We start from the raw sequence: 287187 nt of genomic DNA on the forward strand, positions 1-287187 counted from the left end.
CATATTATTTATCTTTGGTGAATAATAAGATTACAAATAATTTAGCAACTGAAGGAATAGATGTTTATAATCTCACATTTTCTGTGGGTCAGGACTCTGGGCACAGCTTAGCTGGGGTCTCTGCAAGGCTATAATCAAGATGTTGGTTGGCTGGGCTACAGTTTTATCTGAGGCTTAACTGGGGAAGGATCAGCCTCCAAGCTCTTGTGGTTGTCAGCACCATTTGGTCTCTTGCTTGCTGAGGACTGGAGGCTGCTCCTCGGTTTCCTGCTACGTGGCTACCACATAAGGTGGCTTACAACATGGCATCTTGCTTCTTTATAGCCAGCAAGGGACAGAGAGTCTCCAGCAAGACTCACGTTACAATCTTTTTTTTTTTTTTTTTTTTTGACTGAGTCTCTGTCTCCCAGGCTGGAGTGCAGTGGAGCAATCTTGGCTCATTGCAGCCTCCACCACCCAGGTTCAAGCAAATCTCCTGCCTCAGCCTCCCAATTAGCTGGGACTACAGGTGCGCAACACCACACTCGGCTAATTTTTGTATATTTTTAGTAGAGTCGGGGTTTCACCATGTTGGCCATGCTGATCTTGAATTCCTGACCTCAAGTGATCCACCCACCTCAGCCTCCCGTGGTGATGGGATTACAGATGTGAGCCACAGCATCCATCCAAGACTCACGTTACAATCTTATGTAACAAAACACATAATCGCATATGTGGAACACATACATCCCCTCACCTTTACCATCCCCCGTATGACTAGAGGCAGGTCACATGTTCTGCCCACACTCACAGGCAGGGGATCCCAGAACACAAGAGTTTCAGATTTCAGGGGCTCTGTGTTCATTTACATGTGTTTATTTATTTGTTAATTGTACACATACATTTGATAGGTATTTCTAAACCTATGATAGGTTTCACAATTTAAATATTTTAAAACTGTGAAACAATTATTTTAACTGATTTAGTTCTGAGTGCACCCACATACATCCAAGCAAAAAGGATTTCACTGCCATCGATGGCTGAGTCTGAAATAAAATCTAGAACTGACTCAGGTGCCCAGGATGACTGACTCCTCACTTCTGAGATATCAGCAATTGCCATGAACTCAGAAGCACTCTTTATATTGTACTTGGAGATTTTCAAATTGTTTAGAAATTACTATCATACCCAACTTTGATTTGGAAAAAAAAGAGGAATTCTTTTAACCTATAGGTAATTTAAAAAGAAATAAAATTTTTATAATATTTATGATGTACACAGACCATATCTCCAAAGGTTGAATCTTCTTTGACCCCTTAATAAAGTTTAGTAGTTTTATTCATTCATATACTACACCTTTCATGTCAAAGTTTTCCTGTATTTTATTTTTGTTCCTATTGTGAATGGGCTCTTTATTTTTAGATTTCCATGGACTGGGGCTATTAACCAGGAACATGACTGAGTTTTGGATATGCACCAAGTCTCTTGCCACTATGCCAAACTACCATTAATTTTCCAAGAGTCTTTTTTTTTTTTTTTTTTTGAGTTTCTATGAACACAATGGCGAGATCTGGAAACTATGCCAGTTCTTGTTTCCTCCTTTTCAGTGGCCATAACCTTGATTTACGTCTCAGGGACCCAAGTTCCATAAAAAGCTTTAGCGGTCAGAGTCATACATCTTAGACTGTCAGCATCTACTGCAGGCCAGTCGCTTAACCTCTCTGTGCCTCAGTTTCCTCATTTGGAACGTGGAGCCATCATGGAATATTCCTCATTGGGTTATTGTGAGGATTAAATAAGACAATACCTGCTTTAGCACAGTGTCCAACTCAAAGCTCAATACGTTTATTGATAAAGCATCATCATTGTTATATTTTAATAGGAACTTAAAAATGAAAGGGAGGAGACCCCAAGTTGTTAACACCACGCGGGGTGGCAGGAGCAGGCAGCAGGGGACAATGACACCTTCCAGGCCTCCTTCCTCCTTGTGGGACAGGGCTGTGCGCATTCTAGGCAGCATCTTATTTATCAAGAGCTTCAGGGAGGTGAAATGGCAGTCCCAGCATCCCATTACTAAGAACTTGAAGTGAGACTCAAATCCAGCTCACCTCCCCAAGTCACCATCCTGGAGGGAGGATTTACTCGGCCCAGAGGTTCTCAACCCTGGCTGCATGGAGGAACGTTGCAGGTTCTCTAACAATCTCTATCGATGCTTGACCCCACCCTGGACTAAATGACTTTGACGCTCTGAGGGTAGCTTGACCTCAGCATCTTTTCACAGCTCTCCATGTGGTTGTCATGACCAGGGATGAGAACCACATGTGGCCTCACTCCGGCATCTATAACACTGACGTTTCAGGCGGTAACCATGGAAACCTGGCCCAAATTCTAGATGAACTCACACACACCCCTCTCTTGTTAATAAATGAATTTGTCAATTGCTGCCTATGATGGTTATTTTTAATGTATCAACATGGCTGGGCCACAGTGTTCAGATATGTGGTCAAACATTAATCTGGATGTTTCTGTGAAGGTTTTTTTTTTTTTAATGAAACATTTAAATCTGTGGATTTTGAATAAAGCTGATTGCCCTCCATAACGTGAGCTGGCCTCATCCAATCAGTCGAAGGCCTTACTAGAACAAAGACTGACCCTATCCTAAGCAAGAAGGAATTCTGCCAGCAGATAACCTTTGAACTTGGGCTATGGGTCTTCCCGGGAGCTCCAACCTGTCTTACAGGTTTCGGATTTACCATGCTTCCACAATCATGTGCACAAATTTTTCTTTTTTGAGACAGCGTCTCACTCCTGTTGCCCAGGCTGGAGTGCAGTGGCACAAACATGGCTCACTGCAGCCTCCACTTCCTGGGCTCAGGTGAGTCTCCCACCTCCACCTCCCCAGCAGTTGGGACTGTAGGCACACTCCATCATGCCTGGCTAATTTTTTGTATTTTTTGTAGAGATGAGGTCTCGCTATGTTGCCCAGGCTGGTCTAGAACTCCTGTGCTCAAGTGATCCTCCCTCCTCGGCCTCCCAAAGTGCTGGGATTACAGATATGTGCTGCTCCACCTGGTCGTGTGCATCAATTTTTAAAAAATCTCTCTCTCTGTACATACACACACACACACCACACACACACACACACACTGTTGGTTCCATTTCTCTGGAGAACCCTGACGAAACACTGCCATGATAAAACCTGGCCTCTTAGCACAGTCATAAACAAAGCATCCCACTTGTATTAGTCTGTTTTCACGCTGCTGATAAAGACATACCTGAGACTGGGAAGAAAAATAGGTTTAACTGGACTTACAGTTCCACATGGCTGGGGAGGCCTCAGAATCATGGCGGGAGGTTAAAAGGACTTCTTACATGGCAGCAGCAAGAGAAAATGAGGAAGAAGCAAAAGCAGAAACCCATGATAAACCCATCAGATCTCATGAGATTTATTCACTATCATGAGAATAGCATGGGAAAGACTTGCCCCTATGATTCAATTACCTCCCCCTGGGTCCCTCCCACAACACGTGGGAATTCTGAGAGATACAACACAAGTTGAGATTTGGGTGGGGACACGGCCAAACCGTATCACCACTCTGGCTTCTTTTGAAAACCCTGAGTAGACAATGAGTGTCATAGAAGCACAGGATGCTCAACCTTGCCGGGGGCAATACAGAGCACCTGGTCTAACCAAAATAGAACACTAGAGTTAGAAATAACCCTGGGGCTATTATGCCCCCCAGGGGACATTTGGCAATGTCTGGAGACATTTTTTGTTGTCGCAACTGAATGGGGGTGCTGCTGGCATCTGGTGGACACAGGTGAGGGACGCTGCTTAGCATCCTAGAGTGCATAGGACAGCCACTGCAACAGAAGTATCCAGTCTAAAATGTCATGGTGCCAAGGCTGAGAAACTCTGTGTTAGGAGGAGGAAACACTTCGTCATTGTGGAAACTAATTTCTCATCTCACAAAAGGTGATTGGGATCTCACAAAAGGTGATTTGGAGGGAGCCCTAAAGAGGCAACAAGAACCTTTTTGTGTTTTTTGTAGAGATGGGGCCCCATTATGTTGCTGAGGCTGGTCTCAAATTCCTCGGCTCAAACGATCCTCCCACCTCAGCCTCCCAAAGTGCTGGGATTACAGGTATAAAACACCGTGCCTGGCCAACAGGAACCTTTTTGATGAACTAGAAAAAGAGCTTGGGGGAAAATATTACTGGCAAGGCCAGAACACGTTGGAGAAATTCTTTAGAAACCAGCTTTACCTTGGAGGTAGGACCAGGAGTCTAGCCAATGGGAGCTTCATGGACATGAATGTGTGGCTTAAATTACATCTCTATGTGGGCATGAATCAGACACTCTGCCCATGAAGAGTTCTAGCACCAAGTCAGTGCAAGACCCGGGGTGGTGAGTGGCCATCTGTGTTTTCTTGCTGCAGCTGTTGTTGTTGTTGTTTTAAATATCAGGAGCAATCTGATAAACTTTCTGGAGGAGCCCAGTACAGAGAACTAGGATGCCAGACTGGCTGTCTCTCTGCTAAGAATTATCCTGTTGTTCTGACTATAAGATGTGCATGACTTCACATTTTAACCTTTCGAAAATTGGGACACATCCAGGCAGTAGCAGTCATGTGTGATGTTCAGAACACAATGCCTCGTTTCCTCAGTAAAGGTTTACTAAAAGACTTCATGAGTGAGTGGGAAAAATGAATTAGGTACTAAACAAATAAATAATATTTTTGTTTCTTCATTTGTAAATGGAGAGATTACAACAAAGTTGTATGAATCCATGGGGATGACATATTCAAGTGATTGAAAAAGATTAAGTTTCCTTTGATGTTCTTCTCTCTTGCTTGTCTTCTCTCTTGTCTTTGGATGATGTTAAAAAACAAAGAAAAATGGAAAAGTAGAGCTGCATTGAGATGACTGTACCTTAACCTCAGGAAAGCAAGCACACACTCAACCAGAGGCACAGAAGTGGGTTGGGCAACACATGGGGTCAGGGACATGTGAATTTCCAGTAAAGCATCTTAATGTATGACCGATTCAATACGAGGCAAGTGCAATGTGGCTACCTTGAATCAAACTAGTGAGTCCTCTGGCTATCCTAGTAGTGGCACTAGAAAGGAGAGGGCAGATGTGGCTCCACTCAACGGCATGGATGGGCTTGGGCCCCCTGGGCACCACACACTAGGACAGACGCAGAGGTTACAGGGGCCCTGGCTGATGTGACAGGGTCCCTCGCTATTGTCTCCATTCATTCACTTATTCATTCCTTTGGCAAATCATTGTTAGTGCTGAAGTAGTTTCCTGTGGCTGCTGTAACAGATTCCCACAAACTTGGGGGCTTAGACAGCACAGGTTCGTTATCCTACAGCCCTGAAGAAATTAGAATTGCATCTCACTGGACTAAACTGAGGATGTCAGCAGGGCTGTTCCTTTCTGGAGGCTCTGGGTGGGGTCTGTTTCTTTGATTTTTTAGAGCTTCTAGGGGCTGTCTGGGTTTCTTTGCCTATGGCTTCTATCTTCAAAACCAGCAAGGGTGAGCTGGGTCCTTTCCATGTCATATCTTTCTGACACATCTCTCTGACTCTCTTTTGTCTCCTCTCCAACCTTTTTTTTTTTTTTTTTTTTTTTGAGACACGGTCTCACTCTGTCACCCAGGCTGGAGTGCTCGGCCATCACGGCTCACTGCTGCCTTGACCTCCCAGGCTCAAGTGATCCTCTCACCTCAGCCTCTGGAGCATCTAGGACTACAGGCATGCACCACCATGCCCAGATAATTTTTAAAATTTTTTAGGGACGGGATCTCTGTATGTTACCCAGGCTGGTCTCGAACTCCTGGCCTCAAGCAATACTCCACCTCCTAAATGCTGGAGTTACAGGCATGACCACCAGGCTGAGCTCCTCTCCTGCTTTTAAGGGCCCTTGTGATGACAGTGGATCCACCCAAATAAACCAGGATGATCTCCCTGTTTTTTGTTTGTTTGTTTGTTTTTGAGACAGCGTCTTGCTCTGTCGCCCAGGCTGGAGTGCAGTGGTGCGATCTAGGCTCGCTGCAAGCTCTGCCTCCCGGGCTCACGCCATTCTCCTGACTCAGCCTCCCGAATAGCTGGGACTACAGGTGCCTGCCACCATGCCCGGCTAATTTTTTTTTGTATTCTTTAGTAGAGACAGGGTTTCACCATGTTAGCCAGGATGGTCTCGATCTCCTGACCTCGTGATCCGCGCACCTCAGCCTCCCAAAGTGATGATGATTTTCCTGTTTTAAGGTTAGCCAATTTACAACACTCATTCTCTCTGCCACCTTAATTTCCCTTTGCCAGGTAAGGTGACATATTCACAGCCTCCTAGGATTTAGGTGTGGACAATTTTGGGAGCAGGTGGGAAGCACTAACATGCCTGCCCCACCAGTTCCTAGGCTGTGCCAATATTGTGCTGATTATACATGGGGCAGATCAGAGGTGGTCTCTCCTCCTACAGGGAATATGCATTCTAGAGAGGAAGACAGCTCTCCAAGAGTAGTTACATATATCAAGGGGTACTAAGTGATACAAGAAGACATCATAGGGTCCAGGGATAGAGAGTTAAGGGGTGTAGTGTGATTGTTTTTGAGAGCATGGTCATGGAAAGCCTTTCTGTAAAGGTAATAACAGAGCAGAGACCTGGGTGTTGAGAAGGAGCCTCTGATCTGGGGCAGAATAATCCAGGCAGAGGGGAAAGCAAGAGCAAAGGCCCTGAGGCATGTGCAAGGAATTGCCAGAAAGCCAGCCGTGTTGCTGGGGCAAGGTGAAAAAGGGGTCAGAGAAGGGAGATGATGGTGGCAAAAGCAGGGATCAGATTACTGGGACATTATGGGCCAAGTGGTTTGGGGTTTGTTGTTGTTGTTGTTGTTTTGTTTTGTTTTGTTTTTTGGAGACAGAGTCTCACTGTGTCATCCAGGCTGGAGTGCAGTGGTGCGATCTCGGCTCACTGCAGCCTCCACCCCCCAGGCTCAAGCAATTCGCCTGTCTCAGCCTCCTGAGTAGCTGGGGTTACAGGTACGCACCACCACGCCTGGCTAAGTTTTGTATTTTCAGTAGAGATGGAGTTTTGCCATGTTGGCCAAGCTGGTCTCGAACTCCTGACCTCAGGTGATCCACCCGCCTCACCTTTCCAAAGTGCTGGGATTACAGGCTTGAGCCACCACTCCCGGTCCCTGGGTTTTAATTCTAAGGAAAGTGGGAAGCCACTGGAGGGCTTTAGGAAGGATGGCAGCATGCTCTGATTGACGCTGAAAATGATCACCTTTGTTGCTGAGTGCGATCGGTTTGCGGGGGACAAGGGTGGAGGCTGTGAGAGCTGGTGGGAAGGCATCTTGGCTGGCTGAGGGTAGAGTAATGAAAACAGGCAGCCACGGGATCTGTTTTGTAGTGGAACCCATAGCACTGCAGACAGAGTACATGTCAGGTGAGAGAAATATGGAGGGATCAGGGAGGATTAGACTCTGCCTGAGCCAACAAAGTCTCCTTAAAGGGAGGGGCTGGTTAGCCTGGAGCAGAGACCATTTGGATTAGGGATTCATGAACACTCTCTTGAAATGCCTGAATGCCTGTCATGGGGGAACAGATTCTCTTGATTCTCTCCGCCCTTAGATGTGAAAACAAAGCCCAAATGAAGGACAGTTAAAGAGACGGAGATGTCAGCTAACCTAGACATCTCATATTGGAAGTGGCATGAGCTGCAGGGCCAGAGGAAACAGCATGCAACCCTGACTCTGCTGTTCCAGTGCTGGGATTGGGACAGGTTATCTGAAGTCTCTGAGATGACATTTCACTATCTCTAACGTGATAGAGGTAATGTTACTATAATACTAAAAATAACAGCAAACGCTTACATAGCTGTGATTTGTGATATGATAAGAAGTATATTTTGATCTCTGCTCTCAGTTCCTGAGATAGGAGTCCTAAAACCCTGGTAGATAGGGGTGCTAGGAGAATATTTTATTCTAGTCGATTTGGTCTTTGCCTCTTGGTTCCTAGCACACAGCTCCTGAATCCCTCAGCATTTCCAGGGTGATAGGGGCATTTCCTGTTCTAATGATGTGACTCTCGGTGGGCTCCTCGATAGCCTCAGGGTGGGGGGCTGGTTGCCAGGGGAACCAAGCATGTGAGTAGAGGAAGCCTCCATAAAAACCCTAAGGGACAGGGTTTGGGGAGCTTGCAGGCAGCTGAACAAGTGGGGATGCCTGGAGGTGGGGAGGCACCACCAGTAAGGGCATGGAAGCTCCCTGTCCCCTCCCCACACCTTTTCCCGTGCATCTCTCCCATCTGGCTGCTCATCTCTATCCTTTGTAACATCCTTTATAATAAATGGGTCATTGTAAGACAAGTGTCTCCCTGAGTTCTGTGAGCCGCTCTAGCAAGTTAATCAAACCTGAGGAACGGGTCACAGGAAACCCCAATTTATAGCCAGTTGGTTAAAAGTACAGGTCACAACCTGGGGCTTGTGACTGGCATCTGAAAGAGGGGCGGTCTTGTGGGACTGAGCCCCTTACTTGGGGGATCTGATGCTCTCTAGGCAGACAATGTCAGAATTGAATTGAATTAGAGGATGCCCAGCTGGTGTCTGCTGGAGAATTAGTTGCTAGTGAGGAGAAATCCTCATGCATTTTTGGTGACCAGAGGTGAGTGGTGTGTGTGGGAAAGTAGGAGAGACTGTTTGGTTCTTCCTGTCTCTCACAATAGCGCTTTTAACATGTGAAACACAGTTCTAACAGCTGTGTGTGTGGAAACTCATTCCTCACAGCAGCCTGAGGACACAGGTGCTCCTATCATTGCCATTTTGGAAAGAAGGCACAAGGAAGTTGAGTTATTTGCTTAAGGTCACACAGTGAGTATAGGACACTGTCATCATACATCATACAATCATCTCTACAAGATACAGACTGCCTGTCCTTCACCTCCACCTATCAAACACATAATCAAAACATGGCATGTGCCATTATTAACTGTTTTGTGAAGACACAATGCTATTTAGTTTCAGGATCAAAATTCAGCACACTCTCAAAGTCTGGAATTGTGGCTGGAAGCTAACACATTGGCATATAAAGTGGATAAAAGGCAAAACAGTTCTTCCTTTAGATTCTAGATTCAATCACACAAACTCACTCTATAGCCCTCAGACCACAGCTGGAATGTTTTTCCCCAATGGTGATACCTGGGGGCTGCGGCTGACCAAGGGCTGCGGCTCCTCTGCAGAAAGTCCAGGATGGCACCCTGGTGGACCCTGGAAAAGAGGTGTTCTCAAGGGGGATGCCTCACTAAGCTGTTTGCCTCTCCTCCCTCTGGCCTCTTGTACTGCACTTCTGGTTTCATTAAACTTCGCAACCCACTATTTTGGAAACGTGGAATAAAAGGGCTTCAGTCACATGACAGTGGCTGGTACTGTCCAGATCTGAGTGTTGCACAGGAACGTATTTTGGTAATAATTCACCCATCCTTTCATTATATGTTAAGTCCTAAGGCATCGAGGTTTTATTGAGTGCTTTCTATGAGCTGGACACCACCGGGGATACAACAGTGAATAGGACAGACACAGTTCTGCCTCGTGCTGAGCTTTTGTCAACAGACAAAATGATTGTCAAGAGTGACAAATACACCATGCGCTGGCTGGAGCATGAAGGGAGGACATGGTGGAAATGCAGATTGTCCTCTAAGTTCAATGAGAAGCACTGAGGGATGATCTGGCAGGGGAGTGATGAAGGCTGGGCTAGGAGTGGCAGCCAAGCAGGAAGAGAGAGAGAGCTGAGATACAGCTTGGATCAGATTCAATACCAGATTGATGGATGGATGAGGTTAAAAAGGAAGCAGAAGGAATCAAAGGTGATGCTGAGCTAAACAAGGAAGCTGGTGGGGTTATCTACTGAGATATTGGGGCAATCACAGGGCCAGTGATAAGAGAAGACTTTGGCAGAGAAACTCAAGAGTCTGTGAGTCACCACGTGGTAATGTCAGGTACACAACTGAATATGCAGGTCTGGAGCTTAGGGGAGCTGTCTGGACTAGACATTCTGGTCTAGTTTTTGTCCCCTGTAAACTACTTCTGATATCCCTTTCTGAGAGGTGTGGAATTTAAAATTCCACTTGCCAATTAGTGGCTGCATTCAATATGCCTCAGGCTGTGTTAATCTGCACTAGAAAAGCTACCACATCAGGCAGCAACTGCAGTTGGGGCTACCACTTGGCTATGTTTCTAAAGTTCCAGGGTCTTCTGCTATGATCCATATAATTGTCATAGGATCAGGCTAGTGAATCAAATAGCATATGAGAGGCACCACTGTTCCTGGATGCTTCCAGACTGTGAGGATGGCACTAGCCCTTGCCATTTTCCTGGGATGCAATATCGTTCCTCCTTCTCTTAGCCACGTAAGAGAAGAGAAGATCATTTCCTATCTTGGCAGGAAGTTGAAATTCTAGGGCTCCAGTTGGTCTTTTCTACTATAATAACTTTTACACTGCAGGTCAGGGGCAGAGTGAGGGTCCTCCCGATGGCTAAGAGTGTTCTTCCTACAAACATTTAGGGCCCAGGGAAATGAGCATGGGGTGGGTTTGTGGACTCAGTGCACTACCATGAGACACACCTGGGCCAGAGCTGTATTTGCTACCTGACTCCCATATAGCCAATGATAACAGGGGAGCCTGGGTGATGTTTTGGATTCCTGGATACCAGCATTAACCCAGACCCTGTATCCAACAGCACTGGAAACATCTGTTACTTTCCCCTAGTGCGTGATTACTTGAGTAGGTGGCCACAGTGTCTTTAGGGGTATTAAAAAAGGGAGTCGCTACTGTCTCTACTTCATGTTCTACCTTGAGGCAAGGGAACCTGCCATTTACGCCCTTGTATCAGGAAGTCATTGGCCAAGCCTGAGGTTGGTGGCCTGCCAGGTAAGGCTTCCTGTTGGCTGGGGGCTGTTCTGTGGAAAAGGGAGCAGCTGTGAGATTCTATCAGCACCATTTCTAGCAGGAAGGCACTGCGGTATGGACTAACAGAGGGGCTGCAGGTGGAATATCAGTAGCATTCGCCAGTCATCTGCTGAGGACAAGGGATAGATGGGGAGGTTAGAGAATTACAGAAAACAAAGGAGGCTCAAGAAACACTTTTTAAAGAATAAGATTTTGGATAGCATGCCACCCATCTGAGCATGGCAACATGTGTTGTGATGGAATCTGCATTAGCCAGCGTTCTCTAGAGAAACAGAACCAATAAAAAGATAGAGAGAGATACATAAATTTACTATAAGAAATTGGCTCATGAAATGATGGTGGGCTGATAAGTCCCAAGGTCTGCAGTTGGCAAGCTGAAGACCCAGGAGAGCTGACAGTGTAGTTCTAGTCTGCATCTGAAGGCCTGAGACCTAAGAGAGCCAATGGTGTAGTTCTCATCTGAAGACCAGTAGGTGCAAGAACCAGGAAGGGCTAACGTTTTTGTTCAAATCCAAAGGCAAGAAAAAGACCAATGATCCAACTCAAAAGCAGTCAGGCAGGAGGCATTCCCTCTTACCTGGGAGAGGGTCAGCCCTTTTCTTCCAGTCAGGCCTTCAGCTGATTGGAGAAGGCCCACCCACATGGGAAGGGCAGCCCGCTTCACTCAGTCGGCTACTTCAAATGCTAATTTCATCCAAAAAGACCTTCACAGAAATGCCGAGAGTAGTGTTTGACCAAATGTCTGGGCACCTTGTAGTCCAAGCACATTGACGCATACAATTAAACCATCACAGAATCCATCTTCCAGGCTGGCCTGTCCACAAGGCAGAAGAGAAAGTGGAGAGTTGGAGCCATCTCGGCTTGGAATGCTGCCATAAAACTGTGAAGAAGGAAGGGAGGCAGAAGAGATTAGAGTAAGGGTGGATATTAAGATAAAATCTGGGATCTGGCTTAAAAGAGGAGAACAGAGAGGGCTGGTGAACTTGGGAGAAGCTAAAGTGTCAGTGGTTCATCACAGTCACAGATGGAGCAAACAGAAACAGTATTGGATGAGGTCACTAGGGTTGCTGTAATAAAGTCTCACAAACCAGGTGGCTTCAAATAGCAGAAATGTATTATCCCACAGTGCTGGAGGCCAGAAGTCCAAAAATCAAGGTGTTGGCAGGGTTGTGCAGCCTCTGGGTGGAATCCTTCCTCCCCTCTAGCACCTTCTGGTGGTGCCCATGGGCCCTTGGCATCCTGTGGCTGGCAGCTGCATCACTCCAGTCTCTTCCTCTGTCATCATGTGGATGACACAAGGAGAGCTCCCTGTGTGTCACAGTCTCCTTTTTATAAGGATACCAGTCATACTGGATTAGGGCCCACCCCAGTGACTTCATCTTAACTTGATTATCTCTGTAAACAGTCTATTTCCAAATAAGGGCACATACATAGGTCCTGGAGGCTAGGACTTTAACATATCCTTTCAAGGAGACACAGTTCAACCCATAACAGGCATACACTCTAAACGTCATGGCTTACCATGTGATACGATTTGGCTCTGTGTCCCCACCTAAATCTCATCTTGAATTGTAATCCCCACACATTGTGGGAGGGGCCTGGTGAGAGGTGATTGGATCATGGGGGCAGTTCTCCTATGCTGTTCTTGTGATAGTGAGTGAGTTCTCATGAGATCTGATGGTTCGAAAGTGTGTGGCACTTCCGCCCTCTCTCCTGCCGCTACATAAAATGTGCCTTGCTTCCACTTTGCCTTCCTCTATGAAAGTAAATTTTGGCCAGGCTCGGTGGCTCACACCTGTAACCCCAGCACTTTGGGCGGCCGAGGCGGGTGGATCACCTGAGGTCAAGAGTTTGAAATCAGCCTGGCTAACATGGTGAAACCCCGTCTCTACTAAAAATACAAAAATTAGCTGACCGTGGTGGTGCTCGCCTGTAGTCCTAGCTACTCAGGAGGCTAAGGGAGGAGAATCACTTGAACCCAGGAGGCAGAGGTTGCAGTGAGCTGAGATTGCACCACTGCACCCCAGCCTGGGTGAGAAAGCGAGACTCTGCCTCAAAAAAAAAAAAAAGAAAAAGAAAAAAAAAGTAAATTTCCTGAGGCCTCCTCAGCCATGCTGAACTGTGAGTCAGTTAAACTTCTTTTCTTTATAAATTACCCAATCTCAGGCAGTTCTTTACAGCAGTGTGAAAACAGACTAATATACCATATTGCTGTGAAAATTAAATGAGATGATGAATGATAAGATATTTTTGAAAGGAAAAAAGTACAGCAAATTATTGTTTCCTATACTACTTGGGTCACTAGTAACAGTCTCTTGCTTGTCTTGGAATGAATAGTCATTCAGACGGAGATGATTAGTCAGGCTCAAGGTAGGGACACTTTGAACTAGAAGATTCTGACCTATTGGCATTTCTCCATTTGAAATAGTTCCAAAGACAAATGATTACAGAAACCACAAACTCAATGGTTTTCTGAGCCATAAATAAAAATACCATTCTAGGAGTCAGCAACATGGAATGTGTTAATTATTACTGAGATGTGGAAACATGTCACAGCATTGACAGTGAGCTTTATTCATTCAAACCTCCTCACTTGGACTTTGTGATATTCCAACCCAGAGATTTAGTCTTTTTATATGACTATCTCATAAAAAGGTGTGTTTACTTTTTTTGCTCTTTTTTATGGTAAAAATACACAAAATTAAAATTAACCTTCTGGCCGGGTGCCGTGGCTCACGCCTGTAATCCCAGCACTTTGGGAGGCCAAGGCCAGCAGATCACCTGAGGTCAGGAGTTCAAGACAAGCCTGGTCAACATGGTGAAACCCCATCTCTACTAAAAACACAAAAAATTAGACAGGCATGGCGGCACGTGCCTGTAGTCCCAGCTACTCAGGAGGCTGAGGGGAGAGAATTGCTAGAACCCAGGAGGCGGAGGCTGCAGTGAGCTGTGATCACGCCACTGCACTCCAGCCTGGGCAACAGAGCGTGACTCCATTTCAAAAAAATAAATAAATAAATACAAAATAAATAAATAAAATAAAAAAATAAAATAAACTTTCTTAACCACCTTTATGTGTACAGTTCAGTAGTGTTGAGTATATTCACATTATTGTGCAACAGATCTTTATAACGTTTTCATCTTGCAACCATGAAACTATATCCACTAGACGCTACTTCCCCTTCTCCCTTCCCTCTGGTCGTTGTTAACCACCCTTCTGCTTTCTGTTTCTATAATTTTGACTATGTTAGATACTACAGAGTTAAAATAGATTCCTACGGTATCTGTTCTTCTGCAGCTGGCTTCTTGTGTTTAGCATAATGTCTTTGAAATTGTTCCATGTTGTAGCATGTGACAGGATTTTCTTCTTTTTAAGGCTGCATAATAGTCTATGGTATGTATATACTATATTTTCTTTATCCATTCATATGTTGATGGGAATCTAGGTTGCTTCCACCTGTTGGCTATTGTGAATAATGCTGTACTGAACATGTATGTACAAATATCTTTCTGATATTCTGCTTTGAATTCATCTAGATATAAACCCAGAAGTGGGATTGCTGGATCATATTGTAACTCAATTTTCAATTTTAGGAGAAACTTCTGTATGTTTTTTTCTGTCTTATATTTCCACTAACAGTGCACAAGTGTTCCAACTTCTTCACATCCTTGCTGACACTTATTATTTTCCATTCTTTTGATAGTGGCCATCCTGATGGATGAGGTTACAACACATTATGGTTTTGATTTGCATTTCCCTAATGATTAGTGATATTGAGCATTTTTTCATGTGCTTATTGGCCACTCATATCTTCTTTGGAGAAATGTCTAAGTCCTTTGCCCATTTAAAAATTGTCTTATTTATTTGTTGTTGCTGTTGTTGAGTAGTAGAAATTTCTTATATATTCTGCATAGCAATCCCTTATCAGATATATAATTTGCAATTATGTCCTCCCATAGGTTGCCTTTCCACTCTGTTGATTGTTTCTTTTGATGCACAAACGTTTTTGAGTTTGGTGTGGTCTTATCTGCCAATTTTTGTTTCTGTTTCCTGTGCTTTGGGTTGTCATATATAAGAAATCATTGCCAAATCCAATGTCCTGAAGCTTTTCTCCTATGTTTTCTTCTAGGAGTGTAATAGTTTTAGGCCTTACATTTGGGTCTTTGATTCATTTTGAGTTGATTTTCATATCTTCTGCAAAGGAAAAGTCCAACTCCATTCTTTTGCAGGTGGATATCCAGGTTTTCCAACACCATTTTTTAAACAAACTATCCTTTTTTCACTCTGTAGTCTTGGAACTCTTGTAGATTATTTGGCCATAAATGCAGGGGTTCATCTCTTGGCTGTCTGTTCCTGCCATTGATCTATATATTGATCTCTATGCCAGTACCACTACTGTTGCTTTGTAGTATGTTTTGACATCAGAGAGTGTGAGGCCTCCAGCTTTGTTCTTTTTAAAGATCAGTTTGGCTGTTTGGAGTCCCTTGTAATTCCATATATATTTTAGTATTTTTTCCAATTTCTGCAACAAATGCAGTTGGGATTTTGACAGGGATTGCATTGAATGTGTAGATTGCTTTGGGTAATATGGACATTTTAACAATATTAAGCCTTCCAATCAAAGAGCATGGGATGTTTTTCCATTTATTTGTATCCTCTTTGATTTCTTTCACCAATGTTTGGTAGTTTTCCATGTACAAGTCTTTTACCTTGGTGGTTAACTTTATTCCCAAGTATTTTATACTTTTTGATACTATAGTAAATGAACTTGTTTTCTTAAAAATTTCCTTTTTCAATTGGTCATGGATAGTGTGTAGGAACACAATTGATTTTTGAGTGTTGATTTTGTATCCTGAAATTTTGCTAAATGTGTTTATTTGTTCTAGTAGTTTTTTGGTAGGATCTTTAGGGTTTTCCACATATGAGACTGTGTCATTTGCAAATAGAAATAATTTTAAGTCTTCTTTTCTAGTTTGTATGTCTTTAATAATTTCTTTTTCTTTTCTGATTGTTCTGGCTGGAACTTCCAGTATTATGTCAAATAATAATGGTGAGAATGGGCATCCTTGCCTGGTTCCTGATCTTAGAGGAAAAGCTTTCAGTGTTTCTCCATTGGGCATGATGTCTGTTGTGGGTTTTCCATGTATGACTTTTACTATGTTGTGGTAGTTTCTTTCTATTCTTAGTTTGTTCAGTGTTTTTTTTTTGTTTATCATGAAAGGGGGTTGAATGTTGTCAAATATTTTTTCCACATCCATTGAGATGATCAGGTGGTTTTAGTGCTCCATTTTGTTACATTGATTGATTTTCTATGTTGAACCATCCTTGCATTCTAGGCATAAATCCCACCTGGTAATGGTATATGATCCCTTTAACATGCTGTTGAATTTTGGTTTGGTAGTATTTTGTTTAGGATTTTTGCATCAATATTAATCAGGGGTATTACCTGTAGTGTTTTTTTTCTTGCTGTGTCTGTGTCTGGTTTAGGTATCAAGGTAATTCTGGCCTCATAGAATAAGTTTGAGAGTGTCTCTCCTCTTCTATTCTTTGGAAGAGTTTGAGAAGAACTGGTGTTAGTTCTTTAAATGTTTGGTAGAATTCTCTAGTGAATCCATCTAGTCCTGGGCTTTTCTTTGTTGGGAGCTGTTTGACTACAGCTTCAATCTCCTCACTAGTTATAGATCTGCTCAGATTTCCTGTTTCATTATGACTTAATCTTAGTTGGCTATATGTTTCTATGAATTTATTAATTTCTTCTAAGTTATCCATTTTTTGGTATTTTTAAGTCTTTAAAGTCATGTATTAACAAGGCATATATGAACATTTTATGCCAAATATAATTATCATAATGGTTTCAAAAGGATTGTTGAATGAAATAGACTGTAAGCTACTTTGAATAGAATTAAAGGCAATTTGAATGCTACAAATCATTGTAAGCACCCTATTTTAAAATAAAGTTTAATTTTCACTTCAAAATAATGTTTCCATGATTAGAAAAACAATTAGAAAAAACCATGAAAATTTATATGGAATCAAAACCAAACACATTCCTAGAAAATACTGTGAACATTTTTTTAATTTTCTTTCTAACTTCTTAAGTGTGTGGCTTATAATCACTCATTTATTTATCAAGCACTTTGGCTGCACCAAGGAGTAAAAGAGATACAATTATTACAAACCACCTGTTTACTTCAGTCATGCCCCTGCAGATATTTATGAAGGGAAGACTGTTCTTGGCAAGAAGAAAATGGCATGCCGCTAATAGCTTTTACTCAAATTGTTCAGTCATCTGCAAATTCTGTGGCCTTCTGGCCTGCCTTGCCCCATTCCCCATTCTGCCTGAAAAACCAAGTCTCATTGCATTTTCCTCTTTTTCAATTTTGGCCTTCTTGGGAACCAAATGAAGGAAAGGCCAATTCCTGTGTTTGGAATGATTGGTCTGGTTTTTGGTTGTAATGAGAAGACCCAGCAGTTGTTTCACCAAAAACCGGGGCCAGAAACATGGGGTTTGTTGTTTTTTGCCTTGGCATAGGAAAGCCAACCACCAATAGCTATGGTAAGGAGCAGCGGCTCCAGGGGCTGACACCTCCAAAGGGAGAAGTGATTGGCAGTACTTCATTCTTCAGCACACAGAGAAAAGAGCCTGGCTTGAAACCTGCATCCCAGATGCCATGAAGTTAAGGTGATGCTCCCTGAGTGCTGTTTGCAGTGGGAACTTCCACTACCTCCCACTCAAGCCACAAAGGGGTAATGACTGAAATCGACTTCACTGTGGGAAGGAAGATTTTGAGCTGAGATTTGTCTGTGGCTAGGCCAGCAGCCGTCAGATACTGTATGTCAGGCAAGAAGCCTATTGCTTAAAAAAGCCTCTAGAAGGCTGCTCACCAACACAGTGGAACTAATAATCTCCAGGCTTCTGATACTAGAGATTATGTTCTTTTTCTCTGGATTCTTCGGACATTCGAATCTCTAAATGATCAGGAAGCTGACCCTCCAATGTTCCCCAGAGCTACTTCCCAGCTATCACAGATAAAATTCCCTAAGCTTCAGAAAAGGAGTGTGGCTCTGCAGTTGCTACTGGGTTGATGCAGAGAGCACAGAGCAACTGCACAGCAGTTTCTCTTGTGTCTGGTGGATAGCTAAGCAAGGGGAAAGATCAAGGGCATGGGGGCTGCTGAACTTCAGTTCCAGGTCCTGGCTGTGTGACCTCAGGCAAGTTATTTGACCTCTCTGAATGTATAAAATGGGAATGGTAGAGCTTCTGTATCACAGGAGTAGACAAGACAACACGTAGAAAGCACTTACACCAACAGGTAATCAAATGTCAGTTTTCTCCCTGGAGATGTGAGCAGTCACCTGGAAAGAGGGTTACTTAATGGCATAGTGCAGTGTGATCTCCCTTTCTGTTTCTTTGCTTGGCATTACCCGATGATTAATTTTGAAGAGTTACTCAAACAATTACAATTCAACTTGGTCAACATCAGTTCTCACAGACAGAAACTGACTGTCATTTATTCACTCAGTTCCTGTTGGCTGAGTATTGGCTCTAGGACTGGCACCAGGCACTGGAATTAAACATTCTGGACTCCAGAGAGGTATGAAAACTCTTCCTGAAGGATGCAGAGGAAGATTAGAACTAGAGGAAAACCCTAAAATGTGAGTAGGAATTGGTCAGGCCAAGAAAATAGGCAAAGGGTGCTCCTGGTTGGGGGAATGTTGAATGCCAAGGCAGCGACGGGAGCAGGGCAAGATGTGTGAGCAAAGTGGAGCTCTCTATGCTGGGAGCCGGTGATGTCTGCAGGTCATGTGCCAGGGGCAGGTGGGTGCAGAGGAGATGTCATTGGCACAGTGCTGCCCGGGAACTGGTGCTCATCGCAGATGCTTGCTATTCCCTCCTCCCTTCCTTTCTTCTTTCTTTCTTTAAGTCAAGGCTTAATCTAGAACTGAGCAACTAAAAGCCATCTAAGGGTTTGGAGCAGAGAAGCAATGATACTGCTTGCTTTTGAGAAAGATGACTCCAGGGATGCTGTAGAGAATTGGACTGGAGGGTGGAGATTGGCCATGGTGAGACCAGTCAGCAGGCTGATGTCCAGCCTGCTGGAGAAGACAAGGGCTTGGACCAGGAGGATGACAGTAGGGATGGAGGGGACCAAGTTAGAGCCGTCTTCAGAGATAGAACCCCCTGAATGTGGGGATCCAGGAGAAGGAAGGCAGCGAGGAGGATGAGGCAAGTTATTTAGGCGTCACCTAGCATAAGCGGGAGGGAGATGTTTGATGTTATCGTTCATGAAGATAGAGAATAGAGGAGGACGAGGAGGAGGGGGAAAAGAAGTGTTCACTTCATGGGAAACTGCAGGTTTTTTAGGAAGTGGCTTTTGCATACCTTCCAGTTTCCTCTGGCCCTTCACATCCCACCTTGCACCATCTGCTGTTGAGCACAGATGGACATTCATTCATTCCCTCCTCCATGCACTGGCCCTCCACCAGCTTCCAAAAGGCTCACACTGCATGTGCATGAGGGTGTTCCACTGGGCACTGTTAAGTGTGTGCGGCACTTACACTGTCAGAGAAAAGTTCTGAGTAAGGCAGTTCTACTGAAAACTGTTAAGGGACATTCCAGGACCATTTCTGCAACAAGAATGAAGTTGGAGATTCATTGAGCTGACATGAACACTCTAGAGCAGGGTAGCAAACTTTGACTCACATGCCAACTGGGCCAGCTCCTTGCTTTTTAAAATAAAGCTTTACTGGAACACAATCATGCACATCTGTTTAACCATTGTCTATGGCTGCTTCTACACTAGAATGGCAGAGTTGTGAGAGCAACAAAAATTCCATGGCTAGCTTAGCTGTGACTATTTAGCCACCTAGCCCTTTAAGAAAAATGTTGACCCTGCTCTAGTGTGCTGCCATCTCTGTTTGGTGTGAATAAGTGTTTGACAGTGATTGAGGGACCTTGCTGCTCTTTGCCTAAAAGCTCTCCATGCCTAAGAATCAAGTTTAGGATCCTTAGCTTGCCGTCCAAGGCTCTCCTGGGATGTGAAGCAGACATGCTCCACGTTATTGCGTAAAACCTTGGTGTAAAACATCAAGATCCATCAAGCGACTTTAAAACATCCATTGCATTTAGTTCTTGTGACTTGAATTTGATGCAGTAGTTCCATTGATTGGAATCTATTTTAAGGGAAGAATCCAAGTGATAGAGGACCACTTTGTCCCCTGTGGCCTGGCTGTACCCACTTGTCTGAACTAATTTTATTTTTATTTTATTTTATTATTATCTTTTTTTGAGACAGTCTTACTCTGTCACCCAGGCTGGAGTGCAGTGGTGCAATCTCGGCTAACTGCAACTTCCACCTCCTGAGTTTAAGCAATTCTCCCGCCTCAGCCTCCCTAGTAGCTTGGATTACAGGTGCCTGCCACCATACCCTGCTAATTTTTGTATTTTTAGTGGAGACCAGGTTTCACCAGGTTGGCCAGGCTGGTTTTGAACTCCTTGACCTCAAGTGATCCGCCCGCCTCAGCCTTTCAAAGCACTGGGATTACAGGTGTGAGCCACTGCGCCTGGCCTGGACTAATTTTTTTAAAGGCATCACGCCTCACACACACTCCACAAATATACACATACTGTGTAAGGGGCTCACAAATGCAGAAAGTCTTAGGGAGAAAAATGAAAGCAAGAAAGAGGCCCAGAGTGCTGAGGACCATCGTCCAGATAGTGTGATGGGGACACCTTGTCTCAAGGCCAACACTCTTCCTGCCAGACTCACCTCACTCACCTCCTCCTTATCACAGCTACCGTGGGTACTGCCTTTGTTTGTTTGTTTGTTTATTTATTTATTTATTTATTTTTGAGACAGAGTCTCATTCTGTCACCCAGGCTGGAGTGCAGTGGTGCCGTCTCGGCTCACTGCAACCTTCGCATCCCGGGTTCAAGCAATTCTCGTGCCTCAGCCTGCCGAGTAGCTGAGATGACAGGCATGCGCTACCCATCTGGCTAATTTTTTTGTGTTTTTAGTACAGACAGGATTTCACCATGTTGCTCAGGCTGGTCTTGAGCTCCTGACCTCAAGTGATCTGCCCACCTTGGCCTTCCATAGTGCTGGGATTAAAGGTGTGAGCCACTGTGCCCAGCCCCTGCCTTTATTTAAAATGTTGACATTTTGTTTGTGATAAAGTTAGTTTTTTTCATTCATTTTATTTTTTTTAACTATTGCATTATTATTTACCTTGATGACAGAGTTTTCAGTATTCCCTTTAATTCTGATTCCCAGGCAACTGCCTCAGTCACTTCACCCCAGTCTCCTCTCTGGGAGGAGCAGCTGAGGAAGTAGAGAACGTGGAAAGAGCACTGTGTCGAGGATGCCAGGAGAAAAAGGCTTGCCCAGAAGAAGGCTAATGCGACAGGATGAACATCAAAAACATGACACTAAGTGAGAGAAGCCAGATACAAAAGGTCATATACCGTATGATCCCATTTTTATGAAATGTTCAGAAAAGGCAAGTCCACAATCTAGAGAGGCAGAACACAGTTCAGTGGTGGCCAGGGTCTGAGGTCTCATTACGAGATGATGACAACGCTCCAAAATTAGATTGTCATCATGGTTGCATACTGCTGTGAGGGTACTAAAAACCGTTAAATTGTACTCTTAAAATGAGTGCATTTTATGGTACATAAATCCCACTTCAACAAGGCTGTTAAAAAAGAAAGACGGCTGAGTAAGTTGAGGATTGGGAATTAAGCATTGAATGACTAAATAAATGAGTGAATGACTCAAAGACAGGCAGTATTTCTAAACAAGATCATGCAGCAGGATTTGAGAATGAGAAAAATTAAGTCTAGAGGCCCCGGTTGCTCCTTAGCAAGCCCAAGGAGGAGCGGTGGGCCACACAGCCTCCTCATACTTACCAGAGTGGACATCCCAGACTAGACTCCTTTTTGGAACATGAAAGATCAATACGTATCAAGAGATTTAAAAGCATGCACCGCCTGTTGTTTCTGTGCATTGCCTTTTGATACAATAATTCCATTTCTTGAAATCTATGTTAAGGATAGAATCCGGATGATGGAGGAATGATTTACCCATACGTGCTCACTACAGAGCTGTGTGTAGTATTGGAAAAAGGGAGACAACCCAAATGACCAACTAGCTAAATGAAATGTGGCCGAGTAAAAGATGGAATGTTAAACAGCCACGTAAAATGATGCTAATGTTGAGGAAAAATACACTGGAAAGGAAACTGGAAAAAGCAGGACAACAAAGGGTAAAGAGAATATTGAAACCACCACATGGAATTGTGTGTGTAGCGTAAACACCCAATAGCAGCGCAGCCACAATATTATGGAAGAGCGATGGCCTTATGGATTGGTTGAATTTTACTCTGTGATATGCGCTTTCAGCACTGTGATCAGACATTTCGTACACTATCTCTTTTCATCTTGACCCAAAGTCTGGGACTTAGTTATCCTTTTTTTTTGGTAAATTTCACAAACGAGGAAACCGAGGCTCAGGTTTAAGGAAATGTGTATGAGGTCACACAATTTGCAAGTGATGGAACCCAAGCCCACAGGGGTGGAACTGGGCCTTCTCAAGTGTAGTTTAGTCAGAGTTCTCCAGGGAGACAGAATATGTGTTATAATCTATCTATATACACAGGACATGGGCAGCTAACTAGCTAGATGGATGGATGGATGGATGGGATTTATTATGGGAATTGGCTCACGTGATTATGGGGGCTGAGAAGTCCCATGACAGGCCATTTGCAAGCTGGAGACCCTGGGATGCTGGCAGCACTTCTCAGTCCAAATCCAGAAGCCTCAGCACCAGGAAAGCCAATGGTAATTCTCAGTCTGACGCCAAAGGCCTAAGAACCAGAGCAGTGGATGGGGCGCTGGTGTGAGTCCTGAAGTCCAAAGGTCAGGGAGCTTGGAGTTCTGATGTTCAAGAGCAGGAGAAGAAGAGTATCCCAGCTCCAGGAGAGAGACAGGGAGAGAAACAAAACAAGACAAAACAAACAAACAAAAAAACCTGCCTTTTTTTTTCTGCCCATTTTGTTTGATCTAGACCACCAGTCAATTGGATGGTGCCTGCCGCCCCTGGAGGGCAGATCTGCCCCCTTCAGTCCACAGACTCCCACACCAGTCTCCTCTAGAAACACCCTCACAGACACACCCCAAAGTGAGGCTTGACCAGCTCTCTAGGGATTCTTTAATTCAGGCACCTGAAATTAACCATCACACCCAGGATCCATGCAGGTATCCCTCCAGCCAGCCCATGAGGTGGGGATCATTGCCCTTATTCCACCTTCAAGATGCAGAAGGTGAAGTCTGGAATGGTTCAATTATGGCTCAATGCCAAGCAACCAGCATTGAGAGGAGCTGGGATGCCTGTGGGTGGCCCAGGATGAGCTCCTGAACGTCTTACGTCCCCCAAGAGGCTGGAGCATCCCTGATCTGAGAGTGAACAGAAGGCCTGGCACCAGGCCAAGGGTGTCATTGAGGGAAAGAGGACTTCACTCCGCTTCTGTTGAGAAGTGTTCTTTGTACCCAATGGTACAAAGACAAGGGATTTTAGTGACACAGCAGCCCGAGCCCAGCCTGGGTGCCTAGGATGCAGCTTAGCAGGTCAACTCTCAGTACTACCAGTACTTGGCCTTCAGAAACCTGCAGGTTGGCAGTGTTCTACCAGGAGGGGGCCAACTCGACAAAACCAGAGAGGGTGAAACGTCCTGCACCAGAGCGTTTCAGACATCAGCGATGGACTGGTTGATTGGCAGTATTTTTGCTGAGACTGATGGTGGACTCCCCATCTGAGAGATCCCAGATTCCTTCAGGTCAAAGGTCAGCAGCTACACTGGAGCTTTCCTGACCCCCATGTCCAGGTACAAAGAAAACCCATCACCTGAGAGCCAATGGCCTCCAGAGCTAGTGTGGCAGAGGGGGCTTGGCTCATGTGTCATCCTGCTTCTTCCTTGCTGTGTGACTTTGGGCTAGTAGCTTCACCTCTCTGAGCCTTGATTCCCCAACTAAGGATCAAACATTTCTAGTGCCAGGTGCTGTTCTAGGAGCTGTGTACCTATTGTTTCAATCCTCATAATACTCCTGTGAGGCTGGCATCATTGTCTGCAGACCTGTTTACAGATGAGGACACAGAAGCCCCATGAGGGGAAGGGATTTGCCTCGCACCACAGTGAACAAGGGGAGGAGACAGGATCGGAACTCAGGGAGCCTGGCCCCGAGTCCTGCACTGCTCACAACAGTCTCCACCTGCCCTGGTATGAAGACAAGGGCTGTAAGGATGAAGGCACACAAAATGCCAAGTGAAAGCTCTGGCCATGCTCCCTCTTACCATCTCCCAAGGCAAACCGCGCAGCTGTGGCCTTGGCTTTGCCAGAAACTGATTCCACTGGGGGACCCCGAAACTGCAGGTGTGCCAGGACATTCCTGGCTGACAAGTGCGGGGTCGCAGGAGGGCTGGGGGGTGTGTCTCTGTGTCCATCAGCTCCTTGTGTGCATGCACTCATGTACGGGGTTTAATTAATGAAATGATTAAAACCTGGAAAAATGTGTATTGAATGTATGCTTCAGTTTGACTCCATACTTTTCTTATTTCTTTTGAGTCATAAAATAATAATAGTTCTCCAGATTTGTTACTTTTCTTCTTTTGATTCCCCCAAGGGGATGTAGGAAGCCGATCCAGCAGGGGACGTTCTGTGGTGTATATGTCAGGACGGGCTCAGATCAGGGTAGATTGGTGGGTGTTGGAGGTGTTGCTGAGGGGAGAGAGTCAGTAAGAGAAAAACATCCCTGGGGACAGAGTAGGAGAAAAGGGGCCAGCGGGGGAAGCCCTTGAAAAGGGTGGAAAGCTCTGCAGGGTGGAAGGGCTTGGGATGACATTAGCCCTGGGGCTTAAGGAAACGGGATTCATGTGGTTCTTTAAGGGAACAGTTTGGGCGGCCCTCGCCCTGGATTTTGGACACTACCACCAGGATGACAGCCCACAAGCACAGCCAGACCCATTTCCCACCTTGGCGTCTGCAGCCCCACCCAGGTCGGCCAGGCAGCTGCAGGTGTTGCTGAGTGAGTGGGTAAGCGGGCAAGTGCAGAGAGCTTGCTCACTGAAGCAGAGAGTGGCCGTATTGGGGTAACTAACACGGAAGTCTGCCCCTTAGACATGGAGCAAGGCTTCGGCCACACAGCTGCTTGTCCCACATACATATTTTAAGCAGGCCAGATGCTCAGAGGAAGCCAGGCTGGGATATCTTAGTCCAGTGTTTATAAAACACCGTTCCTCATCCAGAAGATTTCTGGGTAGATATTGAAGACTTCTTGGAAAAGGCAAGACTGAGGCTAAGTTTTGAGGGGTGAGTGTGTTCACAGAAGCAGAGCGGGGGGAAGAGATTGTTCTAGATTCATGCTTCGGCTGCCGGGAAGCCATCTGAGTCAGAGGGAAGCCGCCTGGGAGTAGATAGATGAGCCTCCAGTGGAGACAGGAAGGTGGGCAGCAGCCGGGCTGATAGACAGTGGGGGTGACATACCGAAGCTCTAACTTACTTATCCCATCTGTTGCAAGACAAACAACCTTAGCTCTTTCCTGTAACACAATCCCACATAACACACTCAAGTGAGTGATAATAAGCCATTAAGAGCAGAAATTTGATTTTCATGGAGCCCTGGACAGAAGGAGGAAATTGAGTTAGACCCTCAGAGACTCCTCAGCACATGAAAGGGATGAGGGAGCAGCCTGTGCACAGGTGGGGTTTTGGGGAGGACTAAGGTTTAGTGAACAGCTCGGCAGCGCCCGGCTTTACATGCATCTTTTTAATTGCAGCACTTGACCTGCAAAGAGAGACTCAAATTTTTCTGTATGAACGAAGAATTGGTGACTCAGCTTGGTTACATAACTTGCCCATGGTCATGGTTGGGTCATCAGAACTGCAACCTCACCATGCCATTGGAGCCAAAGTTCACTACCTTCCCACAAGATACTTCCTGGAGAGTTTTGAAAGAGGATAAACGTCACCTGTCCAGCAGGGTGTGAGAGCTGCACGGCCTGGGTAATGACAGTAGCTACACAGGTCTCCTGTCAACCATGGCCAAGGACTGTGTGCATGAAGGACTTGGCAGGGCTTGTCTCTGTGATCCTTGGATTCGTTTACTATTAGTAGCCTTGACTTGGTAAAAGCATCATCTTTTATGTGGGCCAAATTTGGTTTCTGCTTTCACCTTGTCACCATCCCCCCATTCTCCCCAACCCTGACAGCCCAGCAGCCTGCATCTACCACAGAGATCTTTGTAAAGAGCTCCCCTGATCATCCTCCAACTCCCTTGCCCAAATATAGAAACCATCTAGATTTCCCATGGCTCTTAGGCTGCGGTCCCACATCCCTAACCTCATCACAAGGCAGGCCTTGACAACCCCACCACACCAGTCTCTCAAACCCTCACACACAAGCTCTTTCCAGCCCTGACCCTTGCTGCTCCTTCTGCCTGGACCCCCACCCAACCCATAATTCCACATCTACACGTGTTCAGTTAATTCCCACTCCTCCTATCACATCAGAATTTCCTGATATTGCCTCTCTCATCACCTTACACCACTTTCTAGAGTTTGCTATAATGGTAACTGAACGTCAATTTAAGTGTGCGGTTAATTAGTCTGATGCCCCACTTGGTGTGAGGAGCTGGAGGCGGGACTTTTCCCACCTTGTTGGCTCTGGGTCCATAATGCCTAGAATAGAGTGGGCCTGACACAAGGTGGGTGCTCAATATACACCATCGAATGAATAAGTGAACGCATGAATGAGTGAAGTTAAAACAAACACACTGCCTCCTTTCCAGCGCCTTGTTTTGCCTCTGTCAGAGCACAAATAACAATATGCAGGAATGTTCTTTTTATGCCTGTGACCTCTTGGTGACCCTCGTTCCCAGTGCATTCCCAGGGGACAGTGGCTAAATCTTAATCGGCACAGTATTTACAGTGCTCAGGATCAAGAATGGGGTCAGTCTCAGGACATGGGACATCCTTCTCCAGCTCTGCTAACCGGCCGCTTCACTGTGAGTCTCGGTTTCCTGATTTCTGCAAGGCAGGAGTTCTGCAACAGGAGTCCTCCGGCCCCTTCCTGGCTAGGACTAACTTTCCAGAATTTCATAAGCAGAAACATTCACTCTTTTCTGTTTAAAAATAAAATAGATTTGGGGGATCCCCTCTAGCATCCTACTGTGCCCATTAAGACGATGCTTTGGAAGCCGTCAAAGACTCATCTTCTGACTACAGAGCTGTCTTGGGCTGCCCAGGAGCAGAGAGGCCTCCTTGCCCACGTGGGAGAACACACAATACATCTCATTGATCTAAAGCTGGTCTGGGAATTGCAAGCTAATTAGATTGGATCAGTAAATAATGCAGCCTGTTTTCAAACTGTGTGGCGCTTTCATGCAATTAGGCTTTGCTGGGAATGAAAGGTCATGGGCCAGCCTGTTAGCCATGAAAACAATTGAACAATGAAAACTCTGATCATTATGGTGCTGATTATTAAAGCTGGGCCTCTGTTATATGAGTGAAACTCTATCCTTTTGTGTCTCATGTTGGAAGAAATCAGAGGGAGGGAATGGCATGGGTGACAGTGCTAAATCTGGACTGTCGGCAGAGTGACGTGCTCCTCTGAGCATTCTTGGTCGCTGGTGCCAGTCCTTTGGAAGGCCTCTGCTTAGCTGATGTTACAAACCAGTAACAAAAATGGAATCCCAGCTCCTCAATCTAAGCCCCCTGAAAGGCAGGGCCACTCACTTTTCTGCACCTGACATGATAGAAAGCAGAGGCATGCAGCTGGGGTTGAGTTCTCTGCAGCTAACTTCTTAGTTTTAGAAGAGTCAGCTTTGGGAGCCCCTAAGCCCCAGTTTCCAGGTCTATGAAATGGGGCTGATCATGACCTCTGCTGAGGGCTGCTGTTGGGCGCCATGCCATCACACATGCAAAGCAGCCTGGTGGGGTCTAATACATAAGAGGGCTCGATAAGAAGAATCCTGTCATTTCCTAGATTTGGACCAGAAAGATAGGAAAGGCCTTTTAGCATCTAGTTTACAGTTTCTCAAAACATGAAAGCCAGGATGACTTTTGGTTGGTTGTGGATGAGCACGTTTTTGTTTTTGTATTTAGAGGAGCTTTACAATAGGTTCACAGAAAAATTATGAGGAAGGTACAGAGATTTCCCACATGCCCCCCACACCCGCACACTTGAATGGCCTACCACCCCCACCCTGAGCAACATCCCCCTAGGATGCTGCATTTTTTACAAGTAAAAGGGACCTATATTGACACACCCAAATTACCCAAAGGTCATTTTGTACATTAGGGTTCACTCTTGGTTTTGTACATTCTGTGGGTTTGGACAAAGGCATAATTACTTTTATTTACCATTACAGTATCATACAGAGTATTTTATTGATTGATTTATTTTTGATTGACAAATAATTGTATATATGTATGTGGTACAATGTGATCTTTTGGCATCTAGATACAACGTAGAATGATTCCATCAAGCTAACCCATCCCCTCACTTACCAGTTTTCTGTAGTAAGAACATTTAAAATCTAGTCTTGTAGCAATTTTGAAATATACATTATTATTAACTATGCGCATCATACTGTACAATAGATTAAGAAAATTTATCCTCCTGTCTAATGGAAACTTTGTTCCCTTTGATAGACATGAACATGTTTTGGGTATTCATATATATGCATGTGTTTTTATGTATATATTTTACCATTAGATTTCATTCATATCATTACTTAAGATAGTGATTACTTTAAACAGCACCACACCTTGCAACTGCCCAAGGAGCTTTAAAAAAAAAAATTCTCTCTGCCAGGCACAGTGGCTCACACCTGTAATCCCAGCACTTTGGGAGGCTGAAGCAGGTAGATCACCTGAGGTCAGGAGTTCGAGACCATCCTGACCAACATAGCGAAACCCCATCTCTACTAAAAAAAACAAAAACAAAAACAAAAATTAGCCAGGCATGGTGGCGGGTGCCTATAAACCCAGATACTCGGGAGGCTGAGGCAGGAGAATCGCTTGAGCCTGGGAGGCAGAGGTTGCAGTTAGATGAGATTGTGCCATTGCACTCCAGCCTGGGCAACAAGAGCAAAACTTCATCTCAAAAATAAAATAAAATAAAATAAAATAAAATAAAATAAAAAAATAAAAATAAAAATAAATCCTCTCGTCCAAAGAGGAGCCTGGCTTTGAGATTTTATACATTGGACATTTATACATTAATGAACAGCCAGGGTAAGAACCCCTGGCTTAGGACATACCCAAGTAAAAGGATAGCTAAAGCTACCTAAAGCATCCCATCATCAAGGTGGCAAGCCGAGGCTAGAGTCTGGGAGGCACTGAGAAGCCAATGGTTTGGTTGGAGACTGTGCATCGGGGATAGGGCAGATTGGTGCTTGGTGAAATTCAGAAGCCCTGCCCCATCTCAGATCCATTAAATCAGAATTCCAAGAGTTGAGCCTAGAAAATCTATGTCCTCGTCAGCCAACCTCGTCCTAGTCCTCTGGAAGGCATTCAGGAGCCGCTCATGTTACAAAGGTCGCGGCCACACCCAGGAAAAACAGAGACACCCCGTGGATCTGCCCAATAAAGGAGACTGGGCAGATGTCAGCCCTCTTGAGAATGTCATCAGTTAATTGGACTTGGATGACTGGAAGGGATTGAGCTGAAGCTTCACCCCAGGTCAGTGAGAAGCACAGAGACTGCAGTGCTGGGAGCACTGGGTGTGATGTGGGGGAAGCTCTGTGATTAGTGCTTCAGACTTTGAAGGCTGGAAGGGATTGGGCTGAAGCTTCACCCCAGGGCCTTGAGGGGCACAGAGGCTGCAGTGCTGGGAGTGCTGGGTGTGCTGTGGGGGAAGCTCTGTGATTAGTGCTTGGGATGCAACACTTCTCTGAGCCCATCCAGCAGGTTCCCTAGGACAGGAAGGAGGCAGAGGCAACCCTCTGACCTAATGCCAGGGTGCCTTTGGCAGGAGTGTTCCCTGGGCTGCATCTTGCAGGAAGGTTCAGTTTAGACAGATTGCAGAATGTTAACTGCCCACCTTCCTAGAAGGCACCATGACTTAGGGATATTAAAAGTCTCTACAATTTGCAAGTCTCTGCTAGTTGCTGTGTATGATGTCCATGCATTATTATTGGTCTCTATGCAGGGATAATGTTGTCCTTCCCGTGATGCAGGTAGGGAAGCTGAGCTCAGAGAGGTTAACTCAGTCGCCTGAGCTCACACAGCTGGCTGGGGGCAGACCCAGGGTTGGAACCTCAGCCAGTGTGGGTGTCAAGGCCTCGTTCTTCCTTCCTTCAAAACCAAACGAGGAGCCAGGATGAGGGTCTGAATCTTAGAACATCCAGCTCTACTTTTCAACCACTGAAATTCTGAGGGGACCTCGAGTGCTGCATTCGCATTTACGGGCTTCTCTCATGAAAAGGGAGTCACGTTACTCACAGTCATTTCTTTACCCAAGTTGTCAAATCCATGTCAGGACCGACCTACCGTGGAATTGTTTGGTCCTGTGGGACCCCCATCAACCAGATGAGGGAGCTGAGGGCAGAATGGCCTGGTGTGGCAGCTCGAAGGGGCTGCTTGGGCAGCTGGGTTCCTGGTCAAAGCAGCAGAAACCCTCCTGGAGGGGCCCAGGCAGAAAGGGAATTTAATGGGAGTCTCGTGAGCAAATCAATGGGGAGGCTGCAGATCCAGGCTCTGGAAGTGTGCAGAAAACAGCCTGGAAGAGAGGTGGATTCATGGAAACAACAAATGGAAGAAATACAGCCTGGTGTTCCGTAGATCAGCAGGGTAACTATAGTTATTAATCAACCATACATTTCAAAATACCTACAAGAGGAGAATGTGAATGCTTCTAGTGTAAAGATAAAGATTTAAGGTGATGGCTGTCCTAATTACCCTGATTTTGATTATACAAATGTATCAACTTGTCACATGTACCTCCCAAATGTGTACATCTAATATGTATCAATAAAAAAAAAAAGCCTGAGTAGGCTGTTCTACCCCCATTACCAAAGGACATTCGGCCCCAGTGCCCCAGACTCAGGAGGCTGCCACCACTGCAACAGAAGCTGCCACCACTGTGATAGAAGCTCCATGGCACCACCGCACCACCAAGAGGAGAGGTCAACCTCACTGAAGATGCCGGGAGGTTGTAGGAAATTGACTGTTGGCTCTGGCAAGATGTGGCTTGTTGATGAGCTCATTCAGAGCAATTTTAATGGTGCGGTGCTGAGGGGAGAATGGAAGCTGGCGAAGCGAGTTCTCTTTGGGATCGTTTTGCTGTAACAGGGAACAGGGAAATGGGGTGGTTAACAGGAGGCGACGGGATCAAAGACACTTTTTTTTTTCTAAAATGAGGTAAAATCACATAGTGTAAAATTAACCATTTTAAAGTAAACAATTCAGCAGCGTTTAGTACATTCCAGTGTTGTACAACCACCATTTCCATCCAGTTCCAAAACATTTCCATCACTCCCAAGGGCAACTGCTGCTTATCTGTGAGGCTGCTGCAACCACTGCCCCTTCCCCCAGTCCTGGGCCACCACTGATCTGCCTTCTGTCTCCACGGATTTGCCAATTCTGGACATTTCATGTAAATGAAATCATAAAAGATGTGGCTTCTTGTGTCTAGGTTCTTTTTTTTTGTTTTTTTTGAGACAGAGTTTCACTCTGTTGACCAGGCTAGAGTGCAGTGGTGAGATCTCAGCCCACTGCAACCTCTGCCTCCTGGGTTCAAGCAATTCTCCTGCCCCAGCCTCCCGAGTAGCTGGGATTACAGGTGACTGCTAGCACGCCCAGCTAATTTTTGTATTTTTAGTAGAGACAAGGTTTCACCATGTTGGACAGGCTGGTCTTGAACTCCCAACCTCAGGTGATGCACCCACCTTGGCCTCCCAACGTGCTGGGATTACAGGCATGAGCCACCGTGCCCGGCCTGTGTCTGGGTTCTTTCACTTGGCAGAATGTTTTCAAGGTGCATTCGTGTTGTAGCCTGTATCAGCGCTTCACTTCTGTTTATTGCTGAGTAATTTTCCGCTATATGGATAGACCACATTTTGCTTATGCATTCATTCACTGGAGGACACTTGGGCTGTTTCCACCTCTCGGTAGTTGGAATATCGTTGCTGTGAACATTCGTGCACAAGTTTTTCTTTGAGCAGCTGCTTTCAGTTCTCTTGGGCATCGACATAGTGGTGGAATTGCTGGGTCATGTGGTGATTTTATGTTTAGAGAAACAAACAAACAATTTCCTGCAGTGGCTAAACCATTTCACATTTCCACTAGCAAAGAGAATCCTATACAAGGGTTCCAATTTCTCCACATCCTTGCCAACAACTTTTAGTTGATTATTTTTTTAAATATGGGTGACACTAGGACATTTTTGTACATAGCCTGGGGAGATCCAATACAGAGAAAGAAATTGATGATGCAGAAGAGGAATGGGATCATTGCTGGGGGGAAATTTTTGGAAGGTGAGGGGGACACAAGACCCTCAACATGGGGGATGCTCCAGAATGAGGTGTCTACTTTGACGCTGGACTGCCCAAAGGAAAAGAGAAAGATCTCTGACACCAACGCTCTGAGGCTCACTTTGGTGAGCTCATCCCCTCCTAGTGAGGGGCTCTCCCATAGAGCAGCATAAATGGGGGATGGGGAGGAGAAAGGTAAGAGCAGAAGACTCTCTTTAAACCTTGACTCTCACCCACAGACGTGGTGCTTTTGGGCAAGTGGTATGAACTCTTGAACCTCAGTATCCCAGGCCATTGAATAGAGATAACAAAGCCTTGGTGGGCTGCTCTAGGATTCAATGAGGCTGTGCACAACATGTGTCTGGCATTTAGTGGGTGCTTCCTAAATGTAGGTCCCTTCCATCAACTCCTCCTTTAGGCTAGCTTGTGAATTACCAGATAGAAATAATAGCTTTGCCCTTCTTTGTGGCCTTTTTAATATCTAGGACAATGTTGGGCACATGGTGCTCCATAAACATTTGTCCTGCTCATTTGGATGTAGGACTCAATCTGCCTACTTCTTGGTTCCTGCTTTACCACTCTTCCATGTCATTTACTTGATCCTCCCCTCAGACCAGGCAGGTGGGCCCTGAGCTGGGCACATCCTCATGTTAAAAAGAACGGATCTGACCCCCAGGGAGGTGAAGCTGAGTTGAGTCCATTAGTCAGCAGTGGTTTTGCTGACATGCTTCTGCCTTCGGACTCCCAGTCCAGAATATGCTGATGCACACCTGAGCGTGTTTGTAATAAGCTGAACTAGCCATCAATAGTTAGCCATTAATCACTTATCAAGATGGGCATTAGAAAATATTTACAGTAACAGCTGGATGGAGTTTAATTGTTGCTTTAATTGACAATTTCCTGGATTTACATCTGATTACATTGACAGCCCATCTATATATGAAACGTACTCCATTTGCTCTTTAGACTAGAACAGGCAAGGGAAACCCCAGGAGACAGGTGAGTCACGCTCACAGACCTGGATCTGCTTCAAAGAGGATTTCAAGAATTACCGAGATTGTTACAGAACAACAGGAATGAGAGATTTGAAAACTGAGGGATTTGAAATCAACTTTACAGGGTTCTGGTGAAGATTAAGGGGGAATACACACATAAAGTGCTTAGTGTGGTATCTGACAAGTGTTAATCCAGAAAACGAAGTTGATTATGAGTGATTATGGCTACAGTAATTATTCCAGTGTCTCATAATCTGGTAATCACTCTCTCTTTTTTCTTTCTCACTCCACTCCTGTTATTCCTTCCTTTCTCCCTTTACCTCTCTGTCTTTCTTCTCTCCCTTCTTCCTCCTCCTCCCTCTCCTCCCTTCCTCTTTCTTCCTCTCTCTCTCTCTCCTTCCTTCTCTTTTCTTCTCTTCCTTCCCTTCTTTCTTTTCTCCCTCCCTTCCTCCCCCTCTTCCTCCTCTCCTGCACCTTACTCCCTCTCTCTCTTTCCCTGCACCTTAAAGCTGCTCTATTTTTTACATTCACTTTCAATTTCCTGTTTTGCGATCCACTTTAGTTTCATGCCAAAGTCAGCAGACAACCCTGAAAATTAAGAATAAAGTCACAGCCAAGTGTGAATCAGAGAACTCAGGGTCCTGGGTGTGTTGTGGGGTTCTCTGTCCAGAGCTGTTGGCCAGCGACTTGTCAGACGCACATGGCTTTGCTCTGAAGTGCCACATCTTAGAGTGGATGGTGTCCGAGGCAGCAACTGCAGGCACTTCAAGGAAGCGTGATCTCCAGCTCGCAAGAACCGGGATTGGGAGAACAAGTCCATGTTCGTAGTTTGCCAACATTTGGATACACTGACGCTCATCAGTGTCTTTTCGTCATCTTGGTCCTTCTACCCAACTTCAGCTTCCGAGTGAGGGTCTGCCTTCACGCTGTCTGGGCTCAGATCCAACCTCTGTGACAGGTTGAGTGGATGAAGTTACTTCTCCGAGCTTTGGTTGTTTTTCTTTCTAACATGGGCCTGGCATAGCATCAGACACAAGGTCTTATTAGCAGCAGCAGAAGTCATTTTCTAAATCTTTAATCCCAGGTGCAGCCTAGGTAGGGGCCAGTCAGATTGCCTGGAGCAGAGTCCTCATCCTCTGCTGCACTGGATATTAACTTTGCAGCTGCTAGGTTGTGAGGAGGCCCTGCAGAAAGGTGCATGGGCTGCCTAGGTTGCAAATGGGCATTCAGGGGACCTGGGGAGGTGGCTATTCACTAATGGGGACAGCATTTTGATCTTTTAAGAACCAGTATGACTGCACCTGTGGGCATCAGCAGAGCATTAGTCTTGAATAGCAGTGATTTTAGTATTGTTACTGCAGATGGGAAAGACAGGAGCTAGCATGTTCACAGCTCTCACCATACACGGAGGTTGTGCTTCATCTTACGGATTTTATTTGTTTATTATCTTATTTAAGCCTTAGAAAATTATTTTGAGGAAGTTTAGGGTTCTCTAGTCAAAGACCAAATGGGCCCCTCTCCTTTTTCTCTCTCTCTTTTTTTGAGATGGAATCTTGCTTTGTTGCCCAGGCTGGAGTGCAGTGATGCTATCTCAGCTCACTGCAACCTCCACCTCTTGGGTTCAAGCGAGTCTTCTGTCTCAGCCTCCCGAGTAGCTGAGATTACAGGTGTGTGCCACCATGCCTGGCTAATTTTTGTATTTTTAGTAGAGATGGGGTTTTGCAATATTGGCCAGGCTGGTCATGAACTCCTGACCTCAGGTGATCCACCCGCCTTGGCCTCCCAATGTGCTGGGATTACAGGTGTGAGCCATGGCACCCAGCCCCTTTTTTCTTAAAACCAGTTTTAAGACATCATCCCTTCCACGAGGCGCTTATGAACAAGGAACACCTTCTCTGTGTTCCACAGAGGCTATTACTTGCTGTGCCTCTGGGGATGATGAGGATTGCTTGGGTGCATTTAGCATTTGCTATGTGTTTCACATACATGAACTCATTTAATCCTCACAACAGCCAACTGAGGTAGGTCCTGTTATTTCCTCCATTTGAAACCTTAAAAAATAGAGGTACAGAGAGGTGAGGTAATTTTCTCCATCACACAGCTAGTAAGCTGTAGAGCTGGGATTTGAACCCATGGCTTCAGAGTCCATGCCTGGGGTGCAAACTGTCTGTACATGGCCTTGCACTGCACAGGCAGGCAGTTTCCCACTGTGATGTCCCAGGGACAACGAAAGTGTCTTCAGCTCTGTAGTGATCTCTGAAGAGTAAGACACACAGTTTTGAGCCTCTGCTGGATACAGCTCCCCTGGCAGTGGGTTCTTATTGATTTAACAACCCTGCGCCTTTTCCGATGGGGAGTAGGAGAAGATGGGAGTTGACAGTGACCCAGAAAGGACAACCCACCACCCACATCCTCCTGGAGCTGACAATGCTCTCTATCTGCAACATACGTTCTGGGAAGAATGCATAAGTGTCTCTTTGTCCTCGGCCTCCTCTCTCTCAGCACAGAGGCTTCATCATTTGGGGTCTGCTGAGCACTCTTCACCTGCCCTGTGGCCATGTTCCCTTGCCCTAGTCACATCCTACAGGAATATCCATTGCAAATGCCCCCTCATTGCCTTCTCTTCTCCTTCCACCCGTTTCTGTACTCGCTTCTTCCTCCACATTTGTGGTTGCTCATCTGCTCTGACCTCAGTTTCTAGGTGTCCCAATTTTGGATGGACATGGCATATCCCAACAAAAGCCATGCTCGGACCACAGCTGATATCACAGCTTCCCTCAGTTCTTCTCAAATCTAAAGCAGGAGTGTCCAATGTTTTGGCTTCCTTGGGCCACATTGGAAGCAGAAGAATTGTCTTGGGCCACACATAAAATACACTAATGATAACTGATGAGCTAAAAGACAAAAATCACCCCCCAAAAAATCTCATACTGTTTTAAGAAAGTTTACGAATTTGTGTTGGGCCACATTCAAAGCTGTCCTGGGCTGCATGTGGCCCTCGGGCCAAGGGTTGGACAAGCTTGACCTAAAGTGTTAGCTCCGGACACCCACCATCTTCCCCCCAACTGTCTTCTCCACTACTGAGCCATGAATAGGCCCTCAACACCTTCCCGCAACCTGACCAGGCTTGTTGTTAAGACAGCTCTCCACACTCCCCAGTGGCTGTTTCCTGGCTTCTCACTCCCGCCACCATCGCCCTCCTTCTTTCCCCTGCAGTTGATTGCTTTTCCTCATCCTTCATGTGGGTACCATTGGACTCAATACAGATGCCATTGGACACAAGTCCCCCATGTTCACCCCTTCCACATCTGCAATCCTTGCTGTACTTTGACCCATGTCCCACACATTGACTCACATCCCCATCACCTCTTCTGCTCCTATTCACATTAACTTTCTCTGACGACTTTCTATACACAGACTCCTCTTGCAGGCTCTCCAGCCTGACCCCAACCACTCCACTCAAAGCATCCTTATTACAGTCACCAAGGACCTCCATGTAGCCACGTGCCATGGATGCCCATCATGCCTCTTACGTGACCCCTGATTAATATTCACTCACATCTCCTTATAGTTCTTGTCTTGCCACTCCTATCACCTCGCTCTCCCTGTTTCTCTGACTCGGTCTCCTTTGCCATTTACCATCTCTAGCTTCTTTCCAGGTTGGAGTTCCTTAGAAAGTTTCTCTTTCTGCCCTCTTTCCCTGGGTGACCTCACCTAACCCCATGGCATTAAATACCAGTTGATTTATCTCCAGCCCAGACCACTTCTTGAGCACCACTCCTATTTCCAACTGCCCTAGCAATATGTATGATTCGATGTCCCACAAACATTTCTAGGTCAACATTTCCTAACTAGAACTCTTCATTTTCCCCCACATGCAAATCTGTTACTTTCCGAGTCCTCTCTAGCTCAGTGAATGATAATTGTCATTGATGATGTAACAAGGATTTGTCAGGCATCTCCCAGGACCTTTTAGATACTGTATCCCTCATTTAACAATCATATATGAGAGAATGATATCTATCTTCAATTGACTGATAAGGAAATAAACTTATAGGTTAAGTCACTTGCCCTGGATCACAGTGGCAAAGCCAGGATGGGGACTCAGGTCTTTGATTCTAATGGTCTTGCTCTTTCTACTCCACTCACATCTTTTCAAATCCTGACTCGTTTAATAATCTGGAGGCAATTTTCATCCTTAGGCACCTGCAGGGCCACCATGTTGCATACTTCTAAGGGGACATTTACCATGTCATCTGTGAGGATGGCAGTTCCTGGAGTTATGTAGTGACAGTCATTCACATGAACTAGAATGAGAGTTAGTCCCTCAAGGCGGGCAGGGTGGTGACCATGACTACTGTCATTCTGGCTTTCTTTGTCCCCTCCCATCCCACCTGACTCCATTCTGTCTCATATCTTCTCTTCTCTTCCACCCCATCTATTCTGCTTACCCTGCCTACCTCTGGCCCAGAACTCTGTCAGACTGTGACACAGAGATGAATCTCTTATGGCCCTTGAGCGTGAGGAGTATAGGAGTGTATCAGTCAGGGTTCTCCAGAGAAACAGAACCAATAAGATGAATAAATAAATACACATGCACACACACCACACACACACACACACACACACACATCCTATCTGTCTATCTAGTTAAATTTATTTTAAGAAATTGGCTCATGCAATTGTGGGGGCTGGCAAGCTGAAAATTCACAAGGCAGGCCAGCAGGCTAGAACTTCTGGCAAGGCTGATGTTGCCTGCAGTCTTGGTCTGAAGGTGGGAAACACAAGCAGAATTTCTGTGTTGCAGTCTTGAGGCCAAATCCTTCCTCTTTAGGGGACCTGAGCTTTTTCTCTTAAGGTCTTTAACTGATTGGGTGAGGCTCACCCACATTATGGAGAGCCATCTGCTTTACTTGACGTCAGCTGATTGCAAACATTAATCATATTGAAAAAAATACCTTCACAGCAGTATCTGGACCATTCTCCAGATGTTTGATCAGACAACTGGGCACCACAGCCTAACCAACTCAACACATAAAATGAACCATTACAAGTGGCAAGGACACAGATGACAAAACAGTCAGCCCATACCTTCTGGTTCCTGCTGGGCTAATGGATATGCTGTGGGATGCACAGGAGGAGGGATTCAGATTTCCAGAAGGGACAAATGGACAGAGGAGGTGAGCCTTGAAGGTGAGACAGAGAAAGGAGCAAAGACATCCCAGGCCAGTGGTGCAGCCTATGCAACGGAAGGCAGGCCTGAGAAGCACATGGCTTCTGGAATGTGGAGGTCCAGAGGCTGGTGCACCCCTCACATGCATGCTGAGATATGAGGGGAGGGGCTGGCCCCTCAGTGCAGGGCCTCGAATATCACAGTAAAGTTTGGCCCCAGTGGTTCAGCAACCATCATTCTTGTCAGACCAGCTGAGCCTAAATCAGTAGCTCAGAGCCCATCATACTGTAAGAAATGGATATTCTTCTGGAATTGTATTTTCTGCCCTAGGAAACAGGACATTCAAGCATTATTTTAACTCTACTTGGCTACCTTAGACTTTAAGGGCTTAAATCTCACATCAATTTGTTTTCTTAATTTAAAGCAATTAAAAAAACTTGTTTAGTTATAGAAGTATTTTTTTTACTGCAAAATATTAGAAAACTATAGGAAAACAAATAATAAGATAAAAATTGGCTAGAATATCCCATCCAAGCAGTAACTGCTCTTAATGGTTTGGTCGGTTTCCCGACAGTCTATTTTCCATGTTCATAAATATGCACCTGTCCTCTGCTCATCTCCGTGGCTGGTCTCTGCTGCTCTCCTGTCCTGTGCTGGGCCAGGCCTCTCCGTTTCCACTCATCCATGCATAGTCTGTTTGCTCTTCTGAAACTACCTCTCCTCCTAAAAGGTGAGCTCCATGAGGGCAGGGCAAGGTGTATCTTCCTCAGAATTGTATCCCCATAGCCTAGAATATGAGGCACTTAATATTTGTTGAATAAATAATTTAATGTATAAATATGATGTTTTAGGTTTAAGCAAAAAGACATGTGAACTAGTTTAAGTACATATATTTTGTGAATCTATTAATAATTGCATCTATTTTTAATGTTGAATAATGTTTGTTTATATATCTTCCTTTTTCTTGTCAAGTAAGAATTTATTATGAGCATTTCCCCCTCGCATCAAATATTCTCCTATAACATAATTTTTTTTTTTGTTTGAGACGGAGTCTCGCCCTGTCACCCAGGCTGGAGTGCAACTGTGCAACATGGCTCACTGCAACCTCCACCTCCTGGGTTCAAGTGATTCTCCTGCCTCAGCCTCCTGAGTAGCTGGGATTACAGGCGTGTGCCACCATGCCCAGCTAATTTTTTGTATCTTTAGTAGAGACAGGGTTTCATCATCTTGGCCAGGCTGGTCTTGAACTCCTGACCTCGTGATCTGCCCGCCTCGGCCTCCCAAAGTGCTGGCATTACAGGCGTGAGCTACCGTGCCAAGCCTATAACAATTTTTAAGGACTCCGTAAGATTTCATCATATCGATGGAGTGCAATTTATCCACACTTTTCTGCTAGATATTTTTTATCCTATTATAAATACCATTTTTCTGACATGGAAAATGCTGCAATGAACATCTTGACCTTAACTCTTTGTGCACATTTTTATTCCTGCTTTAGAATGCATTTTTATAAGTGTAGTAGTTGGGCCAAAGGGCAGAAATCTTTTTATGGTTCTAGAAACATATTTCCAAAATCCAGAAAAGCTGTGGAATTTTCTACTTCTGCATGCCAGTGATTCAGGGTATGATTTTGGTAACTGTTTCCAATTTGACAGGTGAGATTGGCACTTTGTTTTAATTTGCACTGATTTTGTTTTTACATCTTAGAGACAGCTAGCCTAGTGTTTTCAAAATGTGCCTCATCATAAGAATTACCATCTGAATGAAAATATTCCAGACAGCAGCCTGTATTTAATAAGCAACAAGGCAAGTGTGGGAAGCCCTGCACTCAAAAACAGAGAACTGAGGACAGAGGAGAGCAGGGAGGTACCCAAGCGAGGATGCTGCTGTGTCCCATCCTGGCATCCCAGCCAGAGCTCCTCACAGCAAACCTTTCGAAGGCTGCTCCGGGCCACCTCCCCTGACTTGCACATCTGAGAAAGCAGCTGTCTAATGGCTTCTTTCTTTTTCTCTTTCTCAGAAACAATAACAACAAAAGTTCAAAACCTGAAAAGTGAACCATGAAGCTCAGTAAAAAGGACCGAGGAGAAGACGAAGAAAGTGATTCAGCGAAAAAGAAATTGGTCAGTCCTTTTTTTTTCTTCTGTCTCCCTTATATGACTATTCTGGTCACCCAGGGGGTAGTTCCCCCTTCCCCTGGGTCAGTGGGAGGCTGTTAAGGTGAAGCTGGGCAGAGAAAAGAGTGAGCAGCAGCTGAAAACCAAGTTCTATGGGAAGGAGCCATGGGGATTGCAGAGTGTATGGGGTGAGGCTCAGAAGAGTGCAATTGACAGTCCTGATCTGCTGGTGACTTTCTGGGTCTGGGGCAAAAGTCTCCATTACAAAGGTCATTTCTCAGCAAGGGGACATTGATATTGACAATGATTATGTCATCATCATTAAAGATACACTAAAACCCACCCCTTAATCCATCACAAGGCTTAGTCCACCTGCCCCTTCCTCCAGGAAGTCCTCAGCACCTATTAATAGAATGACTTTCTTTCTTCTTGGGACTCATCAGACCCTATTTTTAAACCTGATTCAAGAACCAACAGCCAGAGCGTGCCTACTTTGTGCTGGACCTTTATATAGGGCTCCCATTTAAAGAGAGACTCTTTACATGGTTCTCTCTGGATCAAACCATGGTGAAGGCATCACTAGCCCTATTTTACAGGCGATGAACTGAGGCTTAGAAAGGGATGAAGCCACTATGTGGCTAGTACAGGTTTGAGCCCTTCTTAAACCTTGGATTATCTGTGCCTCGTCTCCTGTGATGGGTGTGGAAGCTACTGTGACTCCAGGGAAAATGTATTTGTATTTATAATAAACCTGTATTTGGCAGGACAGAGATCAACACAAGTCCATTTACCAAGTTGTCAAGAAAGTGTGAAATTGGCAAGCTGAACATCATTGTCCCCATAGAGGTGTGAAATGGAGGATAAGGGTGCAGTCACCTGTTTGAGGTGACCCAAGACCCCACGCAAGAATAATGTCAAATAGACAGCAGTTCCCTCTAAGTGGACGCTATATCTTTTCTTGGTGCTTACATTAGATGAGTCAAGGATCTACTGTCTAAATATTTGGTGTAATGCAGGAAGGGATGTAGTCATTTCAAACATTCTGTTTAAATGATACTCAATAGAAAACCCCCCTTCTTTTCCAACTCTTCCCTGCTAGAAAATTTCCACCTTGTCCAAGACAACATTTTAGCCTTAGGAAATCATCCGAAGGACAGTTTAAGGTCAGTTCCAGAAGTGATGCCTATCTACTGGGTCCCGTCCCTGAGCCAGGCTGGAGGAAGTCTAGGAATACAAAGAGGTTTAGGACACTGTGGGTTTGCTGGGGCTGCCATGACAAAGTCCCACAGACTGGGCAGCTTAAACAACAGAAATGTATTGTCTCACCGTCTTGGAAACCAGAAGTCCAAGCTCAGAGTGCCAGCAGGTTAGTTCCTTCTGAAGCCTCCCTTCTTGGCAGAAGTGGCTGCCTTCTCCCTGCGTCCTCACGTGGTCATCCCTCTGTGTGTGTCTGTGTCCTCATTTCCTCTTCCTATAAGGACACCAGGCATACTGGAATACAGCCCCATGCATATGACCTCATTTAACCTTAATCACCTCTTCAAAAACCCTATCTCCAAATACAGTCACATTGTAAGGTGCTGGGGGTGAGGACTTCAACATGTGAATCTGAGGGGACGCAATCAGCCCATTGAGACGCACACCATCCCTGCCCACGGTGAGCTCCCGTGCAGAGGGGAAGGCACACATGAGCAGCAGCACGTGGAGCACAGAGGCAGCGAGAGGCTGGGGAGGCTGCTGGGAGGAGGTGGCGAGGGAGTTAAGTGCTGAAGGGTGAGCACAGTTCAGGGCAGTCAGAAGGGAGGGCCTGAGCAAGGTCAGGAGAACCTGAATGAGTAGGAGCTTCATAAAGACAGGCAAGTGATGACTGAATGAAGGAACTGGTGAGTGTCAGAGCAGGCAGAACGTGCCCCAGCCCAGAACATCTGGGGATGTTTGTCTTATGACTTCGTCTGTGATAGGAGTCGCTTCCTTAGCAGTTGCCTGGAGTGCAGGGCCAATGGCCCTGTGGAATGGGGAACCGGCCCTCGCTTTGGAGGCGGGCTCCTCCATGCTCCCCCTGAACTTCAGTTGCCCTGAAATGTAGGTCTGATAGTTCCTCTGAGGACTAAACGATATCATGAATGTGAACACACTTGGGAAAGCCCTGTGCATGTGTAATATGAGCTGAAGGTGAGGCAGGTGCTCTGGCTACCAGGAGCACTTGACTTAACCTAGAAAGAGCACTAACTCTTTCTAGGTTAGCTGCCATCTGGATCCGGGAGGGACCCATCCCCGCTCTTTTACTTTCTGTCCAGCTGTAGTTGCACATTCATGTCCACTGCCTAATTTCTAGTGCCTTTTGAGTTTTCAATCCCAACAGAGAACTATAAAGCAATTTTTAGTGGGATGAGGGGTCACCTGATCCAATTTGAGCTTTAGCAAAATCTGGTGAGGTCTCCAGTGTTACAGATGAGGAAAAAAGGAGGGTATAGAGAGGGGAGTTGCAGCAATGGGATGAGGAGGGGTAAATGAGATGATGAAAATGCAGTCCCCATCAGGACAGCATAGGGGCAGAGGGGCCCTCCATGCACAGGGATGCAGCTGTCCCTGCCCCTCCTCTACCCATCTCCTGTACTTCAGGCCCCAACCATGCTTCACTGACAATTTCACTTCCTCCCACACACTGCAGGCATCCGTGCCTGCAGGCCTTTGCTCCTTGCCCTCTCACCCCATATCCTTCTCTGTCTGCTCAGAAGTCGCCTCTTCCAGGGGGTCTCCGAGATCCAGCTGAGATTGGTGTGGTGCCTCCTCCACGCTGTCCTGGGGAATCCTTCGCCTTTTTAGGTCATGTTATAATTAAGGATTTGCACATCAGAATGTTGCTCTAGGCCCGCCAGTCAATGAGGAAACCAGGCTGCATAGCTGAAATCCAGTTCAGGAAATAGCCACTTCTCCCAGGGGCGTGCCTGACTGATTAACATGCAGAAGGACGATTGCACTGAATGACTGATGTGCTCAGTACATCCCCAGCCTAACTCCGGAGGCTGGTTTTCCTCTTTGGAAGTCTTGGTTCCCCACTTGCTTTGAGCAGCCACATTCCCACCACCGTGCATGTTGGGGCTGGATGTTTCCATGTGCGTTTCACATTCCAGGTTCCTGGCATGTCTGCCATACTCCATAACTTTTATTTTAGTGTGTGCTTTTTACTAAAAGTACTTTGCTAACGTTTTGGTCTCTCTTTTGTGGACTGAGCCCTACGTTGCCTCCTCGACATTCTGCATTCACCAAGCCTGTCCCTGGCTCTGGCCCAGCCTCTGCACTGCTCTCTGCTTCTGACAGCAAACTGTTCTAGCCAAAATTGAAGGTGCTTTTCTGGCATCTGAGGCAACACGGCCATGTGATGAATTGATTCCCACAACCTCCGGGTGTGCATGAGGCCCTTGCCTTCTCAGTACTGTCCGTGAGCCAGCCTGGGGCTGGCACACAGGACATGTCCCCTCAGCCAGTGCTGAATGAGCAGGACAGGGTAATGACTAAGAGGCAAATTCTTTTTCTTCCAAACCCACAGCCTTCGCCTTTGTTCTAGGCTGCAGGATGGTCCACGCTCATTTCTAGCACGCCACTCGGGGCTGGCTGTTTTCTATTTGAGCTTCAGAATAAGTCTGCAGGACAGTCAGAGTGGGGTCAATATTCCATTTCGCGGTGGTAGAAGTGGCAGCTCAGAGAATAAAGTGACTTGCCTGAGGACACACAGTTAAAAAGTAGAGGAGTCGGCCGGACATGGTGGCTCACGCCTCTAATTTCGGCACTTTGGGAGGCTGAAGCAGGCAGATCACCTGAGGTAAGGAGTTCAAGACCAGCCTGGCCAACATGGCGAAACACAGTCCCTACTAAAAATACAAAAATCAGCCAGGAGTGGTGGCGCACGCCTGTAGTCCCAGCTACTTGGGAGGCTGAGGCAAGAGAATTGCTTGAACCCAGGTGGTGGAGGTTGCAGTGAGCAGAGAGTGCATCAATGCACTCCAGCCCGGGCAACAGAGCGAGACTTGGTCAAAAAAAAAAAAAAAAAAAAGTGGAGGAGTCAGGGGCAGAGTTGTATCCAGGCTTCTGAGTCAAAGTCAGCCACCTGTCCATTCTGTTCCAAGCATTAGGGAGGTATCCTAAGTTAATGGCAGTCACCCTGCTCCAGGCTTTGTTAAGAGAGAAAAATAAAAAAGTTGCTTAGAAAAAAAGAAATCCACCCCCCGGGTGGTAATCCTGGAGAGGACAGATTTCCCCTTTGGACTGTTGCGTTGCGGTAATAACTTAGGAGCAGGGAAAGAAATGCTGCCCCGTTGCCTGTTCAGGCATGATCAAATTGCCACACTTCCTGTCTGGGACTCCCGCCCTCCTTCCAGTGGACTCTGCCTCCTCATTCACAGAGATGCCTTGGCAGAGTCTGGGGTTCCTGGACCGAGCCATCAGCTGGGTCACTGAGACCCATGGCAAGGAAACAAAATAGGAATTCCAAGGAACTGGGCCTAGTTCCCCTCACAGATGACACCAGCCACGCCAGGCCTCCAGGGCCAGGGAGGGCACTGCTGGAGTGTGAACACCTGAGGAGCGGGGTGCCAGGTGGGAGGAGAAGAAAGGTAAACACGGACAGCTTTTCTGCATGGCTGGAGGGCTGTGGGGAAGACAGGCCTGGGTGGTGGCCATGCAACAGTGCTCAGCCCCAGCCTGGCAGCATGTAGCTGGGGGATCTGGGGCTTTGAGGCGGGGAGGCCCCAGTTTGAGTTGCACTTCTCCATCTGTGTGACTGGCATGCTCTCTCCAAGCCCCAGCTGACTGGGCCAACAGCGTCTCTGGTAGACTGGGTGTGTACACTGGAACGAGGCTACGGTGGCAGGCTTCCCTGCCCACTTGCATGGTGGTGTCCCTCTTCTTACCCTCCCCAGGGCATGGCACGGGCAGCAGTGTCACACAGGCCCGTCGGTAAGTGGGCACCCTCTGCCCCTGCAGTGAGTGGGGAGCGGGTGGAGGGCACAGGCGGGCCACACAGGCAGGGGGCTCCTGGGAGCACAGCTGAGGCAGGAGAAGACAGCCCCCACCTGCCCTTCACCAGCCTCTGGCAGGGGCAGTTCACACCAGGTGCTCTCAATCTGATAAGGTGCAGACAAGGGAGGAGTTTGTGTCCTCTAAGGTCATCAGGGCTGGGAGCAAAGAAGGCACAGAGCACAGAAACGATGCCCAGCACAGCCCAGGGGCTCAGAAGAAGTGGTATCTGTGCCGAGACTCAGAGGATAGGTATAAAGAGAAAGTGATAGAGAACAGGCGTTTCATCTGAAATGTGATTCTGTTCCATCGGGGATCCCCATTCAGCTCAAGCTCCTCTCACTGCAGAAAAATATTCTGGTCCTACATTTTACTTGGCAGCACCCATCCCCAAGGCTTATAAATGCTCCCTCTTGCCCCTGCATGTGATCAGCAGCCTCTACGGAGCACCTCCTCTGCAGCAGGCTCCTCAACAACATATGCAGCTAGTGCTGCTATTAAGATCCCATTTCACAGGTGGGCAAGCTGAGCCCCAGAAAAGTCAAGTCACTTGCTCAGGCTCCTATAGCTGAGGGGGCCAGCCCTGGAGGTAAAGCTGATATCACTTGACTCAAAGCCCCAGGCTCTATCTCGTGGCTGGTGGCACTAGAGGAGACAAACAAGATGGGCAGAGCAGGGAAGTGGCCATCAAGAGACCCGCATTCCCTTCCAGACTGATTTGGGTCCCTGAACCATGGATCCATCTGTCTTCTTCACTGTTGCATCCTCACAGCTTTGTCAGGGCCTGGCGCCTACAACACACATACACACACACACACACACACACTCACAAATATGTCAAATGATGGCAAAGAAAGTGCCGTCCAGAGCACCTGGTCCCTGTCCACCTGGCCCATATTTCCTGACCAGCTGAGTACAGCCGTCCCTCCTGCCCTGGCTTATGCCAGCTTGTCAGCCTTTGCCAGGGATCCAGGTGTTTCTGCCCTACGGCCCTGTCCTGGTGGTGGCTGTCCTTAGATGGGGCTGCAGGGCAGGACACCACCAAGGCAGGCGCCCTGCTCTCTGTGCCAAACCTTGCATCTCTATGTCTGCAAGTCCTTGTCCCGAGGCTTGGACCAGCCCCTGTAGTTTGACGCGTCAGCCTGGAACAATATGTGCATGTAAGCGTGTGTGCACATCTGTGTGGCTGTCGGCAGTTTCAGGCCCTTGGACAACGCACTCAGGTGACGAGTCAGCAGGGGACAGTGCAGTGGTGACTAGAGGGGCACTGCAACCAGGCCACCTGGACTTCAGTCCCCATCCCAGACAGCACCAGCCATGCTCCGTGCCCCTCTTTCCTCACCTGTAATACAGGATATAACAGCACTGATCTAAGGACTCAGAGACAATGCGCAGAAAGTGCTTAGAATCACGCCTGGCTGACAGCGCTTGGAATCTGGCTTTGCTTTTTTCTGTCCGGGTCGGACACTCGCCAACTTCGCTAAAAGGATTGTGTGGAGCTGCTCAGAGCATCTGGTGAAAACTGTGTTTCAGGTCTGCGTTTCAGGGATCCTCACGCAACCCGGGCGGAACGCAAGGGCGTGGCCGCTAAACCTGAGGGCGCCGGACCTGCGCACGCGGACCTGGACCGGAACCCTATCTGCAGGTCCGCAACTTGCGTCTCTTCTCTCTGTCTCTAGCCCAGCCAAGGACAAAGACTTCTCCCCCGGAAGGCCTCCCCCAGCTGAGGGAACGTTCCAGGTCTTCCCTCGGCCCTGGCTGCGCGCCCGCTGCCGGCTCTGACGTGGTTTCCTCTCCCTCCAGGGCTGGTCCTGCTCGCTCCTCGTGGCCTCCCTCGCGGGCGCCTTCGGCTCCTCCTTCCTCTACGGCTACAACCTGTCGGTGGTGAACGCCCCCACCCCGGTGAGTGCGCGCCAAGGCCCGGCAGAGGGCGTCGCGGTCCCGCGGAAACCTGGTGCGCAAGGGCCGTGGGCTCCAGCGCCCCCTCCTCTCGCAGCGCGGGACACCGCGGGGACAGAGACCAGCCCCCGCTCGGGGGAGAGGAGAGGCACAGAAACAGACAATGATGACACGGGGACAGGGGGCGGGGGAATGGCAGTTCTTGCGGCTGGAGGGTGGGTGTCCTGGGAGAACGTTGGGAGACTACATGAGGGGGTCTTTGGAAGTCCCGGGGTGGGATGGGGGGCGATCCTCTGGCCCTTAATGCCGGGAAAGGAGCAGGAGGGGCCTTACGCATGGAAACTCGGACATTTTCTTGATTTGTTTTTTTGTTGTTGTTGTTTTGTTTTGTTGTTGATTATCTATCTATCTGTCTATCTATCTATCTATCATCTATCTATCTTTGAGATGGAGTCTCACCCTGTCACCAGGCTGGAGTGCAGTGGTGCGATCTCGGCTCACTGCAACCTCCGCCTCCCAGGTTCAAGTGATTCTCCTACCTCAGCCTCCCGAGTAACTTGGGCTACAGGCGAGCGCCACCACACCCGGCTAATTTTTGTATTTGTAGAGATGGTGTTTCGCCATGTTGGCCAGGCTGGTCTGGAACTCCCGGCCTCAAGCGATGCGCCCACCTTGGCCTCCTAAAGTGCTGGGATTATAGGCTTGAGCCACTGTGCCAGGCCTGTTGTTGTTGACTTTAAATTACAACCAGAGGCCACTCAGGTATCTGCTGGATAAGACCCATTTTGGCTTGTGTTTTACTCTGAAATCAGATCCAGGTGCAATTCTCCCAGGCCCTCTTCACATTTTGCCTCTGGTTTGCAGTTAAAGGTTGGGTACCGCCTACCTAGGCTGTAAGGTTTAGATGCTATCCTGTGGGTGCTGGCTTTGGCTTTGACCTACCACCATACACAGGCAAGGGCAGGATGGAGGCTTGAGGGAAGCTTTCCTGCAGGAAGTGATGCCTGACCAAGTCTGGAAGGTGGAGTGATGGATGGGGGCCGGGATGTAGGACACATTTGGGGAAATGCAAGGAGCTCCAGGTTCTTGGAGCACAGGCTGTTTTGGGGACAGGGATGTACGACACATCTGGGGAAATGCGGGGAGCTCCAGGTTCGTGGAGCACAGGCAGTTTTGGGGGCAGACAGGAAGCAGGCCGAGGACAGCCCTGGGTGCCTTCCAGGCTTTTCCTTGCTTGGGAGTCCAGCATCCTTGGGTACAAAACATAGGGGAAGCCTGGGTCAGTGAGTTTCAAAGGTTCCCAGGAGCCCTGGAATTTTGCAGAGGTGCCTCAGGGATCTAAGCACTATTCGCGCAGGTCAGTTCTATGTTTAAAAAGTCTGTTAATTATTTGACATTGTTCAGTTCTGTTGCCAAAAACAGTTTGAAAACCAGGGGGCCTAGATGGCTTCAGTAAGCACTGCCAACAGTCAGTTATCTTTGATTTTGTCATTGTGACGTTATCCCAGGATGGGGATCTGACTTGTCCATATTTGTCTTTGAAAGAGGGCTAGGAAGTTGGACTCTTGCTTCATCTTGAAAGTTCATCAAAACATCCAGGTGAGAGGGGGGAGAACCTTTGCACTCATGGCTTGTGGAGCAGAGATATGTGAAACTTGCACCTGGGATAGAATGATATGGGTTCAAGCACTGACTGTGGGAACATGAGGAAGGAGCAATCCCATTACTCACTTACTCATTCAGCAAGCATTGTTGAGAGTTTATGATGTGTCCAACTCTGGGGATCAGGGAAGACACCCTGGAGGTGGTATTTGAGCTGAGCCATGAGGGATGTGTAGAATTTCCACAGGTGTCAAAGGGAGGTGGGGAGCTGAAGCACACACACAAAGGTCTGGCTGTGCCCACGTGGTGGCATATTAGGAAGTTAGTAGAGTGTGATGTGCCAGTACCTTGGGGAATGGGGAGCTGGGATGAAAGAAGAGGTGGAAAAGCAGGATGGAGTCAAAAGAAGAGGGCCTAAGATCTTAGGCTGAGGAGTAGGATTTTAGGCTTGGGCACTAGGGAGCCATGGCAGATTCATGGGGATGGAGGTTTGCAACTCACATTTTTTTAATTAAAATTTATTTTTCTTTAACCGTGACACAACCTCAGGAGGTCCTGAGAACACGTGCCCCCTTATTTATTTACTTATTTAATATGCTCACTGTTTTTTAGAAAAACAACTTTGGTGTCAGTGAGAAGGACAGGAGGGCCAGAGCTTAGAGGTATTTAATGGGAAAGACCATGGTAAGCCAAACAGAGAGAGTTTAACACGCCCTCCCTCCATTTTCGGAAAGGAGGAGATTTCTGAAGACCTACACAGCCAGGGTGGCCTTTACCTTTCTTAAGATGAGTAACACATTATTATGGCAGCATCAGTAACAGCACAGATGGAAAAAGCCCGCACAAGGTGCTGGCCCTCCTTCACGTACTTTTCATGCATTAATCAGCACGGTTTACCCTCATGACAGCCCTGTGAGGTATGGATCATCATTATCCCCATTTTACAGATGAGGAAACTGAGGCATGCTGTTCACTGACTTGCCTACAGTCACATAATAAGTGGAGCCAGAGTTTGGCCCTGGGTGGGCTTCTGGTTTCCCGGGCATCAGACACATTTTCAGTCATTTTAGAACAGATCCTTTCTGTGCCAGGCAGTGTTAGGCCATGGGACTTCTTGTTTGGGATATTGGAGCTCCACCTCTGTGGCCAGCATGCGCAGCAAAGTGTTCAGTCTTGAGACATCACAAGGCGCTTTTTAGCCTGGTGTCCTTTGAACCTCGAGACCACGGCTCGTCATGCATACTTTAGAGGAGCCCAGAGCAAGCACCCCGAGGAGGCCTTGAGTCCAGGACTGAGCCATCTGCCCAGATCCAGGGCCTGGGAAGTGTCATCCTCAGTTAGGTAGCTACTTCCCAGCATGTGCTGTCTGCATTTGAAGAGGAGCAGAGACTGTGATGGCCAACTCTTCAACTCTGCCAAAACGTACTGTATGCCAGGTGCATTCCATTCTCAGAAATACAGAGACTTCAGTGTCTTTGGCTGTAACAAAACAGCACAGCCTGGGGTCTTCAGCAAGACATTTATTTTCCCATACTTCTCCAACCTGGAAATCCAAAATCAAAGTGCCGGTGGATTTGTTGTCTGGCGAGGACCTTCCTTCTGGCTTGCAGATGGCCTCTTTCTCACTATCTGTACATGGCAGAGGGAGGAAGAGTGCAAGGGAACAAGACATTCATCCCACCATGAGGCCGCCCCCATGACCTCTGCTAACCCCAGTAACCTCCCAAAGGCCTCATCTCCAAATACCATCACATCAGGGTGAGGGTTTCAACATGCCCTATCCTTGCAACAAAAATGTCATGCGACGTTTTTGGAGGCGACACAATTCAGCTCAAGGTAGTTAATTACTGATGTTACCTTCATTTCATGAACAAAGAAACAGAGGGTCAGAGTTTAAGCAACTTGCCCAGGATCACCCAGCCAGGAGGTGGCAGTGTTGGAATTCAAACCCAGGTCTGTCTGAATCCAAGATCCATGCCATGCTCTCTGCCCCTCCTTCCTGCCCCTGACCACTAATGGCAGGTGCCAACAGTCCAGCCATGGGGGGAGTTTGGCATGATCAATGAAGGCAAAGAGGAACAAGGGGAGATGGGAGGAGCCACAGCAAGCCCAGGGCTGCTTACCTGTCCATCTACCAACCAAAAGACAGGGCAAGGTTTCACTGCAACAACCCTAGGGGCTCTAGCACAAGGTGGATGATGCTGCCATCGTGTTACAAGTAGGAACCTGTGATTGTCTGAATCCTGTCCCGACCCCTCCCTCCCTCGGGGTTCTCATAGAGCAATTCTCATAAAGGACCTGATCTAACCGAGAAGCCAAAGATGGCTTTATCATTAGCTAGAATCACTCCCCAAACTCTTCCCCTCCCTATATGGGGTGTGGGGTCATGTAACCTCTTCCTGCTCTGCCTAAAGGTCCTGATGTTTTATGTTTACTTGTGCTGCTTTGTGAGAAGAGAGAGGTAGCTGTTCAGGCAGTCCTTCAGCGCCCTTCCCTGGGTGTTGACCTTGCTGTATCTGGGGTAGAAAGATGAAAACGACACATATCCACGTCCTCGAGGTGCCCCAAGACCAGCAGCAGTGACAGAGGCTCAATAAATAATCACCAGATAGGAGGCAGGCTGCATGGAGCCACAGGACAGCTGAAGGACTTTATTCTACCTGGGGAGGTCAGTGGGGCCTCGCTGGGGCTTGAAAGAGAGAGCTCAAGGCTTTCTGGGAATGGTGGAGACCTAAGGGTAGCTGGATGTGGGGTCCAGGGGGGTGGAGAGGTAGAGGCTGGAAAGGGGAGCTGAAGCCAAACCAGAAAGTTTGCAGAGGCCAGAACAGGAGCACGATCCGGCACTACCCAGGCTATGAGCAGGCTGAGGGCCAAGGCTCGCCCTGGGAGGCCCTCCCGAGGTGGAAACCGCCCTGAGTGTGAGCTGAGCAGGCCTGCACAGGATCCCAGCTCCCCACGTAGGTGCCTCTGTAAAGGGCTGGCGTCAAGCCCCTTGTGAGGTCGCTGCGAAATGAAAGGAGATGTGATGCTGGAGGAGCTCAGCCCAGCGTCCAGCGATCACCTTGAATTCTCTCTTCCCCTTGCAGTGGGCTTAGGAACAGGTGAGTGAGGCAGCCCCAGAACCAGGGAGACCAGGAACAGAGCAGAGGCTCTAAGGAATGGGATCTAACACAGGCTGGAAGGACCCAAGCCTGGCAGGGGTTTGGGGTGTGAGGGCTAGGCTTCACCTGCAGTGCTGGGCTCTCGAGAAGGAGAAAGAAACCCTTGGAACAGAAGAGGTGCAGATATTAGTGCTGCTTTGGAGTGCGGGGAGGGTATCTGCTCACAGAGATGATGAACAAAGGCTGCCACCAGGGGGTGGTGTGTGGATGCTGCCCCATGGGAAGCGATGCTGGCTTTAGCACTGGCCTAGGCTTGCAAGTCCTTGGCTCAGCCAGCTTTGCCTCTCCAGCTGTTGGATAACTGGGGGCCCAGGTGATCGGGGCACAGACTCCAGGCCATGGGCATTTACCTTCAGGGGAGGCAGCTTGCACCGTTAGAACAATCCATGCAGTAGCTGCCATTGGCCCTGCTGACACCCAGCCTCATCCTTAAAAACGCTCGGTGCTCCTCTCTCCTCAGATATTTGGAAACTTTCTGTAATGCCGAAAACGAAAATAACTCACTTCTGGGCACTAGCTCTGCACTTGGCCCAGGTTCAGAATTGTGCACACACTGGATCCTTGTTACAATATTGCAAGGCAGCTATCACGAACCCCCTTTTAAAAGCGAGGAAACTGAGGCTGAGGGAAGTCAATACATCCAAGTTTCAGGGGTGGGACACTTCCTAAAAATTCCCACTGGCCTCTCCTCAACACAGTCACCTGGATGTGCCTCCTGGCCACCCAACTTTCCAAGAATCCCTAGAATCTAACTACTTTTCCTGCCCCATTTGGAAGAGAACACCTGCGCCTCATGCATCCACAAGGGTCCTTGGCCAGCTTGGTGGGTGGGATGTGAACGGAGGTGCTGAAAGGCCACGTGAGGCCTGGTTTATGGCAGCATCCCTGGTTATGGCAGCACTAAAGAAAGATCTTCAGTTCTTTCTTCCCCCAGATGGCAGAGAACTATTAAATGCACATTGGACTTTGCATGAACTGGCAAGAGGTTCTTATTGTCCTTAGCTGTTGAAAATCAGGGTTATCTGTGCTGTGCTGGTGCATTGATCACCAAGATGAACACCACAGTAGCTAGGGTCTATTCATTCTCTAGACTAAACCCTAACTGGTTTCTCTGTTTCCACTCTGGTTCCTACAGTTTATTCTCCACCTAAAGGCCAAAGGGATTCTTGACAAATGAAGGAAGATCATATTGTCCCTCCGCTCAAAACCCACTATATCTAGAAAGCAAGCCAGACTGCGGTGACTTACACGGTACCTGGGGCCTTGTGACCATTCTGTCATCATCATTTCCCCCCTCACTCCCTCTTCTCCATTTACACAACCTTCTCCCCACTTGCTGCCCCTCAAACACACTGCACACTGGAACCTCAGGGGCTTTGTGCGTGCTGCCCCCGCTGGCTGCAATGCTCTTCCCTTGATTTTCCTGTGCACTCTCCTTTGATTACTTCTGGCCTCTGCTCAGATGTCCCCTCCTCAGAAATGTCTTCCCTGACCAGCCTATCCAAAATGGCGCCACTCCATCACGCTTTAGCCCTCACTGAATTTATTTCTCCTCATGGTATTTAACACTACCTGAGATATGATAGATTCCTTTACTTCTTGTCCTCCTTCCCTTCACTTTAGAAAGGTCCTTGCTTCTGCAGTGCCAGCACCTAGAACAATGTCTGACATATTGTAAGCATTTATAAAAAATATTTGCTAAATGAGCAAATGGATAAATTTAAATTTGAAGTGAGTCCAAGGCAAGTCCTTAGGTCTCTTCACTCCCAAACAAATTGCCAGCTGTGAGTCTGTCCTATGGAAAACTTCTAGGACCACCTCCACCATGTTCACAGATGGGGACTTGGACCCTGGTCTGTCTAATTCCTGAGTATCCCTTCTTTCTGTTGCACTAGGCTGATCTGCTGCATTCTGTGAATCAGCAAACGTTCTGTGAAGGTCCAGCAAATGTTCTGTGGAGGTCCAGATAGTGCGTGGTTTTTCTTTGTTGGCCATATGGTCTCTGTTGCAACTACTGAACTCTGCTACATCGAGATAAAGCAGTTATAGATGATATGTAAATGAATGGGCAAGGGTATGTGCCAATTACATTTTATTTACGAAACAGATGGTGGTCTAGGATTTCCCTTGCTGGCCAATTGTTGGCTAACCCCTATGCTACAGGTTTTAGGAAAGAGAGGAGGCTCTTGTAGATTCCTGTGTCATTAGTACCTCTGGGCAGAGGGCTGGCTGGTTGAATAATTAATCCACAGCCTATGCTGCATAGCATCTAAATAGGAGCACCTAAATCTTCCTGAAGATGTTTGCTTTCTAATCTCCTTTCTTTTGTTCATGTATTCCTGATTGTCTAGGCTTTGTCCTTTCTGTTTCCAGTGACTAGCTCTAATTGGCATAGTTGTATCTTTCTGTCTATCCATCTACATACCTATCTGTCTGTCTAAAACATCCTGAAGTTATTGTAAAAGACTGCCAAATTTAGGGCTAATTTGCATACCAATCCAATGTAGCCTGAATTTTCAGACAGTCATGCATGTAAATGTGCTAATCTGAATCCTTCCAAATGGCTTCAGATTTATGCCATTGTAACTATTGACCTTTAGTAGGAAAATGTGGCAGTGCCTGGAACCTGCTTCATCATACTGCTAGAATCATCTGGGATGATTGCCAGAGTTGTGCTGAAAGATGTCCTCTTGGTACCTGTGAGCACCCAGTGTCTAGAATCCACCTGAGAGGTTGTTGAGGGCTGGATGGAGACCCATAGACTGGAGCAGGGGTTCTGAGCCCCAAGGGACATTCTCTGCGGACTGAAATGGGCAGACAGGGCTGACACAGGCCTGGGTGCGATGACAGTGCCTGGGCAAAGCATGAGTCAAAGCTCCTCTTGCTCATGGGTGTTGTCCACAGAGCCTACAGGAGGATTCTGGAAGCAGTGTTCTAAAGAAATGCAAGGTCTGTGGCAGGGCGGACAATAAGGAGCCCAGACTTCAGTCCAAAAGGGCCCAACCAAGACAAAAAATAAGCCAAAGAGTGTGGGGTTCAAGAGTAGCTGATCCATGAGAAGCAACTATTGAGGTGATGGACCTGGATGGATTCCTGACCCGGGACTCACGCACTTCCTATGATTGTAGGAGGATCCCACATTGCAATGAGCCCAAGAGAACAGTCAGCCTAGGCAGAACGACCACTGGGGGATGGACATTAAGAAAATTCGCCAAGAAAAAAGGACCAAAGCTGAGATAATGAATGTGTTGAATAGGAGGTATGAGTGAAAATAAAAATTAGAAAGCAAACAGGGAATGCAGTGGTTGGGGGAACAGAAGGTGAGGTGGGAGGGACAGTTCAGGGCTAATCACAGTGGATAGACAGTGAACTTGGTGCCTGTTTGTGCAGTTCCTGGCCTGTAGCTTGGGGGAAATGCTTGGAGGCTTAGCAAAAGTATAGCAGTCAGGATTGTACAGATCAAAGAGTCACCCAAAACAATACTGTTCATTTGTTTCCCTGGTGTCTGTTAAAGTACCTCACACACAGCTTCACCGTGACTTCTGATCCTAACTAGCCATTTAGGCCAAACTTCACAGGTTAAGAGCACAGCCGTTCACAAGACTGGCCTCACTCCAGACACCAGCGACAGGCTCAGGGGTTCCGTGAACATATGGTAACACATTTGGGGGCTCTCACTACCCCTTCTGGTTTGATAATTTGCTCAAATGACTCACAGAACTCAGGAAGTGCTATGCTTAGAATTACAGCTTTATTATAGCAAAAAGGATGCAAATCAGAATAAGCCACAAGAAGAGATCACAGGGCAAGGTCTGGAAGGATTCTAGCTCTGGTGTTCTCTCTCCTCCCACAGAGTGTTGTCTACTAGTGTTGTCACCCAAGCTTCAGTGTTCCAAGTTTTTATTGGGGTTTCATCATGTAGATGTGATTGACCAAATCATTGGCCATAAGGTTGAACTCAATCTTTGGTCTTCCTCTCTTCCCTGGAGGTAGGGCTGATGTCACTCGGCTCAAAGCCCTGACCCTGTATCACATGGCTGGTCTTTCTGGCATGGCCAACCCCCATCCTGAGTTATCTTGTTAACATACACTATCAAGGGGTTCTGAGTGGCCTTGAATAACTGGAGGATAACTGGAGTTATTGAATAACTGAGAGGCCTTGAATAACTGGAGGCCTTGAATAACAAGAGGTTCAAGGGCCATGAATAACTTACGAAATCCCAAGAATTCACAGGCTACATCCCAAGAACCAGGGACAAAGCCCAGCCAAATTTTATTATACAATTGTCTACTGTATATATAAGATTTACATTACACAAATGCGTATTATAAACAGAAAATACTCAAAAAATGTTTGTTAAATGAAGTAGTGAGTGAGAGAAGGAAGGAGTGAGAAAGAATGAATGAGAACTTAACTTTAGGAGTCTAACTCATTGGCCCCACACCATCCAATATAAATTAGGACTTATTTGAAACAACACTGGCAGCCACACGAATAATACTGAATGGCTTGGCTTTGATAAGAAATTACTCACCTTTCCAGTGGTTTTTGAGTTGGCAATGTTTTGTCTTCTTGGGAGGGGAGACACAGACTCTTGTCCTCCATGGTGTTAATATTTAAGCCCAGGGTTTCTGCAGAGCAATTAACTTGACTCCTCATACATTTCCCAGCATAAATGGTATATTCTATTATTTTCTCCTGTCTGCTCCTTCCCTAAAGGCAGATAAACAAATGGTAATAAAAAGCAAAATCAACATTTCTCTCTATAAGGGTAGAGCTGCCCAATTAGCCGCAGATGTTAGAACCTGATCAAAGAAGATTCAAGTGAACCAACAGAGAGAAAACGCAAAAGCAAGTTCTGGTGCTTTCAGTTAATCCCACCCCACAATGCCATCTTAGCAGGCTGCTCTGGGAACCCAGGCGCTCTTAGAGAAAGAAGCATGTCCCATGGCAGGTGCCTCTGGTGTGGCCTGAGACCCATTCTCAACGAAACCAGAAGGGAATGATGAGCACAGACTGTGTCAAACGACGTAAGTTCTGGTTGGGGTGAGGGGGAGGCATAGCAGGGCTCAAGACTTTGGTGGAAGAGGGCTGAGATTACAGGAGGACCCTGTCCATTTTGTCACTGCAGAAACAATGGGCAATTATGTCTATAAAATGGGTATCTCTGAATCCCAGAGTTTTGTCCCCTCACCCCCAGCTCTTTTCATTTTTACTCTTGCTTTTGTCTCACTTTATCTCAGTAACTATAAAAGCAACAGACTTCCATTAGAAAAAAAAAAAAAACAGCACAGAAATTTGATAGTGAAGCTACACATACAAACATTCTTCTGTGAGTGAGAGATGATATACCAGCCCCACGTGGCAGATATTATGCTGATAACCCCATATTACAAATAAGGGAGAGATTGAGTGACTGGACCCAGGCTACTTAGCTAATAGATGGTACACTTGGGCCTGAACACAGTCAAAACCTAGACTCCATCCAGAGGCTGCTTTTAATGTTTCATCTAAATCCACTCTTTTTTCTGAAGATCATCCATATATACTGTTTAATACTCCCTTTTTTGGCTTACTATTTATTTGTAAGTACCTTTCTATGCCATTGAAATTTCTCCATCACCAGAATGTTTAACAGCAGTGTGGAGCTGCCTCCTGTGATGTCCTATCTTCCTAATGTGGGCCTCTGAGGTTGTTTCCAATTTTTCTCTAATATGAGACGCTGTTGCATTGTTTAAATTGGGAGCTGTGAGTCATTGTTTTGTTTGGTTTGGTTTGGTTCGATCAGAGCCAGCACAGCTGCTGACTGATGAGGGCCCAGGGACCTTTTCCAGCCTGGGGCTTTGGTGTCCAGGTGTCCCAGGCTGTGGGTACCAACTCCCCCTGCACCATGCCCTGGAGGCCCCAGCAATTAGAGCTGGACAGCCTGCCTCTTTGATATAGAATTTTCTCATTTCATAAAGTTTCTCCAAGAAAAATGCCTTTGTTGAGCCAAATGGGGAAGGGAACTCGGTCCCATCAAATCTCAAGGAAGCTCAGCTTAGTGCAGTGGGGGCACTGGTTGCTGCAGCCAGAGAGCTGGGGATAGCTGATCCAGCAAGATGGGAGGTGGGGAAACTTGGAGGGGCGTGTTGGAGTGGCACAGCTGGTGTGAACAAACCAGACAAGTGAAACTAGAAACACCCTATTTCTGACCCATAGGGGAAGACCTTGAAATTTATTGAGCGCCTGCTCTGTGCTGACATCATGCTCAAGACTTCACACACCTCGTTTCATCCTTTTGGCAGCCTCATCTACAAGCTAGGGGTTCTTATTCCCTTTCTATAAATGAGTTATTCCAGAATTGATGTTGCAGATGGGGCCCCTGCTACCTCAAGCAGCCAGAAGTGATTTGACTGGTAATGAAAACAGTTTGCCCTTTTCATTCCCGCCAACCGGAGGATATGCAAAAAGGAGAGCCAAATATCATCTCAAGTCTGTGTAAATGCACTGTCCCCTGTAAACACAGCTATGCAACCTCTCAGAAGAATGTTCCAGAAGGAGGAAGGCTCAGGACTGTGATTGAGTAAGAACGATACTGGGAGTGCATTCACTTCTCTGCTTCTGCCTGGGGCCAAATAGACAATGAAACTTACCTTCTTTATGTTTCATCTAATTAAACCCAAGCATTTGGCTGCCCCCTCACTGCAAAGGTGGTTGAGGGGAAACCCAGGAGGCTCTGAAAGCCTTACTTGCCTGGCTGTTGCTTGTAATTGATGTTTCCTCTTTCATCATGTTTCATTTCATTCTGAAAGCTAGCTGTGGTAACAAAATAGTCTCAGGTGTCTGGAGGCACAGGAGCCTCTTTCCCAGTGAGTCAGCCAGGCTCCTCTGGGAGAATCACTTGGGGAGGAGGAAAAAACACCACAAACCTGCAAACCTAATGCTCAGGTCAAGCCAAAATGGGAGCTAAGTGTTTTCCTTAGGACAAGGGAGGTGTACTGGGGTCTCCCAACACCACCTTCAGGTAGGATAATTCACTGGCATGAGTCACAGGCGTTGGCACAGGAATGCAGTAGTACTCACAGCTATGACTGATCACAGTGGTGGAACACAATGCTAAGTCAGCAAAGGAAAAGGGTGCAGGGGTGAAGTCCAGAGGAAACCAGGGGCAAGCTCCAAAGAACTCTTCCAGCAGAACCTCACGGGACACGCTTCATCCCCACAGCAACAAGTTGTGACAATTCTTGTGAAATTTATCTAACAAGAAAACTCATTAGAGACTCGGAGTCCAGGGTTTTTATCGGGGGGGTGGTCACATGGGCACTCTCTGCTTGGCAAGCAGAAAATTCCAGATTCCCAGAAAGAAAGCAGATATAAACCACACCGAGACAGCATAAACCACACTGCACAGTTTAGGTACAGTGAGTCACTCTTACCAGATCTGGGAATGGTGGCAACCCTTCCAACATCCAAGTTCCCGGATGCAAGCCCGGGGCTTACCCTGCAGCACGTTTTTCTAGGAAGAGAAGTCTCAGGCCTGCTGTGCGAGCTCTTTTCTACACAGGAGGCCTTACCTCGGGGAGCCAGGCGACATTAGGTAGCACTGTTGGGATTGTGGAATTTTGTTCTTGTGGGGCCCTAACTTCAGAGGGCCTGGTTCAGCAATGGGTACTTTTTTAAGGACTTCTGGACTGCCTTCTTCCCTGTGCCAGTGTGTTCAGTGATGCAGACTGTCTTTATAAAGCCCTAAGGCATTGTGGCATGACTTCCTCTCTTATGCAATGGTGTGTGTACTCTGGCCCAGCCACCAAGTGTTCTACTTCTGTGTATTTTTATAGCATTCATGAGAATCATTCCAAGTGAGTTCATGGGAGGCTCTGTGTGAATCAGTAAGGCACATTAATATTGTTAAACAGGCTACGAGGTAATTTGCCTCCCATTGTCTGGCAATTTCTTTTATTATTTGGAGATGCTCTAAGCCAGTCTTCTTGGCTAGGAATTGCAGAGTTCAATTTTATGTCCAGAAGCTTGGTCCCCAGGTTCCTGGCCTGGGAGATAATGGTAAGTGATTCGTGGATTCTTGAATCTGACAAATAAATGAGTCTAGGCCCCTCATTTTACAAATACAGAAATAAAAATATCAACAACACTACCACCAACCACCCCAACTTCCAGTTTTTATTGTGTACTTCATATCGACCCAGCACTGTGCTGTATCTTCATTCTCTCATTAAATCTTCACAATAACTCTTCAAGGAGGGCAATGATTTAACAGATGAGGAACCTGAGGCACAGAGAGGTTAAGTAACTTACTCAAGGTCACCCAGCAAAGAAGTGGCAGAGCTGAGAGTGGAAAAAAGCTAATTCCAAGTACCTTTAACATTGACAGCACTGCCAGAGAGGCACACAGATTGCTTAAGATCACCTAAGGCCACAGAAAGACTCAGTGATGCAAGCAAGTGTTAAACCCAGAACTCTTGGCTCTTTCTTAAGCTTCCTTTGCTTTAACCATGTAGCCTTTTATTCAGTTGTTTGCAGTTTAGGCTATAGTTAGTACAAGCCATAACATCAATGCTTCTGGAGCAACTCATAACAATTTTGATCAGACTCATCATCTCATACCAATTGCAAGAGCTTCCTAACAGGCCTAGCAGCTTCTAGTCTAATCCCTGCAATGTCCTTCACGCTGCACCTATGAAGAACATTCTTAACCGCAAATTAGAGCTATCAATTCCATGCTAAAGCCCTCCAATGGCTCCCCAGTGCCCATAGAATTTTGTGTAGACTCCTGAGGCTGGCAGGCAAAGCCAGGCACAGGCAGCCTCCAACCTTCCACTGGGCCACCTTTCAACCCACTGTGTCTTTTACAGCTCCTGTGTGGCAACCTGTGGTCTCTGGTTTCTGCACCTTCAAGAATTCTGTTCACTCTGCCTGTCATCCTCTAACTGAGCCCACTCCATCTGCCCTTCTTGCTTGCTTGACTTGGATTCCACATGCTCTTTCTTGGCTTCATACTGTCACGGCATTTTTATTCCAAGTTATAATTGTATGTTTACTTGACTACTGTCTCCACTAGATCTTGAACTCCTTGAAGGCAAGAAACAGCAGAATTTGTATCTAGAAGACAGGATGGGAAGCTGGGCCCCTGGTAGTGAGGAAGCAGACCTGTAAAGTCAGACAGAAGGATACAAGAATGTGCCTCGTGGTTGTTGGCTGAATGAAAAAGTAAAACAAGGAATCCTAAGTAAGATAGGAATGAGTGAGATGTCCCAAAGCAGGCCTAGAGGTTACCTACCACAGTGATCTTAAAGCAAATTTTTATTGCAGAATGTTTTCTTCAAACAGGATCAAGTTCTCCCAACACATAAAATGAAAGCTCTAGGTAAAGGTTTATATCTCCAAGCCTTCATGACTTGGTCTAAATCTCTCCTCCTTCTTGAAGCCTCAGGTCACAGTGCAATTGTGATGGCATGGGCTCTGTAGTTGGGTTGATTGTGTCAGCAGGGCAAACTTGCTGCTATAATAAACAAGCCCTGTATCTCAGTGGCTTAACACAATGAAAATTCCCATTTATATCACCTCATTTGAAGGAGATGAGCAGGAACACTCTGCTCCATGAAGCCATTCAGGGACCCAGGTTCCTTAAGTGGTTCCACCATTCTCTAGGACTTTGGAGTCCTCTGCTGGTTCTTCTGTGGCTGGCCAGCTGACAGGAGCAAGCATGGAGCAGGCAAACACACTCTCAGTGTCTTGGTGGAGGTCACACATGTCCCTTGTACTTACACTCCTTTCTTGAAAAGTAGTCATATGGCCCCTCCTAGATGCAAGGAACTGGGTAAGGTGGCCTGGCAGTGTGTCCAGGAAGAGGAGAGCACTGTGAGGTCTAGCAGGCCCTGCAGTTCTCCCATCTGGCATGGCTATGGGATGTGTTTCTCCACTCCAGAGTTCTCTGTTGTGAATGAAACTTCTCAGGATGGTTACAAGGGTTGAATGAGATGAGATATCCAAATGTCTGATACATACTTAGCAGTCAACCAATCTTCATTCCATGTCTCCTCTTCTCCCCTAAAACAGAGGTATTGATATCATCATCTTTGTATTTTCTACACCTAGAGTTGGAAAAAGTAATGGTTAAAAGATGGACTCTGGATCCCAGCTCCCTGGGGCTGAGTCCTGGTGACATCACATGCCAATGGTGTGAGCTTGGGAGGGCCCCTTGTGGCTCTGTGGCTCAGATACCACATCTGCCCAAAACAGAGGTAACAAATAGTACCCTTGTGGAGGGTAAGAAGTGAGTCAGTATGCCTCCAGTTCTTAGAATAGTACACGGCGTATTGTAACTATGATGTGTGGGTTACCTGTTTTATTATTATATGGTTACTGCCACACAGCAGAAACTCAAAACGAATTCTTATTTAAGCACCCATTCTGTATCATACGTGACCAGTCATGTGTTCCCATAGGTGAAGTTCACAAATCTCAAGCTTGGGGAATGTTAGTGCAGTGAATTCTCTGAGCAAACTTCATCACTGGCTTCAGCCTTGTGGTAACAAGGCCTTTCACCTGGGCTATTGCTGAATTCAGACCTGGAAGACAAACATTTGTTCAGTTGCCAAAAGCATTGGCTTACAAACAGCTTTTGGGGAACTTTTGAGAAAAGTGTTCCTGCAGGGGGCCCATGCTATGCAGCAAGTATTCCGGCCCCTCCAGAGTCTGTAGAGGCTTCTGTCGGCCATTTCCCAACGTCACAGTAAGAAACTTCCACAGACTCCCGAAGCAATGCTTGGCAGTGGGTGAGCTGAAAACCCTCTCTTTTCCCACCAAGCTCCTGAGTGCAGTGCAACACAAAGGAAAAGAGAAAATTTCCTCCCAACCAGCATCCTTTTCATTTCCTTACATTAATTCCAGGAAACCAGTCATTACTGAGACCTTCCAGGGTGGGTATTAGCCTGACTCCTTGCAAGACAGCTGCAATTGCTTGAATTACTGTAAAAGTACCACAGGGAGCAAGTTCACGTGCAAGAATGACCTTGCACATGTGGAGGTCTCCTGTTTATCAGGTGGCAGGAGGGGTGTCTGTGAAGTCCTGGATACTCATTACTTATGCCAGCTTCTCTGAAGGGTCTTTACTCTGTACATACTTGCAGTAGTTCTTGGGGCAGCCTCTACCCCCTGTCTTGCTGTGGCTCCTCTAATCCTTGCGCTTAGCAATCATCATTGTTTCTCCCACTAGACTCTGTGCTCCTTGGGGGTGGTTGCTGCTGTATTCACCAGGGTCTGATGGAGTATCCAGCCCATAGCAAAGGCTTAGTTGATATAGTTGATATTTACTCTTTTTTTTTTTATATGGAGTCTCGCTCAGTCACCCAGGCTGGAGTGCAGTGGTGCAATCTCGGCTCCCTGCAACCTCCACCTCCAGGGTTCAAGCGATTCCCCAGCCTCAGCCTCCTGAGTAGCTGGGACTACAGGCATGCACCACCACACCCAGCTAATTTTTGTATTTTTAGTAGAGATGGGGTTTCACCATGTTGGCCAGGCTGGTCTCAAACTCCTAACCTCAGGTGATCTGCCTGCCTTGGCCTCCCAAAGTGTTGGAATTACAGGCATGAGCCACTGCACCCGGCCAATATTTACTCTTAAATCAATAAATGCACCATTAGGTTTATCTGCTTAACTTTCACATCTTAATCATGAGTTCAAGAGTTCAGTTTGTGGAGCAGTTGCATTTGTGCCCTGAAGTTTGGCAGCTCCAGCACAAAACCTCTCCAGCACATATAAGCCGTGACTGTGGGTGGGTTATATAACTCTCAGGCCCCCTTGTTTGTAAATGAGGGCTTTTACCACTAGGGGTGTCGTGAGGGTGAAGTGAGATTATTTATGTGCTTTGCTAGAGCTTCTGTATTTCCATAGTTGTAAGGAACAACATAAACTTAATCTGATTCAAGCCAAAAAAGTTGTTGAGAAGAGTGGGTTGCTCACAGGATCAGTGGGAGGGCTGGAGAGCCAGGCCTGGAAGCTCTGTAGCTGGAGATACTACCCTAAATCACTCCCAGAGCTGGTCCTATGGGCTCCACTGCAGCCACCACTGCCGTTGACTGCACCGTTGGCACAGGACATTGCAGCTCCCCTGCTGCTGCCCCCAAACCCAATCCCACCAGAGCTCCCTCTGCTGCTGGAGAATCCTCCTCAGCCCCATGTCTTAGCCCCAGTAGCACCTTGGTCAAAGTTCCGGCATCTGATTGGCTGAGCCTTAGTCACATGTCCACTTCCAGCTGCAGGGCATGCTGGGAGAGCGGGTGTCTGGCACGTTTAGCTTCTGTAGTTATGTGTCCTCTGTTTCCCACTCAGGATTCTAAGGCAGGAAAGTCTCCCAGGTGGGAAGAGGGCTTCTGATGCTGGGGAGCCTAAAAAGGCAGATAAATGTCCAATAGAGGACATAAAGCCTTGACGTTGACTAAGTGGTCAATGTCAGGTAAATGTCCAGCCACTGAGAGAGAACACAGTGGCCATTCTGAAGGCTGCTGGTAGCACCCTGATGAAGGCTGAGGAATCAGTGTCCTGGTAGCCCCAGTGAGGGGATGGCAGTTTGGACCGGTTGAGTAGAGGAATGGTGGAAGTGGTGAGAAGCCTTTTGGAAGCTAGGCAATCAATATATTAGTTTTCTAGAGCTGCTGTAACAAAGTACCATTAACTGAGTGACTGAAAGAACAGAAATGCGTTATTCCATAGTTCTAGAAGCCAGAAGTCCAATATCAAGGTGTTGGCAGGGTGGATTCCTTCTGAGGGCTTTGAAGGAAGGCTCAGTTCTAGCCCCCTCTCTCTGGCTCACAGATGGCCATCTTCTTCCCATGCCTCTTTACATCATCTTCCTCCTATGCCTGTCTATCTCCACATTTCTCCTTTTTATCAGGGTACCAGTCATGTTGGATTAGGGCCCACTCTAATGACCTCATTTAAATGTTATTTGCTTTGTAAAGATTGTCTCCAAATAAGGTCACATTCTGAGGTACTAGGGGTTAGGACTTCAACATATGAAGTTTGGAGGGAAACAAAATTCACTCTGTACCAGTGTCTGTCTTTGTGTCCTCTTTCTATAAAGGACACCAGTCATATTGGAGTAGGGTGAGCCTTAATCCAATATGACCTCATCTTAATTAATTATATCTGCAATGACCCTATTTCAAATAAGTACCCATTCTGAGGTATGGGGAGTTAGGACTTTAGTATATAAATCTGGAGGTGTGAGGTTAGAAACAATTCAACCCTAACAGTCAGGGATGAGTGAGGGTGGATTAGTTGAGGAGATTGGATCAAGGGCAGGAGTTAAGAATCACTTCGTGGTTTTTGGCTGAGTAACTGGAGAATGGTGGTCCCATTCACTCAGGTAGGGAGGAGCAGATAAAGGAAAGGAATTCAGGGGCAGAGGTACAGGCTGATGGGTCCCATTCCACACTGGTTTAGTAAGGGATCTGTGCCCCAACTATGCCCAGTAGGACATAAAGAGAAGTTTGTTAGAAGCTTCCAGGAAAGTTCCTCTTCGCACCAAGAGATCTATGAGAGGCCAATGTTACTCTCCGCAGCCATGCATGAATAGAAAAGCATGTAGCCAAAACTGCTACTAGGAGCCATCCTACAATTGTGAGTGCATGCTGTCTTAGGATGAGGTCAAAACTATGGAAAGCAGAGTGAAGCAACCAGGTGGCACCTGGATTCTTGGCCATTACTGAGCCACCAGATCGGCTGTCCTTGAAGCTCACCACTCCTGTAAATTTGCATTTCTGTAAGTGTCCTCATTGTTCAGCTATTTTGAGTTGAGGTTTCCTATTACTTGCAGCCAAGAGCGTCCTTAAATGATATAATGCATTATCAGCTCCAGTGGATGGAAGATCTTTGAGATCCAGGGTTATGTTCCGTGTATCTCTGTGTCTAGCTCAGGGCCCAGTACTCAGCACATGTTTGTTGAATGAGTCAGTGGATGATGTAGATCAGTATCTTGCACGCTGAGGTCTGGAAACTTCATCATCAATAAAAATAGCTGTAGCTGTTGATAATATATTCTATCTTCACTCCATGCTATGAGTAAGATAGTTGTGAAACCAGAAAGAGAGAAAACAGAAAGAAGATAAATACCTCGCAAGCAGAGGGTGTCTCCCCTCCTCACCTCATTTCCTTCCATCAGACCATTTGCTTACGTCTGAAACCTGGGAGTCTTCTGTGTTCTTCTTTCACTTTCTGCAGCACCATCTGTTGTCAAACCTGGAGCCAATCACCCAGGAAGTCCTGCCTATTCTACTCTCAAAATATATCTTAAATCCATCCACTTCCCTCCATTTCCATTGCTTAGTGAAGGCCACCATGATCTTTGGACCACTGCAGTGCCCCCCAAGCGTGCCTGGCTTCCTGTCTAGCTCCCCTTTCATCCACTTGCCAGAGGGATCCTCTGAAAATGCAAGCCACACCATGTCCTCCCCCTACCAAAAACCCTCCAATACTTTCCCACTTCATCTAGAGTAGAATCCAAGTAAAAACCAGGCTCACTTCCGTGACCTATCAGGCCCACATGACCTGCCCTTTCTTGCCCCTGCAACTTCATCCAGCCCACTCCTTCCCTTTCTGGTCCTGTTCCTCCCCCATTGGCCTCCTTGCAATTCCATGGCCACCCAAGCTTTCTTCTGTCCTGCTGTCTTGGCATAATTCTCCCTTTGCCTGGAACACTTTCCTACCGTTTTTCTTTTCCAGGTTAAATGGCAGCATGTATTATGCATACAAAAGAGTATATAAAATACACACATATGCATTATGCCTGTGTGCACATACACACACACACACACACACTTTAAAGACTGAGTATAAATCTAACACTCATGTCACAATCCAGGTTAAGAATAAAAGGTCCGGGGAGGCTGCAGTGGGAGGATCGCTTGAGCCCAGGAGTTTGAGACCAGCCTTGGGAAACATGGGGAGACCTCCTTTGTACAAGAAACAAACAAACAAAGATTTATCCAGGCGTAGTGGCACATACCTGTAGTTGTCTGTCTCAGCTACTCGGGAGGCTGAAATACAAGGACCTCCTGACCCCAGGAGATCAAGTCTACAGTGAGCTGTGATCATGCCACTGTACTCCAGCCTGAAAAAAAAAAAAGAAGAAGGACCTACCAAGTGACCCTCCCCAGTTATTTCTTCTGTCATCCCCCGAGATGACCCCTGACCTGACATTTGAAATAATTCTTTCTTTGTAGTTTTACTGTCTATATATAATTCTCCAAAAAATTTTAATTTGGCATACTTTTGGGTTTTACATATGGAATCAGACTGTGTATGTTTTGTTTTCGGCTGCTTTTGGTAGGTGTTATTTTTGCCAGGTTTTACCATGTGTGTTTGACAGAGCTATATTCATTCATGTTTGTGGCTGTGATGTTTCATATGATGATGATTTTGCAATTTGTTTATCCCTGCTACCGACCATGGGCACCTGGGCTGTTTCTTGTCTGGAGTTATTATGTGCAATGCTGCCATGGACATCTGAGTACATATATCTTAGGGCTCCCCGGAAACAGTTTTTCAGGGGAGTTTTCTAGAAGTGGATTTGCTGAGTTGTAGGCTACAGGCATCTTCCATTTGACTAGATGATGCCAAAGCTGTTTTCCAAGATGGCTGTACAAGTCAAACTCTACCAGCAGACTACACACTGCTTGTCACTCCTCAGTCTTACCAGATCTTTTAATTTTTAGCCTATGTGGGATTGTGTAAGCTCCACTCAAGTACTGGCCACTGCTTCAAGCTCTCATTTGACCCTCACAATAGTCCTGAGAGTCAATGTCATCATTCCCATTTTGCAGATAAGAAAACCAAGGTTCAGCTGATTTAAATCATTACCAAGTTGTTGTGCTGGGATTTGAGCCCAGGTCTGAGCGACCTGAACCTAAGCTTTTTCTGCAGTGTCATGTACTGGCTCAGCTGAGGTTTGCGGACTCACGTTGGGTAGCAACAGGGAACTCTAAGTACCTTGGGGACTGAACTCTGTTTGGAGCTTAGTGCCATGGACCTCAGTCTTTGGTGTACATCAGAATCACCTAGTCCCTGTCCCAAACACACTGAATCAGAATTGGCAGTGATGAGACTCTAGTGAATGTGAAGTTGTATTTCCTTGTGGTCTCATTTGTCTGTTGACTAATGATGTCAGGCATTCTGTCATTAGCATTTGTATTTTCTCTGGAGTCTGTTCAAATTTTTGCTCATTTTTAATTGTATCATTTGCCTCCTTATTGACATGTTAGAGTTCTTTGTATATGGTGGATAGGATTTATTTGTAGTTCTATGTGTTGCTAATATGTTATCTCAGTCTGTGGGTTGTCTTTTCATTTCTGAATGACGTCTTTGGAAGAGCAGAAGATGTTAATCTTGATTATATTCAAATGAGCATTTTTTTTCTTTTATGGCTAGTTTTTTTGTGTGTGTTGCATTTTTTGCCTATTTTTTTTGTTAGGTATGTGCCCCCCCGCCCTTTTCTTTTGAGACAGGGTGTCACTCTGTCACCCAGGCTGGAGTGTAATGGTGCAATCTTGGCTCACTGCAACCTCCGCCTCCTGGGTCCAAGAGATTCTCATGCCTCAGCCGCCTGAGTAGCTGGGATTACAGGTGCAGGCCACCACGCCCAGCAAATTTCACCATCTTGGCCAGACTGGTCTCGAACTCCTGGCCTCAAGTGATCCACCCATCTCAGCCTCCCAGAGTGCTGGGATTACAGGCGTGGGCCTCTGCACCCACCCGGTATATGCCCTTTAACACACCTCCACGGCAATGCTGCGGTGCACTAGAATTGGAGAAGCCCAGCTATAAAGCTCATCATAAGCTTGGGGTCAGATCTGAGTCCAGCTCCCAGGTTTAGCACTTACCTAGCAAGTCACCTTGTCTCCCTGAGCCTCAGTTTCCCTATCTCCAAAATGAGGTAAAAAGAGGGAACATTTTGTTACCAAAAAAGTACCTCGGGATAGGCAAAGATGCAAGAAACACAAAAAAACTAGCCATAAAAGAAAAAAAATGCCATTTGAATATAATAAAGATTAACATCTTCTGCTCTTCCCAAAATCTGTTAGAAGAGGCCAATGAGATAAAGCTCAAACAGAAATTAGTAAAGTGCTATGCATGAAAATGCTCTGTGAAAGCTGTTTTGTTTTATACACTGGCTTGCTTCAAGCAGCAGGATGGAACAGAAGGAAATAACATGGTTTGTTGTTTATTTTCAGTACATCAAGGCCTTTTACAATGAGTCATGGGAAAGAAGGCATGGATGTCCAATAGACCCAGACACTCTGACTCTGCTCTGGTCTGTGACTGTGTCCATATTCGCCATCGGTGGACTTGTGGGGACGTTAATGGTGAAGATGATTGGAAAGGTTCTTGGGAGGTCAGTAGGGGGCTGTCTCTTTCTGGGGGTGCCCTCCATGTTCATAAAATATCTGTGTCATTGTCAGGGTCCTGACAGGCAACAGAACTCCACTCAGACAGTTCAACTGGAGAGATTCAAATGTCCAAAGGGGAAAGGGGAAGAAATCAGAGACCAAGGCCCAAAGATAACTGAAGCCATGGACTGCAGGCTGATGAGCAGCAGCAGAAGCGTGTAGGGACTAGGCTGTGTCAGAGCCACAGCACCCACATCGGGAAGGAGCAGGGAAGAAATGCCCTGACCCCTCCCTCCTCCCACCCTCCATCCTGCTGCAGAGGTGCACACTGGTCACACCCATGTGAAAGCCAATAAACCAGGAAGCCATGTTGCCATCCAGGAGATGCTTCCGGGGCACAGAGCAGAACAGGGAGGAGAGGGGAATTGATCTGGGTGTTGGGGCAAATAGAAAACACAGTGCAGTGCCTTGGAAATTGTTCCACGTAAGTACATACAGATCTGCTTTTCCAGAAAATTGGCTGCTTAGACAGTCTTTCACTATATGGCTGTCTCATCATTTATTTAGCCACACTCCCTGACTGATAGACATTTAGGTCATTTCAGATCATTTACATTACAAATAAGGAAGCAGTGAGAATCAAAAACTTCCTATCAGTCTTTCCTACCCAGGCCCTCTCCAATCAGCTCACTTGACCTTGTGAGCCTCATTCCTCACTTATTTTAGACAGGAATCCTTCTCTCAGAGCAGATTGACTTATCAATGAATCCCCACAAACAATGCTTTCTCTGTATTCTTGTTCATAACAACAGCATCCTGGAAGCCAGTGAGCTGTGTGTGGAAAGAGTAGAGCTTCTCCAAGTGATGGAGGAGTCATTACATCAGTCTGGCGGGGCCAGAACATTTGTGTCTTAACTTGAATCATGTGTCTTCCACTTACTAGCTGTGTGGCCTTGACCAAATCATTTAATTTATTTGAGCCTCAATTTTCTTATCTGTAAAATGGGGATGATAGTTTCTACCTGCAGGGAATGTTACAAGAGTTAGACCAAATGAATGGAAGGAGAATGGCCATGAGTTGTAGCTGAATAAATAAAAATTATTGTTATTGACCACATTATTTGGCATTTCCCTCATCATCACCTTGACATCACTACCTAGTAAGTACTCGACAAAACTCCATATTGCATTGACATGAGTTGAAGAGGAGATTTATCAGACCCCAGAAAATCTCCTCAGACCATGGGACTACAGAAACCCTGTTAAGAAGGAGCCCATTTCACAATCTGAAATGACCTAACCCTTTATATTCTTCCTGACGGCCCAACAAGGAGAAAACTAGAGTTGACGATGTTTCAAAGCAAGATTTCCAAAAGTTGGGACAGGAAGCCACCCTGAAAACATCCAAGTGGTGCTTATGAGGGTCTGTGATACCCGTGAGGTAGGGGAGGTGCTGACATTTTCCTTGTCCCCAAGCCCACTTTCAGAGCAGTAACTAATGGGAATTCAGGGCCAGGAAGTAAAACTACTGCATGATGTAGTGAGAGATGCCATTGTCTGAGGTCCTTCAAGGTTCCAGGTACTCACACATTCTCTTGTTTAATTTTCTGTCCTCTGTGGGGTCTGTAGATGGGGAATGGGAGGTCAGAGAGGTGAGGGCATCTGCACAAGCTTAGCTAGCTCACCCTGTGGCTGAGCTTAGGCTGGAATCATGATCTTTCCACTATGCCAAGTGGATCTTAGTTAGGGGCCAATTCCCAATGCTGGGAATGTACTGTAAAACCGTGACTGTTTGACAACAGGCTGGCACCCAGATTGGCATTACTGGCCAGGGTCCCTGAGGCATGGTCACTAAGCCTCCTGCCCAAGCCAGACCCTGCCCATGGTCCTCTTGCTTGTCCTAGTTGGATGGAGTCACTCCCCATGCCCCAGGATCTGGCCTGTGATGTCTCCTTGCTTTATACCTGACCATGGCACTTATACCCCAAGGCTGCTCCTCAAGGAGGCTCTGAACCCAAGCAGATGGAATAGGAAAAGGAACACTGGAATCAGGTCAGAATGCTGTGGCTCAGCAAGTCCTGACTCTGCTGTGTATCAGGTGTGTTACAAGGGACTTTGCCACCTCACTTCTCAGCCAGCATTATTCTCACCTATAAAATGAGGGCAATGAAAGTAGCTTTACTACCCTCACTGGCATGGCAGCAAAAAAAAAAAAAAAGGAAAAGGAAAGCAAAAGAGAAAACATCTTTGAAAATACCTTCAATCTCTAAATAATGGAGGAGTCGTCAAGAAGTGGGGATGCAGAAAAAGATCAGATCAAAAGGTGTTGGTTGTTATGCCCCAAGCAGCTGCCAGTTTCCTTTTCATCATTATGAGAGTAAAAGTTGAATTGGGCTGAAGTTTCAGCTGGAAGAGCAACTCTGCTGGGGAGAAAAGGAGCAAAAATTGAAAAAGAAAGCTACCATCTGTTGACCTCCTGCCTTCTCCTTGACATCCCATATATCATTTACTTCTTAAAACTCCATGTTTGCATCATTGCCTGCACTTTCCTAATGATTAGTCCAATACCTGCTGGGCAGTTGGACCAAGGTTACAAAATGGAGTTGAACTGAAGTTCAGATCTGCGTGTGTTTGACCACAGGCCAACACTCTTCCTGTGACATGATGCTATTTGAAACGCCTTCCTGATGCTCTGTTATTCCTCTCCCATGGAGATTGTCAGGGAGGGAGAGGAAACTGCAGTGGCAGCCCAGGAGGCCCAGTGGAAGGTGCTCAAAGGTATAGCTGGGGGAGACATTCCAGGGAAGTGGGGAAGAGTTCTGGTGGGGCTGGTCACTGGCTGCTCCAGCAGTGGGGCTGTTCCTAGCTAGGGAATGTCGAGCTTGTCTGTGACTTGGGTGATAAAGGAGGGCAGGGAAGCAAAAGGGGCCAGGAAGAGTCTCTGGAGATGGGCCATACCACATGACCTGGGCCTCACACAGATGCAGGTTCCTCACCTCTTGGAGTCTCTGGCTGAGGGAATTCTCAGCGATCAAGAATTCTGGTTGAATCTCAGTGACCCATTTAGCATCCTCTGTCCTCTGCTTCCATGGCCACAGTGACAGGACCCTCCTTCCCTCATGAGACAGGACAGTGACTATGTTTGGTGCACAAACACTAGCTACAGGCCCAGCTTCAAGTTTGGGCTCTGATGCACATGGTTCATGGGGTTGTACATGTGTTTCTTAGACTCTGACCTTTACTTAGTTCACGATGACATGAAGATAAAGAATGGCCATGTCAGAGGGTTGTTGTGAAGATTAAATGAAATGGTAGATGTGAAGTGTTCATCCCTGCAATTGACCCAGACTCTTCACCCAGCCTTTGTTCACTAGTGTCATCATCATCATCATCATCATCATCATCACCATCACCAACCTCATTGGCTTTATTTGAGATGGGTCATTCCATCACTTGACAGAGTCAATTGTGAATCTGTTCTTTCAATTGTGCTGAAATGATTCTCCTTACACATATCATTGGATCTAGTTCTTCCGTCTGGAACAAAGCAGAAAAAACATATAAGAAACTATAGGAAAACACACATGGGCTTTGAAATCTGATCCTGGGCCAGACTCTTGGACAAGGCACGTAACCATATTCATCTATCCAAACAAACATTTTTGAGCACCTACAAGGAGTAAGGTACTGTTTTTGGCACTGGGGCTTCAGTGAACAAGAGAGACACAACATTTGGGGCTTAAGGTGACTTTTGGGCAAGGGAGGCAGCCCCTGAGTAATTCATTATGCAAGTCTTTATGATTCTGAGGAGTGCTGTGAATGGATGGTAGAGATACAAGAGGCAGCTGCTATGCCCTTTAATTTTTAAATCTGTAAAGTACAGATAAACAAACCCACCTGAGGGAGCAGCTATGAGGGTGGAACGAGATCAAATTTACAGTGTCTCATGTTACTAAGGAGGCTTTTTGAATGCCTGTGACAGGAACCCAAAGCAAACTGGCTGAAGCCCAAAAGGGAATTACTTGGCTCACAATAACTAAAATGTAACTTGGTTGAATCCAGTGGCTCACATGATAGCTTTTAAAAAATCCAAATCTGTCTCCACCTCTCAGCTCACCTTGCTTTGTGTTGGCTTCATTGTCAGGCAGTCTCTCCCATGGAGGTATAAGATGGGCCCAGCTTGGTGGAAATTCTCCTTCCAATAGTTGTAATTAAAGTCCCAGGCATGAATCTCTTTGACTTAAGTGAGGTTGCATGCGTTCAAGCGTTCTCAGAGGGCAGTGTTGCCTCATCAGGGGACATTTGACAATGCCAGGAGATGTTTCTGGTTGTCATAACTCAAGGGTGCTACTAGCATCTAGGAGAAGCCAGGGATGCCTCTAAATATCCTACAATGCACGGGACAGCCCCCACAACAAAGAATTTTCCAGCTCCAAATGTGAATAGTGCCAAGGTTAGAAAATCCTGGCAAATAACATTCTAATGCTCTGGATTAAGTGCTTTTCAAAAAGCACATCCTAAATGCCTTGAGAACGACGAGCAATTGTATGTTGACTGGCCAGGCCTGTACCACGCATCCACTCCTGAAGCCATGGTTAGGTGGAGACAGGCAGGAAGGTTTCTTGGTGGAAATTTGAGGAACTCCTCCCAGAAGAAGGATGGAGGTTGGGCAAGAGAGAGGCAGCATTTCTGGGGCCCAAAGCTAGGGCCATGTGGCAGAGGGGGCAGGGGGCAGGGACTACAGAGAGAAGGCTGGAGCCACAGAGGAGCTGCACCTGTGATGGTCCCAGAGGGTGGGAGTGGGGCAGCTTGCTTCTCCCCGTCCCAGCCCTCCATGAAGGCCTCTCCTTGGTCAACACCCCAGCCCCCAGAAAGCCAGAACCCTATCAAGAGTGGCCAATCCTACCAGGAATTCCTCTTATGAAGCCAGAAGGCAGGGGATTCAGGAAGAGCAGTTCCCTTTGAAACAAAGCAGATACTGGAGAACAAGCAGGCAGGAGATGCACGGGTCCCAGGTGTACACGCCCATAGCCTCGATGCCTTTACTTCTACAAGTCAGGATTGCTTTTTAATAAGCTTTTGTGCGACAATTTATTTGATGCCTGTGTTCCTAATTAGACTGTAAAGTCCATGAGGTGAGAACAGGAATGACTCCCTTTTCCCAGTGGAATACCAGTGTCTGACACTCCCTGTTTACTGACTGAGCTGGAGAACACGCTTTCAGCCCAGGTTCCCCTCTCCAAAGCCTTATCTCCCACCCCTCCTCTCACCCACTGCCCCGCTTTCTCCATAAGGAAACTAGAGGTTCCTTAGAGGCCCGCAGGGAGGGCCAGGAACTCTGAGCAGTGTTGTGTGTGGCCGCTGTGTGTGGAGGTTCCACCAGCAGAAATGAATACCTTCAGGCTCAGGCTCATCTTGATTGCACCAGAGCTTGTGACCTTCCTCACACAATCAGGGACATGCATCTTGAATGGAGGTTTTAAGTGTCTGCCAAGTCAATGAGTTTCTTTTTTCTACCATGAGGTCCATTTAAATTAATTTTTTAAAAACGAAATTATATTTCTTTTTGAATAATTAATACATTCCTGTGGCTGAACTTTCAAAGGGATCAAATGAATATAAAGTGAAGGGTTTCCTTTCCATTTCTGTCCTCCAGCCATTCTGCTCCCCTCCCTGGAGGCAACTGATGTTACCAGTTTTTTGTATGTCTTTTCCAAGGTTTATGTCTAATCTACACACACAGAGACACACACAGATGCACACACACAGACACTTTTTTACATATATTGTTGCATATTTTACAAAAAGTTCTGTACCTTGCTCTTTGTACTTGGTATATCTTGGAGATCTTTCCATATCAGAATATAGAAAGCTGCCTCTTTTTTAATATCTGCATCATGTCCCACCATATGGATGTGTCATAATTTATTTAAATAGTCCTTTATTCATGGACACTTGGGTTGTCTCAATCACCGGCTGCTGCAGTGAACAACCTTTGTACTATCATCATTGAGCAACAAAAGTCATTGACCATGGAATTCTCCAGGAAGATCTAGAAAGAGAAGAAAAATTAGTGGAAAATTTGAAACAAATCAGAAAGAGTGGATATGGCTCTGGACTAGAAGTCAAGAGATTTAACTCCTAAAAGTAATTTTAAAAAGGCCCCCTATCAAGTTCCTAGCTTTCCACAATTTACAAAACAATTTAGTATCTGTTAACTCATTGAGTCTATAGGAAAAAAATTAGCTGTAAAGGGCTAAGATGTTTCCCCAACTCCTTGACTCACTGACTGTATGACCTAAAACAAGTTTCTAGGCCAGATGCAGTGGCTCACGCCTGTAATCCAAGCACTTTGGGAGGCTGAGGCAGGCAGATCACCTGCAGAAGTTCGAGACCATCCTGGCCAACATGGTGAAACCCTGTCTGTACTAAAAATACAAAAATTAGCTGGGTGTGGTGGTGCGTGCCTGTAATCCCAGCTACTCAGGAAGTTGAGACAGGAGAATCGCTTGAACCCGAGAAGTGGAAGCTGCAGTGAGCAGAGATTGCACCAGTGCACTCCAGCCTGGGTGATAGAGCAAGACTCTGTCTCAAAAATAAAAATTAAAAATAAAACAAGTTTCTAGCTTGCCAGGAACCTAGTTAACTTGTTTATAAAATAAAGATTATAAGAGCACCTATCTCTTTGTGTCATTTTGAGGATTAAATGAGCTACCCATGCAGGGTCTATCCTACAGCAAAAGTTCAATAAATGTGGGCTTTTAGGATTATTTTGCAAAAGTGAGGAAAAGAAAACACAGAGCAATGAAGTTCAAAGTCTCCTAGTTCCTGAAGGATACAGCTGGTGTGGGAAACCAGGTCCTCAGGCCTCCAAACAAGTCGGGTATTTGACCCATGAGGTCTTAGGCATGTGTTTATAAAACAGTGATGGCAGTCCTGACACAGAGCGGTTAATAATAATTATTGCCATGGAAATTTCCCCGATCTTGTTTGAGAGGATTAGTCCAGCCATACACTTAGTACTGTAGTTCATCAAATCTAAGATGCCATTGGGTCTAAAGAGTGTTGTTATTTTATGAGCCACTGGAAAGGAAAGGAAATAAGGAAGAGAGGGAGGGAGGGAGGGAGGGAAGGAGCCAACTAAAGTTGTAGAATGCTATGCTGGTTGTCAAGCTGTTGTCTCCTAGCTCCACACTTACCCTTCTGGTCTCTCTCTCTCTGATGCTGGGGCTGGGACCTGCACCCCTATTTGTCCTTTGCCAATAGGGGCACTAGAGGAGAGAGAAGGGACTTGCTTTTTTATGTTTGCCTGAATTTCCTGCCAGTCCCAGTGATGACGTTGGCAGTTGATTCCAGCTTCCAACTTTGTCCATTTCCAGAACCAGAATCATATTGCTCCTCAGAGGAAACAGTCCAGTGGACAGTGCCCACTCTCAGAGGTCTTTGGGGCCCTCATCCAGGCCCCTGAGGTGTCAGCACCATGTGGGAAACACCCCTTCTTCAGAGGTCTTCCTTTTTGACATCTCAGTTCTCCAATATCTGCTTAACCAATTCCCTGTGTTAAATTATCTCCATTAAAATACCTACAGTGGTTTCCATTTTCCTGCCTGGACCCTGACTCATGAATTATAAGATGACCATTGCCTTCAGAAATGTTAAATGATAGCCTTAGAATTAATTCAATAAAATACTACCACAGGGAATTCATAGATGTCAAGGCTGATGGTGCCCTTGGAAGTGACCTAGTAGACCCCAGGGCTGAACCCACTCACGCAGCCAGAGGTGGCAAGGCCAGTGCTCCCTGCACTGTGCCTGAGTCTTGCTCTACTCATTCTTCACAAGGGCCTGGCTCCTGCTCCTGGGATGGACAGTTCAGTGACATGCCTCATGGTGAGACGTCTTCATCAAATCTCTCCTTTCTTTCCAGGAAGCACACTTTGTTGGCCAATAATGGGTTTGCAATTTCTGCTGCATTGCTGATGGCCTGCTCGCTCCAGGCAGGAGCCTTTGAAATGCTCATCATGGGACGCTTCATCATGGGCATAGATGGAGGTGAGAGTTCACCATGACAGGGAGGGAGCAGTAATATACTCCTTGGGGGTATCCCAAAATGTGAGAGGTGTTTGGGGCTGTCACATGACTGGGGCTCTCTGCTGGTATTGAGTTGGCAGGGACCAAGGATGCTGGAACTCTGCATAAAGTGGGACAGTCCTATGGGATGAACCATCCCATTCATGATGCTCTAGCCCCTAATTGAGGAATGCTGGGCAGGGCCCACAGTCTACCCCAAAGACCTGGATGGTCTTCAGCATGTCATGCCTTCTGCTTGGTCACCTTCATCATAACGTTAATATTCCAAGGTTATTTGTGGTTTTCAGGGGGCTTTTATGAGGATGGTGTTTCTTCTCTGGGCCTCTGACTCATTCATTGTTTCATTTACTCGCCAAGCATTTGTGGAGCACCTGCGAGGGCTGGCACACTGTAGGATGGAGGCACAATGATTAACAAGACCCTGTCCCTGGAGCTTATATTCTAGTGGGCAGACAGATACATAAGGTAGAAGGAGGCATGGCACGTCTGAGCAAGAGCAAGGAGATGCATGGGTACTGATGAGGCCAAAGAGGAGCTGCGGCCAGATCACACAAGACCTCGTAGGCCACGGTGAGGACTGTGGGCCTGTGCCAAGTATGCAGGGAGGGTTGAGAGGAATGTGACATGGACTGGTTTGTTCCAATAAGGGAGTATGAGGGGAAGCCAGGAGTGGAATCAGAGGAGCCAGCTGTTCAAGGGAAGGGACTGGTCTGGGCAGGGAGCTGGGGAGAAGGGGACAGATCCTGGCTGTGGGAGTGAGAGTAGGAGACTCAAGATATATTGTCAGACAAACTCTGCTGTCTTTCTAAATAGGCAAATCCATAAAGTATCACTTTTAGGCATTTGTGGAAAGATTGCAAGCCTTAGGATTAGAAATCCCTGAGTTTGGATCTCAGTTCTGCTGCAAGTGACTTAATGGCTCTGAGCCTTGGTTTTCCCATTTGTAAAATGGAGGTAATAATACCTACTTCGAAAGGCTATAATAAGGCTGAACAGAAACACACACACACTCTCTCTCTCTCTCTTTCTCTGTCTCACACACACATGCATGTACTGCCTGGAACCTAGCATGAGCTTCTTAAAGGCTAATTCCCTTCCTTGTTGATCTCTTAAAAGCTGAGGGTACCAAGTTGTTCAGCTGAGTGAGATGAACAACAAAAATGTCTCAGGGAGAGGTGAGCAGGAGAGTGGGGGCCTGGAAGTAAGGTTGAGAAGAGGAGGCTTCACTTACCTTTGTTGCCCTGCTGGAGGGGAATAATCTAGGCCTCTCTAATAGTCCAAACTCAAGATGAAATGACTCCTCAATCATTTGTCTATTCATTAGTCTATACTACTTGAATAGACTCCTTCTATTGATGGCTATTAAGAGTTTATCCATAAGAATAATGGCTGGTGTCTATGTAATGTTTTATAATTGACCAACTGTGTTCATGCTTTTCATCTTTTTTGATCTCCTCCTATAATGAAAGACTGTTTTTTCATGTTCATTTTACAAATGGGGGCACTAATGCTCAGAAAGCTGGAGCCGGAAAGTGGTTAGGGGTGAAGACTATGGAGTCAGACTGCCTGAATGCTCTCACTTGCTTCCATTAATTTCATTAATTTATCTGTATAGGTTAGGTTTGCTGCATTTAAAAACCCCAGAACTTAAGCCATGATGGCACCACTGCATTTTAGCCTTGGCTACAGAGCGAAACCCTGTCTCTTAAAAAACAAAACAAAACTTAATGGCTTCAAATAATAACCATTTTCCTGTGCTTTCACTTCTGTGGGTCGGCTGGGCAGTTCCACTCTGGGCCAGCTCTGCCAGTCTCTGCTGGGCCTTCTCATGTGTCTGTGGTGGCTTCAGGTTGGTCAGTGGCTGGATGACCTGGGATGGTCTCACACCTGTGTTTGGGTGTTAGCAGGTGGCCTAGTCTCAGGGGCTGTCAGTGGGCCAGCTCATTTCTTGGCTTCCCACCCTGGGCCAGGGGGGCCTGGGCTGCCTCACATAAAGTTCTTGGGCCTCCAGCAGCAGCCAAAGGAGAAAGTCCCAATGTGCACAATGTGCAAGCACTTTGCATGCACGTTTGCTGATGTCCCTTTGGCCCAAGCAAGTCCCATGGCCAGGTGCAGAATAAATGTCAGAGAGGACTAACTCCCCAAGGATGTGGATCCAGGGAGGGGGTACAAATCAGGGACCACCGCAGCAACCATTGACCTCACAGTCTTGGCCTCTTTCCCACCTGGCATGGCAACTTAGTAGTAAGGCCTCCCTCATTGGGTGATATGAAAATTAAATGGGCCGGGCACGGTGGCTCACACCTGTAATCCCAGCACTTTGGGAGGCCAAGGCGGGCAGATCACCTGAGGTCAGGAGTTCGAGAGCAGCCTGACCAACATGGAGAAACCCTGTCTCTACTGAAAATACAAAATTAGCCGGGCATGGTGGAACATACCTGTAATCCCAGCTACTCGGGAGGCTGAGGTGGGAGAACCGCTTGAACCCAGGAGATGGAGGTTGCGGTGAGCCGAGATCACCCATTGCACTCCAGTCTGGGCAACAAGAGCAAAACTCCATCTCAAAAGTAAATAAATAAATAAAATAAACGATGTTCTACATATGTGAAGTACTTAGTGTAGTTCCAGGCACTTAGTGCCCCACTCCAGGAATGCTGATGGTGTTATTGTCATTGTTGTTATTTGTGTTCTTAATTAATAAAGTACAGATCTAGGATTTGGGTTTCAGAGGCCCTGCCTGCTTTGGAGAAAGGCTGGATGAGGTTGCAGTGGATCATCTGGGAAGTCCTTTCCTAGTGGAGGCGACTGAGATTCTCTCAATTTGGCAGTTTTATATTTTATCCATTATCCCCTTTCTTGTTGCTTTGACTAATCTGGGGAGTTGACCCTTCAAACATATAACTAATTGATCTCTGAATTTCCTTAACTAAAAATAAGCTGCATTCCAATATGGACCTTTTACAAAACCACAGAGATAGAACAAATGTCTTTTAGACCCTTTTTCCTATGAGCTTTTCAAAAAGAAGCAGGAAAGAAAGAAGACCAAGAAGGAAAGAAAAAACTTCGGTCTTTCCGACTTGCGGCACGTGGCCTGTTGGAGTCATGCCAGGACTCGGAGACTTCATGTCATGTATTCTCACCAACCCTCTCAAAGCAGAGAAAGGAACTCAAGGGCACTTAAGGTGCCCTTAAGACAATTGGTCAGAAAGAAAGGAATATTGCTGCCATTACCTGAACTGCTGGGCCGGGCGCGGTGGCTCATGCCTGTAATCCCAGCACTTTGGGAGGCCGAGGCAGGTGGATCACCTGAGGTTGGGAGTTTGAGGCCAGCTGACCAACATGGAGAAACCCTGTCTCTACTAAAAATACAAAAATCAGCTGGGCGTGGTGGCGCATGCCTGTAATCCCAGCTAGTCAGGAGGCTGAGGCAGGAGAATCACTTGAACCTGGGAGGTGGAAGTTGTGGTGAGCCAAGATCATGCCATTGTGCTCCAGCCTGGACAACAAGAGCGAAACCCCATCTCAAAAAAAAAAAAAAAGAGAGAATTTAAAGCCAAATGATAAACCTGAAGGATTTTGAGATGATAGAAGGCTCTAAGACTTGCTAATCCAGCCAGGTTCTCCCAGAGTGTTTGAAACCATAATGGGACAACAGGGCATCTTCCTGGAGTGTTCTTCATCTAGAAGGTTTAGAGAAAAAAATATTATATTTTTATAAAATGAGTAGAATAGCATCTGCCATAACTGAGTCCCATAATTTATGACAAGAGACAATGTTAGCTGGTGGGAAAAGCACAAGTTCTAAGATCAGAGACCCACTGGGGCTCTATTGGGCAAAATAATTTTTTTAAGCATCTCTGGACATTACTTGGTGATTTAGGCAAGTTACTCAACTTTTCTGTGCCTCAGTTTACTCATCTTTAGAAGAGAAATAGTAACAGTATATTTAATTCAGAAGACTATTGTTAAAAGTAAATATGTTAATACATATAAAGAGATGAGAAGGATTCCTGTTACTTGGTAGCCACTATGTGTATTGGCTATTATCATTGTGACCACCATCAGCATCATTGCCATCACCATCACCACCACCACCACACCATCACTATCACCACCATCACCACCATCACTATCATCACCATTACTACTACCACCACAATCACCATCATCATTGCTACAACCATCATCACCATCAGCACCACCACCATCACCATCATTACCATCACCATCACCACCACCAACACCATCACTACCATCATCATCACTATTGCTACGCCATCAACATTACCATCATCATCACCACCATCACCATCATCATCATCATGACCATCATTACTACCACCACTATCACCATCATCATCATTGCCACAACCATCATCACAATCATCACCACCACCATCATCATCACCATCATGACCATCATTACCACCACCACCATCACTACCATTACCACCACCATCATCACCGTCACCATCACCATCATTACCATCACTACCATCACCACCATCACCATTACTACCATCATCATCACCATCATGACCATCCCTATCACCACCACCACCACCACTATCACGACCACTGTTATCACCATAACCATCATTATCACCATCAATACCATCACCTCCACCAACACCATCAGCTGTGTCCTGTCCTCTGAAATGCACCTCCAGTCATACTTTAGGGATTAAATTACAAAGTTCATGGGAAAGCTTTGGCAATTTTTGCAAAGTTCTGGGAAAGATGCTGTGGCTACAGTGCTATTTAATGTCCAGGTCAAAGCAGAGCCAAGAGAGGCATTGTAACCAGAGTGCGGCTCCCTCGGGAAGACACCTCTCTAACTGCTGCTATGCTTTCTCTATACAGGCATCAGCCTCAGTGTGCTCCCCATGTACCTCAGTGAGATCTCACCCAAGGAGATCCGTGGCTCTCTGGGGCAGGTGACCGCCATCTTTATCTGCATTGGCGTGTTCACTGGGCAGCTTCTGGGCCTGCCTGAGCTGCTAGGGAAGGTGAGTGTGGCTCCCTGGTCAACCGCATCTGCTCTCATCTCATGTTACCACTGCAGGAAGGAGCCTTTTCTCCAAAAGCTGGTCCCTGTATTTTGCAATTCCTGGTATTCAAGCCTCTTACTTATTATTGGAGAAAAGTTGTGGAGTTCCTTTGAGTTTTTTGTTTTAAGGACATAAAGAATACATAACAAATTGAAACCTTATAGAATGTTTAAGTTCACCCACCCAGTAATTATCATTAACAGCTCAATTTTTGTTTGTTTAGGCATCTTCTGTGCTTTAAAAACCTGTATAAACATATGTAGTTTATTGTGGTTTTGATGGAATTATGCCATACACATTGTTCTACAACCTGGTGTTTTCATTTAATATATTTTGGGCATCTTTTCAAGATGTTAGCTTAGCTCTACCTCATTCTTTAGTCTCTTTTTTCCTGAATAAATAAGTACGTAGAGTCTTCCAGTTTTGGCTTGCTGTTTTGGGAGCAGGTGGGCCTGAATTTGAATCCCAGTTCAGTGATTTACTTGCTGTGTGGCCTTGGCAGGGAGCAAAGAAACACTTCACTCAGGTTGAGTGGGGTGGGGTAAAATCAAGGAAGGCTTTTTAGAAGAGGTGGCCTCTCAATGGACTCCTGAAGGGTAAGCAGGAGTTAGGCAGGTGATGGTGGGGATTGGGAGAGAGGATATACCAGAGAAAGGAAATTGGTAAAGAAAAGGCTCAAGATGGGGCACAGCCCTGGGAAAGAACTCAGATGGCTTTGGGGCTGAGGAGAAAGCAGGCATGGGGAGGATGAGAGATGAAGCGTCTGTTCACTGAGCCACCACAGACTTCACCCTGGGGGAATAGGAAGCCCTGGGTGGTGCTGGAGCTGGAGGGTGACATGGCCAGATCAGTGTTAGAAGGTGGCTCTGGGATGGAGGCAGTGGGTGTAGACTAGAGTGGGAAGGGTGAGGAGGAGAGAGGCAAATGGCTGCTGCTATTGGTACACATGGTAAGGGAAGGATGCAGCTGCGACTGAGGTGGTAGACATGGGGATAAAGAGGCCACTGGACTTGCTAGGATTCCTCCCCAGGGATGCCTCCCAGGGATGCAGGGGCGCTCCCTTCCCGCTCACACAGGCAGGGCAGGAGGGCGGGCAGAGATTAAACCACTAATGATGGTCGAATGCCCACTGCATGCCAGACTGTTCTAGGCACGAACAGTGCACAACAGACAAACAGCTCCCTGTGGAGCTGAATTCTAGCAGCAGGGGGCAAACATAACAAATTCGTAAATCCTAGAGCAGTTATGTAAAAGACTCATTTGTTATGCTGCTCAAATCCTAACAGCTACTTTGTGAGTAGCTCAGATACGCAGCCTTGGACGCAAGTAGAGAGAGGTAAAGGACAGAGCTCTCACAAACAAGGACATATTGGTGCTGAAACCAGAACCCGGGTCTGTGTGCTTTCAAAGCCACATATGGGGTATGTCTTATACATCCAAGGACAGACCACACTGGTGTTTCTGGGAATGCGGGCGCTCTGGAGAGGAGGGGCTAATTCTGCCCATAGGGTCCTTTCTGTCCCAGCTGCCGAGCCTCACTGACTCTAGGGCCAGCTCCTTTCTCATTCAGTGGAAGGTTTTATAAGTGGAGGAATCATTGCATTACATTTTTAAAACAAATTTTAAATGTTTTGAACATTTTTTATTGTGGTAAAATTTACCATTTTGACCATTCTTAAGTGTACTTTTCTGTGGTATTATAAGTGACTTTTTATATTTCAGCCAATCGAGGTCATCTCAGAGGCATCTGCTTCTGATCTTTTATTATGACCATTCTGGGTTATTACGGCTATGACTTTAGTTTCTTCTTTTGTTGCAAAAACAGAAACAACTCACATTTTACATTTGTGGTTGTCGTATGCGTGACGATTTCTATAATTAATTGCGAGTGTGTTAGAAACAGTCTCTCAACCTAAGTGAGGTTCCAAACTAAAGAGACTCTTTTGCTTTTTGTTTCTAAAGATATTTTAAAATTCTCAAAATAACCACCACATGTTGACAATAAAAACAAGATAACAGCCTCAGCTCCCTAAACAAAAATACATTTAAAAGTCAATGAAGACTGCTATTGTCCTTTAGGGGTAAAAAAGTAAATAAATATTTACCTCAGTAGAGCTAAACTTTTCTCTTTGGGGATCATTTCCAAATTCCTCTTTGTTTATAAATCAATATCAAGTTCTTTCTCCTGCTTGAGTCCGTAAGGTCTTTCTTCAACCTCTGTCTTCACCCTTTATTTATTCATTCACCACATTTGTTAAACATTGAGCTGTTGCTGGAGCTACAGCTTTGAGCATGTCAGGTACAGCCCACATCTTTGTTACTCAGACTGTAAGGACTTTGTGACCTTGGGCGGGTCAACTCACCTCTCTCACCCAGTGTCCTCTTCAGTAGCAGGCATGGTTGCAAGTCCCAAATTCCCAAGCCCCACTCAAGCTTGACTTCCTCTGGGAAAACTTCCCTGGCAAATAGTGACTGTTCAGCATATCCTAGGACACCGTGCACCTGTGCCTCTCCCACACTGATTTCCGTTTGCTTCTGCATCTTGTCCTGCCAGTCGATGGCATCTTACTTGTATGCACACTAACCCAGAGGTATCAAGTTTATCCAGTCATTCAACAAATGTGTAGAAAGCTTCTATTGTGTGCCAGGTATTGGGTTGGCTGCTGGTGGTAGAGTGGTGAGGTCATCAGGCTAGCCCTGCCCTTGGTAGCTCACAGGAGGGCAATTGACCAATGGCCACAGGTGATAGGAAAATAGACACTGACCTCCGGCAGGGCATCGGGGGTGGTTTTCCTGCAGCAGTGACATCTAAACTCATGGCTTTAGGATGAGTAGGATTTATCTGAGCGGGTCTGTAGGAAGAGAGAGGCAGTGGGGGCGGGGAGTTCCAGCAGAGGTAAGAGTATGGGGGAAGGCCCTGGCATTTGTTCAGAGGCAGAAAAACTCAGGTGTCAGGAGCAGGGGGAGGGGGATGGCGAGAGGGAGAGGGGGACAGGGAGAGGGAGAGGGAGAGACCACTGGCAAGGCAGGCAGCAGAGAGGGCTACACCTATGCTGTAAATGAGCACAGGGAAGGATGGGCAAGATGAGGGGTTCCCAGGACCTGTGGCTGCTTGAGGGACAAGGGCATCCCCTACTATTTCCATCACAGACACTGGCCTAGAGATGACAGATTTTCTGATTTTCAAGAGACATTACAAATCCAGATTTGTCATATTTCATAATTTGTAAATATTGGAAACTGACCTTTAGAAAACAAAAAACCTCCCACTTGTGGGCTGGGTCCAGCCTTAGGGCCACCTTTCACACACCTTGATGGGGAGTGTGTACCTGTGAAGGCTTATTTGTACCCCAAAGCAATGGGACATCATTGAGGACGTGATGAGTGCTTCAAGAAGGCTTTTGGGCTGCAGCATGGAGAAAGGATTGGATCCTAGCCAGGACTGAAGGGGTTGACTGGTCCAGTTATGTGTTGGGTCAGAGTAATAGCAGTGTGGATGGAGAGAGGCAGATGAGGTTGAGTGAGGTTAGTGGTGATGGGATGTGGTGTCCCAGAGAGGAGAAAAATAACTGGTCGCCATAGCCAGATGTAGAAGGACTGTGAGAGGAGGAGTAGCTCTGCAGGGGAAAATGTGACAAGTTCACTGACGTGAACTGTGCATGTCACAGAGCAACTGGAAGGAAGAGCTGATTTGAAGACCTGGGTACCTAGATTCTGAGGCTGGGACACTCTCTCCCAGGGACAACAGGGCTCATGAACATGATGCCAGCCGAGGGACACAGCTGCCCGTGACCACCTTCTGGCCTTGAGCTAGCCAAAAGGTGTACCATTGGTCCCTATAGGCTGTCTCTTCCCATCAGATGGGAGTTTCCAGGCAAGTCTTGGCCCTGGCCAGGAAGATGGGTGAGGAACCCTGTAAATATCCTTTTGTTTTCAAATTTATGCTCTGGGAATATGGATCTAGGGCTTCTGGTCCAGGAAAGAACATCAAATGGGAAATTTTTATTCATGTCTCTGAGGATTTGCAGTGTTCCAGCCAAGTGAAATTCACAGTTATTTCACTAAGTATCAGAATTTCATTTTCACTATTTTAATCGTATTTCCCATGACTTCAACTTTTATTTTAAATTAAGAGAGTACATGTGCACACTTGTTTCCTGGGTATATTGAGAGATACTCAAGTTTGGGATATAATTTATTCCATCACACAAGTACTGAACATACTACCCAATAGTTTTTCAACTTTTCTCCCCTCTATCCCTCCCCTCCATCTATCCCACTGTCTCCAGTGTCTAGTGTTGCCATCTTTATGTCCATGAGTACCCATTGTCTAATTCCCACTTATAAGTGAGAACATGCAGTGTTTGGTTTTCTGTTCCTGTGTTATTTCACTTAGGATAATGGCCTCCAGCTCCATCCATGTTGCTGCAAACAACATGATTTTGCTTCTTCTCATGGCTGCATAGTATTCTATGGTGTATGTGTATCACATTTTCTTTATCCAGTCCACCATTGATGGGCACTTAAGTTGATTTCATGTCTTTGCTATTGTGAATAGTGGTGCCATGAACATGTGAGTGCATCACTCTTTTTGGTAGAATAATTTATTTTCTTTTGGATATATACCCAATAATGGGATTGCTGGGTCAAATGGTTGTTCTGTTTTAAGTTCTTTGAGAAATTTCCATACTGCCTTCCATAGTGGCTGAACTAATTTACATTCCCACCAACAGTGCATAAGTGTTCCCTTTTCTCTGCAGCCTCATTAGCATCTGTTGTTTTCTGACTTTTTAATCACAGCCCTTCTGACTGGTGTGAGATGGTATCTCATTGTGGTTTGGATTAGCATCTCTCTGATGATTACTGATGTTGAGCATTTTTTAATATGTTTGTTGGCCACTTGTATGTCTTCTTTTGAGAAGTGTCTGTTCATGTCCTTTTCCCATTTTTTAATGAGTTTATTTGTTTTTTGCTTGTTCAATTGTTTAAGTTCCTTATAGATTATGGATTTTAGCCCTTTGTCAGATGATAGTTTACAATTATTTTGTCCCATTCCATAGGTTGTCTGTTTACTCCATTGATAGTTTCTTGAATTGAAGAGCTCTACAGAAGCTCTTCAGTTTAACTAGATTCCACTTGTCAATTTTTGTTTTTGTTGCAATTTCTTTTGCAATTTTCTTTCCCAAGGCCAATGTCCAGAATGATATTTCCTAGGTTTTCTCATAGGATTCTTATAGTTTGAGGTCTTTCATTTAAATCTTTAATCCATCTTGAGTTAATTTTTGTATATGGTAAAATGTAGGGGTCCAGTTACAGTCTTCTGCATATGGCAAACCAACTATCCCAGCACCATTTATTGAATAGGAAGTCCTTTCTCCATTGCTGATTTCTGTCAACTTTGTCGAAAATCAGATGGCTGCAGGTGTACAGCTTTACTTCTGTGTTCTCCATTCTATTTCATTTGTCTATGTGTCTGTTTTTGTACCAGTACCATGCTGTTTTGGTTACTGTAGGTTTATAGTATGGCTTGAGGTCAGGTAATATGATGCCTCTGGCTTTTGTTCTTTTTTCTTAGGATGACTTGGGCTCTTTTGGCTCTTTTTTGATTTTATATGAATTTGAGAATTTTTTTTTTCTAGTTTGGTGGAAAATGACATTGGTAGCTTGATAGAAATAGTGCTGAATCTGTAGATTGCTTTGGGCAGTATCGCTATTTTAATGATATTGATTCTTCTAATCCATGAACATGGAATGTTTTTCCATTTGTGTCATCTGTGATTTCTTTCAGTAATGTTTTGTAGTTCTCTTTATATAAATCTTTCGCCTCCTCGGTTAGATTATTTCCTAGTTTTTTTTTTTTTTTGCAGCTATTATAAATGGGATTGCATTCTTGATTTGGCTCTCAGCTTGAACATTATTGGCCTATAGAAATACTACTGATTTTTGTACATTGATTTTGTATCCTGAAACTTTCCTAAAATCCCCTGTCAGTTCCAGGAGACTTTTGGTGGAGTCTTTTCTAGATCATCAGTGAAGAGAGATAGTTTGACTTCTTTTCCTATTTGAATGCCTTTTATTTCTTTCTCTTGCCTGATTGTTCTGGCTAGAACTTTATTGCTATGCTGAATAGGAGCGGTGAGAGTGGGCACCTTGTCTTATTTCAGTTCTCAAGAGGAATGCTTTCAGCTTTTGCCTGTTCAGTATGATGTTGGCTGTGGGTTTGTCATAGTTGGCTCTCATTATTTTGAGGTATGATTGTTTAATGCTTAGTTTCTGGAGAGGTTTTATCATTAAGCCTTGTTGGATTTTATCAAAACATTTTTCTGCATCTATTGTGGTGAATCACCTATATTGATTTGCATATGTTACACTAACCTTGCATCCCAGGAAGGAAGCCTACTTGATCATGGTGAATTAACTTTTGATTTACTACTGGATTCGGTTTGCTGGTAATTTGTTAAGGATTTTTTCATCTATGTTCATCAGGGATATTGGTCTGTAGTTTTCTGGGTTTTTTTTATTATTATACTTTAAGTTTTAGGATACATATGCACCATGTGCAGGTTAGTTACATATCTATACATGCGCCATGTTTGTGTGTTGCACCCATTAACTCGTCATTTAACATTAGGTATATCTCCTAATGCTATCCCTCCCCCCTCACCCCCACCCCACAGCAGGCCCCAGTGTGATGTTCCCCTTCCTGTGTCCATGTGTTCTCATTGTTCAATTCCCATCTGTGAGTGAGAACATGCGGTGTTTGGTTTTTTGTCCTTGCGATAGTTTGCTGAGAATGATGGTTTCCAGCTTCATCCATGTCCCTACAAAGGACATGAACTCTTCATTTTTTATGGCTGCATAGTATTCCATGGTGTATATGTGCCACATTTTCTTTTTATTGTGTCTTTGCCAGGTTTTGGTATTGGTGTTATGCTGATTTCATAGAACAAGTTAGAGAGGAGTCCCTCCTCAATGTTTTGGAATAGTTTCAGCAGGATTGAATCATGGGGGCGGATTTTTCCCATACTATTCTCATGATAGTGAATAAGTCTTATGAGATCTGATGGTTTTACAAAGGAGAGTTCCCCTGCACATGCTCTCTCTTGCCTGCCACCATGTAAGACATGCCTTCATCTTCTGCCATGATTGTGAAGCCTCCCCAGCCACGGGGAACTGTGAGTCTATTAAACCTCTTTTTCTTTATAAATTACCCAGTCTCAGGTATGTCTTTATCAGCAGCATGAAAATGGACTAATACAAGAGGCATGCTAACAATGCCTCTAATCTGCCATCTTGGGGAAAAAAAACCACATTGATCTTAAAGTTTTTTGAAACTTGTATTTAAGAGTACTTGTCAAAGTCTTTGTAATGAATCTAATTGCAGATACCTTTAGAGAAAAATTTAAAATAACTGTAAATGGCAAAAATTTAAAACAACCATAGTTGAAAATAGGATGAAAGTTCCCCATAACCAGAAATTTACAAGGAAATTTAGTTATTTTGTGGCATACAATATAATAACCAAAATTATGACTGATAACGTAGAAGATTTTAAGAGTTTTATTACCATTTTAGAACATTTATACCAATAACATATCCATAAATGTAACTGAAAGAAGATCTAGTATCACTTAGCATTTGATATTTCCCATATAATTTACCAAATAAGCCTAATTATTTAATATCTCTACAAGATGAGAGAGAAGTCCTTTGAGGCTTTCTAAGGGCCTGACTGGAAAATCTCAAAGTTAATTTTATGTCAAAAAGATTTAATTTAGCATTTTGATGCTGGGGAAGTCCATCAAAGATGCCAAAAGTTTTAAAATACCTGATCAAAACAGTATCACAGGGCACTGTGTGATAGTCATTTATTTAATTAGAGTGATAATTATAGATCTTAAAAGCAATACAGAAAGTTATATAGATATTTAAAAAACTTTAACCCTTAAAGTCTCCATTTTTTTAAAGTAATAAAAAAATTTAGTAAAGGCAACACAGGAAATTATCTTGATAAAATATAAAATATTTGTTTCTTAGCCCAGGTACTAAAAAGGCAAAGAAAAACCTCCTTCTGTGTGATTGGTTCGCCTCATGGTAAGCCTGTTTAGATAACCTGATGAAAAAGTACTTGTATTTATTCAGAATGTGTATCCAAGGCTATGACTGTACACTGTGGAACATAAACAAGAAAAGTATTACCTTGAGCAGGGGGATATATGGCTCTTAGTAAAAGCATGAGAAATTCCCTGGTTACATGGAACAATGTAGACACATGAAGAAAAGCTAAGTACAGAATCAAGTTATACTGGAAAAAAAGAAACATTGCTTTTCTAGGTCTTTGAGACAAACATTTTTAGTGTCAGGCCTCAATAGCTGTTAGAATGAGAGGAAAAAGTTATAGGCGCTAACAAGGAAGTTGAAGGAGAAAGTTAACATTCCGGCCAAGCAAAAAGATGTACATTCTCAAGGGAAGAAAGTGAAAGAACAGAAGGCAATGTAGTATGAACTGCACATGCTATGCTGTGAGACACATTAAAACAACTTCTGAGATAGGACTCTGAGAAGCTTCAAGAGGAAAACTCCACCTTGAGAAATGAAGATACCATTTTTAAGAAGAAGATAGCATTTTAAACTAAAAACTAGTTAAATTAAATGGAGACTATAAAACAAACAAAAAAATAAGCTACAGTTTAGAAAGTGGCTGAAAATTTTTAGAATTAAAAATCAAAACTTCTTGTAAATTTTACTAAAAGCAGATCATTAGTTCAAGAAAACTTTGTTGCTTTAACATAAGGGACCAAATTTTTAGTTTTGTATTGGTGTATTTTTAATATCAAAACTCAAACCTTAGAAAGGCTTATAAATAATTCCCTTTTAAATATAGTCAACTTGATCACATACAAAATTTCTTTTGTAAATTTATCCTTTGCAGACCTTTTATAGCTTACGCACTTTCGTGACTTTCATGACATGCTTATAACTTTTGTTTTGTTCTATACTTTCTTATTTTTAAATAACCAGTCACTTTATTTTAGGAAAAAACATTTACCAGGCAAGAGTTTTTAATATAAAGTTATTTTCTTTTCTTAAATCTTTCTTACCAGAAATATATCTTTATTCCCATAACTTTCTTTATATATCTTTCTATTTACTGGATTCTTTTTGTTTATATTTTCTTTCTAAATCCATATTTTGTCACAACTTTTAATAACCTTTTAATTTAAACAAAATTATTTTTAAATGAAGTACATGTTTTGTCTCATAATTTTTTAATTAAAAATAGTTCTTACTTTTTTGGTACATTTTACATAAATAATTATAAGTAGAAATCAGAATGTTTAACTCTTATTAATCTTAATTTTTAGTGAAAATCTAGAAAGAAATTTTAAACTATCACATACAAACATTTTATAGATGAAATCTTTTTTAGTTTTATAAACATGTTTCGACATAACATGATTTTAATGTGTATTAATAGGCCCAATTATATTTAGTCTTTTATAAAATTTAAGAAGCACATAATTTGGTTCACTCCATTTATAACATTTTGTATTCTGATTATTTTGCAACTCGATGTTGTGAACAAGTCATTAAAATTATTTGCTGTGATAATTTTACTAATTTTATAATGATAGTAATGAATTTTAAAAAACAATCTCAATTGTATTCAAACTAATGTATTCATTTAATACAATTTCAATCAAAAGTTCAATGACATTTTTGTTTGTGATGGAAAATGAGGAAAGAGTTCTAAAGTTCCCACAAGAGAATAAGCAAGTGTATGTTTCTGACATAGTTTTGAAAATGGACACTTGTGAGTACATTAAACATGTAATAAAGTGACAACAATTAAAACAATGCAGCATGGGCACAAGAATGGAAAGATCAAAGGCACTAAGGGATGGCCAGAAGCAGAAAATTCATTTCTATATATGATTTTAATGTATGCAAAAGGAAACCTCAAAAATCAACAGAGGAAATGTTATTTGGTTTAATGAATAGCTTAGGAAAAAATGGGAAAAGGGTAGGAAAAAAGACCAAAGCAATGCTTACATTACACCATATTTTAATAATTGTACTAGTTTCTATTTGTGAGTTATAATTTGTTTCATTTTTTTTTTTTTTTTTTTTTTTGAGACGGAGTCTCGCTCTGTCGCCCAGGCTGGAGTGCAGTGGCGCGATCTCGGCTCACTGCAAGCTCCACCTCCCGGGTTCACGCCATTCTCTTGCCTCAGCCTCTCCGAGTAGCTGGGACTACAGGCGCCCGCCACCACGCCCGGCTAATTTTTTGTATTTTTTTTTTTAGTAGAGACGGGGTTTCACCGTGATCTCGATCTCCTGACCTCGTGATCCGCCCGCCTCGGCCTCCCAAAGTGCTGGGATTACAAGCGTGAGCCACCGCGCCCGGCCCATTTTTCTTTTATTTACTGGACATTTGGATTGTTTCCAGTGTTTGTTTATTTAGCGACACAGTCTTACTCCATCACCAAGGCTGGAGTGCAGTGGCGTGACCTTGGCTTGCAACCTCCGCCTCCCAGGTTCTAGCAATTCTCCTGCCTCAGCCTCTCGAGTAGCTGGGACTACAGGCGTCCACCACCACACCTGGCTAATTTTTGTATTTTAGTTAGATGGAGTTTCAGCATGTTGGCCAGACTGGTCTCGAACTGCTGACCTCAGGTGATCCACCCGCCTCGGCCTCTCAAAGTGCTGGGATTACAGATGTGAGCCACTGTGCCCAGCCTCCGGTGTGTTTATTACTGAAAAAGTGTGATTTGTGTAAACTTGAGATGAATAATCTTCTACATTAATCATTATTCAAATCTGTAACTATTCATGTAGTTTAGTGTTTCAGAAATAGAAATAACAGGTTAAAGAGTGTAAATTTATTTAAGGCTTTTGTACATACGAGCAATTTTTTTTCGGATAGTCTGCTTCAATTTCCATTCCCGCTGGCAGAGCACAAGGGCGTTGGTCTCACTCTGCCCATGTCATCCACAAGCATTTAAATGAGTCTTTGGTATTTGATAGTCAAAAATAATAGATGAGAATTTCTTATAAGTATATTTGTTTCCTGTTGATGCTGTAACAAATAACCACAGCAGAGACAGAAATGTAATTTCTCACATTTTGTTAGTTGATAATCAAAGTATTAAAAGACCTCACTAGTAAAACCATCTCGCTCTGGAGTCTTTTGGGGAAAAAAAATGCTTTGAATATCTTTTAATTGCTTTCTTAAAAATCTATTTTTATTTTCTTTTGAGTTGATGTTATTTTCTGTCTTTTCAATAAAGTCACTTATTTCATCGAAACTTTCAAATTTGTTAGCATACAACTATATAAATTTACACCATTTAAAAAATAACTGAAATGATTTTAAGAATCAAATGTAAAAATGGATACCATAAACAGCACGCAAATGAATGCAGATTAATTATTTAGAACAATGTTTTCAACTGGGATTTTGGGATTTTGTAGATGGGATTTTGTTATTGTCATTCATTGCCAGTTTTGTTTTATTGCATAAAGAAAGGTCATCCATAAGTTTCTTCTTTGGGGAACATATGATAGTTTATTCTGTGGTCAGTTTGTGATCACCTTTTGTTAATATTCCATATTTGCTTAGGGATGGCAGCTCTTTCTTAGCACTTACCATTTTATAATGGTAAAAAACAGACCCAAAATTACAAAATGATTTTTATTATATCATAATAATTATGGTTAATCCATAAAATACAGAAAAATTTCCCATGAGATTAAAAAAGGGTGATAATGTGTGATTCTATCAGAGAGAAATGAGCTTCAAAGGGAAAGGCCCAAAACAGCCTCTGCAGGGCTGCATAGTGGGCACCTGGGCCCTTGTGCCCGACTGCCTGGATCTGCATCCCAGCTCCCCACACCTCTCACACACACACTTGCTGTGGGACTTTGGGCAAGTTGCTAACCTCTCTGAGCCTAATTTGTTACCTATACAATAGCATTAATAATGGGACCTCTTTCGTGGGGATTTTGTAAGGCTTAAGAAAGAGAATACATGTTCAGCACTTGGAACAGTGCCTGGAACTGGTGCCAAATTGATGTCAGTCATCACGTCATTTATTTCATGTGGCAGTACTTAGAAAAGATGTTATGAAATTTCTATTTTACAGATGAAAAGCTCAGTCTCGGAGGGGGGTGATAATGACACCAAATGTCTGCAGCAGGGAGGCAGTGGGACTTGAGCTTCCTGGTTTTGCAGTCCATAATCTCTCTGTGGTAGGACCAACGTCCTGACTTGTTGATGGGGAGGCAAGAGGGCTGTCCCCAAAGCTTAGAGTCTGGTATAGGAATTTGAGCAAAACAGTCCTTTGCAGCCTCATATTTTTCTCATCCAGACCCTAAGTGTGTGAAAGCACTTGTTTTCTGTGAACTTTTTGACTTAGAACTCTCTGGACTTCATTCAAGTCCAGGAAGAGAAGAACTTCTGATTTTTATCAAGAATATTAGAAGAAATGTACTCATCTATTTTAAAGTGATTTTAAGCCCCAGCCACCCAGCAACATCGTCCTTATCCTCCACTGACCTGTAAATCCTACCGTTTCTCTTTGAAAAGAAGATTCATTTCGGGGCACGACCCAGGCATTTTCTGTAGCCAGAGAAAATGTTCAGATGGGTTGAGGGCCGTTGCATGATGAATTTCCTTTGAAGGGAAATAGGAGAAAAGAATATTAGAGGTTGTCACCTTTGCATTCTTCCTGCCACTTCAGAGTCCCTCACAGGTTAATGCCCGAACTCCTTTAAATAACACCCAGAGTACTCACAACGTGTTCCCAGGACCAGCGGAATTGGCACCAGCTGGGAAGGCACTTGTTAGAAATGCACATTCTCATCCCTGCCCTGGCCAATCCCTGTTGAACCAAGATTATGAAACCTACACGAGATGTATAATTTCAAACTCCTTTGTATACCCAGGTGCATCCAAAATTGGCTTTAATAAACATTCAGCAACTCTTTTGTAAGAATTCTGGAATGTCTCCCCCTCGATGTTCATTGTTGACTCCCTGATTTCCCTCTGCAGGGTTTAGACCTCCCAGGATGGTGACGTGACAGGTCCGTATGACCTGGCTCCAGGCTCTTTTTCTCCACCCATCCACCCCTCCACCTCACAGAGCAGCTAAGCCCAATGGACAGCACATTGGAATTAACAAGCATGTTGCGTGTTTGTTAAATGAGACTTCTCAGCCCCATTCCAGACCGCAAGATCTGAATCTTGAAGCAGGTGTTTCCCCGAGAATCTTCATTGTTTATCAGACTCCCTGGGTGTGATTCTTGTACACACAAAAGGTAGAGAATCCCACTGTGGCTCCACATCCCATTCCAGGACCCCACAATGCGGGTCCCACCTCCCAGCCTCTGCCTTTGCTGTTTCTTCCTCCCGACCTCCTTTTTCTACATTCCTTGTTGTCATCCTGCAAAACCCAGCGAACAGGGGCCTCTCGAGAGGCCCTCTCTCCTGCCAGCCACTAGAATCAGCTGTCCTCATCTCAGCCTCCCACAAACAGTACTCCTCTCTCACAGACTTGCTTTGTTCTACATAGCAGTCAGGTGGTTATCCACGTGTCCACCTTTCCCCGGGACCAATGTCCAAGTTCTCATCTTTGTATCAACATAGAGCTGACCGTAGGGTCTGTAGCATTGAGCTACCCCCTCGATGTGGAGGGAAGGTACACATTTCCCTTGACTTTGAAATTATGTAGAAGACCCTGATTAGTGAATTTTTTAATGGTCCTGAAATGGTTTGGCTTTATCCCTACCCAAATCTCACCTTGCATTGCAATAATCCCCACGTGTCAAGGGCAGGGCCAGGTGGAGATAATTGAATCATGGCAGCAGTTTCCCCTACACTGTTCTCTTGGTAGTGAATAAGCCTCATGAGATCTGATGGTTTTAGAAATGGGAGCTCCCCTGTACATGCTCTCTTGCCTGCCACCATTGCAACATGTGACTTTGCTCCTTCTTTGCCTTTGGCCATGATTGTGAGATCTCCCCAGCCATGTTAAACTGTGGAAGTCTGTTAAACCTCTTTCCTTTATAAATTACCCAGTCTCAGGTATGTCTTTATTAGCAGTGTGAGAACAAACCAATACAGCCTTCTTGCTTCTGAGAACCCAACAGACCTCCTGCTATGCCTACCTGTTATGATGCATATATGGTCAAGACACAGGCCACTGAGTATTCAGGGTTCTGAGACTTTGGATGTCACCTTTTCTGGCCTCAAGTTCATTAGCAGTAATATGAAGGGGTTTGTAAATATAAGAGAAAAGTAGCTCCAAAGCTCCCGTCTGCTGGAACTTCTGATGTGACAGCCAATGGTGATGGTGATGCGTGCACTTCAGCCCCTGGGTCAGCTCAGCTGGTATCTCCATCTGCAAACAAGGAAGGCTGAAGGGAGACAAAGATAAACTTAATAGTTCTTGAAGTCATGTCATCTGGAATTCTAAAGAAAGTCTTTGAAGCTTGTCTCAACTTTGTTGTCCAGTCTTCAAAATAGCCTCAGGGGAAACCACTAGTTCAGGTGCCCTGGAGTGGGAGCTGGGAGGGAGAATTTCCCGAGCCCCACAGAGGTGACCCTGGAGGTGGGTGGCACAGCTACAGAGGAGGACTGGGTCCATAGCCTTCTGGCTGCCAATCCCAGCCCTGTTGACTTCCCCATGCAGTGGCCATTCTCATTTGCAAAGAGATCCTGAGCTTCGCTGTTTCTCAGCTGCAGGGATGGGTGCTGCGAATGTGCTATGTTGTGTCTTCGCCACCATCTGGGGTGGGGCATGGCTACATTACATATGAGAAGACTGAGGCTCTGGGAGGCTGAGCATCTTGCAAGACAATCAGCTCAATCGCCCGATCTTGGATTTGCCCGACTGTGTTGCATGAGTCTCTCAGCCTCTCTGAACTCCATTTCCCCTCTTTGGAGAATGGGATAATGATCCTTTGTTCAGACAGTTGAAGGAAATATTAAGTGGGAAGAGGAAGAAGACCAAAATCTGCAAAGTATTTACCTTGTGCCAAGCAGTGGGCTTTACCCACATCGTCTTGCTTAATCCCCACCTCAACCTAGAGAGTAGGTTATATTATGATCCCCATTTTACAGGTTAGAAGATGGAGACTCACAGTGGGAAGCCTTGCTCAGGGCTCTATGGCCAGTGATCTTGGAGCATGAATTGAACCTGGGTAGGCATTAGAAATGTGCTATGGTATGGGAGACCCCAGCACAGGGCCTAGCACATAATGGTCCCAATGTCTGTTAGCTTCCTCCTTTCTTTCCTGTCCGTGAGGACTGAATATTCAGTTCACCTCTCATGACCTCTCATGGTGTGTGCCTACCACCTGGGAGACAGGACTAGATGCTGTTCAGCGAATGCATAAAAGGCCTTCCCCTGTTTCTGGAGGGGTTGCCACATGTCAGGACCTGTGCTACAATCTTCACCAGCATTGTCTCATGTAGTCCCCACACCACACAGCAATCCCATGGGACGTGATAACTATTATATCCATTTTGCCGATGAGCAAACCAGGTCTTACAGGAGGTTGGAGAACTTGCCCAGGGCCACATACTCATAGGAGTCCCCGAGCCAGGGCTCAGCCAGTGGAGCCCAGACCCTTGCCCATAATCACTGTCTGTCTACAACTAAAGCAGCCTGGCCCAGGGCTCACTCCTTACCAAGAGCTGCTAGATAGGGCAGGTAAGCCCTTGCTGCTGCCCTGGACTGCAGGGGCAAGGTTGGGACAGTCAGGGGCACTGCGTCCAAACCAGGCCTGGGATTGGACGCCCTCTAGTGTCTTCATGAGCCCAAGCCTGTGACTTGAACCAGTTTGTCTATTCCTGATGTATTTATTCAACAAGCATATATTGAGTGCCTAGGCCCTATCGAGCAGTGAACAAAACAGACCTACAAGGATTCCTGCCTTCATTAGCCCTGCATTTTAATGGAGGACACAGATCAGAGACAAATAAATATAGAGAGCTAAGTAGTGATGACTCTGGTGAAATAGAACAAGGCAGGAAGGGGGAGGATGACCAGTGAGAGAAGGGCTGAGCCCAGTATGAAGCATGGGAATGACTGGGGCAGATCCCTGGGGAAGGACATCCCCACTCTTCCCCAGCAATGCCTCTGTGGGCAAGATTTGCCTAGACTGGCTTCTTTCTTCTCCCTTCTGGCCCTGTCATTCTCCTTTCAAATCTGTATCCCACACATCTCCCCTCTCCCTCCCCACTGGCTGCCCCTAAATTCAGGTCTCTCCTCTCCTCTGGACCACAGCATCCATAATGTCTGGCTCTTATATCCATAAAATTTCAATCAATTCATTCAGCCAGTGTTTTTGGAGCATCCACAATGCACCAGACACTAGAGATGAGTCAGGCAGAGTCCCTGCCTACAAGGAGCTCACTGCTAGAGGCATGTTTGAGGGAAGAGTGTGGTGGCTGTAAGATAAATGTGGCCCATAGGCCAATAGGGAGCCCAAGGGCAGAAGGGCCCTAGGGGGCTGCCCTAATGCAGCGAGAGAGGGCCATGGAAAGCTTTCTGGAGAAGGTGGCATCCACCTTGGGGTCTGGAGGACAATTAGCCAAATGAAGGGAAGAAAAACACCATTCCAGGCGCAGGGAATAGCCAGTGCAAAAACAGAAAAAGAACAAGAGGGAGCTCAGCACATTTAGAAACTGAGAGTGATTTAATAAGAGTGCCAGAGGTGACAACAAGTGATGAGGTGGATGATCAGCTGGGGCCACACCCACCCACTCCTTGCCTCTGCACACATCTGCAGTTTCAGTCACACCTGCCCAAACATCTTCCTTTTTTAAGTTTTATTTTAAGTTCTGGGGTATATGCGCAGGGTGTGCAGGTTTGTTACATGGGTAAACGTGTCATGGTGGTTTGCTGCACCTATTGACCCATTACTTAAGTACTAAGCCCAGCATGCAGTAGGTTGTTTACTCTCCCTCCCCCTGCCCAGGTCCCCCGACAGGCCCCAGTGTGTGTTGTTCCCCTCGCTGTGTCCATGCGTTCTCATTCTTCAGCTCCCACTTATAAGTGAGAACATGCAGTGTTTGGTTTTCTGTTCCTGTGTTAGTTTGCTGAGGATAATGGCTTCCAGCTCCATCCATGTCCTTGCAAAGGATATGATTTTGTTCTTTTTTGTGGCTGCATAGTACTCCATAGTGTATATGTACCACATTTTCTTTATCCAGTTTATCACTGACAGGCATTTCGGTTAATTCCATGTCTTTGCTATTGTGAATAGTGTTGTAATGAACATACACATGCATGCATCTTTATAATAGAATGATTTATATTCATTTGGGTATATACCCAGTAATGGGATTGCTGGGTCAAATGGTATTTCTGGTTCTAGGTCTTTGAGGAATTGCCACACTGTCTTCCACAATGGTTCAACTAATTTACACTCCCACTAACAGTGTAAAAGCATTCGTATCTCTCCACAGCCCCACCAGCATCTGTTGTTTCTTGACTTTTTAATAATCTCCATTCTGACTGGCATGATATTGGTATCTCACTGTGGTTTTGATTTGCATTTCTCTAATGATCAGTGATGTTGAGCTTTTTTTCCTATGTTTCTTGACCACAGGAATGTCTTCTTTCGAGAAGTGTCTGTTGATGTCCTTTGCCCACTTTTTAATGATGTTGTTTGTTTGTTTGATTTTTATAAATTTGTTTAAGTTCCTTGTAGACTCTAGATATTAGACCTCTGTCAGATGGATAGACTGTAAAAATTTTCTTCCATTCTGTAGGCTGTCTGTTTTCTCTGATGATAGTTTTTTGTTTGGTTTGTTTCTGTGCAGAAGCTCTTTAGTTTAATTAGATTCCATTTGTCAGTTTTTGCTTTTGATGTTTTTGTCATGAAATCTTTGCCCATGCCTATGTCTTAAATGGTATTCCCTAGATTTTCTTCTAGGGTTTTTATAGTTTTAGGTTTTACATTTAGGTTTGGGTTTTACATTTAATCCATCTTGAGTTAATTTTTGTATAAGGTGTAAGGAAGGGGTCCAGTTTCCATTTTCTGCCTATGGCTAACCAGTTCTCCCAGTACCATTTATTAAATAGAGAATCCTTTCCCAATTGCTTTTGTCAGGTTTGTTGAAGATCAGATGGTTGTAGGTGTTCAGTCTTATTTCTGAGTTCTGTATTCCGTTCATTGGTCTATATGTCTGTTTTTGTACCAGTACCATGCTATTTTGGTTACTGTAGCCTTGTACTATAGTTTGAAGCCAGCCTCCAGCTTTGTTGTTTTTGCTTGGGATTGTCTTGGCTATATGCTGCCCAAACATCTTTCTAGCACTGTGCTTTGGCTGGGTCACTCCAAGCCTCTCTGTGGGAAGGGGCATAGCATGACGGAAATTGCTCTGACTTGGAAGTTAGAAAGTTGAAGGTTTGAATTCTACCTCCGCTGCTTTCTAGCTGTATGACTTGAACAAGTTACTTCACTTCTCTGAGGCTTAGTTTCTGATTCTGTAAAATGAGGACAATAATATTAATACATACTCCATGGAGTTAATGCAATGATTAAACGAGACACTATATGTAAAGGACTTCGTACCGTTTCTACAAATGGGAGCCATCCAGTCGAACAACAGATCCTGTGTCCATCAAATGCAGCCCTAATCCCTCAGTCTAGCCTTGAAGGCTCCTGAATTTGGGTTCAGTCTCCAATTTTAACCCATTCTATCCTCTAGTGCCATTCAACTGCCCCCATTTCCCTTCTGCTTACTATCATCCCATAATCCTCATGCCACTCCCTGGGCCTGGAACCTCTCTCATCACCCCTCTCAATCCATGTCACTCAGCCTTCAAGAAAAGCCTAATTGAAACAACAACAACAAAAAAGAAATAGCATTTTCACAGCCCTTCTGAAAATGGAAATGAGAAGAGATGCTGAATGCCACGTGAGCTTTGGCTCCTGACAAAAGCTTTCCCTTCTTCTGTTGAATTTTCACATGCTCTGGGTGCCTTTGATCAGATAGGGGTACATGGGGAGGAGCCGTGTCTTCTTGCTTCCCTCTGACTTCACCTTGACTGTAAACCCTTAAGAGGCTGGGCCATTCCTGTTCAGATTCCTCTTTCTACCCTGGCACTGCCTGGCATAGAGTAGGCATCATTAATATTGTCCACCAACTTAGGTATTTGATGGGGAGAGTTAGGCAGCATTTTGTATTAACTTACTTGTATAGAAGGTGATACCTGGGGCTGGTGAAGGGGGAGCTTATTTTCCAGGCAGAAAGGCCTATTTTACATCTTTAGTGCCAGTCTGTGCAGTTTTAGTGGAGCCTGAGTGACTTGAGTAGGCGCAAGGCCCTAGAGAGATGTAAATTCAAATGCTGCACTTCAATAACTGGATGAGACAGATGTTGCTTCTGGCAGATTTAAAATTCTAATATTTGGAACAATAAGGCTCCTCTCCTGTATAACTTCCTTGACTTGCAGCTTTTCCAAGCAATGCCCACTGATAATGATTCCTTTCCATGCTTTAAACACTGGGGGAGAATATAACCCAGTTAGCCCTGGTTCCTGCCCAGAAGGGCGTGGTGTTGAAGTGGGACAATGCTTGGAAATAAATCATCTCCCTGCCTACCACCAAATTCATCTAGCTGTCAAGTTGGACCCTGAATGTGACTCAGCCCCTCCCTGAAAGCCAGAACATCCATGTTTCTTAGGCCCAGGCTACAGTGCAGTTGTGCGGCTCAGTCACAGCAAATGGAGCCTGACAGTGTAGACCAGGGATTCACTACTAAAAACAAATCTCAAGGGGGCACTTGAAACTCCAGAAAGGGAACCCCAAACGAAAAAAGTATTCATATTTCAACTTAATATTTGTCTTAAATTTTAAATTATTTTAGTCAAAACAATGCATGCAAATGATTTAAAAAATTCCATACTACTAAAAGGCTTATGGTGACAAACAGAGGTCCATTGTCTCACCCCCTCAAGCTCCCTGTCTGCTCTCCAGAGGCAATCTCTTACAACTCTTTTACCTGTTATTTTATTTGATAATTCCACCATATTTTAAAATAATTGATGATAGAACTTCTAAATTCATTTTCTTTAGACATTATCCATTGATGTCTAAGATTGAGACATCAACCTGATGATTGAGGCCTTAGTATTCTTTTGTGTGTGTGTGTGTGAGACAGAGTTTCGCGTATCTCCGAGGCTAGAGTGCAGTGCAGTGGCACAGTCTCAGCTCGCTGAAACCTCTGCCTCCCAGGTTCAGGCGATTCTCCTGCCTTAGCCATCAGAGTAGCTGGGATTACATGCTCCTGCCACCACACCTGGCTAATATTTTTTTTTTTTTTTTTTTTTTGTAGTAGAGATTGGCCAGGCTGATCTCGAACCACATTGGCCAGGCTGATCTCCAACTCCTAACCTCAGGTGATCCACCTGCCTTAGCATTCTTCCAGCACCATCCCTCCCTTCCCCTTCTCTAACCTACCAATACACATATAGTACAATTTTTTATTAGTTCACTGGTTAACATTTATATTGGTATGACTATGTACCAATTACTTTCCTTTCTCATACAACCTTTTGTTTTTCCTGGAGTTATTAATTCCATCGTTTTTATTTTCTTATTTGCTTAGTTTTCTAAGTACCTACAATTAATTTTTTCAAATTCTCCAACATTAAACACCTGGAAATAAATTTACAAAATTCTTAAGTATATCACAGATGTTCTATCACTTTATTTTTGTACCTCAGCCCTCTAGCCTGTTGCTTTCATCTAAATGGGTCTTTTCTGGATAGGTCCTGGTGCAGAACAGTCCTTCTGGGATTTTTGCCTTTCTCTGGGTAGAAACCACTGGTTCCTGGACCCTGTGTCCTCCTCTTCTTGTTTTTTTTTGTTTGTTTGTTTTTTTAATTACTATTATACTTTAAGTTCTGGGATACATGTGCAGAACATGCAGGTTTGTTACATAGGTATACACGTGCCATGGTGGTTTATTGCGCCCATCAACCCGTGATCTACATTAGGTATTTCTCCTAATGTTATTTCTCCCCTAGGCCTCACCTCCAACAGGCCCCAGTGTGTGATGTTCCCTTCCCTGTGTCCAGGTGTTCTCATTGTTCAACTCCCACTTATGAGTGAGGACATGCAGTGTTTGGGTTCCTGTTCCTGTGTTAGTTTGCTGAGAAAAATGGTTTCCAGCTTCATCCATGTCCCTGCAAAGGACATGAACTCATCCTTTTTTTCTTGGTTTATTTTCTTGTTTTGCTAAATCATTTCCTGCAGTACTTTCCTAAGAAGAAAACATGCAATGAAGACAAAGCTTTTGAGACCTTCCATGTCTAAAAATGTCTTTATTCTATACTTATACCCAATAGATAGTTAGGCTAGATATAGAACTCTTGTATGAATATAACTTTCCTCAGAATTTTGAAGGAATTGCTTCAGTGTCCTGTAGCATCTGACATTGCTGATGAGAAATCTGATGCCTTTCTTATTTTTGATCACTTATATGTGAACTGTTGTTTCTATGTTAACTTTTAGAATCTTCTTATTTATCCCTTCTTTTGAAATTGTATAATTACTTCCATAGGTGAGAATCTTTCTCTTTAGTTGTGCAAAATTCTCAATACTCATTTCCTTTCATTCTAGATCATTATGTTACTTCTTTGATAATTTTCTCCTAACCTTCCATTTTTCTATTCTAGCTCCTTTCTCTGAAACTCCTTGCAGTCAGATAATAGGCTGCTCTTCTAAGTTTGATTTTAGTATTTTCTGTCCTTTCCTTCATCTCTTTATCATTTTGTTCTTTATGGAACATTTTCTCAAATCCATCTTCCAACTCATCAACTGTGTTTTTATTATTTTGTCATATTTTTAATTTCTAAGGGCTTTCCCCCTGCCCCCGTTCCTTTTACATAGAGTCCTGTTCTTGTTTTTTAGGTATAATATTTACAACTATATTTTAGAGGGTATTACTGATAGGGTATATTGTCCCCTGCATTTGTTCTGCTGCTACATTTTTGTCTCTTTGCTCCAGATTGCTTTATCTTTCTGTTGGTTTCTTTTTGCCTTTCTCCTTTGTGTTAGACACTTTTTCAAAAGTGTGGTTCTCCCATTCATATTTAAAAAGAAGGTGAGCAAAAGCTGTGGGTGAGGGACAAGGCTTGACTCAAGAGTGATGAGAGCGTGAGCGGGATTTGTATTGGGAGGCCCCACAAGTCAGTGTGTGAATGCCTTTTCTCTTTGGAGGTTTGGATTCTCCTCCAAAGAATGGGAGATGCCTATTCTGGGAAAAGATTCACTGCCAGTGACTGAGGGCTCTGAGAGAGGCAATTGGAGCCTCTGTGGGGCACTGAGATTTATTTTCATGTTTTTGGCCTCCTGTTTTGCTGCTCTATCTTGTATGTCCAAGCCTGGAATGACTGTGGTTCCACTGATTGTGAGAATGAACCCCATCTTCTGGTTCCCATCAAGAAGTGGATAAAGGGCATGGGGCTAAAGGCCTGCCACCCAAACTCTGTTTCAAAACCACTTTTTGTGTGGTGAGTGTTGTAGCCTTGGAAGTTCATCTCATTATTATTTCCAACAGAGAAAAATGAGAGGGTAATCACAAAAGCCCATGTTCTTGAGGTACCTGTTATTGTTAGTGTTGAAATAGAATAAGAGCATGAATGCGCACCAAAAATAGCAATTCTAGAACAACATATTTGCTATAATGAATTGAGCCATCTTACTAGCTGGCTTGTACTCTGTGGGGTCAGGTGTGGACAGGGTGACATTGACCCTCATGCCCAATAGGTAAGGTTGGTAAGGCAAACATGACCAGCCACATGCTCCCCACCCCGGGATTCAGTAAAGCTGTGGCCAGCTGAGTCCTTCCCAGGGGGCGGTTGTTGGGAGGGACAGTAAGGTCAAAGAAGCTCCATGAACATTTGCTGACTGTCGCTATTTCCCTGTGAGGCCCCACTCCTAAACAAGCAGGAAGCATTCAAAGATAAAACAAAGCAACCCTACTGAATGTAAGTGCAGGCTTCACGATCTTGATGTTTTTGTAATAGCATGAGCTATTGGAGTTGAGCTTGAGTGATCACTGATGAGTTCTGTATAGGACCTGCCATAGAGGAGTGTGACAGGTTCAGCCTGATCCAGAATCTGCATATAAATTCCCTATTCAGCTAGCAGCTGCCACCACAAGGGAAGGGAAGGTGGCAACATGGCATTGCTTTGCTCCAAGAACTGCAGATCTGAGGAATAATGTCAAGGAAAGAGCCCCATGCAGGGATCAGAAGAGCCAGGCTCTTATTCTGCTGGACCCCCTAATTTCTCATGTGCCTTGGCGTGAGTTACCTGACCTTTACAGGTCTCCATTTTCTCTTCTATGAACTGGAAATTATAATAATACCTTGTGGGAAAATATTATTTATAATACTATAAAACATCAGCCCTCTACTAGGACAACATATAGGACAGTTTTAGCATTTTTATAAAACGTATTTTAAGAGCAGGAGTGTCTATTGTTTCAGGGATTTCTATCTCTAGCTGGAGCATCTCTTACCTGTGCTGTCATTCATCCTCCCCAACATGCATTCAGTAAACAGGCATTTATTAAACACCTGCCTTGTACCTGGCACTGGGCAGATACATAAAGGAACAAGGCAACAGGTGGCCCTTCAGGAGCTCCTTCTATAGGGAAACACACCCATAAAAAGCACATTGCTATGCACAGTAACAAGTGCTTTAATGGAAATTGGTACCAGATAGAGAAGTCATCCACGGGAGGGAATGCTATAATGTAAAGGATGAGTAGATAGATGTCCTGCAGAAAGGGGTTCTTGCTAAAATGGCCTACCAGCGTCCTTTGCTAAAGCTGGATTTTACAGGGAAGTACACAGATGGGCCTAGGAGAAGTTTCATTGGGCTGACTAATGTTTGGCCAAGTAAATAATTTTTGTCAGATGTGTGGGTGGACATGAAGATTTGGAATCATGGGCCCATAGATATGTCTCAGGTTGAGTTCCCCAGAAAAGAGACCCTGAGATGGAGATGTGGGCAGGAAGCTGATTGGAGAATGAGCTCAAATCAATGCCTGCAGGGGAAGAGATGGACCAGGATTCAGCAGAGGGAAAAGGTGAGCAACTCTTAGCACAACAGAGGTCTCAGTTGAGCCCACAGGGAGCTCTGGAACTGGGATGACCCATCAGAGTGGGATAATTTGGAGGTGGGGGAACAGATCTTTATGCCCCCACATCAGTCAGCCATTGGATGCAGTTTGTTCTTGGGGAGGGCTGGGTAGCCTTGGTGGAGAAAACATCCTTCAAGGGCAATTCCAGAGGACAGGCCCAGCTGTGGTCCACAGCCAGCAATGCTCCCAGCAGCTATAAGACAAGCCTGTCAGTTCTGGGCCATGTACCACCATCCACTGCAGGTGACACAGGTGTGGGGGAAGCCCTAGGACAGTGGCCGTCAAATAGCTCTACATTAGAGTCACCTGGAAAGCTTGAACAACCCCAGCACCTAAGCTGCACCCCCAGACCAATTAACCCCAAATCTCTGAGAGTAGGGAATGAGTATCCGTAGTTTGTAAAAACTCTCCAAGTGATTCCAATGGGCAGCCCAGTTCAAGAATCACTGCCCGGGGGATGTATGCGAGATGAATGAGAGGAAGGCTTGCCTCAAAACCCTGGATAAGTATCCCGAGAAGCTGGAGGAGAACCAGGGAGAGTGCATCATGGAAGGCAAGGGGTTGCAGGGGTGGTGTTTAGAAAGAAGTAAGTGGCCACCTACAGCAAGAACATACATGCCTGAGTGGGAGGGGCAACCAGCTGTTCTAAAATGTACCCAGAATTTGTATTAATCCTGTATGGTGAGGTGATGGACATGGAGGCAACCGTATTTGAAAGAAGAATTTATTACTCACAGTTCCCTAGAGGAGGGGACATACCACACCATGCAGGGCCACGCAGGGAAGCACTGGGTCAGTCAGGAGGCAGAAGGAGGGACGGGACACCCTGCACCAGAGCCTTTATTGTGGCCCCATGGCAGGAATGAGTGAGCAGGGGAGGCAGGCTTGAGATCATGTTGCCTGGCTCTGGGCTACAGGGCTGTTCCCTAGTTGTCTGATACCTGGCTCTGGAGTGGCCTGTGGGAGGGGAAATGTTGGCTCAGAGTGTGAGAGTTTGATAAAGGAAGTGATTGGAGTATAGACTTTGGATTGGTGGGTTTGCATAGGAAAGGCGTGCTCTCAGGCAGGTTGTTTACTAGCTCTAGGAATTATTAATAGCTAGGGAGCTGCTATTAATAACTGCTCAGGAAAGGTCGGTCTCTCTGAAATCAGAAAGATCATACAATATGAGAGCAAAATAAAATACAGAACACATAAAACATGATTAATATTAATACACTAACCTCATGGCCACCTAGGTTGGGGGTCAGAGTGGGCTGGATTTAGCCGCAGCTCACCCCATTATCAGGGAGCTGAGTGCTGGGTGCACCTTTCACAAATACACAGAGCAGCCTTGACCCTGGATCCCTTGAGCTGCAGCGGAGAGGCAGAAAGAGATGTACACCTTGCAGCAGAGACAGAGAAAGAGCACCTGCAAACCTACAGGCTAGGACAACTGCAGGGATGAGTGGGTGGTCCCAAGGTTGGGACACTCCAGAACCCTCAGAAAGTGCTCATGAGGAAACAGTATCAGTTTTACACATCTATTGGCCCCAGAGTCCCAACGTACAGCCTCACACACTTGGTCCCTAGAGGGGTCAGACACTGGCTAGCAAGCCTGGGGAAAGGGGGGTAGGAAGGAGAAGAGAAATAGAGAAGTCAACCATCTACCTCCCACCCCAGCTCTTTCCACTGCAGGCTTCTAGCCTAAAGCAGGCTTGGAGGAAGGGGTATGGGAGATGGAAGATGTGTCAGTCAATCCATTCAATTGGTTGATTTTGATTATTATTTTGTACTGGCCATTCTGATGTCTAAATTGAAATTGTGATTCTAGGATAGGACCCTGCTCAGTTTAAGCAGAAAAGACATGAGCCCCTAGAATGGGGCAGGGAAACAAAGCCCCAGGGGTTAAATTTTAGAGGAATAAGGAGACAAAGATCAAGGTTGTGTTTAGATGACATTCTGGACTGTTCTTATGTAACACAAGGTTACATTTGTAACACACTAGCAGGGAGCTGGGCACGTGAAACCCACTTGATCAATGTCAGCCATTATTAGAATAAGAGCCTAAATATGAAGAAATATAAAGAAGAGCATTTCATTTAATCCCCCAAATAGCTGTGTACGATAGGGCTTGCTCTTCCCCTTTCCAATCCAGCAGCATGGAGCAGTGGCCACCTCTGGAGCCCTTTTGCTGTCAGTGGCATAAGTGGCCCAGCCAGCATCAACCCCCTCGCCGTGCTCCCTTGTCTGGGGGCCATGAGCATATTGGAACATCCTTTATAAGAACTTGACTTGGGGTAAGAGTAATGATTTCAACTCTGCTTAAACATTTTTTGCTGATTCATCATAGTCCAGGACAATATTATTTATGGACTAAAGTAGTCTATAGCTTGGGGGAAATATGACCTAGAAGTCTATTTAAAACATGGAAACCTTGCAGATTAAAGATCAAGATAATACAGTTATTGCAAAGCCCATTCACCTGACCTGATTGGGAGTTAAAAATCACCTTGGCCGACAAGACTATCCTTTTCTTTCCTCCTGAGTGAAATAGCAGGTGCAAAGACTGCCCGTGTTCTCCTAGATGGACGCTCTAGGGCTTTACCAAACCCAGCAGGCTGGACCAACACCACAAAGACTCATCTTTGAAGTTGTCATTTGGTGGCACCTCATGGTCTTGTGGTAGGCGAGTAATATGCGGTTTTTTAAAACATGCCTTCCTTTTTGAACAGCCCCTAAAAAAGACACTCAGAGGCCACTGTCTGAAAATGGCAAGGGCTGTTTGTGAAAGGGACCAGTGTTTAGGAAAGCCCTTTCCCACGCTGATTTGCTCCTTCAATAGGCATGTATTGAACCGCTACTGTGTGCTAGCAGGTCTCTGCCTTCAGGCCATGCACATCTAATGTAAAATGCTGAGGCCTCAGCTCTGTGTTGGGACCAAGTGCCCAGGAGTTCCATCGAGACCACTGAGGGTCTTAGGCCTGGGTCAGGGGGAAGAAGTTCAGACCAAGCTCTCCTGGCCCTTTCCCTGAATCTAGTGGCCTTGTGGCTCCTCCCTGGTCACTAGGTATGTTTTATCAGGCCTCCTGGATTTGAATTCAGACTCTGGGATCCCAGACTTGGTGGCCAGTCATGCCTCTATGACCGAGTTGTGGCCTCAATGAGCCATTGAACCCCTCTGTGCTGCAGTTAATATTTCTGTATAGTGGAGATAATTACAGGCTCTCTGTCTGCGAGCTGTTGTGAGGATGAGAAGAGCTGAACTATCCAGCGTGCTTGGTCATAAAAGCCACTCTTTCCTGTTGAACACCTACAGTGTGTGCAGGCCTATGCTCAGCACTCCCGACATCCGTTCACGGACTAAATCCTCCCAACAGCAGTCCTCCCTAGGAATACGTGTTGTCACTGTCCCCATTTTACAGATGAGAACGCTGAGGCATAGGCATTTCGATAACTTGCCTACAGCACAGTGAGTGGGGTAGAGGCACAATTCAAATCCAGACGGCCTGCAAGAGAGCTGTGCCCGTAGCCACTCACTAGGTTGCCCTGACCCAGGCTGCAAGCCCCTACTCAGTAAGGGTTGCTGATGGCGATTACATCTTTACCACTGTCATTGGGAGAGAAGATGTGCATGTTCATTGTCAGAAATTCTTCCATAAAGCACAGGGCATAGCAGAGCCTTTACTGTGGCCCCATGGCAGGAATGAGTGAGCAGGGGAGGCAGACTTACTCATTGAGGTGACGTGTGTGCAGGTCATCCTAGCTATTTTTATTATTTGGGTGGGCCACATGTATAATATGGGTGGAAACACTTCATTCAACACACACCTACCCACACACCCAATCTCACTTTTCTTGGTAGAAGGTGAGAGGAATAATCTCTCCTAACTACAACACCTCTTCTGCAGCCAGCTAATATCTCCAGGAAATCTCTGAACACCTGCTGGAAAAAGCCTGGTTCACAGACTCCACTGCTGGCTAAGCTCAGTCCCTCTGGAGTAAACTCTTATCTGAGCTCCACTCTGGACACTCCTGACCCTCACCTTTTCCACTGTTCACCCCAGGGATGTGTACAGAGTGGCCACTGCCATTGTCCTTCCCTGGTTCAGAAATGTTGGCATCCCAATCCGGGGGCTGCCCACCTGAGGTTTAAAGAATCCACCTTTCCTCCAGAGGTAGAAATAAGACCATAGTCACCCATGCGACCCCCCTTAAGAAAGAGTCCACATGTCCTTGTATTTAAGACACCAGGGATCAAAGGCTATGCCATAAAGTTGATAACAGCCTTTCAGGAATAAGTCATGCAATGTTAAACATACCCACTGACTATAAGATTCCAAAAACACTGAATTGTAGATTCAAGGAAATAGAGAGTGTCCATCTCAGCTAGTGCATAGACCCCTCAAAGGCTCCCGTTGTTCTCAAGCCAAGTCCAAGAGCCATGGAAAGGCAGCAAAGCTACCCATGACCTCACCTCTGCTCAAGGCTCCAGCCTCAGCTCCCACATCTCCGGCATCCCCTGACCTTGCATTTCCACTACAGGTGTTCCCCAGTGAGCCTGGACGGATCATGCCTCTGTGTGGTTGTACATGCTGTTCCTATGCTGGGGGTGCCCTTCCACCCAGTGGCAGCTCCAAAAACACCACCCCGGGAAGTGCCCCCTCTGTGATGATACTGTGGGAAAAGATTGGGCTTGATTTCCACCTGTGTGGCTCCTGGCTGGGAGGCCTTAGCACAGGAATCGCCCGCCACACCTTTAACATGCAGCCAGAGTGCTGGCTGTGTGTGGGGCTGGCAGCTGTGAGGTGGAAGGAGACAGCTGTGGGAAGGACTCACACCACCCCTGGCACATGGTAGGAGCTTCATGGGGTTGGTTCCCTCATGTTTTCTTAGACTGTGTTTTTACCCTTACTGAGACGGCAGCCAAACCCTGAGAGAAAATAAAGTCAACACCACCACACACAGGCCTAGTGGAAATTCCACTTCTATGTATGTTGGGGTTTTTTCTTCCTGGTCTTTCTTTTTAATCAAGCTATGACACACATACCATAAAATTCATCCTTTTAAAGTATACAACTCAGTGGGTTTTAGTATCTTCACGGAGTCGGGCCACCATCAGCCTTCCCTCATTCCAGGGTATTTGCATCACCCTAGATGAAACCCCACACCCATGCGAAGTCATCCCCACTCCCCTGTCCCGGGCCCTCCCGGCCCCGCCGGCAGCACTAGCCTACCCCTCCCAGCCTTTTAGTGAGAGCTCCTCCTGAAACTGGAAAGCCGACATTGGCCTTGCCAGTTCCTCAAAGGGCGATGGAAGGACTATGCCGGCTGGCGGAACCAGAGGAGTTTTGTGAATAAAAATTGTTATTAGGTACAGAAAAGGGAATCAAATCTAAGGCACCCCTTAGATGGAGATGAGGATTGGACCAGCTGCTGGCCGTGTGCCCCCGGCAGGCCACATCGCTACTCTCTCTGGGCCCTGGGGCCCTGCTGCTCTCCCCTCATGGGATCCTAGAACTTGCAAAAGTCTCTGTTACCATGGAGCGAGTAGGGAACGAGTAGGGAGTGAGTTTTGGGAGAGCAGCAGAGGGAAGCCCTGCTTCCCAGTGGGCAGTGGGGGGAGGGATGGGGAGGCTGTCCCCAGGCCCTGCTGATTCTGATGCCCCAGGATCCTGAGGGTACTTTCCCATGGGCCCCACCTGAAGCCAACAGAGCCTCTGCCCATCATGTGAAGTCTTTTCAGGTCTGAGTGTGTCTTATTTTGCCCTTGGCCGTCTCCTTGTACCTTCTTGGGAAATAAACATGTCAAGGACGTGTCATGGAGGACTTGGTTTTTCCTCCTTCTCGTGATCAGAACTGCATTGTGAGCGGGATTCTCTTCTTTCAGTGGCACAGTGAGAGCTTATTTGTAAACTTGGGTAGGAAGAAAGCGGATCAGGAAGAACACTACCTTGACAGGCATCGTAACGTGTGCTCTGGGCTGCATTTAGGCTGCACTGCAGGGGATGTCACTGCTTGGAGTGCATCATGTGCCTCTTGAATAGTGCGTGTCATAGGGATCTGTTTGCCTTTCATAGCTGGCTGGAAAGTGAAAGTCCTCCTCTCCCTAAGGAGTAAGCTGTGCCCCACAGGCCCCCTCTTCCTCACTCCCATGGGGTCTGCAAGATCTCCAGCTGCCCTTCTTTTGTCCTCACTGACAAGACAGAGATGGTTGAATGTCGTGGGCATCTAGATGTCTAGTGGTGGTGCCCATGTCACCTCCATGTGCAGGCTGCATTCTTGGGGCAGCCTGGGAGGCAGTCCTGGTGTTGAACAGAAGGAGACCCTAAGATCCCCCAGGCTCACCATGGTTCCCCAGGGAGGTGGGGTCAAGCAGCCCCTGAGTGGCCTTGGCCAACCTGAGCCACTTGCTTTTCAGAGCTACCACCCAGGTCACTATCTCACAGGGGACTCTGAGGAGTCTCTGGACTCATGCATGGAAAATGCTATATACATGGGACTGGTGCCCAACCTGGCTCAGTTCCTTCCCTCAGCCTTTGTTCGTGGGGATCATGCTGGGCAGGAAGACCTTCTGCAGGGTCGAAACTACCTGGTCCAGTGGCTCAGTCCCCTCAACAATGACCAAAGACCACTGCACTCAGCAGCATCTCCTTCTCCCGCAGGAGAGTACCTGGCCGTACCTGTTTGGAGTGATTGTGGTCCCTGCCGTTGTCCAGCTGCTGAGCCTTCCCTTTCTCCCTGACAGCCCACACTACCTGCTCTTGGAGAAGCACAACGAGGCGAGAGCTGTGAAAGGTGAGGGCCCTTCCCTTTCCTGCACACCTCCAGCCCCTGCATAGATCAGCACCGCAAGGCATGCTGGGACCTGGGCCAATGGGCACAGGAAGGGGTGTTGTCATTGTTCCCTTTTGCAGGCACTGGGCTGGGTGTCATAGGGTACCTTCTCATATCATCTTCCCAACAGCCTTGCTAGGGGGACAGAGAGGGGACACAGAGTCAATCAGGGAGTCTCCCAGGGAGTCTGGAAAAGCCAGAACAGACAAGATAAGATGCAGGTCCCCTCACTTCTGTGCAGTGTCTCTCACTACCACCTCTCTGGTTGTTCCCAGCCACAGAGATGAAGCCATCTGAAATTTCTGAGTGGCTTAGGTGCATAGCGGCCCTCCTTCCGCTCCTTCTCTCTTCACTGACTTCCTCTGTCTTAATATTTACGTGCCAGGAAAGGAAAAGATGCAAGCACAGAATGAACACCAGATCCCACCAGGCACTGGTCTGAGTGCTTCTGCACAATGACCCATGGGACCTTGCCAGCAGTCCTTTGAGGGAGGAAGGAGTATACACTCATTTTACAGGGGAGGAAAATAAGGCTCGCAAAGGGGCTTTGGGAGTTGTCTCACGTAGCTTTCTTTAAATGCCCTAAATGGGGGGATGCTGAGTCAGATTCAAAGCCTGGCTTTTGGAATCAGAGACGTCTGTTTACAGAGCCCTGAAAAGGCAAAATTGTGCTGCCTAGAGATAGACAATGCAGAATGAACAATCACATTCTCATTCTTCTAGTTTCATAAAATGAGACGCAGTTGACAGCACCACAGTTAGTTAGGCATGTGAAGGTAACCAGCACTACCTTCACATCCAGCTCTGCTGTCTGATCTTGAGCAATTTTTTAAACCTTTCTGAGCCTCAGAACCCTCATCTGTAAAAAGGAAATGACATAAACTTCCCTCGTGGGGCCATTGTGAGGATTGAATTAGATGGTGTATATAAGGTTCGTAGTATTATCTGCTATCATTATTACTGAGAACTCTGTGCATTTTAGTTCTAAATTTCATCTATGTCCAAATCCAGGAAAAGACTTGAGAATTATGTATGTAATTTGTGTAACATCTTTTGAAATTCACACTACCTAAGTATTTTCTGAGTTAACAAATGGCATATTGAAATATTAACAATTGCCTATATTTGTCTAGCAGTTTATGGATCAGATTCATTTTCTCATTTATAACATTTCTCTAAAATGAAGTCAGAGAAGGTAATTGTTATTACCTTCATTTTTCAGATGAAGAAACTGAGGCTTACAGGGATGAAGTCCATTTCCCAAAGCTGTGGGTTTTGGTTTATAGAGATTTATAGAGGCTTTTGAAAATATGATGGAAATGATAGTGTTTTCTTCAATACGGTGACCATATACACAAAATTCTGCCTATGGCTTGGTGATAGACCTGGGACTTGAGCCCTCTTTTCTCCAGAAGACCCTGGTTAGTAACTCCCACCCCCAATCTTAAACCCGTTAGTAACCAAACGATTGGAACCCAAGGAAGATTTTCCTCCAACACCCCTTGTGCACAGAGAGATACCAGGAAGCGGAAGTAGTGGCTATTGTACCAGGTGACTTCCCATGTGGCCAGTGAGGAGAAAAACCAACTAAAAGTTTGGTTCAGATGGTTGTCAGATGGCCGAGTCTCTGGAGTAAAAAGAAGGTGAATAAGAGAGAGAACCAAGGGGATCTGATTCTAGATGCACCTGGGCTGCGCATTATTGGAAGAGGGTGAGGCCTCCAGCTCTGTCTCTGCTGACCTGGGAGGGTAACCGCACCCCATCTGGCTCTGCTCAGGAAAAACTCTTGAGAAATGCTTCAATTAAATACAGTTGGAATGAATAGTGCATGTCAATGCCAGACAGTGAAGAAGGTTTTGAAGTTTTATTTCATAGCACAGTAGGGAGTGAGGGAGAAGTATAGTTACAAAACATGATAAATATTACATGTGCACTCTATAAAAAGAACAAAGATATTGGCCTTAAGTTGAAATAGATTATTGAAATTTTCATCTGTACCTATAAAAGTGCTAATTTTACTCCAGACATTCAGCAAGCAATGGATATTTAGCATGTTGGGCATTCTGCCAGGTGACAGGGTAAGACAGCGGTATGAGATGACATTCCTGCCCCCCACGAGTGAGGGAGGGTGAAGGTCTGGTTAAAGGAGATGGACAGAAACACCCACTAATGGCTCATCTGTATTGAAAACTATTTCATTCTAAGCACTTCACATATATTAGCTCATTAAATCATCACAACCACCATAGAAAGTAGGTCATATTTTTATTCCCATTTTAAGACCTAAAAAAAAACCGAGGATGGGATAACTTGGCCAAGGACATAAAGCTAGCCAATGACTGCACTGAAATTTGAATTCTGACAGTCTGGCTCTGGAACTTATGAATGTAAACAAAATGCGCTTTATTACTTAGCACCATGCTCGGCACTGTGGGAGATACCCCTTCTCCAGTCTGTTGATAATTTGGGGAAAAGAGGCCCTGTGTTAGTCAACTATTACTGTAATAATGCTGCATAACAAAACACCCAAAACACATTGGCTTTAGGTAATAGCATTCCTTAGTTCACAAACCTATAGGTCAACAGTGTTGTTCTGTTAATCTTAGTAGGGCTTGACCTTAAAATCCTTCTTGGGGCCAGCTGAAGTTCACTCGCATGTCTGGTGGTCAGCTGGCTGACCTAGGTTGGCCTTAGCTCTGTTCAATGTACCTCATCCCCAGCTGGCCAGCAGGGCACGTTCTCATGGTAACCAGAGAGGAAATGGAAAACACAAGCGGTTTCTCTAAGCTTGAAATCTCCTAAAATCCTATTGGCCAAAGTAAGTCACATAGCTAACCCAAAGTCAGAGTGGAAGGGGGCTTCAAAGTTTTAGGGTAGAGGACATAAACGTAGGGAGGCCACGAACTTGGGCCATCAACACAATCACTTTAGACAAGAGGCCCCTTTCGGGATGTTCCTATCCCCACTCCATCCCCACCCCCAGTTCATAGTGGCAGGGAATGAGTCCCAGGCCCTGGGTCTTATTTATTTATGCCACCCTTGTCAGTTTAGGAGAATCCCAGCCTCCAGTGCCTGCAACACACATGCTGCTTTGCTTCTGTGATCTCCAATACATCTTCAAAACTTTGCAGACAAGGAAATGACCACTCAGAGGCTGAGTAGCTTGCCTAAGATACCACAGATAGTTCATCACAGAAGCGAGATTCTAACTCAGTTTGTCTCATTCAAACCTGAATTCACTGAAGTGTAGGGTGCTGCCTTGAGCGTGTGTGTGACTCTTATTTATAAGACATAACGTGCACATAAAGACAACTATAATAGCAAAAGATTGGCCGGGCACGGTGGCTCATGCCTGTAATCCCAGCACTTTGGGAGGCCGAGGTGGGCAGATCACGAGGTCAGGAGATCGAGACCATCCTGGCTAATGCGGTGAAACCCTGTCTCTACTAAAAATACAAAAAGTAGCCGGCGTGTTGGCAGGCGCCTGTAGTCCCAGCAACTCGGGAGGCTGAGGCAAGAGAATGGCATGAACCTGGGAGGCGGAGCTTACAGTGAGCCAAGATCGCACCACTGCACTCCAGCCTGGGCAACAGAGTGAGACTGTCTCAAAAAAAAAAAAAAAAAAATAGCAAAAGATCATTAATCCATGGGTTGGAGACACAGAAAATTTCTCCTGAAATATTATGACTTTATATATTAAGCCAGGGTTAAATTCCAGATTTGCATCCATTTCATCTAAGAACAGTTAGATAAGTAATCATGTATCTACTTAAAACTGAAAATGATATCCCAGTGCCAATTTAATTCACTTATTTAACAAACAATTATAGACGATTGTAGCATTATGAAGGCATGCTTAGGACATAATGTTCAGGAGGGGAACAAAGAGAACATAAAAAGAATCTGTGTGATCACAGAAGTGTAGACGTCATAGATACGAGCAGGCCCAGGTAAATGCAGGCACAAATGGAGGCCGCTGATGCATGAGGGAGCTGGGCTTTGTGCTTTGTAGGCTGTTGGTGAGGGAGGGGCAACAGAGGTAAACTCCTCGCTTACTGCCTCCCCTGTGCACCAAATGCACCCACCAATAACCAACCCAGAACCCAGGAAGGACGCCATGGGGTGATCAGCTAGCTCTTCAGGCCCTGCCGTCTGTGGTGGCCTTACCTGGAGGCCCTCAGCTCACCTATACCCACCTGGAGATGGCTGAGGAGAGAAGAGGGGCTGTGTAACGTTCCATGCTTGCCCTTGTCAATGATAAAGATGTCCCCATCTCCTAAACCGGGCAGAGGGAGCTGGGCAGAGGGAGGTGGGGACGCACTGCCTCAGAGGTCTTCTCTCGGTCTCTGCTGGCAGTCACCTGTTCCCAGAAGACCAGCGTCCTCCTCCCTCACTGTTGCTCTGCTTCATTTCTAAGATGTGAGCCAAGACGGGTGACCTCTGAGAGTCTCCTCATTTTGGCCCATGGACTAGCTAAGCCCCAGGACTCCCTTTTCCCTGGCTAGAGAGACAACTTGGGACAGGGTGCTGAGCGAAGAAACAGAGGCCCACGGAGATAAGTGTCTACTACAGAAAACCCAAGGGCCAAAAGGGGGCGGGAAAACACAGCTCGGATACCACTCTACCAAAGCCTCCAGCCCTCAGAGCACAAAGGCATGCCCAGAAATTGCCCACACACTTCTTCGTTCTAAAGAGCAAGCAACTCTTGCTGTAAGGACCAGCCTCACTTTAGATTTAGAGAATTGCTGAGGGTTTCGCTGAAGCAGAGGATGTTGTCTATGTTGTGCCTGTGGTGGGTGCATTCCCGAGCAACCTTTGAGATTGCTGGGGGTCTCTGTGCCCCTGAGAGCTGGGAGGAAGCTCTCAACTGTACCTTCAATTCCACAGCACAGGGAAGGAAGTTCAACATTTCTTTACCATTCAGAGCTTCCCTGTGCTTTGAGTCTCCTCTGCTTCCTGGGGACAAGTTCTGTTGCTCTTGGGATGACATGATAGTCCCAACTTGAAATTCAGTACCTTCTTTGGTTTTCTCAAAAACAGCAGCACCCATGTACAACAAATCACTTGAGAGTTTAGAGACCGTATCAAAGATTTCAGGGTGGTGGGGGAGTTGCTCCATCCTGCCACTCACAGCCTCCTCTTTCCTCTCCCTGTCATCTCTGCTCATCATCCCCTCTGCTTTCTTAGATGCCCCTGGAGCCCCGATTTCTCCTCCCTCTAGCATGTCGAGCACCTTCCCGCCCCTTCTGAAGCTGGAACCAGCCCACATGCAGACATCCAGCAGACACCTTCTGCCCCAGGCATTTATCTAAATATTTTTCTTAGCCATGACAGTGCTTGAGAAACATTCTGGTGTCAGCCATGAAGTTGACACACTTTTCTTCCCCTCTTTATACCTGGTAATGTTGCTGCTAGTATCATCATGCTCCCTGGCTCTCTGGAACGCCTGCTGTGTGTCATAGCATGTGGCTCAGGGTTAGCTGAGAGTTAGCAGAGCTGGGGTCCAGCCCCATCTTCCCCATACCACAGCTGCGTGACTCAGGAAAGCTGCCCATTATCTCAAAGGCTCAGTTTTCTTGCCTGTGAATGCTTATCTCTAGGGCCCAGAGAAATGATCATATCAGATCATGCATATGAGAGTGCTTTGTAATTCTCTTTTATAAAGGCACGAATCCTGTTCATAAGGATTCTGCCCCCGCTGACCTGATCACCCCCCCAAAGGCCCCACCTCCTGATACCATCAGTTTGGGTATTCATTTTCAACTTTTTACTTCTGAGGGGACACAAACATTCCACCCATAGCCATGGGATTCTGGCAGAAGGGCTCCAATTTCCCGCAGGAGGCAGCGTAAGACAGCTGCCCCATCTGGGGGCCTAGGGTGAAGAGCTGCCATGCTAATGAGGAAGGAGATTCATGCATGTGCCTCCCAGATGCACCTGGTGGGTTCAGACACAACAGCTCCCAAAAATCCCTTAACCCATTCTTCACAGGCTGGGCATTTCATGAAATGGCAGCAGTGCTCATTTTAATGTTTTATGAGCCACAGAGCTTCCTGCAGGAAAGAGTGGAATGGAAACTGTTAAGCCCCCAGCGTGAGGCCCTGGGACCCATCAGGTTTGACTGGGCGCGTCTGCAGGCGAGACAGTGCTGGGAGCATATGTTCAGGGGCACACGTCCTAAAACAACATGCGGGATCTTCTGGGCTTCCTCACCAGTGACTTCTTGGACATCAGTCTTGTTGAGTTCTTCCACATGGCAAGTGCAGAGAGACTGTGGGATCTGAGTGTTGACACTGGGCAGGGGTCAGGAGTTCTGATTTGGTCGCAACACCTCTCTGGGCTGTTTCTCCACCTGTACCGTCAGAAGTAGAACAAGATGCTCTCTAAGAACCAGCTCAGCTCCAGGTTCTGAGGTCAGAACCAGGGCACATAGGGGCAGGGACTAGTGTCAGGCCCAAGGCTCCTGGAAGCAGGTATTTGGGCTCTGCCACCACCCACAGGCTCCCACAGCAGGTGGTTATAAGTGTCATTGCTCCCCCGCAAGGGACAGTGAGACGGCACAGAATGAGCACTAAGTGGGCTCAAAACCCCCCCAGTAAGAAATAGGAACACTTTTACACTGTTGGTGGGAATGTAAATTAGTTCAACCATTGTGGAAGGCAGTGTGGTGATTCCTCAAGGATCTAGAACCAGAAATAACATTTGACCCAGCAGTCCCATTACTGGGCATATACCCAAAGGAATATAAATCATTGTACTGTAAAGACACATGCATACATATGTTTATTGCAGCAGTGTTTACAATAGCAAAGACATGGGACCAATCCAAATGCCCATCAATGATAGACTGGATGAAGAAAATGTGGTACATATATACCATAGAATACTATGTAGCCATAAAAAGGAATTAGATCATATTCTTTGCAGGGACATGGATGAAGCTGAAAGCTGTTGTCCTCAGCAAACTAACACAGGAACAGAAAACCAAACACCACATGCTCTCACTCATAAGTGGGAGCTGAACAATGAGAACACATGGACACAGAGAGGGGAACAACACACACCAGGGCCTATGGGCAGGGGGTGAGGGGAGGGACAGCATTAGGACAAATAACTAAAACCTAGATGACAGGTTGATAGGTGCAGCAAACTGCCATGGCACACGTTTATTTATGTAACAAACCTGTACATTCTGCACATGTATCCTGGAACTTAAAGTAAAATAAAAATTAAAAAATTCCCCATGGTAAATCCAGCTCTGCTACTAACTGGCCATCATGCATCTCTCCAGATAACTGTTTCCTCATCTGCTCATGGCCAGGACAGTGCTGGATGGTACCAAAGGGCTCTTCCAGCATCAATCCCAGGCCTCTGTCAGGATGGAAACTTCCTCCAAGAACAGTGAGGATTCTTGTTCTGCCATCAGACAGTGTCTTAGGGACATAGCTGTTTTGGGACACAAGAGGCAGGGCAAAGTAGTTTGAGAAAAAATGAAAAGCCATCTGTGGTCAAGAAAGTGTCCAGCTACCCAGGGAAGCATCTGCTCCAGTGGTCCCAATAGACACAGTGTCTTCATCTACTTGGCATCATTTCTGTGCTTACCCACGTGGAGTGGTACAGTGGGCAGACAAAGCTGTGAATTTTGCTTTGTACAAAGAGGGGATTTGATTGGGAGATCTCATGGCTTTCTTTGTTTGAGTTCCTCTTATATGCTAGTGTGGGAGGCAGAATAATGACCTCCACCCCACCCTGAAAGATGTCCACTTCCTTCTTCCCAGAACCTGTGAATATGTTAGGTTACATGATGAAGGAATTAGGGCCACAGATGGAATTAAGGTCACAGATGAAATTAAGGCTGCTCATCAGCTGACTTTGGAATGAGTAGTCCTGGACTATGAGGGTAAGGCCAATGCAATCACAGGGGTTCTTATAAGTGGAAAAAGGAGGCAAAGAGAGAGAGAACCAGACAAGTGACAATCTGAGAAGGAGTTGGCCCAAGGTTGCTGGCATTGAAGATGGAGGAATGGGACCAGGAGCCAAGGAATGCAGGTAGACCATAGGAGCTGGAAAAGACAAGCAGGTGGATTCTCCCTAGAGTCTTCAGAAGGAACACAGCCCTGCAATACTCAATTTTAATCCAGTGACACCTGCTTCAGATTCTGACATCCAGAACTAGAATATGATAAGTCTCCACTGTAATTTGCTGTAGCAGCAAGAGGACACTTGCTGCCATAGAGCTAGGTGCATGGCAACCATTACCTTAGTCCTAACCCCGCTAAAAAGTCTACAAATTTTCTACCTTTTGCTTTATAGATGAGGAGACTAAGACTCAGCAAGGAAATGTCAAGGTCACAGAGCTAGTGCATTGGTCAATGTTCCACCCAGGAAAGTGGAAATAATATTTCAGAGAGGCACTGGATGCCAGGAAATGGTTACAGAGGTGCCAGTAGGGAGAGTAAAAGGAGTTGGGCAGAGTCACCCTGGAGCCCGTGTGTTCACCCTCCCTCCCCTTTCCAGGAGAAAGGGCTCAGTCCCAGCTCAGCCACTGGCCTGCCCAGTGGCCTGAAAGTGCTCACCTCTCTGCAAAATGAAAGGTTTGCATTGGCATTGGCTCACTTCTAATTTCTGAAGCCTAAAAGAAGCTCCTCTTCGCCGAGGCTGAGTTCAGCTACTCTCCTCCAGTCACATTCCATTTGTGTCAAACTTTGTCCTCCTTTTTGGGCCACACCATGCATGTCCCGGATTCTGTGGTCTTACAGAGCCAGTTTTGATGCCAGGTGAGTTTGGCTTCAAGAGCCGGTCCCATCTCTTACTGACACTGCTGGAAGCATGACCATGGCAGCAGGACAGATGCTGGAGCTGCTCTCGCTAACATGGCTGATTCTTGGCACAGATGACCTGGGAACCACAGCCTCTGAGGCTAGCCAGGAGCCACAGCTGATGGTGCTGGAACTTTGACTAGCAGAAGAGGTCCTTTCTTCCTCTAACACTCAGCCATGCATCAGTGCCTCTCACTGCTGGACTCTAACAGGATTCTGCTAGCATGGGAGTAAGGAGATGTCATTTATAGGGAGTAAGGACAGGCAGTTTATAGGCTTCTAGCCCCCATGACACAGAAGAGTTCTAAAAGGGTGGTTGTGGGGCTGAGTCCCAATAGGGCGAATGCTACAAGCTCATAAATAGTGGGATGCTGTCAGCACATTTCATCTCAGCACCTGTGCACTGCCTCCTTCGCCTGGAAGGCTCCTTCCCCAGATGTCTGCATGACCCACACCTCCCTCACTTCCTTTAGGTCTCTAGTGAAACAGCATCTTCTCAAAAACATCTCTCCCAGCTGCTGTAGCTCAGTGTCCCCTCTTCTCACTGCCACTTACCCTGATTTATTTTTCTTTTTAGCACTCATTATGACCTGAAATGATATGTTTATAAATTAATTTCCTTAGTATCACTCCCCTCCATGAGAATGAAAAGCTCCATGCGAGGAGGGACACTTTTCCTGTTTTACTTATTGCTGAAACCCCAGCACCTAGAGTAGTGCCTGGCATACAGGAGACATTTACTTACTAAATAATTGTTGCATGAATGAATAAAACCAAAGTATACCAAAGGCTGAGTATAGACTGTAGCACGCTGCTGCTTAAAGCTCTGTAGTACATTCTTGGAGGTGTTTATAGCAATCAGATGGAGACTTACTTGTTGTGGGAACATGAAGCAGTTTCACCCAGAGGAGAAGCAGGCATGGAGAAAGAGAGAGAGAGCGCCATTTTTACAAGGGAAATATTTCAGATCATTGCTTTGGTCCGTCTGTGATATTTCTGTCTTGATAGTTTCTTCCTCTGTTCTGGAGAGGTTTCCTCATGATAGAGATTTTCCAAGTCAGGCAAGGCATATATAGTCATTCTCATTTCAGGTCTCCCTGCAGTCACTCTCCATGTGGCATCAAGCCCCAACGACTCAAGTAGTAGTGAGTCGTGTCTGTCTCTCACTAGAGACCTCCTGGGAGCAGAACCTGTTCCTTATTCTTACCTTAACACAGTGGATCTTTGCACCCCATCCCAGATGCACAGCAAGCTCTCGCAAGCTGCTGGATAATGGAAATGAGCTGAATTTGGCTCCTTAGCCTCTCAGCCCTGAGATTTCTTTTGAGGTGTGTGGAAAGAAAGATCAGACAGATCTAGGTCGGAGCATGAACTCCTCACTGTCCACCTGGGCGAACGTTGGCACATTTCCTCACCTCCCTGAAGCTGTGGACTGAAACACTCGCCTTGAAGGGCTGTTTCCGAAAGACACCTTGCACAAAGCCTGGCACACAGTAGGTACACAATAAACCTTAGCCTCTTCTTCCCTGCTCGGTGTCTCTTGACTCCTCTTGAATAAAGTTGAATCTGTAACTGGGGCAAGAGCTGATTATGTAACAGCTCCCTCTCCCAGCCCAGGAGTTTGCCATGCTACACAGAGGTTTTTTTCCCAGTTGGGAAATGCAATTTCTCATTCCTCTTTCAAGTTCTTTGGAGTTAGTGATTAGAATATGGCTAGGAATATGCATGAGGTGTGAGCCATAGGAAGGCCTCTTACTTTCAAATTGAAGGGAGAATGTGGGGAACATGCACTCAGGGGGTAGGGCTTGGATGAACTATTGTTAAATGACTTGGAGAGTGAAGAGAATGAACTCCTCTGAGACAGTTACCTTTCATAAGCTCATGTAATTTTTAAATGGGCTGAGAGATAGCAATTTCCCAGGCCATCTCCTCTCTCTCCAAGGGCAGCCAGTTTAAACTGGAGGTGTCAGCTCTGTCCCCTCCCACCCCATGGGTGACATTGCCCCATCTCCTCCCAGTCATCTACACAGCCTGCACACATCTGGGGTTCTGGGCTTGCTTTAGAGACCCTGTTGTTCATCTTCCTCTCCAATGCCTGGGTCCCTTCCACAATATGCTTGACAGGTGGTCACCAGGCTCCTCTTGCACACGTTCAGGGATGGGAAACTCGCTGCTCAAAAAACACGTTCATTCTTGGACACATCTGTCAGGCAGTTCTTCCTTGTGGTCCCACACATCAGAGCTCTTGCCTGGGGCCCTTGTTCTGACCTCAGAGCCAAGGAAAGCAAATCCAATCCAGGCGTCTGCTCTTGGGAGACTCCCTTCTGCAGACTAGACATCTGCAAATATGAGTAGGGTTCATTACCTTCATCCAGCATGCTGTGAGCACCTCTGCATTTTAGACCCAGAGGAAAACCAGCCTCTTGCATGAGGCATCTGCCATGAGCCTTCCCCTAGTGCAAGCGCTGCCCCGAGCTGACAGGACTGTGAGGACAGGAGCCAGCACAGGTGTGGCCACTTACCAATCACAGCACAACCCCAAGTTTAGCACCAATTCTGTGACATGTTGGAAGCACAGAGAGGACTTTCTGGCTCTCCCTCCTACCCTCTTTTTCACCCTGGGCCTGTGAGGAGCTACATTTCCTTCCACCTGTCTTTAGGAGAAGACCTGGCGTTTGCTAAACTTGCAACACAGACATCCGTCTTGCTCTGATGAAAGTGATGGTGAAGGGAAGGTTGGGTGAAAGCCAGAGAGCGTGATGAGTGTCTTTCAATTTCAGATGAGATTGAGAGAGAGAGGAGGAAATGTGGAAGGGAGGAAGGAGAGGGGAGGGGAGAGAGGCGAGATTTGCGGGGAGGACAGCATTCCAAAGCTCTGAAGGGTCTGATTCTAAGTTGCTGTCATGGTCTGAATGTTTGTGCTCCTTCATCACCCCTAATTTCTATCTAGAAGCCACAGCTCCCCAGAGTGATGGTCTTTGGAGGGGAGTCTTTGGAAGTGAGGAGGGCTGGATGAGGTCATGAGGGTGGTGCCTCCTGAGAAGTGAGAAGGCAGCATCTGCAGCCAGAAAGAGGCTTTCACCAGGGAGCTGACTCTGCGGACACCCTGGTCTCGAACTTCTGGCCTCCAGGACTGTGAAGCCTGTTGTCTAAACCACCCATCTGTAGTATGATGTTATAGCAGCCCCAGCTGGCCGAGCTTCCAGGAAGCGTTGCTGGACATTGGGAAAATGATACTTCTGGAGCCCCGGTGTGGGTTCTAATTCTAGCTCCTCCGCTCCCCTGCTGAATGACAGCACTAGCCCCTTCTAGTGTCCCCCTCACACCCTCCCTCTGCCCACTCTAATTTCAGCCTTGCTGCAGCAGACAGTCCATGTGGGCTCAGGTATGGGCCAATGTTTGCCCACCTTAAGCACAGCATGTGCCTCTCCAAATGCTCAGGCCCTCTCCATGGCCAGGAAGCTGCTCAGCCATCTGCAGCGCAGTGTACACATTCAGGGAGTTAATACCCCTGGGGTCAGGAGCTCGCAGATAAATGCCCCAGCCTCCCCTGTGAGACAGTTCTGGAGGTATTCCATGTGCTGCTCAGAAGCCCCGCAGAACTGCTGCCCTTTGCCCATAGAAGTCTCCCCGAGATGCACCTTGGGCTGCCTTGCTCTCCAGCCTGTAAACTTCCCACACCCAGCGTGTGTCTCAGGCTCTGCTGTGAGGGCATCCAGTGTCCCTGCCCATGTGCAAGCTTCTCCCATCTTCTCACCTGCAAAGTGGGAATACTGACTGTGTCTACTTCAGGGGATAGTTATATGAGAATTAAATGAATAAGGGCACATAAAACACAAGGGAACCCTTAGCAAGTGGTGGCCAATGTTATTGCAATGTGGATAACTCAAAAATGAACCTCATGAAACAATGTAGCTCCAAACAAGCAGGTGACAAGGCTGGCTGAACTTGATGAAGCAGCTTCAACCTGTAATCCCGTCCATCAGGAATGAAATATTTTGGGAGTTGAAAATGCAGGCCAGTGAATTTCGATCTTCCTTAGTATCAACCACTGTCCTTGCTGAGTAGTAACAAGATGTTGCCTTTTTATATTTTAACAATAATCATTTAGCAAAACCTACTGAAACTTTTCATTTGGAATATTTTTAAACAGAAATTTTTTTAAACTGCTTGCAAGTTTGTCTTTTTGAATGTGCAGATCCGAGAGTTTTTTGTTTGTTTCTTTGTTTGTTTTTGAGACAGAGTCTTGCTCTGTCACCCAGGCTGGAGTGCAGTGATGCACTTTCAGCTCACTGCAACCTCCACCTCCCAGGTTCAAGTGATTCTCCTGCCTCAGCCTCCCGAGTAGCTGGGACTACAGGTACCTGCCACCACGCCCAGCTAATTTTTTGTATTTTTAGTAGAGGTGGGGTTTCACCATGTTGGCCAGGCTGGTCTCGAACTCCTGACCTCGGGTGATCTGCCTGCCTCGGCCTCCCAAAGTGCTGGGATTACAGGCGAAAGCCACCGCTCCCAGCTGAGATCCAAGTTTTTATTGGTGATCCGTGTATATATCTTTGTCTACCAAACCACATGACAAACACATCTTTTTATGAAACAGTTTCTTATAAAAGGTTGCTACTTTCTCACTCCTGTTAAAATGTCATCTTTATCCTGAAGCAACAGATTGACTACATCTTGAATTTGAAAATCTCTGTGAGGCAGCGTACTGTCAATGGTCATTGAGGCTAGCAGCAGGCTTGCACCTGGAATGGAGATAGCGAGTTCCACTATTGATTTGTCCTGTCTTTTTTTGTGTGGGAGTTGTTAGTTTTACCTTTAATTTGTGGTTTCTTTTGGGTTTTTTTTTTTTTTCTTGAGATGAGGTATCGCTATGTTGCTGAGGCTGGCCTCGAACTCCTGGGCTCAAGAGGTCCTTCCACCTCAGCCTCCCAAAAAGATTAGCTGGAACTGCATACAGGCATGTACTGCTATGCTCAGCTTTTGGGGATTCTTTACAAGCCAGCTGTACATTCATTGCGGTTAATTCAATTGAAACCAAATACTACCATTCCCAAATCTGCTAACTGGTAAATTGCACAAGTAAACAGCAATATTTCAACAGACAGATCAAAGGCACCCTTTCAGCTTCTCCACACAGTGGAGACCTGATCCCCAGTCACATAGGCCATGTGAAGGCTCCAGGTTCAGTCCATAATAAAACGTTAAAAACTATAAATAGGAGTTCCAATATCTCCTCCTACAACCCTTCTTACATACCCTACTTTGGATCCGACTGCTGTGGGTAATAAAAAGACACTGAATCTAAGTTAAAAACCCAATGACTTCCTCCTCTTAAATTCCATTAGTCGTTGAAAAATAAATGCTTTGATGAAATCTCCTATTTTTAGAAGCATGAGGCCTGCACTGTGTAAGAGAGAACAAGCTCAGTGCCACTCTGGGCATGCAACTTATATGAGGTTATTGCCCTGTGCTCCACGCGAAGTCCCTTTGCCTGTCTCATCCCGGGCCCCTGATCATAAGAGGGAAGAGGCCTCCAGGTTGTTCTGCACTTTGCTCTAGCAGGAGGTGATAAAAGAGGTGATAAAGTGTGGCTGCTGCCATAACAAAGTGCCATGAGTTAGTGGCTTAGAACAATAGAAATGGGGCTGGGCGCGGTGGCTCATGCCTGTAATCCAAGCGCTTTGGGAGGCCAAGGCGAGTGGATCACCTGAGGTCAGGGGTTCAAGACCAGCCTGACCAACATGGTGAAACCACATGTCTACTAAATACAAAAAATTAGTCAGGCTTGGTGGCGGATGCCTGTAATCTCAGCTACTCGGGAGGCTGAGGCAGAAGAATCATTTGAATCTGGGAGGCGGAGGTTGCAGTGAGTGGAGATTGCACCACTGCAGTGCAGTCTGGGCAACAAGAACGGAACTCTGTAAAAAAAAAAAAAAAAATCAAACAACAGAAATGGATTCCCTCACAGTTCTGGAGGCCAGAAGTCCAAGGTCAAGGTCAAGGTGCCAGCAGGGCCATGCTCCCTCTCCTGGCTTCCAGTGGTAACCAGCAGTCCTTGGTGCTCCCTGTCTTGTAGCTGCATCACTCCAACCTCTCTTCCGTGATCACACGCTTGCCTTCCCTGTGTGTATCTATCTGTGTCTCTTCTCCTCTTGTAAGGACAAGAGTCATATTGGATCCAGAGTCCATCCTACTACAGTATGACTTCCTCTTAACTTACATCTTAATTATATTGGCAAAGGTCTTATTTCCAAGTAAGTTCACATTCACAGCTACCAGGGGTTAGGACTTCAGCATATGTTTATGAAGACACAATTCAACCCCCAACAGAAGTTTATAGCATTTTGTACCCACTCCCAGGCTAAAGATGAAAGGGAGAGGGAGAATGTAGCAAGTACCCCACAGTGATAGCACATATATTCATAATGCTCCTTGCTCATCAAGAGCCAGGTACCATTCTGGGGACTTTGTGTGTGCCAACGTTGAACACTGGTTACAACATCAATGCTATTATGTTTATTTTACAGACAAGGGAACTCAGGCATGGGAACATTAAGTAATTCACCTGGCATCATACTAGATGGAAAATGGTGCAGCCAGGATTTGTTTGCATTGGTGAGCACCCATTGGCCCCAGACAATGTGTGTTTGCATTAGTGAGCACCCATTGGCGCCAGACAATGTGTGTTTGCATTGGTGAGCACCTATTGGCCCCAGACAATGTTTGTTTGCATTGGTGAGCACCCATTGGCCCCAGACAATGTGTGTTTGTATTGGTGAGCACCCATTGGCCCCAGACAATGTGTGTTTGCATTGGTGAGCACCCATTGGCCCTGAACAATGTGAAGCCCAGGTTTCTCCAGCTCCAAGGCCTGCCCTCTCCCACTGTACCGCAATGTCCCTTAAGTGGCTCTTGCTCAGGGGACACTCCCAGGGGTGGGCTCAGCAGGTGTACAGCCACCTGGAGGGGTCTCCAGGCCAGGAAGGCACCTGTGCTAACAGCGCAGCTCTCTCAGGACCCTGAGGGAGGCTGGCGGGCTCAGTCTCACCTCCTTGCAGTCGTGTATGGGCCACCCCCAAATGCATCAGTGTTTGTCACTCTGCTGTGCTCTGAAGGTGTCTGAGGACCATGGGGAGCCTGCCATTGGAAAATCACACCATGCCCAGAACAGTAGGGAGAACATCGAAAAGATACTGGCCCCCCTGCTGATTCAATTTGGTTGACATCTAGCATAATTTTCCTCTGTTCCTGTTTGCTCAGCCCGCCCCCGCTTCTATGTTTATAACATGCTCCTTCTCCTTCCCTGTCACCTGAGTCTTGATTTTTACTATTTCCTTCAAAACACATGGGTTGGATGTCCATTCTGTGTCAGGCTCAACAGAGAGGAGATAAAATAATTGTTTAGTGAACACCAATTATGTGCCAACACTTAACACACATGGATTTTATTCCCCAAAACAACCTCATAGGTAGGTTTTATGATTTCTGTTTCGTGGAAGTGCAAGCATGGAGCAGAGAGAATAGGTAACTAGTCCGGGGTGTCCTAGCAGAGACAGGGCTGGGTGTGAAGCCCAAGTTGCTCCGACTCCAAGGCCCACCCCTTTCCACGGTACCACAGCATCCCTTAAAGGGCCCCTGCTCAGGGGGGTGCTCCCGGGGTGGGCACAGCAGGTGTGCAGACAGAACGCCCCAGACAAGAGCGAAAGTGCCCAAGAGAGACAAAGGTGCAAGAGCGACCCAGATGAGAGGGTGACAGTGATTAGCCATCACTGGGACAGGGATGGTCTCCAAAAGGTGTGATTGCTGAGAGGGTCCTCAGAAAAGGATGTCCTAGGCAAGCAACAAAGTGGCAGGGTGTTCTGGACACAAAGAACAGTACTAGCAGTGCACAGAAGCAAGGCCATGGGGGTGTCTGGGATGGAGGACGAGTGCCTTTTCCAGGGCAGCAGCCAAGAGAGAAGAGGGGAACCTCCACATGCCACAGGGACTGTGGGAGGAGGCTCTGCATGGCAGATGAGAATTTGGACTGGATCCTGCTGGCAGGGGCAAGACAGCACAGGTTTGTGTGCAGAAGAGTGGCCCAATCGTCTTCCTGGGGATGAGCCTGGGGATAATGAGCCCAGCAGGGAGAGGCTGCGGCCTGATCTAAGGCAGGCCTGGGCTCAGGCAGAGAGGAGCACATGGACTCTAGACGCTGAAGGGGCTTAGTCACTAGATCACACAAATGAGACACGGAAGGCAGTGTCTGGGTTATGTGACCACAGGCATCTACTTTAGGTGACTTTGTGATTGTTGTCAGGTGCCCCCAAAGCCTGAGTCAAGGTTTTGAAGATGGGAAGTTTATTTGACAAGTGACTCGAGGAAGCACCACTTCCCCAGCTGGGAAATGGGACAGGGAAATGGAGGATGCAATTGAGGAAGCATCACTTCCCCAGCTAGGAAATGGGACAGGGAAGTGGAGGAGGCATTGAGGTTCAATAATGAGCAGGTGTCAGCTGTGGGCAACTGGGACCCCACCCACCCAGTCACCTCTGGGGGACAGCACAGAACTCACTCAGGTGTCTGCGAGGAAGCTAGGTATACCTCTGTTAACATCAGCTTTGTCTTAACCGAGGGCTCCTCCTGGGGGTGTTAACTGCTGAGGGCTGAGCACACACCTGTGCCCAGGGAAAGCCGCAGGTAGAGAGGCACAGGTACTGGGCGTAGGAAGCTGTCCATGTGCAGGAGAGACATGGGTGGCTTGCAGTGCCGGCTACAGGGACACAAGGAACACGTGCAGCAAGTTGATGCACCAGGTTCTGTCTTTGTTCCTTGTTGGTCATAAGATAATGAGGCTGGACCAGAGGATGGGACAATCTGGGTTGTTTTGTTTTTTAATCACCATATGCCCAGCTCCCAAGCCCCATGCCTGGCACCTTCAGGGCTCTCAGAACTATTGGTCTTGCCACCCCCTGTGACCTGTGGGCAGGAACTTCATCCCCGTGCAAACACTCAAGGCCCTCCTCGGCTTGCTCCTCCCTTGTCGTCCAGCCAGGAAAGCATCAGAGAAGGCTTCCTGGAGGTGTCTGAGATAAGGCTCAAAGAATGAGGCGAGTAGCCAGGTGCAGAAAGGTCAAAAGAATATTCCAGACTGAGGAAAGAGCCAGATGTGCAGATGAATGTGTCAGGTTCCAGCCCCAACTAAGGCCCAAGGAGGGTGGGTGGATGGACAGGTAGCTGAAAAAACACTCGGTGGGGGCGTAAGCAGGTGAATTTGGTTTTACTCAGCAGCTCTCTCATCAGCAGCTCTCGTACACTGTCCAGTCTGTCTTAGCTGCTTGAGCCGGCTGCTCCCACGCTCAGCTGCACAGCCAGCTCTCCCTTGCCTTCAGGGTCGGCAGCTTAACTCTCTCTCTGGGCATGAGCGCGAGCCATGCCATGCTGTGCTGTGCCGAACCCTGCCCTGGCTCCCCTCTGTCCATCTGCAAGACGAACAGCTCTGGTTATCTCTCTCTGTCTTTCTCTGGGTGCCAGCAGCTGCACAAGAGTCATGTGAAGCCATACCCAGGAGCCCCCGTACAGTGTCAGCAGAGCAGTTATACCTTCCCAAGCAATAGTGGCTCCAAGCCAAGTATGAACTTACACAAACAGGTTATATAACAAGTGGAGTATGCACCTGCGCACCTAAACTCACTGAGTCATTCTGGCCTGGATGTTTGCCTCGGCCTATTCCTTGACCAAAGCACATCCATGTACCTTACAGAATGTCTCTTGCTTTTCCCTAGTGCCAGGAATAGGAGGCAACTTTCCATCCTTCTGCTTCCTGCCAGGAGTGCCCCTGCCTTCTCTGGCAGCCTGGAATGCCCCCTCCTTGGTGCCCCCTCAGGACTCCAGCTCAGTCTTCTATGTTTGCTATTTTCAAAAGAATACGTGTGAGCCCTCAGCCAGAAAGGGTGCATGTGGAATAGGGAGGACTCCAAGCCCAAATCCCAGCAGGCCGTTGTCAGGAGTGATTGAAAATAGTGAGGGAGTCATGGAGGGTTGGGGGGCGGGCTTACCTGGCAGTTAGGGAAATAGAAGGCTGGCCTGCTTGGGCCAGGGTCCTGCAGGGCACTGAAGAGGCAGGGGCTGAAGGGTGTGGGAGGCCTCAGCAGGTAAGTCCTTGGTGCAGGTTTGGGTTCTCCTGGAAGCAGGTCTGAGAACAAGTTAGGAGTGCAGAAGTTTCAATGGAGAATAACACCTGGGAAGTGACAAGGATGGGAGAAGAACTGGGCAGGAGGATCTATCAGGCCACAGTGCCCCTGGCAAAGTCTCAGCAAGTCCAGGGGAGAGCTCTGGAGAAACTCGTGCATTGCAGGAGGTCCCCCACTGGGTAGAAATGGCTGGGCCCTTGGACTGCCTTCTTGCCCCTTCATAGGCTGGGGGTTACTCTGAAACAGTAGCACCCACTTTACGAACATATATACAATAGGAAGGTTAAATTGAAGCTTTAAGAAAAGATCGGAATTTTTTTTTTAATTTTAATTTTTAAGTTCCAGGATACATGTGCAGAATGGGCAGGTTTGTTACATAGGTCAACGTGCGCCATGGTGGTTTGCTGCACCCATCAACCCATCATGCAGGTATTAAGCCCTGCATGCATTAGCTATTTTTTCTAATGCTCTCCCTCCCCCCACCCCACCCCCAACAGACTCTGGTGTGTGTTGTTCCCCTCCCTGTGACCATGTGGTCTCATTGTTCAGCTGCCACTTATAAGTGAGAACATGTGGTGTTTGGTTTTCTGTTCCTGCGTTAGTTTGCTGAGCACTGTTCACAGTAGCAAAGACATAGAATCAACCCAAATGCCCATCAATGATAGACTGGATAAAGAAAATGTGGTACATATACACCATGGAATACTATGAATCCTTAAAAAGGAATGACATCATGTCCTTTGCAGGGACATGGATGGAGCTGGAAGATAGGAAATTTTAAGAGAAAGAAGAGAGATTTTTTTGTTTCAGGAAATTCTGTTAAGGGCTAAACATTGGATTTGTCTGAGAGCTTCCTGGCAGCCATGGTGAACAGAGAAAAAAAAACATAGGTTATGAAGTTATCCTTATTTTATAATAGAAAATATGTATGTCATGAAGGAAAGAAATAGTTTTCTACCCCAAAAGTCTCGAGTTATCACATGGATGTTGCATTTTGAACTTTGAGGAAATAGTAGAAATATTATACTTAATGCATGAAACAGAAACATTGCTCATTCAGCTGCTTTTCTCATTTTCCCTTAATAAATGCTGGGGAGAGCATTAAATTATAGTTCATAAAAAAAGACATTCTGAAGCAGTTTTTAGTACCCTGCTGGAAATAACACTCCAAAGCCTTCGGAAGTGTTCTCGCTTCTTGGAGAATCTGGAGCAAGTTTAATGGCATTTGCTTAAGAAGAGCGTTTTCACACGCCCTGAGGGGCAGAGCCATGTTTTAGGGATGCTGCCTGCTGTGTCTGGAATGGACTGTCCACAGGAGCCATCACAATAGCCACCTTTCCCTGCAGAAGGAAGAAGGATCAGAGCACTGAGTATTGAAATCTGTGTCCAAAAGTGCGCCCCATGATCTGATTATTGTGCTTTCAGGGGTCTAATCAGTCAGCCCGCCTTCAAGCACACATTCATAGAGGTTTGCACAATTAAGGTCTTCATTTAAAAAAAAAAGATAGGTTCTCTGAGGCTGGAAATTTGCAGTGTTCAACATGGAAAAGGCATAAATCACGAGGGTGGGTTTGAGTCCTGGGAAGATTCACTCTTTGGGACTATTTCCACTCACGTTTTCTTGTGTTTTAGAGGGTCACATGGAAAGGGCCTTGCAGTCATTAAGCTCAATCCTTCTTTTCATGATAGCATGGTCTGCAGGGCATCCTGGCCCAGTGACATCCTACTGATCTCAGGACACCTGCAACGAGGATGAACTCATGAGCCAGGCAAACAGGAGGCGCTTAGTGAATATTCAGCAAACGAGCTCCAGTATGGGAAGCTCCGAGCCATGGTTGAATGTATATGATATCATGCAATTATTACAACAGCCGTTGGAGGCAGGAATGATAACAAAAGATGAACAGGGGCACAACTGCCCAATGGTAGATGGGTTTGAACTCTGGGTATGCCCTGCCTTGCACTGGGGACAGTCAAGAGACCCACGTTCTCAGCTTTTCTCCCAGCCAGCTGGGTGATGTTGGGCAAATCATGGCATCTCTCTGGGCCTGTGTTTTCCCATTTTTAAACAAGGGCTTTGGACTCCATAGTTTCAAAGGCCCCTGCCAAGTTCCACCCCCAGCTAAGGTGTGTGGCTAGGAGGTGGGACCCGTCCCTGCAGGGCCCAGCATTAGACATGATGGACACTCTAATCCCTGCTGAAAGTCCATGTGTGCCTCTGTTTGCAGCCTTCCAGACATTCTTGGGTAAAGCAGACGTTTCCCGAGAGGTAGAGGAGGTCCTGACTGAGAGCCACGTGCAGAGGAGCATCCGCCTGGTGTCCGTGCTGGAGCTGCTAAGAGCTCCCTACGTCCGCTGTCAGGTGGTCACCGTGATTGTCACCATGGCCTGCTACCAGCTCTGTGGCCTCAACGCAGTGAGTCCTGGGGCCGGTGGGCATCCTCGCATGACTGGAGGGATCAGAGGGTGGGGAGGTTCAGGGCTTGGGCCCCGGATGCCCAGGTTCAAAGCTCAGTTCTGTCATTGCCACAAACTCTATGCCATTAGGCAACCATGTAACTTGACTCAGTTTCCTCATCTGTAAAATGGGATCACATAATATGGAAAGACACAATCCATGCAAAGTGTTCAGTTCAGCCGCTAGCCACAGAGATATCCTATAATAAATGCTGTCATTAATTATTCCTAGACATGTCTAAAAGTCATATTTCTTTAAAAAATGGATATTAGGAAGTCAGAAGTGAGAGACGTTGAGCTGATTTTAATAAAAGTACTCTTGGCTGGGCTGTCTTCAACTCACAACTTTGGCTTGAAAAAAACCTCAAGACTTTAAGTAAGAAATGTTCTGGGGCTTGAGCTGCTGCGGGCAGGGAAGTCTGAGGAGGCCTCTCCATGAGGTTCCCCAGATGCTTGGATGTTCACAGCAGTTTCCTCTCCCTTGAGGGCACTCGCAGGTGGAATTCCTGGTTGGAGACTTAGGGAGGCAGAGTCTGGATCTTTATTGTTATTGTTGCTTCTGACAAATGGAATGGGTTGCCTCTAGGGGTGGTGAGCTCCCCATCTACGGAGGTGTACAAACAGGCTGGCCGACCACTTGGCAGGGGAGTGTAGAGGAGATTCTTGCATAAAGCATCCAAACTGCCTCTGAGGTCACTCATGTCACTTGGGAGGAGACTGGCTGAACCCAGAGGGAGGGAGAAGGGGCAGCTGCCAGCACCTTTCTGAAGGGCCCCAGGTAAGGGAGCTTGCCGTTATACTAAATAAGCATGAGCCCATCACCTCCAAATGTGGGCAGGGAGGGCGTTTGGGGGTGTCTAGGGAAGGTGAAGTGAAGGGGAGTCACTCCTGTCCAGAGAAGGAAAAACAGCAGCATAGAAATCTACAACCACAGTGTTGTTCCACCTCCTTTCAACAACTGTTGGTTCTATTTTCGGAAACACTGGGACGAAATGAGATCGCCTTGCTTCTTGCTTTTACCTTTCTCCTTGGTCTGGTTAAAGTCAGCAGATTGAGCAGGTGCCTGGGTCAGTGGCTGTACCTACATTAACCGAGTGATCCTGGGAGAGTCCTGCTGTCTCTTCCTGTTGACGAGACCGAGGTTGTGCCAGACAGTCTCAAGGAGGCGCTCCTTGTTCTCGGAGAGTAGAGAGGGGAAGTGAATTGTTTCTTCAAGCTAATACCTGAAGCCTTAAAGACCGAATATGGAACCTGTAGTGAATGAGGCATTTACATTGAGAACCATCAGTTCTAAACAGAATTCAATTCTCCACGGGGACATCATTTTCCCATTTGCATCCCCCGTATAACTTCATAAATTCCTCTATGGTGTACCTGCACCTGATGAAAAAAAATCTCAGCTGCTCCCAAAGCCAGTAGCCATGAGGCCCCAGCCTTAGAGTGTTCTGCCCTCCCATGTTGATGATCTTCAATCTTTAAGTAGGGATAATATTTCTAGCTGAGCGTGCCTTACCTGACCTAGAGCAGAGTTCTGGACCAAGAGTCAGAGGCCTGGCTTCCCATCTCAGTGGGACACAAATCTGCAGTGAGAAACCCAGGCCAGCTGCTCCCCCTCGCTTGGCCTTCACTCACTGGGCTGCAAACCTCATCAAGTGTGCATGCATGTAGCACTTACAGTGGGCCAGGAGCTGTCCCCATGGCTGCCCTGTGAATTAGGCCCCACCGTTAGGCCCAAAGACGTAAAGAAACTTTTCCAAGGTCAAACAGTGAGGAATAGTAAAAGGATTTGAGCCCTAGCTATCTGGCCCCAAGGTCCCCCTCAGAGCACCCCCATGCATGTCACTCAGGCTGTGTCCCCAGGCCATCCCTAGGCAGCCACGGGGACAAGTCTTCTTCCGTGTTACATACAGAGAGACCCACGCTGTTTAGTGGCAAATGCCAGCATCACAGCCGTGCTGTGGTCCAGCTCTCCCCTGTACCTGCTGCCTTGTCATCCAGATTCACAGGTCAAAGAGAGCTACCAGCACCAGCAGGTGTGACTTTGTCTGTGCAGGCACCACCCCTGGGATCCAAAACTTCAGCTGCCTTAGAAGACTTGTTTTGTCTTCTTCATTTTCCCAGACATTATTTGGGGGGCATGACCTGTCACTGGAGACATCTGTAAATACTGCCAGGCATCTCTGTGTTTGTCATCTTATTCCAGCCCCAAACAGCCCCACAGGGTAAGTGGTATCGTCCCCATTTTCTAGATGAAGAACTTGTGGCTCACAGAGGGTCAGAGCTTGCCCAAGGTCCCAGGGGTGGTGCCTGCACAGACAAAGTCACACCTGCTGGTGCTGGGTGCACTCCCTGGACAGCCCACCCAGGCACTTTGTACCAAACTTGCATTTCTCAGCCTCGTAACTATGTACATTTTGAGCTGGAAAATTCATTGTCATAGGGGCTGTGCTGTGTGCCTAGGCTATTCAGCAGCCTCCCTGGCCTCTTCCCATTAGGAACCAGTAGTACCATCTGCCCCACCAGCTGTGACAACCAAAAATGGCTCCAGACACTGCCAAACATCCCTTGAGGGCAAAATTGCCCCTGGCTGAGAACCTGTGTGTCAAGCAAACATCACAGATGGCTCAGTATATTTATGCTAAGGAGCTGATGAATGTTTTTCATGTACTTTAGAAGTCACTCAAAGTTTTGCTGGGTGCAGTGGCTCATGTCTGTAATCCCAGCACTTTGGGAGGCTGAGGCAGGCGGATCACCTGAGGTCAGGAGTTCGAGACCATCCTGGCCAACATGGTGAAACCCCATCTCCACTAGATACAAAAATTAGCCAGGCGTGGTGGCGGGTACCTGTAGTCCCAGCTACTCTGGAGGCTGAGGCAGGAGAATCACTGGAACCTGGGAGGCGGAGGCTACAGTGAGCCAAGATCGCACCACTACACCCCAGCCTGGGCAACAGAGGAAGACTCCATCACAAAACAAAAAAAAAAAAAAAGGAAAAAAGAAATTATTCAAAAGTTGGAATAAACAACATTTATTTATTTATTTCTAAATTCCTTTTTGGTGTTGGATTGTTTTATTTTTTCCCCCTGCCTCACACAATAAGCTTTCAAATTCCGTTCTCTAAAATTAGACCTGTCGCTTAAAGCGACTTATTTTAGGCAGCTGCCTTCCTTTCGAGCAGTTTGTCCTCGGCATGAAAACCAGGCTTCAGTGTGAGTGTCAGTCTGTTGCCAGGGTGAAAAGAGGCTCCTGGCTTTAGGCCCATCCCCGTCCCCATTGCTAGGGTGGCCACAGCAGTTCCTGCCCCTCCACTGTGCTCCCCTCACCTGGAAAGAGCTATTAGTGGGTCTCCATCCTGGAAGATGGAGGCTGCATCTTATCAACCCTGTGTCTCCAGCACCAGAGCAGCCCATGCCACATGGTGGGCACCTGAGTGTCTGGGGGAGAAAAGGAGGCGAGGGCAGGAGATAGGGAGTTCTTGGGCTGAAAATTGGATCAATACCAATTGTCAAGCCCAGTGTAGGGAAGCCTTCATTTTCTTGAACCTTCCCTTATCTTCCAGAATGCCCAGGGTCATGGTGGTTCTCTTATCTACTTGGGATGACCCTTCCTTCCTCCAGGTTCCTTCTTTCTTAAACGCAGAAGCCAATCATAGTCACTTCCCTGGGCCTCAGTCTCCCATCCTGAAAAACGGGGATGATAATACTCAGTTTGCACAACTGCTGTGAGGAATCTGTGGAATTATGTAAAATATCTCACAGGTGGCAGCTGCTCAGCTTGCATGAATCTCCTCCCAAACTTGCTGTCATCAGCACGACTGTTTCTAGCATTGTTTTCTCCTCTCTCAATACCATGCAGTTTCAAAATCTGCTGCTTCCTGATATGCAGTCTTGGTTTGGAAACAGGACACCCAAGTGTGTTAGAAATAGATGTCAAAGAAGAGCAAAGAGGATAAGAGTGCCAGCTGTGCATGAGCCATATGGGCCTGGTGACATTGGTTCTGGTGCTCGCCGGCGGTGGACTGCTGCCTGGGTCTTTGCACTTGGTGGGATGCCCACGCATTACAGGGTTCCTGGTGTGTTCCTCTAACCACTTACTTGGGAAATCGTTGTGTACTCCCTTCCTTGCCAGACTAAGAAGTCATCTAGGGCAGATGAGGACCTGTGTTGTCTGCTGTCACCTTAGTGCCTAAGAGAGTCCCAGATTTCTTATGCTTTCTCGAAACAGTTGAGTAGAAGGGAGGGAAGGGAGATGACTGGGAGGAATAAGGGGAAGGAGACATGAAAACCTTAGATATGTTTATAGAAAACTGTGGTACTTTCCCCCTCTTTTGGCCTGGAACCACATGAAGGTCCATCTGATTTGTTGAACCATCATTAGGAGTTCTGGAGCCCAAATCAAGTTTTGTACAAAATCTTAAATTACAATTTCAGAAGCAGTTATTAATAACTTTGGTTTTGAAAAGATTCTCCTAAACTCACTTCCTAGATCAAATTGGAAGAATCTAAAATGTTCTGTAATCATAAAAGTGGAGACCATCTCACTGCAGCAATTCGCTATGTCCTGATGAATAGGGAGAAAGCTGAGAAGAGACTCTCCATATGGCCACCCTGAACTGTGGTCAAGAGTGCCAGGCTTGGAGTCATCTGCCTGCATGCAACTTGCAACATTAAACTGTTGAGTTATGGGACCTTGGACAAGTTGTCATGACTGCCCCGTGCCTCAGTTTCCCCAGCTGTAAAGTGGTGGTGAAGACAGATGAAAGGATGCATTTAAAGTTCAGCAGCTGGGCGTGGTGGCTCACACCTGTAATCCCAGCACTTTGGGAGGCTGGGGTGGGCAGATCACCTGAGGTCGGGAGTTCAAGATCAGCCTGACCAACACGGAGAAACAAGTCTCTACTAAAAATAGAAAATTAGCTGGACGTGGTGGCACATGCCTGTAATCCCAGATACTCAGGAGGCTGAGGCAGGAGAATCGCTTGAACCCGGGAGGCGGAGGTTGCAGTGAGCTGAGATCACGCCATTGCACTCCAGCCTAGGCAACAAGAGCGAAACTCCATCTCAAATAAATAAATAAATAAATAAATAAATAAATAAGTTCAGCACGGGGTCAGTCACAGGTGGTGCTTCATAATCTTAGCTATTATTTTGTTGAAAGAGCCCCACCCTGAGACCACCCGGGAGGCTATGGTTCCAGCCCACATCCTCCGACTTTCCAGCTGTGTAGCCCTGGGTGAGACACTTCACCTCTCTGAGCCTCAATCACTCATGTCAGAGTTCAAAGGAGACCAGGCCAGAAAGGTGGTATCGTTGGGCTAACGGCTGGGTCAGTGTGAGATTAGATTTTTATCTGTAAGATGAGAGGCAAGACTGGGTGATCCAACACTCTTAGAAAAGCTTTTAAAAGCAAGCATTTCCTGGCCACTCTTAAAATTTGAGTCCTTACTTTGTATCCTTCTGCATTTTTATAAAGAAAGACAATGGAGGTCAGAAAAGGACGCAGCCTTTTACTGAGCTGTTGGGCATCTAGATACGCCGTCCAGTTTCACGCTCACATGTGCTCTAAGGATATAAAGCAAGGCCAGGGTGGTTGAGATCTGCATTCACGTTCTCACCACCATAGCAATTGCTGGGGTCAAATTCCTTCTGTCCAGCCCACAGACTCCCCTCCCTCCGAAGAATAGGAGCTCACAGAGAGGGGACGTTAGATGGTCAATTGCCCTGCCTTGGGGATTCAACCACCAGGAGCCAGAGCTTCAAGCCCAGCTAGCCCTTCAAGGCCAGTGAGCGACCCACAGGTCCTGTTTTGTGAAGCGTAAGGTGCACAGCTGTAGTCGGGGCGCAACTGTTCCCAGTGAGAGACCTGGGAGAGTCAGCTCATTCCCCTGTCTCCATTGCCAAGCTGAAGCGAGGTCTGACGAGAATGGGAGCTGACATTTGCTTGGGGCTGTGGATGAAGCAGCTCTGCTGAGAGAGAGTGGGCTTCCATGCATTACTGTGAAGCACACAGCCCGCCCCTGGTGGAGAGGGTCTTGCTTTGCTTGGCAGCTGCCGGTAGTGATTCATCCCTGATGCCCCCGTTTCCTCTCACCTCTCAGGCGATTCCGCTTGCCCTGCTCCATAGGACTTAGCACCCTCCCCCTAGCATCTCTGGAAGGAAAGCAGATTCCTTCTCACCCAGAGGTAGCAGATAGCAGAGGACAGTAGAAATGTTTGGGATGACCAGGGCTCGATCTCAGCTCTGCCACTCATAGCTGGGTCACCCTTACCTGGCTGAGCCTCAGTTTCACATCTGTTAAATAAAGCAGTGATAGCTCCCTCAATGGGCTGTGCTGGGAATGCAGTTAAGTCATGTAGGGGATAGGTTTGGGGATTTACAATAAATAAGCCCCCTTCTTCTCTGAAATTCAGAAAAGGTTAGAGAGGGGGAGACAAAGAGAGACACAAGTACCAGATGGGGATGAAAATGTTAGCTCTATTTTGAGTGGAGCTGGATTAGACAGCATGGCTTCATAAGTGGCAGTTAGTTCAGCACCTCCTGCTTTAAGATGCTAGACCCAGCCACAGGCAGAAGGAGCAACCCCAGACCCCTCTACAGGGCAAGTCCCTCCTTGGGTGGAGGCAGCAGACAGGTCTCCAGCTTCCTGCAGGAGGCAGGTACAGAAAGAGCCCAGGAGATGCAAGAGGGCACTCCCTACCTCCCTGTCCCTTGGGTTGAGAGGGAGGTGTGTTCCCTAGTGGATGCTCCCCAAATGGAAACAGGAAATAGAAGGGAAAGGAGGTCCCAGGAAACAGTAGGTGAGGCATTGGCACAGTTCGTGGAACACAGTGTTTAATAAATGGGCAAGGTCTTCTCTGTCTTCTGTACTTCAAAATAGATCCTATACATCACCATTTGTCTGTGGTGGCCACCTCTGTGTTTACAACTCTCTCTGTCTCTCTATCTCTCTCTCTTTCCATCTCTCTCTCTCTCTCGCACACACACACACACACACACACACACGAAATGCATAAATGCATAATATATATTAATTATATCTTTATCCAGTATATATTAGTTTTCTATTGCTTCTGTAGCAAATTACTACAATAGCTTAGCTATTATTTTGTTGAAGGAGCCCCACCCACATGGTGGCTTAAAACCACACCAATTTATTATCTTACAGTTCTGGAGGCCAGAAGTCCTAAAATCAAGGTGTTGGCGGGGCCACATTCCTTCTGGAGACTCCAGAGGGATCATCCACTTCCTTGACATTCCCAACTTCTAGATGGCACCTGCATCTCTCGGCTTGTGGCCCCTTTCTGCATCTGCAAGTCAGCAGCGTGGCATTTTCAAATATTTCTTCCTCTTTGACCTCTGCTTCCATCCTTATGTCTTCTCTCTCTGAATCTGATCCTCCTGACTCCCTCTTTAAGGACCCTGGTGATTGCATTTACAGCTCACTCAGATAATCCAGGATAACCTCCCCATGTCAAGATTCTGAACTTTACATATCTGCAAAGTCCCTTTGGCTGTGTAAAGTAAGATATTCTGGGGTTCCCAGGATTAGCATGTGAACATTTTGAGAGTGGGGGGCTGTTTTTCTGCCCACCACATCCAGAAAGCATAGATTAAACCCGTACTCTTTGTCAGCATCACCTTGTTCTAGGCAAAAGTAAATGGGGTGTTTACTCTTATGGACCCTTGACTGATCCTTAGACATGCTGCTTTCTTAGACATGTTGGGCATCCTTAGGCATGCCCAAATGTGGAGGAGGCAAAAATGATTATGTATGTTACACTTTGTCTCTAAAACACTATGACGTGAATTAAGAATGAGAGCTTCAGGGCATTAGAGGCAGGGACTTGAGAAGACCCAAATTCTTTCCTGCTGCCCTTACCCCCACACCTGCCACCTGCACAGTTCTTCAAAGCCCTATCCTACAAGAAGGAGGCTGAAAAGAGACCCAGAGGTACATTCCTACCATGGCATATGTGCCACTGTCCGATGCTCTTCTTTTTTTTTTTAATTATATTATTATTATACTTTAAGTTTTAGGGTACATGTGCACAACATGCAGGTTTGTTACATATGTATACATGTGCCATGTTGGTGTGCTGCACCCATTAACTCGTCATTTAGCATTAGGTATATCTCCTAATGCTATCCCTCCCCCCTCCCCCAACCCACAACAGTCCCCAGTGTGTGATGTTCCCCTTCCTGTGTCCATGTGTTCTCATTGTTCAATTCCCACCTATGAGTGAGAACATGCGGTGTTTAGTTTTTTGTCCTTGCAATAGTTTGCTGAGAATGATGGTTTCCAGCTTCATTCGTGTCCCTACAAAGGACATGAACTCATCATTTTTTATGGCTGCATAGTATTCCATGGTGTATATGTGCCACATTTTCTTAATCCAGTCTATCATTGTTGGACATTTGGGTTAGTTCCAGATGCTCTTCTTAACCAAGAAGCAATCACATCTCCATGGAGAGACAGAACCTTCTAGAATACCTACTACTTGTTATATGCCAATTATAACAGGTGCTGTCCTGGATGATTTCTTTTATCATCATTAAAATTTTTACAAGAACCATGAAAGACAAAGTATTATTACTTTTCTTTGGAGAACAGAGATTCCAAGATGTGAAGTCGCTTGCCTGCGGTCACGCAGGTCATGAGAGGCAGTGCTGGGGTTGGAATCCCCACTCCATGCCTCCAGAACTGCTGCTCCTGCCACTCTGCACGGGGAGGCTGGGGGCAACCTGGGAGAACAGAGCTGTGTGGTGAACAAGGTCAACACAAAGCACACTCCATGGGGGCTGGGGGACTCTGAGGCAGGAGGCACTCTTAAGTTTCCTGGGTGCTTTCTTATTTTACAGCGACCTCAAACTGTCCAATCAAATAAGCGTCAGTGTGAGCAGAGGTAAAGCTGAAGGCAGTCACTTTCCCACTCTATCAGCTGCTGCAGGGGGAGGGCAGTGGCTTTGTGGCGCAAACGGAATAAGACTGGCGGTGTGTGTGACATCCAGGCCTGCCCCGGGGAGGACAAGGCCAGCCCGGCAGGATCCCTGTAGCCCCTGAGCTGGGGGAGAGGATCTGTGGGCTGATTTCTGCCTTTTGATGCATGAATGAATATAAGAAAAAAATATGGCTTTTATTGCTTTATTATTATTTTATTATTATTACACTTTAAGTTCTCGGATACATGTGCAGAATGTGCAGGTTTGTTACATAGGTATACACGTGCCATGATAGTTTGCTGCACCCATCAACCTATCATCTGCATTGGGTATTTCTCCTAATGCCATCCCTCCCCTAGCCCCCCACCCCCTGACAGGCCCCGGTGTATGATGTTCCCCTCTCTGTGTCCATGTATTCTCATTGTTCAACTTCCACTTATGAGTGAGAACATGCGGTGTTTGTTTTCTGTTCTTATGTTAGTTTGCTGAGAATGATGGTTTCCAGCTTCATTCATTTCCCTGCAAAAGTTATAATTGTCCCTCACTGAACTTAGAACTTTATGTACAATGACTCTTTTCACTAACCTACTAAGGGACATCTATAGCAGTGTCTGTATGGGGAGAATTGAAACCAGGGAAGACAGGGTTGTGGGGGGTGAGAGGAGCCAGAAGGAGGTGCTGGCCACAACATAAGAGGATTCACATTAAGTGGGATCTAGGGCTGGAAGCCTCAGGACCATGAGCTGGTCAGGCTCCATGGGGATCAGAACCACGGCTGTGAATAATACAAATGTCAGACACCTTCACATGGGTGACAGCCTGGCAGCCTGAGGGCATTAAGAGGGTCCTTAGAGAACGTTGGCCATTGAAAATCAGTGAATTTGGCTGATGACTAAGAAAGGCTGTTACACTTCCGGAATCCAACCCTGATGGTGCATTGGGGATCATAGTTACCTTCTAAAGGGGAAGCAATTGTATAAACATATTCAATGGACACAGAGTTTTCAGGATAATATTAGCTTCTGTCACAGCCCTGAGAACAATAGGAATTAGTGGATTTATTAGGTGCTACCTCTGTATACCATGGATGTGACAGCAGAAGTTCAGGCTAACAATGGAGTCTAACGCTCATTCAAATGAGAGACAGGTGCAGAACAGGAAGGTTCTTGTTTTACACGAATATTAAAACCTGTTTTTGCCAATAGATGTATCCATGCCTGCAAGCTCGAAGAAATGGGTGTCGTAGTTTTCACTGGCATCTCTTGGTATGCCCATAACTTTATGGAGGTTTACTTTCTTCACAAAATTTAACCATCTGTAGATATAAGTAGATCCTATATCTTCCCCTCAGTGCATGAATAATTTTTGCTAAAAACATCTGGTAATAAGACAGATCTATAGAAACAAGAGCTTCATCCAGAAACAAAGAGCAAAATGCAAGAGTGTGGCCAGCTAACGTTGGACCTGACAGGTTATGAACAATGTGCTCTAACGTTGCTGCTGAATAGGGATCAAACTGTTCATAAATGTTCATAAGGTCCTTTAAGGCGGGGGGTTTCCCCATCAGAATTCATCAGTTAGGACAATGTGGTTTTCTATCATTCAGCAAACTCTTCGTTTTAAAGAAATGACTGGGATGGGGAGAACCCAGACATCATTTGTGTCCAGGCTAAAAACCTCAAAGTGAATACTGAGGAGCAACAATTCTCATCCAGTTCCTGACACCTCACGGGACAGGCAAAATAAGCATGGTCATGTTCATTTGACTGGGGTGGAGTAGGAATCTCCGCAGGGCAGGGTGAATTGCCTGAGGTCACACAGCTAGTTCAAGATGGAGCCAGGTCTCCAACCTCCTAATCAGTGATTGTCTGATGCCCATGAGCGTCAGTTAGGATTTAGGTCTAGCCTCATGTGGCAGAAACCCCGAAAGAGACCTCAACAAGGTGGAAGGTTTTCTGTCTCACATGAAGTAAGTTGTGAGGGCTGGTATAGCAACTCTAAGACCACACATCCTGGTTTTCCCAGGACACACTCAATGTATGTGTGTTGTCCCAGCATAATTATCAACACTCTCAAAAGTGCTCATGTTTGGATAATAAATTACAGAACCACTGTAGTCAGTAAGGGCACAGGCTAACTCTTTCTAACTTCCTGGTCCAGCATCTAAACAAGTGGCTTTTATCCCAAGGCAGGGGCTCTATGTATAGTTAAACAGGTTGTGCATTACCCAACTCTGGGGAACATCTTTCACCTTGTATGCATTGTGGATTTACTATGGCAATTTTTCAGTGGATGACAGTAAAGCATTTTGCGTAGTGGGGGCCTGTTCTGGTTCTCACAAAGTTACCATGGAGGTTAATAGCAGTGCTGTTCTGAAGTCACCTAGTAATCCAAAAAAGGCTGCTGAGGCTCCAGCCATCACCTCCACCATCCTGACACAGAAAGAAGGAAGGGCAAACAAAAATAAAAAACAAAAATGGAAGCACACCTCCTTGATGAAAATCTTTTTTAAAAAAGGAAACTTCCTGGAAGCCCCACCAACATTGCTGTTTCTATGTCACTGCCACACTTGGCTGCAAGAAAACTGGGAAGTATAGTCTTTTAGCTGGGCACTCTCAGTAGTGCAGGAGAACATCACACACCGGGGCCTGTTGTGGGGTGGGGGGAGGGGGGAGGGATAGCGTTAGGAGATATATCTAATGTAAATGACAAGGTAATGGGTGCAGCACACCAACATGGCACATGTATACACATGTAACAAACCTGCACGTTGTGCACATGTGCCTTAGAACTTAAAGTATAATAAATATATATATATATATATAAATAAAATAAGGAAAAAAATAATGAAGAAAGGGAGAAGGTGGGATGAAAGTGAAAAATGAGCACCCACGCCTCTCCATCTTGGGACTCTGAGTTTAATCCAGAGACCACCTGATACCCAAATTTGATTTAGAAAATAGATTAAGTCCTTCCACTGACCGTTCTCTCTTCTCGTTCTTTCCTGCATTACAGATTTGGTTCTATACCAACAGCATCTTTGGAAACGCTGGGATCCCTCCGGCAAAGATCCCGTACGTCACCTTGAGTACGGGGGGCATCGAGACTTTGGCTGCCATCTTCTCTGTAAGTCAACTGAGGGTTACTCCTGAGAATGCCACAGAGGGTTACGCAGCACAGTGGGAATATTCATAAGGTCCTTTAAGGCAGGGGGTTTCCCCATCAGAATTCATCAATTAGGACAATGTGGTTTTCTATCATTCAGCAAACTCTTGGTTTTAAAGAAATAGCTGGGATGGGAAGAACCCAGACATCATTTGTGTCTGGGCTGTTGATCCAAAACCTCAAAGTGAATACTGAAGAGTGACAATTCTCACCCAGTTCCTGACACCTCGCGAGACAGGCAACACCACACTGTGGGAACCCCAGGCAACAAACAGGCATCTCTTTAGAGGAGCACGTCCTTTGTCATGCCAAAGGGGGCTGGATTTTAGGAGTTCATCATGTAGTTCTTCACTGACATTTTACCCATCTAGAGAATATTTCCTTTCTATATTTTGCTTCCCTGTCATCTTCCTTTTAATAAATAACTCCATCCTTTGAATTTTCACCTAGTCACAAATGACGAAATATGAATGCCCTGTGAAAGAGGGCCATGTTGTCCCCGGGAGTTCGATCAGAGAATTGGCATGAGTCTCCAATCTCTTGCCATGACTTTTAAAATGTTTCAAAACCATTAGCAGTCATCTCATTACCCCAGACATATGGGAGTTTGCAAGGCAAGGGAAAGGACATTCCAGTCGACCAGTATGATAGAGATGGAAGACCTTAATAAAAAGCCAGTATGTTCAAAAGAAGGCATAGAGCTCATCACCGTTTCTCAACCTCCAATATGCAAAACACACATTTGGTGGAGGGGAAAGTTGGGTGGCTTCAGAACCTAGCAGAAATTTCCAGATCTTGGAATCAGATCAAACTGGATTTGAATCCTGGCTCTGGCACTTCTTGGCTGTGTAGCACTGAGCAGTGCACTCAACATCTCTGAGCTTCAGTTGTCCTCTTTATGAGATGTTTATGTCTCTTCTTTTTTGTAGCTATGTCTGTGCCTCACATTTTAGGCACAGAGCACACAGTTAGGCTCCCTTCCAAATGGAAAGAGAGGGCTAAAATTAGAGTTTTGTTCTCTGACTTTGATGGAGTAGTTCATTTATTTTCACTCTTGCTTACTGATTTGCACTGACAAGATTGACACCCATGCAAACAGGCAGAGGCTTGCAATTGTCTTTCTGACTTCTTGTTGACAGAACACTTCATTTTGTACCTTGCGCTTAATGGGTCATTCTAACAAGATGCTTTAGAAAATAGATACCATAAAAAATGTAGAGGAATGATGTTTTGTCTCTTTCCCTTTCCACTTCATGGTCTTTTTGTTAGGGGAAAACATTTCAACGTTTCACGTTCTGGAAGTTTCACAAGATTCATTCTTGTTATTCTCAAGTTATAGATCGCACCCAGTTTTCTTTATTAATTTTTACTTTGAGCAACGGAAAAACACAGTCTGAGATGAAAATTATGGGGAAAGTACAGGAGGTATTTGTTTTTGTTTTTTGTAAAGTATTTTACTGGTATTGTGAAGAAATCAATACCAGCTCATCAGGGCAAATTTGTAAAACTCAGAAAAATAGAGAGGAACAAAGAAGAAATTACCTACAATCATACTACCCAAGGAACTTTGGCAAATTCTTCCCTTGTCTTTCTATGCATAGATGTATATTTCTTACATAGTAGCACAGTAATCCTATTCTAAATACTAGCTCTAATCTGCTTTTGTTCACATAATCTTATGTCAGAATGACTCTCCATTTTCTTATTAAGTATTTCTTGTTGAAGTGTATCATATATGCAGAAAATCATGCAGATCATCTCCTTCCCTGAATTAACACTAGTGTTGAACGATTTATCCTTCTCCAGTAATTTTCTATATGATAATTTCCTTAACCATTGTCTGTGGGTGAGGTTGTTGAATGTCTCTGCTCAAAACCTGATGGCAGTGCCATGCTTTCTGGGTTCCAGTCCCAGCTCTGTGTCTTTTTATTAGCTGCGTGACCCCCAAGTAAGTTATTCAGCATCTCTGTGACTCAGTTTCCCCACTTCTAAAGGCCATCATCCCTGCTTCATAGGGATGGGCTGAGGATTGTACCAATGAATATACATTAAGTGATTCCAGCAGTGGCTGGTAAATGGTATGCACCCAGTAAGTGGTAACTATTCTTGTCCTATTTAGGTAGATTTCCATAATGTGTGATTTTACATAAGGCTACGATGGACATCCTTGTGGAGAGCAGGATTTTACAGGGACTCTTGCTATCTTTTGACAGTTGAGGAACCTAAGACCAAAAGGAGTGACTTACTCTGGGTCACACAGTCAGCTGGCTCAGAACCCAAGAGAGTGGGGAAAGAGAACATCATGGGACTCCTACTGTCCCCCCCACTGACACCCCAAAATGTTCTACATGGGACCTCATGAATGCTCACGTCATGCCTGAAAGTCCAATGATTGCCCTTGTTTGAAAGAGGGGCACACTGAGGAAGTGCCTACACTTCTTCCCTTGGTCCAAGAAGCCTTCACAGGCAGCTATTCTTATTCATTCCAGACTCCAGAAGCCACTCCTTCTCATCCCCATGCTCTGGCAGGCAGATCCTCTTCCTTAAAAGTTGACAATATTGGGCAAAGTATTCCTTGGAAACCCCAGAAAGGAGGGTAAATGACTTCACAGTCCTGGAAGGGAAGGAGGAGCCCTTTCTAAAATCAGGACTCAGAGTCACAGCCTCTGGAGAGTGCTCCTGCCGCTGCCTTTAAGTGTGGACCCGGTGGATCTCAGTCATCTGAACCATGGCCAGTTGGTGCCCTGCCATTTAGCAAGCTCTCACCAGCTCCTCCCATGGTCAGGCTGTTGGCCTTGTGCTGGGCTTACAGAGGGCCTTTGCCATGGTGCCTGCCTGTAGGAGCTCAGAGTCCAATGGAGGAGGTTGAGTATGACCCAAGGATAAATGATGTTTTGCTGTTCTAGAGGTGCAGGAACCTCTGTGTAGGAGGTTCCTCTGAGCAGGAAGTGATGCTTCAGAGCTTGGGTGGTGGATTCTTTCATGCAGGCATGCATTCATCCATTCCACAGACACCTAAGGTGCACTCATACTGTGCCAGCTGTCACAGGTGAAGTTGCCATGATCTAGAGAGAAAAGCAAACCTGGAAACAATTACCACATGCAACACTGAGACAAGCTTCCCTCTCAAATAAGGGGTTCTGGGAGGGATTCCTGGAGACAGGGACCAGGAACCTGAGAGCTGAAGGGCCAGCAGAAGTTAGGTGAAGTGAAGTGCATTGGGTAGTCTGTTCCCCTTTCATCTTCTCAAAGAGCTGGAGATGCAAGGACAGATGCAGAATAGTCCATTGGAAACAGTCCTTCAAATGGTAGCATTGACCCCAATTCCTGGAAAGGCATGAGACTAAATTCAGCATGAGGCTGAGAGTGTGGAAGAGAAAAATGTTCTGGGGAGAAAGAGCTTTGGCTTTAGGATGAGGCTACTCTGAATTCAAATCCTGATCACCCATTTACCAGCTAAGTGGTCTTGGGAACATTGCCCAACACCTCTGAATTTATTTGCTCATCTGTAAAATGGACATAACCATTCCCACCTGTGGTAGGCAAAATAATGGCTCCCCAAGATGTCCACACCATGATTCCCAGAAGCTGGGAATATATTACCTTACATGGCACAAGGGAATGTTGCAGGTGGGACTAATCTTGAGATAGGCAGCTAACCCTGGATTACCCGGGTGAGCCCAATATTATCACAGGGTCCTTGTAAGTGAAAGGGGGAGGCAGGAGGGTCAGAGTCAGAGAAGGAAATATGATGGTGGAAGCAGAGGCAGGAGTGACGCCATTGCCAGCTTTGAAGGTGAGGAAGGGGTCACACGCCCAGGAATGCAGATGTTCTCTAGAAGCTGCAGCAGGCAAGATTCTGCCCTGGAGCCTCCAGAAGGCACCAGCCCCGCAGACACCATCGTGTTTGCCCTGCAAGATCTATTCTAGACTTCTGATTTCCAAAACTGTAAGATGATCCACCTGGGTTGTTTTAAGCCACCGAGTCTGTGGTAACTTGCTATAGCAGCAATAGGAAACTAATACAGCATCCGACAGAATTATGGAAACAAAATCCAAAGTGTGTGAAAGCCACTCCCCTGTTCCTAACAGAGCATCAATATAAGGTAAATTCTTTGCACTTTCCAAAGTTATGTATATATAAAAATATCATATTTATATAGGTTATATATATTATAATATGCATAATATATTTATGTTTATATATTATGTATTTGAAAATAAGGAAATAAAATATGTAGATATATTTTTATATATTATTTAAATATATTTTATATATTTAAATAATATACAAAATATATTATATATAACTTGAAATATATTTGAAAACAAGGCAATAAATATATATTTATGTATACAGTTACATGTGTAATAAACACACAAATATATATACATATATTTCATCCAGCCCTTTGAAGTGATTGCCTATCCAAAAAGACTTTCCAATTTTTTTCATTCCTCTTATGAGATTTTGACAGTCTATTAAAATGGCTCAGGAGGCTAATAAAGTTGAGAGGGGAAAGACATCTTTGCTCATTTGATCTGCAATTAATTTTGGCTCAGGGCATCAGTCATCAGCTTGGGCAACTGTAAATAATTGCTATCTTTCAGAAACAGCTGGTTTTCCAAATTGATTTGCCTGGCACAGTGTTAACTCTCGGATGAGTGAACTTCCAGTGAGCGTCATTCAGGCCATGTGGGGCAGGGGCTTTGTGGGGTGAGGGCTCACTCTTGAGAAGCACAGACTCTGTGCTTTTATAAATCAGGGGTCAGAATTCACAGGAAGTCATTCTGATTCATTGCAATACATTTTCATAATTAGCAAGAATGGAATATACTCTTGAGTTGTAGTAAAAAAAAAATTAAAAAATCCTTATGGTTTCTGTTGCCTGTAGTCTCCATTGCTTCCCAATAAATTCGACAATTTCAGAATCAAAGGCCTCAGAGTTTACTGCTGGAACTCAGGACACTGGATCCAGCCCGTGTGAGAGGAGAGTGTGGTAAAAGAGAGAAAGCAGGGTGATAGAGTATCTGGGCTCTGTGTCATACTGGCCCCGCACCTGCTAGCTGGGTGACCTTGAGCTAGTCACTTAACCTCTCTGATATCCATTTTTCTCTTAGTGAAAGTGGCAATAATAACAGACCTAAGCCTCAGCAGGTATTGTCATGGGAATCACACTGTAATTCACAGTGCTTGGCATAGAGAAGATACTCAATAAATGTTAACTATTGTTATGGATTGAATTGCACCCCCTCAAAATGCATATGTTGAAGTCCCTAGTACCTCAGAATGTGACTTGAATTGGAAATAGGGTCATTGCAGTTGTAATTAGTTAAGCTAAGATACAGTTATACTGGAATAGGGTGGGCCCCTAATCCAATACGACTGTCCTTATGAAAAGGGAAAATTTAGATGCAGGCATACACACAGGCAGAACGCCCTCTAAAAATTAGAATTGTGCTGCTCAAAGCCAAAACACACTAGAAGCCAGGAGAGGGCCCTGCAACAGACCCTTCCCTGGTGCCTCCAGAGGCAGGGCCCTGCAGACACCTTGATCTTGGACTTCCAGCCTCCAGAACTGTGAGACAACACGTTTCTATTGCTGAAGCCGCTCTGTCTGTGGGACCTTATCACGGCAGCCCTAGGAAACTCACACAGTTACTCTTGTTATTAATATCCCTGAAGAGAAGCAGACATGGAAAATGCCGAAGCTGCCTCTCAAAGACTAGAAGACAAGCCCAAGGCCAGGGTGCTTCTTCCTCCAGCACTCAGCAAATGCTCACTTGGGCCCCTGCTCTGTGCCAGTGGATGAAATAGACAAAGGTCTCTGCTGTGGAGAAGGAGAGCTCCTCATGGGGGCACAGACAGTGTAACAAGGGAGTACCCCACACAGTGTTTTAGAAGGTGAAGGATGTTATGAGAAAACAGTAGAGCAGAGAAAGGGGAATGGAGAGACGGGGGCAGTTGCCATCTTAAATATTGTGGTCAGGCTCCAGGTGAGCCCAGCTGTCTGGGAAGAGCATGTCAGGCAAAAGAAGCGGCCAAAAGAAAAACCTTTGGGAAAGAGGGACACAGTGAAGCTGAGCAGCTCGAAGGCAGATTAATTCAGGGCAGCGGAGGGCATGTCGGCTGGGTACACCACCTATCAGGAGCTGCAACCTTTGATAGAGGGACAAAGCCAGGCAAAATGTCCCTGTGGAAAGTGAACCAAGAAACCAACCCCTGGCCTCATTCTCTTTCTTCTGCCTTCTGATTTCTGACCGCTGATTTCTGATTTCTGCTGAAGCTGCCCAGAGGTCAGAGGGCAGGGAGCTTGTTGATTTCAGCCCATGGGTCTCCCTCTAGGGCAGAGAGCAAGAATCTGAGAGGTGACAGGGATGTCTGCAGCAGCCCAAGGCAGGGGCAAGGATGTGTCTGCCGCTTGAGGGGCCAAGGGGCTGGTGGGGGGGGGATGGGGCTTGAGGGGATTCAAATATGGTTTGTAAATCTTTTCTCCCATTTTGTAGGTTTTCTCTTCACTCTGTTGATTGTTTTCTTTGCTGTCTATAAGGCTTTTAATGGACAGGGGTGTTAAAAGGAGAGTGCCAGGTCATGTTTTAAATCCTTCTGGCTGCTGTAGACAAAATAGATAATGGCAGAGGGTGACAAGGGTAGAAACAGAGAGCGTTGTCACAAGACTTGGAGAGAGGCTGGTTTTCCCTGTGAATCATCAGACTGACATGTGCTCTAGAACTGGCCTCGAAAGGGCTGAATTCAGTTAATTTCTCTTGACAGACATTCCTTTTTCATTGATAAATAATGATTCTATGGCATTTCTATAGGTCACAGACTAGAAGAAACTACACCCTTCATCCACTAAAATACTAGATCAAGTCCCCAATTTATTTAACAAATGTTACAGGACCTTAGGAGAAATGAGGGTGGTAGCAAGCAGAAGCAAAGCTAGATTTTCCCCTTGGCTCCCAACCCAAACCCCCTGGGGGCCTGAGCTGGGTGGCATCCCCAGATCTGAGAAGTTAAAACTCAGGCTAACTGGCTTTTCATGTTCAGAGCTTAGATCAAAAGCATTAGTGTTATCATTGTCTGAGCAGGAAGCAGGCAGAGAAGTGCAGACTCTCCTTGATATGGTTTGACTCTGTGTCCCCACCCAAATCTCACCTTGAATTATAGCTCCCACAATCCCCATGTGTCATGGGAGGGACCCGGTGGGAGGTAATTTAATCCTGGGAGCAGTTACCCTCATGCTGTTCTCATGATAGTGAGTGAGTTCTCATGAGATCTGATGGTTTTATAAGGGGCTTCCCCCTTCACTGGGCACTCATTCTTCTCCTTCCTGCCACCATGTGAAGAAGGACGAGTTTGCTTCCCCTTCCACCATGATTGTAAGTTTCCTGAGGCCTCCCCAGCCCTGTGGAACTTTGTCAATTAAACCTCTTTCCTTTGTAAACTACCCAGTCTTCGGCAGTTCTTTATAGCAGCATGAGAATGAACTAATACACTTCTGGTTATGACAGGTCATCCTCATGGGGTGAGGACTGGGTGGGGATGAGGAAGGGAAGAAACAAAGTCAGTGCCCCAGCATCACCAAGCAGAAAAGGTGGGGTTTTGCCCTGGAAGCACATTCCCCTGCAGTCTCCACTCCCACCCACCCTAAGCTCTGAATAGTATCTTTTAAGTAAGTAGCTCTATTTTTGAGTTTGGCCTAGGACATACCCACAAGTCCGTTCCTGCAGCTCACCTTCTGACTCTTGGGATGTGCTCCTGGGTCTTTACTTCCCACCAAAATTTTCCTGATTTCTTCCCCATCCCTCTGATAACATCCTTTGGCTCCCCTGTATCTGGACTGGCCCCACCAGCTTCACTCACCAAAGGAAAGTGAGGATGTGGCTCATGGAGTACGGGGTGGAGACAGCACTCACCATCCCCTTGTGTCAGTTCTAAGTGGCGGCTGTTCCCACTGCCCGCTGCCCTCTACCGACTCTTTGTTCCTGCTGTGGAAGCCCTGACTCCTAAATCATCTGGACATCCAGTGTCTCTTTGTCTGCTCCTTGAAGAGCTAATTTTTTTTCCACTTGCCCAAATTTCCAAGAACAATTTGAATGTATCCTCACAAACCTGTTTAGAACCACATTTTGCCTTTTTTGAGAAGGGTAAGAGCATGAGGGGGAGTGCTTCACTTAGAAACTGCAGAAGCTACGGCCTCAAGCCAAGGTTGTAAAGTGACCCAAGAGGAGGAGAAGTCCACAGGACTGAGAACTTGGAAAAGCCTGTCTGCTTCCGACCTTTCCTTCCATCCCAGTTGGCCCCAACCCGTGTCTGTTTTGCACTTTGGTTGAAATATCTCAAGACATTTTAATTTGTTATACTTAGAGATCACGGGCCACCCTAGGATGATCATTATTTAAAACGCAGCTCTCCTTTCTCACACCTTTGGCCCAAACAGATATACAGCTATCTCTTATGCACATTCATCTTTTAAACAGAAATTCTCAAAAAAGTTTGTTTCATTGAATTATATTCTGTTTTTAATTTAGAGAGAGCCTGTCCCAAGCAGAAAATTATTTCTGGCACTCTGTCCTGTGAACATAAATTTTAAAATTTCACTAACTTGCAATAACCACAGTTTCCAAGGTCTTGGCTTCCTTTCAGAGAGATTTGTGAAAGTAAAGATTAGCCTTTGCATGTTTAAAACAGGATTACTAGCAGCTAAAAGTAATACCGGAACATGAAATTTATTTTCATGTAATGTACCTTGGCGTTCTTTTCTCTGCGGAGGGAGCTGCGTCAGTGATAATCACACCATTCTCCGCTCCTTTCTCCCATCCTTTTGTAGCTAAAACTTTGACAATAATCCAACTTCTGACTAGAAAGTCACCAATTGCTCATGTGTCAAGGGTTCCTCAGGAACTCCTCCATCCCAACATGTCAGGATTAGGAAACAGCTATTTGGGATGCCTGGGGAGTGGCCCTCATCTGGGCCACATCTTGCCCCAGCATTTACATTTATCTCTGAAAGAGTCTCAGTTGTCTCCACCGCTTTGGCTGAGTTATTAGGGGAAACCTCACAGAGTTGCTTTAAAATGTAAATTTGAAAGAGAGAAAGAGAGAGAGAGAGAGGGAGGGAGGGAGAGAGAGTGTTTAAAGAAATGGCCATGGTAGTTGTCATGCATTCAATACCATTAATGGTTGCTCAGTGGAGAACGGCTCTAGTAAAGCCTGTTGAGGAAATCACACCAGCTGACTAAAGAGGGAGCTCTTGCCTTTGGCTGGGATCCCTGCAGGGAGCAGTCAGACAGGACGTCCTGAGGGAGGCAGAGCCCCACCAACAGGGCTTCCTCCTAGTAGCTTCTAGGGCCCCTACACACTGTCAGTCCACATGGCCCACAGACCCAGAAGCATCAAGCCAGGCAAGGATGGGGATTATGTAAATCAGCAGAATTTAAAAAGGCCCCGGCCTGGAGTTGAACACAGAGAATGGGGCATCTTCTATGACCAAAAGGCTCACCCTGGCACAGGAAAGAACTCATGCAGGACGCTATAGTCCCTGAGAACTGTAGGGACTCCTGCTGTGCACGGAGTACCGCATGCAGTTTATATAGAGAGATACACACATTGAATACGATATAGACAATGAGCAATAAATAAAGTGCATATGAAGTAATGTATGTGAAATAATATGAAAGCACATCACATCAGATTTAGAAGCTTTAATTGAGATAAATTTGAAATAAATGAAATTTTAGGCAATATTTTCCTTCCCTCCAGCTCTTCCTTTTTAAAATGTTGTTTATTGACATATGATAATTGTACATATTTGGGGAGTACCTCCCTACTTTTTTTACATACATTCAATCATTTAGCAGGCAACATTACAAGCCCTGCCCTCCATCAGGTGTTAGCTCCTTGTATTGGTTTGCCCAGGCTGCCAAAACAATGTGCCACAAACTACGTGGCTTAAACAACAGGAATGTATTGTATCACAGTTCTCAAGGCCAGAAGCCTGAGAGCAAAGCATCAGCAGCGCTCATTTCTGCTGAGGGCCGTGAGGGAGAATCCCGTGCCTCTCTCCCAGCTTCTGGGAACTTGCAGGTGATCTTGGGGGTTTCTTGGTTGACAGAAGCATCATCCCAACCCCTGCTTCATCTTCACATGGCATTCTGTTTGTGTGTGTCTTGTTTTTTTGTTTTTTTGAGATGGAATGTCTCACTCTGTCACCCAGGCTGGAATGCAGTGGCACAATCTCAGCTCACTGCAACCTTTGCGTCCCAGTTCCAGCGATTCAACCTCCCCCCTGCCTCAGCCTCCCATGTAGCTGGGATTACAGGCATGCATCACCACACCCAGCTAATTTTTGTATTTTTTTTAGTAGAGACGAGGTTTCATCACGTTGGCCAGGCTGGTCTCGAACTCCTGACCTCAAGTAATCCACCCATTTTGGCCTCCCAAAGTGCTGGGATTACAGGCCTGTGTGCATGTCTGTCTCCGTGCCCACACTTACCCTTTTCCATTGGCTCAAGGACACCAGTCATCATGGATTGAGGCCCATCCAAATGATGTCATTTTAACTGAATCACCTAAAAATAAAGACCCTATTCCCAAACGAGGTCACATTCTTAGGAATAGGAGATTAGGATTCCAATATTTCCTTTTTTGAGAGGATGCAATTCAGCCCATAAAGCTCCCTAAGGGCAGAGACTCCTGGCTCTGTCTTCTCTGTGCCCTGGTGCCAGTGTTGTTGGAGGCTCCCAGTGACCTTAGACAGCTCACGCAAATGAAGGGAGAAAAACTTTGGGAGCACGTGCATATTCTTTTGATAAATGTGAATGTGTGTTTGCCTCAGAAACACTAGGGAGAGGAAATAGAGCACAAGTCTTAAGACACAGAGTCTTAAGAGCAAGACTCTGGAGCCGGAGGGCCTAGACTTGAATTCTGACTCACTGTGCAACCTTAGCCAGGTTGCTAAACCTCTCTGAGCCTCAAGTTCTGGATATAATAATGGATGATAATAGCACCCACCCCAAAAAAATGTTATCAGAGTTAAGTTATTAATATATAAAGCAGCCAGAACCATTCCTGGTACATAGTAAGGATTGTAACAATGTTCAAACGTGGGAATAAAGACAGCATGAGATTGGCATAAGGGCAGCCCCACAGATCAATGGAACAGAATGGAGTCCAGAAAACAAAAAGTTGCTGAAGTAATTCAATGATGAAAGGATAGTCTTTTCAACAAGTAGTATCATAAAAAGTAGATATCCACGTGGAAAAATGTGAATGGCAACCCTTATTATACCATACAAAAAATTAACTCAAAATGGACCATGTTTCTAAACATAAAAGCTAAACTCTAAAACTTCTAGAAGCAAAGGAGAAAGTTTTGCAACGTTAGGATAGGAAAGATACAGAATCACAAACCATTTTTCAAATGATACATTGGATTTCATCAAAATTAAAAACTGACTATTTAAAAGGTGTTGTTAAGGAGATAAAAAGGTAGGTCACAGACATGGAGAACATACCTATAAAACACATTTGAGAAGGGATGTGAATTCAGAATATATAAAGAGCTCTTAAAAATAAGACCAACTGCCCACTTGAAAATGAGCAAAATATCTGAACACATGCTTTACCAAAGAAGAGATCCAAAACATCAAAAAGCACATGAAAAGATGTTCAACATTGTTAGTCACCAGGGAAATTAAAACTAAAACCCACAGTGAGATACCATTGTTTACCAAAATGGTGACAAAAATTTAAATGGTTGATATAATACCACGTGTTGCCAAGGATGTGGAGTAACAGGAAGGCTCATCCACTGCTGGTGGGAATGTAAAATGGCACAACCCCTTCAGAGAACATTTTAGCAGTTTCTTATAAAGGTTTTACCCATCCAACTCAGTCATTCCACTCATACGTATTTACCCAAGAGAAATCAATGCACAAGTCTACATGGAGACTTAATACGCATAATGGTTTTATTTCTCAGAGCCGAAAACTGGAAACAGCTATTGGGTCAACAGGTGAATGGAGAAACAAATTTTGGTATATCCATGCAATGGAATACTGGTCAGCAATACAAAAGAACTGTCGATATGTACTACAAGAAGGATGAATCTCAAAACCACTGCAACAAACGATATGAAATGCTTGAAATGATAAATCGAATCCTCGTGCTGGAAAGTAGATTGGAGATTGCCTGGGGTTGGGGGAAGGAACACCAGATAATTCTGGGAAGTGATGGAAATGTTCAATATCTTAATTGTAGTTGTGGTTATAAGGTGTATAAATTTGTCAAAACATACAAGACTGTGCAATTCAAATGGGCACATTAGACTGAATGAAAACTACACCTTTATAAAGCTGCTTCTTAAAATCCTAGCCAGAACAAAAGGTTCCCATTATTATTTCACCAGAGATCCCAGCCCTGTGGGGAAGGGCACTGGGTGCTGGGTGAATGGCTGCTGAGTGGATGGGTGACCCCATGGCTCCAGAGTCCCCAGAGGGGGTTTCCTGGGAGCATTAGGATTTTGACAGTCATCCCCAGCTGACATCAGTAGCCTTCAGTCTGCTGTTCGTCTGAGTTAATGTCTTCACTCATGATTTTAATGTCAAGTGGAAATACCATGTTCCCTCTAATCCCTTCCAACAGGCTGCACTTTAACTGGACTTAAAGGAGGGAGGGAGGAAGAACAGAGCCGGGAGACTGATTGTCAGATGGGAGGGTTGTTTTTATCCCTTCTTTCTCTTTCAAAGCTGTTTCCCTGGTGTCTTCCTAGACCATCTTTAAAGATCATTTCCAAATCAGGGAGAATGTGTTCAGCTTTTCATTGGCTTAAGTTACTGGTTCATCAAGAGACTTAGGGAAACGAAACAAAAAGCCAATGCCCCTCACCCCACCCTTTCCGAAGCATTTGAACGTCAGCATCATGGTGTAAGATAACGGTTCTCAACTGACTTTTGTAAGCACACTTTCTGACTCTGAAATTGTGGTGGTGCACTTGAAACTCTTTTTTAAAAACTTCAAAATACTGAAATCAGTAACCATATATGTTAATTTCCGTATAACAATATAACACACGATGATCTTAGTGTAACAATATAACGCATATTAATCTCATTATAACAATGTAACGTGCTGATCTCAGTATGACAATGTAACACATGCTGATCGCAGTGTAATAATATCTCCCAGCAACTGTGATGCTCTTCTATGGCACATTCTGTTGTCATTTCAGCACCAGGTCACTGGATACTCTAATCCAACACCCATAAGAAGCTTAGGAGATGAAGTTCCTGCATATTCCACTTATGAACAACCTTCATTTTCAGCAACAGCTTAATTTTGGGCTCTGTCCTTTTAGCCACAAGAAAAGCTGTGACATCTTTAGATTGTACCAAAACCATATTTTACACAGTTATGAAAAATTGCCAGTATGGGTATTGGAAATATTTGGTGATTAGGAAAGAATAAAGACATAATACAGGGTACAGAGATTTGCATCCAACACTTCAACTAAATCTACTTTTTGGTGTTTTTAAGTCAAAACTCTCCATAGAAAATCAGGAAAACTGACAGACAAATAAAATAATAATCACATATTCCCCCAACCAGAGTTAGCCATTATAAACTATTTCTGCATATATTTTTCCAGGGTGTATTAGCTTAACATAATTGTAATTGATATTGTATAACTACATGTTTTAGTTTATACAGATTTATGTCCTACTCTTTTCGCCTAAGATTGTATCCTGAGAATTTTTCTATGCCATTTTACAATTCTTTAAATTATGTTAATTTCTACATATTTACCATCTAAATATTCCAGTATTTATTTAACTAATTGTTGGTGGATTTCTAGATTATTTCTATTTCCCCAGTAGTATAAATAACACACCAACAGAGATCTTTGTCCATGCATCTTTGACCAAACATCTATTTCCTTAGGATCAATGCCCAGAAGGTGAGTGACTGAGTCCAAGGGTGTGGACATTTGCGCTGCCCCTTGGTGTAAAACAGCATCTATCCCACTTCCTTCTCTCTGAATAGTTAGCCCCGGGTGACTTTTGATAAATCCCATAATCACTCTTGGCCTCTGATCCTGGGCCCAGATCACTGAGAGTGCTACGCCAAAATTAACATGTGTTGTGCTGAGATTAACGTGTGTTGCATTGTTACACTGAAATTAGTATGAGTTACACAGAGATAAGCATAATCTCTCTGGGCCCATAATTTCATAATCTCTCTAAGCCCCTGATATCTCTGGGCCTTTTCTCCCCTCACCTTTGCGGGGGTCCCTCCTGGCACTAGAACCCAGCTCCCTTGCCCATGTTGCACTGGCCCTGGTACAGCAGCCCCATCAGTGTCTCCCCTTTGATCAAACCCAGCTCATCAGGGCCTAGGAGGAAGGGATGCTTTAAATACAGGTTTCTCTCTTGTCTCCCTCCCTTCCTCCCTTGTTCCCTCCCTCCCTTGTTCCCCCTCTCCGTCCCTCTCTGCCTCCCCCTCTCTCTTTCTCCGAAGCTGTTGGTCGTTGCTTCCCTCATGACTCTCACTGGGCCTGACTTTCCTCCCCACTTCCCACCAAGTGAAGTTACTGTCCCTCAGCATTCTCGAACCTCACTGCCTCCCCGCCCTCCCCCTGCAAATGAGAATCATTCTGCCTGCCTTATAAAGACAGACCTTCACTCCCTCGGCAAACACTTACTCCACACCTGTCAGATATTCTTCTAGGCTCTGGGAAAGCAAAGATGAAGGCTCCTGGCCTTCAAATGAAGAAAGAGAATCAGAGAGCCAGGAATGCGGGGGGTGCAGAAAAGTGATCAGTACCCTTGTTCGGATCCAGGAGCTGGAGCGGGTGGGACACTGGGCTGTCACCAAGTGGTGGCATTGTCTGTTTTTAGTTTAATGTCAAGAAAATGTAATGTCTCAACAACAGAAAAGATTTTGTAGGTGATCCCAGCTTTGCCACTTACCAGCCATGTGACCCTGGACAAGTTTCCAAAGACTCTGTGCCTCTGTTTTTTACCTGTAAAATGGAGCAAATAGTAGAACCTACTCAAAATTATTGTCCGGATTAAATGAGTTGCTTCATGAAAAGTGCTTAATTCAGTGCTTGGCACATAGTAGGTGCTCAGTAAATGATCATTAGCTACTGCTATCTAGACTAACTCCATTAGCATCAGAAAAGATGAGAAATTAAGACATGGAAGGGTTAATTAACTTGTTCAAGGCCACACAGCCAGCTACAGGTAAGAGTTGGGACCAGACCCCCAGGGCACTCCTTAGTTAAAATGAATAATATATTTTCTGCCATTTATTGGCAACCTCTCCTCTTTTGTTCATGAGTCTATTTCAGGCACCGTGAGTTCTTTCCCTTTATCTCACAGCTACCCTGCAAAACTGGTATTATCATTCTCATTTTCCAGTGGGGAAACTGAGACTTGGAAAAGCTGAATAACCTGTCCTGGGTGCAAAGAAGGCTAAGTGGCAAAGCCAGGAATTGAGCTCAGATCGCCCATCTTCAGGCTTATGTGCCCCTGGATATCACCTGTGCTCTGTTCCACTGGGCCAGGTTTCTAGGAGGCCAAGTTGAGAGGCTTGAGTCTGCCCTTGTTCCCTAAGCCACCAGGAGAAAGGCATTTCTGACCAGAAGTCTTGGATGCTTTTAGAGACACGTGGTCATCAGCCAGGCACGTTTTCCTCCCAGGCCTCTGACATTCTAGGCCAGCACCCTCCGTTCCCCTCAACATTCATGCCTAGGTGACTGAGAGGGCCATGGCCCCAGGCAGCACTACATGGCCGGGGTGCTCAGCTGACCCACAGGGCTATGCCCTTCGGACAGGCAGCTATCACTCACCCCTCAGTGCCGGCTCTGCCAAGCAGAACAACAGCCCATGCTAAGCTTGGGGGAGAATGCCCATTGCCTAGACAGCTGCTCACCTGCCTCCCTCTAAGGAGCAGGGTATGAGGAAAGAGGAACAGATAGAGGGCCCTGGAGTCCCTGCAGCTGGGCTCCATTGTGGAGAAACCCTGAGGCTTTGGGGCAGGATTGCAACTGTTCGTCTCCGTGCTGTGACCTTCGCACCATCACCTGAAGCTGGCAGGCAGGAGCCATGTGTGCTCTGGCTTCATGGCCGTCAGCAGCGTCACTGCTTCCCCTTGTCCAAGCCAAATGACTGTCGTGATGGGGACCGTCCAGCCTCAAAACATTTTCCCCCACTAATCCCTCTGCCTGACAAGCTCTCCGCATCTCTGCCTGCTACTGCCTCCTCCAGGAAGCCTTGCCTGATTGCCTTATTGAGAAAAGCCATGGATTCTGATTCACTCTGGGCTCGATTTCTGGCCCTCTCTCACCTACTTGCTCTGTAATGTCTGCTGTTATCTCACCTCTCTGACCCTCAGTGTTCTCTTTTTGTGATATGGGGCATGAGAGGAGGATACCTCACATAATCCGAGTACCTAACCTGTGTGGTGCATGCAGTCTCTTATTTAACACACCCTTCCACTCCAGACACTCTTGTTGAAGGACATTTCGATTTCTCTCATCACAGACAAAGGCCCTGAGGTTTTGGGAAGTGAAGTCACATGCCAAAGTTCATACATCTGGAAAGTAGTAAAGCCAGAATATAAACCCAGGTTTTTCCTGTCTCTGACATTCGGCTACAATTACCCTTTCAGTCATTGGCAGTTGAGGAGCTGTTTCCTGACCAAGTGGACAAGGGGCACAGGGGCCAGCCAGATGGAGGTCAGTGACAGTCCTAGGCTGAGGGAAGCTGGCTTGGAGGACACAGCTTTAGGGACTTCCCCAGGGACTCCCCACATCACACCCCACAGTGAAATTGACTCCCCCAGACACAGGCAGACTGGCAAACGACATGGGCTTGTCTGCCTACTCCCACCCCTGTGCCCCGCTGTGGGTGCCTCCCCCTATGAAACCCACAGCATGGAGACACAGAGGAATCGCCTTCCATGCAGGCTGCCTCTGAAGGAAGAGAAGGGCTGTGGCGACCATATCCATCCAGTTCCTTCTCCCAAGCTCCCTATTTGAGAAGTCCACCCTAGCAAGGAAGATTGGGAGGAAAGTGCTCGTTATTAATGCTGTAGGTGCTCAAGAATTGTGACTTTCTCTCCCTCACTTTTTCCTCTCTCATAAAGAGCATTGCTTCAGGGCTGTGGCCATGAAGAAGGTGGCCCAACTGTCTCAGGGTCAAAGCCGGTTTTTAATCATGATGCCGTTGCTGGTTCCCAGTGCCACATTCCCCTGTTGTGGTTAGAAATGGAATAATAGCTCTCTCTCTCTCTCTCTCTTTTACCCTGGACTAGGGTTTGGTTATTGAGCACCTGGGACGGAGACCTCTCCTCATTGGTGGCTTTGGGCTGATGGCCCTCTTCTTTGGGACCCTCACCATCACGCTGACCCTGCAGGTGAGACGATGTGCTTGTCACATTTGAGGGAGATAAGCATGGAGCTGGCTTCTGGCTTCATCATTTTGGGGCCTTTGATTTGTGGGTTCATACTTCTACAGAAAACACTTGTGATAAAGCTCTCCCTGGAGGCATCTCATCTCTGGAGCTGCTGAGGGTCTCAGTGAAGAGGGTTTGGTGAAGGGTCCTTGGACTGGGAGATGAGAGACCTGACTTCTGGTCCTGTCACTTCCGCTGATGAGCTGTGTGATCTTGGGCAAGACACTTTCCCTCTCTGAGCCTCAGTTCACCCATCTATGGAATAGAAGAGCTTGCACTGGACAACCCTAAGATGCCCCTTCCAGCTGTCACCTCCCAGCATGAGTGCCAGGTGCTGCATATCAGCCACTTCCTCAGTTGTCACAATTTTAGGAACAGTGGCTCTGGAGCCAGACAGCCTGTGTGGATCTCGGCTTGTCCTTACTCGTAATGAAACTTTAGCAAGTCAGCTCCTCTCCAGGCCTCATCTCTAAAATGGAACAGTCATCCCTTGGTCCAGGGGTGTTGTGGGACGAAATGAGAAAATGCACTGAAAGCACTTGGAACAAGCACTCAGTGGATGTCCATGTAGCAGGAGGGGTAGTGATGTACTTCATCCTTACAACATCGGTATTTTTTTCTTTTATGGAGATAAGGAAACTGAGGGATAAATATAAATAAATAAGCTTCCCAAGGTTACACCACCAGAAGGTGGCAATTAGATCTCCGGATCTTGGGCTTCTGCCCCCTGCATGGCTCAGGGCAGCCTGCATTAACTGGACACTGTCTCAGTGTCTCCAACTCATCTTGGTGCCATGGGAAGCGTGAAGCAAGGTTGCAGCAATTGATCAATCTTTGCATTTTTCAAAAATGCATCTGGAAATTGATAGGTACACGTTTTGATCACCCATCAAATGTCCTAGTGGCCCAAATGTTTCTAGAAAAAGGCACTATTAGCATCGTGATGTCTGATGGGTGCCCTTCGAAGAGGTGGGGCTGGCGAGCACACTGACTACCAGGAGGTGGAAGCATTGCCTTCAGGGACAATGTACTAGCAGGCGCAGTTCCTTCCTGACAGCCAGGCCCGAGCTGTCGCGAGCCTGGGCATCTTTACAGTCCTCTGAAGTTCTCAGGCAGCTAGCTGGGCGATGTTCCAAGCCATTGTCTTTCTGAAACTTGTGTCAGAAGTCTAAAAGGAAGGCCTGAAGCCCACGAACCCCATCGAAGCCTCACTTCACAAGGTTTCAGAGCTGTTCCTGGCTTGACCACCCTCGTCTCCCTCAGTGCCCCACAACCTGCCCCCAGCAGCTCCTCAAGGGGCCTGGCAGTTTCCTCTCCTAGGGCTCTTCTGTGCTGGGCTAGCTTCTCCTTGCTTTCTGGACTCAGGAAACCTTGGACACTCCTGGATACCTCTTCCTGCAAGAAGCCTCCCCTTGCTTCCAAGTCTGGGTGAGGTGCCCTCTCCTGTGTTCCCATAAGCCCCAAGGGGGAACCCTGTGAGATCACTTATCACAGACCATTGACTTTCACTGTTGATGCATGTCTCTCTCCCAGTAGACAGTGAGTGAGTTGTGTAGGGCAAGGGCCATGCCTGAACCATATCGGCATTTCCACCTCCCATCCCAGTGCTTGGCACCCAGGGGCAGCTCAGATCAATCAGCTGAATGAGTGAGTGAGTGACTTGGTACAGGAGCAAGCCATACAGTTTACAAGGGTCCATGAAGCTCCTCTCAACCCTTAGAGCTAATGGATTTGGACACAGAACAAGGGGAAGTAAGGAGTTCCCCATTTCTCTGCCCTCTGTACCCCTTGTCCTCCACTCCAGGCTATTTGCAGTTCACCCCCGCACTGGGCCCTCTCAGGCTTCTGTGCCCTTGTGTATGTTGAACCCCCTCCTGGAACCTCTTTCCTTTCCTTTCCCACTGGGCTGACTCTGGCTCAGCCTACAGAGGTGAGCTCAGGCTCTTACCTTCCCTTCAAGTCAGCTGGCCTCTCCTGGGGCAGCCCTGGCACCCCAACACACTCAGAACCGGTGACACTGTGTTCTAATGCTCAGCCGTCCAGTCCGCTAGAGCAGGAGCAATCCCAAAATATCCTTTTGCAACCAGCACCAAGCCACCCACCCCCCAGATGAATGACAGCTTCTCCAGACACATTCCATGAAATGAATTAACGCATCTCACACCTTGCAAGATGGCAGGGGTACAAATAAGGTCCTTTATATAATAATACCAGAACTAAGATAACTTCTTTTAAACAAAATATAGAAGGCTTTAAAATGTATATGAGGAAACATTCATGTATATGTACTTTAAGTTCTGGGATACATGTGCCGAACGTGCAGGTTTGTTACATAGGTATACATGTGCCATGGTGGTTTGCTGCACCCATCAACCCATCATCTACATTAGGTGTTTCTCCTAATGCTATCCCTCCTCCAGTCCCCCACCCCCCAACAAGCCCCAGTGTGTGATATTCCCCTCCCTGTGTCCATGTGTTCTCATTGTTCAACTCCCACTTATGAGTGAGACACACAGTGTTTGGTTTTCTGTTCTTGTGTAAGTTTGCTGAGAATGATGAACTTTTATAAAAATGATAAAGCTGTGAAAATTGCTCATATTGCCTGATGCCAACAAAGCCCTCAATCAATGTGAGTTATTGATTTATTTACCACTTCCTGTATGCCAGGACTATGTCAAACTCATCACAGGCTTCATCTGATTTCATCATGGCTATAAAATAAGCGGATGGAATGACTGAAGGGTTATCATTGTTCCCATGTTATAGATGCTGAAGCTGGGGTTTGGGGACATCAAGTGACCTGTCCAAGGTCACACAGATGGATGGAGGAGGAGCTGGGTTGGGAACTCAGGTCCTCTGGACACACCATCACCTCCTCACCTGACCACTCCCTGTTCTCTCCCAGGACCGTGGACCCTGGGTCCCCTACCTGAGTATCGTGGGCATTCTGGCCATCATCGCCTCTTTCTGCAGTGGGCCAGGTAAGGCACCCCTCCCTCCTCACTGCCCCACCCAGGGGCTCATGGCATCACCAAGCTGGGGGGCTCTCCTCATACAGATGGAGAACCCAGAGCCCAGAAGAAGCAAAGCCTGACTGGGGATGTGTGTCTGCTGCCTTTCTTTTGACCCGATTTCAGTGTAGCTGACTGTCTGCCGTCTACCCCACAGAAGGTGAAAATGGGTTCACCTGAAGATGAGTGGGAGGGAACATGTCACCACACAGCAAGGGCAGTTCACACGCAGGAGGGCTCTGAGCCAGAGGCGACACTGGTTTGTGATGAATCAAAGACAACCAAGTCACAGTCTGTGCCTAAGCAGTTACAGTCTAGGGTGAAAGATGCGGCAATAATCATGTCTAAGACATATTAATCATTGATTCTGTGTTATACTTGGCTAAGAACTTGACCTGTGTGAGCTCATTTAAGGCTCAGGACAGCTCCAAAGAAGACAGAGATGGAATGTGACTTGCATGAGTGAGTAGGTGGAGTGGCCTGACTGCCAGGCCCAGGTTCCAACCACCAGCTTACATGGTACCTGCGTGAGTGTGTAGCTGGAGTATCCCAGCCTCAGTTTACCCAGGACTCTCTTCTAGCCCTGCTATTTCCTAGCCATGGGTCAGTAGGAGAGACTTCTTCTCTTTGTTAGCCTCAGTTTCCCCATCTGTACAATGACAAGGATGCAATGCAACTGAGGACTCTACCATTCCCTGGCCCTGTGTCCACATCCAGCAGGGACCTCCAGCAGAGGCCAAGGTCAGACTGAGAATGGAGCTCAGGGCAGGGTCTGACACAGCCATGTGCTCTCTCGAGTTCATGGCTCTTGTCTGGTTGTGTTTCTCGGTTGATGCAAACAGTAAGTTTCTATCGGAACAAAGGGAACTGAACTCCTGTTTCTCCCTTTGTGTTGCTGATTCTCATGAGCCATTACATTCCAAGTTCTATCACATTCATGGTGGATGGAAAGTGTCCATTCAGGACATCGGGATGTTATAATAAGATGGCAGGGTGGCAAGGTGGGCCATGGAATGGTCGGGGAGGGTATCAGATGCACATACATGCACACAGCGTGCACACACACACACACACACACACACAGGGCTATGAGGGTGGTCAGAACGGCTGCAGGAAAAAGAAAGCACCTCCCAGGCAGGGCAGTGAATTAGCAGGATGAACACACAGCACATATAGTGGTTTACAGTGGACGTGAGGAGTAAATGTGTTTAGTCCTCCAGGGCGTCTGCATCACCAGCTCACACCCACATCTTCACATCAGTGCTCTGGAGGTGTCCAGCCTGCGGCCCTATGCTAGCCTGGGGACATGGGTGAGCAAACCAGACAGAAGCAGTCTCCGCTCCCAGAGGGCCTTGCCTCTGGTGTGGAAGTCCCCTCTGAGATGTCAGCTGCTCAGTGAGGCCTCTCCTGGCCACTTATTCTAAAACCAGCACACACACATTTACTATATACACTCACACACACATGCACACCTACCCTCTATCTCATCACCCACCATAGCATTGTTCATGGGCATGTTGGTTTCCTGCATACTCATTTGTTTAATGCAGACATGGGGAGATTTTTTCTGCAAAGGGCCAGGTGTCAATACTTTTGTTTCACAGACCATGCATTCTCTATCACAACTACTCACCTCTGCCATGGTAGTGTGGACACAGCCATAGATAACGAGTAAATGAATGGACTGCATGGTTGTGTTCCAATAAAACTTTATTTACAAAAGCAGGCAGTGGGCTGCATGCGGCCTGTGTGCTGCAGTCTGTCTTTAATGTGTGTCTCCTCCAAGCTAGAAAATAAGCTCCATGAAAGGACCTGGTGTGTGGTTCATAATCTTATCCTGATAACCCAGAACTGTGCTGAAGACAGAGTAAGGCTCCACAAGTACTTGTTAGAGAGGGAATGAAATAACTGACCAGAGGGCTGGCAGGGAAGATGTGTGCTTTTGTGAGCAGCGTAACACGGGAGCCTGCCCCGGCGGCAAGGTTTTTCAAAACAAACCTTGGAGGAGAGAAGAAGTGGAGAGAGCAGATCCCTTGTCTTGCGGTATCCCTGAGCTCCAGGAAAGAGGCAGCTGGGGCTTAATGATATCAGAAAAATATGAAGGTGGCACTAGCCAATTGCATGGAGCAAAAGGATTAGTCAAGCTAATACCGAGATTCTTTTCAGAGAAAGAACAAGTATAAGGTTGAATTCCATTCAGATCAATTTCTCAAGCCTTTATTGAGCACCTGTTGTGTGCCAAGCTGGAGGGAGAGGAGAGCAGGGGGAGGCAGGAGGAAGATAAAATAGAACCAGATTTTTTTTCATAGGATACGTGTTGCTTTTTTGTTTTAAGTTCCGGGATACATGTGCAGGACTCGCAGGTTTGTTACATAGGTAAACGTGTGCCATGGTGGTTTGCTGTACTTATCGACAGCAATTAAGGTATTAAGCCCAGCCTGCATTAGCTATTTTTCCTGATGCTTTCCCTCCCTCCACTCCCACCCCAGACAGGCCCCAGTGTGTGTTGTTCCCCTTCCTGTGTCCATGTGTTCTCATTATTCAGCTCCCACTTATGAGTGAGAACTTGTGGTGTTTGGTTTTCTGTTCCTGTGTTAGTTTGCTGAGGATAATGGCTTCCAGCTCCATCCATGTCCCTGCAAAGGAAATGATCTTGTTCCTTCTCATGGCTGCATAGTATTCCATGGCATATATGTACCACATTTTCTTTATCCAGTCTATCATTGATGAGCATTTGGGTTGATTCCATGTCTTTGCTATTGTGAATAGTGCTGCAATGAATATATGCATGCATGTGTCTTTATAATAGAATGATTTATATTCTTTTGGGTATATACCGAGTAATGGGATTGCTGGGTCAAATGGTATTTCTGTGAACCAGATTTTTAATACCTTAAAGTCAAAACTGAAGGGTTTGTCTATTATCACATACATTCTCCCACACTTTCCTCCATCAGACAAATACACTGTTGCACAGATGGCCAACGACTTCTTAATTGCCAACTCCCCAAAAAATGGTCTTGTATCTTCAAACCCAACTTTACTAATTTAAAAAAAAACATTTCTAGCCAGGTGCAGTAGTGGAATGTACCTGTAATCTCAGCTATTTAGGAGACTGAGGCAGAAGCCTCACTTGAGCTCAGAATTTTTAGGTTACAATGAGCTATGAGGCAGCACTGCACTCTAGCCAGGGTGCTAGAGAAAAAAGCCCATCTCTTTTTTAAAAAATTGTTTAAAAAAGTAACATGCTCCTGAGCAGGAACCTTGAATGTTTCACATGTGCAGCCTGAATTCTGAGTCACTAACAGCATGTATCAGTCAATGTAACACTAGCTGCCTAACAAATATGTCTCTGAATGACAGAAGCCTCACACAATAGAAATTCATGTCTCACTCATAGAACCACCCATGGCTAGTGTCCCAGGTAGATGAGCACATGCACCCAGTTTCCTCCTGGGCTGTGGCTCTGCCAACCCTGAGTGTCTCTGGTCTACTGCATCCAGTAGGCGAAAAGGAGAAAGACTGTGCAGAAAGCTTCTTAAGAGCCCTGACCTGGGGTAACACCCTCTTCTCCACTCGTATTCCAGTGGTGATGACAAGTCCCATGGCCAGCCTTGGATGCAGAGTTGGCACTTTCACACCAGCCTCCCCTAAGGTGCCCAGTCCTGGCCTGAGATCTAGAAGGTTCTCAGGACATATTTGCAGGTGGTTTAATCATGACCAGGGAACTCAGATAGAAGGGGCCGAGTAGGCCCTAAGCTTTAAGATGTGGACTGGGTGGTGCTGAACCCACAGGGCACCCTTAAAGTGATTGGTTAAACCCAGAAGCAGTGGCTTAGGGCTTCCCAGGCTCTGTCCTATTCTTTGCCCAGTCCTTGCCACACTTGCTCAGTTCCACTCATGATGGCATTCAGCCACTAGCCTTTCTTGAGTAACAACTTTAACTTAGACACTGCGCCAGCTGCCTTACATACATCACCCCTACTGTGCAAGATGGGCTTGCAAATTAGGATTACCACTCCCATCTACAAATGAAGAAACTGAATTCCAGAGGGGTTAGGGGCTCCCCTGATAAGAAACAGCTAGTGAGTGTTGGAGCTAGGATGTGAACCCAAGTATTAAAAATCTATGCTCTTTTCGTTCCACGACAAGCATAAGAAATTTACTTCTACACACTACCCTGGACTTTCCATAGCACATTCACATCTGTCCCCAAATCCAGTCTCTGGTAATAACTTTTATTGAGCACTTACTCTATTCCAGGCCCTGTTCTAAGTGCTATAATTTTCACAAAAATACTAGGTGAATATAAGATAATAGAGTCAGATTTTCAAATCTGTGTGTGTGTGTGTGTGTGTGCGTGTGTGTGTGTGTGTGTAGATAGCTTCCTGTTCTTCTTTGCCACATTAGGATGCATAGTTGTCCAGATTTAACATATGAGAGCTCTAAAAAGGACATGCATGCATCACTTCCATGAAAGAAGCTATTTTCTGCATTTTATACTCGGATAATTTTTCAGCTAACACTGACATTTTCCAGCAAGCTAGCCCCATAGCTAAACCTTACCATCTAAGTAGAACAGGTATAACCAACTAAAAGCATTGTTTATATAAGGACTCTTCCTTATCGTTCTGCTAATAAATACCATTATGAGGTTGGGGTAGGAAGTTTATGTGGAGAATGGACAAGGCCATTTATTTCCCTGGTTTCTGTCTGTCCTAGAGGATAGAAGATGGTTTATAGATCAGCTGCTAAATCCTTCCTTCCCAAACTAATCCTTTTTTTTTTTTTTTTGAGACAGAGTCCCCCTCTGTTGCCCAGGCTGGAGTGCAGTGGCGTGATCTCGGCTCACTGCAAGCTCTGCCTCCTGGGTTCACGCCATTCTCCTGCCTCAGCCTCCCGAGAAGCTGAGACTGCAGGTGCCCACCACCACACCTGGCTAATTTTTTTGTATTTTTAGTAGATTTGGGGTTTCACCGTGTTAGCCAGGATGGTCACAGTCTCCTGACCTCGTGATCCGCCTGCCTCGGCCTCTTATAGATGAAAAAAACCAACATTCAGAATGATCCAATAATTTTTCCCGAATCACATAGCTAAGAGGCAAACACTAGATTTAAATCTTCACCATCTTGTCCTAGAACCTCAGCTCTTTGCTAAAGATTGAGTGGAATTATGCCCATTTTGAAATTTACTTGCAAGGTTAAAAACTATTCCAAGGAGAAATGGCCTACACAGAGAATTGAGGATAAGGGCAGGAGGCTTCTGTTTTTATCTTCCCAGGATGGGGTTACTCTTGATCCTCATAAACCAGTCCTGTTTGTGTCCACATGGAAAGAAATAATTTTGTCATTTGTTTCTAGTTGTCAGATCAACTTGGCTGAGGGTGAACTAAAAGCATGTTGATTTTCATGGTTCCAGTCATTCCTGCTTCAGGTATTACCTCAATGCAGAGGTCAAGAACAATCTTTGGTCTTTGTCTCTTAAATTCAAAGACACCTAAATCATAGCACTTGGTGTTGAAATGAAGTCTGTGCTGACACATTCAGACCTTCACAATTAACTGAGGTGGAACACGACATGGGAATGACTTCAGAGCTGGAGGGAGGTCATCTGGCAGATGAGGAAACCTTCCAGGGGCTAAGATGAATTAGAATTAAGGCATCCCAAGTTTGGAAAAGACCATAAAGATTTTCTAGTTCAGTCATTTATCAGAAGCTTAAGTCCTCGTCATGGTTTCCCTGCCAGGAATTCCTTCAGCCATGGCTTGATTGCATCTATTGACAGGGAACTCACTGCCTCACAAAACAGGCAATTCAATTGTCCACAGGTCAGATTGGTCCCTGGCCCATTTTGTGTGACCCACCAGCAAAGAAAGGTTTTTGCATTTTAAAAGGGGGAGAGAAAGAATGCATGCCAGGGACCACATGTGGCCTGAAAAGCTTAATATATTTTCTTTCTAACTTTTTATTTTAAACATTTGTCAACCCCTGCTATAGTTCCTCAGCTCTGAAATTTGGAACTTGGGAGAGTAGGCTAGCTTGTGAGGTAGGGAAGGAGGAATTTCCAGGCAGTGAGAGCAGCCACTGCCAGAATATAGGAAGAAGTTCATGTCAAATGAACCTTAAATAAACCACCAGGGCCAGAGCAGTGGTGCTCAAACATTGCTCAGTCACCTGAAAGCTTTTAAAGCCCTGGTGCTCAGGCTGCACTGAAGGCCAACCAAGCCATAATCTTGGAGGGGTAGGACCCAAGATTGGCATTTTCTAACACTGCATGATTCCAAGGTGCAGCCAAGTTCCAGAACCACTGGGCTAGAGCAGTTTTTAAACCCTGGCTGAATATATTACCATCAGCCTGTGGCTTAGAAAGAAAACCAAAGCAAACACTGGTATTCAGCCTCATCCAATGACAGCTAAGTGCTCGTCAGGAACCACTCCCCAGAGTGGAGGGTGAGACACAGAGGAAGAGTCAGGAGATAAGCTAGAGGCAAATCTCAGAATGTCTTGGATGTTGCACTAAGGATTTGCAGTTTTATGGAACTCCCTAGAGGTCTGTTGGGGAATCTGTGTGCATGAATTTCACAGGGCAGACCTGCAGTGAGAAGAAACTGAAGGCAGAGACACCAGACAGGGGCCTGGAGCAGCCAGCCCAAGGCAGTTATCTGGGACAGTGCCACCCCTGTAAAGGGTCCCGTGGGCATTGCCACTATGATAAGTGCAGGTCATGAGGGCAAGAAAGCTGTACGTTTCATGGTGTGATTTAGTGCTTCTTGAGTTATCTTTTTCCATAACAGCTGTTTTCCCGGAAGAAATGGTAAATGTCAGCATTGTATCTGAGTGAAAAGTTGACCTTCTTCCCAACCCATGCACACAAAAAAGCCAGATTGGACTCATCCGCAAATCTGCCTGAAGTTCTTTGCTCACCAAAATCACAAAGCTTAGCCTTCTCTGTTTTTTTTTCCTAAGCCCTCCCAAGCCTTTTTGCAATGATCCTGATTATGTTCCAAGTGTTTGCAACTGTGGCTTTCTTTTGACTATAGAACATGCTGCATTTCCAGGGCTTTAAATGCTGGGCTCCCCATCAGTGTCTATGGGACTCCCTGGAGGGAAGGCCACCTGCACCTCCCAATCCCAGATCACCTGTCAGCCCCTGCCCTCTGCTTCCCCAATCCACCTTCAACCCCCTGTGTTGACCCAGCAGCTGGGCCTCGCTGGCTAGCAATGACTTTAGCCACAAGATTGACCAGGGTTTAGAAGCTTCATTTAAACGCACATTGACAGTGTACAGTTTAAAGCCTCAGGGAACTCACCTGTCTAAGGAAAGCTGCCACTTAGACTATGAGACCATCTTGCATCTTCCTAAGTGGACAGGGAAGAGCAAGTCCCCAGGGGAGCCACCAGGGAAAGTGTGGCAGGAAGATGCTCAGAGCTGAATGGCAGAGGGACTCACGGGCCTGCTCTCCATGATTAAAGAAGAGGGATGGATCTCCGGGGAGAGGGTCAGGAGGCCGCCTGAGGCAGCTTCTGTGAGGAACAGGTTGATGTAAGAAGACTTGACAAGGAGTTGAAATTAGGTAAAAGGAAAGAAAGAAAACAAGAGAGGCAATTTCCTGGTGCATATTTTATTTGTGTGCATAACCCCAAGGCAGTGGCAGGGAAGTCTAATAAGTGAGGCAAAATAAAAGAGCTTCACCTTTTAAAAAAAAAAAGATCATTGCCAAAATGTGTCAATTCCAGTTTTAAAAATCACATGATGCCCTGACTCCGTGCCTGGCACCAAGTTAAGTCCTCTGTGGGGAGTTTGTGTTTAAGTGGGGTGGACAGATGCAAACAAGATGGAGAGGTAAGGCCACTGCCATTATCAAGGTGCGAATTAAGGTCTGAGCACCCCAGAGGATGGAGCGGTCCTGATAGAAGATGCCTTGCTCAGCATATACCTTGCTTGGAACAAGGACCCCTCTGTTTATCACATCGATTTCACCTGGAAAGACTGCAGGGGCGTACCAGCATTTGACAGGACCTACGTGGTCGGCTCTGCCTGCCCTGCCTGCCCTGCCTGCCCTCCCTCTCTATCCCGTATTCTCCCTGCACTGTAGCCATCTGGAGCCACAGGCAGCTGCCCCCCTGCCCCCCGCCACACACACACACACCACACACACACACACACACACACACGCTTCATGGTCCCAGCCTTTGCATGTGCTATTTCCCCACTTACAACAACCACCCTTATTCATCCATTTGCGGAGTGGCTTCTCAACTTCCAAAAGTCAGCTCATACTGCATCTTGAGACTTTCTTAGAAACAGCCCACCCCTCTGGGCTCCCACAGCACCCTAGATTAACTCCTAGTGTATCCCCACCCCCACCCCTATTACAATAGCCATGGTTGGTCAGTCCTCCTAACATCAGGGACTGCTTCGAAGACAAGAAGCTTGTTTCTATCACCTGTATCCAAACACACAGCCTGACGATGGGTCAGCACTCAATAAATGCTTGTATTTTTCATGAATTCATTCAAAACATACTCGCTGAGTTCCTACTGTGCGGTGTGTGGTGTTTTCTACCACCACAGCTCACACCAAATATGTGTGTGTATTTTGACACCAAACACATGTCATTTTTCCACACCACCTCTTCAGTTTGTCTCCACCAACAACTGGGTGTCCAACAATTCAACTCAGTTCTGACACTGCCTCCCCAGAGTGAGCACAGATCCTACAAGTTCAAGGGTTCAGTCCCACAAGACTGCCCTCACTTCAGACACTAGCCAGAAATAGAGTCCCAGGGAGCCGGCACTTCTGCCCTGCTGACTACAAATTCAGGGGTTCCCAAGGCTACCCTCAGGTTTGATAATTATTTGCTAGCATGACTCCCAGAACTCAGGAAAGTGCCCTACTTACAATTACAGCTTTATTATAGAGGCTACAACCCAGACACAGCCAAGTGGAAGAGAGGCATAGAGAAGGTATGGGGGTGCATCGGGGGGCATAGAGCTTTCATGCCCTCTCTGGATACACCAGCCTCCCAGCACTTCTATGCGTTTACCAACTGGGAAACACCCCAACCCCGTCATTTAGAGGTTTCTATGGAGGGTCCATTATACAGGTATGATTGATTCCATCATTGGCCACTGGTGACTGAACTCAGCCTGCAGCCCCTCTCCCTTCCTTAGAGGCTGGAAGATGGAGCTGAAGGTTCCAACCCTCCAAGCATGGCCAGCGCTGCCTTGAAACCATCTAATGACCCACCTGAGTCACCACATTAGGGGTTCATTATAAATGACAAAAGCCACTCTTGTTACTCCAGAAATCCCAAGGCTTTTAAGAAATCTGGGCCGAAAATTAGGGACAAAAATCAAATATATATATATATATATATATATATATATATGTTGCAATTATATATATATATATATATATATATATATGTATGTGTTATGCCATAGTGCCAGCCCTGGGCTGGGACCTGGAGATAAAAGGATGAACAAGACAGTGTCTCTACCCCCATGGAGGAAGAGGAGAGGGACAGGGACCAGGTGAGAATGACCACTATAGACATTCTCTAGGAGGAAGAGGGCTGGCGCTCTCAACTGCATTGGCTGCTGGCCCCAGCTGACCCCAAGAGGGAAACCCTCCTGCAAACAGTGTTGAGCCTCCCAGCCAGGCTATTAGGATTGCACACAGCAGGTGTGCCCCACCGGGAGCCTGGTGAGATCCAGAAGGGGTAAAGGCTGTGTCCAGCAGACCCAGAAGAGCCTGGGACAGGAAGATGGCAGGAGCATCAGATAACATAAAGAGTCAAAGCCACCCACTTGCATGACATTATCTCAATGCCAGGCCTGCACCTGCAACATCTGGAAAGAAAGAACCATGAAACATCCTGGCCCTGCCCTGCAAGTGAAAGGGCTCAGTCCTTTAACTCCTCCTACGCTGGAGGAGCCCAGAAGAGAGACAGACCTGGGAATGAATAAGTATTGCTTACTGGATTTACAAGAGGCAGGAGAGGGAAAAAAGAAGGAACCCATGTGTGTCAAATGCCTGGAATTCATCCAAACATTGTTCGTACGTGATCCCTTTGAATTCTCTCATGCCTGCAAGGTTGAATCCATGATCTCAAAAGTGGCAAGGTGGAGTCCAGACTCAACCCTAGATATGTCTGCCTCTGAATCTCATGCCAGGGGGGCAGGCACTACCCCAAGTTGGGTGGGAGGGCTCTGTGCACCAGCCTGCACTGCCCCGAGAGGGAGCTCAGCCAGCAGACAGCAAGGTCTCCCTGCCTGGCATGGGGTGCTTAGACAGGTACAGGCACATTCTTACTTGTTGAATGAATAAACAAGTGAATGAACAAATAATAAATGAAAGAAAGAACTCTATCCATGGCCTTGGCCTCGCCCCAATTGCATTAAGTATCCCAGAACTTTAAGGGTAGTCAAATCAGATGACTCCTTTCCCCTCAGAAGTTAGGGAATCGTGTGCAAAGCAGAATGACAAATTATTTTCTAATCCTCCTGACCAAGCAGAAAGTGTTGGATAGAAGAAATAAATATATGCACATTAAAATAACTATAGCTATAAGTTAAGAGACATAACGACACCAAATTGGCATATAATCATAATTTTTTAAAAATTGTTTAATGAAAATTAAATGGAAATGTCTCACAAATCTAGACTTAAAACTAAATAGTAGCCATTGCTCAGGACACGTCAATGTCTCTAAAATGAATTTATACAGAAGGTGAGAATTAACTCCAGCATTGGTGCTAGTCCCTGTCTAGAAACAAAGACTCAAACTCCACACCCATTACCACACAGGCTTTTAGGGAAGGGACTTAAAAGATGAGCTATCTAAAACTACCCTGGGAACTCTAAACTGTTATATAAATGTGAAATTTCATCCAGGGCCAGCAGGAATCAGGGAATCAGGAGATACAGTCAAAAGGGTTTTGTTTGTTTGCTTGTTTGTTTGTTTGTTTTAGAGATAGGGTCTCACTCTGTCACCCAGGCTGAAGTGCAGTGGTGTGATCATGACTCACTGCAGCCTCCACCTCCTGGACTCAGGCTATCCTCCCACCTCAGCCTCCTGAGTAGCTGGGACAAGTGCATGCCACCATACCTGGCTAATTTTTAAATTTTTTTGTGGAGATAGAGTCTTGCTACGTTTCCCAAGCTGGTCTGGAACTCCTGGGCTCAAGTTATCCTCCCACCTTGGCCTCCCAAAGTGCTGAGATTATAAGCATGCACTGCCAGGATTTTAAAAGCAGTTGCGTGAATGGACTATTTATAGCCCTGTAGGCAGGGATAGGGAACCAGAGAGAGATGGAGGCCCTCTGGGACGAACAACGGTGGGAAGCTGCCACCACTTCAGGGGTAAAATAATTTTCATTAAATTTCTCCATAACAAGAGAATATGAACACGAAGAAGTAAGATTTCATCAGGTGGGGCTAAGCTTTTGCAGCTCTGCAAACCATTGTGATATTTAAGACTTCTTGCCACCTCCCAAGAACCAGTTCTCACTCCTGTCGACAATGCATGGCAGAGATTCATTTCCGCTTTTATCAAAAACTATTTTGAGAATCTGAGAACCAAACAGGCAAATTCAACAATGTAATGTGCTCTTGCCTATAGCTTTGTTGGGTGCCCCGTGTCAGACCCCACACTCTGATGTCCTTTTACAGGGCAATGCCCAGTGCCAATGGAGGTTAAGTCAATAACATTGTAATTAGTCCTTTAACCCTAGGAGCACAAAGAGGAATAAGAAAGATCCCAACCAGCAACTTGGAGTTCAGTTTCCAAGTAAAGAAGAGGAAGAGGTAGTCATTGGCTCTGTCACTGGGGGGCAAAGAGGAGGTGGATAGAGGAAGTTGAAACTCAGAGAGGTTAGGAGCTTTACCTGAATCACACAGCAGTGAACCAGAATTCCACTTCCTATCAGTTTGACTCCAGAGCCTGAGTTCTTAAGGTCTACAATAGGCAACTAAGCTAAAGGCAGGTCCCAGGCACTAAGGGAGCACAGAGGAGATGTGTGTTTGGGTGATGGACGTCAGGTTACCTACAGGAGGTACAACTTAGACTGATTTCTAAATATTGAGTCAGAGCAAGCAGAGCCACCAAGTATGGGTTCTCAGGGTGTGCACTGCACAAGAATCCATTTCTAAAGACACAGTGTCCCATCTTAGACAGACACTAACTTATGGCCATTTCTAAAGGCACAGCGTCCCACCTTAGACAGACACTAACCTATGGCCATTTCTACAGACACAGCATCCCATCTTAAACAGACACTAATCTATGAGAACATGGGTGCCGACGTGGGGATGTGAGGTCTCCCAGCCAGGTTCTGACACAACAGGACTGCACTATCTCCTACATCAACCCACAAGCAAAACAGTCATGCACACAGCTGGGATACACAACATCCAAATATACTGATTCACACACATGCACATACACACATATGCACTCCGTTCTCCAGAGGGCCTCTGAGCTTCCTTTCTAGCCCACTCTCAGAGGCCTGATTCTCATCCTCTGCACGATTCCAAAACTGGCATGGTGCTCCACTTTGTGGGAAGGGCACAGAGCCTAGGTGTACACTGGCTCACGGGTGGGATAAGCAGACAGCTGTGGGGGTACACATGTGCATCCTCAGGGCTGCTGCCATCAGAGAGGCATCTGGAGAACTTCCCTGGCAAGGCTGGGCCAGGCCACAGGGTGTGGTCATTCTGTTTATTCAGTAATGCACTAACTTGTAAAATATTTTATTTGAGAAAGGGGCACTTTTTTTTTTTAATAGCAAAAGTGCCATTTGAGCTAGAAGTGGCCCTGGAGGTGACCAGCTAAAGGGAAAAGGAGGAACGTCTGAGTAGAGGACAGACATCAGAGAGGGGGTGCGCTAATGGAAGCCTAGGACACATGTAAAACTGGGGAGAGACGCTCTGAAGTAAAGGGGCCTCAGGGTACATCAGGATGCAGGGAAAGTGGTGGCCAGATCATCGTGGGCCTCACAGGCTGAAATAATTAGACTTTGTCCTTCTGGAAGTGGGCAGCCACCAAATAATTTTGACCTGGGATATGGCATTATCACACTGGTGTTTAAAAAGTCTGCAGAGGAGGCAATAAACTGAGGTAAAGTGTAGAATATGGGAGAGGCTTGGGAAGAGTGAATTCAGAAAGATCACTGAGGAATTTGTATCGGTTAGCTATCACTGTGTAACAAATAACCCCCAAGCCTCGTGGATTAAACAACAACCAGTTATTATTGCTCTGAAGACTGAGTCAATGTGGCAGTTTTGCTCTTCTGACCCAGGCTTCTTTGATCTCTGCTAGATGATTTCCTCCTATCTACATCCAGCTGGCAGGTCATCTGGGCACCAGCTACTCCAAATTAGCCTCACTCATTGGTCTGGCACTGAGAAGGGTAACTTGCTGTGACTTTCCCAGAATCTACAGTAAGTTGGGCAAGTCCCTGTCCCTCTCTGGCCTCAGTTTCCCCATCAGTGAGATGAGGGGTTGAACCAGATTAAGGGCTCTCTAACTACATGGCTGCACTTCAGAACCCCCTTCCCTGGGGAAACATCCCCCACCCGGGTCCCTGGATGAGGAGGGACCTCATCCAGGTTCTGCCGAGGAGGCCTAGGGACGGCATTTCCACATATTTCCTGAATGATTCCTCAGCAGCCATCCCAGCCCAAGCCACTTTCCTGAGCATGGAAGCCTCCAGAATTGGTGGCCAGATATACCAACCCTGTGGCTGTGCAATCCACCTCATTCAATCCTCATGGCAGCCCAGGAGAAAGACCATCTTATTCCCACTTTGCACATGAAGGGCTGAGTCTCCAAGAGGTCATAACTCATAGGTTTTATGGGGCAGGTGCCCCTGAAGTCAGTGGGTTGGCAGTGTTTGTGCTCTTAGCTACTGTAATGGGTTGAGTAGTATCCCCCAAAGATTCATGTTCTCTCAGAACCTCAGAATGTGACCTTGGTTAGAAATAAGGTCTTTGCAGATGTACTCAGTTAAGGATCGCAAGATGAAGCCATCCTGGATTTAGGTTGGGCCCTAAATTCAATGCCTGGTGTCCGTATAAGACAAGGAGAGGACACAGGGAGGAGAAGGGCATATGAAGGTGGAGGCAGAGATTAGAGTGAGTGATGCATCTAGGATCAAAGGAACACCAAGGATTGCCAGCAGCACCAGAAGCCAGGAGAGAAGCATGGATGGTTTCTTCCTCAGAGTCTACAGAGAGAACCAACTCTGCCGACACCCTGATTTTAGACTTCTGCCTCCAGAACAATGACAGAATAAATTTCTGTTCTCTTAAGACCCCATGTTTGTGGTGATTTGTGACAGCAGCCCTAGAAAACAAATATAGCCACTAAGTTGGCAGGAAAGTATTTCCTAATCCCCTACATAGCTGTAGATGCAGCGTACCAGGGCTTTGGAAATGAGTGATTTCCACCATCTGACTCTTAATGCCAAACAATGGTGGGTGCGCAAGCTGCCTGCCAAGGTTATGGTGCACTTTCTGCTTCTTCAAGAAGACCAGGGAACTTTTAAAATTAATAATATTATCTTCCAAGCCAGGCACAGTGGCTTGCACCTATAATCCTAATGCCTTAGGAGGCCAAGATAGGAAGATCTCTTGAGTCCAGGAGTTGAAGGTTGCAATGAGCTAAGATTACACCAATGTACTGCAACCTGGGTGACACAGCAAGACCCCACACACCCCCCAAAAAAATCTTCCTAAGTTAAGCATTTGGTCAGTGCTACATACTTGGCCACACTCACCCTTATCCTTACAAAGTCTCCTCAAGGAGACCCTCCTCTCCTCATGAAGACACCACAGCTCCAGGGAGCCCTGCTTGGGCCACATCTCATGGCACATAGTTTAGGTGGCCCAGCCAGGATTTGAACGCATGTCTGCCTGACTCCGAATTCTCCTTTTTCCAGCCATTCTCCCTTGCATTTTCACATGTTCAGTTTTACTACTTATCACTTTCCCGCAGCCCATGGCAGAGTTAATTAGCAAGCTTATTGCCTGAAACTTGAATGCGAAAACGTGGCAGTGTTCCTTATGATTTTTTGCCAAAACCCTCCAGAAAACCTCTCCCCTGAGAAGCAGTCCAAGCAAATGCTGTTCTGAGAAAGATTTTGAGCCCTTCAAAGTTTTGGTGCATACACTGCATTTCAACAGAAATGTAGAAAACCTCAAGAACTGGCTCTGCAGTCCCTGAAATCAGTGACACCTGCCAGGCTCGTAGGTCTTTCTTGTGGTTTCTGTCAGCAGCTGTCTTCCTCTTCACTGTCACTTGGGCAATCCCTGGGAATCCAGCAGAGGAATTTGTCACTTAATTATTCCTTGCAGCTGCTGAGATGGTGAGAACACAGTCCTCTGTTGGGCTGTATCCGTTTCCCGTGGCTGCTGTGACAAAGTTCCACAAATGACAGCAATATGTTCTCCCACAGTTCTGAGGCCAGAAGGCAGAGATCGAGGCTTCAGGAGGGATGCAGTGCCCCTGCAGAGGCTCTGAAGGGAGTCCCTTCCACATGCCTCTCCTGGCCTCTGACAGCAGCCAGTGCTCCTTGGCTTGTGGCCGCATCACTCCAGTCTCTGCCTCCACCTTCACAGGCCTTCCCCTATGTGTGCATCCCAAAACTCCCTCTTCCATGCTCTTATAAGTACATGTATGATTGCATTTAGGACCCAGGCTCCTCCTCTCAACATTCTTAACCTAATCATATTTTTGCCATTTGAGTAATATTTACACACTCCAGGATGAGGACATGGACATACATTTGTGGGGCCACCACTCAGCCCACTGCACTTGACTAGAGATAAGCATCTGTTTTCTCATATGCTTTGGTAAACACTTTGGTCTCCTTTACCAAAAATAGTTCATTCAAGTTAGATCCTAGTTTATTGGACACCTACTTACTGTCTGCCAGTCACTGTGCTAGGTCTAAGCTACAGAGATGAGCAGAGATGAACAGCCACCAAACCCTTGGGAGAAAGATTGGCGTAAAATCAAATAAGAGTGATAATTGACGTATTGCCAAGCCATCACATCTGCCTGGTGTGTCAGATAAGAGTCCCAGAGCAGGAAATGGTTGGCTGTGGTCTAGCAAGGTGAGCAGGAAGAAATTCACTGGGCAAATTTGAGGAGGGGGCATTGTAAGAGGAAGGAGGAGCATAGGAGCCCGGGGCCAGAGGCAGGAGACTGACACTGTGCCTGGAAATGGGAACCAGCAGCTGGTGAAAGTGCAAAGATAGGCAGAAGTTAGAACACAGAAGGCCTTAATGCGTAGAACTGCCCTGAAGCCAGTGGGAAGCTACTGTTGGGTTTTAAGCAGGAGGCATGGACTGACCAGGTTTGCATGTGAGAATTGATTCTAGAAGCTGGGTGGAGACGGAGGTTGATGCTGAGACCTGAGGCTGGAGACCGCTCCCCCATTCCATCCACTTCTAAGCCTCCATTTTCTCTGTGGAAAAGTCCAGATCCCGACTTACACTGTTTCTCTCTTATGGATTAGTGTGAGAGTCAAATGAGATGATTATTGCCAATAGGCTATGTCAATACATATAATTTAGTTGACCATTTTCATTGTCTTCACTTGTGGGTTAAATAAACACTAAAATAAAAACCATCAGGGAGCCTGGCTGAGCAGGGAATAACCTCTTGGAGGAAGGAAAACATTCCCCTTTATATGTCAGCAACTTTGACCCCAGAGGGAATCAGAACCCATGCCTTTGAGGGGTGTTCCTGCAGACACAGAGCTGTTCTCCCCCTGGGAACCTCACCACTGCTCAAAATGTGATGCAAACATGAGCTGACTTAGTTACCTCAATGTTCAAACTTGAAAAAAAAATAAACATTCTATTCCAAAATCTTCAGCATTAGTCACAAAATTGCTGAGGGGAGAAGTTCTGCTCTGGGCTTTTGAAGCGCTCAGTTAATCCCACAGGTATGGGGGTTTCTGGGGTGACGGGGAGAGCTTCAAGCTGGCTGTCAGCTCCACAGACAATTGACTTCTCATATCCCCTATATATGAGCTCCTCAAGAGGTGACAACTGGGGTGCGGAGTACTCTAGGACTCTAGGGACTTTCTTGTTTAGTTTATGCCATTTTATGAAGGTGCAGGTACCCAATTGAAATAAATGGGTGGATAGCATTTCCCCTTCAGGGTAGTAAACAATTCTGGGGAAGAAGCCGTGGTTAGCTGGATGCTTTAAAGTCAAGAGCTTTCCAGCCAAGCAGGAGTTGATATCCACTAGTTGCCACAGTGGACTAGTGAAGGCACCAGGCTGCACTGCCGGGCAGCTCTGAGGTCAGAACACTCCTGAGTTTCTGCTCTGGGCATGGCCCCATCAGAGATGAGTGGCGCTCTGGTAAGGGAGACAGACGGAACTTGACTAATGCCCACCAGAACAGACCACTTTCTCCAGCAGGAACATAGCAGAGGGCTTAGAGGACAACAGAGGAGGGCATGGGATTATCCTGGGTCAGGCGCAAATCCACCACTTGGGGATCTTTCAGCTCCAAGGCTGACAGAGGGGAAAGACATGCCTGGTGGAGAAGTCAGCATGGACAGAATTGCCGAGGTGTGACTGTGCAAGGCACGTTCTCAGAGGCCTGTAATTGAGTGTGTCTGGGCAGTGCATTCCAGGGCCTCAGGTAGTGGGGGGCACGCATGTGAGTCGCATGTGTGAATTCACTCCACCGGTTCACAGAATGGGATCAGCATGCAGAGGCTTAATATTTAGTCCCCTGCATAGGGGGGCAGTCCATTAGATCTCAGGAATATTACTTCAACCCCTACATCATTTTAAGCGTTGATCATTAGCCCATCTCTCTCCCAGGCCGTCAGGCAGTCAGACCTCCATCCACGGTGTCCCCAGCTCTCAGGGGGTAGTGTGAGTCCTTCTTTCCAGGCTTGGGTTGAGTGAGGCTCCCTTGCACTCTCCATGATGGGGCGAGTGAAAGGGGCGTATGGCTTAGCAATAGCCGCCCCTCTATCTCTACAGAAATCTTTCCTGCTCACCTACTTTCTCTTCCATTCCTAATGTCAAAATAATCATCGTTATCATCTTCTTCATCATTATCATCATTATCACCAATACTATTTATTGAGTACTTATTATGGGCCAAGCATGGAATTAAGTACTTTACCTGCATTATCTCCTTTCACAAGAAACTCAAGAGTTAGTTGAGAAAGGGAGGCATTCCACTCCAGCCGCCTCAGCTGACATGAGAAACCCATGTGGCTGCAGAGAGTGCAGGCTGGGTTGTGGGGTGGAACCAGGCCTTGAAGGAAACACTGCTTCCACTTTCTTTCTTCTTTAGCAGCTTTAATTACCAAGCTCTTGTGGAAGCTGAGGGAATTGGCATTAACTCTGTTTTAATTTGTACTTTTGCAAATGAGATGTAGTTACATGACAATGATTCACTTCTGTGAGGTGTCAAAAATAAACTGCTAGGATGGAAAAGTGCCCATTGCATTCACACGCTGCCCATTGTTTTTCTGTTAAACTGAGGAAAGGCAAGATTCACGCTGACACAAAGTTCTTGAAGGACCACTGTTCATCTCCCCATATTGGGAGCAGTGTGACTAGCATTCAGGAGATTCCAGGCTCTAAAAGTGGATGCGTAAAAAACAAAAGATGATTTTCCCAGAGAGCCAACATGAAGTGGGGAGGACTATGAGCTTAGAGTCCACCCACCATGGTTGGAATTCTCCATGCAACCAGTAGAGTGGTGCTGGCCTGTTCCCACCCTCGTGCATCAGTTTACCCACGTGTAAAATGGGCGCTAGGTGCTGTGAGGAGACAACATACATGAAGCGAGTTAGATGCAGCCCACGCGTGTGGATGTGGAGTACGTCCAAGGTGCTGGCTGCCACTGCCTTCCTCACAGCTCCTGCCTTAAAAGGAGTAATGGCAGCATTGTCCCCATATCCATGGATGTGCCATTTTGCCTTAGATCCCAGGTCTCAGTCCCATCTTCCTTCCCCAGTTCTCAGGTTATTGCTGACCTGAGCATGAAGACTGGGCAGTTCTAGAAAGAACAAGGAGGCACGTGTGACTGGGATGGAATCAACAGGGTCACAGTGAAGGAAAACCAAGTCAGAGGGCAGGAAGGAAGCAAACTCCATGGCCACAGAGCTTGGTCAGTTCAGCAGCTGGATTCCAAGTGCAATGGGAAACTCTTGGCGGGTTTGCATCAGAGGACAAACTTCATTTCAATTCTATTTCAAATGATCACATGGGCTGTTGTGTGGATTAACATATTGGAGGAGGTGTGCCCAGAGTGTTCTCAACAGAGGGGAGCTGCCCTGGGGCAGATCTTTCAATAATAATAATAATAATAATGGTATAATAATGATAATACAATAGTAATTAGCATCCATGTTCATATCCATCATTCTGTTGGATCAGTGCACCCATTTTACAGATGAGAAAGCTGAGGAATAAGTAACAGGCCCTGCATATTACAGTTAGTATAAAGGCAATGACTGGGGCCCTTTCCCCCATTCCACAGGTCCCTCCTTGCCCTCCTGAATGGCTTGAGGGATGAAACCACTACCTGGAGGCAGAGGGGTCCTGGGTGAAGTGCTCGGCTGTGCCTCACTTCTCTGTATCACATCCTTGCATCTGGGAGCCATATGCTTTGAAATGCTCTGTTTGCCAAAATGGCAAATCATGGGCGCCAGGGCCAGATTCCTGCAAACAGTGTTACTGTGGGGCCCTTGGGCTGTCTCATCAATCCAATTGTGGCAAATCTTCCAAGACCGTCAAACAAAACCAGCTCCTGCCCACTCCCTTCCTTTATGTCCTGGAAAGAGTAGGAAACCCAGCCCTTCCATGTGGCATCGAGAGAAAGGCATGAGTTTGGGTCAGACACAGGCTACACCTCCAGCCATGTGTGATGTCTTTGGAAAGTCACCAGCCTCCCTAAGCCTCCACCTTGAGAGCTATTATGCAAGGAGAACTATTTAAAGACTGCTAAGCGATATGTATGGTGCCTGGTACACAGAAGGTGCTTAGTGAGTTTGAATTTCCTTCTTTGCCTCCTTGCCTTTATTAAGGCAGATTTAAATGTATTCTGTAACAATATAAATTATAAATTCAGAGTTCTAGAAAGAAATGATAAATGGTCTCATACAAATTTGTTTTGTTCACAAACCCACCAAAAGGACGAGCACGTGATAATTTAATGATGCCATTACGTGACTTACTAGAGAAAAATCTATGACAGGGTCTCTCGACCTCAGCACTTCTGGCATTTGGAACTGGAAAATATTTTGTTGTTGGGGGCTCTCCCGCGCATGGTCTGATGTTGAGCAGCATTCTTGGCTTCTACACATTGGCTGATAGGTGCACCCACCTTTAGCTGTAATAGCCAAAAATGTCTCCAGACATTGCCAAATGTTCCCTGGGGGCAAAATCGCTCCTGGCTGTGAACTGCTGTTCTAACCTGGTGTTTTGGAAGAAGCATAGGCTTGGTACTCAGACCAGTCTGGCTCCACCTCCTACTTACTGTGTGATTTTGGGCAAATTGGTCTCAAACCTTGTGGGTTGTGACTCAAAAAGTGGGGTACTCAAGTGTTCATGCTCACAGCTAAGAAAAGGTGGAAGCAGTTGGTACTCAAATCTTTCTCCTGGCTTCCAGCCAAGACCTGGCCAAGGCACCATGTCCAAGGCACCAGAATAATCAAGGATAATCTTCCTATCTGAAGATCCTCGACTTAACCACATCTGCAAAACCCCTTTTACAATATGAGGCAACGCAGGCACAGGGTTTGGGGTTACATTATTCTGTCTACCACAGCATCCTTTATGCTCTAAGTATACAAGGAGACGAAGAAAATGGAAATATGAAATGGCATTTTCATTTATGCTTCCCAGATGGATAGCTTGTAGAGAAGCTGCAGACTTTGTACTCTTCCAGGCTTGGGTTTGGAGAGCTGGGACCCTGCTTAACAGCTGTGTGACCTTAAGCCAGGTCCCATCTATGGTATGAAGATGATGCACAGTTTGCAGGGTCTGAGTTTAAAACAAATCTCTGTAAGGTGGACAATAAAGTTCCAACTCATAGAAAGCACTCAAGAATGGCAACTATGATAAGAATTTCCCGAAGCTGTGGTTCTGCCTTCTGTCTTAGGGAAACTAACCCTGATGGAGTCGCCCTTGGAGAGCAGAAGCCTCTCTGGGGCAGCTCCCCTCCAGTTCTACAGCTCTGGGCACTTGCAGAAGGTCACTTCTGCTGTCAAAAAGCTTTGGGGACATGAGTGTCTTGGCTAAATCAAACCAGCCTTCAAGAAGAAAACTGGTTCTGAGAGGGCATCACACCAGATGTGCCAGAGGTTGTTTTTCTAAGACAGTGGCAGCCTGTTTCTTGAAATGGCTGTATACACAAAGCAATCCAAATGCCAAAGAAGAAGCCAAGAAGCCAAAGAAGAGGCAGACAAGTCTAGTTTGATGGTATAGGGTGATTTGTTAGGGGAACTTGCAGACTGAAGCATGGTCTTGGGCAGCCACAAGACAGGTAGATCTCTGTATGGCAACCCCCGAGTCCCAGGGCCTAGATCTGGGGAAAAAGATCTAGGTATAGGTGGCTGCAGGCATCACAGCCTTCGATTTCTGCAACAGTATCAAGAGTTGTTTTGGAAGAAACTTACAGTGAATAGATGTTTCTACATAAAGAGCAATACATCAACTCGACTTCTTGGAGGCATTCCTGGACATGGGGTTAGTCAGAAGTTACATGGTGGATTAGCATTTAAAATGAAGTCACTCTTGTTCCCACATAGCCTCTGATGGAAATTCTCACCCCACTGTGAAGTCTCATTCGTCAGGTCCAGCGAGCAAAAGAGTGGTCAGCGGACATGCATTCTCTCACCCCTTAGGTGCTTCCCTTTACATGCTCAACTTCTTTATTGAAACAAAATATAGATTAAAATATAAAATCAAGCTTGTCAGAATCATGCCTTAGGAGGGCCTATGGGGAGGCTGTCTTAATGAGGAAACTAATGCATGTGCTTTAGTGCAGGATTTTCTGAAATATATGCTGATCATTCACAGTCATTTTTCCCCTTTTATATATTCTCAGTCATGCCGCAAATTAATTCATTCAACAAAAGATTTTAGCTGGGCACAGTGGCTCCGATACTTTGGGAGGCTGAAGCAGAAGGATTTCTTGAGCTCATGAGTTCAAGACCAGCCTAGGCAACATAGCAAGACCTCATCTCTACAAAAAAATTAAAAATTAGCCAGGCATGGTGGCACATGCCTGTAGTCGCAGCTACTTGGGAGGCTGAGGTGGGAGGATGGCTTGAGCCCAGGAGATCAAGGCTATAGTGAGTCGTGTTCATGCCACTGCACTCCAGCCTGGGTGACAGAGTAAGGCCCTGTCTCAAAACAAAAAACAATTTTTGAACACGTACTATATACCAGGTACTACACTCTGTACTGATGACACAGAAGTAGAGTCAGACACATTTCTCAGTCCTCGTCAAGCTCATAATCCAATCAAGAAGACACATACCCTGATAACAGTTGGCCTCCCTTGGGGGGGGGCACATTCATTGTGCTTTATTGTCCAATGCAATAGAAAGGAGCTGGAAAAGCAAGGTTGATAGGCAGGAGCATTTGTTAATTAAAAGTATTAATCAAGCACTTCTTATGTTGATCCAGGCACAGGAGATACTCCAGTGAATGACACAGGCCACTACAAATGTATATTTATAGAACCATTACTGGTAAGCTAATAAATATTGAGGATTACTGACCAGTGCTAGGAAGGAATAAACAGGGTAAGGGGCTAGGGTGATGGGAGGAGAGGACTGCTTTTGTGATATGGACAGGAAGGGCCTCCATGAGAAGCTATCGCTGCAGGCAGGACTTGGGTCTAAGAAGGAAGTCACGCTGTGAGGATGCAGCGGAAGAATATGCAAAGGTCCTGAGGCAGGAACTCACTTGGAAGGCTCAGGAAAGGCTGCAGTGTTGTTAGCATAGGGGATAAAAAATATATTTTCTTCAACCCTCGTAGGTCCTTAGTTGAAACAGACCCCTGTAACAAAAGACAGACTAACACAAGAAAAAAAATACAGAAGCTTATTAATATGTATATTTCACATACACATGGGAGACACCCAGGGAATGAGTAGTGCTCAAAGAAGTGGCTTTAAATTCTGGCTTTGAGAAAGAACAGTAAATGTTGAAAGAAGCAACAAGACAAAGAAAAAGAACATTGAGTCTCTAGTGACAGCAACTTGGGGGAAAACAAATAAGTAGCAGATCGAGGTGGGTTAGGGAAACTGGTTCATGTAGGTTCCTCTGGTGTAAGCTCCAGACCTATAAGCGTCCAAAGTTGTCTTCAGTGGTTACCCTTTGTTCTCCCTGGTAGAAGAGGGTGGGGGCAGAATATCTATTGTCTTTGTAAATCTACATCCTGCTTTTAGGCAAATAGAGGGAAGGCAGAGAGCCTTCCTGCATCTACTTCTTTTCAAATGCCTTCAGCTCAACAGTCCTTAGTGTTTTGGGGTGGAATATTATGATGTTCCATATTAGCAAAGGAAAGAGATGAAGTTGGAAGGATAGTAGGGGCCGGAGAATAGAAGATCTCATAACTCCGTGGTAAGGAATCAGGAATTTTGCTTTCAATACCATGGGAAGCCATTGGAGATTTGAAGCAGAGGAAGGATTTGATCAAAATGTGAAAGATGTGTCTATACTTTAATCATTAATTCAGCAAGTAGTTTTTAAGCACCTATGACATACTTGGTCCATACTAGACCCAGGGGATGCAAAGATGAATAAGACTCTCCTGATGAGGACACAGCCAGATTCATTCATTCATTCATTCACTTATCCATATTTATTGAGCCCCTATACCAGAAACTATTGGTATAGAGGCCCTATATGCCAACAGGAGCCCCTATATGGCAGATAATGTTGTAGAAATTGGAGCAGTGCATAGAACAAAACAAACAAACAAAAATCCCTGCCCTCAAGGAATGGACATTCTGTTGAGGGAGGCTTATTGTAAACACATGAAAATATAATGTAATTATATGGTTTGGAGTTGTGTCTCCACCAAATCTCATGTTGAATTGTAATCCCCAGTGTTGGAGGTGGGGGGGCATGGTGGGAGGTGATTGGATCATGGGGATGGATTTCTCATGAATGGTTTAGCACCATCCCCCCGGTACTGTCCTTGTGATAGTGAGTTCTCATGAGATCCCATCGTTTAAAAGTGTGTGGCACCTCCCCACCCTCTCTTTTGTTCCTGCTCCCAGCATGTGAGGCACCTCACTTCTCCTTTGCCTTCCACCATGATTGGAAGATTCCTGAGGCCTCCCCAGAAGCTGAGTAGATGCCAGCATCATGCTTCCTGTACAGCCTGTGGGAACCATGAGCCAATTAAACCTCTTTTTTTATATAAATTACCAGTCTCAGGTATTTCTTTATAGCAATGGGAGAACAGACTAATACCTGTAGCAATAAGGGCTCTGAAGAGAAGTCATGCAAAATGAGAAGGAGAATGATGGAGAAGATGCTGTCTTAGGGTAGCCAGGGAAGGCCTCTCCACAGAGTTGATCATGGAGCAGAGATTTGGAGAGAAGGAGGCAGCCACGCACACATCTGCACATGAGCAATACAGGCAGAGGAGCAGCTGGTGCAAAGGCCCCATGTGTCATTCAGCATTCATGATCGCAGCTCTGAAGGTGCATGCGCCAGCCTCAGGCTTCAGGGAGGACTTCCCGGGGTTGTGATAGCTGATCAGGGGCCTGAGAGACAATCGAGACTCAGATTTGGGCTCCATCAGAAAACTGGACTCTTTCTGTCAAAAAGGAATGAGTTGCCCATCAATTGAGTTGTACAAGGGAGCCAGGCTGGCCTGGAGTCCAGCCCTAGATAGGAAAGGTGGGGACCTGAAAGGAACAACGTCACTCCTAAAGGGACGAAATAAATGAGTCTTGAAGCGAAGTTCAAATTCAGTCCTGTCCTGGGGAAGGCAGAGTTTCAGCTCATCAGTTCTTGTTCCTTCACCTGTTCGTTTGTTTACTGGGTCAGTTGTTAATTCATTTTTAAATACTCCTGTTCATCTGTTCACACACCCATCCATTCATCTCCCCATCTTCATTCAACACCCTCACCAAGTACCTCATCTGTGCCAGGTCTGTCGCTTCATCACTCATGAATCCATAAGGATGACAGGTAGTGTCCTTCTCTGTGCAGGAGGCTGTGCCAGATGGCTGGGCAGGGGCTGTGGGAACAGAGGAAGACCCCAACAGCCTCGAAGGCAGAGAAGAGGTAGTGATGTGCAGTGAATTGTAAAAGTTGAGTCATTTTTCAGGCAGACAGGGAGGGAGGAGGAGGAGGAGGAAGGGCATTTCCCACAGAGGAGAACACCTGGTACTACCCAGGAGGCAGAGAGATAGCAGGTGCCATCCAACAGGAACTGCAGGCTGTCCTCACTCCCTCTGCTGTGAAAAGATGAATTTCTCCTGGCAGGAAGAAGCCAGGCTGTGGAAAGGGGCCCAGACTGAGCAGCTGTCAGGGCTCAGCAGGAAGTTTTTTGCTCTCCACACCCTCAGGAGCTAGGGGCTGAGTGCAGCCAAGGGGGATTCAGCTTTTGGATCTGGAAATGGTTCGGCCTTGCAGAGGCTGCTTGTCACAGCCAACTGGGGAAAGATAGCACACCTGGGGCTGCCGGTTCTGCAAAGAGAGCAGGCGCTCCCTGACTTCCAGCAGGGGCTTTGATATCAGCATTAATATATGTGGCAGCAATAGGAGCTGCAGGCTGTGCAAGTTGGAGGAAGACACCTGGAAAAGAAAAATAAGCTCACTTTTCTGCTGGAAGAAACTTCCAAGAAAAGTCAGAAACAGTAGCAAAGGCTGATGAGGTCACATGTGTGCAGAGTGCTTAAAGCGGGCCTCACTTCACCTGTTCCATCACCCTCAGGATCTCCTGTTTTAATCTGAACAAGGGCTTCAGTCTCTATGTTCCCTCACTTGGCCTTATGGCTGGTATAGGAGAAACACCATTCGTCAGTTTCTACCTCTACCACAAATTAGGTGAATGACTTTGGGCAATCCATGTTTCTGTGCCTTAGTTTCCTCATCTGTAAATTGGAGATAATACCACCTACCTAGAAAGAGTCTTACCATGTGAAAATCAATCAATGTAGCTCTGCATGGAAGGCCACACTGTAGGTGGTCAGCACATGGTAGATATGTTTGTTTAAGGTGTTCACCTTGATGGAGAGGACCCTGTGGACAGCCCAATAGACCTGGCTTCAAATCCCACCTGTAATAGTCAGGGTTCTTTAGAGGGACAGAGCTAATAGGATAGATGTATATATGAAAGCAAGTTTATTAAGGAGCATTGACTCACATGATCACAAAGTAAAGTCCCACGATAGACCATTTGCAAGTTGAGGCACAAGGAAGCCAGTGGTGGATCAGTTCAAGCCCCAAAACCTCAAAAGTAGGGAAGCCGACAGTGCAGGCTTCAGTCAGTGGCCAAAGACGTGAGAGCCCCTGGCAAACCACTGGTGTAAGTCCAAGAGTCCAAAAGCTGAAGAGCTTGGAGTCTGATGTTCAAGGGCAGGAAGCATCCAGCCCAGGAGAAAGATGAAGGCTGGAAGACTCAGCAAGTCAGTGCTTCCATCTTCTCCTGCCTGCTTTATTCTAGCAGCACTGGCAGCTGATTAGATGGTGCCCACCCAGATGGAGGGTGGGTCTGCCTCTCCCAGTCCACTGACTCAAATGTTAACCTCCTTTGGCAACACCCTCACAGACACACCCAGAAACAATACTTTGCATCCTTCAATCCAATCAAGTTGACACTCAGTGTTAACCATCATTCCACCTCTGCCTCTGCCTTGCTAGCTGTGGGACCTTAGCTAAGAGTTTTTACCTTGCGCCCTCATCAGTAGTTTGCAGGGGACACTCTCAGATTATGCCTGACATCCTGACATGATTATTAATACCACCCCCCTTACACTCTCAAAATGTCTGCTTTTGGAAAGTAAACAGCATACTGTCTCTACTCATCAATAAAATGGACAGTGCCACACTCAAGAACTTTTATGAGGGAGAATGAAGGTAATGCAAAGGAAAAACCCTGATAAACATGGAAATGCCACCCCCTTTCCACCACAGCAGCCTTGATAAAGTGCATGCATGGAAACATCATTCCATTAACAAAGAGAAGCAGAAATTTGAGGGGCCGGAGCCGGGGCCAGGGCCGGGGCGGGCGGCGGGCCCAGGGGCAGCGGGCGGCTGTGAGTAGGTGGGTGGTGCGGGCCCGGCCGGGCCGGGGCAGGAGACGGGCGTGGGGTCGGCGCCAGCCCCCGCGAACCCCCGTTTCGTCCTCCGCTCGCATCCCCGTCCCGGTCCCAGTCCCGTTCCCTTCCCGACACCTCCGTCCGCCGTTCTCTGGGCCCCGCCGTCCCGGATGCCGGCCCCGCCCGCTGCCTTCCCGCTCCCAGGCCCGGCCGCCATGGCGCCGCGGGCGAGAGGCCTTTGTGGGGCGGGCACGTGGGGCGCTGGGGGGCGCGGGAGCGGGGCCGCCATGGGCTGCGGGGCCGCGCGAGCGCTCGCCTCCGTCCTCTGCCTCCGCAGGAACGCCGCGATGGCTGCGCAGGGAGAGCCCCAGGTCCAGTTCAAACTTGTATTGGTTGGTGATGGTGGTACTGGGAAAACGACCTTCGTGAAACGTCATTTGTCTGGTGAATTTGAGAAGAAATATGTAGCCACCTTGGGTGTTGAGGTTCATCCCTTAGTGTTCCACACCAACAGAGGACCTATTAAGTTCAATGTATGGGACACAGCCGGCCAGGAAAAATTCGGTGGACTGAGAGATGGCTATTATATCCAAGCCCAGTGTGCCATCATAATGTTTGATGTAACATCGAGAGTTACTTACAAGAATGTGCCTAACTGGCATAGAGATCTGGTACGAGTGTGTGAAAACATCCCCATTGTGTTGTGTGGCAACAAAGTGGATATTAAAGACAGGAAAGTGAAGGCAAAATCCATTGTCTTCCACCGAAAGAAGAATCTTCAGTACTACGACATTTCTGCCAAAAGTAACTACAACTTTGAAAAGCCTTTCCTCTGGCTTGCTAGGAAGCTCATTGGAGACCCTAACTTGGAATTTGTTGCCATGCCTGCTCTCGCCCCACCGGAAGTTGTCATGGACCCAGCTTTGGCAGCACAGTATGAGCACGACTTAGAGGTTGCTCAGACAACTGCTCTCCCGGACGAGGATGATGACCTGTGAGAATGAAGCTGGAGCCCAGCGTCAGAAGTCTAGTTTTATAGGCAGCTGTCCTGTGATGTCAGCGGTGCAGCGTGTGTGCCACCTCATTATTATCTAGCTAAGCGGAACATGTGCTTCATCTGTGGGATGCTGAAGGAGATGAGTGGGCTTCGGAGTGAATGTGGCAGTTTAAAAAATACCTTCATTGTTTGGACCTGCATATTTAGCTGTTTTGGAACGCAGTTGATTCCTTGAGTTTCAAATATAAGACTGCTACAGTCACATCACAATATTCAGTGGTGAAATCTTGTTTGTTACTGTCATTCCCATTCCTTTTCGTTTAGAATCAGAATAAAGTTGTATTTCAAATATCAAAAAAAAAAAAAAAAAAAAAGAGAAGCAGAAATTTATATTCTACCCCAGACAGTCACAAAGACACCAATGTGGAAATGTGTTCACAGCATCAATTAACCTCAGCATTGCTAAAGTATCAAGCTACCCGCAAAGCCTAGCTCCTGCCCACTCTATGCCCCCAGGTCTACTTCACATTCCAACCCCTGTACCTACCTTCCCATCTCTCACCTCCCCTCTTCCTATTCAAATCAATTTAGTGTCTCAGAACCATTTACAACTCAATATGTTCTTTCTCCCCGTATCATAATACAATAAACCCTTTTAGGTAATCAGGAAATAATTAAATTGTGATACTACTAGAGTGACCAACTGCTCTGATTTGCTGACTCTGAAGGGGTTTCTGAGACATGGGACATTCTGTTTTTAAAGCTGGGACAATAAGTTGGTTCCCCTGTATATGCCCCTAGGTACTGTGGCAGTGTAGATTAGAAACCAATAGGAGTTCAGAAAAGGGCATGTCGGAGTAGGCTTCAGTGGAGGGGACAGCAGGACCTTGAAAAGCTGGGAAGTGTTTCTCCAAAAGAGACCCTGAGACACAGATTCCAGTGAAGGCAGTCTGTTTGGGGGGTGATCCCAGGAGACATCAGGAGGGAGTGGGCACTGAGGCAGGGCAGGGCCGGGCAGGCAGCCACGGAGTGCATTTCAGGGCAAGTTCCTGCTGTGGGTACCTGCAGCGTGATCCTCTGGGGAGCTCTGGGAGACTGTGGAGGAAGACAACTGCATCATCTCACAGGAAGCATTAAGGCACCAGCTCTCTTCATTCCATCCTAGGGAGAACCTCTGTCAGCTCCCCAGCCCTTCTGGCTTGTGAAAAGCCAACAAAAGCCTCTGCCAGGCATGCCAGCAGGCAGGTGGATGTGGGACAGCCTGAGATGGTGAGGGAAGATGGAGTAAAGAACCAGTCATCCACGTCTGCCCCAGCATTCCAGGGTCTGAGCCAGAGAACAACAGCACTGCACAGGATTTAAGACACTGTCTAGCCCAGGGTCAAGTGTTAAGTTCAGGTCCCAAATGTCTTTGCTGGTTTTCTGCCCTAGTCATCTGTCTGATACTGTCAGTGGGGTGTTGACTTCTCCTGCTACTATTGTGTGGTTACTTTTGTCTCTTTGCAGGTCTCTAAGAACTTGTTTTATGAATCTGGGTACTCCATGTTGGGTGCATATATATCTAGGATAGTTAGGCATTCTTGTTGAATTGAGCCGTTTATCATTATGTAATGCACTTCTTTGTGTTATTTATTTTTGTTGGTTTAAAATCTGTTTTGTCTGAAATTAGAATAGCAACCCCTGATTTTTTCTGTTTTCCATTTGCTTGGTAAATTTTTCTCCATCCTTTTACTTTGAGTCTATGGGTGTCATTGAATGTGAGATGGGTGTCTTGAAGACAGTATAAAGTTGGGTCTGGCTTCTTTATCAAGCTTGTCACTCTATGCCTTTTTTTTTTTTTTTCTGAGAGGGAGTTTCATTCTGTCACTCAGGCTGGAGTGCAGTGGCACAATCTCAGCTCACTGCAACTTCTGCCTCCCAGGTTCAAGTGATTCTCCTGCCTCAGCCTCCTGAGTAGTTGGGATTACAGGTGCACACCACCACGTCCAGCTAATTTTTGTATTTTATTACAGATGGGGTTTTACTATGTTGGCCAGGCTGACCTTAAGTGATCTGCACACCTTGGCCTCCCAAAGTGCTGAGATTATAAGCATGAGCCACCACACCAGGCCTCTGCCTTTTAATTGGGGCATTTTGCCCATTTACCAAGGTTAATACTGGTATGTGCAGATTTGATTCTGTCATCGTATTGTTAACTGATTATTATGCAGACTTGATTGTGTAGTTGTTTTATAGTGTCACTGGTCTGTGTACTTAAGTGTGTTTTTGTAGTGGCCAGTAATGGTCTTCCCTTTCCATATTTAGCACTCCCTTCAGGAACTCTTATATGGCAGGTCTGGTGGTAATGAGTTCCCTTAGCACTTGCTTATCTGAAAAGCATCTTATTTCTCCTTTGTTTATGAAACTTAGTTTGACTGGCTACAAAATTTTTGATTGGAATTTCTTTTCTTTAAGAATACTGAATATAGGCCCCCAGTCTCTTCTGGCTTGTAGGGTTTCTGCTGAAATATCCACTGTTAGCCTGGTGGGATTCACTTTGTTGGTGACCTGCCTCTTCTCTCTAGCTGCCTTTAACATTTTATCTTTCATTTTGACCTTTGGAGAATCTGACAGACTATATATCCTGGGGATGTTCATCTTATGTAGTATCTCACAGGGGTTCCCTGCATTTCCTGAAGGAAATTTTCATGGACAATATCCTCAAATATGTTTTCCAAGTTGCTTGCTTTCTCTCCCTCTCTTTCAGAGACACCAGTGAGTCATAGATTTGGTTTCTTTACAAATCCCATATTGCTCAGAGATTTTGTTCATTCTTTTTATTCATCTTTCTTTATTTTTGTTGACTGAATTATTTCTGAGAACCAGTCTTCAAGCTGTGAGATTTTTTCTTCAACCTAGGCTATTCTGCTGCTAGTACTTGTGATTATATTATGCATTCTTGAAGTGAGTTTTTCAGCTCTATCAGATAAGTTTGGTTTTTTCTTAAAATGGCCATTTCATCTTTCACCTCCTGTATTGTTTTATTGAATTCCTTAGATTCCTTGGGGGTTTTGACTCTCCCAAATCTCAATGATCTTCATTCCTATCCATATTCTGAATTCTATGTCTGTCATTTCAGCCATTTCACTCTGGTTAAGAACCATTGCTGGGGAATTAGTGTGGTCATTTGGAGATAAAAAGATGCTCTGGCTTTTTGAGTTGCCAGAGTTCTTGCACTGGTTCTTTCTCATCTGTGTTGACTGATGGTCCTTCAATCTTTGAGGCTGCTGACCTTTAGATAGGGTTTTTTGCTTTTATCTTCTTTGATGCCCTTGGGGGTTAGATTGCAGCATGAGGTGGGTTCAGTTGACTGTCTTCATTTCGGGAAGATTTTAGGGAGCCAACGCTCAGCTCAGCACTCCTGGGTTGCATGCTCTGGCTCTGGCGGACTGACATTGGGCCCCCAGATTTGTTCTCTGGCCCCTCAAGGTTAGGAACGTGCTACACTGAATGGGCCGAGGTGTTCCCTGCCCATTGGCCACAACACTTCGATGGGTGTGCCAGCCAAAGCACTTTGGCAGTAGGATCCATGCTTGCTCACATGTGCCAGCAGCTGCAACAGTACAGTGGGGTATGTGTGCATTGGCTGGGGTGGGGCGCAAACAGGAGTTGGGTGGCGGTGTTCCTGCACATAGCTGTGCCAGTGATGGCAGCAGCACAGCAGGGGTGGGACACTGGTGGGGGTGGGGTTGCCAGCACCTGTGCTAGCCCTTGCACCAGTGGGGATGGGGCACTGGCGGGGGCAGAGTTGCTGGTGTCCATTTGTGCATTCATGCTGGCAGTGGCAGCATGGCAGGGTACCCATGTATCAGTAGGGGGCACAGCAGGGTGCACACATGCCAGCAATGGTGGCACTATGGGGTGCATGCACACACATGTGCTGGAAGAGGGGGAGGCAAGGTCCACTCACAGCACGCTGGCAAAGCGATGGTGGGGTGGTGGGGAATGGGGCATGAACAAGTGTGTGCCAGTGAAGGGAGGCTGTGGTGAGGGGAGGCTGTGGGTGGGCTGGTGCACACCAGTGGGAGCCAGTCTGGTAGAGTTCTCCGATGGTCTGACATAGTCTGCTGGCAACGGAGCCATGAAGAGGGCCCTGAGGAAGCACCCTGGTTGGGCATCTGACACTGCATTACACATGGGCACAGCCAGGCTGGGGCCCCAAGAGAGTCCAGCAGATGGGGGGCATTCAGAATGCACTGGCCTCATCCTACAGGCAAGGCCACCCTGCTCTGTCCAGGTCTGACAGTCACGCTCCTAGAGGAGCATGGCAAGCCTTGGGGAATGGGCATTACTGACCATGCTTCACTGCAGATGTTCCCACACCAAACCCTCTGGGCAACACACAGGCTGGAGTCCTGCCCCTGCCACCTGTCTAAGCAGTTCTCCCTGTTGTCTTAAGTGTCTGTGGGGGTTGTGGGGTCTCCTGCTGCTGGGATTCTGGAGGTCCATGGTGAGAGCGAGTCATTCCTCACCTGTTCAACTCATCCCTTCCCCAGGAATCACTGGGGGCCAGGAAACAAGTCCCATTGCTCAGCAGCCCCGTGCAGGGTTCCCAGACTTCCCTGCTTCAGCCCAGCATCTGCATCCTCCCTCTATCCACTCGCAATGCCTTCTCTCTGAGGATGTGGCTTGAGTGTGCCAGTCTTCCTGATGTCCCGGGCTCTCGGTGGGAGATGTTCCTCCTAGCTCGACCCTCTTTTATCCAGTCACCCTTACTTTTCTATTTCAACACCCCTCCCAGCCCCATGCTCATCCAAAAAGGAAGAATGTTAAAATGCGCCCATGAGAACCTACCAGCAAGACTGCTGACCTCCCTCTTTATTGAAACAGAAACTCCTCACCAAGCTTAGAAACAGGTCATCTGAGTGTGCTTAACTCACCACCAAACAGAACACATCACTGTGGGTTTGTTCTGATAGACTTTGTGTTTTCTTACCTGCTAATTAACTGTCCGCACTCATTATGCTGTAGCAGCTTCTTCTTTTTAAATTAGGATTAACAGTCAGTTTGGCCTTACATGGCCCGTTTGCTCCTGAGACTCTTCAAAAAAAATCTTCTCCCCCAGACAGTCCAGGATGGTAATGTTCAAGCCTATTGATTCAACTAAAGAACACAGATTTTAAATCCCACTGGAAGAAAGTCTGTGTCAAAACATGCTAATTGATAGTCAAGAGGAAGAACCACTTTACATTTCCCTAGAGCAGAGTTTAGCAAACAATCTAAGTCTTATGACTGATCCTACACAAATTCAAGTTACAATCACCATGTATGGTTGTTAACGATGCTGAGAGGCACGAACTTCTTTTCACAAACATCCTCCCTTTTGTTTCTGGAGTTCTGAACTACTGTTTCCTAACCAGTGTCCCTGTCTGCCTCCACATCCTCCCTCTGCTGACCCATATCCCACTCTGCATCAGGGACACTTTTCAAATCACAAATCTGATCCTGTCTCTCTCCTCCTAAAACCCTTCAACGGGCCTACAGCTTCTGCCTGCAAACTCCTGCCCCAAGCATGGCCTACTAGACACCCTAGAATCAACCCCTGCTGGCCCCTCACAAGCTGCCTCTGCTGTCCCACCTCCCCATCGCAGCCCGGGGCTCTCACCGAACCTGCACCCTGGTTAGCCCTCCATCTCCTCAACTGCATAAAGAATTTCCGGCCAGGCACGGTGGCTCATGTCTGTAATCCCAGCACTTCGGGAGGCCGAGGCAGGCGGATCACAAAGTCAGGAGATTGAGACCAGCCTGACCAACATGCAGAAACCCCGTCTCTACTAAAAATACAAAATTAGCCGGGCGTGGTGGCGGGTGCCTGCAGTCCAGCCTGGGCGACAGAGCGAGACTCGGTCTCAAAAAAAAAAAAAAAAAGAATTTCCACTCATTCTTAAAAGATCTGTTTAACTATCATCATTTTCCCTTCATCTACACGTTCAGCAAACATCTGTCAAGCACCCAAGAGACAGACATGATTTGCTATGGGGGAAGCAACAGTGAGAAAAAGAGACAAAATGCCTGCCCTCAAGGAGCACAATGAACAAGCAAAAGATAAATGCAAAGATGATGATGCAATCCATGGAAATAAATAAACATGAGGCTGTGATCGAGAATAAGATAGTGGTGGAGGGACCTCCCCCTTTTGCCTAATTAAATACATGCTCATGTCTCATGCCCATTCCTGAAGAAGTCTCCTTTCCATTTTTCTTTTTTAGAAAACACATCCCACGTGGTGAGACCACAGGCTTGCGTAGTTACTTATGCTGGCCAGCAAACAATGGGGGGATTAATGAGAAGCAGAAGAGGAAACGCCGTAATCATTGATATTGATTGGGCCTTTGCCACTGATATGGTTTGGCTTTGTGTGCCCACCCAAATCTCATGTCAAATTGTAATCCCCATGTGTCAGGGGAGGGACCTGGTTGGAGGTGATTGGATCACAGAGGTGGTTTCCTTTATGTTGTTCTCATGATAGTGAGTGAGTTCTCATGAGATCGGATGATTTAAAAGTGTATGACATCTCCGCCTTCACTTTCTCTCCCCTGCTCTGCCACAGTAAGATATACTTGCTTCCCCTTCCCTTTCCGCCATGATCATAAGTTTCCTCAGGCTTCTCCAGCCATGCAGAACTGTAAGTGAATTAAGCCTCTTTTCTTCATAAATTACCCAGTCTCAGGTAGTTCTTTACAGCAGTGTGAAAATGGACTAATAAAGCCACACATTAAACGCGTCACTAAGCATTATCTCATTTAATCCCCAGTACAGACCTAAGAGGCAGGAACTCCTGTTCTGTCCTCATTTTATGTACAAGAAAATGGAGAGCCAGAGATACGACTTACCTGTGGTCACACAACTTGGAAGTGGAGGGGTGGGAATTTAAACTGGGTTAAACCTGGTGACTAAGAGAAAATATATCTAAAGGATTAAGTGACATGCGGACACACTTGTGGAGATTTTTAAGGAGATTTCTAGGCATTTGGTGGGGGGACTTTAGAAACTGATGATAGTGGTTCCATTGGAATAATTTTAATAAATATGAATTAAGGAAAAGTTTGGGCAGTGCACTTTATTTCTTTTATGTAAAAATGAAATTACAATTGAGCTTTCTCTTGGTTACTTGGACAAGAGTTAGTGCCAGTGGTCTTAGCTACTAGCCTGGCCACCTCCACATGGTAATAATTTGCCATGTGCCAAGTAAGCACTATCAAGGTTTCGACTTTACTGAGATTTTAAATAGCTCATTAAGTGAGATTATAGGCAAGGAAACTGAGGTCTAGAGAAGGACCAAAGCCTCCCACCTGGTGGTCGGCAGAGCCAGAGGAGCCCACTGAGAGTCAGGGTGAGTCAAGGCTCTGCAAGGAGCCCCCAGGAATCATCAGCCATACCTCCTCAACCCTGGTTGCTCAGCAGCCTCCCCTGCCTCCCTACCTAGGAAGCACATGCTTGAGGAGGTGGGTGTCTAAGCTGCTCTCAGAAATGAGAGGACAGACCTCGCATACATCCTGTGAGGGGTGGAGCTTCCTGTGTGCACTCCAGTCCCACCCTTTCCAACAGGCTGCAGGGCATGAGTTCTAATTGCTGATATATCTTGGCTGTTGTCATGGAACAAATCTGTTTGGGAGCCTGTGCATTTTCAAATTCTCAAATGTCTGTCCTAGAGAAAGGGCAGAGGAGACAGTCTCTTACCTGTGTCCGGATCTCTTGGTTTCAGAGCCAAGTCTATCATTTACTGCTCGTGCCACCTTGAGCAAGTCACTCTCTACTCTGGGTTTCAACTTCCTCACCAGTTAAATGGAGTTAGAATAACTGCCTCCCAAGATAGTTCTTACATCAACTAACAGAGTCTGCAAATGCCTAGCACAGGACTTGACATGTAAATGTTGGATGGAAATAGATGAACGAATGGATGAACAAGATTAAGTCTTTTTACATAAACAAAACAGAATGCCCATGAAGAGTTTTCAAAATTATTATATTTCAATAAAAGAAAAGAGTTATTTTTAAACATGGTGCTTAACAGAAAATTTATTTAAAGGATTAAGTAACATATGGACACACTTAAGGAAATTTCTAAGGGGGGTTGTGGGCATTTTGAAGGGCTTTAGAAATTGATGATCGTGGTTCCATTGGAATAATTTTAATAAGTATGAATTAATGAAAGGTTTGGGCAGTTGTCCTTTATTTCTTTTATTCAAAAATAAAATTAAAATTGAACTTTTGGCTGGGCGCGGTGGCTCACGCCTGTAATCTCAGCACTTTGGGAGGCCGAGGCAGGCGGATCACGAGGTCAGGAGATCGAAACCATCCTGGCTAACACAGTGAAACCCCATCTCTACTAAAAATACAAAAAATTAGCTGGGCGTGGTGGCGGGCTCCTGTATTCCCAGCTACTCAGGAGGCTGAGGCAGGAGGATGGCATGAACCCGGGAGGTGGAGCTTGCAGTGAGCCGAGATTGCACCACTGCACTCCAGCCTGGGCAACAGAGCAAGACTCTGTCTCAAAAAAAAAAAAAAAATTGAACTTTTTCTAGGGTACGTGGGCAAGAGTTAGAAAATAGAGAGAAGGGAGAAGGGGCCTAAAGATAATATGTAGGAAACGTTGCTGGAAGCAGAAATAACAAAGCTGGCTTTACAGAAATACCACAGGTGTGCATTGCTAAGCACAGTCTCATTTAACGCACAAAACAAAACTAAGTAGGAGCTATTGTTATCTTCAGTTTATAGATGAGAAAACTGAGAACCATAGATACATGTGGTCACATAGCTAGTAGGTAAAGTGATGGGAATTTATATCAGGTTTATCTCTGGAGAAAGAAAGGTATCAGATAGTTCCTCACTATAGACACCAGGGCACTGTTGCCACAAGACAGCTTGGTTGTTAGACCAGCTGAGCTGGAGCACAGATTCACAGAGAACAGAGATCTGGAGGAAAAGACAATTTTTAAAAAGTAATTCTCATATGAAGAACGTGCATAATGCAATTCCTTTTCACTTGAACATAACTAAATATAACTATTAGGAATTTACCAATGAGGGGGAAGAATATTTCTTTGCTTATGAACATTTCTGAAGGAAAAATAATGGCATTATTAATGAAGTAGATAATGTCTCAAAATTATTAGGAATATTTTTAGGATATCGACAGAATTTTTTAAATGACTTGGCAATTTTTTACGTAGAATACTCAATTAATCAGCACATATTTTCTATTTTCCTGGCAAGAGGGGAGAAAAATGAGTGGGGAAGGAGAGATGGGGAGAAAGAAACAGGGGAATAAAATAATTTCAAGGTGAGGGACATATACCTCAATCCATATCACCTCTTGATATTCTGTAAAGAAAGGAGTCAGAGGGCCTTTTTTTTTTTTTTTTTTTTACTAAATCTGGCTCTTCCACCAAGTTTTATGACCTTGAGCAAATACATTTCCCTCTCTGAGCTTCATTTTCCTAATCTGTAAAATAGGAGTTTTTATTGTACCTAGAGTCCTAGGCAGTATCCTAGGATTCTATACCTCAAATGCATGGATTCAAATCTGGTTTCCTTTTCCACAGTGCATGTGCCACTAAGGCAAGAGCAACTATATGTTATTGGGGAAGCCCTTCTCTGCCAAAGCAAATTGGCGGGCAAACCACCCACTCAGGAAAAACAGTTAGTCAACAAGTGTGGCTCAGTATCCACGGGATCCAGGAGCCAGGAAGCTTATTCAGATCACAGGATTAATATTCTCCTGGAACGTGCTTCTTCTGAATAATAATAATAATCACTAAAAGCTATTGAGTGTTCATCACACCTCAGACACAATTCAATGTGTATTATCTGCATTAGGTCCTTTAAGCTTTGCAATGGCCCCATAAAATCAATTCCAGTGTCCTTGCTTTATAGAGGAGGAAATTCGAGCCAGAAAGGTGAACTAATTTGCCCGAGGTCACACAGAGCCTGCAAGTGGCAGAGCCAAGACTCTAACCCAGATGGTCTGATTCAAGCAGCATGCTCCAAACTGTAGTATCAGACACCCACCCAGCCCCCAACTATAGTGTTACACTCTCACCTCAGGCCCCTAACTTTAGGGTAAGACCCCCACTCCACACTCCTAATTAGAGTGTGGGTCCTCCACCCCATGTTCTTAACCCTAGTGCTATACCCCAACGCCTGAAACTAGTACTTAGGTGCATATGATATAAAGATTTTCTTCACTGTTGTTATTAGCAATGGCTACCTGATTATTGCAATAGTCACTGAGAAGTTAAACACTTAAGGAATAGATGGCAGTAGCAAAGATTCTTGTTACCTTCCCCAAATCCCCTTGTCCACACTCTTTTGTGATTCTCGGACAGACCTACAATTGCTCCCGTATGTGGCTTTTTGCTTGAGGACTTCCCCAGCTCTCTCAGCCCACATTGTGGCAGGCCAAAAGCACTGCTCAAAGTGTAACACTCAATGAGTGACTGATGAGACATGGTGGATAAATAACCCATTTGTCAATTTTTGCTTTTGTTGCAATTGCTTTTGGTGTTCTCATCATGAAATCTTTGCCTGTGCCTATTTGTCGAGTGGTATTGCCTAGGTTGTCTTCCAGGGTTTTTATAGTTTTGGGTTTTACATTTAAGTATTTAATCCATCTTGAGTTTATTTTTGTATATGGTGTAAGGGAGGAGTCCAGTTTCAATCTTCTGCAAATGGCTAGCCATTTATCCCAACAACATTTATTGAATACAGTCCTTTCCCCATTGCTTGTTTTTGTCAGGTGTGTCAAAGATCAGATAGTTGTAGGTGCACAGTCTTATTTCTGGGTTCTCTATTTTGTTCCCTTGGTCTATGTATCTGTTCTTGTACCAGCACCATGCTGTTTTGGTTACTATAATTCTGTAGTATAGTTTTAAGTCAGGTAGTATGATGCCCCCAGCTTTGTTCTTTTTGCTTAGCATTGCCTTGGCTATTCAAGCTCTTTTTTGGCTCCATATGAATTTTAAAATAGTTTTTTATGGCTCTGTGAAGAATGTCAATGGTAGTTTAATGGGAATAACATTGAATTCATAAATTGCTGTGGGCAATTTAAACAATATTAATTCTTTTTATTAATGAGCATGGAATGTTTTCCCATTTGTTTGTGCCATCTATGATTTCTTTAAGCAGTGGTTCGTAGTTCTCCTTGTAGAGACCTCGTAAAGTTCTTTTCATAGTGCCTGCCACAGTTACCATCATCATCTTCACCAGCAGCTACAGAAGCACCATCGTTATCATCATTACCATCATCATCTTCTTCATCACCATCACTTCTTGCTAAGAAACCTTGCATACATCACTCCCCTTCTCTAAGCTTCAGCTAACTCATCATAAAATGGGGAATATAATGCAGAGGAGTCTTGATTATTATTATTATAGTATCTAACATCTATTGAGTGCCTTTCATGTGCAAGACTTATACTAAGTGTTTGCATTTAGTAGTTCATTTCATGCTAACAAATACCCCCAGTAGTAAGCTCCTACTATCATCACTGTACAGGTGAGAGAATTCCGTTCTAGAAAGATTTAGCTGAGATAGGACTTAAACCTGTTCTTACTAACACCAAAGCCCAAGCTCAGTCCACTGTGCTTTACCACCTTCTCTGGTTGTGAAGATCAAGGGAGATAACGGGAATGAAAACACCTGCGTACAATGGAGCTGTGCAGGCTCCTCATGGTTGCTTAGGGCTTGGTCTGAAGGCCTAGTGAAAGAGAGGATCTGATATCAATGTACCATGAATTCCCTGGCATCCTAATCATTTATTCTTTCATCAATCCTGCAAACACTTACAGAGCACCTGGTATGTGTTCAGCACTGTGCTAGGATCAGGAGCCTTAACCAATAAACAAGTCATGGCCTCAAGTCCTGAAGAAACAAAGAGATGTACCAGGAGGCAATTTGTCAGCGTTCTACTGCGTTGTACATTGATGTGCCGCATTCCATTGTACCAGCATCAGAAGTACTGAGTTATCCACAGGTGCTTCCAAAAACACACCTAGGAAAGACACAGAAAGTGAAACATCATCACCTAACCCTGTTCAGGCTTCAGAATTGCTGTGAACTGATTCCCAGTGGTGTTAGCTGCAGGGCCAACTGCGTGTGTGACACAAACACTTTCTGACAATGAAATATTCTGCAGACCCAAAGGCTGGTTTCATTACATTTCAGTGTGTAATCATTGTTCTCACAAAGTTCAATAGATATATTTAAATATAGAGTCTAATATTTTTGTAGTGAACAGCATATCAAATCTTATCAAAATCAACTTTTGAGCATTTAACTTATGTAGGTAAATATTGATGGAGTATCTACTCTGTGGGAAATGCCAGGCAAATGGAGATAGTGCCTGCTCAGGGGGACTCACAGCATAGTGGGAGGTGAGGGGACGGTCCATTCCCAGTCGTTTTTGATTTGTTGGAGTGCAAGCCTTGCTGGCAACATAGTGGGGTGATAACGTTGAAAGGTCTAGAGAGATTCAGACTTTAGTTGGCCCTGGCTTTGTGGCTTTGTCACCCTGGGCTGCTTGGTTGGGTCGGCTTGCTAAGTGATTGTGTATGTGCAATGCTTACCTTGAAAGCTTTACCTCAATGCAGGAATTGTCTCCAAATTCAGCCCCTTCCTTTCATCTCACCTGCCGTGATCTGAGCCCTCCTAAACAACCATTGCCTCCTCCCTGGACTGCCCCAACATTCCCCTGCATCCACTCCTACACCCTCCGGGCTTTTCTCCAAACAGCAGTGATCTCTGTGAAATGCAAATTGATCACCTCAACTGCTGCATAGCAGCCCAAAGTGGTTTTCTTCAGCTGCAAACCCCTCTCCATGATCTACAAGAGGCTGCTTCATTGGCCCTGCTCACATTTGCTACCTCACCCCATTCATCTCTGCCTCCTTCAGGTGTCTGGACAGATTGGCCCCTGTTGTAGACCTTGGTCCAATCCTTTCACCTGTAGGACCTGTGCCTGCCCCTCCCTCCACCCGGCATGATCTTCCCTAGATCTTCAGGAGCCACCTTTCCTTCTTCAATCCACATCTCCACCATCTCCTCCCCAGAGCATCCTTCTCCACCCACTGCCAAAATAGACAGTGCATCTCCTCCAGAATGCTTATCACATTTGGTATTTATATTTATTTATTCATTTGCTCACTCCCCTTTTTTATTTTTATTTTTTCATTTCCATAGGTTTTTTTGGGAACAGGTGGTGTTTGGTTACATGAATAAGTTTTTTAGTGGTGATTTCCAAGATTTTGATGCACCCATCACCCAAGCAGTATACATTCACCCAACTGGTAGTATTTTATACCTCACCCTCCTCCCCCCTTTCCCCCAAGTTCCCAAAGTCTGTTGTATCATTCTTTTATCTTTTTTTTTTTTTTTTTTGAGAGGGAGTTTCACTCTTATTGCCCAGGCTGGTGTGCAATATATGTGACCTTGGCTCACTGCAACCTCCACCTTCCGGGTTCAAACGATTCTCCTGCCCCAGCCTCCCGAGTAGCTGGGATTACAAGCATGCGCCATCAAGCCCAGATAATTTTTGTATTTTTAGTAGAGATGGGGTTTCACCATGTTAGTCAGGCTGGTCTCAAACTCCTGACCTCATGTAATCCACCAGCCTCTGCCTCCCAAAGTGCTGGGATTACAGGTGTGAGCCACCGCGCCTGGCCCCAGTTGTATCATTCTTATGCCTTTGCATCCTCGTAGCTTAGCTCTCACTTATGAGTGAGAACATACGATGTTTGGTTTTCCATTCCTGGGCTCACTCCCATTTTAATGAACAAGTCACCCCAGCAGACAAGGGTTCCCCATGAAAGCAAAGACATGTTGCTTTTGACCTCACTGTTGGAACAGCCCCAGCACATAAATAATTGTTGGATGTTGACACAGTGAATGGCTCCAGCCTAGTAATTTCCAAATTGTGTTGTGTCTCTCTAGAGTTTAATAAAAGTCCCCGAGGGATTTCCCATCCATTACCCACTCTGTCTTGTCTGAGAAACACCCAGGTGCAGATCTCATTGGCAGAGTGGTGACTCCAGCTGGAGATGGGGAGGTTCAAGTGGGATCCCAGCAGTCGTGCTGAGCCCTAGGTCCCAGTCTGGGCACAGGGCACGATCACCGGTCTCACTGTACAGGATATGGAGGAATGGAAGGGTATAGACCTGAGACCACATGTGAGTTTGGAAATGTATGGGGGTAGCTTGGGTTGTGGTGGTGACTGGAGGCTCTCCTGGCATCAGAATGTAAAGGGTAATAAACACCCTGCAATTGCACAGGACAGTCTCTCAAAATAAAACTTGTCCCACCGCAATATCGATGATGTCTCCACTGAGTAACACTAAGCCACCAGGGCGACTCAGGAACTGGGGCCCACTACACATCCAGTCAAGGGGTGGCGGGGGGCTCTAAAGTGTGGCAGATGGAGATGGATGCTGGAGGCATGACCTTCTCAGAGTGATTAATTTCATGTCCTGGCTCACACACTGCAGGTGGCATCCCGTTCATCTTGACTGGTGAGTTCTTCCAGCAATCTCAGCGGCCGGCTGCCTTCATCATCGCGGGCACCGTCAACTGGCTCTCCAACTTTGCTGTTGGGCTCCTCTTCCCATTCATCCAGGTATGACTGACAAGGAGTCTTTTGCCCATGGGGTTCCCTTTGATTCTGCAGCCCTTGAGGGGTGATTCATAGAGCAAAGTTGATATCTGTCCTCTCAACTGGAAACTCATGCTATTTTCCTAAGGAAGGAAGAAACTATGCTTCGGGCAAAACCTTTCATCCCTTTCTCTTTCCTGTGCCTTCCTAGAGCTTCCCTAAATGCTGTGGGCTGCTTCAGAGGGCGTGGGCTACCCATTGCTGACGGTATGCAAGGACTCCTAGGTTAGCAACTCAAACCTACAACCTACTTATCATTTTTACAATGTGCTCATCACTGTGTAAGACAAATTCCATCTAATAGTTCCAGTGCACACTGCAAACCACCACCCATTTAACATGCTCGTTGTCGTCATCATAACCACAGCTAATGGGATCATTGTCCCAAGGGTGACAGTGATCGGTAGGAAAATGCCCACATACTCAAGAATCAGATACAAGTCTTTTTGGGTAGGGAAAGAATCTATTCATTGGAAACCGAATTCATTAATTCAACACATATATATGTTGAGTCCCAGCTGTGTGCCAGGCACTATTCTAGGCAACGAGGATAGACTGGTAACAAAGCCTGTGTTTCCTGGTCCTGGAGCTGAACGGGAAAACAAAAGAGGCAGAAGTGCTATTTTAAATGGGGCAGTCGTGAAGGGCTCTGGAAGGAGGTGACAGTTGCACAGAGGCCTGAGTGAAGTGAGAGAGCAGAGCTGTCCAGAAATGGTGAAGTCCTGGCTAGAAAAACAGCAAGTGCAAGGGCCCTTGGGCAGGGCTGTATTTGGCCTGTGTAAGAAACCACCCAGAGGCCTATATGACAGAAACAGAGTGAGCAAGAAAGATGGATGAGACAGAGGATCAGATCAGAGGGTTATCTGGGAGCAGGAACATAAAAGGCTTTGCAAGCCTTCTGCACAGAGCAAGGGGCCCAGAAGCATTTGCAGAAGGAGAATGAAGCATCCCTGCTCAAATGCCCACCAGGGCTCCCTGCTGCCCTCAGTGCTGGGTGGTACCACCTGGAGAAGGTGAGAATCTGTCAGATACATCACCCTCCATTCTCAGGAGCTATTTCAATCCTGTCCTCCTCCCCTCACCAACTATTCTGAACACTCAGTTCGGAGTCTGCTTGCTAATTTACTAGTGCAAAGCCCAACACATCCCAGAGATTCTGCTGCCAGCTTGGGTGAGCCAAAGGTCAGTGTTTGCGGCACTCCAAGCCCCAGCCACCCCAGCTCCAAGCCTGCATGGTGGCTGTTCCTGCATTCACAGTTACGGAGCAGTTGCTCTGTGCCGCCCGCCTCCCCCATGCATGGCTTTCTGTGCCCACATCACCCTCACACAGTCCTGAGCTGGAGTTTCTGATCCTTGCCACTGTACAGGCAAGGAGGTCCAGGAAGCAGACATGGTCGGCCCAGGTCCCACAGTCAGCATCAAACCCAGTTTCTCCACTTCACCACCTTGTGCTCAACTTCCCTCTCCATCCATCACTTGCTACAGCCTCCTCGTCTCAGAAGGTTGCCGCACCCTGTAACTTTCAAGGCATCTTTGTGTTTTAGCAACAACCACTCTATTTCTGAAACATAAGTGCTGTTGGGGGCTCCATGAGCCATGGAGTTAGTCAGGGTCCCACACTCATTTACTCCCATCCTGGGACACCTTCACATGGCTGCAGTCAGAACATAACAAGTTATCTTTTAAATTGACTTTAAACCTCAAGTGGCTTTTTACAGTTTGGCCCAAAGCCAGCAGAGCCAGGTGTCAGTAAAATCATCATTCTTGTGGCAAAAGTTAACTTCAAGCTGCTTCTGTCAACATGGTCTCCCCATCACATTTATAAATTAAGTAGAGAAGTTCCAGCACCTTCACATGGCCCAGTACTGAGATTTGTATGTCCGAGAAGCAGGCCACTATCATCTGAGCCACTTGGGGGTGTGGGGTGTGAAAGACCTTCTTGCCTGCGACAGTTTGAGTGTTAACAGCATCAACATGCCACTTTAGCATGCTTGCTGTGTGCCCAAGTACTCCACCGCTGCCTGTGCTAGGAGGTAGTGCCTGTATCATGCCCTTTGGCAGGCAAGGGGATGAGCTCAGAGAGATGTAGTAACTTCCAAGGTCACTGCACTTCCAAACCTAGATAATTTTTTGTATTTCTAAAAACTGGAATCAATTCTTTGCTTTGTTCTTGCTTCTCTTGCCTGTCATTTATGAGCCTTTTCTTATGCCTGTGGGCATTTTCGCAACAAATCCCCTCTGGAAACAGTTCCTGAGCATCTGGGTATGTCCAGGGTGTCTGGGTTTTCAGGGGTCATTCGGGAAACATTGCAGGTGTGACTGTTGATGAACCATCGGAGCAGGAACAGCCAGGCTGGACATAACAGATGGAGACACTGGGCAGGTAGTTACATTTAGTATTTTGTGAAATGTCAGCCTCCTGACCCAAGCCTAGGAAGGCAGCCACGGTTAATTTCCTTTCTGGAGAGGAGCTTAGCAAGTTAGAGAGCTGGGCTCAGGGGGCTGCTGTGAGCAATGATCAATGCATTAGAGAAATACAGGGCTAACAAGTTCTGAGTCACATCCCCCAACCCCAGCCCACCACAGCCCCACCCACACCCGCCCACGGGAGCAACGTGTATGTGTTGTAGATGCCATACATGAACCATTTCCGACCTACCTCCCTTCTGAAAACCAGCTTAGCCACAATCAAGAGCTACTGTGTTCATCTACTCGGGCCTCGGGCCGCCGTGACCAAATAGCACAGACTAGGTTCAACAACAGAAATTTATTTTCTCACAATTCTAGAAGGTAGAAGTCTGAGCTCAAGGGCTTAGCTGGCTTAATTAATTCTGAGGCCCCTCACTTTGGCTTGTGAATGGCTGTTGTCAAGTTCACAGCTATGCCAATTGTTATCCCCAGGATCAGGTTCCAGCTCATGCTGAGGTCCGAAGGGAGTGGGTGGATGAGCAGACAGCTGGAAGAGCACTCGGGGCCGTAGGCAGGTGCAATGTAGTCTCTCATCAGCAGTTCATTCACACTAGGACTCACACTGTCCACCCTGTCTTGGCTGCTTAGTCCAGCAGCTCCCACACATGGCTGCACTGCCAGCTTGCCCTTCAAGGTCAGCAGCTTAACTCTTTCTCTGGGCACCAGAACTCGAGCTGTGTCCTGGCTCCCCTCTTTCCATTTTGCAGCTGGACAGCTCTGGTTCTGTCTCTCTTTCTCTGGGCACCAGCGCGAGAGCGCCTGTACAGTGTCAGCAGGGCAGTCATACCTTTTACAGACAACAGTGGTGTAGGGCCAAGGGATGCCCTTCCCATGTTATGGCTACATGGCTGTGATAACAAGTGGAGTTACACGCCTGCCCTCTAAACTCACTGAGTCACTCTGGATGTTTACCTCAGCCTACCCTTGACCAAAGCACAACCATGTTCCTTACAGCTGTCTTCTCCCTGTGTCCTTGCATGGTCGCCTTTCTGTGTCGATCTGTGTCCTCATCTCCTCTCTTATGAGAATAGTAGGATATTCGATTAGGGCCCACCCTAATGACCTCATTTCAACTTAATCACATCCTGAGGTGCTAGGGCTTAGGACTCAACATATAAATTTCAGGAGGGACGCAGTTCAGCCCACAGCAGCCACCAAGAGAAACTACTCACACATCTTGACTGTTTCACTTATTCCAATAAGTGTCAGTGGCAAATGTATTCCAGTCCCCAAACAGACCCCTAAGAGGCCTGGACTTCTTCCTCAGAATAAAATATCTGAGCCAATAGAGCCACAGACAATGGCACGAATCACGCCTGTATTGAAGCCCATGTATTAGCAGAGGGCCCTGGGCATGCTCCTCAAGCATGAGTTTCCTCTCCAAGCCTGAGTTTCCTCACCTGTAAAACAGGGAAAATCCTTAGCCCTCTTATCACCAACAGAGAAAGGAGGCCGCTGTGGTTGTGGGGAGGAGCCCACATCCCTTCATGCTCACCTTCACATGCTGGCTCTGGGATCCTGTTGGCAGCATTTGCTGTGGTCAGCATCAGTGTTGCTTGGGCCATTTGTTATAAAGCCTGCGAAAAACAGTCTCCAGTGTGGAGTGCCAGTATTTTCCGATTCAGAGAAAATTGCATGCAAATGTATGCCTCCTTGATTCTACTCGAGTTGTAAAATCCAGTTTGAGTTCAATAAATTCTGGAAGGGAGCAAATTATTCTTTTCAACCTGAAGAATATTGGGTCATATCCTGAATGCCTCAGCAGAGTGAGACAGGCAGGGCTAGTCAAACTTTTTCTGAGCTTTTTGTTTTTCTTCGACTTTTATTCTAAGTTCGGGGTACATGTGCAGGATGTGCAGGTTTGTTACACAGGTAAACATGTGCCATGGTGGTTTGATACACAGATCAACCAATCACCTAGGTATTAATATTAAGCCCAGAGTCCATTAGCTATTCTTCCTAACACTCTCCCTCCACCGCAACCCCCTGATAGGCCCCAGTGTGTATTGTTCCCCTCAATGTGTCCGTGTGTTCTCATTGTTCAGCTTCCACTTATAAGTGAGAATATGCAGTGTTTGGTTTTCTGTTCCTGTGTTAGTTTGCAGAGGGTAACAGCTTCCAGCTCCATCCATGTCCCTGCAAAGGCCATGATCTCATTCCTTTTTAAGGCTACATAGTATTCTATGCTGTATATGTGCCACGTTTTCTTTATCCAGTCGATCATTGATGGGCATTTGGGTTGATTCCATGTCTTTGCTATTGTGAATAGTGCTGCAATGAATATACACATGCATGTATCTTTATAACACAATGATTTACATTCCTTTGGGTAGATACCCAGTAATGGGACTGCTGGGTCAAATGGCATTTCTGCCTCTAGGTCTTTGAGGAATCACCATGCTGTCTTTCACAATGATTGAATTAATTTAAACTCCCACCAACAATGTAAAAGCATTCCTTCTTCTCTGCAAGCTCACCAGCGTTTGTTGTTTCTTGACTTTTTAATAGTCGCCATTTTGAATGGCATGAGATAGTATCTCATTGTGGTTTTGATTTGCCTTTCTCTAATGATCAGTGATGTTGAGCTTTTTTTCATATGTTTTTTTGGCCACATGAATGTCTTCTTTTGAGAAGTGTCTGTTTGTGTCCTTTGCCCACTTTTTAATGAGGTTGTTTTTTCTTGTAAATTTGTTTAAGTTCCTTGTGGATCCTGGATATTAGACCCTTGTCAGATGGATAGATTGCAGAAACTTTCATTCTGTAAGTTGTCTGTTCACTCTGATGATAGTTTCTTTTGCAGTGGAGAAGCTCTTTAGTTTAATTAGATCCCATTTGTCAATTTTTGCTTTTGTTGCTCTTTTCTTTTTTTTTTTTGACATTTTTGTCATGAAATCTTTGCCCGTGACTATGTCCTGAATGGTATTGCCTAGATTTTCTTCTAGGGTTTTTATAGTTTTGGATTTTACATTTAAGTTTTTAATCCAGCCGGGCACAGTGGCTCACGCCTGTAATCCCAGCACTTTGGGAGGCCAAGGAGGGCGGATCACAAGGTGAGGAGATCGAGACCATCTTGGCTAACACAGTGAAACTCCGTCTCTACTAAAAATACAAAAAATCAGCCGGACGTGGTGGCAGGCGCCTGTAGTCCCAGCTACTCGGGAGGCTGAGGCAGGAGAATGGCGTGAACCTGGGAGGCAGAGCTTGCAGTGAGCTGAGACTGCGCCACTGCACTCCAGCCTGGGTGACAGAGCAAGACTCCACCTCAAAAAAAAAAAAAAAAGTCTTTAATCTATCTTGAGTTAATTTTTGTATTAGGAAGGGGTCCAGTTTTAATCTTTGCCTCAGCCTCTCAAGTAGCTGGGGTAATAGGCGGCTGCCACCATGCCGAGCTAATTTTTGTAATTTTATTAGAGATGGGGTTTCACAATGTTGGCCAGGCTGGTCCTGAACTCCTGACCTCAAGTGATCCACCCACCTCAGCCTCCCAAAGTGCTGTGATTACGGGCATGAACTACTGTGCTCGGCTGAGCCACATGTTCTTGACTGAATTTTGTGAAACCGAGAATAATCCTCGTGACACCCATCAGGTCCCTTGGGAAAAGAAAGACAAGTAAGAGGCAGCTGTATGGGTGTCAGAGAGGTCCTAGGAAGCCCTGAGTGTGGCCTGGGATAGGGCAGGAAGCCTCTCTGAGCCTCAGTCCATCCATCCACTCACTAAGATACTCAGAGCATCTACTGTATATCAGACACTCTCCGGGCTCTGGGAATACAAGAAAAATGATGACTCTTGCCTTCAGATAGTTACCTCTTGGTAGGGAGAAGGTTAATAAACAGGCAGTTGCACACTATAATGCTGCATAGTGATGAGTGTTTTTGAAGAACAATGAAGCAGGGCTAGGAGGGGCTATTTCTAAATGAGAGTCAAAGAAAACCTCTCTGAGAAAATGACCTTTAAGTCGGATGAAGAGGAGTAAGGAAGCAGGATATACAGAGGCCTAAACGAAGATTATTCCAGCAAGACAGAATAGCATGTGCAAAGATTCTGAGGCCCAATACTGGAGGGAAATCATAAAGGCAGTGGAGTTGGGGCAAAGAAAGTGAGGAGAGTAAGATCAGAGAAATAAGAGGGACACATGGTCGGTGGCCTTGGAGGCCATGGTGAGGACTTTGGCTTTCCTGCAGGTGACTTAGGAAGTCATGGTGGGTTTTGAGCAGAGGAGTGACAAGTTTTGTCCTTTGTTTAACAGGATCACTCTGGCTTGTCTGTTAAGAATAGTCTTCAGATTATGCTTCAAGTGAAAAGCAGGGAAATCAGTTGACAAGCTATTGCAAAAATCCAAGCAAAACATGATGGTGGATTGCACCAAAATTAGGTTACAATAGAAGTGGTGACAAAGCCTCAGATTTGGAATACATTTCAAGGTGGAGCAACATGATTTCCTGATGGAGCAGATGTGGGTGGGAGAGAGAGAGAGAGAGAGAGAGAAAGAGAAGCTCAGCCTGCCTCCAAGTGTTTTTGTTGGCATAATCAATCAGAAGGATGGAGGTGCCATCAGCAGAGATGAGGAGGGCTAGAGCAGGCAGTTTTAGAGGCCCCACTTTGGACTTGATAAGTCAGATGTCCATTCCGCCTGCAGATGGGGGTGTGGAGGATGTGGAATGCAAAATTGATATATCTCATTTCATCTTCAAAACAATATGTGGGTATATATCACCATGTTGCAAATGAGGAAACAGATGCTCAGTGGATTGAAATTCTGTCTTAAATGGCACATCATAAGTGTTAGAACAACATGTGAGTAATGGGATCAGGATTTGAATCCCACTCGACTGGCTTCAGAGCCCATACTCTCCCCCTTCTCCACACTACTCTTGAAGTCTTTGTACGAGCAGAAGGCACAGTCTCAAGAGCTAAGCACCCCCAGGTGTGGAACATTTACTGCATGTGGCACTTTAAAGGGAATGTTTCATTTAATTCATACAACAACCCTACATGTACCATGATTATCCTCTTTTTCAATCATGGAAACTGAGGGACAAACAGTCTCAGATTTAGTAAATGGTAGATCTAGGATGTGATCCAGGGATCAAACTTAAGCACTCTGCTATTCTCCAAGAATAAATGTTTGTCAAATCAAAGAATAGAATGGAATTGACTAAAATCTGGATGTTGCTTCTTGGGAAATATTATTCAAAGACAGTGTCACCTTATCTTTGGATCAGTAGATGTTTGTTGCAAATAATAGTCACAATCCTGACAGCTGGGACCCAGAAACTCTTTTATTTCTGGAGTGGTGGCTCATGCCTATAATCCCAGTACCTGGGAGACCAAAGCAAGCAGATTGCTTCAGGCTAGGATTTCAAGTCTTTTATTCCACAAACATGTCCTGAGTACCTCCTATAAGGCACAGGAGCTACAGAGGTGTCTGAGTCACTGAGAAGCTCAAGGTCTAGTGCAGTTGGCAGGGTTATTCTAGTCCAAGCACTAATCAGTATACATAAAACGGAGTGATTGCATTGAACATTTCTATTTTTTCTCATCTCTCTTATTTGTGCAAGGCCATCTCAGAGTATCAATTAGTGACTTAGATGATTTGCATATTAGAAAAACTGACATTACCTTGGCCTATTCTATGCTCCACATTCTTCCTATGAACTAAGGCATTTCTCTTCCCTTTCGATGTCATTCTTGTCTCATGTGTATAGTAGAAGCAAGGAGACAATGTGGTTAATTGTAAATATAAGCTTAAGCGAATATTCAGCAAGCATTCCATTTTGCTTTCATGATGATTAATTTTTAAATGCCAAATTTGCAACAACAGCAACAACAAAAAAGTGCCATTTTCTCATCTTTCCCGGAATTTGAAGCTGATTTATTCAAGCCTCATGTGATAACACTTCGTGTAGGGCACACTTGCTTTATAGAGCCAGCATCACACATGGTGTTTTGTCTAGGAGTATTGGTATATGAATGTGGAGCTATTTTAAAAATCTGTGTAGAGATGGTTTAACAGCAAGTTTACTGATTATCTATTTAATGGTTTTTGTCTCTGCCTTTCCACAGAAAAGTCTGGACACCTACTGTTTCCTAGTCTTTGCTACAATTTGTATCACAGGTGCTATCTACCTATATTTTGTGCTGCCTGAGACCAAAAACAGAACCCATGCAGAAATCAGCCAGGCATTTTCCAAAAGGAATAAAGCATACCCACCAGAAGAGAAAATTGACTCAGCTGTCACTGATGGTAAGACAAACTGAAGGCCTGAACAAGTTTCCTCCTCCACGTTGGACAATTATGTCAAAAACAGGATTGTCTAAATGGATGATCTCACTTTTCAGGAAACTTAAAATTTACCCATTATTGGGAGACTTAAATGAATTGAAGCTATGCAAGTCTTTTATATTATGAAGTATTTAAAAGTAGACCTGTACTAATCTAACATTGCAACTGTGTTAGCATTATTCACAACTGAATGTCCCAAACTCTTCTGGAAGCTGCAAGGAATCACTGTATGTTTCAGTAGACTCAGCGTTCTTCTATATAGGTTGACGACCTGCCTTCTTCATGACTCAACCCATGATTTCAAAATGAAATTGGGGAAACAGTATGCTAATGCTTTATCAAAGAAAAATCAATTTGGTCTGTTAGGGGACTCAACGGATGAGAGATCACAGACTGAGGTTCTAGTCCCAGCTTTACCACAGGCAGCCTTGACCTGCCCTCAACCTGGGTCCCAGTGCCTCAATGACCCTAGGCTTCCATCCCTGATATAGGCTTTCAGAAGTCAGTGGAAAGATTATTCATAGAGCCTAAGAAATGCCTGTTTCCAATATTTGACCTTGTGGATCTCAGGCTTTGGAGAGCCTAATACCAACCCACCAGCCTGCAGATTTTGTCTTTCCCAAACTGTGTTCCCTCAAAACCTCAGGGCTGATGCTGTCCTCACCCCAGACTATTAAAGTCCTGTGTGCTCACAGAGAACATGAAGAAGAGCAATGTGTGGAAGACTTAACTTTCTTGTAATTCCAGCAGGGACTGAAAATTGACCTCTATCCAAATGAAAAGCAATGTTGAGGATGATTCTAAAGCTAAACCTAGGCTTGGTGAGGGAAAATAAAACATTGTGATTAATTGGTGATCTCTGCCACAAGTGTGGGGCTCAGAGTGTCAGCACATGTACCTCATGTTTACCAAGTCTAGAAGAGATTTCTCTGAAAAGGTAATGAGCTGTCTTGAAAGATGGGGAGTTCACCATCACTCAAAGTGCTCAAGGGAGGACTGGGTGATTACTCATCTTGACTGTTGCTAGGAAAATCTGGGTCAACTTTGGAGGAAGGTGTTTGGAGTAGATATGTTGAAGGGCTCTTCTAACTCTTACATGCTAGGGTTGTTTGCGTAAGAGCTACTTACAGCCTGCTATTGTAATGTGTGGCTTGCGTTTTGGGCGATTTCCTATACTTGCTTCTAAAATGAAACAAAGTGTCCTAAAGTAAAGTAAAGTGCATTTGAATTAGCACCAGTGTGTTTGAATTTGGTATCTCATAGGAGTGGGGCCAGAGAGGACTTGACTTAGCAATACCACTAGAATCCTTTCGGCCATAATCCCTTGGGTTTCCTGATCATTCTTGACAATGGCAGCCTTAGCCAAAACTTGAGTTCAGTTTTCTTTTTCTGCGGAGTATTCTTTCATCACTGGGCCACTCCTTTGGTTAATTGCCAACTCAATGCACCATGCCATCCAGCTTTGGGTTGGCTGAAAAATTTGGACAGTGTTTGTCAAGACAAAGAGAAAGTGAGGTGTGGGTTCCAAAAGTGCCTGAGGCCAAAAGAGCCAAAGACAGTGTAAAACAAAAATCTTAGCTTTTTGGTGTTCTCTTTTATTTGGAGACATGAGAATTTAGGTAATAAATATTTATTACGTACCTACCATAGACAAGGCACTAGCTATGTACTAAAAATGTATCAGTAAGCAGGAAAATATACTGCCCTCACCTGCAAAAGCCCATATCTACCAGAGAAGATAGAAAATCAAAGCATTAACTGTAAAGTTGTCATCAGTACTGTACTGTAAAGTACAGTAAATTGTCATCAATACAGTGATATAGAAACATGCCACAGGGATGACTGGGGTGAGAGGTGAGAATCAGGAAAACCTTCCCAAATAAGTGACAGAAATAGAATGGGGAACACTATGACTATCAGGCAATAGGCCAGGAATTATTCTTACATGTTATTTTATTTGAAAAGCTCATAGAGCCATTTCTTACTCCATTTTCTACTGCTTATAACAGAATACCTGAAACTGGGTAATTTATAGACAAATATACTTATTTTTTTACAGTTCTGGAGGCTGTAGAGTTCAATGTCAGGGAGACATCTGACGAGTGCCTTCTTACTGGTGGGGACTCTTGCAGTCCTGAGGCAGCACGGGGAATCACATGGTGAGGCGGCTAAGTGTGATCACTGGGGTCTCTCTTCTCTTTAAAAAACCACCAGTCCCATTCCCATGATGACCCATTCATTCATTCACTCATTAATCCATTAATTCATGAGGGCTCTCATGATCCGACTACCTTTTAAAGACTCCTCCTCTCAATACTGCCACATTGGGGATTAAGTTTCAACATGACTTTTAGAGGGGACATTCAAACCATAGCAGCCACATTAAGGAAATTTTTGAAAAATAAAACAATAAGACATCCATAATCTCATATCTTTCACTCCCCCAACATAAGCAATTTAATTTTTAGACAGCTCTGTCCATTTCTTGCTTATTATTCATCCAGTTGGAATCACAGAATACATGAAACACAATTACAATCATCTTGTCTCTTATCTTGTATTTTTTCCACTTTATATTAAATCAAATGCATCATCTCAATTCCAAACCCTTTTTTTTTATACTCTTGATATTCACTCCTGTGAATTCTTCATGTATAAAGTTGTTTTTCACAGCCACACACTTGTACCACAAATCTAGGGGGTATTCTTTCTTTTAGTGTCCTTAATATTGTATTACTTTCTAATACTCACACTTTAACTTTACAGATGAGTAGAATGGAATCGCTGTGCTTCAGAATAGAACCTTTTTCTTATGTTTGCTTGGGCCTTCCTCCTCTCTGTTACCTATGTTGATAATCTAGGATTTGTTGTCTCACATTTTCCTCCATGTTCATATGATATTCAATGAAATAAAATACATGTGACATTAAAAAAAAAGTTGTTTTCCAGATACTTAAATATAAGGGGGAGTGGTGAGTCAGAGAGATAGACATTTTCATGAGCTTTGCTTCACAGGCTCTGGTTCTTGGCTGAAAGGTACTAGCCGCTTACAGCACCCTGTATCCATTCACAGACCCTAAATGAATCTCTAGTCAAATTAACAGGTCTCCTTTCCTAATTCCTGACCAGGAGTTGGGGATTAGACCCTTGTCTTACTATTTTACATATTCTCTCACCTCCAAGCCATGGAGTTTTATATTTCTTCTTTTCAGGTTCACTAAAAGTAACTCTTCCAGCTGCTAGTTCTGGCTAAGTAAGCACACTCCACCCTATTTCTCCCACTGATCATAACTAGCAACCCTGGACAGAATCGTAGTGCAAACATATAAGGACTCTGAAAAATAAATTATATCAGGCAAATTGAAGAGAGAAATCAAAACCCAAAGGATAGTTAATATGGCAGTGAGTATCTCCTAGCTTATACTCCAGGACAGGGCAGTTTTGGAAACTGTGCAATGGACGTAGACTGAAAAATCTGCAGGAGACATCTCCTGCCTCGATCCCTGCCCAGAGTGACAGGAAAGGGGTGACCCTTGGGGGAAAAAAATGTGATCAAACTGATGAATGTCAAATATAAAGGAAAAAATCTTGAAAGGCACCTTAGAAAATCAAAACATTACACAGAGTGGAAAGTGATTTGCATGACTTTAGATTTCTCATCAGAAACCAAATAAGCCAGAAGAGACTGGAACAATATCTCAGTATTTTTTTAAATACTGAAAGAACTGTCAATCCAGTTTGAATTTTTTAAAGGCCTGTCTGTATGCTCTTTACAAGGAACCCACATTAAACGTAATGATATAGAGAGGTTAAAAGTAAAAGAGTGAGAAAAGATATAGTATGCAAATGTGAATCCAAAGAAAGCTGGCATATTAATAGTAGAAAAAGTAGACTTTGAAACAGGAAGAATTACCCATGATAAAGAGGAAATTATGTAGTTATAAATGGGTCAATTGATCTAGAAAGCTCTCAAGTAATTAATCTAAAATTTCACCTTAAGAAACTAGAAAAATAAAAGCAAACTATTCAAAAAGCAAACACAGGGAAGAAAATAATAAAGATAAGAATAGAAATATATGAAATCAAAAATGGAAATATATCAAAAACAGGACAAGATAAGAAAATCAATGAAACCAAAAATTGGTTCTTTGGAAAGATCAATACAACTGATAAACCTCTATCCAGGCTAACCAAAAGAGAGAGTATGGAAGAAGTGATGTTGGGGAGATGGAGGGAGATGGAGGGAGGAAAAGAGAGGATAAGAGAGATAGGACACAACTTGCCAAGAGCAGTAATGAAAGAGGCAATATCCCTACAGACCCTACAGATATTAGAAGGGTAATAAGGAAATGCTGTTAATAACCCTGCCTGTAAATTCAACAACTTTAAATGAAATAGATAAATTTTCAAAAGATACTATCAAAAGTCACTCAAGAAAAAATAGATAACCTGAATAGTCCCATATTCACTTAAATAAACACAACTCTTAGCTAAAACTTTCCAACAAAGGAAATTCCAGATCCAGATGATTTCAGTGGAAAATTCTACCAAATACTGAGGGAAAATATCTACACAATTTATCCCAGAAAATTCGAAAGGGAGAAATGCTTCCTAACTCATTTTATGAAACTAACACAAACCTGATACCAAAATAATACAAGAAAACAGTACAAGAAAATAAAACTGCAGACCAATATCTGTCATAAACAAAGGCACACAGTTTCTTTTTTTAGATATACTTTAAGTTCTGGGGTACATGTGCACAGCGTGCAGGTTTGTTACATAGGTGTACACGTGCCATGGTGGTTTGCTGCACCCATCAACCTGTCATCTACATTAGATATTTCTCCTAATGCTCTCCCTCTTCTTGCCCCCCAACCCCTGACAGGCCCTGGTATGTGATGTTCCCCTCTCTGTGTCCACGTGTTCTCATTGTTGAACTCCCACTTATGAGTTAAGAATATACAGTGTTTGGTTTTCTGTTCCTGTGTTAGTTTGCTGAGATTGATGGTTTCCAGCTTCATCCATCCAAAGGCACACAATTTCTTATCAAATATTAGCAAGTTAAATCAACAATATAAAAAGGATAATACAGCACAACAAGGTGGAGAAATGCAAAACTGTTTCAATATTCCAAAGTCAGTCAATTTAATCCCCCATATTAACTGAGTGAGGGGAAAAGAACATATGATTATATCAATAGATACAGGGGAAACATTTGACGAAATTCAACATCCCTCTATGTTCAAAACACTTACCAAACCAGGAATTGAAAAAAGCTGCCTTAACCGGAAAAAGAGTATCTACAAAAAACATGCAGCTAACATCATATTTAGTGGTGCAAAACTAAATGCTTTTCTCCTAAGATCAGCAACAAAGTAAAGATATTTTCTATCACTGCCTCTATTCACCATCATACTGGAAGTTCAAGTCAATGTAACAAGGTGAGAAAAATAAATAAAAGGTGTACAGGTTGAGAAGCAAAACATTAAAAATAGAACTGTTTCTATTCACACACATAATTGTCTACATAATAATCTCAAAGAATCTACCTGAACTAAAAAGTTAACAAGGTTACAGAATAGAAGTTCAGCACACAAATATTCATTGTATTTCTCTGTACTACCAATGAACAACTAAAAACTAAAACATAAAAAATGTTGCTATTCATAGTAGTTCCAAAAACAAGAAATACTTGGTTAAATATCTAACAAAACATATTTATGTTCTTTAGTTTTCTGCCAAAAACTACAAAACACTGATGAAATAAGTCAAAGAACCAATAAATGGAAAGGTATACTGTGTTCACTGAATGAATGACTTTACTAAAGTTGAAAGATCTTCTTAAATTTATCTATAGATTTACCACAATCTCAATCAAAATCCCAAAAGAAATTTTGTAGAAATTAACAAGCTTATTCTAAAATGTATACGAATGGCAAAACAGTTTTTTAAACAAAGGATGAGGTTAGAGGACTCACACTACCTAATTTTAAGATTGATTATAATTCTACAGCAATCAAGACACTACAATATTGGTGAAAGTATAGACACAAAGATCAGTGGAATAAAATGGAGCATCCAGAAATGGACCCACACAAAAATGATCAATTGAATTTTGACAAAAGTGCAAAGGCATTATCTTTTCTACAATGGTTCTGAAATAGTGCAAGAAAATAAACTCCAAACTGTATCTCACTCCTTAAAAATGAATTCAAAATGAATTCGAAATGAATCATAAACCTAAATATAATACATAAAATTAGAAAAAGTTTAGAAAAAAACTTGGGAGAAATTCTTGTTAAATTTAAGCAAAGGCTTTAGGATGTAACACCAAAACACAATACATAAAAGAAAATTTGGTAAATAACACTTCAGTGAAATTTAAAACCTTATTCTTTGAAAGATACTGGGAGTTTTTGTTGTCGTTGTTTGTTGTTGTTGTTGTTGTTTGTTTTGAGACGGAGTCTCGCTCTGTCACCCATGCTGGAGTGCAGTGGCGTGATCTCAGCTCACCACAACCTCCACCTCCCAGGTTCAAGCGATTCTCCTGCCACAGCCTCCCGAGTAGCTAGGATTACAGGTGTATTTTTAGTGGAAATGGGGTTTCACCATGTTGGCCAGGCTGGTCTTGAATGCCTGACCTCAGGTGGTCTGCACGCCTTAGCCTCCTAAAGTGCTGGGATTACAAGCGTGAGCCACCACACCTGGCCAAAAGATACTGTTAAAAGAATGAAAAGACAAGCTACAGGCTGGAATAAAAATATGTTCACATATTTTTCTCACACATATCCACCAAAGCTCTTGTATCAAAAATACATGAAGAGCATTCAAAACTCAACAATGAGAAAACAACTCAAAAGCTGGGCAAATCTATGAACAGGCACAAGGTATACAAATGGCAAATAAGCATGAAGAAAGGTCGTTCATGATTAGTTATTTTGGAAACCAAAATTAAAATCACAGTGAGATACCCCAAACCTATTGGAATGGCTAAAATAAAAAATCCTCATAGTACCAAGTGTTGGCAAGAATGTGGAGCAGTGGGAACTCCCATAGATGGCTGGTGGGAATGAAAAACAGAAACAGCCAGTGGAGTGGTGATCAAAATATTGTCTCTGTTACTGACTGACACTGTACTGGAGAAAACATCTTAGGCATATTTCCTAGTATTGAACCCCTGAGCTGACTGTACCCACCAAGACCTGTATACTTTTTTTTTTTTTTGAGAAGGGGTCTTGCTCTGCTGCCCAGGCTGGAGTGCAATGGTGCAATGGAGGGAGGAACAAATGAAGCATACAGAGGTAGTGACAGGCTCACCGGCCACCCTCCTTAATCCATGAAACTGAAGGCCACACCCTAAGGGCACAAGCCAGGGAGATTTAAGGATCTTGGGTCTGGACTTCATGGAGCAGAGCTTCTGTAACAGCTGTGATCTGCCTACCTCTGCCCTGTGCTTGTGACAGTGAAAACTTCTGCCTAGTTTAAGCTACTCTTACTTGGGTTTCTCTTACTCATGAGTAAACCTAAACTCAATCCATACAGGTTATGACAGGAAAGGGCACAAGGCAAATGAGAATATGTGAAGCCAGCCCAATTCTTTAGACACTTGACAAGTTGTTTCTGTGGGGCACAGGTGCCTCCAGGTTAAAGGAGCATGGATTCCTAGTCCTGGATTCTCTAGTCACAGCAGCTTTGATGGAGTTCTGGTGCTGTCCGTGGTGCTGGCGTGGACTTTCCACCTAGCAGTGCTAATTTCTCTTCAAGTTCGCATAAATACTTTCACATCATACACTATTGTGTATGATGCTGGAGACAACCTGTGAAGTAAATATCATTGGGTTATTTTCTATTATTCAAACCCTCTTCTTCCAGCTTCCAATCCAGTCAAGTTTAGTGTTCCTATCACTACACCACAGGACCTCTCTGTCTCCAGAGTGATGACTCTGATCTGTTTCCCTACCTGCATGTAGCATATCCATTTGTTAATCCCTTTCACCATGGCACTTTGACATCTAGTAACCTTGTGGTCTTGGTGGACCATGCCCCCCAGTACATGCCTACGTGTAATCCCCTACTGCATTGTCTCTTGACTTAACCATGCAACTTTCTTTTACCACTGAGACATCAGAAAATGTGACACAAGCAGAAGCTGATAAACACCTTTGCTCTAGAGCTTTCTCTCAGAATGCTGATGTCATCACATGAGGAAGCCCAATCTAGCTTTCTTGAGCATGAAAGACCACATAAAGGGAGAGCCCAGCTGTCTCCACTGTCCCAGCTAAGCTCAGATCCAAGCAACCCTCCAGTTACATACAAGTGAGCCCAGGAGGAAGTAACAGAAGAAGAGAAGAACACAACTGATTCACAGAATCACGACAAATAATAAATTATTGTTGCTTTAAGCCACCACCTTTTGGCATGGTTTGTTAAGCAGCAATAGATGGCTACTACAGACCCACTGTTTCTGGCTATGTTTTTCTCACCATTCAGTGAGTTCTTTAGCACTTCTTGGATCCCCAAACAAGACCAGAAGTAATATTCTCTGGATTAATGGTTAATTCATTCATCTACCAGATGTTTTTTGAGCATTTACTTTATGCTTGTGCTAGGTAATTGGAATATGAAAATAGCTGAAACAAATACCTACCTTCAAGAAGTTGAGAAAATGGTAGGGAAGACAAACCACTGATAGCCAGAATGAGTCTAGTGTTCCCTCTGTGTAGAATGTCCTTCTCCTCTTCTTTACTTGGATAGCTTCTATTAATTTCTTTTCCTTTTTTGCGATGGGGTCTCACTCTTGGCTCGCTACAATCTTGGCTCACTGCAACCTCTGCCTCTCAGGTTCAAGCAATTCTCCTGCCTCAGCCTCCCAAGTAGTTGAGATTACAGGCATGTGCCACCACGCCTGGCTCTTTTATATATATATATATATATATATATATATATATATATATATATATATTTTTTTTTTTTTTTTACTTTTTTTGTATTTTTAGTAGAGTGGGGTTTCACCTTGTTGGCCAGGCTGGTCTTGAATTCCTGGCTTCAGGCGATCCACCTGCCTCAGCCTTCCAAAGTGCTGGGATTACAGGTGTGAGCCACATCACCTGGCCCATTCATTCTTAATGACTATGCTGAGGCACTGTTGCCTCTAGAACCCTTTCTCTGACTCCCCAGTCTGTGCTAGATTCTTTCCTTTTGACTTCCATAGAAGCTTATTGATGGATTTATCACTGCTTTAGGATTGTTGTGATTATTTTTCACTTGCACATCTCCCATGATAGACTCTGGGATCCTTAACTACATTGGATTTTTCTTAGGGCTCCACTTTTCTGGCACCTAGTAAGTGCTCCTTACATGTTTACTGGACAAATGAATACCATCATAAATATATAAAGAGAATGTGATGGGTGCCTTGTGACGGGAATGAATGTGGCTCCAGGTGACCAGGGCAGGTGCAGATGCAGATGTGAGCTGCATCTCCAGTGAGGATTAGGATTTCATCAAACTGCGAAGAGGGTAAAAAGAAATACAAGACCAAGGGCTGAAGACATGGGAGTGAACAAGTAAATGGAATATTCAGAGAACAGCAAACTGTTGGTATGGACAAGTGTGGTGGCTATGAGAGTAAGAATGAGAGATGAAACTGGTTGATGGTTTTGGTCTAGACTCTGAAAAACCATGAGTATCACACCAACACCACTTCCTAAATATTTCTGCAACCCGCCTGCCCCACATTTTCCATATATGGCTGAACATAGGTCTATGCAGAAAACACTCAATTCTGATACTGCCTCTTACTTGAATAAGTGCTGAGGCTCTGGGAGTTCAGATCATTATAATCAGCCTTCTCATTTTGCTTTCACTAAACATTCATTAGCTGGTTATGAACCCCAAAGAACAGAGGTCACACTGAGTGACACGGACTCAGCAGCTGCTCACAGTGTAAGATATTTGCTATAATTTACACTAAGATGTGAATGTAATTATCCTTATCAAAATCACTTCCCCTGGCAAATTTGTACATTAAGTCGAGTAAATTTCCTCTCATTAAATCACAGCATTTGGGGACTGCAGTTTTTTTCAGCCAAGAACTAGAGCTTGGAAGTAATAAAGGCAAAGAAAAAAAACTTGGGTTCTCAGCAGGAAGTGTGGGTGGTGAGGAGAGAGGCAGTATTTCAGAGTGTGTCGGAAGCCCAAACCTCCAGCAGTTCCATGACTATGTGTCTCTTGAATTTAGAGCAGTCTTTAAAATGTGGCACTTCTCAGCTACCTACGCATTTGGCAAATTGAAAATGTTGCATCTAGATGCAAGACCTAGATGCAGAAAGGACATCTAAAGACAGATATTTTTAGGATGAGAGCAGGTATGTTAGAAAGGGCTTATAGTTTCAAACCATGAGAAAAAAAAAAACATGTTTATGCTGGAACTGTGTTAAGTATTTTCACACATATGATCCTCTGGTTTTCACAACAAGGCTGCAGGATAGGATATTCACACTCTTGTAATGCCCATTTCTTTTTCTTCTTGGAATTTAACACAATTCTAATTAAATAACTTTAAGTGGAAGCTGGGAACGCTGGATATGTCATTTCCAGCTAAATCTCCAGGAGTTGCCACAGTTTCTACATACAGTAAGTGCTAAATAAAGTGCAGCTGAATGAATAAACTAATTCAAGAATAAGATAATTTTTAAAAATCAGAGATTGTTGGGAGATATAGGAACTAACTTTAAAAGTGCTGAAAATCACCAGGCCAATAAAATTTGGCTGAAACCGAGTTGCATGTAATAACACACTCAACACATGAATGTTTATTACTTAGGACTCTTTCAGTTACCAGTGACATAATCTGGACTCACAGTGTCTTTAACATAAGAGAAGGAAGTTTCTTATTTGCTTAACTAGGAAGTCTTGTAAGGCTGATGTACAGCAGGCTCGTGTCTTGTCTGGATTCAGGGACTCAAATAACATCTTTCAAAATTTCAACTCTGCCTCCTTTATTTTTTGCTTCCACTTTTCTCTGCTTGGTTTTATTCTTCAGTTTCTCAAGATGGCAGCCTCCATAGCCTCAGCCTTGTGTCTTCTCAGCTTGGCCACTTCAGTGAGGAAAAAGCTTCTGCCTCCCAATGTATCAGTTATCTATTGCTGAGGAACAAAATATCCCCAAATCTTAGTGGCTTGAAAAAGCAACCTTTTCTTTCCTTACAATTCTGTGCATCAGCAATTCAGGCTCAGCTGGGCAGTCCTGTGGATCCCGTGGTGTCTCCTGAATTTAATCAGGCATTTGTGGCCAGGTGGTGTCAGCTGGAGGTGATTGGTCTGAAATGGCTTTATTCACATGTCAGGGGACTCAACTGGGATGGCTAGAATGGCTGGGATGTCTCTCCCTCTTTCTCTTCTCTCAATATGGTCTCTAGACCAAGTGTTACCATCTCCAAAAGGCCCCAGCCTGACTTCCTGACAAAGCAGCAGTGTTAGAAAGGAAAGCAAGAATAGAACTTGCAAGGCCTCTCAAGGCTGAGAACTCAGAACTCATACAACATCTCTTCAACTGATCAAACCAAGTCATGGGACCAGCCTGAATTCAAGGAGAGGGGAAGTAGACTTCAGCTCCTGATGAGAGACCCCCAAAGTCACATCCCAAAGGGGCATGCAGGATGAGGAGTTACTACGGCCAGCTTTGCAAACTGTCTACCACCCCCAATGTCCAGACTTCAATCTCACGAAGATTTGTATTGGCCCTATTCAGGTCATTTGTGTATCCCTGAGTCCATCCCAGTGGCCCAGGAGGGTTAGTTACTCTGATTGGCCAGCTTGGTCATATGCTCAGCCCAGAAGTGGTGGACAGGGGAGAGGGCAAGAAGTAGAATAATCTCATGGACAACTCTTTCAGAGCCACCTAGAATCAGGGAGGGATCTCCCGCAAACCAGTAAAGGTTGGAAAAGTGTATTCGGAAGACAAAACTATTGCTAGCGTGGTTCAAAGCAGGCTCTGTTCATCATAAGGGGATGATAATCAGCGGTGACAGCCTAAAGATAAAGTTCAGGGTGTCAAAGGGCATTGCCCACTGGCCCTTCCAGGATGAAAATGCCCCAGCTTACAGACTCAACCTGTCCGATCTCTCCTTCCTTTGGAAATGAATGCATAACTCTCCAAGCCAACTGCCAGAAATGGCAAATACTTACGTCAGTTAACCCATATCCCTTTTTCTCATTCCATAATCCCTCAGCAGCTTTCTGATTATAACTTGGCTTCCAGCAAACTGGTTAGGCCAATTTGAACACTGCCTTTTCTTAATAATACTATTTTTGCAGCAAAAATTAGTAAATGCTCATGCCTGGCTCATATATCACTCTCGTGAGACTAGTAGGTGTGATTCATTTCCCAGTCCAACTAATTCCTGGATACTAAGGAAGATTTCATCTTGAAGGCTAAAAGACACACCATGGTGAATTTACCAAAATCTCATCCCTTAAAGGGTCTCCCTGAGGCCTGGCTGGAGATGCCTGAGCTCATGCTGCACCTGCCTCCAGGTATTGTCCCCACTTCAAAGTATTGTCCCCACTTCATCTCGAAGAAACTAAGGATGAGAAAAATGACTTGCCCACAGTCACAGCTGGCAACCATAATGCAGAAAGAGGCTCTTCACCACTCATTCAATACAATCCATTCATCACAAAACACTTAACTGCGGCTCTACTGTGCACTCAGTAATGTTCTCGGTGTTGGACATATGGTGGTAAAGAAGACAGAAAATGCCCAGCCTTCTATGAGGCTGACATTCAAGTGGAGAAACATGGGAAATAATCAAATAAATAAATAGACCACCAAAAAGGTCAAATGGTGATCAGTGCAATGCCAACAGTTAGAACATGGTGATGTGCTCGAAAGTGTCTGGACTGTGACTTTAGATGGGATGGCCAGAGAAGAATAATATAAGAATAGCATCAAAATGTTACTCGTGGGCTTCAGGTGCCCACCTATAAAATAGGTTGCCTGGACAAAATCATCTTTGCATGCATATGTCTAGACCGGAGACCTGACTTTTAACGATATATCACATGAATTTAAAAAAAAGAAAAAGAAAAAGAAAACTTGTTGATGGCGGCTAGGTTAGGGTTGTATAGGTTGGAATAAGTTAAAACCATTGATAGTAATAGCAATATCCATAATTTATTCAGAACTCTGCTAAGTGCCTAAAGTGAATTATCTCTAATTCTCACAGCAACCCTGCCAGTGCAGGTATAGCTCTCGCTATTTAACCAGTGAGGAAACTGGGATTCGCTGAGGTTAAATAACTTATCTCAAGAGAGGCTGGGAGAAGGTATGTCATGGTGGGCCCTGCAAGCCAGGCTGAAGGGTCGTCTGGAATGTGCTCAGCTGTTTGCTTCCTCTCTCCAGCCTTTCCACGATTCTTCCTCTTGTGCCCGGGCCATTCTGCTCCCTTCTCTCCACCCCAGTACACACAAGAGACTAGAACCAGGCACCCTGTGGTCCACAGAGTATTTCTGTTTGAATGGAAAAGACAGCGGGCTACCCACTCCCAAACCTGTTTGCTCCAATCCTCACTAACTAGGTGCTTTTGGGGCTTCAGAGCAACACTAACGTTCCCATGACCCCAAGCAACCAAGACAGCTGGGCTGGGGACAGCAGGATATGATACCCAAGGACATCTGATCCACACACTCTGCTCCCACCAGGAAACTTCCAGGCTTGGATTATCTGTCCACTTTTGTCCATTTGTATAATTAAAAACTGAGTCTGACATCTGTGACCTGCTCAAGATTTCCTAGAGCCCACCTACTCTAAAGCTTAGTTTAATGTACATTCTACCAAGCCACATCATGTCGAGAAAATGAACAGATTTTCCCAACTAGAGCAAATTAGAATCATTCTTTTCCATTGCATTAGGGGGCTCCCAAGAAAGGCCAGTTGACTCAAACACAAATGTTGCCCATTTCCAGGGCTCCAGTGAAAATCCTGATGTCTGATTCAAGAAAGAACTGATGCCTCCTAGGTACAGTCCAAGCCAGAGCCATTGTGTTGCACCTTCTTTTGTACCTTCTTTTGTGTGAATGGTGCCCCTGGAGTTGTGCAGGGCAGCTGTGACCCCAAGTCCACAGAGGACAGAGGAGAGAGATTTCTAAGCCAAAAGACAGTGTTCTCTCTGGTTCACACTGCTGCTCACTTTGGAAGCATGTTGCAAAAGGGAGAGACAACCTTTCTCAAAGGCTGGATCTATGAGGCTTCATTCTGCATGTGGGCAATCTTTATCTGTGGGTGCAAGATGCTGGTGGAAGAATTCCAAAGTCTCTCTTTTAAATGTGGAGCCGTACTAATAACAGGTTAAATAATTTATCCCGAGAGGCTGGAAGAAGGCAGGTCCCAGTAATAGTTATTACTACTATTATTACTATAAATATAATAATTATTATTACTGATAATTCCAGGGACTGAGGAAGTGTGTAGAACGTGACTTGTAAGCCAGACAGGGATCTGGGATATAAGGAATTGCCAGTGGGTTGATAGCAGCTACATCAAAGAATATTGTTCTGTAAGAAATGTTACTGGCAAGCTCAGTCTCTGCTTCTTTCCATCTTTCCATTAACTCAAAAACTATGAGGAACACCCAGTGTGTGCCCAGAACTGGTGATATGGAGGTGAATCCATCAGATCCCCTGATAGGGAAAGACAGTCAGGTGCACAGTCTCAGGGTGATGAGAGGAGTGCTGGCATGTAGGGAAGCATGGGGCACTGTGGGATTAAAGCAGGGCACCCAACCTGACCGAGAGAGTCAGAGAAGGCTTCCTGGAGGAGGTGGGCTCTCACTGGAGGGAGCCACAGATAAAGAAAAGGGCCTGTCCAGCAAAAGAGAAAGAGCCACTGCTCAGAGGCCCTAGACACATGACAATGTGGCACATAGGGAACATGCATAGGGCTGGTACAACTGGCCTTCAGGGTGTTTTAGGAAGTGGAAAGATGTAGTAACATTCTAGACTCAAGAGGCAGACAGGATCTTGCATCTATTTTAAGGAATAAGGCCTTTGTGCTGAAGGCAAGCTGTTCCCAAAGTGTTCTTCCTGAAATTGTAGAGCCCCGGGACTCCTGGGAAAGACAGTTTCCATGGTCAAATTAGTTTGGGAAAACCCTCACACTATCCAACTCCCTTGGAGAGTCACAGAGTGCATTCACATAATAAAAGTCCTGAGAGGCCCTGCAGCAAAAACCTGTTTAACTTTGTCTAACCCCATTGTCCATTTTCATACTGCTGTGAAGAAATATCTGAGACTGGGTAATTTATAAAGAAAAAGAGGTTTAATGGACTCACAGTTCCACATGGCTGGGGGAGCCTCACAATCATGGTGAAAGGCAAAGGAGAAGCAAAGTTACATCTTAGATGGCGGCAGGCAAGAGGGCATGTGCAGGGGATCTCCTCTTTCTAAAAGCATCAGATCTCATGACACTTACTCACTATCAGGACAACAGCAAGGGAAACCCCCCCGCCCCACCTTGATTCAGTTACCTCCCACGGGGTTCCTCCCGTGACACATGGGGATTATGGGAACTACAGTTCAAGATGAGATTTGGGTGGGGACACAGCCAAACCATGTCACCCCTCCCTTCCTGAACCTACTGAACCAGGAAGAATGGAATATCTATTACCATCCCACACAACACTCTGGGAAATCTGCCAGAGCCTCTGGGGAGACTTCAAATGCTTTTCTTAAGCCCAAGAATAATCTGGTCAGCTCGGTGTATTGGAGAGCTGTTCAGAGGGAAGCAACTGCCCCTTTATTAGTCTGCTTCCACATTTCTCCAGAAATGTCACCAATTACAATTATTTTAACAGGTTATTCCTTAGCGTGCCCAGCTTCTCCATCCTCCTGGCATCCCTCCTTCCTCACCAGCTTCAGAGCCATTTTTCAAGGCTCAGTTCAGATATTACCCCCTCCAGAAGTCCTCCCTGACCCACCAGAGAGGTAGGATGGCCCACACTCAGTGCCCAGGGTGACTTGTAGCCCAGTGAATGGTGACACCATGGGCCTTGGACACTCCTTCCTCTCTAAGCATTCCTGCTTGGCTTCCTTTGCTGCTCTTCCTACACTTACAAAAGCTCCACCATCAGGCTTCATCCCTCTCACCTCCAAATGCCATCCCTGGACAATATCTCCCATCTCCATGATTTCAATAACCCAACATGCCGAAGGCTACCAGATGGTATCTCCAGGCCAGACTGCCCTTTCGAGCAGCAGACCTGTGTTCAAATACCCACTAGACATCTCCACCTGGACACCTGCAGGCACTGCTCATCAGCACGTCCAAACCAGAACTCACCTGTGCTGAAATCCGTTTCTTCTTCTGTGCACCCTGCCTCAGAGAACAGCCGCTGCCATCCACCTGTCCAGGCTAGAAACCGGAGGGCCGCATGAACCCAGCTGTCCTCTTCTCCACCAGGTGCAGTCAGCATCCAAGTCCTGATGCCGCTCCGTGAGAGCATGCTTCCCTTTCCTCTCACCCTCCAGCACTGCTCCCCCTGTCTGGGCATCAATGTTGCCTGTCTGCTTCGCTGCATCACTGCTATAGCTCTGCATCTGGTCTTGCTCAAGCTGCTGTGATGGTGGTCCACACTGTGGCCTGTACCCACTCCCCAACACTGCCTTTCTTGAGTCCTTGCTCCAGCCATACTTGCCATTCCTGGCTATGCCTCCTTCCTTTACCACTCTAAGATTTTGCATATGCTGTTCCCTTTGCCTTGAATGTCTTTCCATCTCTTTAACCCTGGAAGACTCTGAGCTATCCTTTAAGTCTCATTTCAAGGGTCATCTGGCCTTGGCTGTACCCCAGGGAAGCTTGGGTGCTCTTTCTCCCAGCATCCATAGCTCCAGTGAGCCTCTGTTTCCTCACAGGGAAACGGCAATCCCTACATCAGCCATTTGTTGGGAAGAACAAATGAGAGAAAGTAGGCAGCATCTACACCGTGCCTGGACTAAAGAGGACACTCAGTCAGTAGCTTGGAGGTGAGAAGGGACATTCTGCCTCATCCCCAGGGCAGCTGCTATGACCCCCCAACTTGAGACTGACCTCTAAGTCTGACTGCAAGATCGCTAAGGCCTTGCCAACCAAGCCCATCCCCTTAACAAGAGGCCACCATCCAATGGCCCCTAAAGGCTGGCTGCTTCTCACTGTGGCCGACGCAGGCAGAGTACACCAAAAGCAAAACCCGCACTTTCAAGTTCCAATGAGATCAAAGGCAACATAATGACAGGCATAGAGTGTGTGATTAATTACCTAGGGTACCAGGGTGAACTGGGGCTGGCCCCAGGGAAGAAGAACCTCATCAAAATGGAAATCGGTTTTCTGAGAAGAGGCCTGGCCAGTGGAAAAGGGGGCTTGTGCACAGCTGCTAGGAAAGGAATGAGCACAAGTCCCAGAAGTCAGGTCCCTGCTCCAGCCAAGACACCATGACAGCCCTGCCTGCTCCTAGCCTAGCCAAGGATAGAGCTGTGGAGCCAGCCACCCAGCTCAGAGATGGCAATGGGGCTTCCACGATGGCAACGTTATCTATGGCTCCATCCTGACTTAGAGCCAATCCAGCTGCCAGGTGGCAAGGCATGGTGAGATCTCAGGAAAGAGCAAATAAACAGGCCTGGGGCCGACTATTTCAGGGCGCTTGCCAAAACCGTGTTGTCCACCTTCACTCGCTGGGACAAGGAGGCTATGTTCTGATTCCATTCTAGAGCCCTGAGAGTCACAAGAAATATGCATTTGACCCACCTCATCTGCATCTCTCCTTAGAGAAACTGTCCTTGGCCACTGACAGCTGGCCAAGGATTTGGGAGATCTTGAATTCTAGCCAAATCTTCCATCAAGCCTAAGGTCCACATGGGGTAACCTGGCCCGTGCATCTCAACAAATCAGTCAGATTCCTGCAAGTCAGTTACTGAGCTTGCAGAGTCCAAGTGATTGGCTTCTCAGCAATGCCGTTCAGTTGCTAAGTATCCATCACACACTGATGCTATGCACTAGAAATGCAAAAGGCAAGAGGCCTGGCCTGGCTATGGAACAGCTCAGGTCAGCAGAGGAGAGAGCTGATAAACAGACAAGAAGAGTCTGTGGCAAGTCTCAACATAAACCATGGAAGCTCAAACGAGAGGCATGTGGCCTAGGATTAGCAGGGAATGTGGTGGAGATCATGGGGTAGCTTCCTGGAGGAGGAGACATTTCAGCTGAACTTTGAAGGAGCATAGGGATCCATGAGATAAACAAGGAAGAAAGGGCATTCTAGAAGAAATAAAATGAGCAGGGGCATGGGAGATGTGACACAGCATGGTGTGTGCCAGGGACATGGTGTTTCAATGTGGCCACAGCCCTGAGTGAGGACCATAGCAAGTGACGAAGGACAGAGGGGTGCACCTGAAGTTGATCTCTTGTGGAAGTGCTGGCCCCTCTTTTCCATAGTCACAGCATCTCCTCCATCCACATGCCAGCCAGCTGGATGGCCACTATGTCTGGGATTACTTTTAAGAAACAGGGTCCATCTTCTGTACCCAGACCCCCAACCATGTGAACACCTGAACAACCAGAAGGCAGGTGTCAGTCAGCTGGAAACGTGGGCTGAGAAGGGGACTCAGGAGGAAATCGATGAGTTTGGTCTCTTTCAGTCTTCAAGAGTCTTAAAAGCCAACCAGATGCTCCTCTGGTCAGTTCAAGCGTCCTCCGGAGAAGCTATTTTGAGTTCAAGCACATCCCCCTTGAGCGACTCTCACAGGCGCTGAGAGCCAGGCAGCAGAAAGCCATTTTTCCAGCCTAAAGAAACATTATGCAGGGATTCTAAAGCTGATGTTTCCCAGGTTGCTGTGAAGCTAGGCACTCTATATTGTGCTCCCCAACTACCCCACTTCTCCCCTCCCACCCCCCGTGCACACAGACTTTATTCCAAGGGGAGGGCGCCTTCTCCAGTGCCCTCTCCAGTGGAGCCAAATGCCAAGACCAGCTCGGTCATGGAGACCGTAACCCAGCAGCGCTAGAGGAATTAAAGACACACGCAGAAATATCGCATGTGGAGAGGGAAATCAGGGGTCTCACAGCCTTCAGAGCTGACAGCCCCGAACAGAGATTTACCCACATATTTATTGACAGCAAGCCAGTGATAAGCATTATTTCTATAGGTTGTAGTTTAACTAAAAGTTATCCTTACGGGAAACAAAGGGATAGGCCGAAACAAAGGGATGGCGCTGGCTAGTTATCTGCAGCATGAACACATACTCAAGGCACAGATCGCTCATGCTATTGTTTGTGGTTTAAGAATGCCTTAAGCGGTTTTCCCTGGGTGGGCCAAGTGTTCCTTGCCCTCATTCTGGTAAACCGACAACCTTCAGTGTGGGCGTCAAGGCCATCACGAGCATGTCACAGTGCTGCAGAGATTTTGTTTATGGCCAGTTTTGGGGCCAGTTGATGGCCAGATTTTAGGGCCTGTTCCCAACAGCCAAACATGCAGGTGGAAAGAATTTGCTGAGTGTTGACTGCTCCCAGCCTCAGGCTAACATTCTCTGCATTCTCTCCTTTGAAGTACAGCACAGAAGAGCAATCCCTGGAGCTGGAGAGCCTGGGTTCAAGTCCAGGCTCCACTGCGTACTTGCTGTGGGACTCTGGTCAGGTTACTTAACCTGCCCTGCCTCAGCATTCTTCACCTGTGAAATGGGGATAATAGTAAGAACTACTGCTAGAATTATTGTGAGAACACTATTAGTTGCTACATGGAAAACCCCTAAACAGTGCCCAGCACTTAATAAGCACACAAAAACTATTGGCTATTGCCATTACTATTCATCCACAGAGTAGTTCTGGAAGATAGAGTGGATGCTTCTTTATCAAGACCAAAGGGGGCTTTTTTTTTTTTTTGGAGACAAAAAAAAAAACTAACACCCTGCCGCGCAGGCTGAAGTGCAGTGGCGCGAGCTCATGACAACCTCCATCTTCCAGGTTCAAGCGAGTCTTGTGCCTCAGCCTCCTGAGTAGGTAAAACTACAAGCACCTGCCACCATGTCTGGCTGATTTTTTTGTATTTCTAGTAGAGACGGGGTTTCACCATGTTGCCCAGAGTGGTCTCAAACTCCTGAGTTCAGGTGACCCACCCGCCTCAGCCTCCCAAAGTGCTGGGATTACAGGCATGAGTCATCTCAGGGTTACACTTCCGCGATGAGTTTAATTCAGAAGTGACCAGGAGGCTTTGCTTAGCCAATGAAACACGGATGGGCATGATGTGTGTTGCGTCTGAGCAGAGGCTTTTTGAGCCAGCTCATGGCTCACTGCCTTTCTATGGTCCTTCTGCTATGAAATCAGCAGCGTCCCATGGAGAGGCTGACCCATCAGCCTGGGTTCTGGAGTGAAGCACCACTGGCTACACTGCAGCATGAGCAAGAAGGTAAAGCTTTGCTGCTGTAAACCACTGAGATTCAGGGATTGTGTGTCATGTGGCCTAACTCAGCCTAGCCCAGCTGACTCAGTCAGTGGCAGACACAGGCAGGAGATCTGCAGGCAGGCAGAGGGCGCGGCCAGGGCAACTCTACTTCAGGCAGAGTCTCTTTCAGGGGCCACATTTCCCCTGTGGCCCCATCATCTCCTCTTTTTGTCCCTCTGGCTCTAGGGAGGATAGAAGCCTCCTGCTGTCACTAGCAACAGGGCTGCCCCCACCCCTGTTAGCCCTCTCAGCTCTTCCAACTACTTCCCCATGTTAAAGTCTGTCTTTTGAACTTCCAGGCCTGGGTTCTACTGTCATGAGTGGACTCTACCCTAACAAAGTGGTGAAGCTGGAATTAGAAACCGCATCAAACTACCTCAAAGCCCAAGCAATTCTCTCCTGTCCATCCTGCTGGAACTCTTGAAGACTGTAGTACTGATGTGGCAGATGGGAGGATTAAAGAAGAGTGATTCCAACACAATAATAGGAAAAAAGGCAGCATTTGGCCAAAGACAGGATATAGCCTCAAAATCCTGGTGGGAGGAGAGGAGGGGAGCAACATCACAGTAGGCAGGCAGGTAACTTGGCTGGCATGTGGCGGGGAGTCAGCAAATGGGAATAAAGCAGTGGCCTATAAAAAGAGGATCCTACCCCTCGCCATCCTCCCAGAACAGAAGGTGCTTTCCGCAGCTCACAGCTACTCTGCTCAGCTGAACAGCCCGTGGGTGAAGGAAGTGAGGAATAAAAGTCAAAGAGAAAGGCAGACGAGTTGAGGGCCATTTAAAGAAGTTGCGAATAGTAAACCAAGCCCCAGTGAACTCTACATGTGTGTTGACCGCTCTCAACCTAGACCTGCTGGCACTACCCTGGAACCATAAAAGTTCATGACTCCTGAGTCCACTCAGCAAATCCCTATTCACCCAAGAACATTCATCACCTTTCTCCCAAAAGCTTTCATGACACCAGGTAGAGCTATTTTCTTCTCCTCATACACAGAGTTTCTAGTGATTTAAAATTGTATTTTTATCATCTGTTCATGTATCTTTATCTCCTTATAACTATGAACTTCTTGAGAAGAACATGCATGGGTGAAACACCTTCAGATCACTTTGCAGAGCACCAAATGGTTAAATTAAAAAGTGCTTGATTCATATTTTGTTGGAAGAGAGGTAGGATAAGAAATGAATAGATATAACCTTTAGACAACTTCATCTAAGCTTTATCAAAACACAAAAACACAATCTATCTTGGTGCTTATTGTATCAGAGGATCTAACATATCCCCTAGCACATAGGAGGTATTTAATAAGTATATCCTTCATTCATTTATCCAACAATTCTTTTTTGAGAGCCTACTGCATCCGCTGGGTTCTAGGCACTGAGGACACCATAGTTAAAGGACAATGAAGAACTCCGTTCCTCTTAGTGCTGACATTCTATGGGGTAGGCAGACCACAGACACATAATATCTAGTGATAGCAAGTGCTACTGAAAATACTTATGGTAAGAGGTCAGAGTGTGATAGAGTGTGTCTCCATAGCTGTCAACAAAGGTTTCCTCAATCTCTCCTGGTGGACAGTGGACTATTCTTTTAGTGGCAAAGAGATTTCAGGCTGCGATGGGATCCTGGCTTTGCTGTGTACTGCCTTTGGAACCTTAAGAAAGTGACATAAATTCTTTGAGCCTCAGTTTCCCATCTGTAAAATGGGAAGAATATTGCCTAGGTTAAGCATTGGTGTGAGGATTTAAATAAATAATTCATTTAGCACAGTTCTTGGTAGATATACAACCAATAAATGACAATGCGTACTGCTAGAGGATGTAGTAAAAATACAGGCACAAAGTCCTGTATATCATCACCAACAAAATCATCATCATCACAGTAACAACCTCAAGCTCATATTGTGTTCAGGCTGTTTAAGAATTTCCTATGAACTCACATTTAATCTTCAAACAACCCAACTATTATTAGCCTTATTTAATAGATGAGAAAACAGAGAGAATTAGACAGACTGAAACCTACAAAGGCTAAGTGGTTTGCCAAGGACAAATAGCAAGATAGTGCCAAAGTCAGGCCCGGGTCCAGACCTTCCAATTCCCAGGCCAAGACGCTTGCCAAGCAAGTTTCATCTCCTCTGACACCATATATCTATCAACAAAATGGGTGTGAAGTGAATTCCTGCAGTCCAGCATCTTCAAAGTATTCTGGGGAAGTTAATTGGGGTCTTCAGAAAGGGTTCTGTGATAGAGTACAATTGGAAAATGTTCTTGGGTTGGGCAGGATTAGAAAACTCTTTACCCGGCCAGGTGCTGTGGCTCACGCCTGTAATCCCAGCACTTTGGGAGGCCAAGGCAGGTGGATTCACCTGAGGTAAGGAGTTTGAGACCAGCCTGACCAACATGGTGAAACTCCATCTCTACTAAAAATACAAAACAAAATTAGCCAGGCATAGTGGTGGGCACCTGTAATCTCAGCTACTTGGGAGGCTGAGGCAGGAGAATTGCTTGAACCCAGGAAGTAGAGGTTTGCAATGAGCCGAGATCACACCATTGCACTCTAGCCTGGGTGACAAGAGTGAAACTCCATCTTAAAAAAGAAAGAAAGAAAGAAAAGAAAAAAAAAGAAAGTTCTTTACTGCTCATCTTTTGGAAGAGATGAATATGCTAATTATGCTAATGAGCATGAAGATTCACCCAGTCCCTTCCTCCATATCAGCCAAAGAGCCCTTCCTTCCCGGGCATGGCACTGGCTGTCCCTGAATGTCCTGGGGAGGCTCTGTAGGGTCCAGGCTGCAGACCCAACACTGTATTTTCCACGTCGCCAGCATCCACAGGTCGCTACTTCTTTGAAATTCATTGCTTCTCATTATGAGCTCTAGTTTAAAAAAAAAAAAAAAAGAATTTTTAAGAAACATTTCTCCTAAACCCTTTAATCTGTAAATGCCCTGTCTCTAATCAAATATGTACACGTACATCCCTATTTCTCTGCTGGAATGGCCGTCTAAAAGGTTCGGTACCGAGTAAACAAGCCTGGCTAGTAAGCACTTGTCTCATGCTGATAAACCATCATTGGAGAAGCAGGAACAAGGCCACACTTGGCAAAGCGGGTGGCCTCCTTCAGGGAGCAGCTGGAGTGGGATGGATCAGAGCTCCCAGCGCTGCAGCCCAAACACGGCTGCCCAATCAATCAGCTGGGAGTCCATCTTTTGCTCACCCTTGCCTGAAATGTTCACCATTAAGTGATCCCCTGAGTTAGATTAAGAAAAGCCATTAAAATGCATCACATTCAGCAGTTTCACAGCACTCCCAAACCCATTCTCCTTGGCCGGTCTCCCTATCCTGTAATCCCCTTGTTTCTTTGCATTGTATATGTTATAACTTAGATAACTTAGATTCACCACATGCAGGAGATGCCACCGTAGCTGACTGCGGCTGCTGCTTGGGGAGACAGTTCCTGGGCACCCTGATGGCTTCTCATCTCAAGGCCCTCTGAGGCTCAACTTTTCTACCTCAACTTCCTCTGAAGCTACGGCAACTGGCTCAGCCCCTAGCCCAGCAGCAGTTCAGGAGAGTTAATGTCTGCGAGAACCACCCTCAACGATGGGGGTTGAGACTCACTGGGTTAGTCCCTCAGCCGCTTATGCTTCAGAGCTACAGTGTTGACTGCATTCTCCACAGCTCACTAGGGTCTCCAACGGGGTTGAATTTATTATGTAAACCAGCTCAAAAACACACCCTCAACTGGCTCTTCCTCTGTGAGGTTATAATTATCCTCAGTTAGCGGTAGCTACTGCTGGAAGAAACCACTCCCCCAAATTGTATTTAGCTTGTAAGTTCACCAGGCAGTGACCCAGGAGGGGCTCTTCTGGGCTGAGCTAGACTGATCTTGGCTGGGTTTGCTCACGTGGGTGTGATCAGATTGTAGCGAGGCTGAGAGACTGTGGGGAAAGTCTAGGATAGCTTTGCTCACCTGCCAGGTGGTTGACTGCCTGTCAGCTGGAGTCAAAAAGAGACTGAGCCGTGTGTCTTTTTTTTTCCTCCTGACAACAAAAGCCACATTCAAAAGAGCCATGTGTCTTACACATGTGGTAGAAGCAGGGTTTCCAGAAGCAGCCAACACCAGTCTGCAAGTGCCTTCCACGCTTCTGCTTGTGTCATGGTAGCTGGTGTGGCAGCAGTGAGAAGAACCTGGCAGACCTCCAATTCCAGGGACTGTGCCTGACTATATGAGTGTACTAGGATGGCTGGAACAAAATACAGTTGTCCCTCGGTATCCATGGCGATTGGTTTCAGGACCCCAAGGATGCCAAAATCCACAAATGCTCAAGTCCCTGATATAAAATGGCATAGTATTTGCATATCATCCCACACATCCTCCCATCTACTTTAAATCATCTCCAGATGACCTGTAATACCTGATGCGATGTAAATGCCATGTATAAATAGTTGTTATACTATTATACTATTATACATTTTTATTGATGGGTTGTTATTTTTAGTGTTCCTTTTCCTGAATATTTTTGATCCGTGGTTGCTTAAATCCAAGGATGCAGAACTCACAGATTTGGTAGGCTGACTGTACCACAAACTGGATGGCTTAAACAACACAAAAGTATTTTCTCACAATTCTGGAGGATAGATGTCCAAGACCAAGATGTCGTCGGGGTTGATTTCATTCTGAGAGCTCCCCGCTTGGCTTATAAATGGCCGCTTTCTTTCTGTGGCTTCACATCATCTTCTATACATGCCTTTGTCCAAATTTCCTCTTTTGATAAGGACATCCATCATATTAGATTAGGGGTCCACCATACTCCACAGGGCTTTGTTTTAATTAATAATATCAGCAAGGACATTTCTAAATAAGGTAACATTCTGAAGTACTAGGAGTTAGGACTTCAACATATGAATTTGAGGGGGAGCAATTCAACCCACGTCCATGACCTAGAGTCCAGCTGCAGCACTCTGAAATTCAGCTCTGCACTGAGTCCAAGCTGCCCACAAGCCGCTCCCAGCCAGTAACTGAGGTTGGCAGGGATACTGAGGCGGGCCCCTTCCTAGCAGAAATGGGACTCCAGAAGTCCTGGACCCTCTCTATTTCCTTTTATACCTGCTTATAATTTAGCCAATTCTTTTCTGAGCTCATCTCTTTCTTACAGTAGTGGCCAAGGGATATTACTAATGTTCAGTTTCTCCATCTTTTCACCTTAAGCTTCAAGTTCCTTCAGCACATCATCCGCCTTTCAAATTATTCCTACAACAGCTTTACCAAATATTTCACGACTGCATAACATAGATTACTATCTTTCCAACCCTCAGTAACAGTTCTCTTGTTGACTGCCATCTGGCCCTAAAGCCATATATTTTAGGGTTTGTGTTTTGGCCGCTCCCCACTCCTGGTACCATAACACCATCTATCAAATCTACCTGTAGGTCATGAAATTACACAGGGCTTCACCAAAACTGCTATGGAGGTGGGGAGAGGGACAATTGGAATGGAGCTCAGAAAGCTGCACTCGCCAAGTCATTTATGTAAGACTGAGAGTGTGCTGCTGGTCCACATCAGAGGATGGGGACTACCATGGTCTGAATGTCTGTGTCTCTCCAAATTTCATATGTGGAAACTTAATCAAGGTGATAGTTTTAAGCGGTGGGGCCTTTAGGAGCTGATTAAGGCATTTGGACAGAGCCCTTCTGAGTGGGATTAATGACCTTATAAAAGAGATGAAGATGAACTTTTGACCCTTTCCACCACTTGAGGACATAGCAAGAAGGCACCATCTTAAAGCAGAGAGCAAGCCCTCACCAAGATACCAAATCTGCAGATGCCTTGATCTTAGACTTCCCAGCCTCAGAAACTGCAAAAAATAAAATAAAATAAACTTCTGTTGTTTATAAATTACCCAATCTAAGATATTTTGTTTTAGCAACTCAAAGGAACTAAGACAAAGATCATGGAGACCATGGGGTGAGTCTCAAGACTTCCCCCAGCTCTGCTTGGCTGGTCTCCTGCTGTTATTTTCTGTCTGTAGAGAGGAACAAGAACTTCCATTTTATCTTGCTTACCTGCACTTATGAAAAGTCAAACTGAGTCATGTTGAGAGCCAGGGAACATAGGAGTCGGTTCTTCTGCAGCAGCACTCAGCTAGTTGAAGGCAATGTGGAGTGATGGGAAGACAGCAGTGATGCAGTGATGCTGGCACCAACTCCTTTACTATGGCATCCATTGTACCAGCTGCCATGCACCTGGCTACTTCTACACTTTATCTCTAATCATCCTAGGATACATATTAGTTTCCCCATCTTCTAGAAAGGAAAACTCAGACCCAGAGACACTAAGCAAGTAGCTCAAGATCACACATGTTATCTGTGATTAAGCCTGAGTTAGAAATGGAGCCTCGGATTTCCACATTTATGCCCTTTTCATGAAGCTACCTGACTTTGATACTCAAGTTTTTCCAACTATAACATGGGACTGCTGGACTAGAAAACTCTAAGTCCCCTTTACCTCTGGGATTCTGTGTCTCTAAGGATGAGAATAACAAAACTCCTTTGCCTCTAGCACTTTCCAACTCATAGCCCTATCATGCTCATTACATCTAACCACTGCAGCCAGAAGCATTAAATAAAATGGATGGACTGACATTAGGAGCGGGCGAGGCAGGGAAGCTGGGGGAGTGGAGAAACAACTCTTTTTATATAATGATTGCTACTATGATTTGGTTATAAATAACCCATGAAGACAATCAGGCTTCTCTGGCAGTCCCTAATTGTAGTGAATGTTGGAATACAGTGACCATGCAAATGCTCTAGACTGATTGGGAAGGTGCCACTTCTAAATCAGCTGGGCTAAGTGCATTGCATAAGCTGAGTATTTAGCTTAATGATTGGAGCCAGCTGATGAAACACAAGAATATGGAAGCCTTCTGCTACTTCTCAGAAGATAAGACAATGGCATTCCACCACCAATGTTTACTGTGGTACCCAAGGGAGCTCCAGTTACTTCCCTCTACGCCTATAACCCTTGGACCACCTGGTTGCACCAGACCCATCCTGACTAAAATCCCTCCAAAGGACCGAAGAGGAGATACGGACAAAAATAAAAAATTAATCTCATCTGCTGTCTTTCCTAAGGACCCAGCAGCCTCTATCCATCCATCGGTCATTCACTCATTCCACACACTTTCATCTAGCCCCTGCTGACTGCCAAGCACTGGGCTGGAACTCTGGGGACTGTGGAAGTGGAATAGGAGAATATGGGCTTTCTGTGAGCAGTGGTTGCCTAAAATATATAATCAAGGTTGTAAGATCATGTGCACCACTGCACTCTAGCCTGGGCGACAGAGTGAGACCCTGTTTCAAAAAAATAAAAAAAATTGTAGGATCGTGGAGAAAGTGTCTTAAGCGTTTAGTGCTGTGGACAGGCAACACAGGCAGAAACTGGTGGCTAGGGAATCAGAGAAGTTTTCAGGAGGGAGCATTTGACTTGGGCTTGGACTGAGCATCATAGGGCAATATAGAAACAAGTTTATGGATAAGTCACTGAATTGGTGGCAGTTGATAACTTGAATCTTCCTTCAGATGATTGAAGTTAGTAGCCCAGCTATGAAAGTCTAGGTTACAGATGTCTCAGCCAGAGCTTGCATATGTATGGATGAGGCTCATACATATGCAGACTTGGGCTCCTGCCAAGATGTGAGAGTTCTGGTCAGTCTCCGTCTCAGCTCTAATGCCTCTGCCTACGTACTTGAGTCCAGAGTGGTCATGCAAAGGACAGAACCCCGGAACAATCACACCAGGGTTTGGTTCCAGGCTTAGCCATTTTCTAGCCATGGGAACAAAAGAAAATTACTGAACCTCTCTGAGTCCCAGTTTATTTGTCTATAAAATAGGGATAGTGATACTGGGGTTACGGGGAAATTGTGAGAATTAAAATAGTTCAGGAGAGGTTAAGTTGTCCTGGGGCCACATTTGTCATTGCAGTGACCACAGTCTATAGTGAGGGCACCCTTGAGAGCAGAGAGCAGAGCTGCTATGTGATTCATCTCTAGAATCCCTGGTTCTTGGAACACTTCCTGAGAGCTATTAGGCACTCAAGAAATGTTAATGGTATATCACAGTATAGTGGTAGATCATAGTATTGTGGTAGATCATAGTATTGTATTATTATTCAGCAAACATCTGTTTTCCCTCCATTCCATGGAAGTGGTGTACTTCCCCACCCCACTGACATTGGACTTAGCCATGTGACTGGCTTCAGCTAATGGAATGTGAGTGACCCAGTGAATGCCACATCCAAGCAGAGGCATTAAATATTCCTGCATGGCCTCTGGTGATCCTGTCCTCCAGCATGAGATGAACATGCTGCAGATAGCTGCTGCTACTTCACTGGATCTTCTCAAGAGAGCCAAGTAAAGCAAATAGGAACCCAATTCACCACCCAGATCCAGGCCCATCTGAATCTAGCCAAGCCCAGAAGAGCCCTGTAGAACCACAGCTGACCTATGGAAATGAGAAGTAAATGTTTGTTGTTGTTAGCATTGAGATTTTGGGATTACTTGTTATGTAGCATCATCACAACAAAGCCTGACTAATAATACATTGTATAAAGTTAATTGAGTACTAGCAACATGCCAGGTATTGTTCTAAGTCCTTTATATAAAGAATCCCATCTAATCCTTACAGCACTGCATAAGGAGGTATGATAAGTATCTCCATTCAACAGATTAGAATTGAGGCATCTGGTCAATCCCATTCATGTTATTCCTCCTCACTTCCTGCATCCAAATGAACCAAGCCTCCTGTGTTCATTAGAACCACAGACCAAGCCTGCTGGAGAAAGACAGGGCTGTGAAGATGGGAAACAGCTTTGGGATGACAATGTTAAGGTCAGGCAAATGCTCTCAATAACCTCAAATGAGTGTTGATGTTCATGAAGCCTGCTCAAAAAAGACACAGAAATTGATGTCTTTTATCTGAGGACCCTTCCTTAGCCTCAGGACTTAAGGCTATGGGAGCATGAGCCACATAACCATGAGAGGCAGGGGGTTCGGTGAGAAGAATAAGCTCTAGAGTCTCACTTGTGGGTCTGAATCTCAGCTGTGCCGCACGTACTGTGTGATGTTGAGCAAATCACCGAACCTCTCTATTCCTCATTTTTGTCACCTGTAAAGTGGGACTATTACTTGCACCTACATCCTGGATTTGTTGGGACAGTAAACAAGTTAGTGTTTCCAAGGTGCTTAACACAGAGCCTTTGCATGTGGCAAGCACCCAGTCAATGCCCATGACCATGGCCCTCTGCTCATGCTGCTCTTTGGTTCCCCCTGAGGTCTTTTGGGGACAGAGAGTGTGAATATGCCCTCTACCCACACAAGGAAACAGGACTCAGGGACAGAGGACCTGTGCCCTGACCAAGGCAATGTGTCCCTCACCATATATGCAGTGGTGCATCCTTTCCTGTTGCCTTTTTGATCAGCAGTTAAGGCTTTAGTCTTTTTTGTTGGTGTGCAAAGGTATTTTCTTAATGGCCCTCCAGCCCAGCCATCAAAAAATGCTTTCCAGCTCTCAGAACATTTCTGATGCACGCCAAATCCAGAATTCAAATGGAGCGAAATAAAGGCACCAGGGGCTCTTATGAGACTGAATGACTCAAAATAGAGGGAATGTGGGGACTTGGGGCATAAGATTGATCATGAATCACCAAATAGAAAAACCCTGGGATGGCTTTCAAGAAGAATCCTCCTTGAGGTTTTAACTTTCACCTACAAGCAAGTTTTCTCACTGCTCAGTAGAGCAGGGTTAGGACAGCAGCCTCGCAGCATCAGTCTGAGGATAGAATGGGTTAATGCAGCCGGGCACAGTGGCTCATGCCTGTAACCCCAGCACTTTGGGAGGCCGAAGCAGGCAGATCATGAGGTCAAGAGATCAAGACACCCTGGCCAACAAGGTGAAACCCCGTCTATACTAAAAATACAAAAATATTAGCTGAGTGTGGTGGCACGTGCCTGTAGGCCCAGCTACTCGGAGGCTGAGGCAGGAGAATTGCTTGAACCTGGGAGATGGAGGTTGCAGTGAGCAAGATCGCACCACTGCACTCCAGCCTGGTTGACAGAGTGAGACTTTGTCTAAAAAAAAAAAAAAAAAGAATGGGTTAATGCCTGAGAACTCTTTGGCACAGTGCCCAGCACAAATTCAGCAGTCACTCAGTGTTGGCTATCATCTTCGGTGATGTTGGTCTCAAACCCAGAGCCCTGCTCTGGTCCTCGGCTCATACACCCACCTGTATAGCCCATATGCACTTTAAACATGAGTCCAAAATGGAATCTAAAGTATCAGATCCCCTCATTGCCACCACCAGGTTTGCTTTCTTCTCAAGCCACTGAGGGATCCACAGAAGCAGAGACCATGAGAACCCATCTTTAACTCTGGGTCGCTAGCACAGGGGCAGAGTAGGCAGTCACTACATCTTCAGTTTATTTTGCTTTGTTTTGCAATCTGTCATCGCCACACTCTTACTATATAAGACAGTGCCTAGCCAGACAAGCATAGGTTTAAATCTCCACCTTGTTACTTCTTAGCTGTGTGACCCTGAATGAGGAGCTTCAGTTCTCTGAACCTCAGCACCTTTAGGTGTACAGTGAGAATGAACAGATCTCCTCACAGGGCTGCTATAAAGAATTAACAAGGCCGGGTGTGGTGGCTCCCACCTGTAATCCCAGCACCTGAGGCCGAGGTGGGTGGATCGCCTGAAGTCAGGAGTTTGAGACCAGCCTGACCAACATGGTGAAACCCCGTCTCTACTAAAAATACAAAAAATTAGCCGGGCGTGGAGGTGGGCGCCTGTAATCTCAGCTACTCGGGAGGCTGATGCAGGAGAATCACTTAAAACCAAAACTAGGAGGCAGAGGTTGCAGTGAGCCAAGATCGCACCATTGCACTCCAGCCTGGGAGACAAGAATGAAACTCCATCTCAAAAAAAGAAGAATGAATGAGATTGCTCTGCACAAATCCTAATGTGGCATATGATACGGGATGAGTTCGAGTAAATGAGCATTTTTTACACTCAAGATGTAAGCATGGTGGTTTCATTATTAGAGATGAGAGAACCAAATTCAGAAATGTTTAATCATTTACTTAAAATCACACAAGTGGGACTCATACCCAAGCCCTTTTCTTCCTTGTCTGATGTTCATTCCTTGTTGTCTGAAATGTCAAATCATTTTACCAGAATAGCAGGGGAGAGAGGGACAGAAAGTTGCTTAAATTATTGATTTTGTTTTGGCAGCCTCTCATCCTGCAGGGGGCGCTTGCAGTAACAAAGCCCTGGCACCTTTGAGTTTGTTTCCAGTCCATTTTTTAAATCTTCATTCCCTTTAGCTCTTGTTGAAAATGGCTTCCTGCCACTTCGCACAGAAAAATCTCTTTCATGAAATACCAAAACCAAACAAAAAACAGGCCTTTGAAATGCTGTTTGGCCTCCTCCTAAGAGCTAACATTTGCCAGTTGTAAATTAACATTCCTTTCGCTTCTTTCAATAGAAAATCAATCAGGGCCCTAAAATCCCTGCACATCTGTATTTAATCCACAAATAATTCAACAATGTTCTATCTTAATGGGGTATTGTGAGAAAAGCATAAATGTCATCAACTTCTTTTACGTGGAAAGAACAATAGGGCATGAACTTGTTTGTGCTCCTGATGTCTTTTGGAAATGGATTCCCAAGGACCAGGAGTGTTCTCCCCACCAACGGTGTACAGTGCCACAGCAAGGACAGTCAACTGAGAGTTGGGAGACCTGGACTTCAGTTCACACCACTTTGCTGGGGTACTTGGGCAAGTCCCTAGGGTACTTGGGCAAGTCCTGAGGGACCTCAATCTCCGCATCTGCACAATATGGGGAGTGGTCAACATGATTTCTGAAGTCTCTAGCCAGATTTCAAATTTGCTTACAGCACACAGAAAATTGCTAAAGAGAAAAAAGTATAGTGGCCGTTTCTGTTCAGGCTGCAAAATCTTGTGCACTATTTACATATTTAGGTATGAACTGTCTCAAAGGGTCTTTCATTAAAAAATGACCAACATGGAGCAACCCTGTCTCTACTAAAAATACAAAATCAGCCGGGCGTGGTAGTGCATACCTGTAATTCCAGCTACTCCAGAGGCTGAGGCAGGAGAATGGCTTGAACCCAGGAGGCAGAAGTTGCCGTGAGCTGAGATCGCGCCATTGCACTCCAGCCTGGGCAACAAGAGTGAAACTCCGTCTCAAAAAAAAAAAGAGGATGTAGGCTACAGCCATATACCCTGAACATGCCCAATCTCATCTGATCTTGGAAGCTAAAAAGGGTCAGACCTGGTTAGTACTTGGATGGGAGAAAATGAAGGTGGAGATAGTTCTTTGTGAAGACACATATGTGTACTTATTTGTGCACTTGTGTGCTCGCAATTGCATCTTGGGCACATGTGTATTGTGGAGGTGTCTGTGTGCCTGTGGAGTGTGTGTACATAAGTACCTGATGTGTGTTCGGCTGCAGAGACACAGAAGGTCGGCAACAGCAGGTGGCTGCATGCAGGGACACTAATAATTACTCATTTTATACAAACTGTTTAGCAACAACGTTAGCTATTCTACTGCTGACTTTATGAACAGAGAAAATGTGGCCAGACACAATGGCTCCTACCTGTAATCCTAGCACTTTGTGGGGGCTGAGGCAGAAGAATTCCTTGAGCTCAGGAGTTTGAGACCAACCTGGGCGACATAGTGCGACCTTGTCTCTAATAAAAATTAAAAAAATATATATATATCCAGGTGTGGTGGTGCATGCCTATAATCCCAGCTACTTGGGAGGCTGTAGCAGGAGGATCACCAGAGCCCAAGAGTTTAAGGCTGCAGTGAACCATGATTGCTCCACTTCACTCTAGCCTGGATGACAGAGCAAGACCCTGTCCCCCTGCCACAAAAAAGAAAAGAAAAGAAAAGATAAAAGAAACATAGAATAGAAAACATCTCCTGGTTTGCATCCTGGAATAGAGAAATGAGCACAGGCTTTCAAATCAAACAGTAGTGATTCATATCCTGCCCCTGGCACTCACCCAGCATCTCTGAACCTGAATATTTTCATCCAGGTTGACTTAAGGATGAAATGGAAAAAGGTTTACAAAGTATCTGGGGTATAGTGAAGGATTCAATAAATGTTCTCTCCTTTTTCTTCTATATTAGTTATTTATTGCTAAGTAACACATTAACCCAGAACTTAGTGGCTTAAAACAGCAAGTGTTTTTCTGATAGTATCTATGAGTCAGGAGCCCAGGCAAAGCTTTGGTGGGTCTTCTGGCTCACAGTCTCCCAAATGCTGCAATCAAGGAGTAATATAAGGCTATGGTCTCATCTGAAGGCTCAACTGAGGGACGCTTCCTTTCCAAGCTTACTCATGTGATTATTAGCAGGTTCAGGTTTGGGCTGGCTCTTGGTCAGACACTCCCCCAACCTTCACTTTCTTTTCACTTTCTCTTCATAGAACACCCACAACGTGGCTGCTGGCTTCCATCCGAACAAGAAAGCAAGAGAGCAAGAGAGAGTGAGCAGGATGGAAGTCATTGTCTTCTTGTAACTTCTCAAGGTGCTGTTCATCAGTTTCACCATATTGTGTTTGTTAGGAGCAAGACATTAGGTTCAGCCAAGATGTAAGGGAGTAGAGAGGATCATACAAGGGCATGAATACCAGGAGGCATAGATCACTGGAGGCCATCTTAGGGGCTGCCGGGAAGCCTGTCCTCCAGCCCCTAGTGATTCACATCCTCCACCCCATGCAAAATACACTCGTGTCCTCCCAAGATCCCTAAAAATATCCTCCCCCTTCAGCATCAACTAAAGTTCAGAATCTCATCAAATCAGGTATTGGGGTGGGGACTTCTTGAGAATGACTAGTCACATGCAGCTCCTAGAGTACAGTTCCTCTCGATCTGAGAGCCTGTGAAACTAGAGAGACACAGTATCTGCTTCCATATGCCTAGCATTAAACGGTGTAACAGGCATGGGTTAGCTCTATATCTGTCTCCTTTTTCTCTAGATGTTTAATGAGACAAGTATTTAAATTTTGTATTCCACTAATTTATTCATTCAACAAATACTTACTAGGTACTGACTACAGACTCCTCATTTATTTTGCGTTCCCATTTTGCCAACAAAGAATCTGAGAATCAGAGGCAAAATATTACACCTTGGCCCACTGAATTATTTTTTCTTCTCTAAAAGGACCTCTAGGGTTCTCCATCAATGAGGCCTTTCTAGTGACAGCTGCAGTGCGGTTTGAGTTTAGCTATTTAGACCATTAACCACAAAGACTATACATTCAAATTCTTTTATGTGGCAGAATATCTAAGAATAATTCAAGCTAATAAAAGATCTAGAGAATAATTAGATGTATTCATTGTTAATAAGAGCCCGTTTAATATTGTAGCAAAGGCAAGATGAGGGCAGGATCAAGGCAGATAAATTTCAAACATGCCTAATGATAGTGTAGACCAATGGTGTTTTTCAATTGTGGCTATATACATTCTAAAACATTCAATTTTTTTAAAAAAGTGAAGCTTAGGCCCTATTCCTTAGAAATTCAGATTTAACTAATTTGGAGTGGGCCCCAGACATCAATATTTTAACTTTCAAATGATTCTAGGACAGATAGGTTTAGGGGCTACGGAGAGACCCAGAATGGCAAGTACTTAGAACATTCACAAGTCCCCCACCTCCCAAACTCCTAATAGAAACCATTTATTAACCAGGGCCCTCAATGTCATTGATTGGAATGCAATTTTGTACTCCTTCTCATCCCAGGACTCCAGGCAGCCCCTACCCATGAAGCCAAGTTGACATATGAACGAGGGCATATGTGTTAGCCCTGACAAGCCATACTGGGCATGCTTTCCCACATCTACAAATTATCAAGGGTGTAGAAAAATAGAGCAGCCTCCATGCTGAGCAGATCTCACTCATGTGGACAACAGAGGTCTAATTACCCATTGGAAAGGGCCATTGGAAGAGCTCAGGAAAAGGTCCAAGATGGAGAGGGAATTTACAACCAAGTCTGATAATGGTTTCAGAACCTCAAAATACTTCACCTGGAGAGGACCCATGGGCAATATACACGAAGGAGCTCTCCTGTTCCTGAGTCCCTCCAAAGAGTTGTGTAAAGCCCAAAAGGGGGGTTCTCCAGGAGTAGATGTTCTTGAAGTCCCACTTCTATCACTTACTAGAAGCATAACCTGGCTTGCTATTGAACCTCTCTCGGCCTCCTTTTCCTCCTTTTTCAAATGAGGACAATGGTGCCTATGTCACAAGAATATTGCAACGATTGCATGAGAAGATGTATACAAAGCACCTCACCCAATATATATTCAGCAAATGCTGGTTGTTACCTTTATTCTGTCATTGTTGGTGGAGTGCTGGTACTCTCAGTTCACTAAGAGTTTTCAGGACAGGAATGGTCTTAGAAGAGAATCAGAACAATGTTCTGAGTGTTTTCCCTGGAACTGGCATTGTATTATTAATATCCTACAAATGGGAGACAGGTATCCCCTGGTCTCATACCTGGAATATAAAAATGGTACTTCATTAACAGTGTCAAAGCAAAAGTCTGATGGCTCTGCCTGCTCTTGTGAGTAGGGGTACTCATATTCCCTTTAAGCCCTTCCCCGGAATTAGCCTAGAGGCCCAGGGGGTTCCACATGGGCTCAACATTCTCCGCTTAACTCTCCCCTCATATCAACAACTTCCTCCTATCAAGCTTAACATCTTGTCCTGTTTCTTCCTATTCTAGGTATAGGCAAGTCTAGTTTGCTCTTTAGCTACTCTATCCCTCTCCTGCATATTGACTCTTAAATTCTTGATCCCTAGTAGCTTCCCACACTGCCTGTAAAATGGAGTGCAGAACCACTACATAGAAACAGGAAGGTTCTGCCCTGTACTCTCAACTCTTAAGGACACAGTCACAAGAAGACCATTTTTAAATTCTTATTGTGTAATGCCCTTACACATTCCACATGCATCATAGCACATAACCCTACAATAAACTACAAGGTAAGCAACTAATTATTCCCTTTTTAATATTTTTTAAAACTTGGGAAGGTAACTTAATCTCTTTGACTTCCAGGTCTCATGAACTAGAACATTAGAGAATCAAGATTTGAACCAGAGGTGATGTTTTTTAAAATATGTCTGCTAGATATCAAAACGAATACATGGGATTTGATATATGTACATAGGTAGGCATAGAAATAGATAGAGATGCTCACGGATATGTGTATATGCACATATGAATATGTGTGCATGTATATACATGTATCCATTTCCCTACTCTGTCTTTTAAGAGGATATAGAAACAATATCACCCCAGTAACAATAAACACCCTAGTGCCCACATCTTGATTTCTCCGTACCATTTTCTACTAGAAGGAACCCTGGTCTCCTTGGAAAAATGGCTGATTCCAAGGCTTGGACAGGGAATACACAAGACGAGTCTGACATATCTCATGTTGAGAAGTAACAAACTACTCAAAGAATAATGACAGCATGTCAAAAGGCCACAAGAACCAACTTAAAGGGCTCCCACTAACCAAATCTAGGGCAACCTAAATATCATGATAAGTACGGATACCCTCAGTTCACTGAGAGATTTGAGGTCAGGGACAGTCTTAGAAGGCAATAGAAAACAGTGTTCTGAGTGTTGCCCCTAGACTGAGCATTGTGTTAATATCATAGAAATGGGACACATGTGTCCCCAGGTCCCATACCTGGAATGTCAAAATAGTATCCATTAACAGCGTCAAGTAAAAGGTTATAACCTATTATAAAAACTAGAAACCCAGGCTGGGCATGGTGACTCAAGCCTGTAAATCCCAGCACTTTGGGAGGCTGAGGCAGGAGGTCTGTTTGAGCCCAGGAGCTTGAGACCAGCCTGGGCAACATAGGGAGGCCTCGTCTCTACAGAAAAAAAAAAAAAAAAAAAAAATTTACCTGGGCATGGTGGCATATGCCTGTGGTCCCAGCTACTTGGGAGGCTGAGGTGGGAAGATCACTTCGGCCCTGGAGTCAAGGTTGCAGTGATCTGTGATCATGCCACTGCTCTCCAGCCTAGACAACAGAGTGAGACCCTGTCTCAAAAACAAACAAACAGAAAACTAGAAAACCAAGATTCTACGCTGATGTCAATAAATATATAAACAAATGTTCTTCCTTACAGTAGAAAACCAACAATACTTTTAGAAAGATTATGGAATTTTTTTTAAAAACACCATTTGACAACCACAGTAATAACTGGTTCAGGGAAGGGCCACTAATAAATGCTAAAACCAATGGATGCAAGTTTGAGAAATAATAGGATATCTTCATAGTCTCAAAGTATTTCTCCAAAGGAAATACATATTAATTATAAAGAGTAAAATGGTGGACAGCACCGTAACCCCATGAGCAAAGTTAACATTGCTAGTAATGGGACTAATTAACAGCACCTGCCCCTCATGCCATGAGCTACAGGAGCTCAGCATGGCATGTGTGATATTCCTGCCCAGCATGCATGACAGAATCTAATCATGGAAAAGCACCAAAAAACCCGAATTGAAGGACAATTCTACCAAGTAACTGGCCAGGTAATCTTCACAAAGGTCCGTGTCATGAAAGACAAAGCAGCAGAAACTTTCAAATTATAGGGGACAGCTAAATGCAACACATGGTCTTGGATTGTTTTGTTATAAAGGACATTATCGTGAAGTCTGAATAAAGTGTGTAGATGAGATGAGAGAATTCCGTGTTTTTAGGAAATATGCAACGAAATATTCAAGAGTAAATGGGCATCACATCTTAGATGACTCAGAAGAAAAAGGGAAGAATAGAGATAAGTGATACAGTGAAACCCTGATGTTTGGGGGATCTGGGTAAACAATATTTAGAAATTCCTTGTACCATGTTGCAAGGTTTCTGTAAGTCTGAAACTATGTGAGAACAAATGTTTAAAAATAAAGCATAAAATGTAAAACATCTCTTCTGCAAATTCTTTGGCACTCCTCCCATGAAGAGGTAAAGTCTAATCACCTCCCCTTGAACATGATTTGGACTTAATGACTCACTTCTAACCTATCAATATGGTGTATGGATGCCTAATTATAAGAGAAGATTCAGCATGTATCAGAACAAGGAAGTTCTGGGGCATGTGTTTTGTGTAATACACACTCTGTGTGGTTCGTGTGCCCATTGCTCAGGTAAAGAAGCTGGAGCTCAGAAAGGTGACCAAATTTGGATGACTAATAAATGGTGGAGCCAAACTTCAAACCCAGGGCAGTGGAGCCTGCAATCCCAGGCAGGTGGCCTTGTGGACAGGGAGCTGGGACCTGGAGTCTGCCTGCCTGGCCAAGGCCTCTCGAGTGTTGCAACATGGGTATTTGGGGCTGGATAATTCTCTGTGCACCATAAGTTGTTTAGCAACATCTTTGGCCTCTACCCACAAGATGGCAGGAGCACCTGACACCCAGTTGTGACAACCAAAAATGTCTCCAGACATTGCCAAATATCTCTGGGGGTGCAGGGTGCAAAGTTCCCTCAATTAAGAACCACTGACCTAGGGTGAACCCTGGTTCCACTACTTACTTGTCACATGACCTTGGACAAACAACCTTGTCCTCAAGGTCCTCTGTGCCCCCATGTCCTCATCTGTAAAATGGAAAAATAATAACATGTGAGGTTAATGTGAGGAATAAATAAGAATCCAGGAAAGCATTTGGCCCATCATGTAAGAGCTCCTTTGCCCATAACCCTAGGGTGCCTTCCCTCCAAACACAAAGCTGTGCACAGAGTAGGTACACAGTGAAGATCTGCTGTTGTATAGCTGTGGGGATGAATCAATCAACCATTTCAGTAATAAATGAACAAAAAACTGAATGTCTTGATCTGTGCACTAGTGCATCTGCTGACTGAAGATGTCCTGGCATCCTCTCTCACCATCAAAGAGCAGTTAGGATTAAAGACTCCACGGCCAGGCTACCTGGGTTCAAGCTGAGCTCTGCCACTCAGGAGCTCTGTGACCACAGGCTGGTTATTTAGCCTGCCAATGCCTTCATTTCCTTACCTGTAAAGTGGGGTAATAAAAGTGCTTACCTCACAGGGCAGTGAGAGTCAAATGAGTTAATACATGTATTGTACCCAGCACAGGCTGGGTCTCCATCATGCCTGCTGCAATTGCTGCTACAGCAATTAACATTAATCCTATCACGCTCCTCTTTTATAGCCCTCCAGCCACACTCCTCCGAGGGCGCCCGGAACAATCCCATTTCCAAGCCTTTGCACTTGCCACTCCCTCTGCCTGGATTACTCTCCTTCCCAGACATTAGCAGCCCTCCAACCCTTACTTCATCAAGGTCTCTCTTCAGGTGGCTCTTTGGAAAGTCCTCCCCTGACCACCATAAATGAAACAGCAGCTTCACCACCCTACTCACCCTAGGTTTTTTGCAACATAGCAATTACCCCTGCCTGGCATTATCTATCCTGGTCAGTACAGCACAGTGCAATGCAGTGCGGTATAGTACAGATCTCTTTAATGGCTTATCTCTCCCCTGACTCAATAAATGTACCAAGACAGCAGAGAATTTGATTGACAACTATATTCCCAGCATCTAGAACAATGCCTAGGGCATAGTACACAATTATAATGAATGGTGAGTGATATTTTACAGAAGGAAATTCCAAAGTCCTCACATAATCCATTTTCCATAACATAGAACATTTAAACTGGAGCCTAGCACAGTGTTTTTCACAAAAGATTTTGTGTATAGCAACCCTTGCTTTAGAACAGAATATTGTAAAGACTTCCAGATCAGTTAGATTTGAGTTTCTTAAGTCGTGACTGTGGACTCCAGAGAAACAGTAACAGGAATTCCACCAAACAAGGTTCACAAGGTGAACGGCATTGGAAAATGATACAGAATCTTCTTCACTGGAGGATGCATCATGCACAGGAGAAGCTCTAAGAAGTCCTATCGAGAAAACATGTGTTGAACCTGGGTTTGCTGAACCACAGACCCCATCCATTAACATCTGCATCATAAAGCACAATTGGGTAAACAGTGATCTAGTTGAAGTCTTTCCATTTATAGACACAGACAGAAAATTGAGGCCCAGAAAGGTTAATTGACTCACTCAAGGTCATGCGACCATCTCCTGATCCTAGAGCTGTGTGCTTTTCACCGCCCCTAATGTTGCCTAATGGTTCGCTTAGCTATCCATTCACAGGAGGTCAGAAACTGAACACGGACCTCAGATTCCAGTATCATTTTGACTAAATTATATATAAAAATTGATGTACTGAATAGGATTTCCTTTCAATCTCACTGTTCCAGAAATAGTCATTCATTCAACAAATATTTATTAAGCACGATGTGCCAGGAACTGCACATTTTGCAGTGATCAAGATATGGCTGCACAGAAGACTGACAATAAAATTAGCCTTAAGGAGAACAAAATTGATTGAACTGTCCTTGATAAAACTGCTTCAAAGCAGGGACTTGCAAGAAATTGCATATTCACATTTCATTTGCTTCCATTAATAGTGCTCACATTTAGATCTGATGGTAATAATATGCTCTCAACTGGTGTGGGTCTGGAATAAAACACTTCCCTTGACTGTGCACATTGCAGAGAGGAAAAACAAAATGATTGGAGTCAGCTGGGCTTTTCTATTGAGCACCTTGACCTACAGATTTCCCAATTTCAAGTTCATTCACATTTCATCTCTGGCTTCTACATTTTAGTTAAAAAGCATTTCCCTATTTGCTATTGTCCACTAAGGAAAATGCCTATTTAAAAATAGGGTTTCTTTTTTAAAGCATCTTGATTCACACATTTCAAAGCTCTTCAGAAAACACAATTTCTCAAAAGCCATGTCATTCTAAAACATGCTACAGATTTCAGATGGAGAATGATTCAAGGTATTATTCTACATGATCTTTTCAATAAACTGATCCCATCTGTCTAGGAATAAGGAGAGTTGTCTTATGTTACTTCAAAAAAGATTCCAAATGAGAAAAAAAAAAAAATCCGGGCTTGAGAAGATCTAATGCCGTGCCATTGAAGCCAGGTTTCAGCACAGACCCAACATGGGTATAAGTAATAAAAAGAAACCTGAGAAAACAGAAGCTCCTCAAGGTCCTTTGCCCTGGTGTATCTTTAAGGCCAAACTGTAAAGAGATTAAGCATGTACTTCCAGATCCAGCAAATATCTTCTTTGCATTTTAAGGATGCACTCATCATTTCTTCAGAAGCAATCCTGAAACCCAATATAGCAAAGCAAAGATAGTCACCCCATAATACAAATAATCTGTGTTTATTAGACACCAGAATAAATCAGGGAGACTTCTTAAGCGACGGTAAAGAGGCCCCCACCAGCACAGAGAGAAGAAATGACATAAGCACAAAGCCACGGGAATCCAGACCCAGGAAAGCTCTGCTCCCACCGCATCACTGCACACACACACAACCTGCTGTTTAAAAATCAATTCAAACACAAACAAGTGACTGAACAAGCCATTTGTTTAAAAAGGGAGGGGAGAGCATATTTTTTAAGGACCAAGTCTCACTTTTTTTTTAAGGACCCAGCACCATACTCTCTTCTCTCATAGGATCATTGGTCCATCTCTGGTAGGCTGGGTATATTTGACTGAGTTTATTGCAACTGCTTCTGCTAATTCTTTGAACTACCAATCAATGGGGTGAGGTTTCTAAGCACACGAGCTACTACACAAAAACACATGATAAAGGGAGCAGCACTGGAAAGGCATGTATTTGCGTGTGTGTGCATGCTTGTCAATATCTGTGCGGTTATGCGGATCCATGAGGGGGTTTCTTAATGCAGTTTAATGGAATCCATTTGGGGTGAAAGGTGTTATTTTGTCTAAAGAAATCTCCCCCTCGCAGTCTAGCTCCCAGACAGACTCTGCAATAGGGTCACCATCTGGGGACGTCTGATAGATCTGGGACATGCGATCGAAAGGACCCTCCTCCTCCTCATCGTTGTCCACCTCCCGGTTGCCGGGGGTAACGGCGTTGGGCATCATGTGGATGTAGGCAGCTGCGATTTCCTTGTGGAAGACGGTGTCTTGGTTGTAGGAGACGAGCTCATTGCTGATGTTCACCGTCTCCACCGGCGTGCGGGAGCAGACGTGGCTGCACCCCAGCAGCTGGGCAAACACCTTGCGGAAGTCGGCGTTGCAGGCATAGATGACGGGGTTGAGTGAGGAGTTAGCCCAGCCGAACCAGACAAAGACGTCGAAGGTGGTCTCACTGACGCAGGGGAAGCCGGCCGGAGGGCCTTCGGGGTGTCCACTGCAGAAAGGGACCATGCAGTTAAGGATGAAGAAGGGCAGCCAGCAACACACGAAGACCCCCATGATCACCGACAGGGTCTTGAGAACCTTGGTCTCCTTCTTGATGGAAGCGCGCAGGCTGGTGTCCGGCGCGCAGGCTCCGCTGCTCCGGCAGCTCTGCGCGTGCTCTGCGGCCCTCTCCAGGGAGGAAATCCTGCGGATCTGCACCTGGGCGATGCGGTAGATGCGGGTGTAGGTCACGATCATGATGGCCACGGGGATGTAGAAGCTGATGAGCGAGGAAGAGATGGCGTAGGTTCGATTCAGGCTGGAGTCACAGTTCTCTGCCCTCACGTCGGGCTCCCAAATGTCCTCCTCCCAGGGCGTCCAGTTGGCCAGGTTGTTTGGCAGGTCCAGCCCGCCCCAAGAGGCCACCTGGTCCCTGTGCCAGTTGAGCTGGACCGGTATGAAGGAGATGAGGATGGACAAGGTCCACGCCAGGCCGACCATGACTAAGGCCATGCGCTGGGTCATCTTGCGCTCGTAGCGGAAGGGCCTGGAGATGGCCCAATAGCGGTCCACGCTGATGACGCACAGGTTCAGGATGGAGGCGGTGGAGCACATGATGTCGAAGGCCACCCAGACGTCGCAGAACGCTCCAAAGGGCCAGTAACCGGCCACCTCGGCGACTGCCTTCCAGGGCATGACCAGCAGCGCCACGAAGAGGTCTGACACGGCCAGAGACACGATGAAGACGTTGGTCATCTTGGCGCGCAGGTGGCGGCTCCGCACGATGGCTGCGCACACCAGCGCGTTGCCCAGCAGGGTCCAGATGATGAGTAGGGTCAGCAGACAGGCGGTGACCACCTGCGCGGGCCCCAGTGGCGGTGCCCCCGCCGAGCCCCCCACCGCGTTCCCCTGCGCCAGCTGCTGGTATAGCGCGAACTGCCCTGGGTACGCGGTGCCGTTGCTTCCTGGCAGTAGCATTTCGGGCTGGGCTGCAGGGGCGGTCTGTGCGCGGTCCCACCTTCAGCCCTGCGACCCCCAGGCAGCCCCATCGGGCACCCCGAGGATGCGCCCCCTCAGCCAAGGGACCCTCGAGCCCCAGAGGGCGCTCACCATGAGCTGCGCCGGGCCCCGGAGCGCGCAGGGACTTCTCTTGCCTCCTGAAGCGCCTCTGGCTCGGTGGCCGTGGTGCGCCCCTCCAGTCTCCGCGATGGGAACAGGAAGCGGCTGGTGCCCGCTGACAGCCAGGGCTGTTCTCGGGAGTCTGCAGCGGGCCGGACGGCAGCGGCAGCGGCTGTGTCTGGTTCGGAGCGAGAGAAGAGAGCAAGCCGCCACTGAGGGGCTGGGGCAGGCAGTCGCGGGCGCCGGGCTGGCACTGCCGCGCTGCCGCTGTCCCTGGCCGCTCCCGGGCCCCGCGTCCCGCCTCCCGCGCCTCCGCGCTCGACTCCCGCCCCACCTGTGCCTTGGCGCCCTGGCTCACCGCGCTCAGAGCGCCAGAGTGTAGGGGCGATCCCGCAGGTCCAAAGGGCGCCCCAGCGCCAGACCCTAGCCCCGGGCGGGGGAAAATTCTCCCCGGGAAGACCGAATGTTGCTTGGCGCAGCCCTGGAGCCCTAGCCCTGGCCACACTTGGGGAACAAGAGGTGGGGTAGGGATGAGGACGCGAGGGCCTCCGGAGGGGGAAAGAGCATTTGAAGGGTAAGCGGGGCGGCCTTGGATTACCCACAGACCTGAGTCCCAATCCGGACTTTATTCCTGGCTCTGCAACTTTAAGGGCCCTACATAACTTTACCCGGTCTTGGTTTCCTTCTCCACAGCGTGGGATGATGATTCCCACTCCTAGAACAGTGTCAGAACTCAGGGAAGCCGTCTAGGATGAGGTGTCCAGTAGACAGTGTCTCCTAGGAACAGGCTCCCGCTTCCCCCAGCCCCTCCCTCAACACCCTGAGTCTGGGGCTTCATCTGACCTCTTAGGAGACTGTCCTTTTCCCCACCACCGCCCCCAGTCCTTGAGCGATTTTTCCTTTGGGGAATAATTTGGAATGAACCCAGAAGACAAGAGGAGGAAGAGAGCCCCCCACCACCACCACCACCCAGAGAGTTGGAAGCCTCTTCTTTGCAGGGCACTTTTACAGTCTTTCTCTTTCTCAACCTTGAGAGGGATGGATAAATAGCTCAGTGTTTAACAGAAAAGGAACTGACCAAGCCCAAAACCCAAACTGAAAAAAAAGAATGATGGACAACAATAAAGAGGGAAAACAGTGTGCCTGAGCTCTGAATGCACCTCCCAGCTGACAAGCTGCATTTGTGAAGTGCTTCGGCCTCTGCTGGGGTTAAGCTCAGCTGAAGGCAGCTGGGAGAGAAAGGGATGTGACAGCAGCCAGCTGCATAGCTCCGGCTGCGACCTGCTGGCCCAGACACCTGCAGCATGGTGAGGTCTAGAAACAGACTGGACTTTCTCCTCCCTTCCTAGTCTCCCCCTCCACCAAACGCACCTGCACCCTGGACCAACACCTGCAAGTGGCCCAGCTTCTCAGACTTAGGCTGCTCAGCCTATGCAGTCCCTTCCCCCAACCTCTTTCCCCTTCAGTGCTTTCTGCCACTGGAGAGGGCAAGACCATCTGTCCAGGTGCCTAAACCTGAAACTGAAGGGCCATCCTCACCTCCGGTCTCTCCTCATCTTCTGGGAGCTGGACCACTCCTCTGGCCATGGACGTCCCTGTCCAGAATTGTGCCTCCTCCACCCTGTTTGAAGGTGGCACTCTCCTGGCTTCTAGACTCTGCCCTGACCCTCTGTCTTCCCAGCAGGCAGTGATCTTTCCTGAATGTGACTATGCTTCTGTCACTCCCCTGATGAAACACCCTCAGTGTGTTTCATGATCAGCTCCCTGTGGCCCCTGTTCCTGGCCAGGCATGCAAGGTCTTTTCCTCATATTGCCCTTGTCTTTGTCCGCAGCTCCTGCTTCTTCTCCTTTCACCACTCCACACACAGCCTGGATTCAAGCTGCTGCTACCACCATCACCGCCAAAAAAGAACACCCATTGCAAACGGTCATGTGGTACTTCCTCAGCCTGGAATGACCTTCCCCATCCTTTGCTCCTGGAGGACACCAAGTCATGATGCCAGACAAGAACTTGGATTTGGGAGACATGGGTTTGAATTCCAGTTACTCATTCTTTTATTCAGTAAATATTTAACAAGTACTGACATGTCCCAGATGTTGTTTTACTCACTGGTTATACAATGGGAAGGAGAGAGAGAGAGAGAGAGACACTATTCTAAAAGCTTGAAGTCTAGGCTGTGCACGGTGGCTCATGCCTGTAATCCCAGCACTTTGGGAGGCTGAGGTGGGTGGATCACGAGGTCAGGAGATTGAGACCATCCTGGCTAACACAGTGAAACTCCCTCTCTACTAAAAATACAAAAAATTAGCTGAGTATGGTGGCGGGCGCCTGTAGTCCCAGCTACTTGGGAGGCTGAGGCAGGAGAATGGCATGAACCCAGGAGGCGGAGCTTGTAGTGAGCCGAGATCACACCACTGCACTCCAGCCTGGGCGACAAAGCCAGACTCCATCTCAAACAAAAAAAAAAAAAAAAAAAAAAAAAGGCATAAAGTCTAGATAGACTTTAACCCAGGAATAATCCAAAAAAATGCACAATTATAAATGTGACAAGGGCTGTAAAGGGAAAATTCACAGCTTTATCGAAGTGTACAGTAGTTGGGGAGGTTGGCTAAGACAAGATGTTTAGGGAAGGCTTTCCTGGGGAAATTTCTCTTTGGGTTGAATCACAGTTAAGTAGGCAAAGGGGAAGACAGAGGGAAGAGGAGTATGGCAGGCAGGAAGAATAGGCACTTACTAGCTTTGGGATATTGGGCAGGTCGCTTTATCTCTCTGAGCTTCAGTTTTCTCATCTGGGAAATGAGTTAATAATAGTCGTTTAGAAAGTGTGATGAGACCAGCCAGGTGTGGTGGCTCATGCCTGTAATCCCAGCACTTTGGGAAGCCAAGGCAGGTAGATCATAAAGTCAGGAGATTGAGACCATCCTGGCCAACATGATGAAACCCCGTCTCTACTAAAAATACAAAAATTACCCAGGCATGGTGGCGTGCGGGAGGCAGAGGTTGCAGTGAGCCAAGATCGCACCACTGCGCTCCAGCCTGGGTGACAGAGCGAGACTCCATCTCAAAAAAAAAAAAAAAAAAAAAAAAGAAAGAAAGAAAAAAAAAGAAGCTGTGATGAGACCAAAACAATTAATGCACGAGTGTTCTGAACCTCCTTTCTCCCTCTGCTGTATCTGTGCAGTTTCTTGACCTGGGCTGCGTTCCAAAGAAGATTCCAGCTTGGCTTTTGTGATAGAGAATGGATACATTATTAGACCTGAAAAGCCAGAGGAGGGAGGAATGGTCCCAAAAGGAAGAGACTGTGCTTGTCTTCACAATAAAGAGCAGAGAAGTGGGGAGAGGTACTGACAGCTGTGGGTGGAGTTTTACAGGGAAGATTGCGTGAAAGAGGTGAGGGAACTGGGATCTGGGGGAATGTGGACAGGAGAGTAAAAGGGAATTCTAGAGAACAATCCCTACTGACTTCACACAACTTAAGAAATGCAAGTAAAGGGCCATGCACGGTGGCCCACACCTGTAATCCCAGCACTTTGGGAGGCTGAGGCAGGTGGATCACTTGAAGTCAGGAGTTCGAGAAAAGCCTGGCCAACATGGTGAAACCCCGTCTCTACTAAAAATGCAAAAATTAGCCAGGCGTGGTGGCATGTGTCTGTAATCCCAGCTACAGAAAGAGAGAGAGGTGGCTGAGGCAGGATAATTACTCAAACCCAGGAGTTGGAGGTTGCAGTGAGCCGAGATCGCACCACTGCACTCCAGTCTGCTGGACAACAGAGCAAGACTTGGGGAGGTGTGGGGGGAAGGAAAGAAGGAAGGAAGGAAGGAAGGAAGGAAGGAAGGAAGGAAGGAAAATAGAAACAGAAATGCAAGTAAAGAATTTCAGTTTGAAAATTGCCTTTTGTCTACTGAACATGAGACTGCTTGGAGACTGGGAAACATGGATTTTTGTAAGTTGTACAAAGCACTTAGCAATGTTCGAACCTCTCCATCCTGCAGAGCCAGCTCAATCACTTCTCCGGAAAGACTTACTGAGTCCTCCACACTGAACAGGTGTCCTGTGCTCCAGGAGATCCCTGGGCTGGCTCCTAGTGCAGCCGTTATGACCCTGGACTGCACCATCTTTCACATCACCGCCTGGCCCTCTAGAATCTCAGCTTGTTAAATCAAAAAACTGTGTCTTGTTCATGTCTGAATTCCCCAAGCGAACACAGTGAGTGGGTGCTTGACAAATCTTTGTTGGTAATGAGCAAAAAAGGGGATTCTGTGCCCAATGCCATGAAATCAATGCACAGAAGATTCAATCAACCAAGAAAGGTGCACAGACACTGGCCACACACACTGACATTTGTTTTCAGATGTTCCAGTCCCCCTGACTTCCACCAATCCATTCATTCATTCCACAAGCATTTTTGCTGGAGTGGAAGCAGGGCCATACAGAGTGTGTAAGTCACAGATAGGGTGGGTTTGTATAATGAGTATAAAAAACTTCTAGCAGAAGATGATAAAGTATATCAAGAAAGGGCTCTCTGCAAGATCACACCACTGCACTCCAGCCTGGGTAACAGAGGGAGATTCCATCTAAAAAAAAAAAAAAAAAAAAAAAAAAAAAAACAAGGACAGGGGCAAGGGAGCTCTTTTTTTCTAATTAGCACAAGATTGCCATTTCAGCTAGGGATTCTGCTGCAACCATCTCCCAGACTCTATTCTAGGGCCCGGGGATAGAAACAAAATCAAAAACATATTCCTTGTCTTTCTTGGGCTTATATTATTGAGGAGAGAGAAATAAATAATTTCAAAATAAACAATGTCATACAGTGCTAAGTGCTATAAATAAAATCAAACAGAATAACAAAAGAGGGAGTAGCTAGACTGGAGGGAAAAGCTGCTTCAGAATGAGTTGTCAAGGAAGCCTCTTTGCAATCAGAAAGGTGAGAAGGATTTAGTCAGGCAAATATCAGGAGTAAATTATTCTCGGAGGAAAGTAAGCCCATGCAAAGGCCCTGGGGCAGAGTGAGCTTATTTGATAAAGAGGTAAAAGAGTCAGGATATCTGTAACAATAGTGGCCAAGGGAGGGAGAGGTATGAGACAGAGGAGGTGAGCCCTGCTGCCATGGTGAGAGCATGAGGATTTATTCTAAGTTCCAGATACCTGGAGTTAAAGTCCCCTGAACTGGATGATGACTACGAGCCTTCATATCTCAATGCTACAGTCTTTAAGCCCCTGTTATAAGAGCTCAGAGGCTTCAGAGATGACAGGAAACACCAGAACGTTATGGTGGAGCATATCTAGGTGCCTTCTCCTGACTCAGACCCTTTGACTGTAAAAAGACACAGGTGTCAAGGCTGAGATCCACGAAACTCTACCAAATACTGCACAGACACCGACCAATGACAGCAGGTGCTGCCTGTCACCCTGGAGCACCAGGCAGGGTTCCACAGCACCCTTGCTGCGCCGGCCTCTGATTGCTGGTTATAGGGAGGTCTGGGGTAGTCCCAAAAGCTGGGATGTCCAAGGTAGCTGGGGTCAGGCAGGAGGCTCAGGGCAGTGGCAGGAAAATATTTTCCTCCCTAATAGAGCCACAGCGGGGGTATCCAGGCTGAATATCAGTGGCGAGAAAGACCATGGCACAGCACCAAGACCTGCAGAACAAACTTTGTTGGAGCTGAATCCAGAAAAACAATCTTCTTCTAGACCACTCTCCTGCCCCTCATTTAATTATTGTGCTTTTGGGTGCACTGGGACTACTCTGAAACATTCAGAACTCTGTCAAAAAAAAAAAAGAAAGACCTCTTTCCTCAGCACCTCTCCCACCTGGGCATCAGTCTTGGCTTCCTCTCTACTTGCTTTCACTTGCTCCTTGTGGCAGAGATGGCCCCCAGCAGGAGCCCTTCCCTTGGGTTCCTTGCTGTCAAGTGGAGGCTAGGGAGCGAGATTATGGCCAATAGAATGTGGGCGGAAGTGATGTGAACCACAGATCTGAGCCTGAGGAACATCCCACAGGACCCTGAGCTCTTCCTCCGGCTGCTGCAATAGCCTTGGAAGTCACGTGTGTTCTAGAAGTGTAGCTACAGATGGAGAAGGCCCATGTGCTAGCTAGTCTCCAAAGATGGCGTATTAGGCCATTCTTGCATTGCTATAAAGAAATATCTGAGACAAGGTAATTTATAAAGAAAAGAGTTTGAATTGGCTCATGGTTTTGCGGGCTTTACAAGAAGCATGGTGCTGGCATCTGCTTGGCTTCTAAGGAGGCCTAGGAACCTTACAATCATGAGCAGGCACATCACGTGGCCAAAGCTGGAACAAGCAAGAGAGAGTCAGTGGGTGTGGGGAGGGACATGACACACATTTTTAAATAACCAGATCTCACAAGAACTCACTATCTCGAAGACAGCACCAAGCCATGAGGCATCTACCCCCATGGTCAAAACAACACCCACCAGGCCCCAACTCCAGCACTGGAGATTGCAATTTAACATGAAATCTGGGTGGAGATAAATATCCAAATTATATCAGAGGGCCTTCCCTGGAAGCAGACCTCCTGGTTTCCAGGTCCCCTTTCTTGCTGCTTCTGGGCTGGCCTCCTGGGAAGCCAAGACTGCAGTGACTCTGATGCTGCATGGGGGCTGAGGCTCGGCCATGAGGGGGCTCGCAGCTGCCACTTTGGTCTTTTGGAAACTTTGCTCAAGAAAGTCTCCCCACTGGGCCCCAGCCACCATGCTGTGAGAAGTGAGGGTCATGTGGAGAGGCCACATGGAGATTTTCTGGTCTAGAGCACAACTGAGCTCCCAGAAAACAGCCAGCATCAATTGCTGGCCATGTGAGCCGGCTGGCATGGACATTCCAGACCAGTCTGTCCTTCTGTCACCTTAGCTACAGGGAAGGCCCATGACCCCAGAAGTGCCCATCATTATGCTGAATTCCCCGGCCTCAGTGGTCCAACGAGGTGTGGAAGCATGTCTCACAAGGGTCAGATGGAGTTCTGGCTTGGATTGATGTGTCGATGCTGGAGAGAGAAGCTGGGTTTCTTTTGGCTGGGGTGGCTCTGCTGGGGTGGCTCTGCTGGGATGTGGTGGGCCTTGGGTTTCCAGGTGGTCATTTTCCTTATTTGCAGTAGAAGGAATGAGGCCCATATAGAGAATAGAGCAAATTAAAGGGAGAGAAAGAGAAAGAAGTAGAGAGAGAGGAAGAAAGAGAAAAAGAAGGAAAAAGAAGAACGGAGGGAAGGAGGAGAGGAAAGAAAAAGAGAAGGAAAATGAGAAGGAGGAGAGGAAGAGGAAAAAGAGAGAGAAAATGATTTCTTTGAACCTCAAAATTCAGGCATACCATGGTCTTTGCAGTTACAAAAGTCAATAAGTCACCCTTTAGCTGAAACATGTCTAAGTGGAGTTTCAGTTGTTACAACTGACAAAGCCCTGCCTAACACAAGGAATAAACAATGTTCAGCAGTGGCATGAGAACAAGGGACAGCCTGTTTGGTGGGCAGCACGGCAAATGGCTGTCCGGAAAAGATGACGCTTGGGCTGGAGGGCAAAGTGGACTTCAGCAGCATGCAGGGTGGAAGTACGACTCTAACAGAAGGAACAGCACGGGCAAAGGCTCAGAGGCAGGAAGCTTTACATGTGAAAACTTTACATTTTCAGAACACTAAACATTCTCCCTGTTATCCAAAACACTGAGTTTCTCGTCATTTTTTGGCCAGGTGTGGTGGCTCACTCCCTTAATCCCAGCACTTTGGAGGCCAAAGTGGGTAGATCACCTGAGGTCAGGAGCTCGAGACCAGCCTGACCAACATGGCAAAACCCCATCTCTACTAAAAATACAAAAATTAGCTGGCTGAGGTGGCAGACACCTGTAATCCCAGCTACTCGGGAGGCTGAGGGAGAAGAATCACTTGAACCGGGAGGCAGAGGTTACAGTGAGCCAAGATCGCACCACTGCACTCCAGCCTGGGAGACGAGACAGAGCAAGACTATCTTAAAAAAAAAAAGACAGAGTTTCTCATCATTTTTTGAAACTGAGAGTTTTCTCTGTATCAATAAGACCTTATGATGCAAAATATAATATAATATGCAGCTAGTTCTCCACAGTCTTCAGTCTTTCCCGGGGAGGGCTCCATGAGCTGCTTGTCTGGTGGGGATGGTGGTTTTGAGTAAGTAGTGGGTGTCCTGTCTTACCCAGGCTCTTTCCCACAAAGAGCTGGGCAGAATTAAAAACTACTGGAAACCAAGATCTCTCTCTGACGCTGATGTGTCAGAGCTCAGCCTCATCAGCACAGGCTCTAATCAGCTAAGCAGCTAATAAACTCCTGCCTCATTTCATCCGGCCAGAGCCCTGATCTCAGGGGATGATAACGAGGAAATGATCCTTTCACATGCCTGGCTCCTGCAAAATTGTGCTAAGAGGATTTTCCTCAAACATTTTAGCACAGAGCGAGTTTTCCTAATCCAGTTAGCAAATATTCTTCTATTTGAACTCACTGACCCTCCTTTTTCTGAAGATGTATTTTAAATTGGATTTGCTTCACTGACACAAATGGAAAACTTGATAAGAAAATCGGTAGGATTTTGCTGCACCAACTGCTGGTATCAAAAGACTGAACTCTGTATTATAGCAACGAAAGCTCTGTTCTGTGGCTACGGGATACACGCTGAGCTCCCAGCCACCAGCCCTGCCAATGTGCTCAGCTTGGCACAGGGCAGGGAGCAGGGTAAAGGGGAGGGGATGGGGAGGGGCAGGTGGAAAGGCCCAGGTGATGAGCCAGCCACATCACCTCAAGCACAGGACCCCTGATGGTGGCCTTAGAGCCTCCTCTTGAAATCCAAAGCTCAGTCCCTCTCCCCAGTTCAGGAGCAAGGGGTTTCCGGCAGGTTAAAATGGCTAACTCAGGAGCTTGCCACCTTTGAAAGGCAGCACTGTGTAGACAGAGGCAGAAGGATGGGCTTACAAGACAGTCCTGGGTTCAAATCCTTCTCTGACTTACCAGCTCTGGAACCTTAAGCAAGTGACATAACCTCTCTAAGCCTCAGTTGCCTCATCTTTAAAATGGCATCCCTAATCCTTACTATGAAGAGATATCATGGGTAAATGAGATGCTGTACTTACAAAAGGGCAAGTCCCTGTATTGGTCAAGTTTTTTTACAGCATTGCTGCATAACACACAGCCCCAGGGTCCCAGCAGCTTAAAACAAGTGTTTATTTCTTGCTAATAATTTGCAGTCAGCTGGGAAGCCTTGCCTCAGACTGGGGGCCAGGCTCTGTTTGCTTCTGTGTGTCTCATTCACAGGCCGGTGGTTCCCTGGAGCTTGCTCTTCTCATTGTGCAGGGGTGAGGTCAATGCGGCCACCCAACACCACATTCAGTTAGAGCCTCCGGTCAGACCAGGCGTGCACTAACTCTGCTCATGCATCTCTAGCCAAAGCTGGTCATGTGCACAGCAAGAAATCTGCTCTGTCCTGTCCACAGGGAAGTCGCAGGAATGTGGAAAGGCCAGGAAGGATTGTGAGCCAATAATACATCTTGACAATCCACAATAGATGGAAGCTATTATTGATTCATTATCTCAAAATGGCTCCACCAGCCAACCCCTTCTATCCATCCTCAGTGCCACCTCCTAATTCAGGTCCTTGATGCTTTTTGCTTGCATGGCTGCCAGAACCTTTGGGCAGGTCTCTCTGTGTTGATGTCTTCACCCCCACTCCTATCTCCTCCATCCAACACTTTACCACCAAGGCAATCCTCCTAAAACACAACCACAGTGTTTTTCATACTACCTATGATTCCCTGCAACCCACATTATTAATCATTAATCCAATTAATAAAAGTTAATGCACTAATTCCCAGCTCCTCAGTGTGGCCCTTCACAATCTGCTTGTCCAGCCTCGTCTCTTGCCTCCCCAGCTTTCCCCAGCAGACCTCTCTCCCACCCATTCCAATGCTGTCCTCTTCTCCCAGCCTAGTTCTTTCAGGCCCTGTGCCTTTGCACTTGCCCCGTCTGAAATGTCCTTCCCACTTCTCGAAGGGAGTGAGTGCCCACTCACCTTTCAAACCCCACACCAATGCACACCAGGATCTCCCCAAGACTCCAGGGTAGTAGTCACCATCTGTATTTCTGCAGCACACTGCACCTGCCTCTAGCACAGCTCGACAGCCCACTAAAGTGAATGATCCGTTCACTCGGTGCTGACTTGCCTTTCTTTCCCAGCTGCAAACCACCCAAGGTGAAGTCATCTTAGCCTCTTGGAGTCAGCCTGACTGGGGTGAACCCATTGATATGTATTGCATAAGTGAACGTATCATGACAGTAGTGATGAGGGATCTCCAGCTATCTGTGTCCTCTCTATGCTTCCCAGACTCTTTGGCAGTTGCACTGGGTACTGGCTGAGTTCTGGAAAACAGGAATGTGAGCAGAGTGCTGCAGATCTCCTTGTCAGGAGCACCTAAGAACTGGCATGACTCTACACCCTCTCTCCTTCTGCAACGACCTCGTGTCAAGATGGCAGACCTGCAGAGATGAATGTGCCTGGATACCTGAGTCATCAGATGGAGGAAACTCCCATTGACCTGCATCACACTCCACATATGAAACCCTTCTTTTTCTGCACTGTCACTGAGGTTAGGGATTATTACTCACTGCAACTTAGTCTAGCATTAAGTTGCTTGACTAATACAAGTTTCAATAAATGTTGCTCCATTTCCCATGGCTTCTGACTGAATGCTGTGCAATATCCACAAACCATCCAGATTGTGGTTTATAAATACCACCCTTCACTAAAAGGACTCAGAGCTCCTTGGAGAAGTGGCTGATGCTAAGGCTGGCGTAGGGAAGTACAAGGTGAGCCCAGAGTGCTGTGTGGTGCCAGAAAGCAAGGAAGCATTTAAAAAATGGCAGGGACATGTCAAAAGACACATCAATCAACTTCAAGGGGCTTCTACTGGCCAAATCTGGGATGATGTGAGCATCCAAATTAATAATGATAATGGTAGATTATAGTCTATTGAATAAAATGAGAACCTATAGCTATAGAAAGAAAGAAAAGAGAAGGAAGAAAAGAAAGAAGAAGAGAGGGAGGGAGGGAGGGAAGAAGGAAGAAGACTTTCTTACAGTAGAATGCCAATGAATAAATATAGAGGGAATAATAGAAAACTCCATTTGCAAACATGATCATAATAGTTTATTCAAGGAAGAATCATCACTGAGTGAAAATTTAAAAAGGTAAAGTATATTTTCATTGTCTCATAGCACTTCCACTCATATGGTTTATTAATTGCAAAGAGAAAAAGTGGTAACTTAACAGTAGAGAAACCCGGCAGGTCCTCCCTTAATGAGCTACACAAAGTTAATATCACCAGGAATAGGACAAATGGGTGCCAATTGTCTCTTGATGTGATACACTGAAAACACTGCATCACTTCTTTAGCATTCTGGTCCCTGGAAGAAACATCGGACAAACACAGATGGAGGGACCTTCAAGGACTGACCAGAACTGTTCATGGGTGTCAACCCCATGATAGACAAAAAGAGGTAGAGGAACTGTTCCAGATTAAAGGAGACTAAAAATGTATGACAGCTGGATCAGGGGAAACGTGCCTTAAAGGGCATTATTGAGACTGTTGGCAAAATTTTAAGTGAACTGTATATTAGACAATTATCAAGGACTAGACTATTGTATGGCATCAACCTCAAATTCCCCGAACTTGAGCACTAGACTCTTCTTGTTCTAAGGGAATATGTTCTGAAATATTTAAGGGAGAGGAGAAGGATGCCTGCAACTGAATTTCAAATGGTTCAGGGAAAGATAATAGAGTAGAATAGACTATATAGATGGAGAAAGTAAATATGACAAATAACAATTGGTGAATGTGGGTGAAGGGCATGAAAGTTCTTTGCCTTACAGTTAATTCTTCTATAAGTCTGAAATTATTTGAAAATAAGAGAAATGCTTTCAGCTGTGAATAACAGAAAGCCTTACTACTTGTGGCTTTTGCAATAAAGACATTTAGTTATCTAACATAACAGGAGTTAAGAGGAAGAAGGCAAGGGCTTGCAAAGGCTCAGTGATGTAGCTGAGGCCCCAGATTCCTTTTATCTTCTTGTCCAAAGGCTCCACCTTCCTGAATATTACTACTTTATACCCTTGGAGCCTCATGGTCACAGGATGGCTGTTATAGCTCCAGCCATCATGACCAAGTTCAGACTCCAGGAGCAAGATGGAGGAAGCTATGTCAAGGAGGGGCTTTTCTTGATGTATCTCTCGCCTTTAACAGTGAAGAAAATCTTCACAGCAGACTTCTCCTTATGTCTCATTATCCAGAAGTGGACCACAGGTCAGTCCCTACTGTAAATTCTTTCAAGTATCAGGCAAAAAGGAACAAAAGGCCCCAGCCTGGCTTAAACCAACCATGAGTCATCATCTGACACTGGACACTTTGTTTCTCCAAGCAAAATCAGGATTTTCTGTTAGCAAGCAAAGGAACTGCTCGTGGGTAAGAAATTAACAGTGTGTGCCATAATTCACATTTGCCGCCAAGCAACTCCTCAGGCTGACGCTGTGCCAAACAAGGGATTATAGAGATGAAGATGCAGCTTCCATCCCCGAAAGCTCACAGTCCATTCTCTCAGGGCAATCCCAGTAACCTCCTCATCACAATTATCCATCCAGACCATGGAAGTCCCTTTCTCCCCAAATAGGAAGGAGTGGCAGGAAAAAGTGACCTCATCAAGCTGACTTGAATTTTTCCAAAAGCAAATAAATAAATAAATAACTTTTTAACCTGCACAGCCAAATGTCAAATAAGTATATGTATGTTTCTTTTGGGGGGTTGGGGGGTGTGTTTTTGTTTTGTTTTGTTTTTCTGAGCTTCCTGTAATTGCCTTTCTCAAATGCCCCTTTTGCCATAGCAAGGACAGACTGGTAGAAGCAAGGGATGAACTGGAGAGACGAGTGAGGAAGCTGCTCCAGAAGACCCATCAGGAGATGATGGTGACAGGGAATTGAGTGGTTGGAATGACAATGGGAAGAGATGAGTGGAATCCAGGTATCTGTGGGTTTTGGGTTTTTTTTTCTTTTATGCTCTTTTTTATTTTTATCTGGGTACACAGTAGGTGCATATATATATGAGGTACATGAGATGTTTTGATACAGACATGCACTGTGAAATAAGCACATCATGGAGAATGGGGTATCCATCCCTGAAGCATTTATCCTTTCTCTTTTTTTTTTTTTTTTTTGAGATGGAGTCTAGCTCTGTCGCCCAGGCTGGAGTGCAATGGCATGATCTCTGCTCACTGCAAGCTCTGTCCCCCGGATTCATGCCATTCTCCTGCCTCAGCCTCCCGAGCAGCTGGGACTACAGGTGACCGCCACCATGCCAGGCTAATTTTTTTGTATTTTTAGTAGAGATGGGGTTTCACAGTGTTCACTAGGATGCTCTCGATCTCCTGACCTCATGATCCGCCCGTCTCGGCCTCCCAAAGTGCTGGGATTACAGGCGTGAGCCACCACACCCGGCGCATTTATCCTTTCTAATACCAACAATCCAATTACACTCTTTTAGTTATTTGAACAATCCAATTAAACTCTTTTAGTTATTTGTAAATGTACAATTAAGTTATTATTGACTACAGTCATCCTGCTGTGTGATCAAACAGTACATCTTATTCATTCTTTCTAACATCATCCCCACCTGCCCTCAGCCCCCCACTCCTCTTCCCAGCCTCTGGTAACCACCCTTCTGCTCTCTAGCTCCATGAGTTCAACGTTTTGATTTTTAGATCCCACAAATCAGTGAGAACATGCAATGTGTGTCTTTCTGTGCCTGGCTTGTTTCACTTAACATAATGACCCCCGTTCCATCCATGCTATTTTCTGCTTTTGTACAAGGCACGAAAAGCAGGGCAATGGGACTCAATGGATTTTCCACGCTGCTCTAACACACTACTGCAAACCTGGTGGCTTCAAACAACACAGGTGTATTCTCTCATAGTTCTGGAGGTCACAAATCCAAAACGAGTCTTCCTGGACTAAAACTGAGGTGTCGCCAGGGCCCTTGGTAGAAGCCCTAGAGGAGAATCCATTCCTTGCCTCTTTGGTGGCTGCTGGCATCGTGAATTGTGGCCACATCACTCCAATCTCTGCCTCCACAGTCACATCACCTTCTCTTCTGTAGTCGAATCTCCTCTGCCTCCCTCTTCACTTACAAGGACACTTTGTGATTACATTGCGTATCCACACAGATAACCCACGATAGTCTCCCCGTCGCAACTCTTTGAAGTAATCTCATCCACAGAGTCTCTTCTGCCAACATCCCGTTCAATAGTTCTGGAGGTTAGGACGTGGACATCTTTGGGGGTTATCATTCCCCCTTTCACAGGCTATCTGGGCTGTATACAGAACCAGAGATCTGAGAATCATCTTGGCGGCCTCACTCTGTGAGCAGAGAAACGTCTGTCTGTGCTCAGCAGCAATCCCTGGAGGCAGAGTCTGGAAATTACACCTGTAACCATCGTAAGAGCTTGCCATGGGCCGGAATGGGTGCCATACCTAGAGCTGTACATGCATCCACCTCGATTCTCTCAGCGGCCCTTTGAGGTCACTCTCTTAATGCCACCAAGGTGCAGGGTGGTGAAGGCAACTCAGAGCAGAGACCTGGCCTTGAAGCCTCGTCTCCCTGGGGAACAACCAATCATCAGGAATCTGTGAACACAAGCACGAGAGGCAATCCGAGCCCTTCCCCAAAGCCTCACTCTTCATTCACTATGGCTGGAATCCTGCCCTCTCTTCAGGGCCAAGCTTAGGGACAAGGAGCAACCAGATCCTACCTCCAAGGACAGAGCCCTTACGTATTTCTGCAATCCGTCTGCAGCCGATGGTCTGAATGAGCATCGTGTCATCACAGCACTTGTAAATTTTGGAGGGGCTCCTGCAGACTGAGGGAATGTGTTTGTTCAGGGAAGGGCACACTCCCCCATTTCTCCCGGAACCACACTTCTGCCATAGGACCCTGAGGACACAAGGGCCCTCCCCTTGCCCTGTTGCTTCATGTGGCTTAGTCTTGCTTAACAAACGTGCTAGGTGTGGAGGCTGAGGCCTGCGTGTAGTGTTGAGGGCAAGCAGGGACCACCTGGAAATGCTGAAAGCATTCTGTTAAAGTAGTGCCTTCCCATCATGATTGCTAGGCCCGTGATGAGAAGATATTGCAGGAAAGCATGACCTGGACCATAGAAAGGACAGATCAATGGGTGGGCCTTTATGTGCTTATCCCTCCCACCACCCTGCTGCAGACCCCACCCACACTCAAGCTTAGCACCTGTGGCTTGGAACCCAAGGGCGCTTCTGAGCTGAGGCAGACTTCAGGGAGTACTAGTTAGGACAGGTCAGCTGCAAGTAACAAACAAACAAACAAAATACACAGCAAACTCTGGCCCTCAGGGCCAAATTCAGCCCACCATCTATTTTTATAAATAAAGTTTTATTGGAACATAGGTGTACCCATTCATTTACACATTGTCTATGGTTGTTTTTAGGGTTGTAGTGCCAACAGAGATCTCATGGCCCACACAGAGCCTAAAATGTTTTCCACGTGGCCCTTTATGGAAAAAGTTCGACCACCCCTGGCTTGAACAATGACAACATTGAATTATCTGCCATCACAAGAACTCCAGAGGAAGGCGGCTCCAGGGTCACACAGAGGCTCAGCAACGTCCTCGAGGCCCCAGGCTCCTGTTCCCTCCTCGGCAGGTTGGCCTTTCTTGGGCTGGCTGCTTCATGGTCACAAGCCGGCTGCCACAGTTCCAGGCTTGACTGCCTCTCACAAGCACATTCAAGCCAGGAGGAAGGGCAGGCTTCCTCCTCACCTCTTCTTATTTAGGGATCAAAAATCCTTCCAGGGCGGTGCAGCAGAGGCCCCTTACCTCTCAGTGTTTAAACCAGGGGTCAGCAAGCATTTCCTATAAAGGACCAGATAGTGAGTATTTTAGGCTTGTCAGGTCACGTACGATCTCTGCAGCATATTCTCTCTCTCTCTCTCTCTCTGTGTGTGTGTGTGTGTGTGTGTGTGTGAGAGAGAGAGAGAGAGAGAGAAATGACCCTTTCAAAATGTACACTCTATTCTTCTCATGAGCCATAGTTTGTCAACGCCTGGTCTGGCACTCTTCACATGCCCACTCCGTGCCCATCTCCAGCAAAGGGTAGCAGGCTTACCCTTGATATCAAAGGTGCTTGGCTTAGACCAATCACCCAAAACTGATGTTTCAGAGACGCCTGCTGGAGGAGTGCGGGCGGATATTACTGACGTCAGAAAAACACTTTGAGCGCCCCTTCGTTCTCCTGCAGGAAGGAGTGATTGGCTGCTGGTCAGGAGAACAGAACCCACCCACCAAGCTGTGGAGAGGTGGACCCCATGGATCCCCTCGCAAGCCACGTCTGAGAGCGAGCAGAGGGAAGAAACTCAAGCGTTTGTAGTCCTCTTTCTTAACAACCGGGCTTAAAGCGCCATCTTGTGTCTTGAAGGCGAAAGGAGGTCAGGACGTGTGTGCTAGAAGCAGGCAGAGGATCTTCACCAAAGTCTCAAAAACTAGAGAAGGAAACATGGCGATCCTCAGGGACTGCGGAGGCCCCGGCCCTTCCCGCGCCCTGCGATAGTCTGGTGTTGGGAGGGTGGCCCACGTCTCCACGCAACCACATCAGGGAGGCCCTGGGAGAGGAGGAGGCAAAGTTCCTGCCTTCATGAGGCAGGCAGTCCCATCCAGGACTGGACTGGATGAGCAGCAATAAATAAGAAAACACAGCTGGCAGCCGGCTGTGAAAGGGCTGGACAGGGTGCGGAGGTGAAGCGTAACGGGCTGGACAGTGAGGACCTCGCTACAGAGGGACATCTATCTACACACGACCTGAAGGGTGAGAAAGATGGATCCTTGCCCGGAGCCAGAAGTGCACGGCTGGGAGACAGCAGCTCCTGCGGAGGTCCTGTGGGGCAGGCATGGTAGGAATATTAAAGAGAGGAAGCGAGGTGCGGCTGCAGCCGTGCAGGAGGAAGGGCGATGGGGGAGGGGAGGCAGAGGATGGGATTGGCATGAGAAGATGGAGATGCACAGCCCAGATCGTGATAGCCCCGATAGACCACGGGTAGGAGTTTGTATTTTCTACTAAAACCAATGGGAGGGTGGGGCGCGGTGGCTCATGCCTGTAATTCCAGCACTTCGGGAGGCCAAGGCGGGTGGATCGCCAGAGGTCGGGAGTTCGAGAACAGCCTGACCAACATGGTGAAACCCCATCTTTACTAAAAATACAAAAATTAGACAAGTGTTATGGCGCGCGCCTGTAATCCCAGCTACTCAGGAGGCTGAGGCAGGAGAATCGCTTGAACCCGGGAGGCGGAGGTTGCAGTGAGCCGAGATCATACCATTGCACTCCAGCCTGGGTGACAAGAGCGAAACAACGCCTCAAAAAAAAAAAGAGGGCAATGGGAAACCATTGAACGGTTTCTAGCAGGTGGCCCGATTTGATTTACATTTTTTAGACATGTAGCTTCACTGTCATGGTTATGGTGGTCCGTGCGTTACTAACATTGCTAAAACTACCATCATGCCAGAATTACCCTCCCATTTGTGGGTTAAAACACTGTGCCCATCTGTCCCTCCCCAGAGTCCTCTTAGTGGCTGCTCTTAGGAGGAACTAACATCGACTACATTCCCCCATCACACCCAGCACAAGTGCCCTCCCAGCCTCCCCCACCCAACTCAGTCCCACTCACACCCGGCATGCCAGGGACTCTCCCATCAGGGGAACACAGTGTAACCTCCAAGTTCCTCCAAAGCCTCTTGAGAGGGACCAGGGTGCCCTGTGGGGAGTGGGTCCTGGTGGATCCAGTGGAGGGAACGTCCTTTCTGAAACAGGCTGGGTCTCGGCCGGGAAGTGGTGACAGGCATCTCTGACACACGCTACGGGAACCCAGCGCAGCCAGTGGAATCCAATCAGCACATCTTGCGCCCGCCCCTTTGGTACCTTGAGGCCACTGCCCACCCCCCAGGTGTCCCCTCTCAAGCTTGCCCTGAAGTTCAGGGAAAGGCGCCGGCGCCGCCTGCTGGTTGCGCTCTCCCATAGCAGGGCTCACATTTTGGGAGAGAGAAACCAGCTGGTAGCAGCTTTCATTCTTCACCATGTTAAGCAAAGTGCAGCATTTTATAACTGGGTGAAAAGCCAGATATTCTGTCAGCTGATTTGATTGTTCTGTACGCATATCCCTGAGCCATTGTTTGACGGATATTTTTACTGAGTTGACTTTCTTCGTAAGATGATATGACTAATGAAAAGAAAAGGCAATGGAGTTTTTAAACCCGGCAGGATGAACCAAATGCTGCCACTGACTAGCTATTTACATGTGATCCAAAGGTTCCCTCTGTTCAAACAAAATAACAGTGCTTCCCTAACCAGGTCAATTGTGAGCTGGGACTTCACAGGCAGGCGTGGAGGGAGTGGATGCGGGAAGGGTTTCGTTAGCTAAGAGGGTCGAGCAACCGGAAGGTAGTAGCAAGCATTTTCCAGTTGGGTCTTTTGGCCGACACTTGCGGTGGGGAGACAAACAGGTCTAATTTGGCCGTCACCCCAGCACATGGGCAGGTAGGAAGATGCTGGTGGGTTTGGTTGGACAGTTTGGAGAATGTCTTGTGGAAGGGGTGCTTTTTTTAATGCACACTCAGGCACCATGGGAGCCTGTTGGCACCCTGGATATCTGGCCCCATGCCCTTGCCCTTCCACTCTGCCTTGACAAGAGTCATGGCACCCAAAATACATGAGTTTAAATCTGAGTTTCACAGGCTCAGGGATGAATCCAAGCTACCAAACGCACAGGCCCCTCCCGTATACGGTTACAGCAGGTAAGGGAATAACTTACTCAGTGCAAGCTGCTATAACAAAATAGCACAAGCTGGGTGGCTAATCAACAACAGGCATTCATTTCTCACAGGTCTGGAGGCTGGAAGCCCAAGATCAGGGGGCCAGTGCTGGCATGGTCGGGTTCTGGTGAGGGCCCTCTTCCGGGTCACAGACAGCTGTCTTCTCATTGCATCCTCACATGACAGAACAGGAGTGCACAAGCTCTCTGGCCCCCTCTTACAGGCACTAATCCCATTCACAAGGGTCCGACCATCATGACCTCATTACCTCCCAAAGACCCCACCTCCAAATACCACCACATTGCCATTAGAGCTTCAATATATGAATTTAGGGGGGAAACAAACATTTAGTCCATTGCAGATTGTCCCGATAATATGTGTGCCCAGGGCATTGTCCCCACAGCGAAGAGCTACATTGGAAGGCAAACCAATGTCAGGTTTCCTAATGTGCACAGTCATCCCTGGAAGAGTGAGTCCGGTGATCTTACCAGCTAATTGCATTGAGCTACCCCACCTTGGTTATCTACTGCCAAGGAGAACAGAACACCAGTGGCTTTGACACCCATCTCTCAACAATGATGGATGAAGGCTGGAAATTTACCTGCTCGGGTGGCTCTGTCTAAGTTCATCTTCCTTGTACAGACTTTCTTTTTTTCTTGCTCTCAAATACTTGTATTATGAAACATCTCATTTAAAAGTTCATTAAAATTCATTAAAAGTACATTTAAAGAGTACATTTTAAAAGTGCGGATGAAAACATAATGAATACCTCTTTGCTTAAGAAAAAATATTTCGGACACAGCATAAACTCAATTGTTGGTTCCAAGCCCCTCCCCTTCTCACTACACTGAACTTGGCGTGCATTCTTTCTTCAGGTGTGTTTGTAATCTTACTACATATGGACATATCCCCCAGTAATATCAGGGATTGTTTTGCTTGTTCCTAGACATCATATTAATTGTATCATACCAATTACACCCCTACACTACTTAATGTTTCATTCAACATTGTTTTGGGGGACTATCTATGTTGATACATGAATTCTGTTGTGTACATTTTTTCCTCTTGTGAAATAGTCCATCATGGAAATAGTCCCTAGTGTATCTAGCTGCACTCCTAATTGACAGGCATTTAGGCTGTTTTCCATTTTCCTAATTACAAGTGATACTGAGTGAACATTCCTGAATACAGGTGTGAGGCTGTCTCTGGAGCACATGCCAAGGAATGGAATTCTTAGGTTGTAAGGAATGTGTACCTCCAGCCTTAGTCAATATTGCCAATTGCTGTCCAATCTGATTTTATTCATTTACGCTCCCACTAACGGTATATATGAGTCTTTCTTTCACTTCTTGCCAACTTTTGCCAGTCTAATGAATGGGAAGTGGTAACTCATTATTATTTCAATTTGTGTTCCCTGTATTAATCCCTGAGATCTTAACACTTGTGTATTGCACATTCTGGCTCCTCTTTGGCAAATTGCCTTGGCATTAAGATAGTGAATTTTCCTTGCCACCTACGCTGGTTGAGTCAGGATGCTTAATTACTTGGAGGTAAAAAAGCACCTGGCTGAAATAGCCATCCCTGAGGCTGCCTGTTGAGGATAAGAGATGCTTCATCCATCTTTAGATCCTTTCTTGGAAACGCTGAGCCTGGCCAGCCATGCAGGCTTTTCCAAGCTCTGATGCTGCTGTGTGTCCACAATAGCATCCCCACAGCCTGGATCCATCATTCCCAGCATTATGATGGCTCCTTTGTCTCCTTGGCAGAGCCCAAAACCCACAGCTGAGGCCTCAGGACTGTTCTAATGTGCTTAGAACGGGGATAAAGGTAGTGCCAACCAAAATGGGGAAGCTGGTATTCCTGCTCAGTCGCTGCTGAGTCAGCATAAATCACTCCAGAGGATAGTTTGTCACTGACCTCAAAGACTCAGTTTCAAAGACGATCACCAATAGCATTGTTTACAGTAGCACCAAAAAAAAAGGAACCACCTAAATATCTCTAAATGTCCAACATCGTGGTTTGAAAAAATAAGGAATGGTACATCCTTCCATGGAATGTACTTTAAAGCCACCCAAAATCATACTGCACATGGATATACAATGTCAAGGAAACTTGCTCAGGAGTCCTGGCTTGGGGTCCATGGACTCCCAGGGAGATGCTTATCAAAGGGAGTTGACACCCCCTGAGATGCTCGTGAAAGTGCAGATTTCCGGGCCCCCCTCCAGACTGAATCTGCACTTCCAGCTTGGAGGGAAGGAATCCTAACAAGTTCCCCAGATGAGTCTAAGGCACACTAAAGCCAGAGCGTCGATCCCTGGGACCCAAAATAGGGAAGAAGCGCTCTGGTGTATCAAGAGGAACAAAACAAGTTACATACAAACAAGTTACATACAACTTATATACAAGTTACATACAAAGTATATATAAAAACCACCCCCTTCATGTGAGAGTGGGTGTATGTGTACTTTTGAAAAAAAAAAAAATTATCGGCTGGGTGCGGTGGCTCATGTCTCTAATCCCAGCAATTTAGGAGGCCAAGGTGGGTGTATCACCTGAGGTCAGGAGTTCGAGGCCAGCCTGGCCAACATGGTGAAACCCTGTCTGTACTAAAAATACAAAAATTAGCTGGGCGTGGTGTCAGGTATCTGTAATCCCACTTACTCCAGAGGCTGAGGCAGGAGAATCGCTTGAACCCAGGAGGCGGAGGTTGCAGTGAGCCAAGATTGTGCCATTGCACTCCGGCTGGGGCGACAAGAGAGAAAGTCCATCTCAAAAAAATAAAAATAAATATATATATATAATATTTTTTAATTTTTATTTTTTAGAGACAGGGTCATGCTGTGTCACCCAAGCTAGAATGCAGTGGCACGATCTTGGCTCGCTACCCAATCTCAAACTCCTGGGCTCAAGTGATCCTCTCCACTCAGCCTCATGAGTAGGTGGGACTACAGGCATACTCCACTGCACCTGGGTTTTTTGTTTTGTTTTGTTTTGTTTTTTGTACAGACAGGGTCTCACTATGTTTGTGTTCCCTGGCTGGTCTTAAACTCTTGGCCTCAAGCGATCCTTCCGTGTCAGCCTCCCAAAGTGTTGGGATTACAGGCATGAGCCACCACGCCCAGCCTGTGTGTGTGTACTAATAGCTACCTAGATAACAAAACTTAACAGCAGTTACCTCTAGATTACCTCAGCACCATTGACAATCAGCCCAAAGACTCTCTGTGGTGGGGCTGTCCTGTGTGTTGTAGGGTGTTAGCAGTATCCCTGGGTGCAGTAGTGTAACAATCAAAAATGTGTTCGGTAGCACAAAAGCGCAATTATAGTTAACAATAATTTATTGTATATTTTAGAGTAACTAACACAGTGAAATTAGAATGTTCCTAACACAAAAAAAAGATACATACTTGAGGGTATGAGTATCTCAGTCACCCTGATTTGATTATTACTTATAATATATTTATATCAAAATAGCACATGTACCCTATAAGTATGTACAAACATTATGTATAATTTAGATTTATTTTAATTTTAATAAAAAATAAATATTAAAAAATGTCTTCAGATATTGCTAAATGTCCCCTCAAGGAACAAGGTCCCCAGGTGGAGCACTAATTCTCTAGATGGGACATGTATAGATGATGTTTTCCTTTGTTTTTTAGCATATATGCCTATTTTTTAGTTTTTTCTAAAATAAGTGTACTTTAGTCATATTAAAAAAAACTTTGCATTTATTACTGTCCCATTGCCTACACTGTCTGAAAAAAATACACGCAAATGAAAACATATTCACATTAATACTTACAGTAAGAAAATTAATTTTATTATTATTTTAAAATAGCTATGGAAAAACTATACGAAGTTCTCCCAAATGTCAATATTCCTTAGGCACCTTTGAAATATTTATAATCTTAATCTTTGGACTAGGCATCCTAATTGTAATTTTATATCTTAAAGAAGTAATTCTAAATATAGAAAATGCTTCACAAATATGGTTGATTTTTCAGAGTTACTTATAAAAGCAAAAAATTATAAACACTGTAAAACCAACCATAGGAAACTATGTTAATTAAGGTACATTCACTTGATAGACTATCATACAGCATTAAAATGATATTTATAAAGAACTTATAACAATATGCGGGCAAGGTTTATGCCATATTGTTAAGTGGGAAAATAACTGAATACAAAATCAAATATGTTACATCACCATTCAAAGGTATAATAATGACAATAAAAAGAATCTCATCAACATGGTCAGAAGAAATACACCAAGATATTAAAAGTAATTGTTAATTGAACAATGGCATCATAGGTGACTTTTTCTCTACTTTTCTGAAATATCCAAATTTTTTACAATAAACATGCATGTATTTACAGTGAAAGAGAGAACAGTGAAATTTCTTTTTAAAAATACTTGAAAATGATCACAAAAATGTGCCAACATTTCGGGTAAGAAATGTGTTTTTATATTGGTCTGTGTACAAATTTCTATGCAGATCATAAAAATAACTTCAAGAAATTAAACCTATTCAGAAACAATATAAACTCATTGTGATTGTGTCTAAATTCATAGGCTTTGAGAAGGATAAATTTTTAAAGTGTAAATTACTTTTTATGAAAAACAAACTGGATAGATTTTTTCCCAAGCCAG

The 287187-nt window shown here is 45.8% G+C and overlaps 3 protein-coding genes across 3 annotated transcripts; 2 read left to right on the plus strand and 1 right to left on the minus strand.

The window, feature by feature from the left end:
• The first annotated feature begins 24873 nt into the window (after positions 1-24873).
• SLC2A9 (solute carrier family 2 member 9) lies at positions 24874-222636 on the plus strand. Its single transcript, XM_030801107.1, has 15 exons — positions 24874-25035; positions 45681-45717; positions 47311-47435; positions 47581-47679; positions 69669-69829; positions 77752-77876; positions 82779-82924; positions 113786-113918; positions 135180-135367; positions 147364-147474; positions 164838-164939; positions 167884-167959; positions 210794-210921; positions 219491-219671; positions 221770-222636. Exons 1-15 carry the CDS (start codon positions 24874-24876, stop codon positions 221871-221873), a joined length of 1878 nt encoding a protein of 625 aa, XP_030656967.1. The 3' UTR covers positions 221874-222636.
• On the plus strand, positions 195531-196626 carry LOC100599771 (GTP-binding nuclear protein Ran). Its single transcript, XM_030800930.1, has one exon. It carries the CDS (start codon positions 195564-195566, stop codon positions 196272-196274), a length of 711 nt encoding a protein of 236 aa, XP_030656790.1. The 5' UTR covers positions 195531-195563; the 3' UTR covers positions 196275-196626.
• Positions 222637-261522: 38886 nt separating the features above from the next.
• On the minus strand, positions 261523-263995 carry DRD5 (dopamine receptor D5). The gene has a single exon (XM_012499761.2). It carries the CDS (start codon positions 263502-263504, stop codon positions 262068-262070), a length of 1437 nt encoding a protein of 478 aa, XP_012355215.2. The 5' UTR covers positions 263505-263995; the 3' UTR covers positions 261523-262067.
• Between the last annotated feature and the right edge of the window lie 23192 nt (positions 263996-287187).

Source organism: Nomascus leucogenys, chromosome 20 (assembly GCF_006542625.1).
Source record: "Nomascus leucogenys isolate Asia chromosome 20, Asia_NLE_v1, whole genome shotgun sequence".
Classification (NCBI taxonomy): domain Eukaryota; kingdom Metazoa; phylum Chordata; class Mammalia; order Primates; family Hylobatidae; genus Nomascus; species Nomascus leucogenys.

Excerpts from the sequence above, each read along its gene's own strand:
- DRD5 (XM_012499761.2), bottom strand. The coding sequence starts at position 263,504 with ATGCTACTGCCAGGAAGCAACGGCACCGCGTACCCAGGGCAGTTCGCG.
- SLC2A9 (XM_030801107.1), top strand. The coding sequence starts at position 24,874 with ATGTGGTTCTTTAAGGGAACAGTTTGGGCGGCCCTCGCCCTGGATTTT. Across the intron at positions 69,830-77,751 it reads ATTGGAAAGGTTCTTGGGAG|GAAGCACACTTTGTTGGCCA; the intron begins GTCAGTAGGGGG and ends CTTTCTTTCCAG. Across the intron at positions 164,940-167,883 it reads CCATCACGCTGACCCTGCAG|GACCGTGGACCCTGGGTCCC; the intron begins GTGAGACGATGT and ends GTTCTCTCCCAG.
- LOC100599771 (XM_030800930.1), top strand. The coding sequence starts at position 195,564 with ATGGGCTGCGGGGCCGCGCGAGCGCTCGCCTCCGTCCTCTGCCTCCGC.